Source organism: Macrotis lagotis, chromosome 1 (assembly GCF_037893015.1).
Source record: "Macrotis lagotis isolate mMagLag1 chromosome 1, bilby.v1.9.chrom.fasta, whole genome shotgun sequence".
NCBI lineage: Eukaryota > Metazoa > Chordata > Mammalia > Peramelemorphia > Peramelidae > Macrotis > Macrotis lagotis.
In genome coordinates, this window is record NC_133658.1 from 187501516 (window position 1) to 187745308 (window position 243793).

Genomic DNA, 243793 nt, shown 5'->3' on the forward strand with positions numbered 1-243793 from the left:
TTCTAATATAGAAAACTAATATCACATAACTCAAAAGTTCAAATATAAAAGATTTTCAGACTAGACCCACTGACAAAATTGGATCAGACAGTTCTTCCATTTTTTTACTGTCCATAACTTAGTTCTTGGTCCTTATTACTTTTTACCTAAATTTTGTAATGTTCTTATAACTAGTCTTACCTAACTTGAAGCCACTCTACACAGCCCCTACCAAAATAACCATACCATTACCTGGCTCTGATAATGCCACTTTCATATTCAAAAGGTCCTACTTCAAGTACAGAACAAGCACCAGCATTAAGTGCATGGGGCTTTGCCACCCAGTGCATTTGTGGAGGCAGGCTTCTCCCTCCACCATTCCAGTGTCTCACCTTATGATTCTCCATCCTATTTCCCATCATCTCCACGGTCCCTTTGCTTTGGGTCATGCTTCAATTCCCCTTATCCCCTACAAACTACCCCTAGAGGATAAGGGCAACATATACTGGGGGAGAGGGTAATCAGTCCCTTCTCACAGCACTGTGGCACCCTGGTCGAAATTCCTTTCCTTGCCACTCCCTCCAACTGTTTTTTTTTCCCCCAAGTGAAAAAAATACCTAGTTAAAGCTCCACCCTCTACAAGTTGGCTGCAATCTCCTTTTTCCAACTCTTTTTTTTTTTTTTAATGCATCTCCTCTTTTGTATTCTATGTTCTAGAAACTGGAACATTCACTTTTCCCATATGTCCTTTTATTGACTACATTGTTTCGCCAATTAGGAAAATGTACTCTTTTAAAACATTCCCATTCTTGAATGCCTGACATAGCTTCTAAATCCATCAGGGTTTTCCATAATTCTTGATTAAAGGTGATCTCACTTGCCTCTGAATTCTCATGCATCTTTTCTACATCTTTACTAAACATAAATTATATTCTATTATACATAAATAAAATAGTATAAATGCCCAGGATACTTCCCCGTCTTGTTCTCTTAACGCTACTAGGGAGCTAGAATAGAAGAGCACTAAAAAGGATCTGGATTCAAATTCCACCTCTAATAGTTACTACCTGTTAGTATTTGATGTATTCTGCATTACCTCCCACTAATAATAGTATTTAATCCTTTGTCGTTATAGTTCAGCTGTATCCTTGTCTACATGGTCCCATGTTTATCCATGGGGTTGGGTTTTTTTTGGGGGGGGTAAAAATACTGACAAGGTTTGTCATTCCTTTTCCAGTGTCCCCATTTTACAGAAAAAAGAACTTAGGTAAATAGGTCTTAAGTGACTTTCCCAAGGTCACACAGCTAATAGGGGTTTGAGGTCATATTTGAACTTAGATCTTACCTCCAAGCCTAGCACTCTATCCACTGCACGACCAAATTAAGGTTGAAGTTTTTTGTATCTTAGAAATCTAAGTTCTGATAACTTTTAAAAACTCTAATCAATAAACTCTAGTGAATTCCCATCACCTTCAAATATAAATCCTTTGGCATACAAAGTCTTGCTCTCTCCTACCTTTCCAACCTTACAGTCCACTCCCCCAAATATTCTTTGGTTCAGTGACACTAGTCTTCTTGCTGCTTTTCCATCAAGACATTCCATCTCCTTGCTCAGAGAATTTTCAGTTTGTCCCTCATGAAAAGAATCTTCTTCATTTCTGCCTCCTGGCTCCCCTAGCTTCCTTTAGGTCCCAATTAAATTCTACAAGAATATTTTTCCAAGTCCCTCTTAATTCCAGTCTTCTCTCTATTGGTAGGTTGATAGTGTCTTCTCATCTCTTCATTTGAGGTATGCTTGATCTTGATTTTGATGCATTCACTTTTGATTCTTTGGTGTGACTGTTCTTTCCATTTATGTTTTTAAAGTTACTGTGTACATTGTTTTCTTATCTCTGTTTACTTCACTTTTCATCAGTTCATGTAAATCTTTCCATGCTTCTCTGTAGTCATCATATATTATTCCTTACAACCCTGAAATATTCTATCATATTCATATAATAGTTTGTTTATTCATTTCCCAACTGATGTTTCTTTGATATCAAAAAAAAAGCATTGCTATAAATATTTCTGAGTGTATATAGGGACTTAATGTCATAGCTTCCTTGGGATATAAGTCCAATAATTGATTCTCTGGTTCAAAGGGTATAAGAAATCTTAGTCATTTTATTTGACTAATTCAAAATTGTTTTCCAAAATTTATTTTTTTAATCCCCAGAATTTAGGAGAGAGTATGCACTTAATACATATTTGTCATTGGTTATTTACTGTGATAACCCTGGTGTTTCTTGGGGTTATTTACAAAACACAAATTTAGCTTTTTCTTTTATTTCAACATATTTATAATATTTTGTACTGTAGATCCAGCCATTCCAACCTCCTGTTCCATTTAAAGTTAATATGATCACATCTATACTATTCAAATACATAAAATTTTATTCAGATGTAATAAAATTATTTCTTTTTATGCTACCAGTGTTTTTTATCTGAAGTTGTCTTCCTTTTGTCCATTTTATTAGGGGTTTCTTTAAAAAAATGAGCACAATATTTGATAATATAGTACACAACAGCACAGCACATCCCAACCAGTGATGGGTAAGTGTATAGTGAAGATTAAGAAGCTATGTTTCAACCTCTTATTAAATGTAACCTAGCATTATTTTATAATTCGCACGAATTTTCATTATTCTAACATGAATTCATATCTAGCCACCTGCTTAGTATATCTCTGATGCTAAATCAGTGGAACAGGGGAGCCTACTTGAAAATGATCTAGTTGCTTTAACAACGGCAGGATTCAGTCAAAAGTGAGTTAACTCCATTTAGATGTAGATCAGCTCTCCAAAAGACCTGTATACATTGACGGATCAGCTCTATAGAAGGGATTGAGGAGTGGTGAGTGACGAATATAGAACGGGGCTGTCCAGATTTGTAAATGCACTGGATGAGCCATCACAGGAAATTAGGAGTCATTACTTGGATTTTTTTGGTGTGTGGGTGGGGGGGGGGGGGATAGAGGATGAGTTGACAAAGCAGTGTGATGCATTTCCCTGCTTTGGTGCTCCCCTCCCGTCTGAAAGGAACTACATCTCACAAATGGGTGAGACCGGGGGGTGGAAGAGAGGGGGGGCATTCACGTCATTTTGTTCCTCAGATGGGATTTTAGCTTTCTTTCCTTTCCACCCTCTCCCCAATAGAACAGCCTCCTGCATATGAAAATGGTCATTTGCCCTTTCAACCTGTTTCGGTCTCGAAGAAAGGATCTGTCTTTGACAAGAGTGGAGCCAGTCTTGCCAAAACAAAACAAAACAAAACAAAACTGGCTTTTGAGCCCTCTAGAAAGAATTCAGTGAAAACCTGTGACTGGAGGGTGAGCAAAGTAGCCAAACCTGAATTACCAGGGTGCATCTTTGGCAGGATTTCAGAAGTTCAGCCTTGATTCCCCCAGGTCTCAGAGAAAATTTGGAGGGGCTGAGCAGCGAGGACTGCTAAGAGGAACCGGTCCAACCATCCTTTCCATCTCCAGAGGGAAACTGGGTTCTTGTGAGGTCTCGTTTGCCCACCCTATGCCCAGAAAGACGTCTGGGGAAGGCGGCTGCTCCCTCAGAGGAATGAGATCTGGGCTGGGCTGGGCTAGGCGGGGGTGAGCTCTCTCCGGACCCACCCCTCTGCTCCCCAATCCCCGCAGGCTAACTTTTTGCTAGAAAGGCTGGGGCGAGCGAAGGGCTGCAGCCAGGCTGGCGCAAAGGCGGGGTACTTCGAGGAGGGAGGTCCCGGGGGCGGCAGAGCGGCTGCTCGCCGGGCTGACCTGTTGTTACCTGTCGCGGAACAATGTGGGACGCGCTGCCAGGCGCCCCAGACTAGACGGGCCGGCTACCTGAGCGGCGGCGGCTCCCCGCGCCCGGCCGGGGGGAAGCGGGACTGACAGGCTTCCAGGGGAGCTGGGCCAGCCCCCAGCCCCCGGGGCGGGGACAGCGGGGCAGAGCCGAGTCCTGCCGCGCGCCGGCCCGCCCTCCGCCCCTGCCGCCCCTCGAGCCCCCCGGGACTGTGCCAAAGCCGGGACGGCGGCTTCCCCTCCGCTCTCCAGGAGCTGCAGCTGAGGCCGGGAGGCAGGAGAGAACAAGTCCACAGGCAAGGAGGTGAGCGCCGAAGGGGAGACGAGGCCCCTTTGGGGGTCAGAGGATTTCAGTGGGACCGGGATGAGGGGAAGGGACGCAGCTGCCCGGGACTGCGGCGAGCTCTCGCCCAGAGAAATCTGGATCCTTTGCCCGCCCTACCCTTGTGACCTTGGGCGAGTCTCTAAACTTTTTCTTCATCTGTTTAAATGGCGGAGCTGGGGCGGGAGTTTGCATTGCATGTTCCTCTCCACCTCTAATTACGATCTTACAGATCCCTTTCCCAACTTTTCTTGTCTTTTACGGGTTTTGGTGCCAGATTATGCCATCTTAACCCCCATGGCCCTCAAATAGGTCAACTACCATCCCACCTCATAGATGAAAATAAAGCGTAGAAATCTTGCTCTCCTCCTTAGATCCTGCCCAAGACAGGCCCAGTGAGTGGAGCTTGCTGATTTCACCGAACTGCCCCCCTCTATTTACATGAGTATCCTCTGGTTTGGGAATAAAAAGCAATACTTGGGCTTTGGGACCCTTTTTTTCTCACTTTTCCAGCGAACACTAATGGATAAAGTTAATAGACTCCTTTAAGAAGCACCTACACACAGGTCATAGGGAGTAGCTGTCATAGACTTCTATTTAAAGGGTATTTTAACCAAGCCCTTCTTTTTATAAAATGAGGCAAGGGAGATACTGAAAGTGTAAGTGACTCTACCATGATCTCACAGGAAGAAGGAAGACTGAAGATTTGAACCCAGGTCCTCTGATTCCAGATGCAGGTCTTTTCCCATATGCCACAGTCTCCTGTTTGTTTATTTTGTCCCAACAGTCCTCGGGTCAGTAATCTCAGAATTGTTTGCCATAACAAGTAACAACTTGCAGGGAGAAATTACGTTCAAAGTTCACTCAAAAATGAAGGCTTGAGAGGAAAGGCTAGAAACGGAATGTGGGGGAACCAGATTTTCTCATTTTAGATTAAAATTTGTTTCAATAAAATAATAATTCCTCACATAAATAGAACATGGTTTGGATCCCTTAGACTGGGAAAATAAGGTCATAGGGAAAGTTAGGTCTTAGCTCCCTTGGCACAAATTAAAATGTTACCAAATCACCTGCAGAATTTTGTTTCTTTAAACACCTTAATTAAAGAAATAACATTTTGGATTGGATAGGAGGAGCATTTATGTTGACTCAAAGAAAAACAGTGTAAACAAGCACTATTTGTTAACTTGATGCTAGTGTATTGAAGACTTTTACCATATGAAGATTTAGTCAGTCCTGGCAAAGTCCTGCCTATTAGCTTTTCCTCCATCAACAAAATTTTGTTCAGTCCTTAATGGTTCAATATAGCCAGTATGTTGTACATTCATTTATGTATATGTGTATATATGTGTGTCTGCTTACATATATTTATAATATATATTTTTGTTACGTGTGATATATATGTGTGTATGTGTGTCTGTTATCTATTGGGGCTTTCTTTGAGATGGTGACTCTTCTAAATAGTTCCACAAGCTACTTAGACTCTGACAAACTTTTTACCTACTCTAAATAGGTGAGCTTTAATATATTTCCTTCAACATGACAGTTGCTTGTTTTTTTTTTTTAAAAAAAGTCCTCATGATTTCAGGGTAGGATTAGGGTAGTAATTCTAAAGGAGAACAGAGTGTTAGTCATTTTTCACTTCATAATTGTGTACTTTGAGGTGTTTGTGGGGTGGGGGGGGGCAGGGAGAAGAGAACTACATGTCCTTAAAGCCGGGGGAAAAAAAATCTGTCTTCCTTATTGAATCTTCGCTTCCTTCAGAGCACAACTCAGGAACTGCCTCCTTCAAGAGGACTATTTAATTCTACCCTCCCTTCCTGCCCCTGCTGCCTGAACCCAGTTGTTATAGAGGGCCCTCCCTTGAAATGGCTTGTTAATACTTCATATTCCATTGTCTACACTTTGTATTTATTTATCTGAGTACGTGCTTTATCTCTGAGTAGAAGACCGGAACTTGCTGGTTTTGTTCTTCTATCCCTTAGGGCTTGCTCATAGAAAGTACTTAATAAAATCACATTGAACTGAAACACTTTGAATGAACTTCTGATTCATGTGGGGAAAGGCTTGTGGGAAAATGCCATATTCATTGAAATACGGTTATAAGCTTAAGGTTTAAAAATCAAATTATTTAAATACTACCTTAAATTTCTAGACTGCAAACTCCAGGAAAACTGGAATTTCCTTTTGCCTCCAGTATCTGACTCAAATTAGGTACATTAGAAGCTTTTTTTAGTAGAAAAGGAGTGTGACTGGATTCTTCTGACCATGAGGCCTGAATATAAAAAAACAAGTGATCTTAATGACTAAAATCTACCCCATATGCCCAACTAGAAGTTTTTCTCTTCTCCAAAAATTTTGTTATTTTGAAACAATTTATTTAAATATAAGCACAGCTTCCTCAATGAAGAAAAAAATATGTAACCTTTATTATACTTGCCCCTCTTCACATAATTTATTGCTAATATTCTATTCACCTCACAATTCACAGGAATAGTTCTTCCAAAAAAATAGCATTTTGCTGAATAAATTGCTCACAATTTAAGTGCACAATTTATAGTACCCTTAATGCTCAAAATATATTGTCAATTGTCTTATCACTAATGTTTGCATGCTATTATAATAATAACAGACCAGAAGTGACTTTTGTTCTCTTATATTATGATTGTTCAATTTTCACAGTCAGGAAGGTGTCATCATAATCCCAGGAAGAAATTAGTAATATATAGAGACAACAGATGAAAGGTAATCTCCACTAGAAAGCAAGGCAGGAGCATAGGAAGAGAAAACTTTCCCTTTCTTAAATGAACTGAAAGACAATAATGGATCTTAAAATTTAGTGATTATTTTCCTCATATCCAATTTTAGTCTAATGAGAGATATTTAGAGAACAGGTAGTAAAAAAAGGAAGGAATGTAATTGATGATTAGGTCATGCACATGGAAACTGAGTTGGGCTGCCCATTCTAGAACAAACCTCCCCAATGCCCAACAAATTAAATTACCTATCTATTTCTGGAGATTAACTAGCTAACTAAGAAGTATTGACTTAGCCAGACCCATCAAATGATCTCTGCTCTCAAGGGGCTTCAATAGGCTATGTGCTAACTGGTATAGATCATACCAAACTAAAGAATGATAGGAGAAAGCATGGAATTGCTCGTGTAAATGAGAGAGGCAGAACTTATTTGAAAGGGGAGGTGAGGAGAAGGAATAGTGAAAGATGGTTGTAGACAGCCTAAAATTAAGATTCCAAATTGAATATTCTAAGTAATTGGGAACATTGAAAAGTTTGATAAGAGATTAACAAGCTTAGAGGCATGAATTTGAAAAATTGATCTATCATAATAGTCTTTTAAAAATACATTAACTTTATTTTTATTTGGTAGGTTTTTGTATTGCCATGATGCTTTCTTCCAGTGACTATGGAACCACCTCTTGGGAGCTTATTATCCGTGTGGATCACCAGTATGAAGAGGAACAAAAAGAATTCACACTTAGAGTATCTGGAGATTTGCATATTGGGGGAGTCATGCTCAAGCTAGTAGAACAAATCAGTAAGTTAATTTTAAAGTTTTCTAAAATTTGTAAAAAAATTGCTCTTCCTTCAAATGCACAGCTTAGAGGTCTCGATGAACAAAATATGTTTTTCACTTCTCACTTGATTATGCTATTTTATTTCTCATATATGTAATCAGATCTATGTTCAATCATCACACCATGCTCAATATTTTAATAGATTTGTCATTTCATTGGTGTGGGTACTCAATGATGGTATGGATTAGTCATTGGCTGATAATTTTAACTCAGCCATACCCTCAAACCTATAAAATCACAGCTCTGTACAATCATCTCCCCAAAATATATTTCTCTTATATTGGATAGCTTCAGACGTGTTAGTAATATCACTTATATTAGTCATACAGTGATAAGGTCTGATAACCAGGTGCTGTCTGATTTGATTCATGATGACCTGTAGTTTTGTCAACATTCAGAGAGATTTTTGTTCAGGTAGTCTATCAGCCCTGGGCTGCCTCAGCTACTTATATAATTTACAGTGCCCCAATTCACCCGTCTGTACCTGTTGAAGTTTAATAGGAATTGCTCAGATGCATACAGAGGAGAAAATTGGCCCAAAGGTATGTAGGAGAGCAGCAAACATATTGTTTTCACTGCCAGTGATTTCATCATGAATTTTGCAAGCAAGCCAAAAAGCAGAGATTTGGGGATGAAATGAAGCCAGAAAATCTAACCACTAAGTGAAGTGTGCTCTATCCTGTTCTATCTGCCAAGTAATTCTAGAATTTTTTAAATGGTCATACAGGAAATGCAGCCCAAAGAAATAGAACCAAATTTATAAATGATAGCTGATAGTGCCACACAGTGCTCTGCTCATTTCGTTTAATCTCTGATGAACAAGTCAACTGTAAAAGGAAAATAAAGAATTTTAGTCCTGCCCCGTCCCCCTCTTTCTCAGGATGTTCTAAAATAGTCCAGATCTTTTAAATTATTTTCAGAACTGTTCATTGTAAGCCAACTTTAAAGCAAATTCCTTTTATTGTATTCAAAGGCAAATATTATGGATTTCATATCTGATCATTCAGTTACAAAGCTATTTTAAGAAATATGTTAGAGAAAAATATTGGCTTACTCATTTACACAGGTGGACAAATTAAATGAGAAGTTGCAGATTTACAGAAACCTAAAACTGATACTATAATAATAATAATAATGACTTTATATCTGCTTTTGCTTTTAGAAATATTGAGACTGATGCTGTTGGTGACCTATGTAGTAGATTTTGCTAAAGACAATTGGATAGCCTCCAAACCTCAGAATGTTGTTTAGTTTCTAGTACTGAGTACATGCATCCTCGGCCATTGTTGGTTGCAATGACTTCATTTTCTGTCATATTCACCTCTCTTTTTCTTCTCTCTACCTATACCTTCATTCTTCCAGTGGCATCAACAAGTCTGTCAACCAATAAACATTTATTGCTTTGCTCTGGCACTGTGCTAAGTTATGCTAAGTTATGTCTTTACAAAAAGAGACAAAAGACATCCCTGCTGTCAGGGACCTCACAATTTATGTTTAGTCCTACTTGCTGTACTCATAAATAAATAGTTTGCTGATTCCCATCCTAGATGACCATAATACTAATTTGGGTTTGAAATGATACATTTAGAAACCACTTCCAGAACAAATTTTTTTTCATTGTGATTTCTTCAGTCAATGAGTGGATTCAGAAAGTCTTAATGAAATCTTTTTTTGTTTGTTTGCTTTTGTTTTTGCAAGGCAACAGGGTTGAGGCTGGATTTGAACTCACCTAGCTGTTCCTTAATGAAATCTTAAGGCTCAGTTTTAGATGACACTATTGAGTCCTTTTAGTATTCCTATTTAGTATTCCATTTGACAGCCATTATAGAAAACTGGCTACATAATAGGACCATTTTTATTTAATCTACATTCACAACTATCCTTAAGACTTTGAAAGGCAAACAAAATTATCTTATGCTTTCTGTTTTCTGGAGAAACTCTTCTATATCAAAAGATTTAGTTGAATTTAGAGAAGTTACAAGAGGAATTACTGTGTTATAAAACCATAATTCATTTATTAACACCTATTTAATATCAAATATTAAATATGTAGGATACTGGAGAAAATTACAAGCATTATTAAGACAGTCCTTTATCTCATGAACTTTACAGTCTAACAAGAAGACATAAATATACACAACTATGCGACATGATTGTAATTAGGAGTGTCACAAATAATATTTTAGAGTGAGTCATCTTTACAAAACACTATGCAGGTGATTGGAAAGATTATGGTAAATTTAACAGAACAAGAAAGGTCAGGAAGAGTGGTGGGTTTGGGGGAAAAGGTGTTCTATTTTGGACATATTGAATTTTAGATGCCTATGGGATATTGAGGAGGAAATGTCAGCAAGAAGAGAAAGGGAAAGGAAAAGTGTTTTTCAACCAGGGAGGAATGTGAACAAGAAAGAATGTGGCACTTGAACTGGACCTGAAGTGATAGATAAGATATCAAGATATAGAGCAGAAAATAAGGTAAGCCTTTTCAGATATACAAAATAGTGAGAGAATGATAGATAAAAAAGCAAGACAGAGACAGTGGTGGAGGCATTTTGAAAGACGTGGAATATACTGTTCATTCTGACTGAAGTGTAATGTAAGTAGAGAGCTTTGAGTTTCATGTTAAGAAGAAATATATCTAATTGGAGATTTTTTAAAAATTGCATTAAATTGAATATACTATAAGATATGATTGATTTCATAGTTTTACTAAATGGATTTTCCCCCTCATCAAATTCTGTTACAGAGCATAACCCTCTGGGGAAGGGAGTGGAGAGGGAAATATTTGGGAATGGAAATGATGTAAAAAGTAAAATATAGCAACAAAATTTTTAAACTAGAATAATGAGTCACTTTTGAAGACAAGATTATTCACAAAGAATTAATGATGTTCTACTTACTACATAGCTATATAGTTTGGTCCTACTTGTTCTAACTAGCCATACAATATTTGAACGTGCAGGTTTCTTCTCAAAATAGATCTTTCTACCTCTCTTGAATTAGACCCACTATCCTTTTTTTATTTGGATTAGTTTAATCATCTCCACTTATGACCCATTCTTAATATCTCATTGGAGGCAGCTAGGTAGTGCAGTGAATAGAATAGTTGTGTGTTTCTGGGCAAGTAACTGCAAAATTTCCTCTAGAAAAAGAGAACAGAAGGAAGGAGGGAGGGAGGGAAGGAAGGAGGAAAGAGATAGACAGACAGACTCTGGTTATTACAAACTTTAACTGTGAAAAGCTTTAAATACCAAACAGGAGTTCATCATAGGGAGAGTAGGGAGCTTCTTGAGTAATGGAGTCAGATCTTTGCTTTAGGAATACCAGTTTGACAGCTGTGTGAAAGATGGATTGGAGCCAGGAAAGTGGAATAAGGAAGATCAACGAACAAGTTATTAGAATAATGTTGATGAGGGCACAGAGGGTATAAGTGGAAAAAAGATGATGTAAGAGATTTTATTCAGAGAATCAGCAAAAATTGACAAATATTTGGATATAGAAGTTAAAGAGATTGTGGTATACTTAACAGAAAGAGAACGGTCAGGAAGAGTGGTGGGTTTAGGGGAAAAGGGATTCTACTTTGGACATTTTTAGATGCTTCTGGGATATTGAGGAGAAAATGTCAGCAAGAAGAGAATGCCAAAGGAGGAAGATGTGTTATTAGGAGTCATCTACAATGAGATGATTACTGAACCAGTAGAAACTAATGAAATCATCAAGATATAGAAAGAGAAGGGAATCCTAGACAGAACCCTGTAGTACATCCACACATAGCAAGTCAAGATTTATATGATGATAGGTGACTGAGAAGGGGCAGTCAAGGAAGAAAAGAGGAATGTACAGGGAGAATAGGGTAAAACACACACACACACACACACACACACACACACACACACACACACACACACACACACACACACACAATATGCCAGGTACTGAAAGGAGATCAAGAAAGATGAAGGACTGAGGAAAAAATCCATTTAATTTGTCAATTATAGATAATCTTGGAGAGAGCAATTTCATTTTAGTAGGGGGAACAGAAGACAGATGGCAAGAGACTAAGGAGTGAAGAAATAGAGGTTTGTTTGGGTTTTTTCCCCTAAGAGTTTAATTGTGAAAGGGAAGAGAAAAATAGAATGATAGCTTGGGGGATAGTAAAAGTCAAGTGAAGATTTTTAAGGATGGGAAAAATTTTGATGTTTTTGTAAAGTCCCCTGTGAGAATTAAGAAAACAGAAAATTTTTTCAGTAGGTCAAATAAAAATAAAGTCCTTTATTTACACATTATTCAATCATTTTTACTCTTCATATCCCCATTCGGATTTTCTATTTCCTTCTCCAGATCATTTGACAAATGAGGAAACTGAAGCAAAGTTAATTGACCTGCCCCAGAGTCACCAGCTAGTAAGTCTCCCAGACCAGATTTGAATTCATAAAGAAGAGTTTTCCTGACTCTAGACCCAGCACTCTATCCACTGTCCTGGAAAGAGAAGGAATAATCAAAAGGGAAAATCTGGAAGGGGGGTTAGGATCGAGGACAGAAGTTGTCCAGGAGAAAAGCCACCTCTTCTAAGGCTAAAGCAAATAAGGACAGAATGGGGAATTTGAGAAAAAGGAACTAAAAATGGATGACCTCTGTTTCTTTGTATCTAGTACTAGCTCAAGCACTGAAAGGAATACCAAAAAAATCATAACACATGGTGACTGCTCTCTAAAAGTTTATAATTCATTTGGGAGTATGGCATCTGTTAAACAGATATGTAACAATACAAGGAAGCAAGTGATTTAAAGCCAGTATGAGGGGTGGAGATAGCATGTTCTATGAGAATTTGGAGAGGAGAGAAATCATTATGTATCAGAGCATTCCAGGAAGGGCTCCTGACAAAGGTGAAAGAGGAAGGATATCCTTGAAGGAAAGGTAGGATCTGGACAGGCACAGCATCTAGAAGGTTATTCTAAGTGAGGGGAATCAGTAGGAACAAAATGTGCAGAGTCAGGAGTCATGATGACCTGGTTAGGGTTTGTTCCTCTTGAACTTCATTAGATGCCTCTATTGTTTGAAGTTATAAGTTTCATGTTTGTGAAGTAGAGGGAGATAAATTTTAATATGAAGGAAGAAAATGAATTATGAATAGGCTTGAAGTACTATTTTATAAGCCCAAGAGATTCATTAGCAGTTAAATGTTTTATGAAAATCTGGCAAAAATACATAGGTTTGATCTGTTAAAGAATGGGAAGGTGAAGAATGAGATGAAGTTGGAAGCAGGGTTATCACTTTTGTATAAGTTTATTGCTGCAATAATCTAATTATGAGGTGATGAAAGTTTAAACTAATTTTCTGCCAGTGAAAATGGAAAAGAAAGGACTGAATGTGAGAGACATTTTAATTATAACTGCAACTAACTCCCAGTTTTCTGTTGTCTTGGTTGGGACAAGAGTGAATTCAGTGATCCTAACTCAGAATCAATGACCAGAAGTAGGGGTGACTGGTTAGATTGTTGTTCAGCTTCAGTAAGGAACAGAACCCTAAGCAATATAGGAGAATCAGGGCTTTATCAGAAGTCAATAAAATTTAGAAGGTGCTAATAGCTGATAGGGAAAATTAAGTGGCACAGTGGATATTTGTGTTGACCCAGGAGACAGGAACATTCATTTTTATGGGTTCAAATCTGTCTTCAGACACTTACTGAGTGACCTTGGACAAATCATTTAACCCTGTTTGCCTCAGTTCTTCATATGTAAAATGAGCTGGAAAAGGAAATGGCAAACCAGTCCAATATCTTTGCCAAGGAAAATGGAATTATGAAGAGGTAGATATGACTAAACAATGACTGAATAGAGGCAGCTAGGTGGCGCAGTGGATAGAGCACCGGCCCTGGAGTCAGGAGTACCTGAGTTCAAATCCAACCTCAGACACTTAATAATTACCTAGCTGTGTGGCCTTGGGCAAGCCACTTATCCTGTTGCCTTGCAAAAAAAAAAAAACAACCTAAAAAATATTACTGAATAACAAAGGCAGTTAGCATTGAAAAGGGAAATGGCAAATGGAGAAGAAAAATGGCAAACTACTCAAGTATCTTGGTCAAGAATACTATGGACATTATGGTTCACAAAGTCACAAAGACCTTTCTGCACCATAGAGACAAATTAGCTCAGCACCTAGATAGCAAATATAATTAACAAGAATAATTAATTCCTCCCTCTGTCATAGGCTCCAAACAATGGCCTTTAAGATATCCTTGTATCTTCAATCACAAGGATTCTGGTCCTTCCCCAACTGAATTTTCCTTTAAAAGTTTCCTTTAAAAACTTTTGTTGCTTGAGGGGCAGCTAGGTGACTCAGCAGATAGAGCACTGGCCCTGGAGTCAGGAAGACCTGAGTTCAAATATGACCTCAGACACTTAATAATTACCTAGCTGTGTGACCTTGGGCAAGTCACTTAACCCTATTGCCTTAAATAAATAATTTTTTTTTAAAAAAGTTTTGTTACTTAAGTCTAAGTAAATTTTGCCCAGAGTACTGAAACTAGCTAAAACATTCTTGTGGAGCAGGTCAGAATCAAGATGTTCAGTCTGCATTTTGGTTATGGTCTTGTTCAGTGAAGTAGTAATCAAAGTAATATTAAATAAAATCAAGCTTGAGCAACACTAGGATAACTATTATTGAACTCATTTTTGTGATAAATGTTTGAAACATATTTTGATCCTTGATCTCTGAAAGTTCAAGTTTCCACAGAGCACTCTAGCTTTAGTAAGAACCAGGGTTTTGGGAACAGATCTGATCCCCAAAGAAGAAGGTTGAATCTTCATCTATCCTGGAACCTTGTAGTCTAGTCTGTTTTTCCCTATAAGCAGACTGAATCTTCCAACTTGATTATGGATTGTCACATGATAAGAAGGAAACGATTAAAAAAGATGAATACTGATTCCCATATTCAGTATCATCCTTGAATTTTTACTCACCTCACATATCCAAACCATTAAACACATCTAGTTATCATTCCCTTTACAAAATCTCTCTTATAAGTATCATCTTTGGGGCAGCTAGGTGGCATAGTGGATAAAGCACCGGCCTTGGAGTCAGGAGTACCTGGGTTCAAATCCAGTCTCAGACACTTAATAATTACCTAGCTGTGTGGACTTGGGCAAGCCACTTAACCCCGTTTGCCTTGTAAAAAAAGCCTTAAAAAAAATAAGTATCATCTTCATTCATGTAGCCACCATTGTAGTTCAAGCCTACTTCCAAAAATACCATATCCATAAATGTATATTTCTTATAAAGTAAACTATGTTATTTAGAATTCTTTTTTTCACAATTAAAATACAGTTCATATTTGGAAGATTACAGGAGGGGTGGTTGTAGATGTTCTTAATTTTTTCACATTGAAAATATAGGTAGATCATTTGACATCAATTTTGATTTCTTCAACAACAATGACGTTATTATAATAACTGGCATTTGTATGTCATATTTGCCAATTGTTTTATATATATTATATATATAATATATATATATATATATATTATCATCTTCACAACAACCCTGAGAGGTAGATGCTAGGTGCTCTTATCATCACATTTTATAAATAAAGACATTGAGGTAAGCAGAGATCAAGTGACTAGCCAAAGGTCAAGTCACATATGTATTTGAGACAGAAGGGTGACGCTAATTGAACAGGTCTTGTTATAGGTTTTTGAACAAAAGAATGACACACAAAAAAACTTGTCTTCATTTGTGGGATAGATAGGAGGTCTTTCCAGTAATTCAGAGAGAGGGTCATAAAGGTTTAATTGATAGAGTTGGCAGGATGAATGAAGAGGAGGGGGCAAATGGGATAACCATTTCCAAAGACTAGATGACAGGGAGTGAAAGAGGGAAGAATCAAATTGACTTTAAGGTTTCAAGACAGAAGAATGGTTATTCTTTAACTGAAATAAGGTAGTTTGTCCCATTATGGGGTAGTTAAAATGATATAATATTGATTTTACTATTTGTACTTTCATTGAGGGTGATTAACAATATATTATGTCTCAATATTTAGAGCACATTTCTTAAAATAAATAATTTTGACCAAATTTAGAACTATGGTCCACTATGCCACCCCCAGAATAGTTAACAGTAAGGAGAGATTTGGCATTGCATCATGAGTAAGTTTCCTACTAAGAGTTTACTTTCTAAAGTGGTTGTATACAGAATATGAAACTCAATCATCATGAATTTTTTTTTAATTGATGAGAATTTTTTTTATAATGGACTTGGAGAGAAGCCATATCTTCATGCACCTATAGAAGGAAGTAGAGGAATTCCTCATCAGGAGCTATGAGAAAGAAGAAAATCCATAAGATTTGTATTGTTTCCTTGTTCCCTCATACCCTGCTTTTTAATTTCATTTCCTATTGATACCTTAGGCAACATCAGGGCCATAGATCAGAATTCTTAAGATGAAAGTTTGCAAGAAATTAATTTGCTAAGTAAATATTTAAAGAAAAACATCTGAACTTGTCACAACTGTGGGACCAGATCTCAATTTTCAATGTTCTATATAATAAGAGTAAACCATGAAACATTCTTTAATTAATTTTTTCCATCCTATCTTATCTCTGACAATTATAATTCTGTGGGGAAGGGAAGCCAATTTTATTCTCTGCTCATTATAGAACTCAGAAAAAGCCAATGCATCTTTAATGTTGCTCAGTCAGAGATGTTGCTAAAGCAACAACATGTTGGAGGTGGGAAAGGAAGAGGTAGGAGTGTTAAGACTGCTCTATCATGTCTTCTACAAATAAAAAACATTTTGCTTTCATCTTTTTGCAAAGCAACATTGTCTCTATGTCCTTTTATATTCTCAGCATTGTTGATTAAACAATTTTTCCTAATTGGCAGAGAGATAAACTAAGGGATAGGCTACCTAGTAAAAAGTTAAGAGTAATTCTAGAGGGAGAGGGGGGCTAAGGAGAGAGAGAGAGAGAGAGAGAGAGAGAGAGAGAGAGCGAACTAAGTGGTGTGGTGGATGGAGCACCAGAATCAGAAATCAGAATGACTGAGTTAAAATTTGGCCTCAGACACTTGCTAGTTATGTGACCCTGGGCAAATCACTTAGTTCCAATTGCTTCTTAAAAAAAAAAAAAAACAACCAGATCTTGGTACTCTCAACTCTTCTATTAGAATTTTTCCACTAGTGATGGAGCTAGAAGAAATTTCAGTTTTAAGGAAAAAGCTACTTCTATGTCAACCTCATCAGCATACTGAGAATGGTAATAAATATCAAGGTCCTGGCACCAAATTTGTCCCCATATGTTTTTTTTTTCTTTTGGGCTAAAAAATGGAAAATATAATAACAATGACTTTATGCTCCATTCATGATGGCAAAATGATGAGCTCCACTCATGAGGAGCTGGAGGAAAAAAAACAAACTATATTATCTAAACTAAAGAATAAAGAGAATTGATACTGTCATTATTTTTAGGGGGGTGAAAGTGGACCCTTGAAGGAGCTGATGGGGGAACATAAAGTCTGGAAAGTTCTACCAAGATGAAAATTTAAGTTTGGGCTGAATGCTTTGCCTCAGTCATCCAAGAATCACCTTAGCTGAGTTCAAGAAAGTCTAATAACTAGGTTGTTCACAAAGTAATGCATGTTTCAGACATGGCAAATCACAGAGACTCTTAAAGTGTAGAGTTCTGTGAAGGAAATACCCACAGTAATAGGTAGCAACAGATCCTTAAATCATTGAAGTAAGGGGCAATTTGATTTTCCACATGGAAGAGTTTTCAAGGTGAATTTACCTTTTGTTCACAAAACTTCTTTAAGTTTGCTTTTGTGATTAAGTAATGCCTTAAAATAGATGGTGTTTCAATTTCTGCCACTCATAAATTCTATAAGAAACTCTGTATTTTAACTGGAATACCATTTTGCAATTTCTTACAAAAATTCCTAGTTTGATCAAAATGAATTTTTGTTTTCATGAGTAACTTATTAGATAAGTTGGTATAAAACAATGCCAGTGAGGCCAGTCATAGTCTTTGAAACCTTCTTTACTTTCCCAAGCAAGGTTGCTTTTCAAACTTAACTCTAGCTAAACATTTCCCAAAATGTATATTCCAGTTTTAGGGTTATAGTTGATAACATCTCTAGGGATCTTTTCACAGTGAAATCTGATGACTATATGATGTCATGTATACCATTAGAGTAGGGCCTAGTGGACAAATGTTTATGAATAATTTAGAACAAATTCATCATTTCTAGTAGAAGAGCAAGTGAAACTACATTCACTTTTTAAAAATTTCTCTTGTATATTTCTTTCCTATCTCAGGTTTTGTTTCTTTTCCCTTAATCCCAATTCCTCATATTGAAAATAACTAATTATGTAAAATATTCACCTGACTCTTTGTCACTGAGGGGAAGGGGCTGTGAAGAGAAGGTGGAAGGAAATTATTTATTTCACTTTAAAAATGTGCATATGCATGTGGATGAATGTTGAAACATGTAATTGGAAAAATAAAATAAAATATCAATAAAAAAGCAGGTGAAAGCAACAACTTATTACAATTCTTTCCCATAGATAGATAGATAGATTGATAGATTGATATGTCAATAATATTGATTATAGAATAGATAGACATACTTATAAAACTCAAAATTTGACATTCTGGTTGATTTTCTCATGTAATAAAATTGATTTTGAAATTACCCTTTGTGTTTTTAATTACTACCATTTTGTTCATCATGGGTTTTTTTTGTTTGTTTGTTTTTTCAGATATAGCTCAAGATTGGTCAGATTTCGCTCTTTGGTGGGAACAAAAACATTGCTGGCTTCTAAAAACACACTGGACTCTGGACAAATGTGGTGTCCAGGCAGATGCAAGGCTGCTTTTCACACCCCAGCATAAAATGTTACGCCTGCTTTTGCCAAACATGAAAACTGTGAGACTAAGAGTCAGCTTCTCATCTGTTGTATTTAAAGCTGTTAGTGATATCTGCAAAACTCTTAGTAAGTACATTTGGAGTAAAACTAGCTCTTTGAAAATCTCTAACTGAAGGAGGACAAGAATAGGACAAGAATCAGTTCTACACTTTTCACAAACAGCCTGAGGAGAGTGCAGCACCAGTAGGATAGTAGTATCTACCTATATCAAGTCTCTTCTCTGACTTTCAACTTCTCCCTCTCTACTAGTTCTTCTCCTTTGCATATTTAAAAAGACTTCTGATGCTTCTCTTGTCTGAACGTATCATCTTATTTTCCACTACATTGCCACCTAGAAAGAGTACTCCAGACTCCTTGCCTCTATTCCTTTACTAGCTAATCACCCCTCTACCACTTTATAATATCTGTCCTCACCACTGGACTGAAACAACTCTCACCAAGAACATTAATTTTGTCCTTATGACAGAACCTAATGACTTTTTTTTCTCATCTTGCCTTTTTACTTCTTTGACATTTGATGCTTTAGACAATTTTTTTTCTTGGTTATCTTCTACTCTTCTTTCTTTATAATGCAGGATCCTTATGATTCACTTCCAGCCCCCATTTTCCAAGTTTCTATTCTAGGCTCTCTATATCATTTTTCTCTTTGTATCTTTATTATACTTACCTGGTACCTTTAAAATGCACATTTCACCCCCATCCTTAAACTCTCACTTTATCTAACCATTCTACTTAGTGTCATCCTATAATTATCTTCTCCTTTATGACAGAATTCCTTGAGAGAAACATCTACAATTAGAGTACCTATCCTTTCACTCTATTCTAACACCCTTTGACTTCATTATTCAAATGAAACTCTACTCTCCAAAGATATCTTTTTAGCCAGATCTATTGACCTTTTCTCAGTTCTTATCTTTCTTCAATTCTCTGAAATCTTTGGCATTGCTTATAACACTTTCCCCTTGGATATTTCCTCCTTTAAGTTTTTGATACACTGCTCTCTCTGACTGACGACTTCTCAGTCTGTTTTGCTATCTTCTTCATCCAGGTTCATGCCCAATAACTGGATGTTACCAAGGACTATATTCTCAATCCTTTTCTCTTATTTCCCCTACAGCAGGGATCATCAAACTGTTTCTTGTGGGTCAAATAGGCCACCTGGTTTTATATAACCTCAGCTAGGAATGATTTTTACATTTTAAACTAAAATTTTATTGTATTTAAAAATGTAAAAACTATTTGACAAGGGGAAAAAAATCACTATGGCAGCTAGGTGCATCAGTGGATAGAGCACTGGCCCTGGAGTCAGGAGGACCTGAGTTCAAATTTGCTCCCAGACTCTTAATAATTACCTAGCTATGTGACCTTGGGCAAGTCACTTAACTCTATTGCCTTGCAAAAAAAAATCCTATTCTACACTCAACAATTACATTAAAGCAGGTGATGAGTCTTATTTGATCTGGTTTCGAGTTAATGCTCCATACTATCTTTCCTGTTGAGTTTATCAGCTCTCATGGACTCAATTCTCATCTCTATACCAATAATTCCCAGCTCTCTAAATTCAGCCCCAACATCTCTTCTGAGCTCCAGTGTCATGTTACTCATAACTGCCTTTTGCATATCTGGAACTGGATGTCCCATTAGCATCTCAATCTCAACATATCCAAAATAGAACCTATATTTCCACACATCTTCTGAACTCTCCAGGGATTGTTAAGGCAAAATCATCTTCATATTCATCCAGCATTTCCAATCTATTTCCAAGGGTTTGTTACATTTTCAAAATATCTTTTACACGTGGTCCCCTGTCTTACATAGCTGCCATCCTGATACAGGTCCTTATCCCCTCATGCCTAGACTCCTCTCATAGTCTTCTTGTGGGTCTCTCAGCTTTGAGTCTTTCTTCTCCTCACTTCATCTCAGTTGTCAAAGTTATTTTCCAGTTGTCCTCCACCCCACCCCTCAACCCATCCAATAAATTCTAATAGCTTACTTCTTGGATCAAATAAAAGTTTTCTGTTTATTACTTAAAATTCCTCATGATCTGCCTCTTTCCTATCTTTCCAATCTAATTATGCTTTATTTCCCTCCACCTATTTTTTGATATGGTAACATTGTCCTTCATACTCCATCCCCCCTACACAGTTTGAACTCTTAGTTTTTTTTCCCTTTTTTTCCCAAACATAAATGGCACTGTATCCAAGAAGCCTACCCTTATACTCTTCAATTATAAATATTCTTTCCCTTACCAATTTTCTCATAGCTGACCAACTCACCTAAAGCTACTATCATATTCTTTCTTGTGTCATATCAGATTGATATGTTATATCTTCCCTTTCAAGATCGAATACAGATGGAACTCTTTTGTCATATTTGTTTCCCTAGTACCTAGCACAGTGTTTGGTAGGTTCTAATAATAAATGATTTTTAATGAATTTTTAATTTAGCATTAAATACACTTTTATTAGAGACTCTCAATTATATTAAAACATGCCAGCCAAACAATGATTTGTGTTCAAAACAAAGGAGCTAAACTGAAAATAAATTAGACTTAATTTTCATGAAATGTTTATCTATCTAATACCAGATTTCCAAATCTAAAAAGACAAAAGCATGAAACATTTACTGCGGCAAAAACTTCCTTAGGCCATATCAGTATCACTATCATATTTAATGCAATTTTACATATACATATGTATATACATACATATACATAATATAGTTACTGATATAGTGGATATATATTTTATTATATTTGATGTGTTATAATCTCAAAATTGCTTCATCAACACTTGACTCCATTAAATAACTGTGTTTACAGAAATCATTTATGGAATTTTATTGAATCATCCCTAATGGTTTTGAGACAGATAAGTTTTAAATTACGAGTTCATAAATCTTTCTTGTTGGCTGATGCTAGAGAAAACAATTATTTATTAAATTACTTATTATGTGCCAAGTACTTTTCTAAGTGCAAAGGATACAATTTTAAAAAGGCAAAACCACAGACTTTCCAGGAGGTATAAATTTTACACAAATGTTCTTTTGTTACAATGGGATCCACAAAAGATGAAGACTCCTCCCCAGTAAACAGCCTCATATTTTGCAGCTCACAAAGGCTGTGTGAGCCCCCATAGGAAAAAAAAATCTAGCAATTTAATTTATGCTATTCATTTCAATAATAAAAGACTAAAATTTATGCTTAAATTTCTTTACAACCTATAGAAATAAATAAAAATGTGCAAAATATCCTCTAGTTTTCAGTAACATACAAATGAATCAGAGCCTATATTTGAAAAGACTAATGAATAAACTGTATTTTCCATTTGCTCTAGTAAAGTAAAAAAATCTTACAGAAAATAACAGGGTTAGTAATGTTGAACTTTCTTAAAGTCATTTTTGTGGTGATTACCTTAAAGATTTTCCCATCTATCTATCTATCTACATTTGATATATATATATATATATATATATATATATATATATGATTGATGCCAAATCAATATGAATATATAGTTGAATTAGGATAATTTTGGATATTACGAGATTTTTCTTTAAATTGATAGGGGGGGAAATGAAAATATACCTACTATTCCATATTTTTTAAACTTATAGTGAATGATAAAATGTAGCAGAGAGGTCCATACAATTCTGAATTCCTTTTTTCATTACTAAGGATATGAAGATCAATTATTATCAATACTCACTAAGGAACTAGCCTTAAAAGATAGCATGTGGATGTTTTAAGCACATCCTGATTAAAAGTAAAATGTCAGACTTGTCTGATCTCTCAAAAAGGATCCTCTAAGTCTCATAAGTTTTTTTTTTTTAGGTTTTTGCAAGGCAAATGGGGTTAAGTGGCTTGCCCAAGGCCACACAGCTAGGTAATTATTGTGTCTGAGACCAGATTTGAACCCAGGTACTCCTGACTCCAAGGCTGGTGCTTTATCCACTGTGCCACCTAGCCCCCCCTTATAAGGTTTTTTTGGGTTAGGGGCAGGAATGGAATGCTGTCCTCATTTAATTGGGGTAACTACATTCTAGATTTCTGAGCAATCAAAAGGCTTTGTTTATATTTCTGGGTCATCGTTTTCTTGGCTATTTCTTTAAAAAACTAACAATGGAGTTTTGATATTCAACCCAATTATTTGTGCTTTGAATTATGCAGTTCGGTTAATAATTTGAGTCAAGTAGATAATTCCTTAATCTTCCCTCTTGATTCATTTCACAGCATAGGGTAACCTCATGCAAATCTCTTTACTTCTCTTTATTCCATTTCCCCCACACACAATTTAGTAAAGTTGAACTTTCTTAAAGTTCTTATTTACTAAAATAACCCCCCCACAAAAAAATCATTTACCTCTTAATAACTTTCTGAGTTGTGATGATTTTTATTCAGTAAGTTTTTATTAAAAAGTCTGTTGTATGCAGAAGAAAGCATGTACTGCATGCTAGGACCATATATACAGGGCAAATAATTTGAGCTATTTTGAGTGCTGTCATTACTAAACAAGATATGTCCCTGCCCTCATTCATACTACAATCTAGTTAAGAGATGGTATGAATACAAATAGTATGAAATAATACTTGATAAATGCATTAGGCAATGTATAAAGTTGAGGTAAAAAAAGATTACTGTTCCCTGTCAGAGATTTCATAAAAGGGCAGATATTTGAATTAGGCTAGATAATAATTTTTTAAAGTTGCTAGGATAATGTGGAGGTAGGAAAAGGTATGGTGACAAGAAAATTCAGAATATGTTAGATGTTTTAGTCCAGTTTGGTTGAAACATTGAATACTTGGAGTAAACTACTATGAAATTAAGTTAGTCAGGATGAAATTTCATTTTTATTCACCTTGAATAATACATTTTCTCCCCATTGTTCTTAAGATATCAGGAGATCAGAAGAGCTCTCTTTGTTAAAACCATCAGATGATTGTTTTAAAAAGAAAAAGAAAAAAGAAAAGAATAACAGAGAACCTATAATTGAAGACATTTTAAATTTAGACAATTCTCTATCCAGTCCAGGTTCTCCAGGTAAGACTACAAAGTGGCTCTGTGTTTGTGTTTACAGCATTTCTTAAACTCAAAAAAAAAAATTCTTATTCTTTCCTATACTAAAGAAAAAAATGCTTTAATTAGAATATATCCCAATACCTTTAAAATAAGCTAATTTAAAATAATCTTAAGTTTTCCAAAGCATTCTTGACAACTTATTAAAGCACTACTATTTTGCTAACAATCAGTAAATAAATCCAGTGGCATGGCTATAAATTGGAAAAACACCAATCAAAAGTTTCAAAGAGATCTTGTTTACCATTTACAATACATAGGTTAGCTATTTGGGCAGTATTTGTTCCTAAGGAATAAAAGAAGAGGAAATTTGTAGCTCCCCTATACAAACTAAAACCAGGTGAGTTATTAACACAAGCTGAGTACTAATCTTCAGGAAGGGAGTGTTTAATTTAAAGGATTTATCTGGAATGATTATGGTATGTAACTGGAAAAAAGACTTGAAAGTCTTTACTAACATTTTAAATTTACATTTTAAAATTTACCATGTTAGTAAACATAAATATTTACAGAGGTTTCATGAAAGGGCAGACATTTGAATTAGGCTGGATAGTAATTTTAAAACTTGCAAGGACAACATGGAGATGGAAAAGGTACACATAAAAGCATGGTGACAAGAAAATTCAGACTATAGAAGATGTTAAAAGTTCAGTTTGGTTGGAACTTTGACTCTTTGGAAGAAATAAGGAAGGTTAGTAAGGTTGGGTGTGTGGAAGGACTGTTACCTCCACTATGAAATCTGGGTGAGTTAACTTTGGACCTTTTCAACCCCTAAGTCACGAACCCTTTCATGAGCTATCTCAGAAGTAGCCATACCTTTTCATAAATTCTGTAAATGCTTTTTATCTACAGATATTTAGTGACTGATTCATTAAATAGATTGTTTAAAATTTTATGTCTTAAAATATGAAAATTGATCTTAGAGGATTTGTCTTCTAGTAAAAGCCACTGAAACATATTGGCTGTTTGACCTTGAACTTTTTGGTGCCTCAAGCCTGTATCTCAAACTATAAGTTGGAAAACAGTTGATGATTTTTCAATGGGAGTTTCTTCTAACAATAATGAATTGGGAGTTTCTTTATAGGAAGCTTCCCTACAAACTTAAGCAAACTGCTTTTCAATGAGGTGTATCCTTAGATTGTTGTTAAACCTTTAAGTCCCATATTACATTTTGTGTCCTGTTTGCCTTACAGTAAGTCCTGGCTTATATAGTAAAACAATGACTCCTATATATGATCCTGTTAATGGAACGCCTGTTTCTTCCACCATTACTTGGTTCAGTGATAGTCCTCTGACAGAACAAAGCTGTAACATCCTTGCTTTCAGCCAACCCAGTCGTTCACCTGAAACACTTGCTGAAATGTTCCAGCCTCGATCTCTCATTGATAAAGCCAAACTTAATGCAGGGTAAGGGTATTTCTCCTCATTGAGTCCATGTAAGCTGATAATGGCATGATAAGGTAAGTGCTTATGTTGGGGTTCTGTATGCTTTTTTTAGGTTTTTGCAAGGCAGATGGGGTTAAGTGACTTCCCCAAGGCCACAGCTAGGTAATTATTAAGTGTCTGAGACCGGATTTGAACCCAGGTACTCCTGACTCCAGGGCTGGTGCTTAATCCACTGTGCCACCTAGCCACCCCCATGCTATATGCTTTTTTAAAAATCAGTACTTATTTTGAAATGAAAGTCAGGATTTAAAAATTTGATGAACTTGACATATCCAGTTTGTATATAGTTTTCTACTATGTCTCTGTGGTTGAAGTAGGAGAGCCAGGCAGAATTTCTAAGCTCCTATTTTTCCTGAAAAGCTGTCTTCAAAACCACTTCTTTGTGGAATCTTTCTTAACACTTTTTTAAATGGATTGAGTGGATATGAAAAGTCTGCAACAGATTGTCATCAGGGAAATATTTGAACAACAAAAAATGATGGGGCTTCTAATAGAGACAGAACAAGGAGTAATAGCTAGGATCACCCAGATGCTCCACAGGTATCTTCAAAATATCAAGTAAAAGTGAGAAATTGAGAGAGCCTATTGTGGTGAACTTATGGAATAACATGGAAAAGGGTTGACAGGATAAGCAGGCATGGATAAGCTATTCCATCATTTGGAGAAGACACACACACACATACACACACACACACACACACACACACACTTATAATCGCAAAAAATTTGAGAATCTAAGTATACTATTTAATAATAATAATAATAATAATAATAAGATATATAGCTTTTTTAGATTTACAAAGTCCTTTAAAATATTATCTCATTTTTATCCACTCAACAACTCTGAGATTGTTGTTTTCATCCCTACTTTACAAATGAGGAAACTGAGATAGATAGATACAAGTTAAGTGACTAGTCCAGGGTCATATAACTAGTAAATGTCTACAGCAGGCTTTGAATTGAGCTCTTTCAGTCTCAAAGTCCAGTGCTTTATTTACTATACTACCTATTGATTATGTAATAAGCATTCCACTATTTCTGGAAGTCTACAGTACTTTCTTTTAAACTTTAGGTTTTATTTTTTGTTTTAAGAAATAAGATACAACTTTGGGGCGGCTAGGTGGCGTAGTGGATAAAGCACCAGCCCTGGAGTCAGGAGTACCTGGGTTCAAATCCTGTCTCTCAGACACTTAATAATTACCTAGCTGTGTAGCCTTGGGCAAGCCACTTATGAGATGAGCAGAATCAGAAATAAGATACAATTAGTCCTGAATTCTAGAACCAATTTCACTAACCTAGGATCTTGGAAAAGTTATTTATCACATAACTTTTCAATACTGTAATTTCCTCAGCCATCAAATGAAGATGAAAATTTCTGCCCAGCCTACTTTACGGGATTTTTGTAAAGAAGAGTGAACTAATTTATATAGAAATCTTTTGAAAACTATGAAGCATACAAATATTGCTATAAGTTATTACTATTAAGTAGTCTTCCTCATCAGTTACTTATTTGGCTCAATCATTCTTGCTCAGTGATTTTGTTCCAAGGAGGTAAATGTAAGAAGGAGCCATGGTACTGTGGAAAAGAGGACTCTATTTGAAGTCTTAAGGATTTAAGTTTAAATCTAGCCTTTGCTGTCTGCTACTTGTGTTTCCTTGGACAAATTGCTTACTTCTCTGGTCCTTGGTGTCTTCAACTGTACTTGGAGTACAAATGTAAGGAGTAAGAATGTGGGATAGATGTCTTCCTAAAGGTCTTTCTAGCTGTATTTATGATGCCATGAAATTAATTTCCTTTATAACGCAATTATTTTCTTCTTTCAGTTGGCTAGACTCATCTCGCTCCCTTATGGAACAAGGCATTCAGGAGGATGAGAAACTATTGTTACGCTTTAAATACTACACATTCTTTGACTTGAATCCCAAAGTAAGATCTTTTTTTGTGACATTCAAATGTCAAAGTATAAATTCCATGCATCAAAAAATATTGTTAAAATAAACTTTGTCAGATATCTATTTAAATGATACTATTTTTAGAATGATGAAATGTGTTTAGTGTTTTACATTTCCACATTGAATTTTGTTTGACCATTATAACCAGCTCTTAACTAGAATTTAATAGGTATCTTATGCATTTTCCAGTTTTTTTCTTACTACTGAATTTCCATTAATCTTTTAATCTTTTATCATAATCTTTTCCTAATGTAGAAATTGACAATGATAAAATAAAATAATAATATAGAGAGGAAAGAGCACCATCTTTGGAGTCAGAGGTCCTGAGTTTGAATCCCAATTCTGCCATGTATCCTGTGTGACCCTGGACAACTCTCAATTTGTACATCTATAAAATAAGGGATTTAGTCTAGGGATAAGTTCTCTTCCTGCTCTGAGTCTACAGTGCTACTCTCCTTATAAGCTGGAAAGCATAAAAAATTGGATAGCATAGGTTACAAAAGAAGACATTGATGGTCAAGACTATTGACTGATTCAAACAAGATGGAATTTCATAGAAATAAATGTAGTCTTATATGTTGCTTTAAAAAAACTTCACAAGTTCAAGATGAGGAAAACTATCTAGATGAAAGTACTTGAAGTTGTAGTGTACAGCAAACACAGCATGAGTCAATTGTTTAATGGGGTAGCCAAAAAAGCTGATATGCTGAACTTCCTTAAGAGGTAAAATGCCCAGGATTAGGCAAATAAGAGTTGTACTGAGCACTGCTTTAGTCAGACCAACCAGAGAATGGTTTTCAGTTCTGGGTGCCATAATTTAGGAAGCACAGGGATAAACTAAAGAGATAGCCCAGAGGAAGGGCAATCTGTAGGATTTGGGATGTTTCTGCTATAGAAGAAAACCTTTGTGCAATGGGAATGGTAGTCATCCTCCAATATTTAGAGGGCTATCAAGTAGTGGAAGATTAAGACTTGTTCTGTGTGACCTTTGAGAATGAAGGGTAGTGGATGGAAGATGCAAAGAAATGAACTTAGACTTGATATAAGGAAAAACTTCCTAACTGTAGCTTTCCCAAAGCAGAATGGATGATTTGGAAAGAGTGAACAGGTAGATCTGTTCTTGCTTCAAGTAAAGGATGTTGTTGAGAGAGGGGATTCTTGTTCATATACAGATTAGATTAAATGGCATAGAGATCCCGTCCAACCTCTGAGTTTATGGTTTAAAACAACTGTTTTGAGTATGTCTTTAAGAATTGTGTGATATGCCTTAAGATGTTCTCAAAAACAATAATTGAAAATCACCTATCCTGGTTCTCCAGCCATGCTCTGACCTCTTGAAAGCTGTACATCTAATTTTACTTTTGTCTCTTTACAACACCAGTAAGAGACATGTTTGAACAATTCTTCACATTACCTACTTATCTGGAAGAGTGATTTGCTGATTTTGGCATAACTAAAATGTTTGTCTCGTTCATAATCTTTTCTCTAGGATTATGTGTAAATGACAGGTAAAACACAAACAATGATAAAATTATACCAAACTTTAGAGTTGGAAAGAACCACAAAGGTTATTTAGCACAACTCCTATCTGAATCACAAATCACACAAGGAGTATCCCAAATAAATAGTCATCTGGCCTTTGTTTGAAGATTTCCAAAGAAAGACAACTCCCTACACCCAGGGGGAGACCATTCCATTTTTGGAAAGTGCTAATTGTTAAGTTTTTCTTACCTAAAATCTACCTTCATATAACTTTCACCCTTTGTAATTAATTCACTCATTTACAACCAAGCAAGAAAAAAAGTATTTTAACTCCCATGTGATATTGTAAGCTAGTGATAATTCCATTTGGAAATTGTCCAAGCCTGAATTTTCTATTCCTTCTTCCTCTTCCTGTCTGTTCTTCACCATTTTCACCTTTTATCAATATATTCACCAGAAATTTAAGAGAGCAAAGAAAGAGATAAAACAGTCAAATGCATATTTGACTTCCTATCAGTGGCTCTTGAAAACTTTTTCGTGAGAATGAGATCCAAATTAAGGGTTAAAGTAAATTAAGGGGGCAAGAATCAGGATTTCTTTGTCTATGGAGTAGACCTCTAATTAAAAGAGTTGACAGTGGTTGACATGTTAGTGTGTTGCATAGTTTGCTAACAATATAGATAATTTTAATAAATGTTCGTACCAATAAATGATTGAGTAGATTTAATCCAAGATTTGCAGGTTAAGAAATATAATCTTTTCTTTCCAAACTCTTCCTTCATAACCGTAGTATGATGCTGTTCGAATAAACCAACTCTATGAACAAGCCAGGTGGTCCATTCTCTTAGAAGAAATTGACTGCACAGAGGAGGAAATGCTGATCTTTGCTGCTTTACAGGCATGTATCAGTACTTTTTTCCAGTAAGTGGTCAAGGAGAGTTGAATCCATTGGGAAATCTATTATCATGCCATCTTATTTAAAGTTTTTAGTTTTGTGAAGGTTTGGGGATTTTTTGAATTTTAAATTAGATATCAGTGTATGTGAACATTTATGTAAGTATGTATGAATGCATATACATATTGATGTATACCCATAAATATGTGTGTCCTCACTTCAAGGATCTGTGAGCTTTCAACTAATGAAGATCACAACTTTATAAATAGTCTTCAAAATTGTTCTGACTGAAAAGTTCACTAATAGTTGGTGAGCTTCTTCATAAGCTAAATTAGTCTTTTGGACAATAAATATATAGTCTATTAATGGGGGCGTAGTTAATCTTTTCAGAACTCACAATAAAGCATCATGGCAGGGACCAAAGTTCAAGTCCACACATATTCTTTCCATGCTAGAATCTAAAGGAATTCTTTCCATGACAGTAGAAAAATTGATTAGGGGGAGGTCAATTATGTTTTGATAACTTAGATGTAATAATTTCCAAAAGTTTCAGAATTACCTATATAAAAAGATTATGCATATGACAAAGAAGCACACTCTTGGTAACTTTTTGATGTTGAGATGAAGTAGGAATTAGTAATAAAAATTTTAGCAACTAAAATAATAGTTTTGTGTTCATAGTATTAACAAAATTTCTTTCTATTTTTTAGTATCACATAAACAAATTATCATTGTCAGCAGAAACTCTGGATTTCACAAATGAGTCTGAAGTAGATGAAGTAGAAGCTGCCCTCTCTAACCTGGAAGTCACATTAGAAGGTGGAAAAACAGAAAACATTTTGGTATGAATTTCTCTTGTGTGAAATTATCTCAAAACAGTGACTTTTTATAGCTATAAAAACAAATTGATTCTTCCATTTTGTTTTAGTACTATAACTTAATTTCTCAAAATAGAAGTTCTCAATTTTGTATGTAAACCCATCACTAAGAACTGAATACACCTTCTCAAATATTGGATTTATACATTTAGATAACAAATAGTGACAACAAATACTAAGCCATGTGCAAGAAATAATGTCAGGCACTGGGAATACACAGATAAAAAGAATAAAACCTCAAGCTCTTTTATTGGAGGAACTGAGGGTTGAGGAAGAATAAAACATGTGCACAGATAAATGTTAGTTAATTGGAAAAGGGACAAGGCACTAATGACGTGTTCAGAGAAGACATGAAAGAAGTAGCATTTGAGCAAAGCCTTAATAGAGTGGATTCCAGGGATAAGGCAATAATTTGTGCAAAGGTACACATAGGGGGATTGTCATCTGGGGAATACTTAGGAGTCTAGTATAGATGGATCATAGAGTTCCAGGAGGGGAATAATAAAAAGAAAGCATAGTTCTAAAAGTGCTGAACTTATACTGGGGGCCTACAAGTACCTTGTCCCTCTCTGACAAGACTCCTTACCCCCAGGTTCAAGGCAAGGTATCATAAACAATGAATCCTTGTCCTTACCTAAAAGAATTGTCTTTGAACTACCACTCCTCATCTATACAACCCTAATTGCCTCATCTCTGCTCTCTGAGTTGCTGCCCTCATCTTCTTGCCCCTTTAATAGCTTACCTTCTCCTTGATTGAATTGCTTGTCTTCTTTTGAAAAGTACAAATCTTGCCTCAGACCCTTACTGGCTTTGTGAATTTAACATATATGAACTCAACAAAGTGGCAGGCAGCCTTTCACAACTTCAGTGTCTTAATATGAAAAATTAAGTTAACAGACCTTACATCAGGTTGCTATAGTTGTCAACCTTAATGTACTAGGTCAATTTGAATTACTATTTTTAAAGGTAGATTGAAGTCAGATGTGGAAGCCTTTATATGCCAGGCTGGGGAGTTTATTTTTCAATCCTAGAAGTAATAGGAAGACATAGCAAGTTTGGAACAGGGAGAGGTAGGATTAGATCTGTCTGTTTGGAAGAATGTTTTGACAACTGGGTGGAACACAGATTGGAAAAAAGAGAGACTTGAAACAGGAAAACCAAATTAGAGGCCATTAATAATCTAGGGGAGAGGTGGTAAGTGCCTGAATTAGAGTCACACCTTATATGACTGGAGAGAAAGTGGTGAATATGAGACATGTTTTGGAGATAGAACTGACAAGACTTAGTAATTGATATTTTACTATTGCAGAATATTCAAAGTAATACATATCTTGTTAAAGAAGGGTAAGGGAGTGAACGTTTATTAAGCATTTACCATGTGCTATGTACTTTACAAATATTGACTCATTTGATTTATAGATGAGGAAAATAAGACAGATATATCAAGTGACTTACCCAGGGTCACGTAGCTAGTAAGTGTCTAAACTGGAATCTGAAACTCCTGAATCCAATACTCTGATCTGGCTGCCTAGCTGCCTCTAAGGTTCAGTTAATTAACATAGAAAAAGCACTGGACCTGGAGTCTGGAGTCATAGCTCTGAAACTCTTTGTGACCTGAGGCTAGTCACTTAGTTTGTGTCTGATTCCTCATCTGTAATATAAGACTACTTTGGTAACATTTGCCCTACCTATTTCAATGACTATTTGAGGATTAATTGAAATAACTGACTGACATATTATAAAGTGTTTCAAAACCATTTTGAAGAAGAAAGTTGAAAAGTTTGAAACACACAGAACAGAGGGTTAAGGGCTATAAACTAAAAATCTCTAGTAAAATTTCATTCCATTCCATGCTTTACAAATGGACAGCTCATCTATGGAAAAATGTAGCAGCACTTCAGCCTATAATGGAATCACCACTCCAGTTTGATTCAGTCGACTTTCAACTACCTTTTGTTTACCTTTTTTATCTTAGAAATAATTATGACTTTAATGGTATTGACACATGATGAGAGAGGAAGTGAGTTATTTACACATAATTACTGACCTATAAATAGTAAGAAGAAAAAAGAAAATGCTCATGACTATGAGATGATACAGAATTATACATTAAATGTATGTGCTTTCTTTTTTTTAACTTAGCATTTTTTTCCAATTAGATGTAAAAGTAGTTCAACATTCATTTTGAGTTCCACATTTTTCTCCCTCCCTTCCTTCCCTCCCCCTCCTCAAGACAGCAAGCAATGCTATACATGTACATTCACATTAAACATATTTACATATTTGTCATGTCGTAAAAAATGAATCAAAGCAAAAGGGAAAAATCATAAGGAAAAGAAAAAAACAAGTGAAAGTGGTATTCTTTGTTCTTCACTGAGCTCTTTCTCTGGATGTGTATGGCATTTTCATCTCAAATCTTTTAGAATTGTCTTTGCTCACTTTATTGCTGAGAAAAGTCAAATCTATCATAGTTAATTATCAAACAAAGTTGTTGATACCACACCTAATGTTCTCCTGGTTCTGCTCACTTTACTCAGCATCAATTCATATAACTCCAACTTTTTCCTGAAATCCGCCTGCATATTTCTTATAGAGCAATTCCATTACCTTCATACTAAAGCTTGTTCAGCCATCCCCCAATTGATGGGCATCCCTTCAATTTCCAATTCTTTGCCAGCACAAAATGAGCTGCTATAGATATTTTTGTACATGTGGGTCCATTTCCCTTTTTTATTATCTTTTTGGGAAAAAGACCTAATAGTGGTATTGATGGATCAACGGATATGTGTATTTTCTCAATCTAAAAAGTTTAAAAGGTAAAGTTCAGTTCAGGAAGCATTTTTAAGTGATATTTGTCCTTCATTCTCTAAGGACATCAGAGAGGTGATGTCATGACAATCACAAGAATTGGATTTGAGTGAGGGAGTACTGTGCCAAGTCACCAGCCTCACTTTCTCCTCCAGTGCCATCTGGGTCCAGTGACCTGATATGAATTAGGATGACTGGAGATTGCCTTGGATGTAAGGCAATCAGGGTTAAAATGACTTGCCCAAAGTCATACAGCTAGCAAGTGTGAGGCTAAATTTGAACTCAGGCCCTCCTGGTTTCAGGATTAGTGCTCTACCTACTGCTCCATCTAGCTGCCCTCATTAAATGTGTACTGTGAATAAGATGGAATGGTTAATAATTAACATTTATATAGCCATTTTAAAGTTTGCAAAGCCCTTTTTACACATATTATCTCACTTGAATCTTAAAAGAATTCCATGAAGGAGGTTTGGCAGATATCACTCTACTCTTTTTACAATGAAGAAATGGTCTCAGGGAGGTTATATGACCTAGTTGTGGCCAAACAGCTATTAAGCATCAGGGTTATGATTTACTCCAGGTTTTCCCTTACCTCCCAGGTTCAATTCTGGACCCAAAACAGTTTGTTAGTGTCTTAGAAAAACAAACACCTGAGATATATGCCAAATCAACAAGTTTAGAAAACTTACATTGTATCCAAATGAATGTGAAAAAAATTGAATCTATTTTGCAAGAATAGTTACAATTTTAAGGAATACTGATACATAACTGAAATTTTAGTTGATTTGAAATGGAAGCTACAGTGTCACTATTCCTATGAAATAGCATGACACTATATTAGACTTAAATCAGCTGAGTGGCCCAGTGGACAGAGCACTGGGCTTGGATCAGGAAGATTCCTCATTCTTACTGGCTATTTTATGGCTGTGTGATCCTAGGCAAACCATTTAATCCTGCTTTTTCCTCCATTTTCTCATGATCTGTAAAAGGAACTAGAGAAGAGAGTGGCAAATAACTCTTGTATCTTTACCAGGAAACCCCCAAGTGGGGTTGTAAGGAGTCAAACAGAACTGAAATAACCAAATAGCAGTAAGGTAGAAGAAATACTGACTCTGCCACCAGAGGACCTGGGTTTAAATCTTTCTTTCTTTCTTTTTTAGGTTTTTTTTTTGCAAGGCAAATGGGGTTAAGTGGCTTGCCCAAGGCCACACAGCTAGGTAATTATGAAGTGTCTGAGGCCAGATTTGAACCCAGGTACTCCTGACTTCAGGGCCGGTGCTTTATCCACTGCACCACCCAGTCGCCCCTAAATCTTTCTTCTGACAATTTTTACCTATATGACCCTGAGCAAGGGCAAGTCACCAGCACCTTCCTCTCTTCATCCCACCTGTACCTCCCACCTTCTTGTGAAATGAGGAGGTTGGACTAGATAGATTTCCTTTCTAATTGATGTCATTTAATTAAGTCTAATTTAATGTATTTATGGATATAAAAAAACATGAGTGAAGCAATAATTCTCTTAAGGAACTCATATTAAATGAAACAACATTTATCATAGAATCAGATGTGGAACTAAAAGGAGCCTCAGGGGCCATCTAGTGCAACTCCCTCCTTTTAAAGATAAGGAAACTGAAAATCAGGGAGGTTAAATGAATTGAATTAACCCAAGGTCACACCGGTAAGAGGTAGGATTGAACCTAGGATGTTTCTTCTGGTGCACAAGTATATGCAAAATAATATATGCTGGGGCAGCTAGGTGGTGCAGTGAATAGAGCACTGGCCCTGGAGTCAGGAGTACCTGGGTTCAAATCTGGCCTCAGACACTTCATAATTACCTAGCTGTATGACCTTGGGCAAGCCACTTAACCCCATTGCCTTGAAAAACTTAAAAATGAATGAATGAATGAATAAATAAAGATATATATATATATATATATATATATATATATATATATGCTACTGGGGGGAGGGGAATGAGGAAAGGCTTTATTTAAAACAGGGGTTCTTAACCTTATTTGGTATTATAGACTCCACTGGCAATCCAGTAAAACCTATAAACCTTTCTCATAATAATATTTTTAATGCATAAAAGGGAGAGATTATACTGAAATTATTGTTCAGTTGTTTTAGTCATGTCCAACTTTTTATGACCTCTTTTGGGTTTTCTTGGCAAAGATATTGTAGTGGTTTGCGTTTCTCTTCTCTAGCTCATTTTTTAGATGAGGAAACTGAGGCAGAGGGTGAAGTGACTTCCTCAGGTTTACACAGCTAGTAGGGGTCTGAGGCTGGATTTAGACTCAAGAAAAGGAGTCTTCCTGTCTCCAGCACTCTTCACTGACTTATTTAGCTATCCCTATATTGAAGTACAGTTATCAAAATATTTTTGAAATTAAAAATAAAACAAGTTCATGTTAAAACCCTTGATATTGAAAGTGTTTACCTGATTTGAGTCTTGAAAGAAACCAGGAATTCCAAGAGGTAGAGGTGAGGAGTGAGTATTCCATGCATGGGGGATTACCAGTGCAGTCACAAAGAAGACTGAGTATCATGGATGAAAAAGAGCATTGGCTGGACCATAATTATGACAGGATAGTAATGTTTAAGAAGACTGGAAAGGTTAAAGGGGACAAGATAAGACCACTTTGACCCTTCAGTTTTGGATCTATGATCCTATAATTATCATTGGTTCTCACATATTGTCTATATTGGAAAGAAAATATGAGACAGTAGGGTGTTTTTGAGTAGTTTGGTCTTTGTATATTGTTCTACAAAGTTAAACAATAAACTTCAGTTTTAAAAGACATACTTGTATTGTGAAATGAATTTTGAACAATTTCATGGTATTAATCTGATTCATTGATGTTTGATTTCCTACATAATTTAGAGATCTTTCAAAAACAATTGGAATATTGAGCAGTTATTCATTTTGAAAAATATTTCTGCAATCTACTTTTCTCCTTAACTTGCCCTACTTCAAATGTTTTTTAACTTGTGTGAAAAATTCTGCCATTCATAAAATTTCTGCAGGTAAAATAACTGTGTTCTTCTCCATAGGAGGACATTACAGACATACCAACACTTGCAGATTATCTCAGATTATTTAGGTAAGTAATTAAAATGATTACATAGAAGAATTGAAAATTCATTAATAATCAAGACTCATGGATAAGGAAATCTTTGCTATTTTTTTTAGGTTTTTGGGTTTTTTTGCAAGGCAAATGGGGTTAAGTGGCTTGCCCAAGGCCACACAGCTAGGTAATTATTAAGTGTCTGAGACCGGATTTGAACCCAGGGACTCCTGACTCCAAGGCCAGTGCTTTACCCACTACGCCATCTAGCCACCCCAATCTTTGCTATTTAATGTCTAAACCTGGTCCCATAGTAACAAAGATGAATGATCATCCCTGTCTTTCCCTGAGCACCAATTAAGACCCTATATAGGAACTAGGGGTTATATAACACAATGAGGGGATCAAATTACTGTGATGCTTTGAACTTTCATTCTGTTCTTTTAGGTATTTTTCCACTTGACACAATCAGAATAATATTTCATAAGTGGAAGTCCTAATATAATAAGTAATCAAAATTAATGACAAAAAAAGGTTTTTCTTTAATTTTGAGAAACAAAGGCTCAAGTGGAAAGGAGTGCCCATTGCACTTCAGAGTTGTATGATTTTATCTGTCTCAGAATTCAAATAGCCTTCACTGTCACCATACTTAAAGATTGGCTGGATTGTCAGGGAGTGTTTCCTCTAAAAGAAATGATTATCAAGTATGTGATAATGTTATAGGTGTGTTAAGATGAAAGAAATGAGACTTCTTTGAAGTTATATCAGTTACTTACGCCATATTATGATTTGTTGATTTTTCTCAGCAAACAGACTTAGAGTACTTAAACTTCAAAAAAAAATTGCCACAACACTGGTAGGTTTGTTTATAACCAAGTCAAAGGGCAAAGGAAAGACTTTCAAAAAAAATGTTCAATGAATGATGATGTATAAATTTAACACAAGTGTTCAAAGGGTGTTTTGTTCCATTGTATTGATACTGAATCAGACAATATTTTGTCTGTATAGGTATAATACTAAATTTCTTCCTTATAATAAATATGCTAAAAATCAAAGTTATAACTGGAAATTCAACTCTATAGAGACGAGCTTGCAATATTCTTTAGCCATGTTATATGTCTAACTTATCATAAACCAAAACTTTTACCTTTTATTTTATTGGCAGTTAAATAATTGTGGTATAGTTAGTGTTCAAAGCAGTTAGAGAGCTAGTCTCTAGAAGACCAGATAGAGAGGACAGGTGCTGCTGATTTGCTTCAGTAGAGGGAAATTTCTCAGCCTGAATTTCCTTATAATGATAAAATTGTGGGTCTAGACCAGGGATGGAGAACATCTGACCAGTAGGCAGTATAAGACCTGCAAAACCATTTGGTCTGGCACTGCCATGGCAACTGCAGGCAGACCTCAAAATTAAGAAATCTAGGAGTACTTTAGGGATAAATTAATTAAATTATTGACCAATATAGCAGGTTAATGTTTAAGTTAATAATTTATTATGGTCCAAGAATGTTGTTATCAATATACAAAAGACCCTTGACAGATAAAAAGTTCCCACCCCTAGTCTAGACTAAAAAAAAAAGAAAAAGAAAAGAAAAATCACAGTATCACAAAATTTAAAAATCACTGATGTCTATGCCATATCTGAACAAAAATCTCCCCAACTGCATATCCATTCATTATTTTCTTGAAGACTTCCAATCCACTTTGGTGAAACTATAATTGTTAGCAAGTTTCTCCTTACATTAAATCTAAATTTCCTTCTTTTCAACTTCAATTTAACAAGACTACATTAAGGACCTAGTCTAGCACAGTTCTGTCCTAGGTACATACACATGAAATTGATGCCTCCAAACAACTTTAATTCTGTTTGCAGAATACTACCTATATGCAAAGCCAAATTCTTCATTTTTCTGCTCTTTAAGGCCAAGCAGAATAATTCTCATCCTCTTCTAAGTAGCCATTCAAATAATAGAAGAGAATTATGATGCCCACACCAAGTGTTTTCTTCTTCAGGCTAAACTTCCCTTCTTGCTTCAGTAGATTTTCATGTGACATGTTCTTCAATCTCCTTCCAAAATGGGAACCCTCCTATGGACCCACTCTACTTTAATGCCATAGAATCATAGGATCATAGGTCTAGTTCAAAGAGACCTCTCAGTTTAAAGAAAAAATAACTAACCTAAAGAAGTTCAGTAAATTAATTAATAAGCATTTATCAGGTGTCTACTATGTACAATACACTATGTTAAGGGCTGGTAATACAAAAACAAAGGCAAAAGATGGACTTTACAGTCTAATGGAGAGCTATTATACAAACAAATATATGCAAAGTAAGCTACAAACCAAATAAATTAGAAATAATTATCATATTTTCCTATGTATAAGATGCTCCTATGTATAAGACACACCTTAATTTGGGGGTCCAAAATTTGAAAAGAAATGTATAACATAAAGTTATTGAACCCATTTTATTCATCATGAAATTCAAGGACCTTCTGCTGATGGCTTTCAGGCATCTTTTGGGCAAGTCTGGTGCATGGACACATGCTTAATCCATTCTGTTTCATAAACCTGAAGCACACCAATGGTGTCCTCCTTTGAAATCAGTTTTTTTTTCATCAGCAATTCTTCTGGCCTCCTGCTGAATCATCTTTGTGGACCCAGGAATTCCAATTCCAAGTCAGTCCATCTCTTCAATTCCCTCTCTAAATCAAGCCATTTTGTCTCTCATGGCCTTCTTCTGCCAGGTTGTTTTCAGTAGGGTTTCTTCTTCCCGTAGCCAGTCTTGGATTGTTTTCTTAGTTGGAGGAGGACCAAACTGATGTTTAGCAGCACAATTTCCATTCACTTTTGCAAACTGGATCACTTTTAACTTCAATTCAGCACAGTACTGAAAGTATTTTCTCAGCCATTTCTGGGCAGAACATGGCAAAACGTAACCTACTATACTAGTAACAAATGTGAAACAATGAGAGCAAAGACATCAAGTGCAGAAAAAAAAGCAGGAAATGCAAGTAAAATAATCTACAACCACTACATAAGATGCTCCCAGTTTTTAGATCTCACATTTTTCAAAAAAAGTTGCATCTTATACATGGGAGAAATATGGTAGCAGAGGGAAGGCATTGAAATTAAGAGGGTTTGGTAAGGATTTCCTTTAGAAAGTAGAATTTGTTGAGATTAAAGGAAGTGAGATCACAGAGTGGTAGGGAGTAGAGAAAGAATTCAAATCCAGTTGCTCTGGGACCTGAAGTATCAACTTTGTTTCTGCACTTATTTATCACTTTCTTCCTAAAATGAGATAGTCAGAATGGATATCATTTGACAGATGTAGCACAATTAGGACATAACATAGCAAGCCTATAACCTCCCCATTTCTGCTTTTTTTTTCTTTACTTCAGCCTAATACCATATTAGTTTCATCTTTTGGCTATTTTTAATCGTATTGAGTTTGCACTCTCTCTCTACTGAAACCCCCAAATCTGATTAGACCATCCCTATCTTATACTTATGAAGGTAGGATTTTTTCTAAGTCAAATATAAGACTTTACAATTCTCCTTCTTAGTTTAATCTTTATTTTTTAAAAATAGTATGAACATGACAAACATTAACCAATAAAAACATTTTCTTACATAAAGAATACAAATGGAGACTTGCTTATGATACTGTGAAATTTTCTTAGTAATTTTTTGTTTGTTTTTGTTTTTGACATATGTTAAATTTCATAAGGTAATTCCAATACTTTCCTCATTGTCTGTGTCCCCCTATGAATTTCCTCCTTTCAAACAGAGCCAGCTATAAGAGTATAAAGGTGCAGCTAGGTGGCTCAATGGATAGAGCACCAGACCTGGAGTCAGGAATACCTGAGTTCAAGTCCGGCCTCAAACAGTTACTAACACAAGTGTGACCATTGATAAGTCACTTAACCTCTGTTTGCCTCGGTCCCCATGTATAAAATAGGATAGTAATAGGATCTGTTTCTAGTGATGTTGTAAGGATCAAATGATGGAATAATTGTAAAGCACTCATTACAGTGCTTAGTACATAAATGTTAGCTATTAATACTAGCTAGTAGATATGCATACATTTATACATACATATGTATATATACACATATAGTTGATGTTTTATTTACATTCTTTTCTACTTTGAATCACTATCCCAAGCCCTGTCTTGTAATAACTAAGTACAGTTAAGATAAACGTATTGACCCTTTCTGAAAATATATGTCTCATTTTGCACCTTTAGAATCACCTGTCTAGCAAAAAGTACAAAACAACATCAGTCTTCTTTTAGTCATGAATAGTAATTACATTGAACATAGTTTTTAACTTTTACACTGTTTAAATCTTTTGCAACATTGTATAAGTTCTGTTTCTGTTCACTTTGTTGTGTAGTAATACATACAAAGCCCACTCCTACTCCCCTGGTTGCTCCGAATCTTCCCTTTTCTTTTGAAAATATTCCATTACAATCATGTACTATAATTTGTTCAACTGTTTCCCCATTGATGGGCACTCTTTTTTTGTGGTTGTTTGTATGTATATGTGTTTTAAAATTTGTTTTCTGACTTTAACAGAAATTTCTATTTTAAATGCTTTTGTGTAAGTGGATAGTAATGTGTATGTATATTGTATATATGCATATAATAATTTTTACATTCTTCTTTCTTTGAGTTCTTTTGGGTTTGTTCATAGTTGCGGTATTGCTAGATTAGCAGTTAAAAAAACGATTAATGACTTTTTTTGGCTAGAGTACCAAATTGCTTTTTTGGATGAATGTATTGATTCATAACTCCACCAAAAGGGATTAATGTGCTTGTAATAATTCCTGTGACATCTAACATTTCCATTTTTTTCATCTTTGCCAAACTAATAGTACCTCACCACAATGAACCTCGGGGGTTATTTTAATCTATATCACCTTTATTTTTAGTGACTTGGAGGATTTTTTTTTTCATAAAATTGTTGATAACTTGCCTTTTATGAACTGCCTGTCCATAATAACTATTTTCTATTGAAAAATGACTCCTGTTCTTAAATATTTTTTCAATGTCCTTTATAACATATATCAGACCTTAATAAGAGAAAGAGAGATACTTTATAAAAGAAATTTATAGATTTGAAACATTATTCTACCTTGTCAGGCTCCTTTTGATCCTATAATCTATTATTTTATTGATTCTTCTTTAGTCTTGTGTTAGCTGAACATTTGATTAGAAGCCACTTATGATTTCCTCTGAATTATTTATAAGCATATTATACAGCATAGCATCAGGAACAGATCCCTAGAGCACTCTACTGAAGATTTCATCACAAATTAACATTGAACCATTAATGTGACTACACCTAGGATCCAATTATTCAACAAATACTAAGGCTATATAATAATACAATTATATATCCTATTTCTCTCAATATTCTCCTCAGAAAATGAGACTTTTCCAATGCTTCATTAAATGTAGACAAATGATATATCAAGATCACAGATTTAGAGCTTGAAGAGACAAATAACTTAAACCTGTAATCATTCAGTAGTTAATTAAGACCCAGGGAGGTTCCATGACTTGGAGTAGCCTATATAAGTGGCAGAACTAGGATTTTAACTCAGAACCTCTGATTCCAAATACAACCCACTTTTCCAATGTACTCTGTTACCACTCTACAATATTCCCCTTATTTACTAATTAATAAATAAGATTAGGGCCTGACTAATTCATAATAAAGTTATGTGAATACTTCATGATCATGTCCTCTTCTAAATATGCATTAACTATCTTAAATAAATGTGTGTGTCTGTGTATTTATTTGAGAATTTTGCCAGGCATAAAAAAGTCAGGGTCACTGACCTTTACTTGACAGATTCTGTTGTCATAGATCTTTTGGAAAATTGGGACATTTACCCAGCTCCAGTACACTGAAGAACCTCTGTGGCCACCATTGGTAGTATTCTTCCATTTGGCATTGTATATAATTCATATTACCTTTCTCACTTTTCTCCTTTCTATCACTTTTTTCCAGTTTTCTTTAACTTACCTATTTCTTTCTTTTTCCCCTAGCTAGTAGTACCCCCTGACATTACTTCACATTGCTGGTGATCTGTAGGGGTTCGAGGGGCATTTTATTTACCTATATCTTTCTTTTTCCCCTAATTAAAGTTACTTCATGCTGCTGCTAGTGACCCTTAGGGATCTGAGAACTACTGGAACTTTGCTTAATGACTTTTCAGAACAAATATTGTATTAAAATTTAAGGTGTTCAAACCTTGGCTAATGCTACCTTTTAAAAATTAGTTACTAATGGAAAAATAATTTCAGTTTAATCTAAAGTAAAGTTCCAGTGTTAACCAGAATTTTTTATAGTTTTCCTTAAATGTGTCAAGTAGAAACTAGCAAACTCTCTTTTTTATAATGATAATCAAAGTTTTGTACTATTCACTTGAATATTATTTTCTACTCAAGAACTATTCTAGAAGTCACCAGACTTAGACATTTTCATACAAAAGCCTAATTTAAAGTTTTTATAAATAAATTAGTAGGCAGCTAGATATAATTGAAAAAGAAGACTATCTAGATTTTCAAAGATTTGTATTCAAATTCTCAATCCCAGGCCATATACTAACTGCCTATGTGACTGAGCAAGTCACTTTACCTCTGTAACCCTCATTTTCCTCATCCATAAAATGAGGGTGCTGAACTAACAGTTCTGTAATTCTCAAATTTCAAAATGATTTAATATGTTATAAATTGTATGAAAGGAGAACTAGAGGAGAGTAACTTTTTTTTTCTTTAGTATGCTGTTCAAAATTATATGTGCATTTGTTTTTCTTGGAACCATTAACCTATTATTCTTTCATTTTCAGGGCCAAAAAACTAACATTAAAAACTTTCAAACAATATTGGTTTGTCTTTAAAGACATTTCAATAGCCTACTTCAAACATAAGGACCTTGATCAAGGGGAACCAATTGAGAGGCTGCATCTTAGAGGTATGATTATTCAGTGGTGAATTGAATTATCATGATTAATCTAATAGAGTAAAGATAGAAAGGTAGAAACTAGGAGATTTAGTCCAATAGTAAAATTGTTTTGCATGAGTGGGAGGTATATCATCTGCTCCCTATCCCCAAATACAGTCTGCTTCAAGGTAGCATTCCTAATACTTATTTATTAAAAACCTCCATTTATCAATATTTCTATATATATCTAAAGGAAAAAAATTGATGTTCCTAGCAATGATGCTAAGGTACTACAAAGTATCTTTTGATTAATTAAAGATTACATTTAATCCAGGATAGTTTTAGCATTAAGTGTTTTTAATTGTCTGTTTGAAAACTGATAATTAATGGATAGCATATATAATACCTTCCTTCCTTCTAGGGAAGAAGTAGTAGGTTCTTAATAAATTTTAAATGAATGAATAACTGGTAATCAAACTATTTTCATAATCACAAGGCTCCATTTCCTGGCCATAATGGATGAAAGCAAACTGTGCTTGATTTATTTTAGAGTATGTATTTTTAGTATTGTATATGATTTAAGGTCAACAAATCTTAGACTAACAAATCAAATTGATAATATACCTGAAGCAATTACTGTTTTAATCAATTGCTAATGACTTATGATTAAAACAAATCTTTGCTTATGAGTCGAATACTGTGCTTAGTTACTGGCAATACAAATATAACTAAAATACAAATCTTTATCTTAAAAAGCTTATAATATAATGAGAGAAATTTTAAAGTGAAATAACTGATACAAAGGATTGAGGAAAATGCAAATTTTTGGCAAAAGTTTTTGAAAAGAAAGTCATGAAAAATTTGAAGGGTTCATAAACGAATTATTAAGGAGTCAGAGAAAGAAACTCAAGAGGGAGGTGTCTCTTGGTTTCATTCTTGAAAAAAGGGAGGAATTTCAATAGACATTCAACAACAGGGAAATCCAGTCTTGATGTGAAAATAACATGAGTAAAAGGAAGAATAAAAATGAAGAATAGAGAGTAGATTATACAGTTTGACTAAAGTAAGTCAGGACCCTCTTTCTGCATCCCTAATACTTAGAAGGTGCTTAATAAATGTTATTTGACCGACTGACTTTTAAAACCAGAATTAAGAATATTTATATTTTACTGAGAAGGAAATAGAGAATTAATATAGGTTTTTTAATAAAGAGGAAATGTAATCAGAACACATTTCTCTAGCAAAAGTATTAAGTATACACTAGAGAGGTTAGACTGAAAACCAGCAGACCAGGCTATTATAAAGTCTAGGTGAATGGAAATAGGAACTTAAATTTAAGGTAGCTACAGTTGGAGTAGAGAGGTGCAAGGAACCTCACACAAGGAGAATAGATGGGACATGACAATGGATTGGATTTGAGCAATAAAGGAAAGAAAAAGGCTAAATTAGAATTCACGATGATAAACCTGGATAACTGGAAGGATAATAACAATAGAATGAGAAAATGTAAGATTTTAAGGGGTGGTGTGAGTTCTATTTGGACATATTTTGAGGTATTAGTAGTATATCCAGTTATATTCACAGAAAGATGTGGGATTGGAGCAACTGAAAATGGGGAGAGCAGATATAAATTTGGAAATAATCTGCATAGAAGTGTTAAATGAAGACAGAAAGATGGATGAGATTATAGATGGTAAGAATGATGCCAAGGATTGAAAAGACACAAGAGAATGACCAGAGAAGTAAGATATCTTTGAAAATATAGCATCATGGGAACCAGGGGAGGAGAGAAAAATCCAAAGCCACAATATCCCTGTTATAGGATAACAAGAACAATGAGGGCAATAAATCCAAGAAAAGGTATTATATTTAGAATTCATTAATGCCCTTGGAGAAATACATTTCAATTGAAGGGTGAGGATAAAAGCCAGCTTATAAGGAGCCAAGGAGGAAGTGGAAATGAGGAAGAAGAAAGTAAGCATAGGTTTTCACTTTTTAGATATTTGATAATGAATGAGAAGGGGAAGAATATGTTAGATTAAAAAGCAGAATCAAGGAAAACTTTTTTTTAAATGAAAGAGAACTAAATGTGTTTGTTGACAAAAGGGAGTCTATGGAGAAAAAGAGGCAGTGAAGAATATCTTAGTGATGATTATTCATATTTCCAACTATTTTATGGTTCTCAAAGTATAAGGGAGGAAGAGGACTCTGAGGCACAATGGATGAAGGGTATCATGAATAAAGGCCTCAGATTTAGAAGGAAGTTGAGAGGAGTTCACTGATATGATGGCCTTGTTCTTATTAAGTTAAACAGGGGCTAAGGAGAGATTACTTGCTAGAAGAGCAGGTTGGGGATTTAAAGAGAGAAAATTGGATCTGCTATCGTTGAGAATAGTAAATAATTGATGAATAAGTGGATTAATATACAGTGAAGGTTCAGTTGAACGTAGGTATATGTAATCAGCCTTAGTCAGTATTTCATTTCTTCCAAAGGGATCAGCATCTTGGAAAAGAGCAGATATGAGAGGAGTAAAAGGGTAGGATAATTTCAAGACCAAAAGCTTGCATCATAGAGGATTTAAGAGGTAAAGTGAATTTGGGTGATCTTTGGATCTAAGGCATGACTAAGCTGATGAGCAACTTCATAATTAATAATTCACACTCTTTTCTTGATAAATAAAAGTGAATTCTCAGAAATCAACTGCTTTCCCTTGTACTTTCTCATTAGGCTGTGAAGTTGTACCCGATGTAAATGTATCAGGGAGAAAATTTGGAATCAAGTTACTAATCCCTGTTGCTGATGGTATGAATGAAGTATATTTAAGGTGTGACAATGTGAGTAAAATAAAAGTGAAACTGAATGAATGTTTAGTTGTTTAACATAAAGATTAGTGTGTCATAGCAAATAAAGAATTTTCTCATATGTTTTGAGGGATTCTTTTTCAGGTCCCTCTGGCCTTTAAGCACCATTCCTCTCAGCCTTCTCTTCCATATCTTCAAAGCTTAAATCAGAGAGAAATTAGAAGTATTTATGCAATGAGTAGTGGTAGAGTCCACCAGTGATTTTCTTTTCAATATCCTTGTGCCATGGATTGCCTACCCCTACAATAAGATTTGATGACTAAAGGGTGGTTATTATCAAATAAGCTAATCAGTTTATTTTTCCTAAAAGGAGCAGGCAGGGTAAGGAAAGGTAAACAATTGTGCTATGTTGGATATGATGGTGGATACTACACAGAACACTACAGAGCTAGTTGTGCTTAAAGCAACTTATCTCTTTAAAACACTATAAACATGGGGCTAGCTGTGTGGCCTTGGGCAAGCCACTTAACCCCATTTGCCTTGAAAAAACATAAAAAATATTAAAAAAAGACTAAACATGAAAAAAGTTTTATTTGGTAATTTAATGGTTGGTAACTTAGGGGAGGAAATTATAACTCAATTTTTTGGAGGGGGAAGAAAATCACACCAATAATTTTATTGATATAGGGAGATCCTGATGAGGAAACTCCCTCTGCCAATTCATGTTAACTCTGTCACTGAGAAATTAAATGACTTTCTCTGTCACATAAAAATAGATTTCAGAAGTAATACATAAACTTTGGTCTTTCTGACTGAGAGATCTCTTATAACTAACTTACTCTTTTTTTTTGGAGACAGTTGGGATTAAGTGACTTTCTCAAGGTCACACAACTAGTAAGTATCTGGGTTAAATTTGAACTCAGGTCCTTTTGATTCCAGGTCTGGTACTCTATCCACTGTATTCTGCCTTCTACTGTGTAAGTAATAAACCCCTTTTTAGTGTGTCAAAGGGGTTTATTACTTACACAGTAGAAGGCAGAATACAGGCAATACTGACATATCTTTATAATATGTAGAAAATATAGTCAGTGATGAGGGAGGGGGGAAAAACACAACTGCTACTAGAGTACATTTTATATAATGGTATTTTAGGGTTCTTTCATGTTTATGTTACAGGAGAATCAGTATGCCAGATGGATGGCTGCCTGCATTTTAGCTTCAAAAGGCAAAACTATGGCAGACAGCTCCTACTGGCCTGAAGTAAACAACATTCTTTCATTTCTGAAGATGAAAAACAGAAATGCAACTTCACAGACACCTTCTGATCCTGAGTGCATTGATATGAAACCAGAATGTTTTGTGTCACCTCGGTGTGCAAAAAAATACAAGTCCAAACAGGTAAGTCTAAAATTGGCAGTTGTAACTGTTGGCAAAGCCTAAGGCCCCTAGGTCTTCACCCCAGAAAAATTAGAGGATTCAGAAATTTAACATCTGCTGTCCTTAATAATAGAAGGAAGGGAACTCAGACTCAGACATTTGCCAAGGAGAGGGAGAAACAAGTTCAGGGTGGAATGAAAACTGTTCACTTTTATCTTTTTCTTCTGATATCCTCTAAGGAATTCCTCCCTCCATCATGCCCCCTCCCAGGGACTTTCCTTTCCCTCCTTCCATTCCAGGAAGACCAGATTATTTCCTGAGCTCTTTGCACAAGCAGTTATATTTTTCCTCTGGTAAGGGTGACTGCTTTGCTGAGGCCTCTCTGATATAGTAGAAAGGTATGGGGCCTCCAACCCTGTAGGTTGAACTAAATGACCTCCAAGGTACCTTTCAGCTCTTAAGACTCTAACCCCCTCAATCACCACAGTAACCAATTCTTCTCTCAGCAAACTGAATTTATTTTAATTATTGTATTAATATATATATATATATTGAATTATTTTTTGTTTGAAGTCCACTTGTATACTTTTTATCCAGTTATTTGCTCTAGACACTGGATAGTGACACTGAAGTGTTTAGTAGCATGGTTATACTAATTCTCAAATAAGTCATGGATCAAAAAAGAAAAGATTAATTTTTAATTACAAATTAAGATGGTTAATAATAAACTTCTGCTACTAGAAGCACTGTTCAAAACTATGGAGATAATAAGGCTGTATGCTGATAAGAATGATAAAAAGACAGCAACAATAATAATAGATAACATCTGTGTAGTGCTTTAAGATTTGCAAAGCATTTTATAAATATCTCATTTTATCTTCATAACAACCTTGAGAGATAGGTGCTATCATTATTCCCATTTTACAGCTGAGAAAATTAAGTCAAACAAAGTTTAAGGGACTTGCCCAGGGCTCATAAAAGTGTCCCTGGGAGAATTTTGAATGAAGTCTCCCTGGGAGACTTTGAATGAAGTTTCCCTGACTCCAGATCCAGTTCTCTATCCACTCTCTACCTCCATCTATTGCCACACCCATCTACCTTGCCAGCATAGACAATTTCAATATTTAATACTTATTTAATAAGATATCATAAGTAAGAACCAAATAAAATATTATGTAGAGGGAACAGGAATAGCAAATTATCAGGGACAAGGAGAAGAATTGGAGCAGATATTCACAACAGAGCTCTTAATTTTTATATGAAGTTATTCTTCATGCTAGGTATTTTTACTTAGAACAAAGATAATACATAGATTCTACTCTAAAGGAACTTACAGTCCAAAATGGAAGGAAAAAATTAATATACAATTTGACTCTGTGATTCAAGAGATGTGATCCATGCAAGGGAGATTCCCAGTCAAAGAGCCATGACAAATTTAAGGAAAGAACAATTACTTTAAGCTTGTAATTCAGACATTCTTAACTTGGATTGATTAACTTCTTTCTTACAAAAGTAGTTTTATAACTTTATTTCTATGAAATTGGTTTTCTTTGTAGTACAATGTATTTTATTTTATGCACTTAAAAACATTATTCTGAGAAGGAATAAACAAGGGGTGGGGGTGGGGGAAGTCCATGATCCAAAAATAGTATTTACCCCTGGAAGAAGAGGATAGAAAGGGAAAGAAGAGATCCCACCCACTTGAGAGACCTGAGAGACTTCAATAAAATAAAATAAGAGTTTATTACAGGCAATGGAGACAGATTGAGCAAAGGCCCCCTAAATGGAAACAAAAGATTCAGATTGCTCCACCAACTAATAGACAAGTCTTTGATTACCTTCTAAAGATAGTCTTATCCTGTTAAAAAAAAAATCACCCTTTCTTTTCAATAATTTAATTCTACTCTTGCCCAGATTCATCAGCCTAGTATTCCAAAATCTGACCCTAGCATATCATGTTAATCTTAACTTCACAACAATCCCTATCACATGTTATATGTCTTCTAGTAAGAGTTCTCTCCATTCTCTAGATTTATTCTCCCCTTTACTATCTTCTTGCTTGTGCATGCATATCTGGAATGCTTTTCCTCAATTTCTCCAACCCATCCTTCAATCTTTTCCCATTGAAATCTTGTTTCTTCAAGATCATAAGCCCAATACTGCCCATCTCATTGTGCCTTATTAATTAGACTTCTCAACCAAACTCTCAACATTTCAGTGAAAATTGTTTTATACCATTAATCTTTTCACAGCAGCCTTATATTTTTAACATGAGAAAAATAATAGTGATATTTGTATAGGAATTTACAGTTTTCAAAATGCTTTCACATACATTTGGTCCTCAAACCAATTTTTTGCAAGGTAAACAGAAGAGGTATTGTTATTCATGTACAATAGAGAGGTAACTGTGGCTTACTTGGCAAAGGTCACATAATTAGCAATTCAATCCAACAAATATTTATTGAAGCACCTGTTACATGTGTTGGTGATACAAAGACAAAAATGAAAGACCTTCAAAGAAATTCTCTTTTAACTCACCTGCTATTTTTTTCAAGTCTAGGGGGAAAAAAGGCAGTTTCCAAAAATCCTTTCTATACTTTGAGTGTTTCAAAATCCTTTCAAATATGGTTCCAATTCCAAAACCTGAATTACTGACAATCCCTTTCTCCAACTGGTATTATCACATCTGGTCTGGAAACTCCCAAGACCCAGAACCATATTTTTATGCAACTACAAAATTGCATATCTGGGACTAGAATCCAAGGAGTTTAACTCCTAAGCCAAGGATTTTTTTTCAGTCTGCCACAATAACATCTAAGACTTCAGTCAAGAACTTTTCCACAATGCAGAAGAGAGTATGACTAAGTAAATAACTTAACAAATGACAATTTTATCTGAGCAGATCAGCAGCTATGTAAAAGAAAGTGAGAACAGTAGACTATGAAAACCCATATTGAGACATCATCAGTACCTACCTATGTGGTCAGTAGATAATATCTGATAATATTCATATTAGCTGATAATTTTTAGTTTGAACTCTGATTTCAATGTCTTAAAAGAAGAAAGAATGAGCAAGTTGTTTTAGGGTCACTCCTGGAATTCTTGTGATCTTCTCTGAAGAGTATACTCAAACCGATGATGATAATGACAGCTGTTGACTGGCCTTCAATAATTGTCAGACCATTCTTATTGTTCCTAGCTGGCAGCTCGAATTCTGGAAGCCCACCAGAATGTGGCGCAAATGTCTCTAGTTGAAGCTAAGCTCCGCTTTATCCAAGCATGGCAGTCCTTACCAGAATTTGGGCTCACATACTACATTGTCCGGTAATAACAGTATTTATTTTCTTTCTTACTTCTGTGGTTTGATTTTAAATGATTTATTGGGAATATGGTTCATTTTCCACTGAAATAAATTTCTATTCTACCTTTTCACTAACAGTCAAAACTTTTTTGGCAGTCCACAAAACTCTTATGTGTGATAAAATAATGTAATCAAAGTATCAGAACCCTGAGATGCAGTCAAATGTTAGAAATGGTCTAATTTTTTTAAAAAAGAATATCGGGGGTGGGGGTAGCTAGGTGGTGTAGTGGATAGAGCACCAGCCCTGGTCAGGAGTACCTGAGTTCAAATCCAGCCTCAGACACTTAATAATTACCTAGCTGTGTGGTCTTGGGCAAGTCACTTAACCCCATTTGCCTTTCAAAAAAAGAAAAAGTATCAGGGGCGTCTAGGTGGTGCAGTGGACAGAGCACCGGCCCTGGAGTCAGGAGTACCTGAGTTCAAATCCGGTCTCAGACACTTAATAATTACCTAGCTGTATGACCTTAACCCTATTGCCTGGCAAAAACATACAAATATATATAAGATAGATAGATGGATGGATAGATAGAAAGAAAAGTCATTGCAGAAAGGAGAGTTCAAATTCCTAAAAGTAAAATGATGGTAGCTCCTCACTATCTCTTTGAATTAATACGTATGTAATGGAGTTTGATCCTCAAAACATGAGACTCAAAACACTGTACAGAAGGCAGGGCATCATTTCATGGTATGACTTTACACAGGATTCTAAGTACTTTATTTCCATTGTGGTTATGTGAAATATCAGTTAAAAAAAAGACAATGCTTTTTAAAATATACTTTTTATTGTAAGTTTATTAGTCACTGACAAAATGCTTCAATGAACAAGGAATAACAAATGAGAATTGTGACTCTGAATGCTGGTATGTGTAATTTACTTTTTTAAGGAATATTGTAGTTCAGTCATTTCAATAGTGATACCATTTGGGGTTTTTTTTTGGGGGGGGAATACTGCCATTTCTTTCTGTCACTAATTTTACTGAGAAGGAAACTAAGATAAACAGAATCAAGTGGCTTGCTCAGGGTCACACACAACTAGTTTCTGAAATGATGACATTGATGAACCTGACTTCAGGCCATTCACTCTATCAACTGCACCACCTAGCTTCCCTAGGAAATGGAAATGCCCTAGGAAATACCAAATGGTATTAACAAGATAGTAACAAAATCACTGTTTCCTTTATGTACTACTTTTCCGTAACTTTAAAAATCCTCCCTCATACCAAATGTATATATAGTCAAGTGGAATACAACTTTTTATTCAACCAGATGAGCAATAGAATGCTTATTGTCTTTGGTCTAAGAAGTGAGCATTGGAGAGAAAAGGAATTTTGTAGCTACAGAAAAACAGAATTTAAGAATAAAAAGGAAACCAGGAAGCAATTAAGCCAGAGTTCTTTAACCTAGGGTCCATGAAGTTGCAATTTAAAAAAAATGTATTTTGATACTTGTACTTCATAATCAGTTTCCTTTGTGATCATATTTTATTTTATGCATTTTCTTCTATTTTATAATGAGAAGAGATTCATAGGCTTCACCAGACTGCCAAAATGGTTTATAACACACAAAAATGTAAAGAACCTAGTCCAAATCTTGCCCATAAGAACTACCACAGTTATAGTTACTCATTTTATAATATATAATTTTACATATAAATTATATGAGTATATATGGTTACACAAAATTATATAAAGCAAAAACTATTTCCAGCAAAAATTATTTCCAGCCTCTAACTCCAAAAAGGATGACATCACTAGCTTCTAAAGAAACCCTTTCCACTATTAGACAGCATCAATTATTAGGAAGTTTTTCCTGAAATTATCTAGATTTACCTCTTTACAATTTCTCCCTTTTGCTCTTGGTTCTGGCCTTTGGGGCCAAAGAGAACAAGCATAATCTAACTTCCATATGACAGCAATTCAAGTACTTTAAAAGTAAGTTATGGGTGGCTGGGTGGTACAGTGGATAAAGCACCAGCCCTGGACTCAGGAGTACCTGGGTTCAAATCCTATCCAGACACTTAATAATGACCTAGCTGTGTGGCCTTGGGCAAGCCACTTAACCCCCATTTGCCTTGCAAAAACCTAAATAAATAAACAAACAAATAAATAAATAAAATGAAATTGACACCTTAAGGGGCAGTTAGGTGGCACAGTGAATAGAGCACCAGCCCTGGAGTCAGAAGGTCCTGAGTTCAAATCTGCCCTCAGACACTTACTAATTACCTAGCTGTGTGACTTTGGTCAAGTCACTTAACCCTATTGCCTTGCAAAAAAAAAAAAATTGACACTTCAAATTGAACAAAATATTCCAAATGAAATTTGATGTGGGTACAGTACAGTGGAATGATCACCTCCTTATTTCTCGAAGCAGTGCCTCTCTTAATTAGTTTAAGGTTTTGTTAGTTTTTTGTTTATCTGGTTTTTATTGGTCACATCACACTGTCATGTCACAATAAGCTAGCAGTCCACTAAAACATCTAGTTATTGTCATTATTTTAAGACAAATTGCTGACTAAAGATATCATCCATCCTGTACTTGAATCCAAATAAAAGACTTTATAATCACAACTATTTTAAATTTCATTATATTGGATTCAGTCCAACCTGTCAAAATCTTTTAAGATTCTGACTATCATGCCATATGTATTCACAAGTTAGATACAGTGCCATCTGTACCATTATTTGACTAATCAATAAAAATCTTGCACAGAACTTAAGCACAGATCTCTGGGATATTTTTGGAAATCTGCTTTGTTGACATTCAGTCAAAAACATCTCCTCTTTGAATTTGGTTGTCCATCCAGTTCTGAATCTAGCAAATTATATAAATATATATTCCATATTTTTATCTCCACGAGAATGCATATAGTACTTTATTAAGTTTAATAATCTAGATAAATTGTATCTATTGCATTCCCCTCATCTACCAATTTAATAATCCTGTCAAAAAAAAGGAAATGAGATTAATCTGGCATGAGTTGTTTTTGATGAAGCCAGGCTAGCTCCTTGTAATCACAGCTTCCCTTTCTAGCTATCCACAAACCATCTCTTTAATGATCTAGTCTAGAATTTTTCAGTGAATAGAAGTTAAGTTTATTGGTTGTATTTGGTTGACTTTGTTCTCTTCACTGTTTTGAAAATAAAGACAACACTTGCTCTTCCTAATCTAATACACCACTCCCATTTTTTTCCACTGTCTTTCAATTCTTCCCAGTAGTGGCTCAGCAGTTTATCTCTGCCAGCTCTTTCAGAAAACCCAGGATGTAGTTCATTTGGGCTAGGATATCTGAATTCATTAAGAATGCTCTTAATAACTTATTACTTATTTTGGTTACCAAGGTTATCAACTCCCTGTTAACCATTGTGCTTTGAATGCAAAAGTCATTCTTCTTGACAGAGATAAGAAAATCAAAATTAAAGTTGAGCAGCTCTGCCTTTTCTCTGTTATCAGTTACTATTATTATCTTATCCTTCCCCAACTGAAATATTTTCCTATCTTTAATTCTGCCCTTTTTAAAAAAAATAATCATTTTTTTCAGCTTATTACATTCTCCCTCTGTTAACTGAACCTGCTTCTATCTTCTGCTCTTTTCCTTATTTTAAAACTAAGTTATTTGATGAGGACTCTCCACATCCACATCAGTCTCTTTGGTCAAATCCTATTTTTCCTCCTCATTGTAATTGTTTATATTTATGATTTCAGAATTTCATTCTTGAATAATTCTGTATTGGACTGATAATTTTTTCAATTTGAAACTATTCTTCCACTGAACACTTTGAGATTTGTTTTCCCAAAATCAGATCATGTCCAGTTATCCTCTCCTCATAATTACAAATTCTTAACTCTAGGAAGAAATCTTAGCCTTTCCTTCAATCGCCTGATCTTTTATCATTTTCACTCTGGCTTCCCACTCCCCTTATCTAGGTGATGAGAAAATTGCAACCCAGAGTTACTAAATTATTTGGGCAAATAGCATAAGTGAGATTAAAACAGAACATAAGAATCTCAACTCCCATTTTACTGTGCTTTATATTTCACTAATATCACCTCCCTAAGATTAAAAAAAAAAAAGCAGCTAGGTCCTGTAGGAATGCAATAGATTATGTTCCTGAAAAGGTATGTCTTAAAACCTTTTGAAAGCTGAATCATATACTTAAAGAAATCCTTTTATTACTTCTTGTAAACATGTAGTTGCCCTGTCATTTATCTTTTTTTGTCACATAGTGGGAAAAACACTAGACTGGAATATAGGAGAACCTAAATTCTAGTACTGGCCCCTAGAACTAATTGCTATGTCATCTTGAACAGGCATTCTATTTCTTTAGGTAGAGTTATTCCTTTAGAGTTAATCTCTGTGATGTAGGGTTATTCAACTAGTCCAAGAAATATCCCATGAGTTTCTATTCTCCTCTCTCATTCTTTCTTCTGCCTCCCTACCCATTCACTACTTTTCCCTCACCATACATGGTCTGCTCCTGTTGTAGTGATTTATAATAATGTACCCTTGACAGACTCTAAAGTTGCAGTGATTTTATGATTATCAAACTTTCAAAATATGTGAAGCAAGATCATTCACTATGTTTAGACACAATGGTATTCAAGACATAAGAAAGCCCTGCAACCACCGAGCCAGCAAAATAAAAGTGGAAGCATAATGGAATGAGACAGTGCATGTCCTAGAAATGTAGAAAAACAAAAGAATGTTGAAGAAATACAGCATATAGCAAAGGAAGAAGAATTACACTATCATTTAGTACTATATTTTTCTGATATGAATTCAAATTTCCACTTCCTCTCTTTCTTTGATATGACTTTTACTTAGCAATTTAGGCAAGTAATAGTATTTGACATCTGTTCTTATGTTCCATCAAGGACTGAATTTATAACTCAGTGTCATTCTTTATCATATAGTTTATACCACAATAAAACATTATACTGCACTAGGACTTGTTGATGAACTGTCTCAGAAATTTGTAATCCAAATGGAAGACTTTAGAAATGTGTATACTGAGGGCAACTAGGTGGTGCAGTGGATAGAGCACCAGCCCTGTAGTCAGGAGTACCTGAGTTCAAATCCGACCTCAGACATTTAATAATAACCTAGCTTGTGACCTTGGGAAGTCACTTAACCCCATCGCCTTGCCAAAAAGAACCTAAAAAAAAAGAAATCTATGTACCTCATTTGTCTTTTTCAAACAAAAGAGACTTGAGTGAGAACTGTTTATCTAAAGTTTTCTGATATATAAAATGGTTTCCAGTTGAATCTTGCTCTCTTAATGAATATAATTCTTATTTTTCCAGGTTTAAAGGAAGCAAGAAAGATGATATTCTTGGAGTCTCATATAATAGATTAATTAGGATAGATATAGCCACAGGGGATCCGATTACAACGTGGAGATTTGCAAATATGAAACAGTGGAATGTAAACTGGGAAATCCGTCAGGTAATAAATGATTTCTCTTTTTTTCCCTCCTAAACAGATGTAGGTCCAATGAATATGTGTAATTCCAGAAAACTATAGATGACTTTAAAAGGGAGCTTTAGTTTCAGAAGTTAACAAACTACCAAGGCTTTGTAATTATACATAAAATAATCACATTTAATTCTGGGCAATTTTTTAAACATGTAGAGACTGAAAAATAGTGGAACTAATATAGAAAAATTGTTTAATTCATATTTTGAACACATACAATCTTTAGCTCCCTAAAATTACCCAGCTGTATATATTTCATTTTATTTCATTCAGCATAAGCTTATGAGAAAGCTTAAATTCATCATTTCATAAAGATGAATGTAATATGTATGAATGACATAAAACAAATTTTAGAACACACTTTTCTTGAATAGCTGCCAGTAGATTCTTTTGTTAAAGAATGGAGCCTTAAGCTCCATTTGTCTATCTAAAAATAATTTTTCTTATGAAAGAAAAAATGTTAAATGTTTAATTTTCATAGTTTGGAAAAGATAGCTTGTTACCCCTAAGAACCTATAATCTTAAAGCCTTTTAATAGAGAAATGGTGCATTCTAAAAAGAATCACAAAATCTCACAAATCAAAAGGAAGATATATCTGATCATGAATCTAATGTACGACACATTCAAGTGGTCATCCATCTATCATATGAAGACTTCCAATACAAAGGAATCTACTACTTCTGGAGTACCACTACTTTAAAACCACTCCAAATTTTAGAGGAAGCATTTTTTCTATTCCTGAAAACCTAAGTTTGCCTCTTTCCAGTTTCTACCTATTACTTCTTGTTCTGCCATCAGAGCCAAACAACAAATCTAGTTGTGCCTATATGATAGCTCTCAGATATCTAATTGCAGTCATCTTCTCTTCTTCAGACATATACATCCCCAGTAACATTAGCTGATCCCCATATGACATAATCTTGAAACTCTTCACTATCTTGGTTGCCTTCCTCTAGACACTTTCTTATTTACCAATATCCTTGATAAAATGTGGAACCCAGAATTAAACAGTATACTTCACATGTGTCAGGACAGAAAATAAAGAGACTATCACCTCTGTAGTCTGGGACACTGCCTTTCTTAATGATTCTCAGTTCAGATTAGCTTTCTTGTATGCTTTATCATATTGTTGACTCCTGCTAAGCTTGCAGTCCTCTAAAATCCCCTAATCTTTTTCAGGTGAATTTCTCTCTCAATGTTCCCCCCATCATGTGTGCATGTGTGTGTGTGTGTGTGTGTGTGTGTGTATACATACAGAGAGAGATATAGAAATAGATAAATATATATCAGATATCTTATATATTTGATTTTCTGAAATTAAGAATAAAACTATGTATTTCTCAGTTTTTCATGGCCAACTCTTCTATGACCCTATTTGGGGATTTCTTGGCAAAACTACTGGAGTGGTTTGCCATTTCTTTCTCTAATTCATTTTATGGATGATGAAACTGAGGAAAAGAAAATTAAGTGCCCAACTAATAAGTATCTGATGCTAAATTTAGAACTCAGGAAGATAACTCTTCCTTATTCCAGGTCAAGAATTCGTATCACCTGCACTACCTAGTTTTATGTATTTATCCAATTTAAATTTATCTCAAATTTAGCACAACTTTCTAGCCTCTCAAGATCTTTCTGAATCTTTGCTCAGTCATCTAGCAGATAGCATATTAGCTCTCCTTCCCAGCTTTGTGTCATCTACAAACTTATTTTTAAAACTTGCTATCTGTGCCTCCATCCAAAATGATGTTTTTTTGATAAAAACAGTAAGTAGTAAAGGACCATATCCTAATTTTCTCCTTTTCCATGAAAATAGTGTATCAGCAGTATATTTCTACAACATTCCTTTGACCTACCAACATAGTAACCTATCAGAAAAAAAAGGAAATCAATTTAGTCTAGAATGACATCTTTTTGAAGCTATTCTTCCTCTCTGCTATCATTACTTCCTTTTTTAATGACATTAACCATTCCTTTACTAATATATACCAAAATTTTGTCAGAAATTGAAGTCCAAACTTGTTGATTCTTGTAGATTATAGTCCCTTCTCTTTCTTCGAAAACTGGAATACTAGTTTTCCTATTTCTCCTGATTGTATATTCTAAGGACATTTTTATTCAGTACTTTATAGTTAAAGGATTCGCCTAGTCAGAGAAAATAAATCACTTGCCATTACCAATAATCTTTCAGAGACCAATGGCAGGTGCTTAGAGTGACATCTTACATTCATTTAGTAGCCTGATTCATTTAGGATTGGTGACTTGAACCCCTGGTACTTAGCATAGTGCCCAATTAATGATTTTTCATTCATTTATTGAATTCATTAGGGTAACTCTCTAAATAAGTTGGGTTTCAATTCATAGAATCAAATAAATTGAGTTGGAAGGAACCTAAATAGTCGTCTAGTCCAATTCATACCCTGAGGAACCCCCAACTATAACTTATTAGAAGTGGCTTTCCAACATCTACTTGAAGATAAACAAAAGAAAAACACCACTTACTCTTGAGGCCACCCAGTACAATTTGGGATACATCTATTTTATAAGTACTAATCTTTGCCATCAAGCTTTGAATCTTTGCATTTTCCAACCATTACCTAGAAGGTAGAACCTTCTAGGGCCATTTTTGTTCACTACTTTTCAAAGATCATTCTCCTTTGCAGAGAAAATAGAGAACAGATGGCCAACTCTGCATTCTTTTTTTCATGAATTGCCATCATCATCTCATCCCACCCTGAACAATCTTACTTATTCTTTTTCTAATTTTTTTATTAATTTAAGGCAATGGAGTTAAATGACTTGCCCAAGGTCACACAGCTAGGTAATTATTAAATGTCTGAGGTCAGATTTGAACTGAGATCCTCCTGACTCCAGGGCCAGTACTCCATCCACTGCACCACCTAGCTGCCCCAACCCCAGTCTTACTTATTCTTGATTTTCTTCTTTTCACCGAATAACTACAAAAACAACAGCAACCTTTTGTTGTTGTCCTTAGCTTTCCTCCCTAATTTCAACTCTCCTGGCATTGTTTTTATAATACTATAATTTCTCCAGGTGAGGTATTATATGTCCTAGAAATGTTATTATAGCAAAAGGATAAAATTTAGAAAATTATTGTGGTATATAGTATAGGAAGGAGATTAGGCTCCAGTTTCATTTAATTTTTCTTGTTATGAACTTGAGTTTCCCTTTCCCATCTTTTCTTCACTCTTTAAGATTTGGCAAGAGCTTTTACTATTTTATCTCATTTGATCCACATAATCAGGTATTATTATTATTATCCCCATTTACAGATGAGGAAAGTAAGTTTGAGAAATGTTAAGAGATGTCCCCAGGGTCACACAGCTAGTGTGTGTCTCAGGCAGAAATCATACTCATGTGATCCTGACTCCAAGTATATGATAATGAACTTTTTTTTAGAGATTTGGAGATAATTGTATTTTACATTATCTGTTCTTAAAAGATGACTACAATTTAAAGGATTTAATTTTTATCTTAACTTTGCTCATGTAGTTTAACAGTAAAAAGGTAAACCTCATCTCTCCTTATTTCTTCTGCATATGTCTTTTTTTTAAGGTTTTTTGCAAGGCAAATGAGGTTAAGTAGCTTGCCCAAGGCCACACAGCTAGGTAATTATTAAGTGTCTGAGGTCAGATTTGAACTCAGGTACTCCTGACTCCAGGGTCAGTACTCTATCCACTGTGCCACCTAGCCACCCCCTGCATATGTCTTTTTAAAAAACTAAGTTGATTGAAGGAGTTTCATGGATTTTCACATTCCACTTCCTTTCTGTAATTCTACCCACTTTTTTTCTCCTTTTCAGAATTATTTTTCCTTGTGTATTTTTAAAAACTGCTATAGAATTCTAAGCACTAGACTTGACTATTATTACCTGCTCCTGATTTTAACAGAGCTTGAGGAAAAAGTCCAGATAATTGAAATTTCCCATCATTACCATTATATCATGTAGTTGAATTAGTTTTATATCTCATTTCCCAAACATTCCTCTATTATTTCCCTTTTCTTTTCAACTGGTTAGTGACATCACTGGTTCTATTTTTGCCTCAGTGAATCTTCCTATAACTCATTTTCACCAGGTTTCGATCATCCAGTTCCTTGCTTTTCCTCTTAGAAGTACATGTTCTAAAGTCTTTAAAAGTGCATAAAAGAGCTTATATGTTGGGATTTCCCTGCCCCCTCTCTCACACCCATGAGAGAGGTGTGCCATTTTGTTAAGATATCTTAATAAAAAACATTTTAATCACTGTAAAAAAAAAAAAGGTAGTACATGTTCTTAATATAGTGCTACCTATTCTGTTCCTTCCATTAAGGTACTTCTTCAGCCTTTAGGGTCTCATCTCTCATACATAGTTCAGATTTATCTCTTTGCATATGCCACTATAGCTCACATTTGCTTGATATTTATGCTTTATATATGCATTGACATTTCAGGTCATGGGCTTTAGTACTTTTTTGTTGAATTTTCTTGCTTTTAAAAGTTTCTGGGGATCTTACCTAGTATTTTTCTTCCTATGTCATAGCAATTTGCTATGATATTCAAGACAGTGGAGAAACAAAAGTCACTTTTCTTCTACCCTCTTCCTTCTTAATTGAAAATCCTTTTGATTGTGTAATCAGGACCTAAATATTGTTGTTCCGAGACTTGATATTCAGAGGGACAAACTTTACAATTAGATTTGTAAGACTATATTTAAATACATTCTTACAACTTATATTAATTATGTTCTATCCATTGACAGTTGATCATAATGATATTTAAAGCTTGAATCCAGAAAACCAAATCCCCATTCTATGACCGTCTTCTTAAACCAGTTGTTCACCTCTGAAACAGACCATTTTTCTTTTTTTCAAAGCACTTATCTTTGATTGGCAACATTGATTTTAATATATATATATATGTTTTATATATACATAAAACATATATATCACTTATGCACAAGATTTCATAATAGCTCTTTAAAAATCATTTTCACTCTTTCAGCAGAAATCTGTGAGAATGGTATGGTAGGAACACTGAACTAAAAAGTCTAAAATTGTAGGTTCTGATTCTAATTCTATTTTGGTGTAATTTTTGATAGTCATTCAGGTTGTTATATATGGGCTAAGCCCTTTGCTAAGCAAGCCACATAACAAATCTTAATCATAATAGCTGGAAAATATAAAATAGCTGTTAAAATGAAGAACTTCAATTGAGTGGTCTTTTAGGTGTCTTCTAGCATTAAATTTTTCAAAATATCTCTTTTGCCCTTTATTAATTGTGATATAAAGTTATCTCCTGTAAAGAAAAGACCTCCTTCATTCATGAGTTGCCCCATAATATAGGGATCCTTTGAACAATATTTGCATGTTTTATCATCCAATCAGCAAGTATGAATTAAACTTTAGAATTGTCCGTTCCAGCTAACTTGCAGGATTTATTTCTCTAAAAGTTGCTACCACAAGAGGGCACCAAATAAGCAGTAATTCCTTTCTTTTTTTAATCCAGTTCTTAAATTGCTTGTAGTCTACTTCATAATAAATCAGTCTAAATAATCATTGCAGATTGAATTATAATATGATTGCCCCCTATCTGTATGTGTACATTTTTTTTCTTACTACTGCACTGCGTTTTTTTTTTCAGGTTTCTATAGAGTTTGACCAAAATCTATCGATGGCTTTCACTTGCCTAAGTGCAGATTGCAAGGTAGTACATGAATATATTGGTGGCTATATCTTCTTATCCACCCGCTCGAAAGACCAAAATGAAACACTTGATGAAGAGCTCTTCCACAAATTGACAGGGGGTCAGGAATGAAACGACCAGCTTGTTTGATCTTTGCAAACAGAACAACCATATCATAGTTTTTGGCTTGGGGGTTTTGTTTCTTTATCTTTTGACCCTTTCTGACAGAATAATATAACAAATACAATGTAAATCCTGAAAATACTTCCCATGTTAAATTTCTAGAGACATCTCACCCTTCTTCCTTTGAAAAAGTCAATTGATTCTACATCTTGTTTGATGCACAAGTCCAAACATATTCCCTTCCTCCTTGAAGCATTTTCTGTGGTGCAATTACTTGAACCTGAATATTGTGACTTAAAGTTTAATTTCAGCCCCTACGGTGGCAGTATACTAATGGAGAAAGAAGATGCAGACAAAGTAAAGCAGTTCTTATACAGACTGAGAAGCAGTTACTTTGAGATCATTCTTGGGAGGTATCTTGAGACAATCCAATCAAGGATTCTGTCTGTTTCCCAGAGGAACTGGAACTTACCAACAAATTTTGAGTGATATTTTTATTTTTCTGAAGCCAGAAAATGAGAAGAAAACTTAGAATTCAAGAGTAATATATAGAGAATCTGATTCTCTTATGCCTATTTCTTCTTGACTCCAGACCCAGAAGAGGCAAATACAGCCTTTAGATACAAGCCTCCAAGGCCTAACTTGACATTTGGGCCCTAGGACTATATGGTTCATGTAGTAAGAAACATATTTGAAATATTTTCTTTTGACACAAACTGATAATATGACCATAACCTGGCAATATCAAACTTCAATAAGTATCATTTACATATCAAGCCTCCTAATATATGACTAATCTATTTGTCACAAAGATGAAGTTGTGCATAATTTACCAAAGTGTGACTTCGGTTTCAACTGAACAGTTTGGTATTTCTCTATCCATCATTTCCATAATAACTTCCACAGATGTTGGCTCATTTTGACCAAATTTTATCTGCAACAAAGAGTGACAGAATAAATTTCAAGTTCCATTTATAGGTACTTGACTATAACAAAGGAGACAATGGCAATCAAATGAAGTCTTCCAAATGAGTTATTTGTATTTAGTAGCAATGCACTTTACAAAATATAAATCTAAATTTAGACTAGCTCACTATCCTCTTAGAGTATCAGATTTCTAAAAAGCCACATCAAGTCAACAGACCAGTTAAGCATTTATTAATCACTTACTGTATGCCAAACATTCTTCTAAACACTATATACACCTCATTCTTTGTCCTGCTAAAGCTATTTGAGTCCATATTCTCTAAAGCTATCACAGTAAAATTTTACACTAATTGATGCAATTTAAAACTATTTGCTTTTCTGTCTACATTAGATGGGAAATTATACATTTAATTTCTTTTTTATGGATGGGCACAGAATACTAGACATAGGGACTGTGGTTTCCTTGATAAAAAGAACTCTTGGTGAGGAAACTGCCAAAGTAGCCTGACTTTATACCCTTTCTGCAAACTGTCTTTTTTTTTAATTCTGAATTTAATAAATGCCAAATAAAATGAGTATTTCCTTATTTATAGTAGATCAGAGAAAAGATTTGCATGTAACTGCAAATCTATTATTTGCCATATGCTTTCTATAAATATCTAATAACAATTCTGCACTTGTAGTCTTACTGACTGGAACACTGAGGTTCAGTGTTAGAGTCACATAGCCAGTTAAGTGTCAGAGGCAGGTCTTCAACCAAAGTCAACCTGGCATCAAGGATGGCTCTCTAATATTTCCTTCATACTTTCTAACTACAATAATAAAATACACAAAGTTTGTATGGTGGGGTTTTTTTGGTCAGTATTGTTACTGTCTAATTGTCCCTTTATCACAGCTGGCTATATGCAAAGGTTAAGTTATGCCCTTATTTTCTCTGTTATAAAAGAACAAACACAACTTTCTGATTCTGTCATCCTTCCTCACAACAGCCTGTATTCATCTTTCTTGAAAAGGAAAGTTATCTTGATTATCTGGGCAGTTATGGATGATCTAAAAACATTAGTAAAGCTGTAAATTTCAACTTATTTATCATATCAAAAATTCTGATGAAACCTGAAATAACCTATACCTTTTTCAGCCTTTAAAAAGAAATACAACTAACTAGGGTAGACACTGAAAACCTGGAAATAATAAATTCATAGTGAACTATAGGCTCAGTATGAGGCAGCAATTTAATGTGGGACCCTAAAGAAGTCAATGGAATTATAAACTACAAGCTTTCATAAATAAAGTGATCATCTGCACTCTGCCCTAGTCAGACCAATGGAGGAGTTAGAGATAAGGGAGAACTTGGAAGACAGCCACTGCAGACACCAATGAAGAAATGTCTTGTGCAATGATAATAGATTTTGGAGTACATGGAGAGGAATAAATTGTTAGAAGACTGAGAAGTCAAGAAAGAGCAAGGTTATGAAGGATTTTATATTTGTTTCTTAATTGGAAGGAAGGAAATAAAGCATTTATTAAATGTCTATTATTCCCAAGTATTGCATTACATTCTTTGGAAATAATATCTCATTTGGTTCTTAAACAATCCTGTGTGATTGGTACTGTTATTATCCTCAGTTTACAGATGAGGAATCTGGGACAGAAAGAGGTTGTGGGGGCAGCCAGGTGACGCAGTGGATAGAGCACCGGCCCTGGAGTCAGGAGTACCTGAGTTCAAATTTGGCCTCAGACAATAATTACCTAGCTGTATGGTCTTGGGCAAGCCACTTAACCCCATTGCCTTGCAAAAAAAGAAAAGAGAAAGAGGTTGTGACTTATCCAGAATCATGCTAATAATAAACCAGAAAGTGTCTTGAGGCTGGATTTGAACACTGTCTTCCTGACTTGAATCACTATTGCCTGACTGCCTATAATAAACTCTAGCTTATTAAATATGGTCAGATCTGCACTTTGGGGAGATCAATATGACCACTGAATGGAGAATGGACTGAAGTGTGGAGAAACAAGGCAGGGAAACCAGTCCAGGCCTATAGCAATGAAGACCTGGACCAGTGGTAGCAGTATCAGAGCAGTGAAAGAGGCATCCGTGAGAGTTGTATGAGGATAGAAATAATAGGACTTGGAATTAGATTAATTAAGAGGAGTGAGAGAGAGCAGGGTAGAAGTTGGCAGTTAGGCAAGTGACAGAATAGACACTGAATTTAGACAAGAAGGTAGAGTTTGGGAAAGATGAATTTAGTTCTGGAAGAGTTCAAAGTATTCAATAGGATGTTGGAGATGAAAGACTAGTCTGGTTGGTCAGTCTGGAAGCATTTTAAGTCCTTTCTATGTGCCAGGAAATATATTAAGCCTTGGGACAATCCTTCTTGAAGAATGTACTTTCTAGTGGTGAAGACCACAAATAAAAGGAGGTAGGAAAGTAGTTTATCCTTCATGTTTAAAAAGGACTATATGGTCATATGCATGATGACATGATTTGCACATTATTCTTGTTATAGTGAGGGGAGTGTTCTGCAAAAACATCCTTCTCACTGCCTTTTCCAGAATTGTTTCACCCCATGGCCCAATTTGATAGGAAACATCTGGTGATGTCTGGATGCTATGGAAGTCGCTGGCCTTATGGATGTGGTTTCCCTCCTCTACCGTGGTGTTCCAAGAATGGGCTAGCACCAGCATGCTGATTGTTGGCATGGTATGGCTAACCTGTCCCTCAGTGGTCTAATCTTTATAAGGTGATGGAGTTGTTCTATTTGGCTCTTCAACCATACTTCTAGAACTTCGACTCCTAAGACTTTGATTTCCCAGAAGCTTCCTGGAAAGGCATTCATGGCAATAACACTTCTGGGTCACTTTGACTTTTGTTCTTGATTAATGAAAAAGTTCTTTTTTTTTTTAAGGCTTTTTTGCAAGGCAAACAGGGTTAAGTGGCTTGCCCAAGGTCACACAGCTAGTAATTATTAAATGTCTGAGACCGGATTTGAACCCAGGTACTCTTGACTCCAGGGCTGGTGCTTTATCCACTATGCCACCTAGCCACCCATAATGAAATCATTCTTGGCAAATGCTTTTGCTGTGGTCCATCTAACCAGATGAAGAGGCATTTAGCTAACTTAAGAGTTATAGCTCTTAAACATAAATGTGTTGGGAAGTGACTCGGGTGTCTGGTAGGGTAGAAGGAACTTCAGGTACAGAGAGCTGAGTATAACCTAAAAAAGAATGAAACCTAGCTGCCTGAGCACCATTTTCATTGGAATTGCATCCAAGGAGGAGGAGCATGGATACTAACAATGTGAGAACCCTAAGACCGAAGTGGGCTTCCACTGTGAAAACACTTTTGGGGCAAGGAGAGGAAGTGCATAGTACAGAAATGAATTTACATCACAATCAGGAGTTTCACTGTGTACTCCTTACAATAAGGTGGGGATCAGGTGGTATGGTTCTCTAACTATTTTGAATTTGGGATTAGACATAACACTTATTGAGGTCTTTTAAACACAAACTGTCTTTTAGAGGGAAAACTGTAGGGAGGAGGTTTAGCTCTGGACAAATAGAAGGGAGAATTATCTGCATAGAAATTATAATTGAATCTATGGAAGCAGATGGGATCACCAAGTGAAATATCACAGAAAGAGAACGGGGGGGGGGGGGTGGCAAGGACCTGAGACATTTACAGAAGGATGTGATGTGGATGAAGACCCAATAACAGAGACAAAGTAGTAGTCAGGCTGCTAGGAGAAACAGAAAAGGGCAGCAACATGAAAACCCAGAGAGACAAATAGCAAGATTGAGGTGAGGGGCAGTGTCAGAGACTTAAGAGATCAAGAAGAAGTAGCTTTGATAAAAAGGCATTAGTTAGATTAAAGAGATGGTGGTTACTTTAGAGGACACAGTTTGAGTTGAATGATGGGATTGGGCTCTAGATAGTGTTTAGAAGAGAGTGCGTGGAGGTGGCTAGGTGGTGCAGTGGATAAAACACCGGCCCTGGAGTCAAGAGTACCTGGGTTCGAATCCGGTCTCAGACACTTAGTAATTACCTAGCTGTGGGGGCCTTGGGCAAGCCACACTTAACCCCATTTGCCTTGCAAAAACCTTAAAAAAAAAAGTGAATGGAAAAGAAGTGAAAGCATCAACTGCAGACCACCTTCTCCAGGAACTTAGTTATAATAGGGAAGAGAGTCAGTTGAGAGCTGCACAAATCTTGATTTTCTTCCAAATTCACAAGTAAAATTTTGCCCCCTAAACTCAAACCTAAAATTTTATTATATCCTGAAGCTCCACCCTCAGTTATTAACATGACCTACATTCCTTTTTTGCCTCCAGGGCACCTTCTCTGGCTGTCCCCATCCCTCAAATGTTCTCCCTCCTCATCTCCACCTCCTGACTTCTCTGGTTCCCTTTAAGTTCCAGCTAAAATCTCATCTAGGAAGCCTTTTTTTCTAATCCCTCTTAATTCTAGTGCCTTCCTTTTGTCAATAGTTTCCTAATTATCCCGTATGTAGTTTGTATGTAATTACTTGCTTCTTGATTTTCCTCATTAGATTATGAACTCTTTGAGGGGAAAGTTCTTTTGCTTTTCTTTGTGCTCTCAGCAATTAGAATAGTTATTTGCACTTAATAAATAGGTACTTTATTAATGCTTATTGACCGACTGACATCTCAAACCCCAACAATAACACAAAGTCCAACTTCTAATTCAAATTAAAACTCTTAATACTAACCAAAACCTGAACCTTAACTTCTATCCTAAACACTATATAAAAACCATATATATATATATATATATCATTATTGCCATCTCACCACTGCCCAGGTATATGCCCCAGCTACAAAATGCAGGTTTAGTTTCCTCATAGCATCTCAGGAAAAAAACAAGCCAACTCAAAGAAATAGAAAGTTATGTCCTGGGTACTTATTTTGAAGCCTATGTTCTTTTATTGCTAGACAAATAAAGAGGAAACTGTATAATTAATTATGTAATTATAACCATCAAATTATGATTAATAACTCAGATTTGCCACTGAAATTCTTTATAACTCTTGGCAGTGATGCAGAGAAAACTGGGCATGGGAGTGATGAGATCAGTTGGAGACAAACTTTGTAAATCTTTTGTTCACATGGTAAAGGGAATCTTCCTTTATCATCTAATTTAGGCCACACCTGAGGGCCTGACCTTCGATTTAGATTGCTTTGTTCTTCTAGGGCATCTAGAGAGCACAGGCCCTGGAAGACCACCCAAAAGAGACCCTCCCCAAAAAGGCAAAATCTCCTATGAGGGACTTGGGTCATTCCCAGGTCATCACCCTCTCCCACTGAGCGTGGGAGAAAATTTAAGGAGGTCCGAGGGGGGGAAGGCAGTCTCTGGCTGAACCCTGGCCAGCTGGCCTGACCAAAATTCAATCAGCAATACATGTAGTCTTCTCTTAAAACTCTTTCTAACTTTTCTATCCCTTTCTTAATATTCTGTCACTTCCTTTAATAAATCTCTATTTTCTTTGCAAAGCCTGCATTCCCGAGACTGAGTCGGGATTCTTCGAGGGACACTACTGAACCCAAGTAACAAATCAAGGGCTGCAGCAGTACTAAGAATAATAAGACATTTACCCCTGTGATGTTCTCTAACACAAGAGGTCATTCAACTTTTGTTTGATGACTCCCAACTTTCCCTTTCTCTCTAACCAACCTCCCCCCATCCTGAAGTAAGAACTCCCCACTACCTTGTCATTTACTTACTTTACTTTACTAAATTAATTCATTTACTACCCCCACCAAAAAAAAAAATAGGTAAATTGAGTTCACTCAAAAACTATCACTTTATTAATTACATTTTCATTTGAAACAATTCAATGAGGTAGGTACTTTTTGTTTTTTTGTTTTTGAGAGGGAGACCTGTGATTTCATGGTGGTGGGAAATCTAATGAGAAGTCTGTTTTAGTGAAAATATTGGACAGAGAAATATGTTATTTAACTAATGTGTTCCCTCTGCACTGACCATGTCAAATAGTTAAACTCTGAGTTGCCCATATATTATTAACACTGACCCAGCCTATTGGAGCTGAAATCAGTGGACTTTTGGACATTTGGAGATGAAGTCAATGAACTTTTAGTAAAGAACTTTGCCCCTCCCTGGCAAGGATTTTCCCTGTTACAGTTCAATTTCCTTGTTACTTTAATATCCACAATATTCTGTAAGCAAATCTTTTTTTGTCCCTAATTTTTTCAGGGTCACAGTCAATCTTTTAAGTGAATTCTTTCATGTTTGCTCAAATCCCTGAAAACTTCAGTCAGTCACATTTTTCCAGCAACAGAAACTGTTGCTATTATGCTTTGAAAATCCAGCCACCTTATCCACTACCCAATCCTCTATATCCAAGAATTGCTATCTGTGATATATAGAGAAAATTTTTAATGTGGTTTTCAACAAACCTAGAAGGAAAGTAGTATAAAATGTTGTCTCCTTTTTCCTGCCTTAACTTATAATTAAGAAAGTGTTGGACAGAGAAATATATAATTAATCTGTTCCCTCAGCACTAAAGATGTATCTTACATTAATATTGGACATCCTATAGTCGAAGCTATCAAGATGAAGTCAACTTAGTAAAAATACCTTGGGCTCCTCAGTCAAGGACTCAATAAATCCCAACCCCCTAACAATAAAACAAGGAATTCCTATTCTTGCCAGAAAGGATAAAATCTTAGAGCTACCACCCCTAATCTACATATCCCTAATTATCTCATCTTTGATCTCTGAGTTGTTGCCCCCATCAATAAATACCTCATCTTCCTGCCCTTTAAAAATTCACCTCTTCTCAAGTGAGTTGCTTGTCTTCCTTTGAGAGACCAGTCCATTTTGGGGGAACATGATCCTCCAAATAACCTCCCCTTCTGTACTGCTTATCCTGATGGCTTGTCTTGCTTTAGGAGGCCAACCTGCTTTTGGAGAGTGTGATTTTCCAGATAACTTACCTAGCTCCTATACCTTTCTTTATTGTTTATCCTCACATGGCTGCTACTATTGCTGCTGCTGCTAATCTCTTGCTCCCTTAGTTTCTGATAACCACAGCAATATGTAAACTTTTTTTGCCTCCAAATTCTTCTGCATCAGAGTCAATCTTATAAGTGAATTCTTTCACAATGTTCGAACCCTTTAAACCTTTAGCCATACACATTTTTCTGCAACAAATGGAAGTAAAAGAATGTCTTTCTTTGGTCACTGTTTACTTCCTCCCAACTCACTTTTGTCAGTACTTTCCCCCTCCAATTGGAAATTAAGTTTGAGGTTTGACCCATCCCAAGTTAACCCTTGAGATTCTGGGATAAGGCAGATTTACCTGGTAAGAGTCAAAGCAGAGCAGAGATATTAGCACATTTTGGAAAAGAAAGCTAAACTATCATATAGCATCCATCAGTAAGGTTTAGGAAGGATGTTCATAAACTGGAGAACTTCAACAAGAAGTAACCAAGACAAAGGCCTTTGAAGATTAGTTGAATGAAAAGAAAATGTTTAGTATAGAGAAAAAAAGTCTTGGGGTGGGGAAGAAGGGTAATGGAATTGCTGTCTTTAAGAATTTTAAAGCTGTGATTTGGAAGAGAGATTAGATTCTTTTACTTGAATGCATGAGGATTTAGATATAGTAATGAATGGGAATTGCAAAGTAGTGAATTTAGGCTAATTGTAAAAACAAATTTTCTAAAAATTAGAATCATCCAAAAATGGATCAAATAATGGGGCCTTTAAGTGATAATTAAGTGAATTACTTCTCTGGTATGTTGCAGAGTTAATTCTTTTAAAGGTGTAATTTAGACCAGTTAACCAGAGATGTTTTTTCCAACTTCCAATTCTCTGGAGGAATTAAGATAAATAAAAGGGTTGGTTTCCAAAGTCTTTAAAGCTGGTCCAGGTGCTGGAAGAAAATATCTCTTTTTAAAAGAGTCTTATCTGGGCAGTTTTATCTTATCCTTAACCTTTTATATATCATCTACTTTTATCCATTTCTATAGTTCTCCTTGGTGGTAAAAAGAAAAAGAAAAGCACTGGGTATCCAATGAATTTTATTAGAGTTTGGCCCATGCTGTAAATTATGTGAAGGAGAGGAAATAGTTTAGAGTTAATAGGGTAACCTGACTTGGTTTTTAACTGGGTGTAGAAAATCCAAACTTGAATTCTATGAAATTTAAATATTTTGCAAATCCTTTCAGGTCACTCAACTTGTTCTTTGGACTCTCTCTGGCTACCAAAATTCTTTGGACTTCATCAAATAGGAAGGAGTGAATGTATCCCAAAATATTTTACCTCACCTCCACCAAAGTTTAAATTGTCTTAAATTTTTCTATTAATAGGAAAAGTGGTCTTGTGCCAAACCAATAATCTTGTATCTCACCTGATAAATTTTCTGTGGGCACCCCCAAAAGCAATTAGGGAAGCATTACTGATCCTCAGAATCCAAAAACTATTTAAGATATTCTAATTTAGCTTAACAACCCTCCCCCACTCCCCCATGCACACACTGTTAACATTTTAATCCTATTTGCCTCAGTTTCTTCATCAGTTAAATGAACTGGAGAAGAAAATGACAAATCACTCCAGTATCTTTGCTAAGAAAAACCTCAAAAGGGGTCCATTAAATGTTGGACACAATTGAAAAATGACATTAAAAATGACCACATTCGGGGCGGCTAGGTGGCACAGTGGATAGAGTACCAGCCCTGGAGTCAGTAGTACCTAGGTTCAAATCTGGCCTCAGACACATAATAATTACCTAACTGTGTGGCCTTGGGCAAGCCACTTAACCCCATTGCTTTGCAAAAAACTAAAAAAAAAAAATTACCACTATTCAAAGTATAAACTTCCATATTCAATATGAGTTGTCTAACCAGTCTACCAGCAAAGTGGATAATGACAAAGCATAGCATTCATTTTTATTTTTAAAAAATGCACTTGAGGCAGTTAGGTGGTGCAGTGGATAGAGCACCAGCCCTGGAGCCAGGAGAACCCTAGTTCAAATATGATCTCAGATACCAAATATTTACCTAGCTGTGTGACCTTAGGCAAGTCACTTAACCCCATTTCCTTGCAAAAAAATGCATTTAGCAAGAATATAATATCTATAGAGTTAAACTTGGGAGTCATGAAGACTTGGAATATTGTGCCTCCTCTGATATATATATATTCCTCATTAACCCTGGGTAATTTATTTAAACCATACCCACCCAAATTTCTAAGAATATAAAGTACAAAAAAGTTTCTGAAATACTTTGGTAGAGGACATGTCTTCGGGGGAGTTTCCTGTAGCACTGAAATCACAGGCTCTGTCCAAAAAATGTCAAAAAATTAGTAAACTATTCCCAGTAATGTCTTGGCAGTTCTGATTATGACTCACCAAATGACTTGAAAACTCAGTCTCTGTTTCTCAGTTTCTTTGACTACAAAGGAATAAGAAGATACCTTTATTGCACCCGTTATGAACAGTTAGGCACTGTGTTTATATCTTCTCATTTGATTCTTATAACAACCCTGAGGTATAGGTGTTATTATGTCTCCTTTTCATAGTTGAGGAAATTGAGGTAAAGAGAGGTTGAGAGAATTTGTCCAACATCTCTCTACTGAATCTGAGGCAAGATTTGTAGTCAGATCTTGATCCCTGGACCAGTGTTCTCTCCATTGTGCCATGTAGCTATCCATCTTAAATAAAGGTCTTGTTGGTATCATCTTATGGGCTGAGGCAGTCCTAGAGGTAGTCATACAAAAATATCAGAGACATCATGGTGTCAGTAAAGACGTAATGTGCTATAGGACACTGACACCAGACTTGGAAGTCAGGAAATCCCGAGTTCAAATATCACCTGAGAAACTTAGTATTTGTGTGACCTTGGGTAAGTCACTTAACATCTCCCAACCTCTGTTTCCTACCTGCAGAAGGAGAGGACTGAACTTAATGGCTTCTAACATCCCTTCTAATGCTAAATCTGTGATCCTATGATTCTCTTAGGTTCTTAAACTAGCCCACAAAAAATAGTTCATAATGACTAGAGTTGATCCGTCTGGCTTTCTAAGATAATCAATTATTCAAATAACATCTATGTTTATAACATTTCATTTCCAAAACATAAAGTACATACACACACACACACACACACACACACACACACACACACACACAGAGACCATAGCTAAAGCATTTAATTAGAACCACCACAACAAAAAAAAGAATGCAATTAATAGGAAAGAAGCAAAGTGATTATGATCCTCTGTCCTACACACATTCTTCTCTCACCAATTCTTATTCCATGCTCAGCAATGCTCAGGGCCTTTCTGAATGATGAGCCCAGATGCTTCACAATCTTTCCTCTCCAAGGTTTTCATCTCATTATTTTTTTTCCAAGTTTGCATCTAGGATTCAAGCTCTCTCATCCTAGTGCAAATCTTCCAGGATTCTGAGGTCCTGAATCTTCTTTAAACTTTAATCTTCTCTCATAAACAATAATTCTCCAAAGCTTCATAATTTGGGACAAACTAAAGTCATACTAGAAAGCTTCCACTAAGTGAACTGCCAATTTATCTAGCCATTTTATATTTGGAACTATCTATTTCTTGGAGTTGTGAATAGTTAGAGGCAGACATAACATGGATAATTTTAAGTCTGCTATACTTTAAAATAGAACCTTGCAAAATGGTGTTGCGGAAGGAAGCCAAAATTATAACAGAAAAATCCACCAAGAAATCCACAAAGTATTTCTCTCAGATCTATTTGCACTCCCCAAAATTCCAAATTAACAATTATTTCAGTGAAGACTCTGCCAACTCTAATTCATAAAATAGAAATGGGGATAGATAGGAAAGTAGATAGATGATAGATAAATATCTTTAATTAGTTTCTATGCCAGTTATTCCTACCATTCTGGGAGGATCAAGGAAGAAGTCCATGCATGTTGATTAGAATAGTAATTATTTTTATATATGACTTCTTTGCAAAGATTTGCCTTATATTATTAGTGACATATCATTCTAATTGCTTTACAAAGCATTTTATGTACATTAATTCATTTGATCCTCAAGAAACATTGTGAGGTAAATGCTGTAATGGTTATCTCCATTTTACAAATGAGGAAACAAAGCAATAGAGATTATATAGCTCACCTATGGTCAATTAGAAGGATTTAAATCTAGATCTTCCTTAATTTAAGTCCAGTATTCTAAACAACATGCCACATGGTTGTTCTGTCCAACTCTTCATGATCCCATTTGAGGTTTTCTGCAGTGGTTTGCCATTTCTCTTTCTCCAACTTATTTGACATATGAGGAAATTGAGGCAAACAAGGTTAAGTGATCTACCCAAGATCACACCAGCTAAGAAGTGTCTGAAGTCAGATTTGAACTCAGGAAGATGAGTCTGCCTGACTTCAAGCCTGGGGCTCTATCCACTGTGCCACATAGTTGCCCAACACCATGCTATTTCATATTTTTGCATCGGTCTATATTTGCCTTCTAAAACCTGCCAGTATTCTCATTAAACCTCTCTTGTCACATCTCTGCCTTCCAGCACTATCAGAAAGGGTTGATTCCCATTCCATTTAAAAAACTTCATAGCAACTCTTTTTAAAAGTTAAACAAATTTCACAGCATTGTGACCCAGACAGTTTTGTAGTAGGTGGTACACTGCTGAACTTGCAATAATTTTTTTTTAGTTTTTTTGCAAGGCAATGGGGTTAAGTGGCTTGCCCAAGGCCACACTGCTAGGTAATTATTAAGTGTCTGAGGTAAGATTTGAACTCAGGTACTCCTGACTCCAGGGCCGGTGCTCTATCCACTGTGCCATCTAGCCATCCCTGAACTTGCAATACTTTTGCAGAGAAGACATGATTATCTGATTTTAGATCTATTTGTCTTTTATAATTTTTTTATCTTTTATAAGTTTAAAGGGAGCAGGAGACTTATTTTCCCCAGATCAGTTAATGTTATCACAGGATGTACCCACAGATTATGAAATTCTCATGTATTGAAAATTTCATTACAAAGGCAACAACGTGATTGAATGTGCAAAAAATGAGCATCACTCCAACTGGACTTTAAGAGAATTTAGCAGCTCAAGAGTTGCGTGAGCTGAGATGAGTCAAAGAGAAAACCAGTCACTGGGGAGGATACCACTCCATCTCTTGGAATAAGGAGAAAGAGATTTATTTCTCCCCCTTCCCCCATCTGGTTCCCATATAAGCCAAGGCATTGAGTAATAGAGCTGTTACCCCAAAAGGAGTAATTGGAGAGTCAGTTTGAAAGAATTTGGGATGCACAACTGAGGAGACACATTCCAGAAAGCTTCATGAAGAATGACTTCGATCAGCAAGGAAGGGAGTCAGGCAGCAAGGAAGACTGAGTTAGTGATGTGGATGACTGAGTTGGTCTGTAGAGGACTTCTTAGAAGGGAGGGAGAAGAACATTCCAAACCTGGGGTTCAGTCAAGATAATGGTGCAGAGTGGAGAGATGGAAAGTAGTGTTAGAGGAGAGGCAGCTAGGCCAGGGCAGCTAGACCATAGAGGAAAGTAAAGGAAAGAAGGGTAATAAAAGACTTTAGATATCATGGTACAAGTTCACATATTTTCACTTGAATAAGTTCAAAGAAAAAGAGGAAATTCTTGGATTGACTTTTTTTCTTTCCTAGGCTATGTGAAGTAACCTGACTTCTCTCTTAATAAATGGTGTAGCCATTAGAAAGACCTACAAGAAAAAATATGCGAAAGAAAATGTACCGGGGTGGCTAGGTGGCACAGTGGATAAAGCACCGGCCCTGGAGTCAGGAGTACCTGGGACACTTAATAATTACCTAGCTGTGTGGCCTTGGGCAAGCCACTTAACCCCATTTGCCTTGCAAAAACCTAAAAAAAAATGTACCTCAAAAGAAGGGACTCAATCTGGGGTCTGTGAACAAGTAGACTTCTATTAATTTTGATAATTTCCAGTTTAATGGATTTGCTTCTCTTGTAATCCTATGTATTTTTTGTTTTTTGAATTTTACCATTTTCCCCCAATCTTACTTCCCTTCCCCACCCCCACAGAAGGCATTCTGATACTCTTTACATTGTTTCCATGCTATACATTGATCAAAATTGAATGTGTTGAGAAATCATATCCTTAAGGGAAAAAATAAAATGATAGCAAAATTACATAATAAGATACCTTTTTTTTTTTTTAAACTAAAGGTTAAAGGGAAAACTAAAGGCTAAAGGTCTTTGGTTTTTGTTTAAACTCCACAATTTTTTCTTTGGATACAGATACCCTAGAAATGTCCCTGATTGTTGCACGGATGAAATGAGCAAGTCCATTAAGATTGATCATCAACCTCATGTTGCTATAATCCTATGTATTTTATTTATGCCTTTAAAGATAGCTGAGTAGTAGTCCATACTATTTTTTTTAGAAAGGCCTTTTTTTGAGTTTTACAATTTTTCCCCTAATCTCACATCCCTCCCCCCACCCCCCACACAAGGCAGTTTGCTAGTCTTTACATCATTCCCATAGTATGGATTGATCTAAGTTGAATGTGATGAGAGAGAAATCCTATCCTTAAGGAAAAAAACATATAAGATATAGCAGAATTACATGAGATGAATTTTTTTTTAAATTAAAGTTAATAGTCCTTGGTCTTTGCTCAAACTCCACAATTCTTTCTCATCAGGATACGGATGGCATTCTTCATCACAGACACCCCAGAATTGTGCCTGATTGTTGCCCTTTTGGTATGAGCACATCCATTAAGGTTGTTCATCACTCCCATGTGTCTGTTAGGGTGTACAATGTTCTTCTGTTTCTGCTCATCTTGTTCAGCATCAGTTCATGCAAATCTTTCCAGGCTTCCCTGAATTCTCATTTCTCCTGGGTTCTACTAGAACAATAGTGTTCCATCACATACATATTGTGATCCCATTTGGGGTTTTCTTGCCAAAGATACTGTAGTGGTTTGCCATTTTCTTCTCCAGCTCATTTTACAGATGAGGAAGCTGAGGCAAATAAGGAGAAATGACTTCCCAGAGAGACACACAGCTAGGAAGTATCTGAGACTGGACTTGAATTCATGACTTCCTGACTTTAGTTCCAGTGCTCTAGTCACTGTACACCTGGCTGCCCCCAAAAGTGGTCTATAGACTTCACCAGATTTCAAAACATGTCCATGAAAAAAATGAGATTAAGAACATTTACTTGAAGATGACAACTTTGGAGAGGATCACACTTTTCACAGAATCACAGAATATTAGAATGGTCATTTAGCACAACCTCTTCATTTACAGATTTCCTCATTTCTTCAATATAAATGGGGAACTTAAGGTCCACATAAGTCTTAAGTGAAAGTCCAGAAATACAAGATTATACAACTAGTTTATGGCAAAGCTAAAACTAGTTTCTAATCTAGTTCTCTTTTCCTGTGGTTCCCCAGAGTAAGCAGTTCTTTTCCACTTTCTGAAGAGTTGGGAAGGGGAATAACAATATATAAAACAAAGTCCTTTCCAGTGGGTTGTGAGTAGAAGCTTAGCCCATTTTTGAAAATATACATCTTATGTGTTTATCTAAAATTAACCTTATCACTTCCTATAATTACAATTCAAAATAAAACACTATGGATTTTTCTCCTTTTATATTTCAATACTGGATATTGTCAACTTACCTAATAAAATCCTATTTTTATCAAAATCCTAACTGAAGGTTTTAAATTGTACCATTTTTAATTACATCATTTATTTGCTCACTTGAGAGTTTTTCATGTTAATCTGTGTGTCATCTTAATGTTTTTACATTTTCATTCCAATCATTTGAAATTCCTCTGTAATGGATTTTGCTTGGAGACTTTACAACCTGGTACCATCTCCTCCCATAATGGTCCTCTTATGGCTTCTTATCTTATGTAGTGTCAGAGAAGTATGCTGCTTTCAATCTTTCACATTCCAATTCTTGCAGTCATGGGGATTAGGCAACCCCAAAACCACCACTTCATAAATTCTAAAGAGGAAAGTTAAATTTAGCTTTTTGAAGAAGAATGACAAATAGTCAAACCTGCCTCAAGTCTAGTCTGACAGAGTCCTTTAAGTCGGGCAACCTGATTGAGGAAAGATAGAATATTCTCACAGTGCTGTGTTTTTGTCCCCCATCCACCTCAATAAAAATTTACTCTTTCCCTCATCCTTCCCATTGAAAAGAAAAAAAAAATCAACACCCTTGTAAGAATTGTGAATAATCAACAAAACAAATCCCCAAACTGCTAAGTCTAAAAGGTTTACATTTCACTTGCTTCCCTAAGTCCATTACTTCTTTGTCAGACCAATAGAATGTTTCATCATTGTGTGCCTTCCTGAACCATGTCAATGTTCTTAAGTCTTTCAAGTGTTTGTATTTACATTACTCTTATTTCATAGTATCCTCCTGGTTCTACTCAGTTCGTTCTGTGATAGTTTGTGCAAGTTTTTCCAGGTTTCTCTATTATGTCTTTTGGCAAAATTGTTTCTTTTTAAAAAATTGAACTTAAATTAAAAAAGACCACAAAAAATAGTATCCTATTATTTTCATATATCACAGTTTGTTAATTCATTCCCCAATTGGGGAAATCTTTGCAGAAAAAGAATGTATACACACACACACACACACACACACACACACAAACATTTGGAGAGAGACAAAGAGAGACAGCAGAGAGGGAACTAGTGTATCAGTCTCAAAAGGAATTAACAGTGCAGTTATTTTGGGGGCAGAGTTCCAAATTTCTCTACAGAATGTATGGACTTATTCACAGCTCCATCAAAAGTACTTAAGTGTTTTCCTGTAGTCCATCATTTGTAATTTTCCTTGTCACCATCACCAATCTTTATTAGGTGTGAAATCTCACAGTTAGTTTAATTTGCATTTCTCAAATTATTCCTTTGATCAATGGGGGAATGGCTTTTATTCTTATGAATTTGAATCAATTCCTTATATATCTTGAAAAAGAGACTTTTATCTGAGAAACTTGCTGCAAAGATTTTTTTCCTAATTACCTGTTTCTCTTTTAATTACCCTTGAATGGGTTTTATTTGCACAAAATTTTTTTTGAGCATGTAATTGAAATTGCCTCTTTGCTCTGTTCATAGATTTTGGGATGAGTTAAAGGGGGAATAATAGGGATCTGGCACAATGAGCATTTCCCTGTACTACTTTTCAGGGTTGTCTCTCACTGCTGAGATTAGGACTGAAGTGATTAGTCATTGTTGGTCATTGTGATTAAATTAGGACAACGTAATTGGTGTGTTAGGATGATAATCACCATTTGGAATAGGAGAGTTGATCCCCCCCCCCCTTTATTTCATTGACAGTTTTTAAGTTTATTACTTAGCAATGACAAATTCTCAGGGGCACTGTCAAAGGATGTGAGGACTAACAGGGCTAATGTGGCTAAATGGAAAACACATGAATTTTTTTCATGGGCAATGATTTTTACTAATACTTGAATTACAGTGTTATGTATAATAATTTATCAAGTAACAATGAAATTTCTTGTCTTATACAATCAACTTTACATTTTTTATACCTTTGAAAAATATTTAACATGCAATATAACTACCTTTTCTCCCATCACCTGTTTTACATCATTACATAATTTGGTATTAAAGTCACTAGTTGTTGACACTTGTATTATCATGATACCACACTTTTATGGAACTTTTTAAAGAAAGATTTTGAGTTTTACAATTTCTTCTTCATTCTTGCTTCCCTCCCCCCACCCCCCACAGAAGGCATTCAGTTAGTCTTTACATTGTTTCCATTGGTATACATTGATCTCATTTGAATGTTATGAGACAGTAGTCATATCCTTAAGGAAGAAAAATAAACTATGAGATAGCAAAATAAGATAATGTTTTTTTTTCTAATTTGAAGGTAATAGTCTTTGGTCTTTGTTCAAAGTCAACAATTCTTTCTCTAGATACAGATGGTATTCTCCATTGCAGATAGGCCAAAATTGTCCCTGTTTGTTGCACTGATGGAATGAGCAAGTCCATCAAGGTTGATCATCGCCCCCATGTTGCTGTTATGGTGTACAGTGTTCTTTTGGTTCTGCTCATCTCCCTCAGCATCAGTTCATGCAAATCCTTCCAGTCTTCCCTGAATTCCCAACCCTCCTGGTTTCTAATAGAACAATAGTGTTATGGAACTCTTTGACAGAAATTCTAGAAATGAAAAATTTTAAACATCTAGGACTAGTTTCAGATTTATGCAGCAAGACTACCGGTGAGGGTACAGAGAAGATGGCCAGGAGATGTTGATAACCTTGCTCAAAGCCATCTAGAGAGGGAAACCTACCACTCAGTGAAGCAATGCATCTACTTTGGGGTGGCTGGTTTATATTAGGAAGCTTTACCTTTTATCAAGGATATATTACATTGTATCTGTATGGTGTTTTATGTTATAAGGCATCATGAATGAATTATCTTGTGTTTTTCACAGTGATGCTATGAAGTAAATGATAAATGTATATACATACATAAATCTCTATATACATATATAGATATATATGCATATATACTTATGTACACATTAGTGTTGAATTGTGTTTGACCCTCCAAGACTCCACTGGTCATTTTTCTTAGCAAAGATACTGAAAATGGTTTGCCATTTCCTTCTACAGCTCATTTTGAGAGATGGGGAACTGAGACAAACAGAATTAAATGACTTGTCTAGGGCCACACAACTAGTAGTGTGTCTGAGGTCAGATTTGAACTCAGAATCTTCCTGATTCCACCTAATTGCTCATACATACATACATACAAACATAGACAAATATATGTGTTTATATTTTACAAATGAAGAAACAAAGGCCTAAATCATACAGAAGTCTCAGAGCCAGGAATCAAACCCAACTTTAATGAATCTGCATGTATTGGTCTTTTTGTTATTCTATGCTATTTCTAAATCCTTATTCCCCATGAACCTTCTCCCAGCCTGATTACAGACATGTAATGTCAACAGATGCTATCTGATCCTAACTTGTGTAATCAATACTATTGCCCCTGTAAACCAGCCGTCTTGGGATCAGGACTGAATGACCTGGCAAATGCACCTAGGATTTAAACTGAAAAAAAAGACTATTGCTTTAGCTCATGATTTTGTCATCTGGACCCAGTTATTGACAGAATAAGAATATCAAAAAATCAAATTTTTTTGACAGGTTGAGATGTATCTTTGCAAGAATCATTTTTCTGAAGCTGGGATTTTGATTCAAAGTAAATTTTTGAGATTTTTAGAGTGAGGAGGATGATTATGTATCTAAGATAAATGCTATGGTTGTCTGAGTCAATCTGTTGTTTTTCTACACTATCTAGATAAGGAATGACAGGAAGGAAGAAAGATAAGTTTTGGTCTGATCTCAGAATCTGGTGCAATCTTCCATAATTAAACCCTTTCTCACCCTTTAACCCCAAACTCTCTCAAGTTGTAATGGGTTTGGGGAAAGGAAAGATCTTTATGTTTGATCAAGGGCTGAGGAGAAACACCAATTGCTTTTGTTTTGTACTTGCAACTCTGAGATAGAGAATTCATTCACGTTAACAGAGTAGAATTATAGGAATTCTTTTTTTTTTTTTAGGTTTTTTGCAAGGCAAATGGAGTTAAGTGGCTTGCCCAAAGCCACACAGCCAGGTAATTATTAAGTGTCTGAGACCGGATTTGAACCCAGGTACTCCTGATTCCAGGGCTGGTGCTTTATCCACTGCGCTACCTAGCTGCCCCGAATTATAGGAATTCTTAGGATGTTCATAGAATTATAGGAATCAGAGCAAGGAGGTTAATTCAAAATAATCTAATCCATATTTCCCTCATCTTCAAGTTGAGGAAACTGAGGTCCAGAGAAGTTAACTATTTTATATTATTCAGCTAGTAAGTAGCAAAGCAAGAGATGAGTGAATTTACAGACTAAGAGTTACAATTTTCTGCACTAATAATTTTTTTTTTTTGCAAGGCAAATGGGGTTAAGTGGCTTGCCCAAGGCCACAGAGCTAGGTAATTATTAAGTGTCTGAGGCAGGATTTGAACCCAGGTACTCCTGATGCACTAATAAATTTTTTAAAGAATTAAATTACAAAATTGCTATCATATATCATCTCTTCAACTCAGTTTCAGTCTCTGGACAGAATTCTTTAAAAAAATTCTAACAGACCATCCAAAAGTGGTCTTGGAGGCTATCAAGCAGAGGATGATCACTTGCCAGATAACCCCTTTTGGCTATGCTTTGAACTAGATGACTGCTGAGCTCCTTTCTAATTTTTTAAAAAATTTTTTATTTAAGGCAATGGGGTTAAGTGACTTACCTAAAGTCACACAGCTAGGCAGTTAAGTGTCTGAGTTCAAATTTGAACTCAGGTCCTCCTGCCTCCTGTCCTTCCTTTCTAACCTTCAAATTCTATGATCTAATCAAAAGAGGGAAAGAAAATCAAGTGAACAGTATAATGAGGTTAAATCATCAAGAACTAAGAGATTGTCACAAGAGTCAGTTTTATATTATATACCCCAATAAGCTCTAAATGGATATACATGATCTAGGTGTGAAGAATCTTATAATTTAAAAATTAGGAGTGAGGAAGAAAATATCTTTCATAACAATAGAGAGAAAAATCATGACCAAAAGAGATATAAAAAGAATAAGATAATGAAAGACAATTTTGATGACATAAAATCAAAGTTTTTGTACCAGTATGGTTAAAATTAGAAGGGAAATAGTTAACTAAAGGGAAAACTTTTACAGCAAGTTTCTCTGATAAGAGTTTCTTTTCCAAGATTATATATATATATATATATATATATATATATATATATATATATATATATATATAAAACTGATTCAAATGTCATTCAAGGAATGACACAGTCTTTCCTCAAAGGAAATGAAAAATTCTGAAAAGAAGAGATCCAAGCTAAATGAATTAAAGACAACTCTGACCTTTTGCCTCACACACATTAGAAGGGCAAAGATGATTAAAAACAGAAAATGATTAATTTTGGAGAGACATAGGAAATCCGTGAACTGATCCAGTCATTCTGGGAAAAAAGACAATTTGGAACTATACCCTAAATTCACTAAACTGTCTATCCTTTCACCTAGTGATACCACTACTATAAGCCTATAACCCAAAAATATCAAAGAGGGAAACAAAAAATCCTATATGTGTAAAAATATTTATACCATCTCTCTTTTTTGTAACAAAGAATGGTAAGCTCATTAATTGGAGAACAGGTGAACAAATAATGGTAAATGAACACAATGGAATATTTTAGCACTTTAAAAATAAGAGATGAATTCAGTCAAACCTGGAAAAACCTTGGTTGCAGTTAAATGCACATTATTTTCAAATAGATTTTAATAATATCTTTTGTCTTTATATACATTTTCCTCTCTGTTCTTTCCCATCTTGTTCTCAGAACTGTTTAATTCTTTTACAAGGATTTTTTTTAAAGAAAGGACTAAAAGGAAAAAAATTACCAAAAACCATTATCTCAAAATAATCCGATATCATATGTAATGCTTCACACCCAAAAAACTCTGACCTCTTCAGAAAAGCCAGGAGAGTTATCTTTTCATAAATAATCTGTGGGGCCAATATATTTCTTGATAATTTCACTAAATTCCATTTCAATCTAGTGGTAAATAGTGTTTAGCTAGCTCCATTTCAAACTAGAGATTGTGTAGCTAAAAACAAAAAAGAAAAGAAAGAGGGTCATCAAAGCATTTTTTAAAGCATGCACAGAAGTGAAGAAAAGGAAGAATAGAGGGGAAAACAGATGAGCAAGACAGCTTTGCATATTTTTTTATAAATAGCAATTTATTATTTACTAGAATGTTTTTATTGTTCAGTTTAAGCAGTAGGAATGAAAGATTAATTGCAAAAATAAAAAACTAACATTGAATGTATTAAATACTTTTTAAAATGTTAATTATATATAATAGAGAGTTTGCAGTTTCACATTAATTCTCTTTCTATGGAATGGTTCTTTCTTTTTTTGATTTTTTTTAAACAAATTAAGAACAACAATATTACATTTAAAAAATAATCAGTTTCACCTCCTTGCCACTTAAGAGTGTGCAGGTGCCACTGTTAAACATGTCCCAGTTGATCTAGTCCAGTATGTCTGATTATTTTCATTGGGTGACAAGCTCCCTGAGGGCACAGACTGTCTTTCTTTTTTTCATATTTTATCTCTGGTGCTTAGTACAGTGTACAATAAATTTTTACTGACTATTGACTCTGATCTCTTAGGAACTCCACAAATGTGTTACATTTTTTTTATAGAATAATGAGATTAAAAACAAAGGAAATTTTAACATCTAGAAACAGGTAACACAAATACAAAACAGCTGAACATGTATGCTGAAAACAAGGACACAACCTGAGTAATGCTCTTTTATTATCTCTGCTTTTGAGAAGAATTAAAGGCCTTTCCAAACAGAGCTCTCTTCGTTTTTCTTCCTCCCACTGAATCAATCAACAAGTATATTTATGTGCCTTAAACCACCTTTGGAGAAGACACTTCTGGAGGACTCTCATTTATCTTCTTGGAATGTTTCAAGCCTGCACTGGTCACCAGACTCTACTGAACATAAATGGTCACACAGAGTTCATTCAGGATTGACATTTGACTAAAAGGGAGAGGGTGTTTTTTTCTCTTCTCACCATTCAACTTCCACTTTGCCCAGGGAAATAGCAACCACCTGAAAAGGGAAAAGTCTAGGTGGAGCAGATTGCTGAGAAATGATGGGGAACCTAGCCCCATTAACCCTTGTTAACCCCGATCCTGAAAGAGCAGGGGCCTTTTCTGTTTCAATCCAGAGGCATTCAGGCAATGGAAAAAGCAAAAGGGATTGGGAAGCCGTAATGGACCCAAAAGGAGCTGGCCATAGAGGAGGGTAAGGAGGGGGCCAGTGGGTAAAAGAAAGAGGAACTAAAAACTGGAAAAGCTCAGAGAGGGAGGAGGACCAGGAGGAGGAGGAGGGGCCTAGGAGGATCAGAGTAAGCTCTGCTCCTAACCATGAGTGGAGGGGCAGAAAGGACATGGATGGGGGAAGAGTAGGGAAGAGCTGTCATTGTGAACAAAGCTGTTGAATGACTCACAAGTTCTTTGTCAAAATCTACTTTTTAGAAAAAGGAGCAGAGGGACTCTGAGGAGAATTGGAGGGCTACATACTTCAAGAGGTTGTCTGGTGAGTACAAAATGAATGAATGAACTCTTTCTTCTCTAAATTCACCTCCCCACCCCCACCCTCTTCTCACCCCCCTCAAGAGCCGGGATTTTCAGAATCGTGGTTGTATTTTGTAGAAGCTGGAAGGGACCTAAGAAGTCATCCAGTCCAGCTTCCTCATTTGATGGAGGAGGAAATTGAGGTCCCAGACAGTGGAACTGGCTTTCCTAGAGTCAAACCTGTAATTATGATTGGGACTAGAGCTCATGTTTCAGGTTTCCCAGGGAGCAATGGAGATAGTGACTGAGGGCACAATTAATAGAATTATGAGCTAGGGCAAATAGTGATGGCAAGATGGATGGGGTAGATTGGCTTTGAGAGCCTAAATACTAAGGGTTTCTTTGCTTCCCTCCTTAATACTGTCACTTATGTAGCTCAGTACAATTTGCAAAGTATTTTAGAGGCGTTGTTTCATTGGATCACCCTGTGACATCTATTCCCCAGAGGCTCAGAGATTAAAGGAATTAGTCCTTGGTCACATAACTTTCAAGGGTCATAGTGTTTGGAACATAGTAGGCAAATGTCTTCTGATGGATTGAATGAGGTGTTAGAGGCAGGAATGGAACCCCCATCTTTCTGACTCTAAGAGTTAATACCTTCCACTGTAACTTGCTATTTTTGTAGCATTGAGCAAGTTAGTCTGTTTTCAAGTCTGTGTCTAACTAGGTGGTGAAGTTGGTAAAGTACTAGACTTGGAGTTAGGAAGACCTGTGCCAGTGTGACTCTGAGCTAGTCACGTAACCTCAGTTTCCTCATCTTTAAAATGGGGATAACAGCACCTGTGTCCTAGTGTTGTTGAGACTTAAGTGAGGTAACATATATAAGGTCCTTTGCAAACCTTAGTGTTCTGTATATGTTAATTATTGTAATGATGATATTTAAATTACTCATCTTAAAGAAGTACATGTGACACTGCTATGTTGATTTTTCTCTCACAGAAGCTCTAAAGCCATCCTTCAGAGACTGAGACAGGGAAGTAAAGGCTTTCCTTGGGGTATCCATGTTCTCTGGGAGTGTTGGGTTCAGCTGACTCTAGGATCTTTTCCTCACCTATAGAAGTGAAGTCTGAAACACATAAAAGAAGGAAACCTTATGTTAAAAAGTGATCCAAGGGTCTCGTTAAAGAGCATTATGATAAAATACAAAGAAGGGCTTTTCTTTTTCTGGGGGCTGGGTGTGAGGGAGACAGCAGAGGAGAGATGGTGATACCAAAAAAGAACAGACATGTAACATTTTTTAAATTCCCTGAGAGCAGGAGGACACTCAGGAGACATAGGTAAGCAGCATAAAGTTCCTACTGCAATGTTAAATATATTATCTACCTTAAAAAATTAAAATAAGCTGTACATAATAGAAACTTGCAGTTTCATATTCAATCCTTTTTTCCTTTTTTGTTTTGTTTTGTCTAAGGATATGCTGGTGTTTGTTGATGTTTGTCAAGTTATAATTTCTAAGTAATATTTTAAAAATAGATCATGTTCCCAGACACCCTGGAATTTACCTTATGATTTTTCCCCACCTCAAAGAATTCCAACTAAGATTCATCAAGTTTTCAAGTACCACTTTTTGAGACCAGAAGTGACAGCCTAATGTTCTTGCTTGATAGCTAGCACACTCAGGAGTTATTAGGAAATGTGAGGGTGTTGACCTTGGGAGTCCCTTTGAGGTCTAACATTCCACATGTCAAAATATTCCAGGATTTTCTAAGATTACAGCAATGGTTTTCTCTTGCAGACCTTTTAGAAGAGCTGGTTTTCATTATAGTAAAAACTCTATTTTGCCCTCTGGCTCTAGGAAAAACCATCTCAGTCTTTTATTTAGAAATTGCTTCTGAGTACTTGTGTTTGCTATGCCTTCTGACTATCTTTACTCCCTCTGCTTCCCAAAAGATACATACTTGGAGGCCACTGAAACCACAGAATGCTATACTTCCTGATGCTTTCCATGATGGAACTGGGCAGGACAGCACCTGAGAGCCCACCAAGCACAGAAGGTATTGTTGTGCCAAAGGCAATAACAACTCTCTTTCAGCTTGGTCCCTGGGAGGACAAGCCCAGTTTTTCTACTTTAACTTGTGAGGAATTCAATAAGACAACAGCAGCCACCTTGTTTCTAGTGAACAGAAGCCTTGGAAGCTTCCCACCCTGTCTGCCAAGTACCCTACAAAGCTTAGACCTAAGCAACAACCAGCTCAAGGTACTGAGGGATCAGGACCTGAAGGACCTCTCCAATCTTCAAGTTCTTATCCTGAGGAACAACCTGATTCAAGAGCTTCACTGGGGGGAAACTCCTATCTTTAAGAGCCTTGAAACTCTGGACCTAAGCTACAACAAGCTCTCATCCCTGCCCAAATGCCAAACTAGGATGTTTCAGAACCTGACTTGGCTTTCTCTCGTGGGAAATCCTATTCTGGAAATCCAACCCGGGGCATTTTCCTGCTTCCCATTCCTAAGCTTCCTTAACCTGTCAGCTACCCTGTTGGGGAAAAATGACCAGGAAGGAATTCAAGAGTCAGCCTTTGCTCAAGTTGGAGAAAAGACACCTATGCATTCCATGGAAGTACTGGATCTGAGTGGGACTTTTCTTGCAGAAAGTAAGTCTGGGGAATTTTATATGAATGGAATGGGAATTAAACAAAAGACATTATAGTGAAGAATTTCTAGTGTGCAAAAACCCTTTTTACAAATGCCACTCATCTGCAACTTGGGTAACTTTGGGAAACAGTGAGAAATGAAATGATTTTGCCAATAAGTATGCACTCATATGTGGCCAGTAAATATCTGAGGCAGAATGTGAACCCAGATCTTCCTGATTCCAAGGCTAGACCTTGCCCCATGATGCTACTGTGGCCACTATGGCACTCAAGCAAGGAAGACATAAATAGAAAAGTTCATATACACACACATGTGTGTTGAGTTAAATATGTATAGGTGCATATGTATATACACACATATGGCATCCATATATAAGTATGTATTTACCTATTATATATAATGTCATAAAGTCTATATATTTACATAGACTCATATAGTTATGATTATATTCACACACATTTACACCTGTACATCTAGATCTGTGTATGCATACATGTATAATGTATGGACACAAACCCATATTTTGTTTTCATATCTTCCTTTAGATCTGGCTTGAAAGCCAGAGTGGCATCAAGAGGAGAGGGCTGGTCTTAAAGTCAAGAAGATTCCATGTGGATGTTTTTATGTGTGTGTGTGTGTGTATACATACACATACATACTTAGAGGCAGACATATATGAACATAAGAGTACATATATGTATATACACACATCTATATTCATATACATATATTTGTGTGTGTGTCTGTGGTGTCAGAAAGGGATGGAGGGGACAGCAAAGCACAAAGCACAAAATTGGTTCTTTGGTTAATAACAGCATCCAATACAGTTCTGGAAGTGAATACATACATATATACATACACACACACATATGCACATATATATATAGTCATTGCTTGGAATTTAGGAGGTTAGGAAATAAATATGGACTTAATAGACAGCCAGTCCTTTCCCCTCCTATTCCTCTGTTCAGTTGGCCTAGTGGAGAAGAACATTGGACATGAAGTCAGGAAGAAGTAGGTCTCTGACCATGAGTCACTTAACTTTTCTCTATCTCAGATTTTCTCATTGTAATTGTTTTGGAGCAATTAGATGGGGCTGACTCCAGGCATCAAATTCAGCCTTAGATACTTTCTAGGACCGGACAGTGGGCAAATCAGTTAGCCCTGTTTGTGCTGGAGAAGAAAATGTCAAACCATCCAATATCTTTGGAAGAAAACCTCAAAACAAGGAGATGAATAGGATTGAACAATAACAAAAGCAACAATCCTTTTATGAGGGCTGAATAATGCAAGTAAAATATTTTGCAAACCTTAAGGCACAATGTAAAAGCCTATTGTTATCATCATTATTGATACAAATTAATCTCAAGGAAAGCAGTTTTTTCCCCCCATCATAAATTCCATTCAGGAAAAACAAGAGAATTTAGGAAATGGAATTAGAACTCAGAAGATGAAGCTTTTGTTTTTGTAGGAATTTCAGGAAATTGATTAAAATCAATTAAAAGATAATTAATTTGCCAGATTACTTGCTTTTCCACATTCCTTTACTCCTGCTAATTATCCCATTGATTTCATAGCTACTTGAGAGAATGATGGATTTGATTTTTCTTTTAGTTTTCCTCTTATGATGTAAGGGAAAAGACACAGAGGGCTAGATAAGTTCTCCAGTACTGACTTCTCTTTAGTAGCAGAATAACATTCAACAACTAACATTCAGTTTGATCTAAGATAAAATGGGACTGAATTTGGAATTTGGAGAACAAGGCTTTGAATTTTGGCACTGTTATTTACTGTTTAGGTGACTTCAGACAAATCACTTTACCTCAGTTTCTTCATCAATAGAATGAAGAGCTTTGGATTGGATGACCTCTGGTTTTTTTTTTCAGCTCTAGGTTTATGATGAGTCTTTTGTACTAGATTCTAATTCTATGCATCAATAAGATATAAAAGTTTTTAATTTCTGGAATTCAAAACTTTGCATAAGTCATATTTTCTAGTTGAGATTCTAGCCTAAGCCCTGACTAATGAACCTGAAATGTCTTTTGAATTGCATGTTCTGATTAGCTCCCATGTTCAGGAAATTTTGTTATTTGTGAGTGCTGTATTCTTATTTTAATGAAACTCATTCCCTTTTAGTGCCCTTTCTCCTTAGCTTCCCTTTGTATGGTTAATAAGAGTTTTCCCCTCTCTGTTTTAGTCCAACTAGGATGGATCAAGGACATACCAAACCTCAGATCTCTCTATCTTAAGAAGATGATAAGACTGAAAAGCCTCCAGGGGGAAATATTCAAGGCTACACCTAACCTGAAAGTACTAGATTGTCAAGACTCTCAAGCACTGAGTTTTATTAAGACAGAAATATTTGAAGCTACTCCTCGTTTGCAATCTCTTCTACTCCAAAAGTAAGTTTTTCAGAGAGATCTCAGACCTATTTGCTCAGTATGTATCTGCATTTATGAAATCCTACATTAATGATACAATACTTTCCATTTACACCAAGTTATTTTTATGGACACAGCAGTAACTCAGATTATGGCATCCACAAAAAGAAGGAAATTAATTAACTTCTCTTCACTTTAATACTTTTTCATTTTAAAAAAAGAATCTGGAGAAACACGTAAAGGAAAAAATCCCTAATGGGGGGTTATCAGATACTGACACTTGAACTGGTGAGATTATATGGGGGCAAGAAAACCTTGATGGTCCCACAGATTATGTCACATAGGCAAGTTGTCTCAGTGTTTGGTCAAACATTATCAGCAGAATAGTTTCCACATTGTGACAACTTGATCCAGATAAACTACACTGGAAAAATTCCATCAAAGCCAATTAAAGCTATCCATCCTTGTTAAGTCTAGAAGGGGAATCACAACCTGGTTAAAGGCACAGCACTATGTGTATGGCAGCTTGAATCCCAAATCTCAACTTCAGCTTATATAAAAATTTATTTTAGCTCTGACAGCATAACTTTCAGGGACATTGTTGAATTCTGACTCAGAAATAGATGGTAGGGAGTAAGGTTTCCAGTTTTCCTGGATTGAAATTGTGCAGTTCTGGTTTAGCAACCCTATACCTTGGAATGTGTGGGAGTTTTGGTCTCAGACCCTTCAGTGCCTAATAACACACATAAGAAAACCACCTCCATAATGACTGAGTTAGGAGTGGTTTGAGGAGAGGAAACTGGATATATGGGAAATTCAGAGGCCAGAAACTATGAAAAACTAGAAACAGAACAAATGGCAACAAGAGAAAAAAAAGGGGAAAGTTGCTATGAATCTGAGGAAGAGTAAATTGGAATGGCCGGTGCAACTTATATCTACAAAGAGACTGCTGAACCAAACTTCCCTTTCCCTTAAAAAAAAACCAAAACAGCTTTGCTTCCCTATCAATATGCCTGATATTACAGTAATTATAGTAACTTATTTATGTGTGTATATATGGTCTCCTGGAGACTATTAGCTATTAGTTTGTAGGGCAACACAGTAACCTATTCGAATAAACTAAGACAATAGTTAACCAGCCGATTTTTCAAGATAAGAGAGCCAGGTTCTGAGGTAACAGAACTAAGAAAAGATAAATTTTGATGTTTTTTTTCTTCTACTTTGTCGGACTGCTGAGATATATTTCATGGTATTTAGTAAGTCCCTCCAATAATGAAGGTAACAGTCCATGACATTTTATTCTATATTGCGTCCCAAAGAAAATATACCTAATATACTTCCCTTGTATGCCCCCCCAATTCTTTTTCTATTTCAGGGGTTCCAGTACAAGAGGTAGCAGGAATAGATGGGGTCAGGATTATCTAAATTCAATTCTCTCTTAGCTCCAGGACCCTGGAGAGTCACTTGACTGTCCTGTACCTGAGGCAACTCACTGGGACTGGGCCATGAAATCACAAATGCTGTATTACCTGTGTAAGGGAAGCAGTTCTCACACTGGTAATTCCTAACACTGCCCTTCTTCCAATCCTGTGCAACCATTAAGGTGTCTATCTCATCTCATATTTTTGTGATATTATTTCTCTGATCCCTCAGTTTCTGATCATACATGTCTTTAATAATCTTTTAGACCAGTTCTCAAATACATAAACCTAAGTACACCAAACATTTTTTCACTAACTTGTGAGCTATCTGAAATTTAATTTCTCCTGAGATAAGGCATCCCATTATTTGGAGTCATCTCTCAGTCCTGGGAGAATATTGATGTAAAAAGGAGGGCTTTCATTGTACACAGCAGTTAGCAAATGCTGAAAGCATGATGCAGTTTTTTCAAATGTGATCTAGTTTGATCCATTTCAGCTCAATTCCAGACCTAATCATCCATTTGTATTATCTTTCAAAGTTGTATATGTTAATGCACTATTATTTTATGAGCTTCCTATCTTAATCCAGGTCAAATTGCATTTTTCATCCACTTTTGTTTTTGACACTAAATTAAGAAGATTTTCCACCAGTTTCCATTTTGATGTGAAATTAGATGGAACTGGTTATATTTTGCCTAGGAAGCAAGACTAGATGGCAAAAAGGCAGTGGTACATCATTTAAGGAATTGGCTGAAAATAATACTCTAAAAAGGAGGTACTAACGAAGATGTTATAATTTTTCTGACTCTGGCCCTGGTCAGTCACACTAAACCTTGGCTAAAAACTGAGACTAGTGGGAGAATCAATCTGAAATTTAGAATGTTGGGTAGTGCTAACATAAAATCCTGAAGTCACAAAGAGCTGAATTTGTGGTGGAGGATTAGATTTCAAATCCTGCCTCAGATTAGCTGTATGATCCTGGGCAAGTCACTTAACTTTTGTCTACAATTTTAAAATTAGAATAAAATTAGCACCTTTTTCGCAGGATTAAGGATAAAATGAGATATTTGTGCCTGGTTCTCAGTAGGTGCCAATCAGTGCTGTTTCCCTTTCCTCTTCTCTTCCAAATATATATAGTCAAGATACCTGATAAGCAGTTTAGAAATCCATTTTACATTACTGAGAATGAGAAAGATTTTTCAGTAAGAAGAGATAGATTTGAGTAAAACAACTAGATAATTCTTTTCATTTTTTTTTAAAAAAAAGGCAAGTCACTACTAGCCAGTAAAATGGATGATATCTTGTACATAGTAGACACTATAAAGGCTTATTAAAGTGACCTGGATTAAATTGGCTGGATTGTCAACAAAGTTCCAGTTTATTCACATTATTTCAAGCTACTCCACCAACCTTAGGAGAAAACTGCTACTGCTATTCCAGTCTATAAGCAGTCATTTCTAGGATATAGCTATATATATACATATGTGTATATATAATAGCCCAGAGCTAGGATATAGCTATATAGCTAGGGTATAGTTCTAGACCATGAATTTTGTAGAAAAAGTATTGCTAGGGATTCTATGATCATAGATTTGGAGCTAGAAGACACCTTTAAGGTCATCTAGTTCTCTTCATTTAAAAAAATGAGAAACTGAGGTCTCAGAATGTTACATGTAGTATATTAAGGGGCAGAACTGGGATTCAAACCTAGATCTTCTAAGCAAAATCCTGCCCACTTTCATTATACCATGCTGACTTGAACAATGAACATTCATTTTTGATGAATGCTAGAAATAAGATTCTATTCCAATATAATCATAGAGTTTAGCACTAAAAGGGCCCTCTTAGTTCAACTAGCTTATCCAACCTCTTGCAACTGAGAAAATTAAGGCTGAAAAGAAGTTAACTTATCCAAGGACATAGGTGACCTAAACAAAGTGAGATTTAAGTTCAGGTTCTCTGACTCCAAAATCCAGTTTATTTTTCAAAACATTTCCATTCTTTCAATGGTAACTTATAGCAGTTTGCCGATTGATACTAAAAAACAAACAAATCCTAAGGTTCACATGAGATAGCCATCCTATTAATGATAAAACTTCTTGTTTCATATCCCACCCTACAACCTGGAGGCTGCCTTTTTAACACTGCCCTAGAACTCAACTTAGTATGATTAACATATACAAGATGAGGTGGGATGAGGTGATATAATTTAACAAAGGAAGAAAAAACACAAGCTAAAAACCCAGAGATTTATTTGATGAAGTCAGGATACTTTTAGAAGTTAATCTGAAACCACTTTCACAGTGGACTAATAGCAATAAACTAATTTTCAATGAGAGAAAAAAAATTCGACCAAGTTTAAGTCATAAGCAAAGTTCTCTTTTTTTCATTAGCTGAATAACCTCATCTCTGTGCTTGTCATTCTATAAAAAAAAAATTATTGAGACTAGGCATGGCTCTTGACAGATGGCAGAATACCCATCTTAATTCATTCAATCTACATTTTTGCCATCTCTTAAGTATGTAGTCTCTTCTCTCACATACACACATACATGCACATACATACATACATACACACACTATCCATGTATAAACAGTTGGTAGGATGACTGATCCTAAGAAAATCTAAGGGATTAAAAAAAAGTAAAGCTAACTATTATTGTTAATCTGGGGTATCATTTCTAAAATGACAATGCAATGTCAATATTAGAGGCTATCATCTGGGATAGTTAGTGTATGTAGGTCTTCCTTCAGTCCTCCTTGTTAATCAAAAATTTGAGTGTTCATTACCTTATTGTGCTTTATTGTTCTTAAAGAGTTTTTTTTCACAGATATCTCATTTGATTCGAATTAGAAACATCTAAGGTAAGGATTTGCCTTCACAGAAGTAAAAAACAGGATACAAAGGTTCTAAATGACTTGAACATAGCTGGATAATGGAGGAAGTGGGCCCAGGGATCCAAGTCTCTTATCTGCTGATACAATTCATTCATTTTCTATTACCCTAATAATAACCACAATAATAAAACCGACAATTTATCCTAACCCCTCCCTTTCTCTAATCTTTTACTTTTTGTCCTTCAGCTGCAACCTGAGTTCCTTCCAACCTTGGACTCTGGATTCCTCCCAGGTCATTTTCATCAACCTGTATGGTAATCCTTTAACTTGCAGCTGTGACTTGTCTTGGCTCCTCTCTAACACAAAGAAAATGGTCCTGAGCAGGTAATTGGCTCCATTATTTCATTGGTAAAAAGGACTTTATTGTAGAGGGGTCTCCAAAAATGCCTATTCCCTTTACTAATAGGTCTTACACAAATTATTTCTGTCTCTCCTATTGCTATTGCTACTTTATGTCCCCCATTTGTGAAATTGTTCCACCTGGGATTTTAGTGTTTAATAAACAGTATATAAGAATTTTGGTTCTCTGTCACTGCTTTTCAGATATCAATGTTCAATTACAAAGAGAATCTCCAGTTTTCTCACAATGCTATCAATGTATCCTATTCAAACATAACTGCCCATATAAACCTTCAAATATAGTCTATATGCTAAATGAGTTTATTCTGATGAACATTCTACTTAAGAATTATTCATTGCCTTTATTGGGATGATTCCTCAATCCTAAAACTGCTTAATTCACAAAACAATACTATGATTTCTTGCTCCAGACTGATATTACTGAACTGGGATATAAGACACCCACAATATTAATAGTTAATTACCATTAGGTGTTAACAAGAAATTCTGAAACACAGCATGCCAAGGTAACTATTCCACTAGGCTCAAAAATAGTTAAAAAGCCTAAGTTAAGGATAATTTTTACAAAGGGCTTCATTCCACATTTAAAGGATCTGAAATTCTGTCAGTATGCAAACCTCCTTCCACTAACATAGACAACCTTTCAGTCTATCAATTCACAAACAGTACCATTTAAATGAGGCAATATTAGGGGACAGGAATCCAAAAGAAAAAAAAGCTTACATTCAAACAGGGGAGACATGTACAAATTTAAGTATATACAAAGTATATACTTGATGATCTGGTAAATGAGGAAAGTATAATTTTGTGGATGGTCTTCAAGAATTGCCAAAAATGGGGTGGCTAGGTGGCGAACCAGCTCTGGAGTCAGTTCAAATCCGAACTCAGACACTTAATTACCTAGCTATGTGGCCTTGGGCAAGCCACTTTAAAGCCATTGCCTTGCAAAAACCTAAAAAAAAAAAAAAAAAAAGTTTGCCACCTTGTGGCCACCCCAGTAATTGAGCACTTCTGAACTTTGAGAAATTGATCTCTGGGTGACAGGAGTCCTATCACTTATTCCATACTGGAAATTCTAATTTTGTAGGATTAGCCAGGAACTTGCACTTTTTGGCACAGCCTTTGAGAAGGCCGAGTTACTTCTATATTTAAATAATGATCCATCAGATGACTTCGGGGAAGACAGAACTTAAGCCTTAGAAACCATCTACTCTTAACATTCCCCTTCTCTTATAAATGCACTCCATGATGTTACTTTCCCTTAACGATTTGTTCATTAGCTACTGGAAAGTAGATGATAAAAGTAATGAAAACAAAGAAGTCCCTTTACATTTCTTGTAAAGGTCAGGAAAGGGAAGTTGATATTTCTATATTTGTTTTTTGCAAGACAATGGGGTTAAGTGATTTGCCCAAGATTACACAGCTGGATAATAATCGATTAAGTGTCTGAAAGTGGATTTGAACTCAAATACTCCTCTGACTCCAGGACTGGTGCTCTATCCACTGCACCACCTAGCCCCCCCCCCCCCCCTTTTGATATTTCTTATGAGAAAGTTGAACTGACTTTTGCTTCCTCATCATGTGTAACTATCAGGAAAGTTAAAAGTTAAGTCTATGCTGTTGGTTGCCTTTCGGGCCTATTCAGAACGGTGCCTCTCCACAACTGTGCAGGAGCAGAAGTTCTTCATTAGCCCTCTTTTAAGGGTTCAAGGCATCCATACTAGCTCCTAGTCATCCAAAGGGCTCTAGCTCTATTTTCATACCCAGAACTGCCTTATCTGATCCTAGGCAGCACCTGGGATCATTATTTGACCCTCCTCTATTCACTCTACAATTCCCAAGCAAAGTTCACTGCTCCTGTAGTCTACCATTTTCTCTAAAGCTTATTGGATAAACAAATCCAGTCACGCAAAGGAATGACTGATGTAGGAATCCAGGCCTTGGGGCAGGGGATCAGGATTGGGTATTCAGAGACCTTTCTTTAGGGTTCCTTCAATCATACCAAAGCCACTTCCTTAGTCTATCCTTTGACCCATCATCAATCTAACACTGATGTCAAGCATTCTCTAACTGGTTTCTCTCATTCTCCTAGGTCCAACGACACTATTTGTATTCCAGCTGCAGATGCCAATAGCACCTTTTCATCTTCTCTTTCCCTCTCCCAGATGTACAGCAAGTGTCCATCTAAAAGCAACATAACTGTCATGTCAAGCCCTCCTTCCTTGGAAAACAGTACTGATATACCATTAAATGAATCAAATCAACCAGTGACACTGGCTTCTCCAAGTTTCCACAAAACAGGGCCCACAGCAATCCCTGTATTAGGAACACCAAACATTACCAAGGAAAATTCCATCCTGCACAAGCAATCTATCTTGAAACAGGGTCTGCCTATCCAAAGTGTTGAAAGGAGAGGATTCATCCCTACCACAGCACCTACAGGAGGTCCTGAAAACTTAGCCATTCCACCCAGGGCTCCATCAGAATTAAGGGAAGAAAATACTCTTAGGAAAAACTTCCTTAACCAATCTACTGGACCAGACATCTCAGTAACTACTTCAGACTCTACCCCATTCCCTAGTAAACATACCAGGATCCCTCCTTTTCCTCCACACATGATAAGCACTCCCCAAACCTATCCAAGGGCACAGACCACTACTGAGGGACATCAATCAAATGCTTCAGTTGTAGGGATTCCAATATACATGCTGGATGATTACAGTGAAGAGGAGGAGGAGAAAGAAGAAAGGATGGATGTGGTGAAGCAAGATATCCTCTGTGATTATCACCCTTGTAAGCATCTCCAAACTCCATGTGATATACTACAGAAATCATCTCGGTGCCGGTGTCCTGGACTCAGTGGGGAAGACACCATTCCAGACCCACCTAAACTCCAGGAGGTGTCTGAGACCACTGATACATCTGCACTCCTTCACTGGTGTGCACCCAATTCTGTGGTGAGCATGTATCAGCTTATCTACCACCCTGAAGACAGAGCAGAAAAAGAAACAGTGCTAAGAGAGATCTATGCCATGGCTAGGGAATACCCCTTACATGGGCTCTCACCAAGTACAACATACAATGTGTGTGTGTTGGCTTCTAACAAAGCAGGGCTGAGCCTAAGCAGAACAAGTGAATGGAGAAAAGCATGTACCACCTTCACCACCAAGCCAAGTTTTCTATTCATTTTTGCAGGTCTGTGCACCACCAGTGGAATACTTTTACTTAGCACCTTAGTACTATCTGTTTGTCTTTATAAGAAGTGCAAAGCAAGACGTGCAGAACAATATGACACACATCTTGTCTCCTACAAAAATCCAGCCTTTGACTATCCATTAAAACTTCAGACTTTTAATTAGAATTTGACCGAAATACTAAGGTCTTTGTTTAAAAATCTCATTCTAGGGAACTGGCAACTTTTGATCAAGTCTTCCAAAGGAGAATAGAGGAGGCTGGTACCTTCTAAAATTTATGTTGTGATTTGTCATCATGAACTCTACTGATTTCTGCTTCCCGAGTGCTAAAGAATGTGATCACCTGTGTTTCCAATTCTTCTTGCTTTGACTACTTCACTTCAGGGAATAAGGAGAACATGGAGGGAAGTCATTTTCATTCCCAGAGCCTTTCAGAGAACTGCATGTCACTTTCTACTTCAAGAACCCATAAACTCATTGTGGATAGTAGGCCCTCCTTTCAAAGATTGTCAGTACTAAAGAATAGACAGTTATCTAGTGCTTTTAGGTGTTTTATAGCATTCTCTCCTTTAAGCCTCTCATCATGTGAATCACATGATGCTGTGATTTGTCACCACAAATTCTACTGACTTGCTTCCAGAGTGCTAAAGAATGTGATATAACAAATAATTTTCACCCTACTGCCAAACTGGTGATAAATCTTTCACAGACTCAGGCTAATTCTTAAACATTTTTTCCATCTTGAGTCTTTCCATAATGTTTTAGAACATGGTAGAGAAATTTAGTTCAACATCTACTACATGCCATTTGACATGCTATCTGGTAAAGCGCTTGGAATTTCATAGATTTAATGCCACCTCAATACTTAGTCTGAACAAGTAAGTCCTATTGTGAGTAAAGGATTCTCACATTGTTGCCTTCTTTTTTAAGCATCAAGTCCAGCCAAGATATAACTGATGACCTAACACTGGGCAATGACTTTGTGCAAGGATTTGAGTAGATTCTTCCCCTGAGGGTTGGAATATATAAATATAGAAAGAACTTCTGGCAACATTAGCTGGGGTAAACAGGATTCCTTCCTTATCACTTCCATGGCTAAAATATCCTACTTTTTTTTTTTTAAGGTTTTTGCAAGGCAAATGGGGTTAAGTGGCTTGCCCAAGGCCACACACCTAGGTAATTATAAATTGTCTGAGGCCTGATTTGAACTCAGGTACTCTTGACTCTAGGGCCAGTGCTCTTATCTACTGCACCACCTAGCCGCCCCTAAATATCCTCTCCTTTTAAAAAACAAAAACACTAGGACCAACTACTTTCCAGAGGTATAAGGAAGATGTTTCCCCCTTTTTTAAGTACCTGGGAAAAGCAGCATCTATTCTGTTGAATTTCAGCCTATAAGATTATTAAAAGAACTATTCTACTAGTGAAAATAAAAAAACAAGAAAACATTTTTAGTTTTTGGTATATGAAACATGGACAAAATAAATTCTTGCTATGTATATCTAGAGATAAAAACAACTCTTCTAAGTCTTACAAACCATGCAGTTTTGATCTGTTCTTAATGTTTCTCACTTTTGTAAAAGTATGGGATTAAGTAAATAATCTATAAAGCCTTTAATGGTGCTATTATCTCCTGAGTTTGCTTTATTACTTTAGGATTTATTTGCATAGAAAAAATTTGTCTGCAAATTGCTATAATCAATTAGTAAAATAACAGAATCAATAATTTAACACTTTCATAGCAAAAAACAATTATATGATCTACAGGAAAATCTGAGGTAATCTGAGGACTGAGAATCAAATATAAATTACACAGGCAATACAGTATATGAGTTTAAGATATTTTACAAATTGGTCCAAATCCCCTTTTCTCCCCAACATGTAAAACACACACACACACACACACACACACACTCTACCTGGGATTAGATCAATAAGTAGTCCTCTCAAACATCCCACTTATGTGTAAGTGACATCCTATTTAAAAATACCCCGGGGCAAGGAAACATACATGGTATATGAGTTGGGAGAATGAAGAAGGTGTGCCCTTCAAACCTAACCCTAACCATGTGCTACTTTACAGTTCAACTCTGGTTCTATAACTAAAACCAAAATCTGGTAATACAGTACAAAATTATGTTAATCTTTATGGTCTAGGGGGTTTAGTTGTGTTCCAAGCTGAATCAGATCAGATAAAGATCAATCAGAGCTGGGAAGTGAGGAGCTAGTAAACATCACAAGTGAACATTTTATCTCTCAAAGAAATGACAACTCATTATCATATCAATAAGCACCATAGTGAGTATATAAAATTTTCTTATATTGATATATAACCTTGTAAACACTAATTTGTTTCAACATTCCTCTTCTTAAAATCTTCCATTCTAAAGTTAACTTATTGCAATGCTTTTACATTGTTCCTTTCTTTGGCTAAGCACAGATTTTTCAGGTCCTCCCCCTCAGTATTTAAAACTAGTTAGAAAAATCTAATACTCTCAGTATGAACTAGAATGATGAAAAGATCATTTATATAATTCTACTGTAAAAGTCTAGTTTATTTTCCTTTCAAGGGTATGAAAGAGTGTGTGTGTGTGTGTGTGTGTGTGTGTGTGTGTGTGTGTTTAAAGGTAAGGAAGAACTAGAGAAAAGGTAATAAAATTTACCTCTAATCAAATGACAAACCTTAAAAAAAATGTAAAGTTCAACATTTTACTGCTTATCACTTAACCTAAAATAGGAAATGAAATATAGGAAAGATCCAGAAAACTATTAAATATTGAAACAATGTCTTAGTGCATCACTTTCTATAGTAACAATAATAGCTAGCATTTATATATTGTGCTTTAAGGTTTACAGAGTTTCTTTTTGGTGCTATTATAATATTCATTTTACAAGTGAGGAAACTGAAACAGACGTCAAGTGGACTTGCTCATTGTGTCTAAGACTGGATTTTTGAATTCAGGGACCCTTCCAAACACTCACTGTACTACCTCTTAATGCATCAATGAAAGGAGTAACCAAATCTGACAAACTCTACTTTTTCAGTTCAATTTTATGAAGATTTAAGTTTTGATTCACCAGTTGTCCATATACCTTTAAAAATTAAGTTTTTGAAATAAAGGTTTACTGGTTTGTTGGTAATAAAGCATCAAGGAAATTAATAAGCTTTTGATGAAACAATATTTTCTACTATTTTATTCCTTTATTATCTTCTTGAAAACAATATTTCCAGAAGTTTAATAAAACTTGGAAAAATACACATCTTTTAAATTATTATTTATATATATATATCACATGAATACAAGTTCTAATATTATGAAGACTTGTCTATTTTAGGAACATAGTGCAAATTCATAAAGTAATCATTGATCCTTTGGTAGCAAATAGTAATATGTCCTACCCGATGTTACGTTTAACTATTCTGTTACTCATTATCCTGACATAAATAATAAATAAACTATTAGGCATCAAAGATTTTGGAAGACTAAACACAACACGAATTCCATTATGTGTTTGACTTTGTTTTCAAAACACATTGCATTTTAATCTCTATAACTTAGCTTGTCATTCATATCACCATTCTTAACAAATGACATATCCAGATTAACTGTTACAGATCAGAGATTTGAAAAATAAAATTATTTACCCAAGTTGAATGTAAATTGACATTGAATCTAATTTCCTTCTCTTTCACTGACTTATGTCAGTGCTTTCTTAACAATGAAAATTCTACTTAATGTAACAAGGGAACCTGGATATAGGCTATTTTTCTGGAAATATTTCTTTTAAAAAATTAAAAATTGACTAATTTTAATTACTTTTAAGAAATCTAAGATTAAAAAATTCCAAATTATATTTTTATTTAAAAATACATTGGAAAATTCCATATATGTACATGATTTAAGCTTAATTTCACTGCACTTGACTTCACTTGGGATGATACTGACATGGTTTATGTTTTGATAAAGTCTTTCCCAAACTAACAAAAAAAGGGAGAGTCCTGTAGATTACCAGCTGGTTCTGATGTAAATGATGTCTTGCTGCTTCCCAGATAATAATGATGGATGACATTTATTTGCCTTTTATCACCTGGACTGTTTTCCGACCATAATGATAATAACTGTAGGCTGATGCAGTTGTGGTGAAAGCTGTAAAACACCTTTTGTTGTAGAAGTAGGAAGAAAAAAAAATAGAAGTTATAACAAAAATTTAAAAATATTGCAGCCATACAATAATCTTCCTTTTTGTATTATATGAGTCATGAGATAATGAAATATTAGAATTTGCCATCAGTTACAGCAAGTTTTTTTAATGAAAGTTTAGTAATTTTTTTAATGAAAGTTTAGTAATTTTCAAAAGTAAAAATAAAATCAAATTAATAAGTATTTTTTAAAGAAATTTGTAGTGTATGCATCAAACAATCAAGTATTTGAAAGATGGAATGGATGACTGAAAATTCTATGGTGGTCATTAATAACTTCTTATTGTTTAGTTGTTTTTAATTATGCCTGATGCTTTGCAACCCCTTTTGGGGATTTTCTTGGCAAAGATACTGAAGTGGCTTGCTATTTTCTTCTTTAGCTTGTTTTACAGGAAACTGGGGCAAATAGGGTTAATTGACTTGCCCAGGTCACACAGCAAGCAAATGTCTGAGGCTAGATTTGAACTAACTCCAGGCCGTGTTCTATTCACTGCACCACCTACCTGCCCCCCAAAGTAACTTCACATTTGTACATATGATGCAGAATAAAGCAAAACTAAGAGAGTGAAAACATACAGTGCTTGTATAAAAATGCACATGAAGAAAACATTAAAAAAAGAATTCAGGTTAAATAAAATATATAATTTCTGGTTAATAGGCAGTCAACGAGCAGTTTTGAAAACTTACTTAAGTAAAATACTATGAAAAATTATTTTTGAGAAAGTGTTCAAACAAGTTGTGTTCATGAAAAAAAACTTCACAAAGTTGCAAAGTAACTTAAAAATCAAGCTTTTAGAATACTTAGTACTTATAAAGTTGGTATATTTTCAGTGGTATAGATTATTTTCAATACTGCTGGCAAAGTACCACTATAAATAAATAATTTTTAAGACAATTACATTAAATTCTTGGAGTGATAAATTAAAATTTTACCTTACCAAAGTATTTGAAGATAAATGCTGTCAACATAATTGAAAACGGGAGCTGCCAAAGAAGCTGCCACTAAAATTAACTGAACTGCTGTATTCACCTACAGAAAAACAAATGTTTACGGAAAAAATGAATCAAGGTCATCTAGACCAATTCTGTATAGTACAAGGACAAACAGAAAATGAAACTGGCAGTTTTAAGATAAAGATCTATATCAAATGTTAGATGTTGAACTGTTCTTGATATAGAAACTCAGATATAAAAATTACAGCATGTACATATAACTTTTAAGGAAATTTTAGCTATTTAATTTTATTGAGGGTTTACAAATGAATGACTATCTGCAAGTTTACTCTGTTATGGATACAAGGATAATTGCACTAGTTTGACAATAATAAAACATTTTTTCATTTGCATATTGCTTTAGCACTTTTTCAAACTGATTGCTCTGATCTCAATATATTTGCACAACCCTATCAACAAGCACTTTATTAAGCTACCTATTATAATATGTAATGTATTATGCTAGGTACTGGGGGTACTAAAACAAAAGTAAAATCATTTTTGTCTTGTGGAGTAAATTGAGCAATTATTTCTGTTGTTTCAATGGGGATAATATGGAGATGAAATAATTTCTCTCAAGTCACACAATTAAGTTAGTTGCCGAACCAAAATTAGAACTTAGGGCTTTGAATTCAGAGATCTTTTCACTATACCAACCATCCTCTGGTTCAAAAATGTTACACATTGATCTAATAGCTTACCCTCATAGAAGCAAACTTTCTAGAGTTAGAAGGACATCCCTAATAGATGGGCTTGAAAAAGACACTAAGAAAAGGGAAGAAAGGGCATATTGACTCTCTGACTGGAGTATAGAAAAGTGACAATCATGAAGAAAGAAAAAAGTTGTGTAGATAAAGGAAAAAGGCTATTGGAGATTGTAACATATAATTTGTATTATACTACTGCTTTACCATCCAGTTAACAATAAAAAAAGACTACTTCAAAAAAAGATGCTTTTAAGTAACAAGAAAAAACTGTATTAAACATCCAAATATTGCAGGACATTATGCTAAGTGATGAGAGTAAAGGAGGAGGGAGAAGGAATCAATGTTAGAAAATCTAGTCCCAGCCCTTAAGAAGTTCAGGGTTATTCTGATTATGAAAGAATATATAACAAATGCTATGTTTTATTTTTATTATTAATATTACTGGAAGCCTACCTACAAGGATAAGTGTTGGAACATTTTTCCTTTGCCATTGTTAGTCCCATCCAACTGCTATTGAATATAAAGCACTTAGAAGCCAAAACAATACAAATAAAAAAAAAATCCCATTACAGCAGGTTAGCTAAGTTGGTTACAACATGGTATTCATGGGAATAATGATATGGTTTCCATAACCCTTGATCAGTTAGCTGTTCCAAGGGCAATCTAATCAGTTGGAGATGGGAGTATCAAAGCAAACTGTTACCATTAGAAAAGCAGGTTCAAGCACATATGGACCCTTATGGAAATAGCATGTACCAAAAAAAAAAAAAAAAAAAGCATTATTACTCCCAAATAGAGGTTAATGTGAATGTGAAATGAAGTGATTTTTGTAACCTGGCACTCAGCAGAGCAGACTGGGTATACAGTTATAGTGTGCTATGAAATAATGCTTTTTCCTGTTCCTTTGCATGTAATAGTAACAAAAGATTATATAAGATATTTACATGGCAGGAAGGCAGCAAAAATGATTGCTTTGGTCCAAGCAGCAATTATATATATCAAATATATCAATTACCTTTAAGAGTCTGCTAAACTTAATCTAATCTCTTAAAACTACAAAGCTGATAAAGATGTAAGAACTGGAGAAGGAAAGAGGTAAGATAGAAGTATGTGGGTGACATAATAGGTTTCCAATGGGTCATAAGCATATATCATTTGTTAGCTAATTAAAAGAGAAGTTATATTTCACCTATAGTTTAGCAGATCCAAGGACCTATACCTAATATAGCAAAATGTTACAATGAAAGATTTTTGCTTTTATCTTTGATTATCATAAAGGAGACAAAAGAAAGGGTATAAAATGAAGAACTGAAAAAATAATGTCCTTACCTTACTGATGAATGTTGGCTTTAACCTAGCAGTGGCATAGCAAGGATTGAAATATCTAGCAAGAGTTCGCTGTGAAAGTGATAAAAGGTTGGATATTTAGTTTGTTTATGGAAAAAATTATAATTTTTAGGAACTTATTAATATTAGTTTAAAGCAATTTTTTGGTAAATTTTAGGAAACAACACATATGAAGTGAACAAAATGTTATTTTTTTTCTAACAAATATTTTTGGTAACATTTTAAAAGATGTACATTTTATCTGATACTATGATAAAATTTTATAGATATATTCTTTATCTAAGAATAAAATAGAAAGAGTAATGCTTTATGCAATCAAGAGACTGATAGAATCATATGATAAAATTATCAAATCGAATATATAAATAGCTGCTTAACAACAGACTTTATTTCTTACTAGAATCAACTACTTTTTTAGTCTGGAAAATGAAAAATAGTTAGACATTTAAAAATCCATTATGTTTAGTTAGAATCTAAGCTGATGATTTAGAGGCAAATGCTTTAAGAGTGATCCTAAGCAAAAATTAACACCATGTTGGTTCTTACTTTCTTTTTTCAGATTTTATTTTATTTTGAGTTTTACAATTTTTACCCCATTCTTGCTTCCCTCCCCCCACCCCCCCAGAAGGCATTCTGTTAGTCTACATTGTTTCCATGGCATACATTGATCTCAGTGGAATGTGATGACAGAGAAATCATATCCTTAAGGAAGAAATAAAAAGTAAGAGATAGTAAAATTACATTATAATATAATGCTTTTTTCCCCCCCTAATTTGAAGGTCTTTGGTCTTCGTTCAAAGTCCATAATTCTTTCTCTGGATAGAGATGGTATTCTCCATTGCAGATAGCTCAAAATTGTCCCTGGTTGTGGCACTGAAGGGATGAGCAAGTCCATCAGGTTGATCATCACCCTCATGTTGCTGTTAGGGTGTACAATGCTTTTCTGATTCTGCTCATCTCGCTCAGCATCAGTTCATGCAAATCTCTCCAGGCTTCCCTGAATTCCCATCCCTCCTGGTTTCTAATAGAATAGTGTTCCATGACATACATATACCACAGTTTGTTATGCCATTCCCCAACTGATGGACATTCACTTAATTTCCAATTTTTTTTGCCACCACAAACAGGGCTGCTATAAATATTTTTGTACACGTGATTTTTTTTTACCCTTTTATCATCTCTTCAGGGTATAGACCCAGTAGGGGTATTGCTGGGTCAAAGGGTATGCACATTTTTGTTGCCCTTTGGGCATAATCCCAAATTGCTCTCCAGAAAGGTTGGATGAGTTCACAGCTCCACCAATAATGTATTAGTGTCCCAGATTTCCCGAATCCCTTCCGACATTGATCCTTGTCCTTTCTGGTCATATTGGCCAGTCTGAGAGGTGTGAGGTGTATGTATCTCAGGGATGCTTTAATTTGCATTTCTCTAATAAGTAATGTTTTGGAGCAATTTTTCATATGATTATGGATTGCTTTGATTTCCTCAGCTGTAAATTGCCTTTGTATATCCTCTGACCATTTATCAATTGGGGAATGGCTTGTTTTTTTGAAAATTAGACTTAGTTCTCTGTATGTTTTAGAAATGAGTCCTTTGTCAGAAATACTAGTTGCAAAAATTGTTTTCCAATTTACTATATTTCTTTTGATTTTTGTTACAGTGGTTTTGTCTGTGCAAAAGCCTTTTAATTTAATGTAGTCAAAATTATCTAGTTTGTTTTCAATGATCTTCTCTATCTCTTCATTGGTCATAAACTGTTTCCCTTTCCATAGATCTGACAAGTAAACTACTCCTTGATCTTCTAGTTTGCTTATAAAATTGTTTTTTTTTTATGTCTAAATCCTGTATCCATTTGGATCTTATCTTGGTATAGGGGGTGAGGTGTTGGTCTACTCTAAGTTACTTCCATACTAACTTCCAATTTTCCCAACAGTTTTTATCGAAGAAGAGAGTTTTTATCCCAATACCTGGACTCTTTGGGTTTATCAAACAGCAGATTACTATAATCATTTCCTGCTATTGCACCTAGTCTATTCCACTGAACCACGACTCTATTTCTTAGCCAATACTAGACATTTTTCAGGACCGATGCTTTATAATATAATTTTAGACCTGGTAAGGCTACGCCACCTTCTTTTGCACTTTTTTTCATTGAATCCTTGGAAATCCTTGACTTCTTATTTCTCCATATAAATTTACTTACAACTTTTTCTAACTTATTTAAGTAATTTTTTGGAATTTTGATTTTTAGGGCACCAAACAAGTAGTTTAGTTTTGGTAGAATTGTCATTTTTATTATATTAGCTTGACCTATCCATGAACAGTTGGTGTTTGCCCAGGTATTTAAATCTTATTTTATTCGAGTGAGAAGAGTTTTGTAATTGTTTTCAAAAAGTTCTTGAGTTTGCCTTGGCAGGTAGACTCCCAAGTATTTTATTTTGTCTGAGGTTACTCTAAATGGGATTGCTCTTTCTAGCTCATATATATATAGAAGAGTTGAGGATTTATGATGGTTCATTTTATATCCTGCTACTTTGCTAAAGTTGCAAATTATTTCTAGTAGTTGTTTGGATGACTTTTTTGGGATTCTCTAGGTATACCATCATGTCATCTGCAAAGAATGAGTTTGCCTCCTCCTTCCCTATTCTAATTCCTTCAATTTCTTTTTCTTCTCTTATTGCTGAGGATAACATTTCTAAAATGATAATGAATAGTAGTGGTGATAATGTACATCCTTGTTTCACCTCTGATTTTATTGGGAATGCTTCTAGCCTATTCCCATTGCATATAATGCTTGTTGATGGTTTCATATAGATACTGCTTATTGTTCTACGGAACAAACCATTTATTCCTGTACTCCCTAGTGTTTTCAGTAAGAATGGGCGCTGTATTTTATCAAAAGCCTTTTCAGCATCTATTGATATGATCATGTGATTTCTGATAGTATGATTAATTACATCAATAACATACCTAACAGTTTTCCTAATACTGAACCAACCCTGCATTCCTGGAATAAATCCTTCTTGATCATAATGTATTATCCTAGTGATAACTTGTAATCGTTTTGCTAAGATTTTATTTAAGATTTTTGCATCTATATTCATCAGGGAGATAGGTCTATAATTTTCTTTCTCTCCTTGATTAGGTATCAGCACCATATTGGTGTCATAGATAGAGTTAGGCAGAGTTCCATCTTCACCTATTTTTTCCAAAGAGTTTATATAGAATTGTAACCAATTGTTCCTTAAATGTTTGATAGAATTCACTTGTGAATCCATCTGGCCCTGGAGACTTTTTCTTAGGGAGTTGAATAATGGCTTGTTGAATTTCTTTTTCTGAGATAGGGTTATTTAAGTTTTTAATTTCCTCTTCAACTTATATTTTTGTAAATATTCATCCACTTCACTTAGATTGTCAAATTTATTGGCAGAGAGTTGGGCAAAATAATTCTGATTTATTACTTTAATTACTTCCTCATTGGTGGTGAGTTCACCTTTTTCATTTATGATACTAGCAATTTGGTTTTCTTCTGGTTCTTACTTTTTATTACTTTTTAAGACAATTTTGGAGCAACTAGGTGGAGCAGTGGATAGAGCACCAGCCCTGGAGTCAGGAGGACCTGAGTTCAAATCTGAATTCATACACTTAATAATTGCCTAGCTGTATGACTTTGGGCAGGCCACTTAACCCCATTGCCTTAAATAATAATAATTTTAAAAAAGACAATTTTAATTAAGTCTGTGGTATTCATTAAACAGGAAGAATCAATTCACTGAAAAGGAATTTGAACTTATAAGTTCCTGTGTCTTTTAAATTTAGTTGTATTTTCATGTTACTAAGCAATTTAATCTTTTATGAAACAAGATGATGGATGCTTAAAAAAACTATTTGACTTGGTTAATGAATTAAAATCAAAGATATTTAGTAAATAGAACTTTCTATGTCAAAACATAGCAAGATTGCAGTCTTTACAGAATTTTACACACACACACACACACACACACACACACACACACACACAGGTTTAACATAATTTAAAAATAAAGTAGATTTTTTACTTACTGGTGATGGTAGAGTTCTGTATCTGATGTAAAAAACGGCAGCAATCAATACTATATCTCTTGCAATAATCATGTAAGTAAGTGAAACTGAAAAGTGAAAATGAAATCACCTTAACATATACATTTGTCAAGATATTAGGATACTCTTTTTTCCAAATTTAAGACCCAGCAAATCAAGCAATTTGTGCCTTGAGCATGGCCAACAACAATCTCTGCATTCACCCTCTGGCAAAAATTAAATAATTATTGTATTTCTTTGACCAACACCAGGTGTTTTCTGAGTTCACGAAGCCCTGCTCTGAATCAAATTTGCCTTACTATTGCTGTTATCCCCTTCATTGTTAGGGCTATATAGTTCACTGCACAGACATTGGTCAAGGTATGGAGATCTCCTCACACTGTCTATAGATGCCCTCCTTGCTTAAAAAATCATGTCTCAATGAATCAATGAAAATTAAATTTCTGTTTGATTCTTGTTCTCCAATCATAACTTTTTTTTGTTTGGTTCTGGCCATCCACAGGTTAAAAGGCTAGTTTGCTTCTAAGAAACACTATCCCCCAAATGATTTCCTGGGTTAGAAAAATGAGCTTCTCAGAACTGTGTAACTAGTAACTGAACCTCTCAGGAACTGTAAGGAAGTTATACATATATGTAAATGTATGTGGGTATACACAAACACACACATACACCTTAATATCAATACCTTACTTAAACTTAATGAGGTTATTATTTGTTAAACACATTTCTTATTTTTTTTTTGCAAGGCAAATGGGGTTAAGTGGCTTGCCCAAGGCCACACAGCTAGGTAATTATTAAGTGTCTGAGACCGGATTTGAACCCAGGTACTCCTGACTCCAAGGCCGGTGCTTTATCCACTACGCCACCTAGCTGCCCCAACACATTTCTTATAACAGCCTTTTAAAGCAAGTTTGATCAAAGTGTTAATCCCCTTTAAAAGTATGTGAAAAGGGAGATTCAGAGGGAGTTAAGTAACTTACCCTGGGCAATTTTTCTACCTGATTTTCTATACCACACTGCTTCATTTGTCCCCTTCCTCATTTTGACAATACCCTTTTTATGAGTTGTCCTTCCCATTACCTGTAAGTTCCTGGAGAGTAAAAATCTGGCTTCCTAGTTTGAATTTATTTGTGCTCACAATACAACATGGTGTCTGGCACATATTAAGTATCTAATGTTTCAATCTATCCAAGATGTCAACAGAAATAAGGTACAGTATTCCTATATTTATAAAACTGGAGGCTTCATGAATCTTAAGATAAAACTCACAGCTGAAAAAATAATCTCAAATATATTTATCTCTTCTCCATTGTTTTTAATTGTATTGTATTTTGTATTTGCATATATATGCTTTATCTTCTAACTAGACTTAAAGTTCTTCAAATAGTGAATACCTAACATTTACATGGCACTTTAAAAGGTTTACAAAGTATTTTACATTTATTACCTCATTTGATCTTTACAACAACCCTAGAGGTTGCTTTTACATCAATGGGAACTGAAATAAGAGGATAATTGCCCAGGGTCCTATAGTTACAAAATTTTTGAAACAGGATTTGAACTCTGGTCTTCCTCCTTCCAATTCCAGCACTCTGCCCACTGTGCCATTTAGATTTTTCACATTCACTAAACCTAGCACAGTTGTTTTGCACACAGAAGATAAACACCAAATATGTTGAATTATGTGTAATATAGATATGAAATATAGCAGAAATATTCAAAATGCTGTATTTAAAAATTACTTGGAAAGGGGAAAGAACCTCTCAATATAAAAATATCCATAGCAGCTCTTTTTGTGGTGACAAAGAATTGGAAATTGAGGGGATGTCCATTAGTTGGGAATGGTTGTACAAGTTGTGCTATATGAATGTGATGGAGTACTACTGTGCAATGAAAATTGATAAGCTGACTGATTTCAAAACTCTTCAAATCAATACAATATTTAAAACAATTTCAAAGGACTCATGATAAAAAATGCCATCCCTATTCAATTCAGAGAAAGAATAAATTGAGTCTGGATGCAAATCAAAGCATACTATTTTTCACTTTCTATATTTTTTCCTTGGCATCTGTCCTCTTTCACAACGTGACTTTTATGGTAATAAGTTTTTTTTTTAGGTTTTTGCAAGGCAAATGGGGTTAAGTGGCTTGCCCAAGGCCACACAGGTAATTATTAAGTGTCTGAGACTGGTTTTGAACCCAGGTACTCCTGACTCCAAGGCCGGTGCTTTATCCACTATGCCACCTAGCTGCCCCAGTAATAAGTTTTTCATAATTGAATATGCATAACCTATATCAAGCTGCATACTAACTCAAACTGTCTCAGGAAGGGGGAGGCTTGACAGAGGGAGAGAAGAAAAAAATTGACACTCAAAATCTTTAAGAAACGAATGCTGAAAATTGACTTTACATGTAACTGGGGCTAAAATATTATTAATAATAATTTGTAGTATTTCTCAGAAAATAGTCTGAATGTTTTGCAAAAAAAAAAAATTACCAGAGATAGGTATTTAAATTTTGAACATTCAATCTAAAGAAATAAAAATTGAGTTAAGGTTTAAGTTTTAAGGAAGAACAAACATGGTTCTATAACCAAACTATATTTTTTTAAGGGTTTTTTTTTTTGCAAGGCAGTGGGGTTAAATGGCTTGCCCAAGGCCACACGGCTAGGTAATTATTAAGTGTCTGAAGCCAGATTTGAACTCAGGTACTCGACTCCAGGGCCGGTGCGCTAGCCACCCCAAACTATATTCTCTTCCATCAAAAGAAATCCACCCTATTATTAGAATTTATTTCATTATTATTATGACATATAAGATCTTTGAATAGGGTTCAAATAAATCATGCTTCTTGACACAGTGTTTTTATGTTACTTTGGACAAATCATTTTAACCTCTGTGGCTCAGGCAACTATTATTAAGCCTGTAAGTTGTAGGTCAGTTGCTGTTACACTTTGGTAGAGGGTATTTCCTGCCACTGAGTTCTTTAAACCCAAGAAATAAACGGGCCATTTAAAAAAATAATATGACTATGACTATGTAATTTTGTAAGAAACTTACCACAGTACCGAATATTATTGAGCTCTTACCTGGAATAAGATCTGCACATGTCAAGCTAATATAGAGGACACTGATGAGAATTTTATCAGCAAGTGGATCAAGGGCACTTCCCAATGCTGATTTCTGGTTGGCCCAATTTCTAGCAATAAATCCATCCAACTAAAAATAGAAGTTTTGTTTTCAAAATACAGCATCATTAATACACTAATTTATTTATATACCATTTTTAGACTCTATCCAATATATTCCTTTATCCTGTGGCATTAACAACCTCTTTATATGAGGTGTATAACCCTCATGAAGACCTGAGACTTCCAACTTCACCATTCCATTAAAAGAACTCCCTTTAAAGTTACTGATGATCTTTAAATTACCATAACCAAGGGCTTTTTCTCATTCTTCATTCTCCTTTGATACTTATTGATCACCCTCTTCTCCTAAATATTTTCTTGTCTCTAGGTTTGGGGTTACTAATTTCTTCTAGTTCTTATAGACCAATCTTTTTCAGTGTCTTTTATTAGCTGCTCAACCAGGCTATACCTTCTAATCCTAAGTGTACCACAAGGTTCTACTCTGGGGTCTTATCAAACTCCCATGGAGTAAATTACAAATTTTATGCTGATGATTCTCAAATCTACTTTTGTTTCAAATTCTCTGCTTACCTCTAATTTTTCATCTCCAACAGCAGACACCCTGAACTGATGTACAGCAGACATCTTAAACTTATCCTGCCAAACACTCATCCCCCCCAAAATGAACTCATTCCCCATCTCTCCATGTCCTAACTTTCATATTACAACAGAGGGGCAACATCATCCTCTCAGGTACCCAGGATGGAAACCTAACTTTGTCAACCTGGACTCCTCATTTTCTCTCAACCCTCATTATCTAATTGATTACTGAGGTCTGTTCTGTTAATTTCACCTTTGCAATATGTCCCTGTCTCTCCTCTGACACTGACACCATTCTTGTCTAGGGCCTTCTCTCAAACCTGCTTGTGGGTCTGCTTGCCTCCTCTTTCTCCACTCCAACACATGTTCCATTCAGTCAAGAAAGTGATATTCCTAAAGTGAAGGTCCCAACCATCTCACCCTCTTTAATCAATAAACTCCAGTGGTTCGCTATCACCTCCAAGATGAAATACAAAATCCACTGCTCACCATTCAAAGACCTTATGCCTTTTTCCAATCATCTTATATACCCTTGATCCAGTGATATTGGCCACTGTGTTATTCTTTGAACAAGACACTGCCTCTAAGCACTTTCTCTTATTGTCCCCCAAGTCTGAAATGCTTTCTCTACTTACAGGCATTCTTGTTTTTTGATACAGGAAGTTTTTTCCAATTCCTCTAAATTCCAGTCCTTTCTTTCTTTAATATATTGCTATCCTCCCCACCCTCTTTAGATTATAAACTCCTTGAGGGCAGGGATTATCCTTTGCCTCTTTTCATATCCTGAGTTAGGCAAAGTACATTTTGAAGCATAGACTTGACTGCTGAACTATATTAACATTTTTTAACAAAGGGTATCTTAAGAAAAATTTTGAACAATGCACAAAAAATTACTCAAGATTTTAAATCATGAGAATCCTTATTTTGGGGATCTTTTAATATTTTGTATTTTCACTGAATGTGCTAAATATTGGTTGACAAAGTAACAGTAGGCTATTGAAAATTTGAACATTGTAGATATATATGAAAACAGTAAACTACAAAGTTATAACAAGACTACTCAAGTATAAAGTTATAATAAGACTACTCTAGAAAAGGGTTTTGTTTAGTCAATAATTATTTAGTGGCTGTAACATCATTTAAGGGGAGGTAAGTAGAAAGCAGCACTAATCCAAGACAAGATAACTTCATTAAAAAAAAAATCACAGGCGAGCACACACACACACACACACACACACACACACACACACACACACACCCACCCAATATTAATTTGACTGATTAACAGTAAGTCTCAGAAAAGAACATGGATTCAATATCAGAAGTCCCGAGTTCTAGTTCCAGTTCTGCTACTAACATGTAATCTTAGGCAATTTACTTAATTTGTTTCAATTTCTTCATTTGCAAAAATACAGATAACATTTTGTAAGACATGAAAACATCTCAAATGTTGTCAAGAGCTCTACAAATGTAGAGTACTATGTTACTGAAATAATGGTTAAATATAAAGGAATACCTAAAAATTGTTACTGAGAACAGATTACATCTAAGAGATTATCATCAACAGTAACTGTCCTCAAATTTTATAGATTTTTTTCTGATTACAGCAACATTTGCTGGCACTTTTAATAAATGACTAGTGGTTTACTATCAGTTTATATTTTTTGTGGACTCACAACTTACCAAATCAGTTAGCCCAGCTAAAGCAAAAACTCCTAGTGCAACATTAAAATCTTCTTCAATAATCAAATAACCCAAAACTGGGGCCAAGGCAATTCTTGTCATTGACAATAAATTTGGGATTGTCCATGGGTTTTCATACTGAAACAGAAAAACAAGAAAGTGAAAAATTGATATATACTTTGTAAGTTAAAAATAGTACCATCACATTCTAAGGAGATTAAGGGAGTGGTTTAACAGAAAACCAATAATGTGGCAGGATCTTTCCTCCCCACCACTGATCAGAGTCACTCAGGCTATGTGCTTTAACTTGAGCCACTATTTAATTCTACCAAAATTTACTGATCTCCTAGTATGTATTAATTGGGTTATAGTGTCTAAGTATTAACAGGGAAATATAAACAGGACAGTACCTGGCTGCTTCTACAAGCAGTATCCTAAGTGGAAGTGAGTTAATTAGGGAAGAGAGGGGAAGAAAAAGAAAAAGAAAAAAATGCAAACAAATTACTGCTTTCAGAAGGAGGATCACTTTGAGTTTTGCCTGGATTTCAAAAGGTAGAGATTTCAAGAGAAGGGCATTTCATCCACTGATTACAGTGACATGAGAAAAAGGCACATAAGTAAAAATGCATGGCTACTGTGGAACAATCATTTAGACCAGTTTAGATATGGTATATGAAATGATATAAAATAAAGCTACAAATGTAGATTGGCCTTCAAGGCATTGCATTATGGTACCAATCTAAAGATTATTTCAATCCAAATGCCTTGCTGAAGAAAAATTTTAAAGAATTTATAAATCAGGTCTGGAAACCTGATTTAAACAGCACCCCCACCCTAAAATTCAGGGTCTCCCTACTAATTTCTTCCATGAAATGTCTTCCCTTAGCAGATTTTGATGCGATATGTTTAGGTTTCATCTTGAAAATGGTTTAAAAGCCACAAATAGTCTTTTTGAATTTGACAGTGACATAAGAGCTGATTTGCAGCTGCCTTCAAGAAACTGCCATACTTTTTTTTTAAGTTTTTTGCAAGGCAATGAGGGTTAAGTGACTTGCCCAAGGTCACACAGCTAGGTAATTATTAGGTGTCTGAGGTGGGATTTGAACTCAGGTACTCCTGATTCCAGGGCTGGTGGCTCTACCCACCACCTAGGTGCCCCCATCCCATACTTTTGACAAGAAATTTTTCTAGTGAGAGCATTTCAATTTTTAAAAGCTCCTAAAGTTTTTTTAAAAGCTGCAAAAAGCAGAAATTTCTGTTCAACTAATGTGATTTCCTTGAAATGAACTCTGAATTGCTGAGAGATAATTGGAAAAATCAAATTGTAATTGAAAGACCCTTAAGAAAAAGGATTCTCTGAAGGAAAGTTTTTTTTTTTAGGTTTTTGCAAGGCAAATGGGGTTAAGTGGCTTCCCCAAGGCCACACAGCTAGGTAATTATTAAGTGTCTGAGACCAGATTTGAACCCAGGTACTCCTGACTCCAGGGCCAGTGCTTTATCCACCTTGCCACCTAGCGGGCCCCTGAAGGTACATTTTTTTCTAACAATCTGGCAACCACTGTTTTTAAATTTACTTTCATTTTAAACACAAATGTCTGAAAAGTATTCTAAAGTGAAATTCACAATTTATAAAACTGTCCTTCAGTAATCCAAGTGAATACAAATCTTCAGACATTTATTTAGGCCCACATTATCATTCTCTCTTCCTCCCTGCCAACCTACCTACCTACCTACCTACCTACCAACCATACAACACCTAACACAATACACCTGGGGCATAGGGTAGAATGGATTTTGATGAATGCCCCCCCCCTTAAATAATGTAACTGAATCTTTCTAGGAGTGTGTCCAAATTCAAGTTAAAAGAGCACACTCTCCTGTTCCCAAAGTTCAAAGGACAAAGACATACATTTCCAGGAATCTGTGTTATACAGTGAATTAAATATATTCAAATGAGATCACTCTGTGGCTGAGTAAATAAAGTAAAATAACGCAAAACCCACTAAAAACATACAGAATTCCTCTTTGGGGGAACCAATGAGATGAAATAAACAAGAATAAACAGTCTTGTACATCCAAGTGAATTAATTTGATAATTATGACTGGAGAAGCTAGAATAGATGCCAAATTAACGGTCAAAATAGTTTTTATTTCTGTCATAATAATTCAGGTCAGTTAGAATATGTCATCAACTGAATTCACGATTATTAAGATAATTTTGTCAAACTCAAAAAGTTAAAGAAGCTAATGTCGGATGACCCAACCAGATGCCACTCAACCTGTGTCATGCTCGAGAAAGGACTGAAGTTTGTGAAGGAACTTCTGCCGGGCTCCGGCAAGCTCAGAGCAGACGGCAGCCCAATGCCAACATGCTTTAGCTAACCGGGCAGCGGGCGCTCCCGCCGGGCCGCGTTACCCCGACTCCGGCCCCTGCGGCCCCACCACGGCAGGTGTAACAATGGGCGCGGGCTCGCGGCGTGACGACGCCGGGCCGCAGGCCGACGCGCCCGGGGGCCTCTTCCCCCGTCGGGAGCCGCCGCTACCGCGGGGCTCAGGGCGCCCAGGCGCCTCCGGGTCCCCGCCCGGCCCCCCGGCCCGCCGGCCCCCGCTCCGGCCCGCCCCGGCCCGCCGCCCCGCCACCTACCGGGCCGCGCGGAGGCCGCTCCCGCGCCGAGTCCAGCGCCCCGCTCTCGCGGCCCGGGGCCCCCGGCCCCGCTCCGGAGCTGTGGCCCCGCCGGCCGCACCCCGCCAGCCGCAAGGCGGCCGCGGCGACCCCGCCGGCCCGGGGGCACGGCAGCGGCCCCCAGGGTCCGGGCGGGAGGCCCCAGCCCCCGCAGGAGGCGGCGGCGCCCGGGCCCAGGGCGGGCCGGGGCCGCCCGCCGGCGCCCGCCAGGGGCTCGTCGGGCCCGGCCGCCGCGGCCGGGGCCCCCCGCTCCGCGCACAGGGCGCCGCGGGCTCGGGGGGCGAGCGAGAGGCCGCGGCCGGCGCCCCGGAGCACCCCCCGGGACCCCCGGCTCAGCCAGGCGGGCAGCATGGCGGCGGAGGCGGCCTCGGCGGCGACAGGCGCGGCGCCCGGCGCCCTCCCGCCCCGCTAGCCCCGGGGCGCGGCCGCGGCCATGTCGGCTCCGGCCACCCCGCCGCGGGCCGGGCGGCCTCGAGAGGGGCGGGAGCGAGCGGCTTCACGGCACTTTTACGACAGCGCGCCCGGCGTTAGCGGGGGCCGTTAACCGCCGCGCGGCGCGGGGACTCGGGGCGCCACGCGGCTTCTGTCCGGGGTGCCCGGCCCCCTCCCCCCCCGGAGCCGGGGAGGGCCGGAAGGAGGCAGAGGCGGGGGGGGGGGGGCTTGTCTCTGAACGTGCCCCGGCCGGCGCGGAGCCGCTTGCAGACTCGGGCCCAAGTGCAGCCAGACACCGGCAGGAGGGGCCGCGCGGGCAGCCCCCGGCACCTCGGGTCTGGACGCACGGGTGTGGAGGCCGCACAGTAGGCTCTTAAAAAGTGCTTGTTTATGGATCTGATTGTCTAAGAGCAAACTCTACAGGTGCTTTTCTGCAATGTTTGAAACAAGATCTTGCACACAGAAAAAAATGATTTTATTGAAGGAGATCAACAAAATTATTATGACACTAATGTCAGTAAGAGAAATCTTGTAGTCAAAAGCAAGAAATCTTTTCAGACTCATTTAAAATATATATATATATATATATATATATTGATAGGTAAATAATCCAGTTTTTTCCCTTTTCATGCCATCTTAGGAATCATCTTTTAAGTATTATTTTCCAGTTCCTTTTTAGATAACGATTTTACTGACATTGAAAAAAACATTATTTCAGATGTTTTCAACTTTTCATTCATTCTGAGGCTGAAAATGTGGATGCTGTATGGACCTTCAAGGAAGCTATAAATAGATTTTAGGGGAATCTGTGAGTATAAATGGGGGAAAATGCATGTTTTAAAACAAATTAACTTCTGCCTGAAGTTTTAGCATTTATTCTGAAAAAGGAGTTCATGGTTTTCATAGAACTTCCAGAGCAGGACCCATGATACAAAAAAGGTAAGGAATTCCAACTCATTTTTTTTATATTTCATATTTCTTCTCAAAGATCTTTTCTATACTGTTGATCTGTTTATATCATTTTATCCCTCTAGCACTTTTTTTTCATCATAGCCCACTAGCATTTATGGTAAAGCCTAATTTTTTCCAAAAGCATAAAATAAAATGCATACAATTTCAAAGGAAAACCAATTACTTTCAAATATAGAACTCCCAATCTAAAATAATATTCTCATCTTACAGATGAAAAAACTGAATTCTAGAGATGATTTGTCCAAAATAGAAAGAGACAGAACTTTGAACTCATGTCCTCTGGCTCCAAATCCAAAAGTTAACTATTATACAAGCTGAAGTGTTTACCATAGATAAATTGACAAGAAAAACAAAATGTCTAAAAGATACAAGAATATAGCAAATAACTTGACACATTACAATTTTGTTTATAATAATTGTTTATAAAATATGAAGAGCTTTATCTTACACTTTGAACTTAAAGGCCTAATAGCAAAATAACTGATCAAGCCAAAAAAGAAAAAGTTGTGGCTTAGGGCAACTAGGTGGTGCAGTGGATAAAGCACCTGCCTTGAAGTCAGGAGTACCTGGGTTCAAATCTGGTCTCAGACACTTGATAATTACCTAGCTGTGTGGCCTTGGGCAAGCCACTTAACCCCATTGCCTTGCAAAAACCTAAAAAAAAAAAAAAAAAAAAAGTTGTGGCTTGTCAAATTATCTTTAAACGCCCAAGAACATTAACAGAGAACTGTCCTTGACTCCTTAGACCACATTTCCTTGAACGTAGTGGAAACTGCTAGTTAATAAATGAACAGAACATATTGTTATAGATTGAAGGAAAGAGAAAAAATGAAGAAACATGAAGCAAAATTCTAATTTTAGTATATTAAGACTCAATAGCAAAGTATAAGTTCTCTTGCTATGTGCTTCTGTAAATAACACATTTTATAATTTTAATAGGTTTCTATATAATGATGTACAGGAGTATCTCAAACACTGAATACATGAACTGTTGCTGTTAAAAGGCTTGTGAGGGCACACGGGCAAAGATGATTTAAGGTGGTAATTGTGTGTTTTTCTGGTGAAAATGCATAGGCTATATGTATAATAATCTTAAAATTTTTACATCTTTTTTATTTACAGAATGTCTTCCCCTAATCCTTAATTAGCAATGCCTCTTATAATAGAAGTAAAAAAGAGGGGGAAAAAAGTTTGGCCAAATTAGCCAGCCTATCAAGGATGTCTGACAACATTATATAGGTCATATATATATATATATATATATATATATGACAGTGCAGATTTAAATTGGTGGTTCAGTGGATAGAGTACTAGACATGGCATCAGGAAGACCTGAGGTCAAAGACACTTGAGAGCTATATGACTTTGACAAGTTATTTAATTTCTTTCCAATTCCTAGTTTGTAAAATGGGAATAAAGCACTTCCCCATAGGATTGGGATGAGAATTAAATGAAAGTGCTCTGCAAATGTAAAGTGTAATATGCATATTTCTATATGGTAATTTAAGATCTTTAAATAGTTACCATATCTAAGGTCTCTATCCTTACCCACCAAAAAGTGGCTAGGTTGTATGTATAAATGATTTGGTTGGACCTTCAGAGATGCACAGAAAATAGGTCAAAACAACCAAGGGCAGTTTTAAATTTCATCAGATTTAAAAGGCAGTATAGGAAAGCTGCTTTGAGGTGCACCCTTTTCTTCTCACTCACAAATTACTCTATAATTAAGGATGTGAAGGTTTCTTTTAATTTCTATGTGTAGTTCCTTTAAAATTAACCCAGATTTGAGGCATGTCCCTCTTAGGTGAACTCTAAAACTAAAATGGGTTTGACTTTAATACCCAGAACCGATTGAAGCATTTTCAGTTTGAGCGCCCTCTGGTAGTTAAGGGTAGATAGTGCATCAAAGAAATTAAGCGATCTGAGGTCGACTTGCCCAAGGAGAGTGCTACCTTTGGCCAACTTTTAAAATAACATACTCCCTTTATGTAGGTTTAAGTTAGGTCCAGAGCCTACAATTAAGCTTATTATATATCAGAGGGCAGGGTACATACACATCACAAAAGATTTTGCACACTTCTACACAGGCAGTTAGGTGGCTTGGTGGATAGAACATGAGCCTGGAGTCGGGAAAAAGTGAGTTCAAATTTAAGCCTCAGACATTAACAGTGTGATCCTAGGCAAGTCACTTAAGCTCTTTTTGCCTTAATCCACTGTAATTAAACATAAACTTGAAGTGGACCCAGTTGAAACATTGCATGCTTTTCTCCACCTTCAGTCACATGTATAGGAGAGAAATCAATGAATGGTGGGACTGATCCAAGGCTAAGGCTTGACTGGGCATAAATGGCAATATAAAGGGGCTAAGGATTGAAGTGAGAACGGTGCAAATTTAAACTGGTTCATTGAGTGGCTGGTACAGGGGAGATAGACTGGGAGAGAACTGTGGAGTGAAGAGACTGGAAGTGATGGTGCAGATGAGAACCTGGAAGTGAATGGAGAATAAGAAATACTCTTAACTTTCTCCTTCTTGGCCAGTGAGAAGAATGAGTCAAAGTGCTGCCAGTGCTGGAAAGGGTGACTAGGGAGGCTATACAGGAGCCAGTAAAGAGGAACAGAATGTGCTGCCTATGGAACATGTATTCCAGAGACCATAGTGGAAGGATTGGATGAAGTTGAGAAGCAGGTATAGAATAGGGTTTCGCAGCAACTTTTAATAAGATTTCTAGAACAACAGCTTACTAACATTACCTGGATCTCTGTAGTGTATGAGATAAAACGTGTCCTGTATAAAGTGGTCCTTCATTCCTATAAGGGTTATGATTTCCACAGAAAAAGCTGAGGCAAATGTACACATACATATAGCTAAACAAAAATTGCTAATATTTAATTTATTCTGCTACCAACAGAAAACTCAATCGGTATATACAAATCAACTCATTTAAGATTAGTAGTTAAATCCTAGGGAGATGCCAGAGGCAAATAGAGATGAGTCCTAATCACTGCTTTCATATTGGATAAAGTTTGAGCCAGATACCAAGGCTAACATTTAAGGGGAAAAGGTTATGAAATAATAGCTTGAAGACTTAAGCACAAGTACCTTGAGGTGGGGGGAAGAAGCAATACCATAATACCTCCAAATTTCCTATTTACATAAAAAAGGAAAGGTTTTTAAAAAATAAAAAGAAATAGATCATTTCAGAATCAGTGATGAGAACAAAAACTACCATTTTAACTGAGTAAAACTACTTTTAAAAGTCATTCATTCATTAAAAAAACAATCCAAACTACTAATTCCTCTTTAGAACTATTAACATGTAGGGGCAGCTAGGTGGCACAGTGGATAGAGCACCGGTCCTGGAGTCAGGAGTACCTGAGTTCAAATCTGACCTCAGACACTTAATAATTACCTAGCTGTGTGGCTTGGGGCAAGCCACTTAACCCCATTGCCTTGCAAAAAAAACAAAAACAAAAACTATTAACATGTCAGGAAATTCAGCTTGTAGGCCTTCTTCCTATCTTAAGGTCTATATTTATGAAATGTTAAAGAAAAAAAGCAGTCACATACTTCTTATTCTGAATTATTTGCTTAAATAGCAAAAAGATTACACTTCAGTTTCAGTATCATCTATGTCATAGTAAGCATAAAAATATAATTACATACATGAAAACTACCTATTGGAGAGTTTAAAAATTTAAAGATTATACAGTAACTAATATCAAGATGAAAAAAGCAAAAAATTGAAGATAAATTTTATATTAATTTAGAAAGTAATAAAAACTCCAATAAAAAGATATAATTTCAAACTTTTAAATATAATTATCTTGGGCCTCCTTCAAAACTGAGTATTTTACTATGAAAAAAATTTATAAAAAAGTGAGATCTCTTTATTTGTAAACACTGTTAGCCTTTGGGGGAAAATGGAAAAATGAATAAAGAGGCTGCCTACCATTAAAAAAAAAAATTACAACCCTTTCTGAGTTTTGTGCTTTTAAGAAAATGATATGACTAATAATAAATTGACAATAAATACAGACTTTCTTCTACATTTCACACATACATAAAACCAACAGTACTGGGAAACTCACTTTACATAGTTTGAAGCTGGTAAACTTTTGGACCTTTTTTCAAGAGGTAACCTTGGTCATTTAGTGAACTGATAAAATTTTCAAAATCAGCAACCTGGAACAGAAAAAAAAATTCTGGGTAAGCAAATTGTAGAATAAATTAAAATTCTTACATTATTTATGTATGGATATCTGCTTAAGACTCATGTTTTCATTGGTATAGGTAATATGCAGTGAAGAAACACTATCAATGCAGTCTGTAGATGAATATCTTTTGCTGTTTCTAGTCTTGGATAGTTCCCTTGGTCACTGAGAGGCTAAAAGGGACATAAAGTCAGTGTATAACAAAGGCAAAACTTAGCATGAATCTGAAGCACAGAAGGTTTGATTTTGGAGAGGACAAGTGAGAAAAGGGGTCCTATCAAAGAACTCTTTAAATGGAAAAGTATGTGTGATGTTGGAAATTGGGCAGACTCTGTGATGGACTAAATTTGGAGAGTGAGACACTACAATGGGAGATCACCATCTCTAAGAAAGTAGTATTTCTCCATGGGCAAGATCCTAGCCCAGGAAAAGGGATGTGTGACTTTTGCAACCCAGAGTGACAATGGTGACAAAGTCCCAGAGATGATCATGATGAGAGCAAGAGGGTAGGCCTGAACAATTTGGGATACGGGTTCCTGGTTAAACAGAAATATGAACCAGTGGAATAGCTTAAATATAGAAGAATCATAACAAACCCCCCCCCCCCCAAGCCCAAACAAAAATTGCTAGGAAGATAGAAAAAGCAAATCTGGCAAAAATTAGGCTTAGGGCAATATATTAATAACATATTCCACAACAAAGTTAGGATATATGAACTGAATATTATGCAATAATGAAAGTTAAAAGAACCAAATGAGTTATGCTTTTACAAAACTGATGGGTTGAATGATCATTTTTTTTTAGGTTTTTGCAAGGCAGTGGGGTTAAGTAGCTTGCCCAAGGCCACACAGCTAGGTAATTATTAAGTGTCTGAGACCAGATTTGAACCCAGGTACTCCAGGGCCGGTACTTGTACTCTATCCACTGTGCCACCCTAGCCACCTCTAATAAAATTTTTTTAAAAAAAATTCTGAACACCAAAACCCCCCATATCTGAGAATCTACATATGCACAGCAAGCAAAAAAGGTCCATTATTTTAATGTGAATCTACTTACTAAATTTTATGCCTTCTGCTTTATAAAACTATAATAAATTCAGCATGTTATTTTCATTATTGTACTTGTTTTCCCTTGAACTTCCTTCTGTTCATTTTAAAGAAGTTTCTGAATAGTTAAGTCAAAGATAGAAAGTTCCCACATAATAAAACATAAACATAGAAATATGTATTTACAGTAGCACCTTTTCTGGAAGCAAAGAACTGAAAACAAAGTAGACAATTCATTATTAGGGAATTGCTAATCAAATCATGTTATATAAATGTAATGGAGTAGTCTGTGTTGCAAGGAACAGTGAATATGAAGAATACATAGGAACATAAGTGAAGTAAGAAGAGCCAGGAAAAAATGCATACATATGATGTCTTCCTTGATTAATATATTTTTTTTTTTTTTGTCTAAGAGATGACTCTGTTTTGTGGAGTGGAAGATGTATTTGGAAATGAAAACAATCCATCAAAAATTTTTTGAAAAAATAAACCAAGAGGCAATAATTTTTTAGTTCTTTTTTACATTTCAATATCTCAAAGGTACCCACACCTTCCCAAGGAAATCTTCAAAGTAGAAATATTATAGCTTGAAGGAAGATTTTATGAAATAGGAAAAAATGAAAATAAAAACCACTACAAATTTTAAACATTGTCATAATATACTCAATACAAACAACTTTAAAATTCTCTTATATAGTTAAAAATTTTTATTGGTAGATACAAGTGGAAAAATCTCTGAATGTATTTTCTTTCTTTCTTTTTCTTTTTTTTAGGTTTTTGCAAGGTCAATGGGGTTAAATGGCTTGCCCAAGGCCACACAGCTAGGTAATTATTAAGTGTCTGAGACCGGATTTGAACTCAGGTACTCCTGACTCCAGGGCTAGTGCTCTATCCACCACACCACCTAGCCGCCCCTGTACTTGCTTTCTTGTACAGTTATTAGCTTTATGCAATTCAATAATGCCTTACAATGATGACTAAAGGCAATAAAAGAGAATACAAAACTTAAGAATACAATTCAGGAGGGATGCGAAACACTCAATTTTATCTAAAAAAAAACACAACAGCACTTGAATATTTTTGATTAAACATGCTTATTTTATTAGTATACTGCTAATATTCTATAGTAACTTAAAGTCTTAATGCATTGCCTTGAGACAGTGGGATAGTGCTTAATGTAATGGACTTGGGAGTCAAGAGATTTAAATTCCATGGTCTACTAGCTAGTTGACCCCATCCCCCACCCCAGACTAATCAGGTACCCTCTCAGAACTTCAGTTTTCTCGTAAAGGGGGATAAAAACATTGACCAAGCAACTTTCAAGGTTATAGTGCATGTCAAGGTTTTCCCCTTCTACCTTTGCTTACCATGACATTGAAATGAAACATTGTAAATAAAATGCTTTGCAAACTTTAAAATAGGTTATTATATAAAATATCTTAAAGCTTAGCAGCAGTGAAAAGACAGCTTGAGAATCTTGCTGTATGACCCCGGGGAAGTGTCTTAATATCTTGGTACTCCACTCAGTCTGGGGAAGTCTCTTAACATCTTGGTACTCCCACTCAGTCATCTAGACAATAACTGGAGAAGGTTGCCAAAATACACTGGTAGAGATTCCTCACTGAGACTATCCCTCCTTTTTCTCCCTTACCCCCATCAACAGCACTTTGCAACTTTAAAGCATTGTATAAAAAAATGTTACCTGAATGTTTAGCTCTTTAGAAATCTGTCGAAGTTGTTGATACTGAAATAAATTATTACAGGTTCTTTCTGCAATGGTGTTGAGAGCAGAAATGAACTTTTTTGCTGCTGACCTATTGCTCATTCCAGAACCATGTTGAGAACGCTCAAAATCCAGATTCCCAAACTCATCTGAATAAGTTCCTAGCATACTAAAACAAAAGAGATTTGGCAAATAATTTAAAATTAGTCATAAACCTCAGACTATAAAGAACCCTATAAAAATGTTTATTTTGAATATATTCACTAAATAAAATGAGCATTTCTATATACAAAATAAGAGTGTACACAAAATTATAAATTCTGAGTTTACTTTCAAGTACATAATTTCAATAAGTAATTTTCAAGATGATGCTGTTTGTCAATGTTTTCCCCTGACTTTCCTTTTATTCTTTGTTAAAAATTAAATTTTACCACCTATTGCTAACTATTCTTCCCTTTCAACCACATGAAAATGAAAGAAAAAAACAAAATTATTTTAACAAAAAGGTCAAGAATCTTAAAGAAATAATGAAAAAGTGGAAAGAAAAGTAGTTTGGCAGTGCCAGATCTCCTTACTATATAAAAATTAGTCATCAAAAACAATTTGATACCAGGCTGCGTACTGAAATGGATAAGGTACACAAGATACAGAAACAAAGGAACACAGCCTGGCATTTAATAAACTTGGCTCTAGTGGGGTAAGAATTCAGTTTTTTGAGAAAAACTAGAAAACAGGCAGTTAAGTATGGAACATCGTGTCAAAATATAAAGTAAGAAAACCTCAAATTAATATATGAATTAGACATAAAGAGTAACATCATGCACAAATTAGAACAAAGAAATCTTTCAAATCTATGCATAGGGTAACAGTGCATGACAAAATAAAGGAAAGGGTTACCAAAGATAAATGGATAATTTGAGTATATTGAAATGAAGTTTTTACACCAACAAAATCAATGTAGCTTGAATTAGAAGAGAAAAAGTAAACTGGAAAAACATCTTTAAAGCAATTTTGTCTAATAAACATCTCATTTTCTTTTTTTCCATTTTTTTCTTAAAGATTTTATTTGAGTTTTACAATTTTTTCCCCCAATCTTACTTCCCTCCCCTCCCATCCCCCCCACGGAAAGCAATCTCTCAGTCTTTACTTTGTTTCCATGTTGTAAATTGACCCAAATTGAGTGTGATGAGAGAGAAATCATATCCTTAAGGAAGAAACAAAAAGTATAAGAGATAACAAGATCAGACAAAAAGATATCTGGTTCCCCCCCCCCCAAATTAAAGGGAATAGTTCTTAAACTTTGTTCAAACTCCACAGCTCTTTATCTCGATCCAGATGGTATTCTCCATTTCAGACAACCCCAAATTGTCCCTGATTGTTGCACTGATGGAATGAGCAAGTCCATCAAGGTTGAATATCACCCCCATGTTGCTCTTAGATTGTATACAGTGTTTTTCTGGTTCTGCTCATCTCACTCATTATCATTTCAAAACATCTCATTTTCAAGGTATATAAGGAACTTATTAAAATTTATAACAGTATAAGCCATTCTCTAAATGATAAACAGCCAAAGGGTATGAACAGAGCGTTTTGAAATAAGAAATTCTAAACTATCTATGGCAATGTGAAAAAAGACTGAATCACTAATAATGCAGATTAAAGCAGTTCTGAACTGTTATAGTTGACAGATTGCCTAAACTGACAAGAAAAGTGACAAATGTTAGAGGAACTTAGGGAGGAAAAGTCCACTGGTTAAGTGCTAGTAGAATTGTGACTTAAGTCTAACCATTCTTTTTTTTTTTGGCAAGGCAAATGGGGTTAAGTGGCTTGCCCAAGGCCACACAGCCAGGTAATTATTAAGTGTCTGAGACAGATTTGAACCCAGGTACTCCTGACTCCAAGGTCTGTGTTTTTTCCACTACGCCACCTAGCCACCCCAAGTCTAACCATTCTGGAAAGTAATATAGAATTACATCTCCAAAATTACTAATATGCACATACATTCTGATCTTGTGATGCTAGTACTTGGCCAATGCCTCAATGAGAAGAAAAAAAAAGGAAAGGGGCCTATATGTACAAAATATAATAGCTCTTTTTTACAGTGGCAAAGAACTAGAAACTAAGGGTAACAATAAATTGAGGAATGGCTGAGTAGCTGTGATTTACTATATGATTTAATACTATGTGGTTTAATACTGTGTGATTTAATACTATGCTGTAAGAAATGATTTCAAATAAATCTGGGAAACCTAACATGAATTAAGGCAGAGTGAAGTGAGCAGATCAGAACAATTTATTACAAGAATTACACAAGAAATATAATGTCAGTATCCAGACTATATTTCTAACAATAAATATTAAATAATGGCATATTCTATGCCAGGAATTGCATTACATACTGAGGACATGTAGACAAAAATGAAAAAAATTTCTCTACTAAAAGAATTTATATTCATTGAAAAAGATTACATTTAAGTATATATAAAACAAAATACAGGACAGTCATTTTGACAGATGGTGCTAGTAGCTAGGGTAGGGAGGAGGGGAATCAGGAAAGGTCTCATATAAGAGGTATTGTTTGAATTGATTTTTTTTTTTAGATTTTTCAAGGCAATGGGGTTAAGTGGCTTGCCCAAGGCCACACAGCTAGGCAATTATTAAGTGTCTGAGGTCGGATTTGAACCCAGGCACTCCTGACTCCAAGGCCAGTGCTCTATCTACTGTACCACCTAGCCACCCCTTGAATTGATTTTTAAGGGAAACTAAACATAATCAAGGTACAAAGAAAGATAGTTCATCATTCTAATCATGGGAAATCCTATATAAAGGTATGGAGATAAGAAGTGAAATTCTGAGTGTGAGAAACAGCTATAGCTGAATTATGTGTTGTAGGACTAGGGGATAATGCTATTGTGGAGTGTGAATTTTAAATGTCAAACAGGAGTAGTATTTGATGATAGAGGTAAGAGAAAACCACTGGAGTTGATTGAGCAAGGGAATACTATGGTTAGATCTGTGCTTTAGGAATGTTACTTTAGCTGAATTAGGAAGACCAATTATTAGACAATTACAGTAATCTAAATGAGAGGTGACAAGAGTCTGACCCAGGGTGGTGGGAGAGGAGACAGATGTGATATATGTTGTGGAAGTTGAGACAATTTGGCAGGAAATTAGATACGTGCAGGGATGGAGAATGAGATATCCACAATGAGTCTAACGTTGCAAACCTGGATAACTAGATGGGTGGTGCCCCCTTCACAGAAATACAAAGATTTTTTAAAGAATGTTAGACTTTTTTTTGGAAAAGATAATGTATGCAAGAGCTTAACACAAAAATGATAGCTACTACATGATGAAATTTTTGGTTATGATGACCCATGAAGTCATTAAAAATACAAACTAAAGAATTGGAAATTAAATAAATGTCCTTCAGTTAGGGAATGACTTAACAAAATGTAGTATATGTCATGGAACACTATTGCTCTATTAGAAACCAGGAGGGATGGGAATTCAGGGAAACATGGAAGGATTTGCATGAACTAATGCTGAGTGAGATGAGCAGAACCAGAAAAATACTGTACACCCTTAACAGCAACATGGGGGTGATGATCAATCTTGATGGACTTGCTCATTCCATCAGTGCAACAATCAGGGACAATTCTGGGCTATCTGCAATGAAGAATACCATCTGTATCCAGAGAAAGAATTGTGGCATTTCAACAAAGACCAAAGACCTTCAATTTAGGGGGAAAAAAACAACAACCTGTTATCTTATTATGTAATTTTGCCATCTCTTATACTTTATTTTTCTTCCTTAAGGTTACGATTTCTCTGTCATCACATTCAACTTAGATCAATGTACACCATGGAAACAATGTAAAAACTAACAGACTGCGGTTGGGGGGGGGGAGAATAGGGGAAAAACTGCAAAACTCAAAATAAATAAAATCTTTCTTAAAACACTTGCTTTGCCTAATGAAGAAATTCTATTTGAGTTTTTGTGTCTATGATAAAAAATTTTTCTCTGTAAAGAAAAAAAAATACAAACTAAAACTCAGCCTTGTTTAACTCCCTCCAACTCCAACAAAAATTGTAGCAGAGAGCAGGACAGAAGACACTAAGAATCAATCAGACCTTAGATTAGGTGTAAACATTAAAAGAGCTGCTTATATTTAATGCAAACTTTACCCAGTAATCACTAGTACATATATTGTAAGAAATGGAAGCTAAATGGAATGATGTCTTATGGGTTCTCCTATGAGTTAATAAATGATATGGCACATTTGGGTTTTATCACATAATCAAAAACAAAACACCGATTTTAATAGACATTTGGTTATCTTGCTTTTCAAGATTCATGATAAACACAAGTAATCAGCTTATCAAGAAACAACTTTAGCCTAGTTACTAACAAAAACTAATTGTAGGGGGCAGCTAGGTGGCGCAGTGGATAGAGCACAGGCCCTGGAGTCAGGAAGACCTGAGTTCAAATCCGGCCTCAGAGACTTAATCACCTAGCTGTGTGACCTTGGGCAAGTCACTTAACCCCAACGCCTTGCAAAAACCAACCCTCCCCCCCAATAATTGTAGAAGATGGAAGTAGAAAAATTCTTTGAAAACTGGATAAACTCATTCAAATGATGTTAATATATATCTTGTTAACTCCTATTTGCTACCAGTGTTGACTAGGAGATACCTCCCTTTCCACTCCCACCCAGAGAAAGATCTGCAGATCATAAGGCAAAAAATCAAAAATAACATTTAAGTGAATACTGATCCTTGCATACTGTAAGAAATGACCTGGAATAGTCAACAGCCAACCCTATCTCTTTTACAGGAATCACCAGCATTTCAGTTTCCTTCCTTTCTTATAAGACTCTTCATAGTCACCTTCTTAAAATGTCTACATTTGACTATTTGTTAAAACATGTTGTCTTGTTAAATAAATCAGCACATGAGTATAGGAATCATTATAAAAAGGAATCTTTAGAGGCTTGAGAGAGTTAAGAATCATAATGCCCTATTGAGATTATATGATGAATATTTAGAAGTCTTATGCTTGTACATCATGAATATTTTGCTTCAAAATGGATCAGAAAAGTCACTGGAGATAACAAGCAACATACAATATTATAAAAGTTAAAATGATGAAAATTAACTAAGAAGAGATAACTGGTAACTGACATAGAAGTCATTTCAGAATTTGTTATTTGTGTTCAGTATGATCATTGACTGGGTTAGAGTTATAACAAAAGATTTAATTTCTTTTTTTTTGCAAGGCAATGGGGTTAAGTGGCTTGCCCAAGGCCACACAGCTAGGTATATTAAGTGTCTGAGGCCGGATTTGAACTCAGGTTCTCCTGACTCCAGGGCCGGTGCACTATCCACTGCGCCACCTAGCTGTCCCCAAAAGATTTAATTTCAAGAGCTTTTAGAAGTAAGACTTCATCAGGAGGTAGTGACAAACTTTCCTACCTCAGGAAAGTAAGTTAAGGGTTGAAGTGGTAAAAGTAAGCACCTTGATCAATTGAGTCTTGACATCAAATAGTCTATTAAAAAAAGTACTTGGGGGCATTAAGAATATTGCAGTCAGTGTTGGAAAGGATGTGGGAAATCTGGGACACTAATGTATTTTTGGTGGAGCTGTGAACTTATCCAACCTTTCTGGAGAGCAATTTGGAATTACACCCAAAGGGCAATAAAAATGTGCATACCCTTTGAACTAGCAATACCACTACTGGCTCTACACCCTGAAGTGATCATGAAAAAGGGTAAAAACATCACTCGTACAAAAATATTCACAGCAGCCCTGTTTGTGGTGGGAAACAATTAGAAATTGAGTGAATGTCTATCAGTTGGGGAATGGTTGAACAAATTGTGGTATATGTATGTTATGGAACACTATTGTTCAATTAGAAACCAGGAGACATGAGAATTCAAGGGAAGCCTGGATTTTCATGAACTGATAGCGAGTAGGATGAGCAGAACCAGAAGAACACTGTACACAAAAACAGCAACATGGCCATTGATCAATCTTGATGGATTTGCTCATTTCATCAGTGCCATAATCAGGGACAATTTTAGGGTATCTGTGATAGAGAATACCATCTGTATCCAAAGAAAGAATTCTGGAGTTTAAACAAAGACCAAAGTAAGTCTATTACCTTTAATTTAAAAAAAAAAAATGTCCAATGTACTACGTAATTTTGCTCTCTCTTATATTTTATTTTTCCTCAAGGATATGATTTTTCTCTCAACATACTCAATTTTGATCAATGTATAGCATGGAAACAATGTAAAGATTATCAAACTGCCTTCTGTGGGGGGGATGGGGGAGGGAAGGGAGATGGGGGGAAAATTGTAAAATTCAAAATATTATCAAAAATGATAGATAGAAACTACTATTGTATATAATTGGAAAACAAATGAAATGTTTACATTTAAAAAATAAAACAAAAGACACCAAAAAAAAAAGAAACTGCTGAAATGAATATCTAAAAAATAAAAATAAAATTTGCTTTCTCTACCTTGCTAAATGACTGAATTAGATGCAACTTTTTGCAGGGTATCTGCAATGGAAAATACTATCTGTATCTAAAGAAAGAATTGTGTAGTTTAAACGAAGGTATCTTGTTATGTAATTTTGCTATCTCTTATATTTTTTTTCCTTAAGGATATGATTTCTCTCTCAACACAGTCAATTTTGATAGATGTATATAGCATGGAAGCAATGTAAAGACTATCAGACTGCCTTCTGTGGGGGGTGGGATGTGAGATTGGGAGAAAAATTGTAAAATTCAAAGAACAATTAAAAAAAAGAATACTGTGGTCAGGGGTGGCTAGCTGTGTGACCTTGGGCACGTCATTTAACCCCACTGCCTTGCAAAAACAAAACAAAAAAATGGATGTTGAAGAATACTGCAGCCAGAGGTTAATGTCACAAGACCTATATCCTCAGCCACACCACTTCCCCTTTTGTGAAAACATCTTAGAGATAATCAATAGATTCCTAATAAACTTTTTTTTTTTAGGTTTTTGAAAGACAATGGGGTTAAGTGGCTTGCCTAAAGCCACACAGCTAGGTAATTATTAAGTGTCTGAGGCCACATTTGAACTCGGGTATTCCTGACTCCAGGGCTGGTGCTCTATCCAATGTGCCACCTAGCTGCCCCAGTTCCTAATAAGCTTTTGAGATGCAGAAGTAAATGAAATAACTTTCAGTTACACTAATCAAATCCAAAGGCATCTTATCAACTTACTGCTTTATAGTGGAATCTGTCCAATACAATTTCTTAAGTTTTCAATCTTTTTATCAGGTTCTCTGAGAAAATCTAGCCTTTTTTTTTTCCCTTTTCAGAAGGCTCTTACTCTTCCTATAGTTGCTTTGAGTATTGGTCCCTGTTTTTCATAAATATTGTACAGATTTTAACTTAGTTACTTCAAAGTCCACTGTTGTTCATTTACTGTTCAAAAAGTAAATGTTAAGATTAGTATTACAGTGATATTAACATTGAACACTGATTTAAGGATGCTGCTAAGTCAGTCTCTTTTTTTGGCAAGGCAGTAGGTCTTAAGTGGGGTTAAATGACGTGCCCAAGGTCACACAGCTAGGAAATTATTAAGTGTCTGAGGCTGGATTTTAACTCATCTCCTCCTGATTCCAGGGCCGGTGCTCTATGCACTGGTCCCCCTAGCTGCCCCTCTGCTAAGTCTTTTGACTCAGTTCTATTTAAGCTCTGGATTCAAGTTCAAAGATGTGGTTTATAGTTTTCTTTGGTACAAATTAAGGATTTCACATTTATTGAGTCCAAATGACATTCGAAAGTCATTGGAAAAGCTTCCATGAAGAAGCTGCTTAATGTACTTTTCAGTGCAGTCATGTACCCATGTATATAAAATAGTATGATATTTTGATGAGATTTCTCTTTGATTTTACTGTATTTAGTATTATTGAGTAGGGATGGTGACAATTTTAGGGCTATTCAAAACCATAATGGGCTTAAACTGTCTCCCCTAAAATGTCATATTTTGTATCAATTATGTTATTGTATTAGTGGCATGTTTCAAATAGAGAACAATTTTCTTGTTCACATTGTTATTAAAGAAATAAGAGTGATTCAATAGAAAAATCAGTTACACATAAATTAACCTTCTAAAGGCAATGAATTGTCATTATTTCATCATTTCTTAGCTTAATTTAAAATGTGAATCTTACCTGTACTTCATAATTTCAACTATGTCTTTTGCATCTTCTTTGGTTGCTTTTTCCCTTAATTCCAACCTTGTCCGAGCCTTCAATAAAATCCATAAGATATTTTCAATATTTGTAGGTAATACAAATATATTTGCCCCCTCTAGAATAATAAATACAACCAGTAAAGTTGGTTATACTGTATGAATTACATATGTTAAAGGTACAACTCCAAACATATATTAGCTTGTTATAAATTGAGAAATGATTATCTGAAATATTACTATAGCAACACAGTATGACACTTCTTACTCTGAGGCTTCATCACAGGGTAAAGATGATACTGGTTGGGGGCAGCTAGATGACGCAATGGATAGAGCACCAGCCCTGGAGTCAGGAGGACCTGAATTCAAATATGTCCTCAGACACATAATAATTACTTAGCTATGTGACCTTGGGCAAGTCACTTAACCCCATTCCTTACAAAAGAAAAATGACCCTAGCTTATCAAAGGTTAAAAGAAGTACAGCTGGTAGCAGGTCTACCAAACTGGAAAGTTGTTAAATATAAACACATGTTGGCTTATAATGTTTCTTGTCAGTAGATTATACTAGCTAAGGTCAAAGAGGCTCATCACAAGTACTGACAAATAGCTGATGAATTTTTTAGCCCCAGGCATCACAAAGATTGTCTTCTATGGTGAGGAAGTGTTCTGAACTACATCAGTAGAGGAGGTTTACTCACATGGATAAAACATGAACCCCGAAAGTATTGAAATGTTAAACCAATGAGATGAAAGTATAAGCCTTCTGTTATTCATGATAGAACTGTCAAATTTTAGAATAAAATACTGACATTCTTAAGCTATAATTTTCATTATATATCTATCTTTATGAACTTTTGGTAACTGGAGTTCTAGAATATTTCCTTCAGATACTTCAAAGAGGAGATTATGGGTCTGTCATATCTGCTCTACAGGGAGTTAAGAAGCAGTCCTGCTGGCTAGAATGAATTGCCAATAGTGAAACACAAAGAAATTGGTTTGCTAGCACAGTGTTCATGTGTGTTCAATATATAGTGAAACACAAAGAAATTGGTTTGCTAGCACAGTGTTCATGTGTGTTCAATATATCTATGAAAAAATTTATATCCTTTATTTTCTGATTGTATATGAAATATCCAGGGGTTTGTTCATGAAACAACAAATCTGATTTTAAAACTAATAAAAGTACAGCAAAACTGCAGTAAAAGTAAAAAAAATAAAAATTATTAAAGTATCTATAACTGAAATTAACCTCTGTTAGACGAATTAGTGATTCCAACTGCCGTGTGGTAATTGGTGTACCATTTAATCGCTGAGTTTGTTTCCGAAGCTCAAGATAAAAATCCTGAAGAATTTGAGCAGCTTCTGGAGATAACTTTGGATGAACATACTGTCGAGAATATCCAACATATTTTCTCAATAAATGATGTGGTATTGGATCTAAGTTTTCTCCAGGAGAAACCTAAAGCAAAGATTCAAGTATATATGGATTACAGATATGTAGATAATAAAAAATGTTTACTAAATAATGATTTATCAAATATTTTAAAATTTCCAGATATTAAGTCTTATAATGAAGATTCCAACTCTTAAAATCTATTTGAGTTTCATTATTGTAATAAAACTAATACTGGTCTGTTAATAACCCTCACATAATACATGAAGTAAAGAGACAAGTGTATATAATATAAATATACAATATAGAAAATAACATTAATTTCCTCTTATCTAAACATGAACAGAAGAAAAATATTGAGGAGGAAACATATTTATGAGGAAATGTCTACCTTTAGTCTTTCTGATAAAGGTTTATCAGAAATGATTTCAAGTAAAGAGGTATTTGAATCCTGACTGTTCATATGCGACACTGGGACACTTGAAACTATTTTCTTCTTTCCAGCTCTTATTGCCATCACATGTTCAGAAAGTAAATGGTCATGATCTTCATTTGGGGTGTCCAGTAGGATAAATACCAAATCAAATCTGGATAACAGAGCACTCCCAATTCTAGAACAATAAAAAGAAACAAGAACTAGAAAATCTACAAATTTGTTTTCCCATTACTCAAAAATTTCAAGTAAAATTTTAAGTTAACAAAAGAATAAGAAAATTTCATTTTTAAGATAAAACAGTAAACATAATACAATGTAAAGGTTAGCAATTCTTGGCACATACACACACACGTAAAAATATATAAATGTATACATATTTATATGTTTTCTTTTCCTATCTGATATACTAGTGAAACGGGCATTGCTTCCTTCTCTCCTACTCTCACTCCAATATCTCTTATTTATTACTACTCTGATCCCAATCTTAGACTTGATACCCCTTTCCTTGGAAGGAGTAGTGGTCACAATTCAAATACCACTTTCACTACTTCTTGACACATTAATGAGGCTTGGCTCCTTTAATACTATTCTTAAGTCAAGCATCTACCATTTGGAAAAATATATATATATCTAAATATAACTGGTCACATAATTAGAAGGAAAAAACCACCATTTTATTGAGTCATAAACTGTTAATAAAAACTTACTTTAAATTTTCAGAAACAGTTTTGGCTTTATTATAATGTCCCCCAACTGGATTTGCTGCAGCAATAATTGAAGTTCTTGCTGGGAGGCTGCAGACAATGCCAGCCTTAGCAAGGCTAATGCTTTGCTGTTCCATAGCTTCTAACAGGGCTTGATGCTGATTTCCCATCTTATCAAATTCATCTATTCCACAAATACCTGTAATTAAAGTTCCAGATTAAAGGAATAACTGTTATCATGGCACTCTTAAAAAGCTAAATATAAGAAAAACTATTGCTCTAAACATAACTAGTTCACAATTTAAAAACAAATGCAAAATTAATATACTATATTATACATATAATACACATATAAAATTTACATAGTTTAAGTTGAAACACCAGTATTTCTTTAAATATCAATAATTTCAAGGGGCAGCTAGGTGGTGCAGTGGATAGAGCTTTGGTCCTGGAGTCAGGAGTACCCAAGTTCAAATCTGGCTTCAGACACTTAATATAATTAACTAGCTGAGTGGCCTTGGGCAAGCCACTTAACCCCATTTGCCTTGCAAAAAACCTTAAAAGAAAAACAAGAAAAAAAAAAAGTAGCATTGGTCAAATGGAAAAGAAGAAAAATGAGGTACAAAAGCTCACTAAAGAATTCCTTAAAAATTAGAATTGGGCAAGTGTAAACTAATGATTGTATCAGATATCAAAAAGCAATCAAAATTTTAAAAAATGAAAAAATAGAAGTAAATGTGAAATATTTCTTTGAAAAAACAACTGATCTAGAAAATTAGACTGAAGGGAGATAATTTTAAAATTAGTGGACTATGTGAAAGCCATGATCATAAAAAGCCTCCAGACCTCCTCTTTTAAGAAATTATCAAGGAAAAATGACTTGATAGTCTAGAACCAGAGGGTAAAACAGAAATAATCTTACCTATCACTTTCTAAATGAATGACTCCTTCAAATGAAATGAAAACTCCCAGGAATATTACAGCTAAATTCAGAGCTCCCAGGTCAAGGAGAAAATATTGCAAGAAGCCAAAAAAGAAATAATTCAAATATCACAGAGCCACAAGATAAGTCAAGATTTAGCAGTTTCTATACTGAAGAATCAGACAGGTTGAAATCTATTACTTCAAAAGGCAAAAGAGCTAGGATTATAATCAAGAAACACCTAGTGAACAAGAGTATAATCGTTTAAGGGAATATGGACATTCAATGAAACAGATCAAAGCTGAATAGAAAATCTGACATTTTCTCAAAAGCAGCATAAAAAGATAAACAGGAAAGAGACATCATAAGGAATTCAATAAAGTTAAATTATTTATATTCTCACATGGGAAAATGATACTTGTAACTCCTAAAAATGTTCTCATTATCAGAGCAGTTATAAGGAGCAAACATAGACAAAAAGTACAGGTATGAGTTGAATATGATGGAATTATTACCAAAAAATAAAAAATAAAGGGATGAGAAGAATACACTGGGAGAAGGGGAAAGGGAGAGGAAGAACAGGGTACAATATTTGAAATAAAGGGGCTTGAAAGAGATTTGATAGTGGAGGAAGAGAGAGGGGAAAGAATGAACTTTGCTCTCAGCAGAATTGGTTCAAATTGAATAACAAACATATATACACACACAATTGGCTATGGAAATGTATCATATGTATATGAATTGTCCCCAGGCTATGAAAGAGTCCAAAAAAAGAAGGGATGGGGGGGGGCTAATAGAAAGAAGGGCAGATTGGGGGAAGTAAAAATCAGAACCAAAGAACTTGAGAATGGACAAGGTAAAAGGAGGGAGAGATAGTGTGTAAAATAGGATGGAAGGAAATACATAGTTGGTAATCATTACTGTGAAAAAAAAATCTTTTACACAAGTTTCTCTTATAAAGATCTCATCTCTCAAATATATACAGAAGACAGTCAAATTTATAGAAACAAAAAGCATTTCCCAATTGATAGTCAAAGGATATGAAGAGGTAGTTTTCAGACAAAGGTATCAAAGCTATTTATAGTCATATAAAAATATTCTAAATTACTATTGATTTGAAAACTGCAAATTAAAACAATTAAAACAATTCTGAACTACTACCACTGGTACTGAGGTACCACATTACCACTGGCTAATATGATAGAAAAGGAAAATGACAAATGGAGGGGATGTGGGAAAATTAAAATACTTGGTGAAGTTGTATACTGATTCAGCTATTCTAGAAAGCAATGTGGAACTATGGCCAAAGAGCTATATACATAACCTTTGACCAAACAATATCACTACTAGACTTTTATCCCAAAGAGAGGAAACAAAAATGAAAAGGTCCTAGATATAAAAAAAATATCATAGCAGCTCTTTTTGTGATGGCCAAGAGCTGGAAATTGAAGGGATGTCCATCAATTGGGGAATGTCTGAACAAGTTGTTGTATATGATTGTGACTGATCTAAGAAATGACAAGCAGAATGCTCTCAGAAAAACCTGGACTTATGTGAATTGATGCAAAGTGAAATGACCAAAACCAGGAGAATATTGTATACAATAATAGCAATACTCTATGAAGATCTACTGTGAAAAACTTAAATTATTCTCATTAATGGGGCAGTGAGCCAAGACAATTCTCAAGGACTTAGGATGAAAGGCACTGTTTATTTCCAGAGAAAGAACTGGTGGAACCTGAAAGTAAATCACCTTTTTCCTTCTTTTTATTTGTCTTGATTTTTTCTTTTCCTTTTATAGCATGATTTACATGGAAATGTGTTGTTCATAACTATACATGGCTATTTCAAGGGGGTAAAAGAGGGAGGTAGAGAATTTGAAACTCAAAATTTGAAATCAGAATGTTAAAAATGTTTTTACATGTAATAGTGGAAAAATAAAATATTAAATTAAGCAAAAGATCATTAAAGGAGAGAAAGATACCAGTGGCATGATAAAAATCTTGGACCTTATTATTCCTAAAAAAAGTTATTGATAGAGAATCACACCTACTGACCTATATATCTATTTCCTATCCATATCAATGTTTTATAAAAATCTTTTACATATGTATTGGGGTCCACATTTGCAATTTTTATTTTTTCACAAATTTTTAAAAAGAAATTTTTAGATTTGCAGTAACTTTTACAATTATGAACAGTGTAACAGAATAATTTATAAAAATATATAAAGATGAAGTAAAACCTTAAATTTTTAGTTTTTTGTATGAAAGTTCTTTAATTTTTCTAAAACAAAACAGTAACATCAAATTTTGAGATGTTATTCACTGTTCCAAAACCATGTTTCCACTTGAGAGAATAGTTCATTTAGATTCCCACTCTATTCCAAAAATTCCAAAGGGCTAGTGATTAAAAGCTCTGTATAATACGTCCCAGAGCTGTGAAGTGCAGATTGTAAGATCACTTGTATAATCATAAGAAGCTAAGTAGAGGCCCTTCACCCTTGTTTTGACTTGTCTTGGTGACCAAGACCAGTAAGGTGAAGGTAACTCAAGGTCTTAATTTATTTTAGAACCTCTGGACCATCTCATCCTCCCCAGCCGAAGGAGTACATTCATCTTATGACCACCTAGTCAGCAAAGACTATTCCTGCTTTGTCCACCCCATGACCATGCTAACATACTGTTTTGCTTAGTCTAGGTTTATTCCTAACCTATATATCATATGTCAACCAATGGGATTACCATGTATTTGAGATAGCCTTTCTTGAATGTCAAGATATCAGGGTCTATCAAAATTGAAACCTGGAAGGAGAGGACATCTCAGATTCTGAGGAAGTTCTGAGGTTCACTTCATTAGAGGGGTCTATGGACCCTTTACTAAAGAGCCACTGACCCAGAACTTTAATATGTATAATCGTTCTCTTTAAGATATAATATTTACTATATGATTTTTTTTATACTTCAAATTTCCAGTTTTCAAACTCAACACCTATTAACACTCATGATGAATACTGGTAACTATGAATAATTTTTTCCCCACAAAACCCAGTTTTAAATAAAATGATATACAGCCCATAACTATGTTTTGGGTCTCAGACATTTCTGAAAATCCAGAATATTAAACTTTTTTACATAGGAGATAATATGCTTGGAAGAAAACCATATCTTAGGTCAAAAATGTTTAGGGGCTGCCCCAATATCAACTGTGTGATACTATTTCCAAGCAAATAATTTCTAGCTTTTCAAAATATAAAAACTGATAATGCTGCTAAGCTAATTTCTCATTATATTGGTACCATTTGCTGCCAATTATTGAGGTACCCATGTTTACCAATAAGCAATGGGAGAGAAAATAATAAAAAGAATCATTAGTCTACTGAATATGGATTCATTTTTGTTTCTTACCTTGATCACCAAGTACCAGGGCACCAGCTTCTAAAGCAAAGTCTCCAGATGCACTATCTTTCGAAAGTGTGACAGTCAGACCAGATGAAGTAGTCGTATTACCACAAACATAAACACCACGTGGGGCAACATTACACACTGCCTAAGAAAAATAAAGTAAGGTTACTAAAAGAAAAAAGTGAACTTGCCAAAAAATAATTTCATATTTTATGACACCTTTGGATTCTTTAATTCCTTCATTACTAATTAATTGCTAACTTCTCTTTGTTTTACCTTTTTTTATATTTCTTACAAATATCAATTCCTCTCCATTTCTACTACCTCCACCATAGACTCTATCCAAGTCTATTATTGATCTCCTAGTCTTTAGTCTTCCCTCTACTGATTCATTGTTCTGATGGTAGAATATTCCCAAAGTAAAGTTTTGATCATGCCTTCATTCAGACACTTTGAATGCTGCCAAAACTGGCTACTGAGGAAAGTTTGAATTCCTCCTAATATTTAGTATATTTTACATTCCAAGATTTGGCTGCCACTTTTCCCCAGCCATATTAATATTAGCTACTCTCTGAGCATACCCTATTTGTTCTATCTGGAATATTTTCCCCATCTGTTTAATCCTTACATATTCTTCAAGACCCAGTTTAAATGACAACCTCATGATGAAAATTTCCCTAATCTCTATCTCAGGAAGTATTCTTCTCATCTTCTAGATTCCTATGCTTTGGTGGATCCCTGCTTCAGGACTATTTCCAATGCCAGGTTGTCCTCTGGGTCCAAAGATCTCTTCCATCTCCTGCCCTCTAGGCTTCTTCAGGAAAAGAAAGTCACCTCTTCCTTCTGATCATGTTCTTATACCTCCACCTGTGATTGTCTCCTATAAGAACTATCAGGAGTCTCAAAGGATACAACATTATCACCTGTCAGAAGGTTGAACTTCAAAACAAAGATCTTTTGCCAACTGATACTTTTATTTTTGTTTCTGTTGGCAGACTGCAAGAACATAAAACTTAACTGCCTACCTCTTCTACCCTAACCTTAATCCCCAACTCTGTCTCACCCCAGATCTGCCTGCCCCTTCCCTGTGTCCTCTGGAATACTTAATCCCTAATTCACAAACTGTGATCTTAAACCCCCCCCCCCCACTCTTTCCATCTTCTGGTCCTCATAGAGACTTGACTAACTCTTGATAAAACTATTTCTATTGACACTAATCCTGGTGGAGTAGGCAGAATACTCCTTGTTTCCCATTGCACTTTCAGATTCTCTCTACCACTTGATATTAAGCATCCTCTCTTCTTCAAGAGGTTCAAACCATACAAATTTATCACTATGTCTAGATTCTGATGGCTGTTATTTATCAAGCCCCAGGAAATTTTCTTTCTTTCTTCAATTCCTTCAACGACTGTCTCATAACCATATCTCCTTCCTATTTCCTGCCTTCAAACTAGGGGATTTAAACAAACTCAACAAAGATCTTCAATTATTCTAACTTCTCAGTTGTCCAATTTTTCAATTCTATCTTAACTACACAAAGAGAAAGTCATACATTCTATCAAGATAGCACTTTTAATGTTCCATTACTTATTTTCCAACTCATAAATTCCTTTATCAGATCATAATCTTTTATCTTTCTACTTTTCCCGATGCTTTATGACCTTTTCTTCATCCTTCAAGCATGACCTCCAGTCTACCCACTCTTCAACTCTTTCTAAAACCATTAACTACACTCTGGCTACTTTCTCTTCCTTTCCCTATCTTGAACTGTTGGTAAATCAATTCAACTCCACACTATATTCTACCCTCACAAGCCCTTTGTCCTATTGATGATGACACCTTACCAAATATGAATTCTGAATTACTTCCACTATTTGCCTCTTTCACACCTATTCATATACTGCTGAAGAGAGATAATGGTAATCATGGAACTATGCTGACTAGATTCACTACAATGTGATCTATTAGACCATTTTCCATGAGCTCCTCTTATCTTATATCATTCAGTCATTTACGTCTACTATCTACTTCTTTACTCCAGTCTCAGATGAGTCTTTTTTCATCATCTTACCCTCATTTAATCCTACCATCCCTGTTAGCTATCACCCCTATCTCTTTACTTTATGGCTATGTTCTTTGAGGAAGTGGTCTAAAATCAGTGCAATCTATGCACTAAATTCTCTTCAGTCTGGTTTCTAACTTCATAATCTCAGTGGTACAATGGATAGAGTGCTAGGTCTGGAAGATCTGAGTACAGTTCTAGTCCCAGGACTGACTAGATATGTGATATTGCACAAGTCACTTAAACTTCTGTTGGTCTCACCTATAAAATGGTGATACTAATATAATCCCTACCTCCCAAATGATAAAATACATGTAAAGTGTTGAGCACAGTGCTTGGGATAGTAAACAATAAGTACTTTTCCTTCTTTCAGAATATTTCTATTCTTGGCATCCTTCTGTCTCTTCAAACAGCTATAATCCTCATTCAGCCCCTTGTTATCTCTTGCCTAGATCACTGCATTAGTCCTCTAACTGGTTTCCTTGTCTCAAGTTTTTCCTTAAGCCAATTCATCTTCAACTCAATGGCCAGAGTAACTTTTCTAAAGTATAGATCTGACCATGTCATTTCCTTGCTCCATAAGCTAGTGACTTTCCCTTACAGTCAAAAATAAAACTTCTCTGTTTGACACTCAAATCTTTATATAACCTGGTCCCACCCTCCCCTTTCAATTTTCTTACATTTTATTCAATTCTATAAACACCTGCTATTTCTCAAACATGATACTCCATCTTTTGATTATCTTTGCAATGGCTATACCTATGCTTTAAATGCTTTACTTCCATTTTTTGGTTTTCCTAGCTTCATTTAAGACACAATTCAAGTACCTATCACTATGGGAGGCCTTTTAATAGCACCTACCTACTTCATATTTTTATTTTAATTTTTTTATTTTTTCTATCCAATTTACATTAAATTCCAACTGTTGCATATATTTCTTGTAGGTACCTCTTTATTTATATATTGTTTCCTTCAACATAACATACACTTTTTAAGGTAGACTAATTTTACACTTGTTTGCCCTTTCAGTGATTGGCACAAGTTCTGACATATTTAGTGCTTAATAAGTGATTGCTAATTGACAAATTTGGACTTTTATATTCTAGGCTATAACATAGTTATTTGTTTTTGCTACTTGCTTTATCAGACTATAAAACATAGTAACAGAAGAGACTGTCTTATTCATCTTGATATTCTCAAGCATACCTTATGTATATTGTAGATATTTAATAATTATATTTGTTTAACAATTAATGTTAAAGTTCAAATTGCAAAAGTGGTATTGTCATTTTTCAATTCAACAAATATTTTAAGCACTTGTTTTGTATAAAGCATTATTTATTTCTTATATGTCTTTGTGTAAAATAGATTTATTGTAACAGCCACTAAGAAACAATCTTTCTAAAAATGCTTGAATCTAAATCTAAAGGAAACCCAACTGGGATTTAAGATCCTGCCTAATTCAGAACATTTAATTAGTAAATCATATAGGTAATTTGAAAATAAAGAGTAACCTATAATTTGACATAATCAAATCATATTTTCAGCATGTGGTATTTAAAATATTACTAATGGAAACAGTTTACATAATTTTTAAAAAATATAGAATTATAGAAATTATAAAGAAGTTAAATATTTTAAACAAAATAAAACTATGTTAACAGGTCCAAGATCTGAAAAAAAATTAGTTTAGAATTAAAAATCCTCTTGATTGTATTTAATAAAGGATTCTAATAAAAACTGAAAATATAAGCAATTTCACTGGTATTGCTCAGGATTGTTACATATAAAGTTTACTAAGTATTTACATTACTATGTATTACATTGCTATGTATAGTCAATCACATAATGAATGATTTTAGAAAAAGACACGGGGGAAAAATAATTTTATATGTTTAAAAACAAAATTAAAAAATTGTACAATGAGAAATCTGTAAAACATATTTCTAAAAAATGACATGAATGGCTTACAACTGATGTCAAACTTTGGTCAAAGAATGATGATAAAGAAAGTGGTTAACAATTCAGGCCTCAAGAGCTCATGGTCCTGTGGACATAGTGCTGGACTTTCAGGAAGAAAGATATAGGTTTGAATACCACCTCATGATAATTCATTCATTTGAAAAATGGAGATAATACTAGTACCAACCTTACAAAGTTTATATGAGGATAGTGTGAAATATATGTAAAACACTTTTAGGCTATTGGGTATTGTTAGCTGTCATAATTATTCTAAGTGAACACAATCAGATGTATATCAAAAAATATGCAACATAATAGAATGAAATAAAAAAGCATAAAATCTTTGTTTACTATGTGTCAAGCTTTTATTACACCATGTATATAATATTTTCTTAATACAAATTGCTGTATTAACAACTGAAGGAATGAGCAAAAGCCTCTAAAGCATTTGGTCCTTGAGGTGGGTCTTAACCATTAATTAAGGACCAGGTAAATAAAAAATTTGACATTATAATTCTCTGAATATTCAGTAATTCCTCAGCTTTTAATAGTCACAATTTCCTAAAAGGTCAGTTAATTTTTACTTTGGTCTCATCAATGAGTTAATTCATATCACATAATAAAAGCAAGGACAGACAAGAAGGGAATTTTAATTGGGGAATTGCCTTTTGCCAAGACATCAACTTACTTGAGATTTAATCAATGGTAGGCAGGTGATGGCAATTTGAAATGAAGGCCCCAAAAGAAAATTATGTCCCTGACTTATTATACCAATCTCCTTAAGTTATGCACCAAATGCTTATCATATGCAGAATAAGCCTGATAAAATAAACATATTACATATTCAAATCATTATCATATCAATAAATTACATATTCCTATCAATATCATATCAATAAAAGTACCATGTTGAATCCCCTTTCTGGAGGCTCTCAAATCTTTCCCCAGGTGAGCACTGGAGGGGCGGGAGACTAGGAAGACAGACAAGGATGACAAGTTCTCCAAGACCCCCAAGTACTCCCTTTGTACACCAAGGTCTACTCCATTCATTGAACCAAATACCAGGGCTTAAATACCTCCCCAGTCTCTAATCTACTCCCATAGCACTTAGTAAGATAAGGCTCTGGTGCTCAATGACACCAGGTGAAAATAATTAATAGTGTTCCCATATACAACAGTACCTAGCAGTACCAGGCCATAGGGTTGCAAATACAAAAGTGGGAGCAGTTTTATACTCCTGGGGTTTGAATACTCCAGGAGGGTTATAATACATTTACAGACAAAAAAAAAAAATGAATACAGGATATGTATAAAACAAACAAAATTATGGGGGAAAGGAGCAAAAACTTCTGAAGCAATTGGCACTTGAATTGGGTCTTAACCATTCAGTACTTATATTAAGGGCTTCTTCTCCCAATGGAAAAGTGATAGATTTAAGAGAAAATTATAAATTTATAATTATAAATTACTTGCATTTTACAAGTAAAATATTATGTGATAACCTACTTGTAGCATCTGACTCTTTCCCAATCCTGGATCTCCAACCACTAGGATGTGTGGGTCTCCTCGAACTGGAATTCTGTTTTTGTCATCCACAAATCTCTGGCATCCTCCAAAGAGTGCTAATGCCAAACCAGCTTTAACAAGCTAGGATGTAAAAAAATAACTGGTAAAAAATCGGGCAAAAAATTAACACCTTCATTTTGCCTGCATTTCTAAAACTGTATTTCTGAAATTATAACAAGAGCTCATTTTATGAGTTATCTGTCTAATTTTCTTAGTCACTAGTAGGTGACTACTATTAAGGTTACCTTACAAGTTTACAACATTAATTTGTTAAGTGTAATAACTCAGGTGACTACATTTAGGAGAAAAAAGTCAATCAATCCAATAAATCAATCAATAAACATTTATTAAGTACCTGCTTATAAGCTAGGCATAGTGTTAAGTGCTGGGGGATACCAAAAAAGATGCAAAAGACAGTCCCTGGGGGCAGCTAGGTGGTGCAGTGGATAGAGCACTGGCCTTGTAGTCAGGAGTACCTGAGTTCAAATCCACCCTCAGACACTTAATAATTACCTAGCCATGTGGCTTTGGGCGAGCCACTTAACCCCATTGCCTTGCAAAAACTTAAAAAAAAAAAAAAAAAAAAAGACAGTCCCTGCCCTGAAGTTTATAGTCTAATGGGATCAACTCACAAACAAATATATACAAAGTAAGTTATATACAGGCTAAATAAGAAAGAACTAAAAAAATTAAGGTCAATTAAAAACCAATCATTTTTATATATTGAGCTATTTTACATCTATTTTCAAAATTCTTCAGAGGTCACATTTACTAAATGAAGACAACATATTTTCCTTTAAAAATCAGAATAAAATTAAAGAATGTATAATACTTACTTCATGACCAAAAATTACAGGGCAAAGTGAGCTGAAAAACAAACAGAACAAGGTTTGAAATACTGCCAACTTCATTATCCTTTTCCCCCACATTTAACTATGATCTAAGGAATTTTCACTTGATATTTTTCCAAAAAATATTTCTACAACTTTTACAAAGACATTTAAGTTTTGAAAACAATCTCCTTTGGTGACATATGATAATGTTAAAAAAAGGGAAGAATATTAAATATGCTTCAACTATATTGCATGCAGTAAAGGCATTTAATAAACACTTCGCTTATCGTAGAAATTAACTGATATCCACAATAACACTTTGTAAACATAAAATACTTCATAAATCTGAATTACCATTAAATAGAATCAAATTAACAAAATTAAATATTCTATTCATCATTAGATAAATATAATCTAAGAAGAGCCACAGAAACAGTGTCAAATGTTTATTTATAAAGAGGAGGGTTGGGGCGGCTAGGTGGCGTAGTGGATAAAGCACTGGCCTTGGAGTCAGGAGTACCTGGGTTCAAATCTGGTCTCAGACACTTAATAATTACCTAGCTGTGTGGCCTTGGGCAAGCCACTTAACCCCATTTGCCTTGCAACCCCCCCCCCCCAAAAAAAAGAGGAGGGTTGGGAGAAGTGGAGAATAAACTGCAGATCCTGAATTAGAGTCTTCTAGTTTGCATGATAAGAATAGTATCCTGGTGAGTATAATTATAGCCCAGAGACTAATTTCGACTTTTGTGAGTTTTTATCATTTTCTTATTCAGAATGGCATCTCTAAATGTTTACAAATAAAGAAAAGTTGATGAACCTTGAGGCAAAGTGTGGCATAGTAGAGTTCTGGACTTAGACTCAAGGAGACCTGAGCTCCAAACCTCTGATATTTACTTGCTAGCAAGGTTTGGCAGTCATTTAACCTCTTTGAGGCAGACAATTTCCATACTCAGTGTACTATCAGTGCCATAGTCAAGATTTATGAATAATAGAGAATTATCAAATTAATATTTCAAATTCACAAAATCAAAAAACAACTGAATATAAGTACTTTACTTAGAAAAATATTTATATTCCTATAACAATAATCCTTTGTGTGTTCAACTGAATGTAAATTATAAGCCATTAACAACTGAAGTTTATACAGGGTTTCAAGATTTGTAAAATGCTTTATGTACATTTTTTAATTTGCTCTTCACAACAGAACTGTTGAATTGGTACTAGTATTATTATCCATGTCTTCTAGATGGGGAAATTGAGACCCAGAAGAGTTAAATGATTTGCTCACAGTCTTATCAGCTACTGTCAGAAGTGGGATTGGAACTCAGGTCTCTGTTAGCTCTTAAGTACAGGGCTCTCTTCCAGAAAGAATGAAAATGGAAATGACATTGCAAGGCAGGACAGTAATGAAGCAATAGATCAGTAAGACATCTCTATTATATTATAATGAGCTTCAAACATTTAACTTAAGTATTAAAATAATTATTCATACTTGACAATAAGCTTAAAAAGGTTTTCTTCAGATTGAATCTCTTGGATAGCATAAAGATCTTTTAGTGAAAACTCCATAGATGTTCCATAATTTGCCCCATCTTCAGAAATTTTTGTTTTTTGTCCTTTGCTATTACTGACAGAATTTGCTTCAATGTATAAGAGGAACATGCATTTGTCATTCTTATTTCGAGAACCTGAAAAATTAAAACAATTAAAATCTCTTTATTCAAGTTACAAAAACAAAAGGCATGGTGAAATACAAAAGAAACTTCAAATGGAAGTAAATATTCTACCTTCATAATAAACACTATATCTAAAACCTAGAATTTTACAATTAGATTGGAAAATATCCCAATTCCCTAATTTAAAAAAATGAACAGAAAATGAATAACTATTGAAGGATAAGATAGACTAGTTCTTCAAAAAGAAAAATATATGAAAAAGTAAAAGTCATAGCATACCTTCTTCAGTATTTGATACTTTAACAATTCCTGTAATGGTGACTATGTCTCCTGGAACACAGCTATCTACAAGGTCTTGAACAAGCTCACATTCTATTGTTCGAGGAATCCGGCCTGCTTCTCTTTGGTCATCTGACATCAACTCCTGAATTCTACAAAGACAACAGCAATGTTCAAGTTTAGAGAAACACTAATTTAGATTCTTCTTTTATTAAAAATTCAGTCACCAAATATTAAAGTATCCCATAATATGGAAGCAAATTAGACATTGTATACAGTAATAAAACAACATAATTCCTTATCACTTTTTAAATTTAAATAGTGAGTCTAAAGCTTACTTTAGCAGATTCTATATTTTGGAATAATAAGCATGATATAAGAATACTACATGCAGGCGCTTCTTCTACTGTTGCAAATTGTAGCCCTTAACATGGTTTGCAGTGCCCTAGAAAACCAGCTTCTTTAGGTGTTGTAGAAAAATCAAATCAAATCTATATCCGTATATCTATGGCTACATTTTATCCACTAATTTTAACTTCTAGTAATGATGTCTTTTAAACTTAGCTAAGCAGAGGACAAACGTTTCAACAGACCCTGTAGGCCAATCAATCAAGATTTTTTTAAGTGACTGCTATTTGTCAAGTGCTAAAGATAAAGAGCCAGTGAAGCTGACTCATTAGTTGAGGTGGAGGAGTTGGCATTTTCCTTGTTCCCCATAGTCAGTTCCAGGTTCTTCCTCTACCACCATTACTTAGTAATTTTTACTCCTCTGACATTCACTTAATCCATAACTGCCACTCTACTTCCTGCCCTTATTATAAAGAGGTTTCAATATACAATATGATACTCCCTCTGGCACCTGGCACCCCAATCACAGAATTTTTCAACTAATTCATCTCACATGACTTAATCCTTCACTCCTCCTCAGTAACAATCAAAGATACCTTTGATCTTGCCCTAATCTTTCTTCACTTCTCTGCAACACTTGATACTGTCTGTTATTCTCATCTCCTTGTTACTCTTGTTTTCCTGATCTTTCCTCCATCTCCTGGATTTTCATACAGGTGTCCCAGAGGGATCTATCCTGTGCCTTCTTCCCATCTCTATAATGTTTCACTTGAATTCATCAACTTCTACAAATTTTCCAATCTGTATTATCTCTATCCTACCTCTTACCCATTCTCTTCTAATGAGAAAACAAAAACTTGTTACAAAGAAAATAATCCAGTAAAAATAAATTCTTGCACTGGCTATGTAAAAAAATAAAGTCTCACCCAGTACTGAATTCATTATCTCTTTATCAGGAGGTGGTGGCATGAGTCTTCTAGAATAGAGGTCACTCTTGAGTTCCTAAGTGTTTAAGTTTTTTGTCTTTGCTGCAAATTTTTCCTTCATTTTAATCTTCTTATTTTGACTACAGTGGTTTTATTTGTGGAAAAACTTTAAAGAATTTCATGTAATCAAAACTGTTCATCTGACTTCCTGTGATACACTCTCTCATTTGGTCACGAATTTTTTCCCTTTCTTTATATGAGAAGTAATTTCTTCCTTGCTCCTCCAAATTATTTCTGATTTCAATTTTTTTGGTTATGATTTAAATTTTTATATTAAAGTCATATTTTTGGAGCTTTTCTTGGTATATGGTGTGAGTTGTTGGTCTATACATAGTTTCTATTAGATTGTTTCCAAATTTTATCAACAATTTGTGTTGAAGTGAATTCTTGCCCAAATAAGTGGGATCTTTCAGATTATGCTTCTGTGCTTATTTGTTTTTATATCATGTGAACCTATTCTCTTCCAGTAACCAATCTAGTTTTTAACCTAGTACCAAAATGATATTGGGCACTGTTATTTTTAGGGCAGTTTGAGTACTACTGGGCCCTCTTCTTTATCACTTTTTTTCCATTAATTCCTTTAATCGTGTTGATCTTTTATTTATCCAAATGAATTCTGTTGGGTTTTTTGGTATCTACAAAGTAAGTTTTTGGTAGTTTGATAAGACACAATATAAGTAAATTAACAAGTATCATTGTTATTTTTATAATATTTTCTCAGATTACCCAAGAGAAATTATTGTTTTTCTAATTATTTACAACTGCCTTCATTTCTATAAAAAGTGTTTTGCAGTTCTGTCCATATAGTTTTTGTGAACATCCGGTGGGTATATTCCCAAGGATTTTATACTTTGTATATTAAATTTTTAATGAGATTTTTTTTCTCTTTATGCTAGATTATGTAAGTAAAATGTAAAAATGCTGATGATTTATATGGCTTAATTTCACATCCTGCAACTTTGTTAAAGTTAAATGTTTTAATCAATTTTTTAGGATGACTCTAGGATTCTTTAGGTCATCATATTATCTGGAAAAAGTGATAATTTTATCTCTTCTTCACCTATAATTATTTCCTTGATTTCTTTATATATAGTCTTTTTTTTTTGCAAGGCAAATGGGGTTAAGTGGCTTGCCCAAAGCCACACAGCTAGGTAATTATTAAATGTCTGAGGCTGGATTTGAACCCAGGTACTTCTGACTCCAGGGCTGGTGCTCTATCCACTGTGCCACCTAGCTGCCCCTCTACATAGTCTTATTGCAATATTTGGCACAATACTGAATAGCAATTGTAATAATGGATGTCCTTGAGCAAAGCCCTATGGGCAGCTAGTTTGGGAGGTAGCCTCTACCTCAGTCACAGGAATTCTCACCTTCTGGACAGTGTGGGGTGGGAGTGTGGGGAGAAGAGGAGGCTCTACTGATCTGGGACAACAGGCCCAACTGTACAGCTGATGGGGTCCTGGGAAAGAAGGAATCAGAACATAGCCAATGAATGCAGAAGCAATAGTGAGGGATGCTGTTTAATTTAGCTGTGGACACTTACAGAAGAACTGAGTTCTTAGGTAATGGTTCCAGACCAGAGAGGAGAACTGAAGGTTAAAAGCCACTGGAAGGGGGCAGCTAGGTGACGCAGTGGATAGAGCACCGGCCTTGGAGTCAGGAGTACCTGAGTTCAAATCCCATCTCATACAATTAATAATTACCTAGCTGTGTGGCCTTGGGTAAGCCACTTAACCCCATTTGCCTTGCAAAAACCTAAAAAAAAAGCCACTGGAAGGTTCTCGGGAGTAAGAGCATTTCCAGCATAAAGTGCTGAGGGTCCCCAGCTGTGGCTTTGAGGAGAAAGGAGAGCAGTGGTTGGGACCTGAACAAAGCCACTGAGACCAAAGGCAACATCCCCCAGGACCCCAGGACTAGGAACAAATATAACAATAAGCTTCTACAATTTCTTTTTGAATAAGGAGACAAACAAGAAAGAACTCAACTTAGTCTGAAAATAGAGAAAACCAGTGTTCATCTTAAGAGAAAGATACTGAAACAAATAAAAAAGCCTCTCCTACCCCCAAAGGTTAACATCAGATGGTTACCTGTCCAAAAAGAATGCACAGAACTCTAAAAAGACTTTAAAAAAAATATGAAATAATGAGGAAAAATTTTAAAAATGAGAACAAAATTACCTAGCTGTGTGGCCTTGGGCAAGCCACTTAACCCCATTTGCCTTGCAAAAAGAAAGAAAGAAAGAAAGAAAGAAAGAAAGAAAGAAAGAAAGAAAGAAAGAAAGAATAAAAATGAGAACAATTCAAGAAAAACAAGAAGATAATGAAGGAAAGTCAACCAACTGGAAAAGGAGATAACAAAATCTTTTTTTTTAGGGTTTGTTTTTTTTTTGCAAGGCAAATGGGGTTAAGTGGCTTGCCCAAGGCCACACAGCTAGGTAATTATTAAGTGTCTGAGACTGGATTTGAACCCAGGTACTCCTGACTCCAAGGCCAGTGCTTTATCCACTATGCCACCTAGCCCCCCCATAACAAAATCTTAAGGAAGAAAACAACTCCTTGAAAATTGGAATTGGGCAAGAGGAAGTCAGTGAAAATAACAAAATAAAATATAAAGATTGGAAAAAAACAGGAAAGAATGTGAAACACCTCATAAGAAAAACAACTGATCTGGAAATCAGATCAAGAAGAGAAAACATAAGAATAATCAGACTACCTGAAAGATATGATCAAAAAAACTTCTCTTGATACAATAATATAATACATAAAATAAAGAAAAGCATCCTGGAGGGTTAGAACAAGAGGGGAAAATAGAAATAGAAAAAATTCACTGATCACCGCCTGAAAGGGATCCTAGAAGGAAAACTGACTGGAATATCATAGTTAAATTCCAAAATCCCCAGGATAAGGAGAAAATATTGAGAGGAATTAAAAAAAATCAAACAATTCAAATATGTCAGAACCACAATTAGAATTATACAAAACCTAGCAGCAGCTACATTAAAAGACCATAGTTCTTGGAACATTACATATTGAAGAACAAAAGAATTATGGTTGTGACCAAAAATATCATGCCTAGCATATCCTGAATGGAAAAAAAAAGGATGTTCAATGAACTAGCACTTTCAGATTTTGTGGCAAAAAAAAAAAATCTGAACTTAATAGAAAATTTGAAATACAAGAATTAAGAGAAATATAAGGTAAACATCAAACACAGATTCAATAAGGACAAATCATTTACTATCTGTACATGGAAACATATACCATATATCAAAGACTGCTATTTGAAATTGACTAGTTCAAAGGAAAGATTGGGGTATAGCAGAGCAAGACGGGATTGTTAAAAGTAAAATGGTGTAGAAAAAGAAAAAAGAGTTATCTTATACAAATGAAATGTGAGAGAAGGAATTGATATAGAGGAATTAGATAGGGAAGAAGAACTTGTAGTTCTGGAAACCTACTCTTACTGGGAATGGGTTAAAGACTGTGTTATAGGGTGGGAGAATAGGATAATATGGTATACATAGAAGGGTATGTAGATCAATGGGGACTGGGGTATAGAAGGGTGTATAAGGGATTCTTGGAAGGGTTGCAGGTAAAGGACTAGGAGGACTAAATAACCAGTAGAAGTAAAGCAGAAGAGTGAGGAAGGGTTGTTGCTTTCAGGAAATGTTTTGAAGATGAGGTACACATAAACCAAATATATAGATATCTGTGAATACTTATCTATGGGCATGTATGTTGATGTGTATATATGTGTGAGTACTTATACATGAAAATGTTTATGTACGAGTGTGTATGAATATGTTATGTATGTATGTATATTTCCATGCTTAATTGTAGCCGTTGGGGGGGTGGGTGGGAGGGAATAAATATATAAACAGTCCACAGCAGAGAAAAAAAAACTGACAAGGAAGTAAAGAAAAAAAAATTTTGAACACAAAGTGTAGTATTTATTATATAGGCTTTCTTGAAATGAAAATTCATTGCTTTATATTATGAATCCCTTGTATGTTTTGTTGTGCAATCACAATTTTTTTATTTTTGTATTCAAAATAAAAAATAAAGATTTACTTATTTCTGTGTTTTCCCGTATTCTTTTTTTCTGAACAGGAAATAAATTTTGTATTTTGTCAAAAAAATTTTTTGTATCTATATCTGCTTTCTTGGTTTAAATCTAACCTGGTCAGAATGTATAATTTTTATAACTTGTTGCTGTAATCTCCTTGTTAACAAGTTATTTAAAATTTTTACATAAATTTTCATTAGGGATATTAGTCTATAGTTCGTGGGCAATTTACTATTTTTGTTGATATTCATACATTTCATTTAGATCATCAGTTTTATTAACATATAAAATGGATAGGGGCGGCTAGGTGGCACAGTGGATAGAGCACTAGTCCTGGAGTCAGGAGTACCTGAGTTCAAATGTGACCTCAAACACTTAATAATTACCTAGCTGTGTAGTCGTGGGCAAGTCACTTAGCTCCACTGCCTTGCAAAAAAAAAACAAAACCCAACAACAATAAAAAAATAATTGGATAAATTATTTCCTAATAATTTCATTTCTGTGAATTTATCTTAAAAATATATTAGTGATTATGCAGTGTTTTTTTTGTAATATTTCCCCCATGGCCTATCACCTTATTCAATGAATAACTAAAATATGATACAATATATCCTTCATCAAACCCTTCATCACATAAAACCTATGCATATTTCCTGATCAATGTTTTTATTTCCTGTTGAGCTAGATATGACAAATTTTCTATAGTATGATAATAACACCTGTATATATAACTTTAAGATTTTTAAGAAACCTATAATCTATTTTTGTTGTTACTTACTTAATAGATTGCCAATCCACAGTAACTGTGAGAGGAGAGCTTCGGAGGGCAGTGAATGTTTTCCCATGACACACAGGCACAGGACACTGGAACAGAATATATTCAGTGTTACATTTTGTAAGATTTAAATGCTTCTTAGAAAAATATAAATGAAAATGTCTTATTTACACTGTTTTGGTTAACAATTTGGCACCATTTTAGTAATGTTGTTTGAGACAGCAAGAGCTCCAATGGTTTGAAATTGCCTGTTTTATAAAATCTAAATGCTATCTAGGGGTCAAGCCCTTCATAATTTACTTTCATTGTACCTAGTTAGCCTTTTCCACTATTTTTAATCCTACTGTCTTATTAAGCATATACTGGATGCAGAGTGCTCTGGAAGAGACAAAATATAGTCAAATTACTTACCAATATATTAGGTAAGTCACCTTATCCTTTCACACAACATATTCATTCTTGCCTCTAAGACTGTCTTCTCAATCTTGTAATGCCCTTCTGCTCTGTTTCCAACAAATTGTATATTCTACTGATCAAGTCTGACTTGTCCAGTTAAAATCAAAATTTTTTTTATATTATAGACTATATTTTTATACTACACATAGAGACTATAGTTTTTATATTTAGGCTATAGAAGTTAATTGATACTAGTCATGTTGTGTCATTAACTCTTTTTGCTCTTGATTATTCTATTTTGTGTCTTATCTTATATTGTTCTCAACTTATGAACAGGTTGTTTTCTAGAAGTTCAAAAGTCAATCTCTTTTATTACTTGGAATATACCTTTCAATAGAAATAATATTCTAAAAGATAGATGCATAGGCTAGCTAGATGATGACATAGTTAACAATACTAGTATGAGTTCAAGGTCTTGGGAGCAGAGCAGGGGGTTATTCAATCCATGGAAGACAGCAGAAATCTTTTATTCTAAGATTAGTCCTAGAAAAAATTTTGAACGAGGGTACATTTTGGTATCTTTGACATCTTCCTATCTTCATTTCTATGCCTCTCCTCTACCATCTGGCATTCTTCTCATGTGCCCTTATGTGGTCCTCACTACAATTCTCTTATTATTGCATCAATCTGATCCTGTATTCTAAAGTGCTCTAGAATCTAAAATAACTTAACATACTTCTCCTCCCACCAATGCTACTTATTCTCTCAAGATAACTTATCTCAGCTAGAACTCTGAACAAGGGTTACTAACCTTTTCTTATGAAGAGAACTTTGGCAGTCAGATGAAAATAAATAAAATAAAATGTGACTATAAAGGAAATCAATTATTTTGAAATATTGTTATCAAAATAAAAAACTTACATATTTCCAAATTCATAGACTCAAGGTTAAGGACCCCTGTGCTAAAAGAAAAACAAATTGATTGCTCTAATTTATACTAAATGGTCAACTGGTAAGAGCTGTAACTGATGGAATTGAATGTTATTAATTTGGTGATAAAATTAACAATGAAAATATTTAGGTACTATGGAAAAAGATATTTTAGTGGCAGGTAGGCAAAAGTAGGTCAGTCCTGTCAAAGATAGGCTCCGATAAATTCTCTCATTGTTCAAAGATTTTTCCTTTCTTTTACTTCTGAAGTTATAGAGTCTCTAACAGTTCTATATTTGAAAATGATAGTTGCTATGGCAACCAGAACTGGCAAGGGCAAGTAAAAAAGGTGTCTGTGTGTGTGTGTGTGTGTGTGTGTGTCCCAGGGTCAAATAGGTTGTAAGATGACTTTAAATAGGTTTTTATGACTACAAATTAAAGAGCTTGAAGAAATAGAATTTCCTCACCTGGTTATCCCCTATACCAATGAGATCATAAATCTATTTATACACACACACACACACACACGCAAAGTGCCTGATAATACTGTTGACAATAAATGACATTGCTCTGCCTGTTTTACTTACTTGTTTGCTACATAGTAACTGCAGAGAACTATTATTTATTACACAGTATTAAGTTCAGCATTTGTTGTTACATCATCTCATCTTTATGACCCCATTGGGGTTATGAAAATATTGAACAAACAAGTTTATCATTGTTTATTAAATAAAATTTTAATTATCATTTTTACAAAAACATGAAACCTGATCTATTTATTATATATTTTGGTGTTTTTTATACTGAAAACAACTTGAGATATATTGATTTTAGGAGTAGGTTCAGAGAATAAATATAAGAACATTTTAAGAATATTGAAAAAGAAATGTAGGGGGCGGAGCCAAAATGGTGATAAGAATGGATCCTGTCTTAGATGCTCTCTCATAAAACTCATAAGCTAAGGACTCTAAATTTTCGAGAGACAGAACCCACAAAGGGACCCAGTGAGACAGTTCTCCTACTCAAGGTAACCTGGAAAAGAGCAGAAAGGCTCTTCTCCCCGGGTTCGGAGGGTCACCCGCCAGAGGGGTGGCCCTGCGAGAGCAAAAGAACTTCACCGTCCAGAGGCAGCCCCAGGGCGCAGGAAGCAACAGCTCACAGCAGCCGGGGTGTTTCCTGAGCTACACCCCGGGGAGCACCGGGCACAAATTGGGGGAACAGCGGGGATACCTCTGCCAGAGCTAGCATGTGAAGCCCAGCCCTCAGGGCACACAGAGAGCCTGAGAGCCTAGTTCCAGGAACAGAAGCAGGTAGGAGCCCCCAGGGCATGAGCCCATTGAGCTGAGGGAGGGGAATGAAGAGAGAGACTGCAGAGCCCTGTCCACTGCCCCAGAATAGGACTCTGGGGCTCTGACCACATTCAAATCCTGATCGCAGTCTAGGCCCCCCCCATAGAACAGCAGCACCCCACCTCAGCCCCGTGGCAGAGTGGGGTGCATATGGTTATTCACAGACCAGGAGGGAGGACAGAGCCTCACATACTGAGACCCTTGTGGGAGTGTCCCCAAAAGCTCAAGAAGCACCCCCAAAACAGGATTAGGCTGAGAAAATGAGCAATCAGAGAAAAAAGAGGAAGACCATTGAGAAATATTTTGCTATGAGCCCAAGAAGGATCAAAACACTCAGTCTGAAGATGAGGAAGCACAAGCTCCTGCATCTAAAGACTCCAAGAAAAACAGAAATTGGGCTCAGGCTATGACAGAGCTCAAAAAAGACTTTGAAAATCAAATGAGGGAGTTAGAAGAAAAATTGGGAAAAGAAATGAGAGAGATGCAGGAAAAACATGAAAATGAAGTCAGCAGCTTAGTCAAGGAAATCCAAAAAAATGCTGAAGAAAATAGCATGCTAAAAACCAGCTTAGGTCAAATGGATAAAACAGTTCAAAAAGTTATGGAGGAGAAGAATGCTTTAAAAAGCAAAATGGGCCAGATGGAAAAAGAGATAAGAAAACTCTCTGAGGAGAACAAATCCTTCAGACAAAGAATAGAACTCAGGGAGATAGATGAATTTATCAGAAATCAGGAATCAATACTTCAAAACGAAAAAAATGAAAAATTAGAAGAAAATGTGAACTATCTCATTGAAAAAAACAACTGATATGGAAAACAAACTTAGGAAAGATAATTTAAAAATTATTGGGATACCTGAAAGTCATGAGCAGGAAAAGAGCCTTGACATCATTTTCAAAGAATTACTAAAGGAAAATTGCCCTGATATTCTAGAAGCAGAGGGCAAAATAGAAATGGAGAGAATCCACCGATCCCCCCTGAGAAAGAAATCCCAAAAAACCAACCCCTAGGAATATTATAGCCAAATTCCAGAACTCCCAAGTCAAAGAGAAAATATTACAAGCAGCCAGAAAGACACAGTTCAAATATTGTGGAGCTGCAGTCAGGAAGCTCATAGGGCTTGGAATATAATATACCAGAAGGCAAAAGAGGTTGGAATGCAGCCAAGAATGAACTACCCAGCAAGGCTGAATGTCCTCTTCCAGGGGAAAAAGATGGACTTTCAATGAACCAGGGGAATTTCAAATGTTCCTGTTGGAATGGCCAGAGCTGAACAGAAGGTTTGATCTTCAGATACAGGACTTGGGTAAGGCATAGAGATTGGAGGAGAAGGGGAAAATATGAGGGATTTGATGATGAACTGCATGTATTCCTGCATATAAAAATGACGCTGATAATACTCATATGAACCTTCTCAGTTAATAGAGCAGGTGGAGCTTTTATAGTTGAAGCACAGGAGAAAGCTGAATTTGAAGATAAAATATGGTATAAAAATGGAGTCAAAAGAAAAAAGGGAAATGGAATGGGAGAAAAAAAAAGGAGAGGGGGGAATAGGCCAAGAGATTTCATATAATAAGATTTTTCTTTATTACAATGAGCTATTGCAATGATATGGAAGGGGGGAAGGCAAGGGGGAATGAGGGAAACTTCGCTCTCATCAGAGGTGGCTAGGAGAGGAAACAGCATATATACTCAATGGGGTATAGACATCTGGAGTAAGAAGGGGGGCAGGGGGAAGGGCGGGAATGTGAGTGATGGAGGAGAGGATGGACCATGCGGGGAGAGTGGCCAGATATAACACATTTTCTTTTTTTACTTCTTGCAAGGGGCTGGGATTGGAAGGCCTGTCCAGGACCATAGGGCCAAGTGGATGCTGGGCCTAAGGGGTGGTATGGGGGCTCAGGGCCTCTTGGCCCCACGGCCAGGGATCTGTCTGCTGTGCCACTCAGCTACCCTACAGCAGAGTCGGAGTGAAAGAAGAGAGAAAATATAGTACATGGTAGTGGAGAAATATGACAGGAGTTGCAATCAGCAATGGCAATGGTGGAAAAATATGGAAGTAACTTTTGCCATGGATTTATCATAAAGAATGTGATCCACCCACAACAGAGTTGTTGGTGTTGGAACAAAGACTCAAGCACATTTTTTATTATTATTATTTTTGGGGGGGTTGCAGGGCAAATGGGGCTGGGTGGCCTGCCTGAGGCCATATGACAGGGTGATCTTTGGGTGTCTGAGGCCAGATTTGGACCCGGGTGCTCCAGGCTCAAGGGCCAATGCTCTGTCTGCCACCCAGCCACCCCTACTGTTATTACTATTTTATTTTAATTTGGGTCTTTTTTTTGGTTTTTGCAGGGCAGTGGGGTTCAGGTGACTTGCATGTCACACAGCTGGGTGATTGTTGGGTTTACGAGGCTGGATGTGGGCTTGGGTGCTCATGGCTCCAGGGCTGATGCTCCATCCATTGCACCACCTGGCCATACCTACAATTATTACTATTATTTTTTTTATTTTAATTTTTTTCTTTCCCCTTTATTGCTCAAGCAAGTCTATATTTATGGGGGGAGGGGGTATTTCGATTACTCTTAAACAAGAATATTTTATTACAAAATGAGAATAAATATTAAAGAAAAAATAAAGAAAAATTAGAAAAAGGAAAAAGAAATGTAAAATTGAGAGATTCCAAGGTAATACACAATACAATCAGACTTGGGGTGGGGGTGTAGGTTTCCATATAGTCAGCAATGGGAATAACTTTTACATACTCCCATCTAAGGAATCAGTCAAGAAAATAAATGTCATATTAAAAAAATGGGATATGATAGTTCTTGAGTCTGAAAAATATAATTTACTTGTGAACTGGCCAGAAGCAAGATATTCTATGGCAGACAGTGGGAAAAACAAAGACTTTGCAACAAAAGTGACACCAAGGGAGAGATTGAGTATAGGTCTATACTAGTAATGAAAAATTCCCAACAGGGTGAACTAATTTCACTGATTTTAATGCAGAAATTCTTAGATTCTCTTTGGCCATCTGAGGAAACCGTCTCAAAATTTTTATACACACACACACACACACACACACACACACACACACAAAAGAAAATACATAGAATTACAAAGGAAATAAGTTATATTAAAATACAATTATGAAAATATTGAAAAAATAAGTTAATTGACTCAAGGTTAAGAATCTCTGCTCTAGAACATTCTTTTATGTATGGACTAAAGAAGTAATCAATAAACATTCATTAAGTACCTACTATGCTTCAGACACTATACTAAGTGCTAAGGATACAAAAAGAGACAAAAGACAGTACTCAAGGAACTGATATTCTACATCACTAATACAGATTTGAGATTTGAGTTTAAAAAGAATCTGCAAAGATAGAACAGAAAAAAATCTAATTGTGAAAATAAAATCTAACTGTAAAAATAAAAGATTGAGGAAACAAAGATTACAACTTTCAGATACAAGACCACCATTAATGCAGTATGAGCAAAGAAGCAAAAGTATATTTTGTTTATAGCTATGTACAAACAGTGATGAATGCACTGGAAAGAGGAATGCAAAGTTCCTGTGCAAATAAACAAATCAGCAAGAATGGCTCAACATTTTGAACAAGAATACAATCAGAGAACCTGAAAGTCTGCTGTTACTCTTATTATGCTAGATGGCCATAAATATGTCAACTATGTTTCAGAAGACAATTTTCATTTGATTTGGAGGAAGCTGATGTCCAAGTAATAAGGATTAAGAAATAAGTGAGGCATGAGAAAAATGGTCATTTAATGACCTTAAGGACTTTCAAGTATTCTTTTTTCTTCTTTTTTTTTTTAAGGTTTTTGCAAGGCAAATGGGGTTAAGTGGCTTGCCCAAGGCCACACAGCTAGGTAATTATTAAGTGTCTGAGACTGGATTTGAACCCAGGTACTCCTGACTCCAGGGCCGGTGCTTTATCCACTACACCACCTAGCTGCCCTCAAGTATTCTCAAGGAAAAGACAGAATCTAAGAGAAAATTTGACTTTTAATCAGGAGAAATATAAGAAGGTAAACATGAAAGGCTAATCATAAGTATTTAATAAAGCCAAACTCTTCTTGTATAGGAAAATGATATTTGTAACTCAAAACTGTACTCATTTGTAGGATAGTTTGAAAGAGCATATATAGCTATATCTAGCTATACCTATTATTTATATATATATATGTATATATATATTGAGAGAGAGAGAGAGAGAGAGAGAGAGAGAGAGAGAGAGAGAGAAGGCTTTGGGTTGAATTAATTATGAAGGGATGATCCTAAAAATAAGGAGAAGCAAAATGAAGCACAGTATCTGATAAAAAAGAAGTATAAATTTTTACAATGAAGGGAAGGATATAGTGTTGGGCAGGTAGTCTGTGAACCTTAATCTCATCAGAACTGTATTAGTAGTAATAACATACACTTAGAGAAGGGTTTAAAAGTCTTTTTAACTCACAGAGAAATAAGAGGACAAGGGGATAGGATAAGGCACGGACTTTTAGAAGGGTACAAAGGTTAGGGAGGCAGTGGTCATAAGTAAATTCGATTCCTGAGGAGGGGGTTGAATAAAAAGAGAGAAAGAAGAAACAATGAGGAAAAATGGGATGAATGAAATACATAACTAGTAATTAAAATTTTGAATGTGAAAAGGATGAAAATAAAAAAGAAACAAGCAGAATGAATTAAAAAACAATATGACAATATGCTGTTTACAAGAAACACATTTAAAACTAAAAGACACAAAAGGTAAAAATAAAGGACAGGAGAAAATTTTATTATGCTTCAACTGATGCCAAAAAAAAAAGCAGGGGCAGTGATCAGGATCTCAGACAAAATTAAAGTCAAAATAGATTTAATTTAAAAAGATATAGGGGAAACTACATAATGTTAAAAGGTACCATAAATAATGAATATCAAACTAAACATATATGCACTACATGGTATAGCATCCAAATTTTTAAAGGAAAAGGTAAATGAAATCCAGATGGAAATAGCTAGCAAAATTACTTTTTAAAAAACCTTTATCTCTCACAACTAGATAAATCTAAGCAAAAAAATTAATAGGAAGTCAAGATTAATAAAATCCTGGATAAGCTAAATATGATAGCTCTTTCTCTATTCTGTTCTATTCATCAGGAGAGAACTGGGAAGAGAAAGGAATATATCCATTTTTTAGCTTACACATGGCATCTTTACATAAATTAACCTTTTATTTGATCATAGTTGAATTCATAAAAGCAGAAATATTAAATGCATCCTTTTCAGATCATAATGCAATAAATATTATATTTAATAAAAAGACCATGGAAACACAATAAAAAAATTGGAGACTAAATAATCTAATCTTAAAGAGAGATTGAAGAATAAGTCTTCGAAACCTTAATTTTATTAAAGAGAATGATAATAATGAGATGACATATGAAATAGCAAAAAGCAATATTTTATAACTCTTAAATACTAAAAGCAATAAAATAGAGAAAGAGCAGATCAATGAGTTGGACATGCAATTTTTTTTAAAAAACTAGAAGAACAAATTAAAAATCACCAATTAAGCACCAAACTGAAAATCCTGAAAAAAATCAAAGGTGAGATTAATAAAACTGAGTTTAAGAAAACCTTTGAATTAATAAATAAAACCAGGAGTTATTATAAAAATAACTAAAATAGATGACCCATTGGTTAATATAATTTTTAAAAATAAAAATAAAAATATAAAAAAAGAAGAAACTCAAATAAACAGCATCAAAAATGAAGATGAAATCAAAGCAATCATTAGGAGTATTTTGTTCAATTATGTGCCAAAAAATTTAACATTTTTGTTGAAGATGAATATTTAACCAAAAACATAAACAAAAGAAGAAATAGAATATCTAAATAAATCAGGAAAAAGAAATTGAATGGGCCATAAATGAGCTTCCTAGGAAAAAACCATCAGGACCAGACAGATTTACAAATGACTTCTATCACTTTAACATTTCCAATATTAAACAAATTTTTGGAATTATTTCCAAGGAGTTCTAACAAACTCCTTTTATGAAACAAAAGTAGTGTTGATATATAAACGAGAAAAGCAAAAAACAGAGAAAGAAAAGTACAAATTTCACTAATGAATATAGATGAAAAAATATAAATAATATTATATAAAAAGATTACATATTATGACCAAGTGGGATTTATACCAGAATTGTGAGACTGATTCAATAAAAGTAAAAACTATTAACATAATTATGTCAATAACAAAGTAAAAAAAATCATTTTATCAAAAAATGCAGAAAAAGCTTTTGACAAAATACAACACCCAGTCCTTTTAAAAAATACTTGAAAGCATTGGTACAAATGAATTTTTCCTTAAAATGATAAGTATCTACACCATCAGCAAACATTATCTGTAATGAGGATTAAAATAGAAACCTTTCCAATAAGATTAGAAGTGAAACAAGGGATGTCCATTATCACCAACATTATTCAATACTGTGCTAAAAATGCTAGTGATAGAAATAAAAGAAGAAAAGGAAACTGAAGGAATCATAATGGGCAAAGAAGTAATAAAACTATCTCTTTTTGCAGATAATATGATGGTATACTTGGAAAATTCTACAGATTCAAATAAAAATTAGTTGAAACAATTAAGTTTTAGAAAAGTAGCAGGAAACAAAATAAACCCCACATAAATCACTAGCCTTTCTATATATCACCAACAAAGTCCTGTAAGAAGTAGTAAGAGATAGTTAATTTAAAATTACTATAGACGGGGATGGCTAGGTGGCATAAAGGATAAAGCACCGGCCCTGGAGTAAGGAGTACTTGGGTTCAAATCCGGTCTCAGATACTTAATAATTAATTACCTGCTATGTGGTCTTGGGCAAGCCACTTAACCCCGTTTGCCTTACAAAAAAAAAAAAAACTAAAAATAAAATAAAATAACTATAGACAATATAAAATACCTGGGAACGTACTGCCAAGATAAACTTAGGAACTATATGAACTACATGAACATAATTATAAAACACTTTTTATACAAATAAAGTCAGTTACAAATAATTGGACAAATATTAATTACTCATGAGTAGGCTGAACAATATAATAAAAATGATAATTCTATCTAAATCAATCTTATTCAATGCCATCTCAATTAAATTGCAAAAAATTATTTTAGTTGGAAAATTATAACAAAATTAATTTGAAAAAACAAAAGGTCAAGAATATCCAGATCTTAATCTCTATTATATGACAATAATTATCAAAACTATCTGGTAATGCTAAGGAATAGAATAGTGGTTCAGGGGAAGGGTAGATAGACAATACATAGTAGCAAATGACTATAGTAGCCTTGTGTTTTATAAATGTAAAAGATTTAATTAAACATTTAGATAGGAATTTTCTTTTTGGTAAAAATTGTTGGGAAAACTAAAAAGCAATCTGGAAGAAATTAGGTATAGACCAATATCTTATACCATTTACCAAGATAAGGTCAAAATAGATACATGAGCTAGACATAAAGATGTCAAAAATAAATTAGAAGATGGAACATATTATCTATCATATTTATGGACAGAAGAATTCATAGGCTGAACAAGAGATAAAGAGTATTTTAAGATGTAAAATAGGCAATTTTGATTATATTAAATTAAAAAAGTTTTGTACAAACAAAACCAATGTGACCAAGATTAGAAGGAAATTTGAAAATTGGGGAAAATTTGAAGTTTCTTGGATAAAATCCTCATTCTCAAATTTATACGCTGTCAAATTTATAAAAATATAAGTCATTCCTCATTTGGTAAATGGTAAAAGGATACAAATGGACAGCATCTTTTTCAAGAAAATCCCAAATGGGATCACAAGATTCATACACAATTGAAACAGGAATGACGACAATAACAAAAAAAAAGGATTCTGAGAAAGGGAGTAAGGTAGTACAAATAAAAAACTCACTATCCAAACAAGAAACAGAGTACATTAATAAACTATGAAATGAATAATTTTGACTACATTAAATTAAAAAGTTTTTATACTAATAAAATCAATGTTGCCAAAATTAGAAGGAAAGCAGAAAGCTGGGAAAAAATCTTCACAACCATGAGTTCTGATAAAGGTCTCATTTCTAAAATATATAGAGAATTGCACCAAATTTGTAAGGTTTCAAGTCATCCCCCAATTGATAAATGTCAAAGGATATGAACAGTTTTCAAATGAAGAAATTAAAGCTATATATAATATGAAAAAGTGCTCCAAATCATTATTGATTAGAGAAATGCAAATTAAAACAACTATGAGGTATCACCTCACACCTATCAGATTGGCTAAAATAAGAAAAAAGGGAAAATGATCAATGTTGGAGAGGTTGTGGGAAGATTGGGACATTGATGCATTGTTGGTGGAATCATGGATAGATCCAACCATTCTTGAGAACAATATGAAACTATGGCCAAAGAGCAATAAAAATGTCCATTCCCTTTGAACCAGCAATTCTAATTCTAGGTCTATGTCCAAAAAATACCATTAAAAAAAAATGGGAAAAGTCTCACATGTTCCAAAATATTCATAGCAGTTTTTTTTTTTGTTGTGGCAAAGAATTGAAAATTGAGGGGATGCCCATCAATTGGGAAATGGTTAAATAAGTTTTGGTACATGAATACTATGGAATATTATTGTTCTATAAGAAACCATAAATAGTTGGATTCTAGAGAAGCATGGAATTACTTACAGGATCTGATGCTGAGCAAAGGGAGCAGAACCAAGAGAACAGCGTACATGTTAACAGAAACACTGCAAGAAGAATAACCTTAATGGAAGCAGCTCCTCTCAGCAGCTGAGAAAGCTAAGACAACCATATTAGACTGGCTATGGACAAAGCTATCCCCAACCAGAGGAAGAAAAACAAAACAAAACCCTTCAGAATCTGATGAACACTTTATAAAAAATGATCTCCTATCTATCTCTTTCCCTTAATCCTAATCACTCACGCTGAAAAATGACTAATTTGTAAACATGTTTATGAAAAATATATATGTACAATGTTAACTTGATTGCCACTGGGGGGGGGTGGGAAGGGTGGAAGGAAATTTTGTATTTTAAAAATACACATATGTATATGGACAAATGTTGAAAAAACTTTCATAACTTGTATTTGGAAAAATAAAACATCAATTAAATAAAAAGATTCATAAAAATGCTCCCTCATATCTTTAGTGGCAAAGCACTTTCACACCCATTAACTCATTTGATGACAGTGGCTTTTTATAGCCTCTAGGATAATATGTGAACTCTTTTGTTTGGCATTTATAGCCCTTTGCCATTTGGTGATAACCTACTTTTGCATCTTGATCTCCTATTCCTCCCTCTCACACACACTATGTTCCAATGTACTTGATCTTCCCCAGGTATGACTTTGCATTTCCCATCTCCTTGCCTATAACTCTAGAATGCTCTTCTTTCTCACACAAAAAAAATGAAAAATAAAAATAAACTGACTATTCAAGACACCATTTGGTACTGTTTATTCTCTAAGAATTAAAAAAAATTCTTTGACAATGAAGACTTGAAATTACCTTTGTGGGAAGACTGTATTTTCCATCTGGAAAAGAAAAGCTTTGTATTTCTCCACAGGCAGCACACAAAAAAGCCATCTTGGTACAAAGAGGTTTTATATTACTAACTCGAACAACTGTTCCTCTTAAAGCAATGTATTTCCCATAACAATTGGCTCGGACATTTTTCAGCTGTGTTAGGGAGTCATAGTTGTATACCCTAAAATAACAGAAACACATATAAAAGATTTTATTAAGAAAAATAAAAAACAATGAAAAAAAAAGATGGTGGTGTCTGTGTATGTTTCCATATACCTTTTAGGAGCTACTACTGAATTATCAAACTATGTATGAAATCACAGAGTGAAGATATCATTAAAGAGACAAGGACCTTTTTTTCCCCACCCTTTCTTTCCCCTAAGAAGTTATTTGTAGGGGAAAAAAATCCCACAAGTAGGACTATATGAAGAGAAATAAATGATGAAATTAGAAGGTGCTCTAATGACATCCAATTTAAAAAAAATGTCAATGCTTCTTAAAAAAACAACACTGAGATCAAGGACAATTCTATAAGACTTGTGATGGAGAATGCTGTCCACAATCAGAGAAAAAATGAGGAGTCTGAATGCAGACTAAAACATACTATTTTCACTTTTTAAAACTTGTTTTGCTTTTTTTTCTTTTTCATGATTTCCCCCCCATTAGTTCTTATTCTTCACAACATGACTAATGTAGAAATAAGTTAAATATGATTGTACATACAAATAATTCACTGTTTTGGGAAGAAAGGTAGAAAAATGTGGAACTCAAAATCTTAAAAAAAAAAGATGAATACTGAAAACTATCTTTGCATAAAGTTGGACAAAGTAAAATAACATTTTACAAAATTGGGCAAAAAACCCACCCAACACTGAATTTCATCTATAAATTCTAGTCAAAGTTGATATGCCATATCTACTTTCTTTCAATTTACATAGTTATATCTGTGTTTAAATAATAATTTTTTAAGTTGTAACTAATATATCTGAATTCATTCATCCACTCTTTTATGTCTCATAACTGGTATTAAATACAACAAAAATTCATCACAAGTAGACTTGGCAACTCAATTGTACACCATAGCTATAACTAAAAAATACAGGTAATAATGTCATTAGTAAGTATACAGTGTTTGAATATTAAAAAATAACAATGTTCACATCTGCCTTGTAAGACTTGGAATTAGTTCACATAAAAACATACAACTAAATGCAAATCATTTCAATAGTAGATTCTTTTAAATAAAAACTTTCTTAAAAAGCTTTCAATTCTAAGAAATTTTATACCACAAATTTCTTCTTTACCTTGCAATGATATGTGGTACATTTACAATTGTTTCCCCTTCACTTGATAATCCCTCTTGGGCCTGTAATTCTGCTGCATGTCTTTCAAGATCTTTTGTTAATATCTAGAGAGGTAAAACACAGACTTCTTTATATTATTTTATAGAGAAATTAATTTTATACATGATATTTTCAGAAACATTGTAGCTAATAAGGACTCTAATAGTCCTTTGCAATTCGCTATGCTTTTGCCATGACAGGTGACTGCCATTTGACCTGACCCATTGTCTCAAGTTTGGGTTTTCAAGCTCCAAGTTAGGCATTTCTCATGACTTGACTACCAAGTCTCCCTGACTAAAAGAGTCAACAAGGAGGCCTCATGTCACTATTTCCTGACTTGATTCTATCTACCTAAGAATTCTCTGGTATCTAAAAAAATTTGAGAATGTCAATGTAATATAATTTTAAAGAGTTAGGAGACCTGGGTTCAAGAATCCTAAGGCAAATTATTTAACCTTTAGTATTCTAGACAATTCTCTAAGATGACAAATTATAAAATAGTTGCTGATCTGAACTAGTAGAAAGAATTTCTTCATCAATGAAATTATAGGTCTGGGGAAAAAATAATTAGACAAACACAAATCTCAAAGTAAAACTTTAATTAAGAATCTCTACACATGGGAGCAGCTAGGTGGTACAGTAGATGGAGCACTGGTCCTGGAGTCAGGAGGACCTGAATTCAAATGCAACCTCAGACACTTAATAATTACCTAGCTGTGTGACCTTGGGCAAGTCACTTAGTCCTAGTACCTTGAAACCCCCTCCAAAAAAAAAAGACTCCACACAAATGACAGAAGAATTCTCCACACAAATGGCAGAAGAATTCAACAGAAAAAAACATTATTTAAGATAACAGATGCATGTCACAATATAGCCAAATTAATTTTCTCCCAGGAGGAATCATCAAAAAAAAATCATAAAGACTAGGGTTTAGAATCTTAAGATTAAAAGGCTTAAGAGCTCCAAATATGCAATTTAATAGACATGTGATCCTGATCAAATAACATTGCCTTTGTGAGCCAGTTTTCCCCTCTGAAAATAGTATGAATGTTATACTATACACTTCATAGGGCTGCATTACCTATCCATGAGGAACATTCAAAATAACTGTTAACTATTATTATTCACATCATTGAACTACAGTATCGATAGGATGTTGGTGTAAATGCCATTGTATCCTGAGGTTTATAATCTAGGAATATTGCTAGTCCTAATCATTAGAGATGTTTTTGTTAGTGAATGCTAAAAGAGTAATATTTTTAAAGTGACTACTCTGAGGAATCTGCTTTCTCTCAAAATCAAACAAAGTTCTATGATATACATTTTTACCTGATGAATTGCCAGACCCATGCAGGCTAATGTTTTTTCAGGCACATCTCTCAATTCAGTTGCTAAGTTTGGTATCAAGCTAATTAATTTATCATCTTGTATCAGTTCTTTATAATCCACCAAAATACTCCCTTTTCTTTCAATTTCATCCTAGAATAAAAAGACATAAACATGCAAGCAAATTTTATAACTGAATTTTAAAAAGAGTATTTTCATTAAGTATTTTGAAAATAGTGCTTATATATTAAATTAAGAATTTTTGTTATATGGAATTCTTACCTTATCATACAACTCAATGTGCTTTGTGAAAAAATTTTCAAATGCTTGAATCTTCTTAACAAAAGGAGAGCTATTGCTGTAAACTAATGAAATATGTTATCAGTATCAAAAGAATTCTGTATATACATATGTATATATATGTGTATGTATATTTACACACACACACATATTACCTTGATGCATATAGACATTAAGAGGTTTCATGGTCTAAGAGAAACATCAGAGGGCTGGGATTAGAAGATCTATATTCTATGCATGAGGCCTCAGCTTTCTTATCTGCAAATTAAGACTTAGGCTAGATGATTTCTAAAGTTGTTTTCTTCTATGCAAAAGCCTAAGTGATTATCAATTATGAAAAGAATATTAAACAAATGATAAATTTAATGTCCATGTGGCCAAAGGACATTCAAGTGTCTGATCTCACCCTGATTGGCAATGGTAGCTTTGAACTACTGTTTTGTTCTTGAACTGGGTTGATTACAACCATCCTCAGGCAGTGTGATGGTTCTTAGCTTCCAGACACAGTGGTGTTGGACTTAGTGTGGATACCTAATTGACTTAGTTCATTACAATGTGGAGGTCACGAGATTCACCAGAATCTGGGATTATAGGAGTACACTACAATGTCTGGCTGTTTAGCCTGCTGAATAACTAAATCCCATCCAGATAGGTTCACTAAGTTGGAAAGTACCACCACAGTGGCCATCTGATCTAGCCTTTTTATTTAAAAGATGAGAAAAACCAATCTCAGAAAGATGGAGTAGTTTGGCCAATGGCCCCCAAAAGTAAGTGGCAGAACCAGGATTTATAAGGCATAGACTGAATTCAAGAAGGGTCTGGTAAAGGTCATCAAATCCACTCTCCTCATTTTACAGATAAAAAGAATGAGATACAGAGAGATTGAATGATTTTCTCAATTAAAGCAAACTAAGTCTCTGAGGAAGGTTTTAAATTCTCACTTTATTGCAGTGCCTATGTACAAAGCTGAGAACCCTTTTCAAAATAAAGAATCCACCAAACCATGTTGCAGAATATAAATTTTGTTTCATATTTGAAACCTGAGTTCCAAAAAGTAGACAAGAAAATGTCATTTATTCTCTTAACTTTACCTTCAGAGAAATAAAATTTCCATCCTTTATATGGTATGAGATGGTCTAGAGTCGATTGTTGTGGCCAAGGTTCTGGGTTTTGTACTGAAAGACATATTAGGTTATGATTAAACATTCTCAAACTTCTTCAAAAATAATGCTTAGGCAATTAAATAACTGTTTTCAAAGGAATGAGATAAAAAAATCTCCAAGATAAAAGTCTCAAAAATCTCTTTGAATACTTTATCACACCTCATTATGTACTCCATTAACTGTCATGCAACAAGGAGCTTCAGAACTTCCTCAAGCAATAAATACCTAAAAATAAGGTGTCATACTTACAAGAAACATGTTTCTCTGTGGTTTTCTTCCCATCATTTCTTTGTTCTTTTCCTCTTCCTTTACCAGAGCCCCAACCACCTCTTCCTCTTCTCCAACTTTGAAATCCTCCACGCCCAAATCCTCTGCCTCTAAAATTGGTACTCATGCCCTACTGAGAGAAATTAAAAATGATTTAGCCAAAACCATATGGATAATACCTAAAAACATGAAACAGAAAATATATTTGAAATAATGGTATAGATCACAATCTGTTAGTAATCATACTTACATCTATACAAAGCATTCTTGGATCTATTTATCTAGCCCTACCTTCTTTCCTGACTTCCAATCCAACATTTCCCATTTTCCTATCTCTGGGGAAGGAAATAAATATCTACTGGTCTATCAGTCAGCCACTGTGTAAGTGCTTTTTCCCAAATATTATTGTACTTTAAACATGTCCAACATACCATTATCTTTCTCAGGGAAAATCTCCGCTCTTCCTAAATTCCCTATTACTTTTTTTTTGCAAGGCAAATGGGGTTAAGTGGCTTGCCCAAGGTCACACAGCTAGGTAATTATTAAGTGTCTGAGACCGGATTTGAACCCAGGTACTCCTGACTCCAGGGTCAGTGCTTTATCCACTGTGCCACCTAGCCGCCCCTCCCTATTACTCTTGAGGGTAACCACCATTCTTTGTTCACACAAACTGGCAATCCAGGTATCATCCTTGACTCCTTACTTTCATTCACCTCCGAAATCCAATCTTTGCCAAATTCTGGCAATTCTACTTCTCCAATCAATATTTTTTGTTTATGATCCCTTCTCTCCTTTGACACTATTGTACAGGCCTTTTATCACCTCATAGTCACTATTGGAACAGGGTTCTAATTGGTCTCCCTATCAAATTTTCCCCTATTCTAACCCATCTTCTATTCAGCTGTCAAATTCTTATTCTTAAAGCATGAGTCTGATCATATCACCCTCCTATTCAATAAATTCCAATGGCTCTCTGATATTTCCAGGATCAAATATAAAATCCTCTGTGTGCCTTTTAAAGGCCTTAACATCCTGATCTTTCTCCTTTTCCAGTCTCCTATCTTTACTTTCATTCATATACTCTATGATCTACTGACTCTGGCCTCCTTGCTGTTCCTCACATGTTCCTCTTGATAGTGTTACTAGTTGTCTCCGTTGTCTAGAAAGCTCTCCTTGACCTCTGACTCCTGGCTTCCTGCAATGCTCAGTTAAAATCTTACCTTCTGAAAGAAACTTTTCCCAGTCCTCCTTAATCTCATTGCCTTCTTTCTGAGATTATTTTCAATTTATAAATATCTTTTTTGTATATAGCTGTTTGCATGTTTTCTCTCCTATTAGATTGTGAGCTCTTTGAGATTTTTGTCTATTTTTGTCTTTCTTTTTATCCCCAGAATTTAACACAATGTCAGGCACATAGAGAATGCTTTGTAAATAAATGTCTGTTGACCTGACTTGGTATGATAATTATAATTTTTGAAACTATGTGATTGTTTTTATAAGTGATAGAACTCTAATATGCAATTACCTTTTAAGTAGTTCTAATGACCATAATAAACATGTAAGCAATAACAGTCAACGCTTTTCAGTTGCCCTGAGTCATTCTAATCCTACGAATAACCTCTATTCCTGATTGGACAAGGCTCCTGTTGAACTGTAGCAGCTGTGCACTAACACCTACTTTTGGAGAACCTGATCACACCTTAAATTCTCACTTAAAAACACCAAATCTTTCTTAGGAACCTCCTTCTACTCCAGAAAGGGAGAGAATCTCTCCCAACACATCTGGGTCCAATTAAGAATGCCCCCCTCCCCCACCCTGACAGGAATTCAGGGAAGCCTTGAGGGGTTTGCATGAACTGATGCTGAGCAAGATGAGCAGAACCAGCAAAACATTGTATATCCTAACAGCAACATGGGGGTGATGATCAGCCTCGATGCACTTGCTCATTCCATCAGTGCAACAATCGGGGACAATTTTGGGCTATCTGCAATGGAGAATATCATCTGTATCTAGAGAAAGAATTGTGGACTTTGAACAAAGACCAAAGACTATTACCTTTAATTTAGAAAAAAAAACCAAAACCTGATATTCTATCAGTGCAACAATCAGGGACAATTTGCAATGGAGAATACCATCTGTATCCAGAGAAAGAACTGTGGAGTTTGAACAAAGACCAAGGACTATTACCTTTAATTTAGGGGAAAAAAACTGATATCTTATAGTCTGATCTTGCTATCTCCTTTACTTCATGTTTCTTCCTTAAAGGATATGATTTCTCTCTCATCACATTCAATTTGGATCAACATATACCATGGAAACAATGTAAAGACTGGCAAATTGCCTTCTGTGTGGGGTGGGAAGTAACATTAGGGGGAAAATTGTAAAACTCAAAATAAATAAAATCTTTAAAAAATATACCACCTCCCATATCAGGTGGTGATTTTCTGTTCCGACAAAGTTCATCTTTTATAGAAGGCCTTTCTCACTCATACCCTACTATGAACACATTAACTTCCTGAGACCTTTCCTGGGTGGGGGGCAGGGGGGGAGGGGGGAGGGGGGGAGGGGGGGGGGGGAGGGGGGGAGAGGGGAGAGAGAGAGAGAGAGAGAGAGAGAGAGAGAGAGAGTGAGTGTGTCTTGTTTTCCTTTTTACCTGTTTGTTCTGCTACATGGTCATCAAACTAATGCTTGCATTTTCTTTGTGAGTACCAATCTTTTAAAAATCCTCAAATCTGGGTCCTTACTCTAACCTCTGCTGTGAAGTCAAATAGTGTACCTGATATAGTGAAAAATGTACAAAGTAAATAACAACCCAAGACTCAGTTACTCAGTTTCCTGGTATATGAGAATGATAATGCTTGAACTACCTACCTACCAGCTTTTCTTTTTTGAAGAAAGCACAAGTTTAACCTTAAAGCACTACTTAAATATGAACTATTATTATTAAAAATTGTTCTGGAATATAAACACATTGATTTTTCCTAAAGTGCATAACCCTGAGATTACTCTTATTGAAAAGTGTGAAGGAAAGGCAGGCTTTTACAGATTTTTCTATGGCAGACCACTGCTACAGACTACACAACTGGTTAATATCCCTTAATTTCTGAGTGCAAAAAAAAGGCCACTTGCTTTGGTGGAACAAAATAAAATGTTACCCATGCATTTCTTAAAATTATAGAATATTTTTTCACTTGATTTTGCCATTCTCTTGAGTTATATTTCTACACCTCCCCTTACTTACAGTCCAAACTCCTAGACAAAATTGTTTACACTAACTGCCTTTACTTTCAATCACCCAGTCACTTCTCAGAGCCTTGCTATACAGCATCTCTCCCAACCATAAACTTAAAACTGCTCTGCCTAAGGTCATCAATGATTTCTTTTTCGCTGAATCCAATCAGTCAATATACTTCTTGGTTCTCTGTTGCATCTGACACTGTAGGAGAAGGTTAGTCACTTCCTCATTCTCAATCATTTCTCCTCCTTGGGGATTCATGACACTGTTCTACATGGTAGCTTATCTCCTCTCTGTTGAATCAATCCTATTCTGTCACCTTTATAGGTTCATTACCCATGTCCTACCTTTTATGGCTGTATATAACCTAAGGCTTTCTCCTGGGTTCTATTCTCTTCTCTCTCTCTACATTTTGTCTCAGTGATCTTATCTGTTCTCATAGCTCCAACTATGTTTTCCTAAGCAAATGACTCCAAAATTAATATATCTGGCCTTCATCTACCACCTGAGCTATAGGCCTGAATCTCTATCTAGATATCTCCATCTAGTTATCTCACAAATAGCAAACTCAACATACCTCCAAAAAACCTCATTATCTTTGACTTTTCATAGTTTCTGTTGAAAGACTTCCCTTCTTCCTGAAATATATATTCACAATGTAAACTCTTTCCTCAATTACTCACTTGCTCATTTCTCCATATCCAAATCAGTTGCTAAGTCTTGTTAATGAGACTTCAACATCTTTCACATTCATCTTCTCTTATTCATACCACAACCACCAGGCTCTCATCAACTCCTATCCCAGTATCCAAACTCTTGCCTCTCCAACCTACCTTCCCCACAAATGCCAAATAGGAATTCCTTTTTCTAATAGCATGACTACAACTTTTGCTTTTTTGGATTCACCTGATATATTTTTTATCATTTTTATTCTATATATGTCAGTTAGCAAGTATTCGTGGAGGATATTTCATATACAATTACTATGCTAAGACCTAGGGATACATTCTAATGTGCAGATGACAGGAAATGATTGCATAGTTTTGCTTTTTTAGATATGTCCTATAAGCAACCAATTGTAGTTTCAAGAAACTTTCAATTGCTTTTAGGATAAAATAAAATTCCTCATTTTGGCATTTAAAGTACTTACTGGTCTAAGATCTAACTTTTCTTTGTAGGCTCACTCATTCTATATTCCAGGCAAATTGATGCTCCTGATATGTGACTTTATTATCTGCTTTTGCAAAGGCTGCTCCCTCATACCCAGATTGGTCTCTCTCTCTCTCTGCCCATTATCTTTTTAGAGCACTTAGTTTTCTTCAAGGTTCAGTTCAAATGCTCCCTCCTTCAAAATACTTAATTCATATTTCTAATTCATTTACAGTTGTTGGTCTACAATTATTTGGCATAACATTCTACATTTACTTATATATGAACATAAGATCCTAAAGGCAAGAACTGTCTCAATTTTTGTATTTGTGTTTCCAGTATCTAGTACAGGTTCCAGCATGTAGTAGCCACTCAAATGACTGGGAACTAATTTATAGATATAATTAGAAACAATAGTTTTACAACCTTCTGGTTATCAATATAAAGGAAGCTATGAGACATTAAGATATATGCTCACCAAAAGGGTTCACCCCTGTCATAGAGGATGTTTTGTGTAGGTTCCAAATATAAAAGGTTCCCAACAGATAGATATCCTCTGGATGCTCCTGCTTACAGATGATATTGTGTTAAACCTATGAAGTACTAGAATATCAAAAGACCCCCTCAACAAAATCATCATTCAAAAACAAATCAGCTTGTCAGTCCAACTAGGAAAAATCAAGCTGATTAAGAATATTAAATAACTAGATGATGAAATGCTGTTGGATGGGTTGGTTGGTCCTTTAAGTATAAGTTAAAAAGGTACCCTTAATCAACAATAAGTTAGCCCAAATGTCATACATATTCAGGAAAGCATGCAGGAACTTCAATAATCCCAAGCTGTTCTGGAATCAATCTTTTAAAAAATACCAACAGTCGTTTAATAATTTTACATAGCTGTGATTCAATGGTACTTCCCATTCAAAATCGAAGGTGACCAGTGGGAGACATAGAGATGCAGGACAAGCATGTATGTATAGGTTATAAGTGTATCAGCAAAAGATGACCTGGGTACCAAAAGTGGCATAAAAGTTATCACCCAGAAACCCCTAATTGAAAAAAGAAGGTGGGCCCAGGGAAGTCTGTAGCAAGCTGAGGAACATCAATGGAGTCCACCCGAGTGCTTCATCAGCAAACACAAAATAGTTAACAACTTCAACGACGAGGGCTCCTTTAACTTTCAAAACTATATTTTAATCATTTGAGAAGGGGGTCGCCCATAAAGTGACAGAGACACTCTAACCAGGCAGGAGGCCTGGCACAAATCCGAAAGCTCTGCTTGGAGCCCGCGGCCACGGGACTCGGGAGAAGCTAAGGGAATCCTCCCGGAGTTGACGTAGATGGGGGGCAAGGGGTCGGGGTCGGGGGGTGGCAGGCGACGGGCGAATGGAGGAGTAGTGCCAGGAGCGCTTGCCCTCCAGCCTCAGGCCCTGACTCAGCTCCCTCTCCCGCACCCCACCCCCGCCCCCGGCCGGTTCGCAGGTCCCTCCCTCGGGGCCTTCTCCTCACCCGCCCCGCAGAACCTCCAGGGGCTGCTCGGGGACGTCCGAAAACTCAAGCCGGGTCTCTCCAGCGCCGCGGGGAGCGACCTCCGAGGACGGGGAGGGGCGGCCCGGCGGGCGAGAGGAAGCCCACCGAGGGCGCTCGGCCGCCAAACCGCCTCCTCCCACCCGAAGTTCTTTTTTTCGCGCCGGAATGACGCACTTCCGTCCAGGGGAAGAGGCTAAGGAAGGGGCGGGAATAGGACGAGCCGGAGCCAATAGGAGGCGTGATAGGGCGGAAGTCGGAAGGGGGTTGACTCACCCTGGCCGGAAAGCGGAAGCGGCGTGCTCCGGACTCGTCCTGGGAAACGGGCAGCGCGGTGAGCTGTGGGCTTTGGGGCTCCTGCGGGCCGATGGAAGGAGGGAACGGAGAAGGGCCGGCTGGAGGGGGCGCCACGGAGAACAGCGTGGAGCGGCCTCCGCAGCAGCATCACCTCATTCGGGATGGCGACTTCGTGGTGCTGAAGAGAGAGGACGTGTTCAAAGCCGTCCAGGTGCAGCGGAGAAAGTAAGCCAAGGCCCCCGGGGCCGGGGAGGAGGCGGAGAAGGAGGAGAAGCCCTTCCGCGCCTCCCTTTGGGGGGGCTTCCTCCACGAGGCCGACCTCGTGCCCCGCCGCCCCTTCGCTCGCGCACCCCCTGCCAGGGCCCGGAGGAGGAGGAGGCGGCATGCCATGCGGCCCCTGCCCACGCTCCCCCTGCCGCCTCCCGCCGCCTTCGGGGTGCACTCTACCCAAACGGGGGGCCGGGGAGGGGGTGATGCTGGACACCCAGCCTCCCGCCCTTCTCCAGCCCCTCGTCCCCTGCCAGTCCTCTTTGGGCACACTGCAGCCCTAGGTCGCCCCTGCCGCCCGACCCCTCCGGGGTTCCAGATCAGCCACACCACTCTGCTTCGGCTTGCCTAGTGTAAAGGGCACTGAAGACCTGTGTCTAAATCCCACCTGTGTGTGTACCTTGGCAAGGCACTATTCTGCTCTTCTAAGGCTTTTTTTTTTTTTTTTGCAAAGCAGATGGGGTTAAGTGGCTTGCCCAAGGCCACACAGCTAGGTAATTACACTATTCTGCTCTTGACCTCAAAAGTTTTCTTATTTATGAAATGAGAGGATTGGGCTAGATGGTTTTTAAGAAGAGGGTAGGGGGCGGCAGTGGATAGAGCCCTGGAGTCTGGAGGCCCTGAGTTAAAAGCCGGTCTCAAACACTTAATAATTACCTAGCTGTGTGGCCTTGGGCAAGCCACTTAACCCCATTTGACTTGCAAAAACCTTAAAAAAAAAAAAAAGAAGAAGAAGAAGAAAGTATAAAGTTGTAGAGAGGCACATTTAAACTTAGGCTAAAAGCAAAAAGGAACATCTTAACAATCAAGTATACAGAAAAGACATGGCCTAGCTATAGAGGTAGAGTGTCTCTCATTGAAGGACTTGAATGAAAGATTGAGTGTCTGCTTGCATAAATGTATGTTGTAGAGAAGATTCTTGTTTATGAATTAGTTTAGAAAGATTTTCATGTCCTTTTCAATTTTTGAATCTTCCTCTTTCTGCCTTGCTGTCCTCCTCTTTGTTCTTTACAGTGGATGTTCTCTTGTCAACTTCTTTCTACTTTATTTTTTAGGCAATTTTATTCCTTTTTTTTCAACTTCAAATAAAGCTTCTTTATCAAAGACTCCTAAATCAGTCATGTGCAATCTGAAATATGAAAGGGATCTGAGAAGCCAACCTGGCCAGCTTGAACCTGACCAAGAATGATTGCTACAGCTTTACTGTCCCATTGTCATTTAGTCTCTGATTCAAATCTTCCAGTGGGGGGGGCACACTCCCGTCTTTCTTATGAACTCCAGCTCTAACTTCTTGGAGGGGATGATGCCTGAGATTGATTTAATTCAGCAAGTACCTACCATGTCAGGCACTTTACTGGGCACTTGGGATTCAGAGATAAAAATGAAAGTTCCCCTACTCCAAGGACTTTGTTTTCAACTTGGGGAATGGTGTGGAGGAAGATGTTGTGCACAGTCTAGGAAATGCTGAATATTTAAATAATAAATACAAAATAACTTAGAGGAAGGACAACAACTGAGGAAATCCATAAAGGCCTTTTATGGACAGAACCATTTGAACTGAACTTTGAAGAAATCTAGGGGTCCTACGGCAGAGGTAAAGAGGAAAACTATCTTAAGAGTGTGTAGAAGGCATAGGGTGGGAGCTGTATTGTTATGTCTAGTAAACACCAAGAAGTAGTTTGTCTAGAACATCAAGTACTAGAGGGGGGAGTAACATGAAGTCAACCTGGAAGGGCAGGCTAGAAACAGATTGTGAAGGACCTTAAATGCCAAACAGGAATATTTATTCTAGAAGCTATAGAGCTTACTAGATCATAGTTTTGACCTGGAAGGGATTTCAGCTAGTCAGTAAGCTTTTGTTAAATATCTACACTGTGCTGTTAAAGAAAGGCAAAAAATAGTCTCACCTTGAGGACCTCACCATCTAATGGGGGAGTGGGAGACAACAGGTAGATACCCATGTACAAGCAAACTATATAAAAGGTAAATAGAAAAATAACGGGAAAGATACTATAAGAGGCATTGGAAAAGGTTTCCCATAGAAGATAGACTTTTAGCTTGAACTTGAAGGAAACTAGGAAGAGAAGATGAGGAAGAGGAGCAATCCAGACTCTGGGAGGTGAAAAATGCCTGGAGGCAAGGGATGGAATTATCTAGTTTGAGTAGCAGCCAGGCCAATGTCAGTAGATCTAACAGTAGGTGGGGAGTGTCATAAAACTGAGAAGGTGGGGGTGGGGGTGGGGGTGTGTGCTGGATTACTTACTAAGGATTTAGAATACCTAATTCAGGATTTTATATTTGATCTGGGAGGTGATAGGAGCCTCTGAAATTTGAGACCCTGGGTGATAAAATTAGACTTGAATTAAGAAAATCACTTTAGTGGTAGAATGGAGGCTAGATTGGAATGGACAGAGACCATTTATTCTAGGGGTTATTCTAGTTCAATTTTTTCATCATACAAGTGAATAAACTCGAGACCCAGAGAGATTAAGCAACATGCCTGAAGCCTCACAGATAATAAGTGGGAATCATTGAAATTTTTTGAGTAGAGGTCAAGTCTGTGTGATCAGAGGACTGAATCACTTTCAGGAAATTGTGGGGGTCCTTTATTAACCCCAAACTTCTCATGAAAGCACAGGCTAACTTATCAATGTGTAACCAGTGTTGCTATTTGGAAGCATGACATTGAAAACAACTGCCTTGGTTTTTTACCTTTGGTTTTGAGCAAACTGCATCATATATATGGCAAAGAACTCTGAAGGATAGGAATAAAAAACATCTTCAAGGAAGTATGTGATGGGAAAACAAGATGGCCTGGTCACATGGCAAGAATAATGACAGGTGTACAGCTTAGTAGCCTTTGTTGTCATAAGGGAATGAGAAGGTCTTTAGCACATGTTAAATATATGAGAATATTTGGTCAAGAGTTGCACAGAATAAGTTTTTTTTATTGTTGATGAGATTTTCCATCAATATCATTTTTCCAGTCAAAATTGATGAGCTCACAGAGTCATTTAAGTATTTGGTTTAGGAAAGGAGAAGTTTATGAGAGAAGCTAGTGTATTTTCTTTTGTAAAGAACTGCAAGGCAGTGGGGTTAAATGGCTTGCCCAAGGCCACACAGCTAGGTAATTATTCGGTGTCTAAGGCGGGATTTGAATTCAGGTCCTCCTGACTTCAGGGCTAGTGCTGTATCCACTGTGCCACCTATCTGCCCCCTATACTTTCTTTTGGACATGTTGAATGTGAGCTGTTCATGGGAGATCTAGTTGGAAATTCCAGAAGGCATTTGATGGTACATTATTATCTATTATCTATTATTATCCATGTCCTATACCCTAATACCCATGTCCCTGACCCTAATATGGGTCATGGATAATAATATTACCAAGGAGAATAAGAATTGTTCAGACAGGTAGGAAATGAATCAGACTTAAAGAAGCTTGTTGTAATTTTGTTTGCCCAGAATATAATAATTTAAAAAATTTTTGGAATGTGAACCTTCCCTGCATTTTCAGAGATCCCCTTCATTCTTTGACTTGATATAGCAGATTATTTTACATCTTTTTAATTCAGTAGTTTATATATCTTTACTAGATTGTAAACTTTATGAGAGCAGGAATCTTGTTATATCCTTTTCTCCCCCAAAACTAATTTCATGTTCCATACATAATGGATTTTTTCAATAAATGCTTGAATTAAATGTAATAATATATGCTTGATAGTGATTCATGGAACTTTATAATTAACTTTATCTTTCCTGCATTGGTAGAAATTTATAAAACAAAGCAATCACATATCCCATGCCAAAAAAAAATATTTTTTAGTCTCCTGACAGTCTATAAATGACTGCCTTCCCAGGTAAATTGTAAGCCTTGTAAGGGCCCGATTTTATCTTCTACAACCTCTAGTAAGGCATCTTATACATATTAGAAACTTAAAGAATTGACTTTTGATGTCAGAAGTCTAGGGACTTTAAATATTAAGATACCAGACAAGTTACTTATGGTTTTCTTTGAAATATAGCTGAATCTAAAGTTGTGTTGAGGTGTGGCCAGATGGCTATTATTTAATATATATGTTGGCCCATGTTGGGATCAGAGCTCTGAAAAGAATTATTTTAGTTCTTGACCAATGGAAGGAAATAAATGAAATACCTGTCCTTAGAATAAAAGAAGTATTGAAACTTTAGTGAAGTTAACTTGTAAAAATAGACCCAACGAGAGATTAATAAAATCAGAGATATTTAATATCGATGGCTTTTAAAAGATTGCCCTTGTAACTTCTCCTTTTGTTATTTCAAATCACTGTTTATTTTAAGAGCCTTCTGAAACTTGGGGCTGTGTATTTTGTGTGCAAGAGGGAAATGGGAGAAATTGAAACCTGTGTCCTTCTAACACAGGTAATCTGAGAGGTGAGAAACCCTTGAGGAAGAAATAGCAGCAGTGGAAGGGAAAAGGGAACCAGGTTGGCTCTGAGGATTGAATGTTGCAAGAGGAGCCTTGTAGAACTATAGCTGTAGAATAAATATGGAATTGACCCCCCCCCCCCCTTCTATCCACTGATTTTTATCTTCTTTCCTTGGCAGAGCTGGAAATCCTTTTGTAGTGATTATAGTTGATGAGTAAAACCATTCTCTAAAACTCCCAAGATTTGAAATTGAATAATCATTATATTCCTGACCAAATTCTCTTTTCAAGTTAGAAATAAAACAAATCTTGAGATGTGAGAATACATTTATTTGTGCTTTGAATTTTTTTGAGTTGGAAAGGACTAGGAAGACACCTAGTGTAACCCATGTCTGAAAAAAATGTCTTTCACAACATCTCCAAGAAATATTTGGCTAATAATTAAAATAATAGATTTAGCACAAATATGACACTCAAAGGTTGGCAAAGCACTTTACAAAATTTATCCTCACAATGACCCTGGTTCTATTGTTATCCTTCTTTTATAATTGAGGAAACTGAGGCACAGGTAAGGGTCAAAGAACCAGGTAATATAGCTAGTTAGTGTCTAAGGTGGATTTGAATTCAGATCTTCTGATTTTAAGTCCTATACTCTCCACTTTGCTATCTTATTTTATTGTCTCACTAATTCTGATTCTCTTTTTGATGGCTGTCTAGTTGTTCGGATGTTTTATCTCATATCAAGTCTAAATGTAACTATTTTGTGGGCAGTTAGGTTAACTCAGTGGGTAGAGCACTGACCCAGGAGTCAGGAGGACTCCAGGTCTAAGTAACTTAATCCTGATTGCCTTCAAAACAAACAAAAAAAAAAACCCCAAAGAAATCCAACTAATTTTCAACTTTTTCTTTGTTTCTTGTTCAGTCTTGCTCAGATTCAAGCAGAAAAGTTTAATCTCTTGCTTTATAAGAAGTAACATTGTATATGTGATATAAAAAAGTATTTGGAAGAGAGCTCTCAATCTGCTTAGATTTATTGAATTAAAGATAATATTGTTCCTTACATCTTATTTCCTTGTCCCTCATTTTTGTTCCCAAATGCAAGAAAAGGAAAAAAGAAAACACATTTTTGTTTCCTGCATAGTATTGTCTATTTAAAAAGCAAGGTCCAGCGGCCCTGGGAAGGCGGGGCCCCAGGGAGCCGGCTCTGGGGTAGCGGCAGGTCCGCTGGGATGGCAGCCCCCCAGTGGCCGGACAGCGCTCACCCACCTCCTCGTAGCCCTTTTTGCCATGGGCTCCTGGATCGCCATCAACGGGATCTAGGTAGAATTGCCCATACTGGTGAAGGACCTGCCTGAAGGATGGAACTTTCCATCCTACCTGTCGGTGCTGGTAGCCTTTGGAAACTTGGGACCGCTGGCTGTGACGCTCTGCGGCCGCCTCTCCAAGGATGAACTGGGCCCGATCCGGGCAGTGCAGGCTCTGGGTGTGGTGGGCATGGCGCTGCTGGCTTCTCTGTGGTCCCACGTGGTGCCCATGGCAGGGCAGCCCCATGCTGTGGCCTTCCTGGCATTAGCCTTTGCACTGGCCCTGAGCTGTTGCGCCTCCAGTGTCACTTTCCTTCGCTTCATGTCTCATCTGCCCCCGGCCTTCATGCAAACATTTTTCTTGGGTCAGGGTCTCAGTGCCCTGCTGCCTGACATTTCCCCGTCAGGCCCCATGGTGCCCGTCTACTTTGAGGAAAGCTTTTCAGCCAACACTTTCTTCTGGGTGATAACCAGCCTGCTTGCCATCTCAGCAGCAGCCTTTCAGGGCCTGCTGCACTTACTGCCAACATCACCCAACACAGTTACTCCTAGGAGCTAAGGGCAGGCTCAGGGAACTACCCCAGAGGAAGAGGTGTCACCGCTTCGGGATCCAGGAGAAGAGATTGGGACACCTGAGCCAGAGTCAGAGGAAAGAGCCCAGGAGTCACTGAAGCTGTGTTCAGTCAGAGGGGCTTGCCTGCTGGGGCTACTAGGGACCACCAATGCCCTGAACAATGGGGTACTGCCCTCTGTGCAGAGCTACTCCTGCCTGCCATATGGGCGCCGGGCCTACCACTTGGCTGTGGTGTTAGGAAGTGCCTCCAGCCCCCTCGCCTGCTTCCTGGTCATGGGCATCCTCTACAGGTCACTGTCAGGTCTGGGTGCCCTTTCACTGCTGGACCTATGTGATGGTGTTGGCAGCCCTGAGCCCTTGTCCCCCACTAGTGGGCACCTCTGCGGGTATAGTCCTTGTGGTGCTGTCATGGGTCCTGAGCCTGGGTACCTTTTCCTATGTGAAAGTGGCAGTGAGCTCATTCCTGCACAGCGGTGGCCGAGGTGCGCTGTTGGCAGCAGGCATTGCAATCCAGATAGGTTCTCTGATAGGGGCTCTCGCCATGTTCCCCCCAACAAGCATCTACCAGGTCTTCCACCAGAGCCAGGACTGCGTGGACATATGTAATCCCTGATAATCCTCTAAGGGGTTTGTTGGGTTATTGCTGGACTGCCCTTGCCTTTTCTACCCCCCACCCTCCCAGTAAGTTACTCCATCCCTGCTGGAGCAACATGAGCCTTGTTCCCTTTGCACAATTCTCACGACTCAGGGATGGTCCGGGGATTGACTCAGTGCCCCCACCCCCCAGAACCTTTTTCCCCACTAAAAAAAAACAAAACCCAAACCTTAGGAATAGAAACTGAGGACCAAAGACAGGGATTCTGTTGATTTCCCTCCTGGAGGTTTCTCTACTGGCCCCTCTTGGGTCACTTGTCCTTTGGATCCCAGAACCAAAGTAAATTCAGCAACATCTCCAGAGAGCAGCTGGTGCACAAAGCCTTGGGCTGGGGATCACAGAGAAGATGACAATTGACAATTCCTCTTCTGGGTACAGGAGAGCAGGTGACACTCTACACAGTGTCCCTCAGACTCAGCCCCCAAGTCCAGTTAGAACTGCAGTTTTAGAATAAAAGTTCTATTTTCTTTCTGAAAAAAAAAAGCAAGGTCCACAAACTGCAACCAAAAAAAAAAAAACATGCAACTAGTAATTGGTTTTCAGTTTGATTTTTTTTTTTTAATCAACTTAGCCCAACCACAGAGGACAAGTCATTTTCTAATCCCTCTTCCCTGGTCCCTCAAAGAATTCAATACTTAGATTTTGCTGAAAGTAAAAATCATTTATCTTGGAAGAGAAGGGTTGACTGAGAAGATTGGGAATTGGATAATGGGATATAAACAAATATTAATATCATTTGCAGTTAATTATTTGTTACAAAAGAGGAATGTAGATAAGGGAGGATCTACTTAACTAGATGATATTGACTCTAATTATTTTTTGAGAAGCCTGAATTGTCTTGAGAAGCATTGGATTATAGTACAGGACTAGAAGTCAAGAAACAAAGTTGTGCCAGGACCATGCTAGTTATTGTGGATACAGAGACTAAAAAATGAAACACTCACACATAGCTTCTATTTTATCCTTGCTTGCTTCATCTAATCATGGCATTACATGAAGTCACTTTCCTTTTGTCTCTGATTTGCAGTGAAATACAAACTTATATTAGAGGGTTAAATATGAAGATTTCTAAATTTTTCCATTAATTTGTCAACAAATCATTGTCAGACTCATTTCTCAAATTAATACAGAATTATTGATATTTTTAAATATGTCTATATTGAATGGCTTAGATAGTTATCTGCCTAAAAGAAAGATATTAGACTATATAATTTCAAGATCCTTTCTGCTCCAGAAGCGTAACAGAAATTATATTGTTTCTTTTTCAGTCAGGCCCAATTATGTAATTTCTGCTTTTGTATTGTTTACTTTAATACATCTGATTTTTTATGTAATATAAACTTATTGTTTGTTTATTCAAACCCTAGGGTTCCACACACACACACACACACACACACACACACACACACACACACACATTCCCCCCCTTTGTATTCAGGCATGATCTTGCAGTCTTTTGTTCATAGGAACCATTTGTTTGAAAATAATTGTAAAATTGTCTAGAATTGTCATTTTTTACATTTCATAGTAATATAATGGAAAGAATGCTTGTTCTGAAGTCTGAGACCTAGACTAAATTTTCCCACCTTTGATATTGATTAAGTGCCTTCTTTTTAATCTCTTTCAGAAAAGTAACTTTTGAGAAACAGTGGTTTTTTTTGGATAATGTTATTGGACATAGTTATGGAACTACATTTGAAGTATCTAGTGGTGGGAACCTTCAACCCAAGAAGATGATGGAAGAGATCACTTCAGGTATGTCTTGTTTTTCAGGTATGGGAAATAATTTCATAAACTTACAAGAGTCAAAAAGACCTTACAAGTCAGAGGTTTTTGAAGAATCTATTGTTTACATTTATGTTTGGTTTGTTTCTAAAATTCTATTTAAAGAATTCTAGTGTAATTCTGGATTGTATTTTAAGAACTTCAGCAACAATAATGTTGAATTAAGTAGACAGGTCCATGAGCCAAGAAATCTTCAAGATCCATCTTTTATTGTTGTTCTAATTTGGGTATAAAAATAAGTATCTTCTATCAATATGCTTTAAAAGTTAGTCTTTATATATATTATAATTTGATCTCATAAGCAATAAATTTTAAAGTCATTGTGTTGTATAGTGCAGAGAGATGGCCTCACAGTCAGGAAGTCTTGAGGATCTCAAGACTTCTCTTTCGCACATACAGATTATGTGACCCCAAGGCAAGTTGCTTAACCTCTCAATTAGTTCAGGCAGCTCTCAGAGACTACAGAAGAGGTACTTATCTGCAAAGGTGAGGAAACTCTTCATCTGTCTGATGAAATCATAGGTCAAGTTTTTTTAAAAGCAACCTTAAATGTGAAAATTTGTCCTATGAATTAAAAGTTTAAATTGTTACCTTAGGACAAGAATATAATGAATCAATCTCTTTCCTTTAGAAACTAAAGAAGCTGGTATTGATAATCGAAATATAGTTGATGATGGAAAGTCTCAGAAACTTACTCAAGATGACATAAAAGCTTTGAAGGACAAGGGCATTAAAGGAGAGGTAATATTGAGAGTTTGCCCAGATATGCTTAGGGATCTGCTTGGTTTTTAGTGAATTAAGGCACATAACTTCAGGCAAAGCATAAACTCTTGTTGTTATTACCTCTTTTATTAATAAATATGCAAAGAAATCCTTCAGTGAAAAGTACCAGAGAGAGCTGTTTTCTCCTATGGGAAACTTAAATGTTTGTTTCATTATTATTGACCCCCATTCTCATTAGCATAGATCTATCCTTGACCCTCTTTCTTCTTTCTGTCATATTTTTTCCTTAGTAATCTAATCTTCCATGAATCATCTTTACATAGATGCCAGTCACTTATTGTCAAAGGACATTTCCACTTGTTTATCCCATTGGCATCTCAGAGTCAACATGATTGAAAGAGAAGTCATTCTCTTCTTTCCAAATCCGATCCTGTTCCAAACTTTTCCTTTTTTGTTCAAGGCATCACTGTCCTTTCAATAACTCAATCTCATGAATCATTCTTGACTTTTTCCTCTTCCTCACTTTTCGAAGTCTTGTCTTATTTCTCCAATATCCTTTGCATCCATTTCCTTTTATCCATTCACCTGAACTATTTTAGAAACTTCTAAATTGCTCTCTATTCTTCTATTTTATTCTTTGTAAGGCACATGACTATGTTGCTCCTTTTTCCTCAAAAGCTGTCAGTAGTTCCCCATTTCCTTTAGATTAAAATACAAACTCTACCTGTTGAATACCATCCTTAATCTGTTTTCCAACATACCTTTCCAGTCATATTTTCCATTATTACTTCTCATCACACTGACATTTCAGCTAAATTGTTCCCTGAATTCAATTTTCCAGCTTTCATATCTATGTATTTGCATTACACCATCCATCTTGTTTGGATTGCTCTCCCATTTTCATTTTGCTTCTTCAAGGATCAGTTCAGAAGTTGTCTCAGATGAAGCCTTCCCTGATATCCTTATCTCCCTTATTATTTATTAATATATTCTCTTTCCTTAAATTTTTTTACTTATCTTGTGTACATGTGCTTTCTCCAGCTTCATGAGACTTTTCTACTGTAGTTTTTTTGTCTTTGTATTTCTGGCATCCAGCAGAGTTTTGTGTTCATTGTTGATGCTTAATAAACGTTTATTGAGTCAAATTGAATTAATACTTTTTTGCCTTTGTCTAATAATTTTAACTATTTGGTGTGTGATATAGAATAACTCTTACTTTTCTTATAGGAAATTGTTCAACAATTAATTGAAAATAGTACAACATTTCGAGATAAGACAGAATTTGCCCAGGATAAATATATAAAGAAGAAAAAGAAAAAGTAAGAATTGTATTAGAATATTGTAAGTAGAAATGAAATAGGTTCAAAACATTTATTCTCTACAAAAAAAGTTTTCTGTGTGTCTTATTTTCAGATATGAAGCAGTCATTACTGTTGTGAAGCCATCTACTCGTATTCTTTCAATTATGTATTATGCAAGAGAACCTGGAAAAATTAAGTAAGCCATATTTTCTTTAAAAGTAGAAGACCTAGGTAATGGGAAGAAGTAATTTATTGTAATAAAGTCTTGATTTTGAGTAAACTGGGAACTTGCTCATGTTGCACAAAGTAGCCTGCTACTTTTAAGTTTTTTATCACTTCAGAAATAATTAGTGATCCATTTGCTGGATGTTATATGATAGTACTAAACAAAGTATTTTTTGAAATGTGAATAACAGTAATGGAATCATTCTTTTCTCCTCAGCTACATGCGATATGATTCACTGGCCCAGATGTTGACTTTGGGAAATATCCATGCTGGCAATAAAATGATTGTAATGGAAACTTGTGCAGGCTTGGTGCTGGGTGCTGTAATGGAACGAATGGGGGGTAAGAAAGTTCCAGATTTCAAGTAGTTCACACTTGGGTTTAAGACTAAACATGTTGAATCGTTTTGGCAGCAGGGCTGAGCACCGGAAGTGCTGATGGATTCCTGCTTGGAATCAGAAAGTTAGGCATTGTACTCTTAAGTCAGTGTATGTGACTTAAGATGTTACCAAATTCAGTTCTCACCTATGTAAACAGATTCCTAAAAACTCCCTGGGAGAAACCACGGAGTAAGCACCTTTTTTCATTCCAAGGCTAAGAAAGCTTATCATGTTTTCAAGTTGAGACCGTTCAACAATATTTCTTTTTTTCATTTGAGTGGTGGAGGGAGCTTGGTAGATACTTTTTCCTGGATTTTTTAATACTGGAATTCTCAATGCATTACTGCACTTTCATATATTAAAAAATGTATTTTCTTTTCTTTCAGGTTTTGGATCAATTATTCAGATGTACCCTGGAGGTGGTCCTGTTCGAGCAGCAACAACTTGTTTTGGATTTCCAAAATCTTTCTTTAATAGTCTTTATGAATTCCCCCTTGGCAAAGTGAACAGTCTTCTAAATGGAACATTTTCTTCCAAAACTTTGCCTTCAGAATCCAAAGACAGTATTTCAGTAGGAGAAAACAATGGTACTCTTCTTGATGACCTACAGACTTCTCCAAAGGAGATAGAAGAAAACATTATTGAAGTTATAGAAAATAACCATCCTGGACAAGAAACAATGGAAGTTATTTCTCAGGAGCCAGAATACAAAGAGCACAAAGAAAAAGGAAATAAAAAAGACTATGTAAGGGTCCCCCACCTTCTCATGATATTTCTCCTGAATTCTCCTATTCCTTCATTGAAATTCTAACCGTCGCAATTATTGGAGAGAACTTTTTGGCTTTTAAGAAAATTCTGTGATGTAATGAGGAAAAAAATAGCACTTACATTAGATTTGGAATAAAGGGACCTAGATGTGAATCTTCCCTTCTGCTTTCCACTCTGGGACCTTGGGCGGCTCATTTAATTTCTCTGACCCTCAGTTTCCTCATCCATAGGGAGTTAGTTTGGTTTAGTAGACAGGATGAAGTCAAGAGATATTTGGAATCTCGTCTGATACTTAACCATTTGACAATGGACAAGTCACCTCTTTAAGTCTCAATTTCCTCATCACAGGTTTGTTGGGAGAACAAAATAAGATAACATATGCACTTTTCAAATGCTGAAAAGTATATTGATGTCAGAGTTTCTAATTAAAATGAAGGGATTTTCTAGCTCTAAATGTGTGTTTCTTGACCTCTAAGTAGTTTAGCACAGTGCCTAGTACTGTAGAGTTGCTTATTACATGTTTATTGACATAACTGTACAGGTTACTAGAATATCTCTTTACCTTAGCATTTTTATAATTCCTAAATTACAGCTTTCTGTTATTGTGATCTTCCTGAATTAATAGAGAAAGTTAAAATGATGCTGATGCAGACTGGACATCTAGTAAAGTGTCTGGATAAGAACAGATGGTGGAATTTTAATTTTTTTTTTTCAAGATTCAAGAATTCCAAAGAAAACAAGAACAACAGAGGAAAAGACAGATAGAAGCTGCTGCTCTATTGAATGAAAGAAATGCAGATGGGTGAGTGTGGGTAATACCACTCATGGAGTACCATCACTTATTTACAATAGTCACTAAGTTCCAGAAAAACAGATGGCTTCTAAAATATTTTTGTTTTTAAAAAAAAAAAAGATGTCTTTCTAGTCATCCTACCACTTGCTCCTCACTGTTATTGCTTTGAACTAGATAGGAAACTGCTGGAAAATAATTTTCTCTGCCAAAAGAGATGAGAACTTTCTCTGTAATTTATAGAATTTGAAATTAAGTCACTTATAAAGTCCAAGGACACGCAGCTATTCTGGAACAGAGCCAGCATTTGCACTTGAGTGGTTTTGGTTCTAAGGTCAGCACTACCCACTATAGCATACTATCTTTCACCATGTTAACAAGCCAATAAATCAGGCTTGTTCTCTTTGAGTGCATCAGTTCTTTAACCTTGGGTATTGGATAAAAGGCTAGTTAAAATTTCACAGACTTCTAGATATTTTAGGGAAGAGGTGGGTTTGATCATCTGCAAGGCCATTTTAAATGGTGATGACTTAATTTCCACATGATTTTGAGAACACCTTTGAAGATGGACTTCATCTTTAAATAAGGCTTAGAGTGCATACTTAGCCTTAATATTGAGAAAGTTAGCAGCCCTTGAAGGCAGCTACATGGCACAGTGAATAGTACACTGGGCTTGGAATCAGGAAAACTCATCTTCCTGAGTTCAAATCAGTCTCAGACACTTAAGTCATGTGACCCTGGACAAGTCACTTATCCCTGTTTCCCTAATTACCTTGCCTTATAAATTGAATTGGAAAAGGGAATGAATAGCAAAACACTTCAGTATTTGGAGATCCCAGAGAGTTGGACATAACTGAAATAACTAAACAACAACAAAAAGCAGCCTTGGATTACTCTATTAGTTTGAAAGCTCCAGAAAGCTTCTTTTTTATGTTTAAACAATTGAATGCATAAAGTAATTTTAAAGTCTTATCTAAATAACATGTTCTACTTAAAGACAAAAATAACTTGTCATTTTTTTTTTTAGTTTAATTATAGCCAGTCGATACCATCCAACACCACTGGCTCTTTCTTTGCTGGAATTTGTTGCTCCTTCAAGACCTTTTGTTATCTACTGTCATTATAAAGAGGTAATGTATATTCAACTGAGTAAATAATATAATGCTGAAGGTATGGGATAATAAAAAGCTTGGTAAATTCTGTTCTTGAATTTTTGTCCAGAAAATATTACTTAAACTGTATCTTTTCTTGGTCCTTCAGCCACTGGTAGAATGCTATACAAAGTTAAGAGAACGAGGAGGAGTTATTAATCTCAGACTATCAGAAACTTGGCTCAGAAATTATCAGGTATGTATTTAAATAAATTGCATTGTGAAACAAGAAAATACATAAATCTTTTCACTTCTGTCTCCACAAATTTTTTTTTTACATCTGACTTCTTTAGCTATTATCACCTCTCACTTGTACAGTTACAGTATCCTCCTCATCATTCTCCCTTTCTCAAGACTCTACTTAATCCAATCCATACTACATATTGATGACAAAGAGATTTTTTTTTTTTAAGTGAAGTTCAAACTATGTCTAATAAATTTCGGTTGCTCCCTCTTGCTTTTTTTTGTTTGGCTTTAAAAACCCTTCACAATCAGCCTTACCAACCTTCCTGCATTCTATAATCCAGTCAAACTGCCTTTTTGTCATTCCTCATACATTACTCCCCATCTCTCACCTACCCATGTTTTTTTTTTCCTGGCTAGCCTTTATTCTTGATGCACACTCCATTTTCATCTTCATCTGTTAGAATCCTTTGCTTCTTTTAAAACCCTATTCATACATCACCTTCTGCCTGAAGATTGTCCTCAGCATACTGATAGTACCATCTTGTCCCAAATTAACCTGTATATATGTGTGTGTTTGTGTGTGTGTGTGTGTGTATTTTATATGTAATTTTTGAATAAAATTTGCTTGTATATGTTTCTCTGCATAAAACATATAGTCCTTGAGAGCAGGAACTTCTTCATTTTTTTTCTTTATATTCCCAGAACCTATTAGAGTTTCATTCATACATCAGGTATTTTAAATGCTTTTTGATTGATCAAATAATATTTAATGTGCAATAATTCAAATTTCTGGATTTGAATTCTTCATAGTTAAAGAAATTGTTAGTTACTAATCAAGGGACATTTAAAATATGAAAATCTGTTTTTATGAAACTTTGGCAATTTTGTGTTTGTGTACCCAAATTTGCTTGAGGTTTTAAAACAAATTACATTTGACTGTATTAGTAGACACAGTGTATACTCAGAGATTAGCAAGAGTTGAAACAGTTCTCTATTACAGGAAACCTTACACACTGTAGATCTTTAATTCTGTTTCGCAGCATCTTTCATGTCAATCCTTTTCACTCTAGTTGTGGGGCTAACATCAAACTAAGGCCTTCACCACCAAACATCACCTAGGCTATTACAATAACCTCATTCAGTTCCCTACTTCTGGTCATACATCTCTCCCCTTGCCCTAATCCATCTACCACATAGCTGCTAAAATAATCTTCTGACAACAACACAGGTTTCCTCCTCAACACCTTTTGAAACTCTTTATTGCCATTAAGTTAAAATGTAGCTTCTCAGCTTGGCATTCAAAACATTTTGTAGTCTGGCTTCAGACTCTTCACATTGCTTGTGATCTCTCAAACAGAGAAATGGACTTTTCTCTGAACTCAGTCTTCCCCTCCTGTCTCTTTCCTTCTTCACAGGCTGCCCTCCGTCCTTTGCCTTCCCTTCTTAGGTTGACTTTCTCAAATCAACTCACTTACCATGAGAAAATTTTTACTTCTTTCCCTTATTGATACAGTGCTGTGGAAATCAATAGGGACAAAGTAAAACAATTAAGTTTATTGACTTACATAATAAATCTCGCATTTTAAAAATGTATTTGTAATATATGATAGGTCCTTTTGTTGTCACTTTTTTTACATAATTTTACTTTGAGTTCATGAGATTTTTGATGTATATTCTTTAATTATGAAACCACTTTTTAAATCATTTTGCCTATTTTATGTCTTTGACAAAGCCCATTTTTTTTAATGTCCAGTCTTGATTGTAGTTCATAGTTTCTCAGTGGAGTTTAGATCAGAGAAGTTCCTATGCCATGGAACTCGCTACCTCTTTGATAAATTTCTTAACTATTTGTGATGTATAGAATGATATAAAGAGATGTATTCTATCTACAAATAGGAATCTTACATAATTCTGGAACATTATTAGAGTTAGAGTTAGAATTCACCATTCCCTCAAAAAAAAAAAGATGAATTTCTAGGCTCACTGAGAAGTAAAATAATCCTTAAAACACTCTTTGGAGTAGATGTCTAATACTTAGAGTCAGATTGTGTACGTTTACCTAACTGCTTTTGAGAGTACATTATAGCTTTAAATAAAAAAGTAGCATGAGTAAAAGAGATCTTTTCTCATTCTTTAATGTTCTTATCCATAACAATCATTTTTTTCTTCATAACAAAGGTGAGAGAGAGAGAGAGAGAGAGAGAGAGAGAGAGAGAGAATGAGAATGTGTTGCCACTGTTTTTCCAAACTTAAGAAGCTTTTGCAACACTCTAGAGGGAACTGATCCTTATGAAAATCTTGTTTTCTGAGAATTAATCAGGCTGTTTTGTGCAATAGTTTGTTTAGTCCTTAGCATTTTTAAATTTTTGATTCTCTTTTGATCTTTGGTGTGACTGATTTTATTTCATTGTAGATTTGAATAATTTTTGAAATTTTCTGCTCATATCATTACTCTGACATCTCTTGGATTCGTTGATATCTTTTGTTCATAAGTCTGATGATGAGTCTTAAGACCAATAACCTTTATACACTTCCTTGTAGTATTCTACATCCTTTAAAGTAATATATTTAAAAACTCAACGAAAAAGAATATGTGGTATTGGACTCATACTAACCAAAAAACTGAAGAGAACTAGGTGAGAAAAGCTACTGGTTTCATTTAGTCAGGGTCATATAAGTTAGCCTAATATCCAGAAAAGCAGGAAATCCTGACTATTTCTGTCACAAAATGAAACCATATTAAAATTACCTCACATTCAGGTACACATACCACTGTAGTGCTATCCACTTTCACAGATATTTTTTGTACTTATTTATTTAGGCAGATGCTCTTTCCTCACTAAAATGTAAGCTTCTCATGGGGAAAATCCCGTTTCATTTTGTCTTCGTATTTCCTAGTACTTTGCACAGTTCATAGTAGGTGCTTAATGACTTCATAGTAGGTGCTTAATGATTTTGTGAAAAGCTTGTTGAGGTGAACTAAAACACTGTTAGTAATTCATTTTCGTAGCCCTTAAAAAGTTTACAGAGCATGTTTAGTTTTGAGTTTGCTTTATAGTAAAGCATATTTGGAAGGCAGCTAGGTCACACAGATAGAATGCCAGCACTAGGGTCAAATCTGGCCTTAGACTCTTACTAGCTGTGTGACCTTGGGCAAATAACTTAACCCTGTTTGCCTCAGTTCTTTATTTGTAAAATGTGTTGGAGAATGAAATGGCAAACCTCTCTTTGCCAAGAAAACTCCAAATGGGGTCACAAAGAGTTCCAGATACAGCAAAGCATCTTTACAGACTTTTAAAATACCTACTTTTCTTTAGAGTCATCAAATTTTAGAATCAGAGGGAACCTTCAAGATCTAAGCTAAGGCTCTTTGTTTTTTGTGTTATGGAACCCACTGACAGTCTAGCAAAGCCTGTGGATCCTTCTCAGTTAATGTTTTTAAAAAGTACAGGGTGTAGGATTACAAAGGAAGCCAAATAGATTGAAATACAATTATTAATATGAAACAAAAATTCTATGCACCAATATAAGAACCCCTGATGTAGTCAAATCTTCTTCATTATAAATAATCTCATATCTTAAAAAAAATTATTGATACTTTTTATTTTAGTCACATTACAACATACCCCATCCTTCATCATCACCTCAATTCCCTTATAACAGAAAAAACAATTAAGCAAAACTATTAGACGTAGTGATTGTTTGCTAGTATGTTCAGCATTGTTACCCATAGTATATAAGCTTTGTCCTGAAAAGAATGAAGTATTTTTCATCCTGTGTCTGCTAGAACCAAGGGTACTCATATCTTACCTAGCTGACTTAAAGGGTTGTGGAGCTGAAATGAACCTCAAAATTCCAGGGGTCATTTTTAGAACACTGTAAAAATCATTTTCCTTTTTTATTGCAAAAAAAGTAGTCTTCATGTTTAAATAACTTGGGACTGCAATTTTACTAATAATTTTCAAAAGAAATATAAACTCAAATCATGTTCTGTGCTTCTCTATCTTGTATCCTTTTCTGTCTGTAATGTTGGTGTTACTCATTGCATAACCTGGACTCTAAAAATCAGCAGGTCTTGATTATTATTTCAGTGCTGATGCTAGCAGGCATCATGATCTTAAACAAATGTTTAGCCCTTTCTGGGCCACAGTTTCTATGTGCCTTATAGGGCAATTGTGAGGAAAGTTCTTTGCAAATTTGAAGTACTTTATAATTCTTCATCTGTGGAAGAAACTGGAATTGATTGGATTAGAGAGGAAGATTTTTGAATAGTGTTATTCCAGAGGGCATTATGAAAAATTAATTTAACATGATGTTTTAAACATTACATTTGACTCTTAAATTTGCCTTGTGTGTTGTGTCAACCTAGAGAACTTAACATTTCTCTTTTGGTTAGGTTCTGCCAGATCGAAGTCATCCTAAACTGATGATGAGTGGAGGTGGGGGTTATCTTCTCTCAGGCATCACTGTTGCCAATGATAAACAAAAATCAGAGTCCTGTGCATTAGAGTTACAAAAGACTGAAGAGCCAACAGCTAAAAAGCGAAAACTTCAGGAATCGGACTCAACCCTTGAAAATCTACCTTGATTTTTCTTCCAAGGCATCTTTGAATTAGCAATTCACATTCTTAACATGCCATTTTACCAGTTGCTCCTTGTAATCATGAGAGCATGTTTACACAGCCATTCTTGAAGACCGGGATGTATTAATGTATTTTTAAAGAAGCTTTTCCCAGGTAACAACACCTGAATAATGGGAAGGGGGAAACCACTTTATGGACAAAAGTGTTGGATCTGCTTGGCATGAAAGTTCCAGGAAAACCAAAGCCTTATGGCATGAAATGGAGTTAAGTTTGACTTAACCAAGTTCACTTGTGTGTCTTAAAATTGTGTGTCAATTAGTGTCTTAAAAATTCAGATAAAGTAAGTAAAATCCCAACACATTTTGTATATAGGACTCAATTTGGTTTTAATCATTTGAAAACTCTTTATTCATATGCATATAAATGCATATTTGAAAGAATTTATGGAAGAAAAGTTTAAGCAGTATGGGAGGTTTTGTATAATTTACATACCAAATATTTCCTATCTCTCCAGTGGTATTATGTACATTTTAAAATTGTATTGGTTTTTATTTTTAATATTTGACAACTTGAAGTTGTAAATTTTTGTTTTATTGATGTCTATCATGGCATATATAGAAGGGTTTGGTGGGGTTATTTAGTTTTTGTTAATTCTGGAAAGACTTTCTCCATTTTCAATAAAACTACTCTAATGTTCTCTCAGTATTAAAATTGAGAGGAATTTTTTGTATGCTTTTTCAATAGGGATCTTTTTCTTATTGAAGGGGCAAATGGGCCATCAGTACTTGATGTGTGACAATAAAATAATGAGACTTTTTCACCTGATTTATAAAACTAGTCTCATCTAGTTTCTCACCTCATATCAATACATTTTAAAGAATCTTCAGTTTCATGACTAAATTAGTGTAGTCAGTGATAGTCATGATGCCAGATTGCTGAGCCTTAGCATAATTAGGTAGGTAGATTTTTTAAATTTTTAATAAATTGGCCTTGATTTCATTCATTTACAACTGAAGGTTTTCAGATTATGCCCAAGACAGATGATCAGTCTTCATAATTTTTGAAAATGTTTGTTGACATGGTATGGTTATTAATATTTATTTAAATATTAATGTTCTATTATTTGTGTTACCCTACTGTGAAATTCTCCTGGGAAAAAGAGGGAATATTCTTGATTAGCCTTATGTTATTTAAACTGGCAGTTCTGAATTTTGTATTCTGACAATTGCAAATGATAATTATCAACAAATACATATCTTGTTATTTTTTAACTTTGGTAGTCATGCATTTCATACTGAGACTTAGCTTAATGATCCAGTTCATTTATGTTTTTCTAATGCCACTATCTGAGTACATTGTGAAACATGGGCTGGGATGAACAGAGAAGACATTTGTCTTCTTTAGAGATTCCAGTCCTACAAGTATTTTATTAATTGTCTGCTCTGTGTAAGGTAATAAGGGTACAAAGAGAAAACAAAATACAGCTCCTGCCCTCAAAGATCTTAATTCTGCTGAAATGTATTGTTATTGTTAAAGTCATCATTCATAAATCTGATGGGTGAGATTATTAGTAATTTGTGTAGTGCACAATGACTATCTTTTAAAAATTATTTATTTACATATTTTGTAATCATTTATTATCTCCCACTACTCTTCCTACTTCTCCAATGGAACAATAAAAAAAGCACGAAAAATAAAGCATTCATAACAAATGTGTATAGTCTAACAAAGCAGTTCCATATTGATCATGAGCAAAAGTTTATGTTTTATTTTTTCATTTTTAAATCTGTCATTTTCTGTCAAGAGGTGGGTAGCATGTTTCATCTTTAGTACTCTGGACTAATGGTTTATCATTGCAAAGTTTTTTTTCCCCCTCTCTGTGTCCTTGTATAAATTCTGGTTAATCTCACTTCACTTTAGTTCTTAAAGATCTTCCTAGTTTCCTTTGAAATTTTCCATTTCAAAAATTTGTTATGGTACAGTGATATTTTGCATCCATTTAACATAATTTAGCCATTCTCTAATAGGGAGGGAACCCCCTTGTTTTCCAGTTTGCAGCTACTACAGAAAGATGCTATAAATATTTTTGAACATATAAATCCTTTTCCTCTTTTACTTCTTTGGTCTATCAGTCTAGTAATGACATAACTGGGTTCAAGTATATGTAGTTTGCTAACTTTGGGAAATGGAAGTAAAAATTGATTTTGGATTGATGGTGTGGAAAAATGTAGTAGAGAAAAATGTACTGTTTTCCCAAATGGTTCCAGAATGGCTGGACCAATTTATTGCTCCAGGAACAGTGCACTCATCAATCTTTCATTTTTCCCCAAAAACCCTCTAACATTTGGCTTAAATTTTTTTCTTTTTCTATCTCTCTCTCTCTCTCTCTCTCTCTCTCTCTCTCTCTCTCTCTCTCTCTCTCTTTTTTTAGGGTTTTGCAAGGCAACTGGGGTTAAGTGCTTTGCCCAAGGCCACACAGCTAGATAATTATTAAGTGTCTGTGACCGGATTTGAACCCAGGTACTCCTGATACCAAGGCCGGCGCTTTATCCACTATGCCACCTAGCTGCACCATATCTTTTCTTTTTCTTAGTCATCCTTGCCAATCTAATGGGTGTGAGATGGAACATTAGAATTGTTTTCATTTGCATTTCTCTAGTTACAGTGATTTGGAGCATTTTTCATATAGTTGTTGATAGCTTGAATTTCTTTGAAAACTGCATGTTGATATTCTTTCATCTATTGGGAATGGCTCTTCAAAATGATTATATTTTTTAAAAACATAGCAGTTGATCTCAATTCAAGCCTTTACTGTTTATTTCTGGTCTAGAATTAATTACAGCCTAGAATCCATTTATTATCCCATATTACCACTACTTCTCAGGAGGAAGGTACAGGTAAGTGGTAATGATTTGAATGTTTATTGTTCAACCAAAAGACCATAGAGCTAACTAAGAAGTATGAAGTAGGAACTGAAATGACTAGTATCAGAAGTAATCACTTTTTTTTCCTGTATGATTTGTGCCATCCTTTTGTATGAATGATGAAGTCAATCATAGGAAAACTGCAGAAATGTAGAAATGTACACAGTTCAGGCTAGTCATTTTTGATGTTCAGGTCCATTTATATCTTGACTTTTCATAACCCTTTTGGAGTATTCTTGGCAAAGATACTTACCTTTCCTTCTCTAGCATATTTTTAAGATGAGGGACCAAAGATTAAGTGACTGGCCCATGTCACACAGTCTAACTATAGGTATATTTAAATAATGGAAATTTTTTAACCCAACAGCTTCCTGTAGGATGAATGGATTAAGTTACCTCTGCACTTCTACTTATCCCTTCATTTTCAAAACCTTGTTTTGACATTTATGAAATGTCAAGATGTAAAACAGTTTGCAAACTTGTTGGATATGCTTTCTCTGAAATTTTGTTCAATTTGAAGTATATTTTTGATGTTTTATAAATCTAAAATTCTTTATCTTGAAGGTATTATGCTAACCCACTTAGGTCACATATATTGAAATGAACATCTCTTGATCAGCCTTTATTTGAATTGACTGTAGTTGGAAAGTCAGTTCAATTTAATATTTGTTGTTCTGCATCTATGTACAGAGAACTGTACTAGACCTTTGGGGAGATATAAGGAGCTGCCTTCAACAGAGCCTGTACCTTAGTAGGACTCACTGAGGAGAGGAACATTTTCGATCCAAGAAAATCTGTCAAATTGTTTTTTTGTACTTCATTGGAAAGCATTGAGAAAACCAGGCCCATGGTTATTGTTCTAAGTCTTCCCAAAAGTTGGGGAAAATAGTTGGGGGAGCAAGGTGGTACAGAGGCTAGAGCCTCTTGTGACCTGAGCTGTGTGACCCTGGGCAAGTCATTTACCTTCTGTTTGCCTCAGTTTCCTCATCTGTAAAATGGGGTTAATAGCAATACCCATGTCCCAGGGTTGAGAAAATGAGCAAGATGACAATTGTAGTGCTTAGCACACTTCCTTGCAAGTAGTAAACACTCGGATAAATGTTTGCTATTGCTAATATTAATGAAATATTTGTCCTCTAGAAATATACTCTTTTAAATTTTTCTATTATTATATTGTAAAGAATTAAAAGCACTGACTTTGGAATTTACAGACCTGGATTCAAGCCCAGACTTAATTAGTTCCAAGTAGTATGCCTTTGGGGAAATGATTTAATCCTTCTGAGCCTCAGTTTCTTCATCTTAAAGAATTTATGATAATACTTCCCTTACCTAACTGACTTAGTAGTTTTTTGACATTGGAACACATTTCTGTGGGTCTGTTTCCTCATCTCTGTGATAAGTTTGATGCACATTTACCCCGAAGAATTGTTATAAGACTGAAATGAGGGTATATCAAGTAATTTATAAGTCACAAAGCATCTTCTCTTGAAATATAAATTAACTTTGGACTGATGTAGGAAAATGTAGTATTAAGTAAACTTATTCTCACAGTTTCTTGGTGTTTTTTCCCCTTGGAATTGAATGAAAAGAATATGTTGGCTGGAACGTCTTTTTTGGGGGGGAGGAGAGGCAGTTTGCAAGGCAGTGGGGCTAAGTGACTTGCCCAAGGTCATACAGCTAGATAATTATTAAGTGTCTGAAGCTGAATTTGAACTCAGGTCCTCCTGACTCCAGGGCCTGTACTCTATCTACTACTCCACCTAGCTGCCCCAAGTTGGCAAATCTTAATCAAATATTTGACCCTGCCATTTCAAGTATCAGCATTCCCTTAGTACATGTAGTAACCACTTTGCTAGTCAATTTAGTATTTTTACTTGGAGAATAGTGAGTTCTGAAACTTAGCAGATAAAATGTCATGTAGTCTTCTAGGTCTCTGCATGGACACTTTCCGGAAAGATTTTTTAAATAAGCTAGTATATGCATAGGAAGAGGATTTTTTTTTAATTCAAAGGGTAGAAAATAAAACATTGCCACAAGTGGAATCTGTTGAAGAGATGTTTGATCTGTGTTCATCACGCATATCATTCAAGAACAAAAATTAAAAAGTTAGGGATGAGTCAGGGGATTCCAGAATTCTTATTCTCACTCTCATCATTCCTTCTGAGGCTATTGGATGACAACACAAACATACAAATTAAAATGGGAAAAGAAGCAGAGGAGCATTTAATCTGTTTCATCACTGACAATGCAAGGAACTTAAAAATCTAAGAATTAGCTTTTGTTGTTTGGTGAGTTCAGTCTTGTATGAGATTTTTTTGGCAAAGATACTAGAAAGGTTTGCTATTTCCTTCTCCAAATCATTTACAGATGTCCTTATTGAGGACATTTAGGCAAACAGGATAAGTGACTTTCCAGGATCACACAACTGGTGTCAAACTCAGAAAGATGATTCTTTGTAATTTCAGGCTCTGTATGCTGTCCAAATGTGCCATCTATTTCCTTAAGTATTAGGATAGTATAACCCAGAATTGTGTTAATGGCAAATTCACAGATGGATTGGCACTAGAGGCAAGATAACAAAGGAAATTAACATTCAAGATGATAGGGAATGATTGGCTAGAATTTGATGGATTTTAAGAGTCATGATAAGGTAGGTAATAGGAAAATATGACAAGGACATTTGAATGATTAGTCAAAATAACCTTCCTTGAGTGGCTAAACATAGACTACAAAGCTTTATAAAAGGCTTCATGCAATTTTAAACTTTAAGTGTTCAAAACTTCATTAAACCTCTAAGTCTTCCTGTATCAGGGAGATAGCCATTAGTTTTGGAGTATTACTCTATCACATAAATTGGGCTTTTGCTACAGAGGCAAATGTTTTAATTTTTGGACACAAAGGTTCCCACCCCCTCCACTTGGAGAAAAAAGTGCCCAAAGTGAACTGCTAAAGAATGGCATTAGACCCAGAAAAGTTTTGAGGTATATCTTCCTCTTCATGCAAACAGAAGGGGTGGAATGCCTTGTTTATTACTCACATAGCTAGCCTATGTAGACCAGGAATCCCCCTAAGTCAATATATTCAGAAATTCTAGTGTGGTAGTTAATGTAAAATCAGTTACTTATTGTTTGAATGCCCAGTGAAACAGTTTTACTTGGCTCCAGTAATTAGTTGTAGGAGCAAGACCAAGTTAATCTGAGCCTTGGTTTCCTTCTCTGTAAAATGAGAGCTGTAGGAAAGCATTTTATAAAGAGTGGGTTGTTTTTGTATGAAAGGACCAGAATGAAGGAAAGGAAGAAGAAAGAATCTAAAGGGGAAAGGTAGAGGTTACTAACTTTACTTGATGAATCAGAAATATGAGAAGATACCTCACATCCAAAGGAAAGAGGGAAGAACAAAAAGGAGAAAGTACAAGAAAAAAATTATTTTAACCATTAAACCTTGGGGGAATGGAACAAAAAAACATTTTTCAGGGATTTCCTTATTGCCGGTTTTATGTGAGTTGCCACATAGTGAGCATGGAAATAGATGGTGTAATCAATCATTGAATCTTCTCTATAACCAGTAAATATTTATTAATTCCTGATACTTGGTACATAAAATGGTACATGGTATCTTGTTTTTCACATGAATTTTGAGATGACAGTTAAGTAGTACTGGATACCTGCCAAGTAAGATTATTTTCTGAACTTTTGTTATTAATCATTTCAGTCTTATGCAACTCTTTATGAGCCTATTTAAGGTTTTTTTGACTAGGTTACTGATTTGTCATTTTCTTCTCTACCTCACTTTATTTTTGAGGAAACTGAGGCAAACAAGGTTGGGATTTGTCCAGGGTCACATAGCTATTAAGTGTCTGAAGCCAGATTTGTACTCAGGAAGATGTGTCTGCATTCTGTCCACTGTGCCAACTAGTTGCCCCTTTCTGAACTTAAAAAGTTCAGAATATTTTTAAAGGTCGCATTCTAATAATCTCTTAGTTCGCTTGGTACTACATCTTAAGCTCTTGACTTTTTTTTAAAATTGAGAAGTACTATGACTACTCACAGGCTCAATCCCAGTCAGTGTCAATTGGTTAGCATTAATTTAACACTTTTTGGATCTGGGTTCACTTCTCCCCAGACAGCTTAGGGAGGGACAGTTGGCACTGAACTGAGAGAGGCCACTCCATGGTTTTTTAGCCCTGCAAGAAATTCCAAATTTAAGCAATTTCCTAGCAGCAGGAATTCCAGTAATGGGCCACCATTTGAATTTTAAAGGAAGCCCATTCATTGTTCAAATCATAAATAATATGGCAGCTACTAAGAAAACAGAATGGAATGGCCTTGAGCTAGAGATGCTAATTTGATGTATTTAAGACTGAAGTGGATTAAAAAAAAAGTTAATTCCTTCTTGAAAAAAAACAGGTCACTTTAATGGCCTTATATCATTCCTATGCCTATGCTCTGGCTGGTACAAAAAGGCCACAATAGGAGCCAGCAAGAAACTGACAGATCTATCTTATGCATTGTTTATAGGGTGGAGGAAAATTGGGCCACTCTACTGCTTTTTGCCAGTTGTCCCTCCCATGTGGAGCATCTGCTGTGTGTCATTTTCTGGGCTTTGATTTTGATGCATTGCAGTGCTTTGCATCCTTTCAACTGCTCTCTCTCTCTCTCTCTCTCTCTCTCTCTCTCTCTCTCTCTCTCTCTCTCTCTCCTTCCCTCCCTCCTACTCCTCCTCTAACTCCCCATCACCCTGTTCCTCTCCTTTTCTATTTCTTCTTCTATTAGCCCCTGTCCTTTCAATTTTGTTTTTTTCTTTATTAACCATTGGATAACCAGTGTTTTGCATTTTGGATGCCCTGCAAAGGAAAAGGAGGGGTCTGTGTGTAAACATGCGCACTGATACTTTTTCATGTTTCATAAAATAGTCATCATTTGGATGTAATAAGAAAAAGATTGAGAATCTTTCTGTAATTAGCCAATTAAATGGAATTGACTTTAATTGCCAGTTAAATGACTGTCTTCAATGTTTTATTTAAACTGGGACAATTTTTATAACTCATTCATGATTATTTGAGTTAGGATAATTTGTGGTCAGAATGTTTACTTGGCCTTCGGAGGGCCAGAGCCATGACCACATTCAAGTAACTCTCTTTTTCCTTTGTTAAAATAAACTTCCATTAAAAGAAATGTTTATCTGGCTAACACTTAGAAAGGTAACCTGGGGAGCGACTAGGTGGCACAGTGGATAGAGCACCAGCCCTGGAGTCAGGAGTACCCGAGTTCAAATTTGGCCTCAGACACTTAATAATTACCTAGTTGTGTGGCCTTGGGCAAGCCACTTAACCCCATTGCTTTGCAAAAAAACCTTAAAAAAAAAAAGGTAACTTGAAATGATCTGTCTTTGCCAATGCAGCCAGTTCTTGATTATACATGATGGAGGAGGGCAAACACGGGCAAATAAATCCACCTGTAATTCCACCAGGCATCACTTCCTGTCAGTTGCCACCTCATCTGTTTCAAAACTTGAACCCAAACTGGCAAGTAGAGAACTGTACAAGTACAGATTAGAAATTAATTGTCAGATAAATAACAAAGGGAAGAATCTTAGAATTTTTGGAGTCTGAAAGTATCATGGGGCTTATTTACTCTATTTCATTATAATAGTGTGGAAAACATGAGTTGCATGTTGCCCGGTGAGGCAAATCGGGGGCATTCAGATGTGCAACTCACTCAGCTTTTGTGTTCTGTTCATTATACCTTGCTGCTTTCTCAAATTCTAAATAATTAAAAATATCTATAGGTAGGTGACACAGTGGATAGTTTCTGGCCTTAAGTAAGAAATCTTGAATTCAACTCTGGATTCAGACACTTAACTAGTTGTATGACCCTGGGCAAGTCACTTAACGCTGTTTGCCTTAATTTCATCATCTGTAAAATGAGCTGGAGGAAAATGGCAAACCATTCCAATATCTTTGCCAAGAAAATTCTAACTGGGGTCATGAAGAGTCAGATATGACTAACTGACTAACAATATTTACTTTAATGATTTTAAAACTGATAAATGCTGGGATTATTGAAATGACTTTTAACATTTTGAATATTTGATGTCTCTTCTGAAGGGCAGCACAGAGCTTTATCTGCTCTGTTCTGCCTCCATTAAGTCATTCTACCCCATACTCCTCCAACTTAAGGAGGCTCACCCAGCATTGTTTCAGTGTCCATCTGCAGGCAGAATATACTCAAAGGAGCCTTAAATATATTCCTCCTTAACAGAAAAAAGAAATTCAAGAAAGATGAAGTATTTGGTTCTAGATTATTTTTTTTATTTTTTCAAATTATGAGGCATAATATATTTCTGAAGGACAGTAGCACACTCATCACAAAGCATATTAAATATGTTTATATGTTAAAATTCATGCTATTCAAGTTTCAATAGCATCCTAGAAAACAAAGATATTTTCAACCATGTAAATACACTGAGTGAACAGTAAATTCTACTTAACTGTCTTTGGGTAAACAACACTTTCTGGTGGCAACATCTGCCAAGACAGGGTAGTGTGAATGCATGTATATTAAAGCTGCCCACTGCTGTGCAATGCTATACCACTGCTCCTTGAGTGGTTATCCTCTCTGGGTACCACTGAATTTCTCTGCTATTTTCTGTAGTTCCATGTCCATTGCAGCCAAGTTTTCTAATTCCTTTTCCTGTAAAAAAAATTTTTAAAAAGGATTTAGTCCAAGAAATATGAGATCTAAGTACAAATTTAACCCTAGGTTTGAGATGGATGAGTTAAATAAAAGTAAGCAGGCTTGACCTCTAATCTCTGGGACCAGACCCTTCTGCTTGCCATCTCTGCCCTTTCTGGCGTAAAACTTTAAAATTTTCCAAATGGGACAACTATAGAAATAAATGCATCTATCCCCTCTTTTACAAATGGAAACGCCCAGAATTTTTTAAAAACAAATTTACAAATGCTCAGAAAGTTAGTGACTTCCCTAAATCATACAGGTAGGTGGTAAAGATCTTTGGTTTCATTATTCATTGCCTGTTTCAGCACTACACTTGCCTAGTCCTACACATAAAGTTTTACTCTTTTGTTAGATATGACCTGCTGAAACTGGGGGATGGATACAAAAATATCCCCAGTGAAGGGTTTTTTAATCTAGGTCCATGAACTTTTAAAAATATTTTTATTAATTTAAATAGATTTGCTTTTCTTTGTAATAATATATATTTTACTTTATGAATTTTAAAACAGGATTCTGAGAAATGGTTGATAGGCTTCATTAGACTTGCCTGGTCCAAGACACAAAAAAAGATCAAGAAGCCCTGCCCTAGAGATTTCTTCCAGTCTCCTGATTGCATGAAGAAAGCATTCTGCCTGATACCATTCTTCAGGAATTGACTTTGGGCCTTCAATTCTCTCCAACTGGAGGAAATTTAGGGAAAGTCATATATCGTGCTCCAAATAGTAATAAGATAATAACAATGGTGAACTCAAACACTGATGTCCTAAGGATTCCTCTTTCCAATTGGTAATAGGATAGAGATAGAGCTATGAAGTTCCAACCAGCTATTTAGAGGGGAGATGGTTCCTACAAATTGAAATATGTTAAGAGGTTTGAGAATAGAGAAAAATGAAGAATCAAACCTTGAAAAAGTGGAGAATTCTCTGTAATGAAGAAATAAAACTTTAATAAATGGTTTTCCAAACCTCTGTTGGCAAGTTTTGTGACTTCCATTATGATTGACAAGTGTCTCTAAGAGTCCATCACATCATATGCTTTGGTCTATACTTGCAGAAGTGACTTCTTGACAAAGAGAATAAAGGCCCAGTGGTTCAGATTACTTTTTCCTAGGGCCTCTGAAGTCCCATGAAATTTTCATTTGAGACAGTGTGAGATAGTGGATTAAGAACATCATCACAGTCAGAAGATGTTCAAGTCTTCCTTCTGCACTCTGGGTGACTAAACCTTTCAGAGCTGTAGATGACTCAACATAATTTGGAGAGTACTTGCCAATCTACATTTATTAATTTTACCTACAGCAATGAAATGTGTCTGGATCCACTCCCACTCTCACCTCCCAAATCTGACAAACTTCATGGATTGCATGCTGTTGAACTAACTTAGGGAAATTGTGACTTGTTCATATTACGTTACTCAGTAAGGAAAAGGTGAATGGCTTAGTTAGGAAGCAATAGCTTTGATAAAAAAAATGATCTCTACAAATTTAAAATTCTACTCTATCAGTTTCCTTTGTCTTCCACAAAAATTGTTAGCCAGAAAACAAGGGTTCATGTATTATCTCCTTTAAGAATGGAGGTACTAATGAATTGAAAAATGAACAAGAATCAAGCAATTGGGAGGGATATAGCATAGAAATAAGGATTTTGTTTAATCTCTATCCTCTCTCTCTCTCTCTCTCTCTCTCTCTCTCTCTCTCTCTCTCTCTCTCTCTCTACCTCCCCCCCACCCTCTCTCCCCTTCTCTACACTAGATAATCAAAACCTAGGAGACCAGTTCCTTCTATATTTTCCCCCCTTTTTTCCCATTTGCTAATATCAGATATTCTTATCTTCATTAAACCCTGAATTTTTCAAGTAAAATTCAAAGGTCATACCTCCTCCTCTGTCAAAGGTCTCTGACCAAGGCCACCATTCTCACTCCTAACCATCTGGTGTTTTCTCATGTCTTCATCAGAATTATAGAATTCTGGAAATTCATCGGATTTCTTCCTGTAATTAAGAAGTTGGGCAAGTTCATCAACTCTGTCATATTGCCTTTTCAGATCATATTTGGGTATGTTAACAAGATTTCTCTTCTCATTATGCTCCTGATTCATGTCTTCTACAAATGGCTTTTTGTCCCACCAGTCATAATCATTGTAGTCAGGGAAGAAAGTTTTTTCATTCAGGTCAGATCTGTTTTCCTCTTCATTCTTAGGAAACTGATCACTCATTCTGTCCTTTTCCTCAAAATGTCTGTTCTTCCACTGGAGGGGTTCATAATAAGGACTGTATGGAATCTCTAATCTCTTCATCTTCTCTTCTGCATGATGGATATCAAATTCTTTGTCTTGAAACCTTGTTCCCACTTTATTTTCATCATCTTCATCTTCTCTCTCCTGCCATTTTCCTATATCACCTTCCTCACTATTTCTCTTATCATGGTCCAAGTAGCTTCTATCTTGCTCTTTCCTTTCCCTAGAATACTTCCTCTCATTGTTCATGTTACTTTCTTTTGCATAATGTTGTCTTTCATTGGGATACCTTTTATCATCTCTGTTTCCATGAGTGGAATGAACAGCCGGTACTTGTTCCCTGTCTCCATAATGGTGGCTCCTGTCCTCATCAAAGTGTCTCCCTTCCTCACTTTCTCCATCATAGTGATGTCTTGCCTCTTCAGTTTGTCTGCTGTGGTGGTTTCTTTTTTCTTCCTCTTCTTGTCTCTTATCTCTGTACTCTTCATTTGCTCTGTTACTATATCTTTCGTCTTCAAGATCATCAAAACCATGGCTCCTTTGGTAATTCCCCTTCTCTTCATGATTACTTGGTTCCTCCTCTGGGTCTTCATAATTGCTTTTGTGGTGGGTTCTCTTATCCCAGAAATGGTCCTTATCTTCATTTGATTCCTCAGATTCAAGTGTGTCTCTTCTTTCTTCAGAGTGAGCCTTCCTCTCTTCAAAGGATTGATCCAGTCTGTACCTCCTGTGATGGTGTCTAGGTTTCAAATGACGTTTGGTCACTTCAGAAATTGAATCCTCTTCACTTTCATCTGATTCTACACTTCCATGTTTCTCACTGCTATTACCCTCACTCTTCTCTTCACTCTCTTCACTGCTTCTCTCTTGGCTGTGTGTCTTCTCAGAGTATCTATTATTTTTGGCTGCAAACCCTTCAGTGATCTTAGTTGTGGCTTGATTTCTTTTGTCAAGAAAGGTATTTTGAACCTCCCCTGATTCTCCATAGAGAGGTTTCTCTTGACTTCCTTCTTCATTGTGATCAGTTATTTTATATTTTTCAATTCCCCCTTCCACCCTTTCCTTTTCTTTCCCATTGCCATTTTCAGACTGGTGCTTTCTTGTCTCTTTAAGGCCTTGGTCTTCATGAAGATGAAGGCTTGGTTGATACTTTCCTCTTCCTTCCTTATCTTCTTGCTCCTGCTGGAGCTTTTCTGTGTCTTCTTCCATTTGTCTTTTAGATTCCTCCTCTATAGGGTTTTCCTCCTGTAAACTCATAGGTATATGAGTTTCCTGATTGGTTGGGTCTCTTAACAATCTTACTGCAAATTTGGACTTTTCACTTTCATTTTCCATTTCATCTTTGTCCTGTTGCCCACCTAAAATGAAAATTTCAAAGAACACTGTGTAACTCATAATCTATTTTAAACTATTCAATAATTACTAATTTGTGACTTTCCTTTATCCTGAGGGTATCAAGTTTGAGACCATAGTAGATGGCCCCTGAGCACTTTTTTCCTCTAATTTTTTTCACATTTTTTTTAATTTAAGAACTAAAATAAAATTTCCATTACATAGTATTTTAAAAATGATAATTGCACATGAAACTGCAAATCTGTCATACACAACTTGTTATTCCTTTTAAATATATGTTATCATGTAAATTTCTATATTTCTTTTTTCTTCTTTCATATCCCATTTTATTAGCATAAAAGTATAGATTTTAGTATTACATTAACATTCAAATATAGAATCAGCATCATTCTAGAGCCAGAAGGGATAAGCTCCATTTTTATAGATGAACATCCTGAATCTCAACAAAGTCAAATATATTAATATTTAAAACTCTATCTGTATGAGTGTTTCAAATCTACATACATTAGCTACATACTACATGCTTTACATACTACATGCTTTAACCACAGCATTTCATTGTAATCTGAATAACAAGGAAAATACATTTAGTCTATTATAATTTTCTCCTAGATGGTTCCTAATGGTTGTTTCTCCCTCTATAGTAATATGTGATATTGTCTACATTCTGAGCCACCAAACAACCATTTTAGCTAGAATTAACTGCAAAAACATCCTTGTAGACATCCCATTGAATTCACAGGCTGCTCAGGTAATGTTTTTCCATTCCTTAGCATATAAACTGGCAAGATAGTAATTTAGATTATATATTTTTAAGGCAATGGGAATTTTATTATTCTAATTATTCTTTGCTGTAGATTACATTCAGCTGCAACTGCATTATCAGTTTTGTTGACTTGGAAGCTTAATATCACAGGGAATAAAAGGACCAGCTAGCTAAGCAGAAAAAATTAAGGTAGAAAAAGTAGCTATTTTCAAGAAATAGGCAGACTTCAGAGTCTAAGTCAATAAAAGCATCCTAGGGGGAGGACCTGTTTCAAACTTCATGCTGAGTGTGGGTATGACAGATTTTTGACCATAACCAGAGGAAGGTTAAGGACACACCTCTACTTCTAAGTAAAACTTCCTCTGAATGAGGCAAGAACAGTTTCTATGATTAACTTAGACTGAAAATATGTTTTTTTTCTGAATTTTTCTCCAATTAAAAAGGTTCTTGTTTGAAGCATCTAAATTGTAATAGAGCTGCTAAATTAAGCTGTAAGTCATAGCAGACAATAATAAATGAAAACTGCAATTACAGCTCACAGGTCTAACAATCTTTCTCTGGGGAATGACATACTGAACCACAAAATTAATCTGTGGCAAGTTCCACAATTTACTCTGATTTCAAAGTCACTAGAATAACCAAAACAGCCATCCAATTTATAAGCAATATAATGTAGTAGACACAGGATGGATATGAAGTCAGAAGATCTGTGCTTGAGGCCCACATCCGATAATTACTAGCTATTTGTTTTGGGGACAGTCATTTAATATCTGTAAATCTCAATTTAGCCATCTGTAAAATGGAAATAAAACTTGCCTTATCCATCTCCCAAGACTGTTTTGATCAAAATGCTTTAAAAATATTAAAATATTAAAAATATTATATAAATGTGACTTATTATGTTGTACAAATTAGAACATTAGTTAGTGTATGTGGAGCAGTTAACAAGGTACAGTACCTTTCCTGAGTCTTAAGGACTTGAGCACTTGAACTCAAATCCACCCTCAGATACTTGATACCTACTAGCTATATGACCCTGAGTAAATTATTTACCCCAACTGCCTGGACAAAAAATAAACCAAAAAAAGCTAGTCTTTGCTAGAAAAGGGATCCTTGCTTACAATGATTGGGAATTTCCACTGGAAGATTTTTTTTTTACACTGGAAGATTTCAAAGAACCTTTCCAATTCTAAGACTCTATAATTTTGAAAATTCTAAATTTCTATGATTCTCATTTATCTCCAATTTTTGTGTTTTTTTCAATATTTTATTTTTATTCAAGAATTATATATTGGTTTCAAGAGGAGTTATGATTGAGAGGAAGAAGACTGAAAAAAAAAGCAATGAATCCAAGGGAGATTCAGAAGTTGGTCATTCAAAAACAGGGATCAACAATTTTTTATAACATTCTGAGCCATACTTAAACAGAAAAGAAAAAAAGGAAATGAAAAAGAAAGCATAGAAAAGGAAAGTTTTGGCATATAGGAACCTCAAGTCAAAACTACATCATTCAATTATTAGTGCCTTTTTCTAGGGCTCTCTCACTGACCATTAGAACCCAGACACTTTGATCACAGACCACTAGATGACCCGAGTTCTGAAAAGTGGAGACCTTACTGATGACTCATGAGTTGCAATTCTTAGGATGAATGAATGGCATTTGAATATACTGATAAATGGATAGCATAGAATAATTTGTTTGCTAATCTGTCTAGTGTACCCAGATACACAAAGAGATCCACCCTTTCATCAACTACTTCTAGAGAAGGGAGGAAGGAGAAGATACCAAAAAAAAAAAAAAAAGTGGAGAGTCTTAAATAATTACTTCTGGTACTCTAGAGTGTCATGCATACCAGTGGGAAACAACTCCAGGCTGCATTGGGTGTTTGGATAGCACAGAGTTGTTCTTTCAATATTGAATGAGTATTTTTACTTGATTTGTGGAAGAGATTAAGGTATGATGGGCTGGAGAAGGAAAGGAAAAACAAAATGCTTCATTTCACTCTCACTCAATAATTTTTTTTAAGTGTGGAGAAGAGTTAAAAAAAAATAATGAATCTTCCTGACCTGTTTTTATCTTGAAATGATTTTTGTGCACAGTTGAAAAAGGACACACAATTTTGGAAACAATTTAATTATATCTATTCTAATTAGGACCTGAAATTTTTTTATTTGCTCAGATCATAATTGAAAGTAAAACCATTATCAATGTCCCAAGGACCCCAGATATAAGAAATTGACCCTATAAAGATGGCTCAATCACCTTGTCAAATTGAAGATTTAATTCACTTATGACTTTTCTATTCTATCAGAGCCTGCACTGAAAGAGATTTTTCAATGATCAGCACTATATGTAGGTCAAGTGATTTTTACTGTCAATATTAAAGTCACTAACATATGACTATGGCAAGTCAAGAGAAATATATTTTGAAGAATGTTTCATTTTCAATCTTTTCTCCTGTCTTTTCTTATCTTTCTCTATTCCTCACCCCATTTCCAATGCCATCATTTAAAATATTCTTAAAGAATGTGTGTTGTTAGTTGAATATTAAGATCACCATCAAATGGGAAGTAGGTTGCTATTAACATGTAGAGATCCAACCTTATCTATATCCAGTCTGATATATCTCCACCATATTTGGGGACTAAGAAAAAAATTGAAGGGCTAAATTTCATTTAGTTGACATGATTTCTTCAAGTTTCTAGATAATGAATGCACAATCTGAACTGATCAGACTTGATTAATCTATTTCATTGTCTCAAATTCAATTCTCTCTATTTTTGTATGATGTGAGAGAAGAGATGAGCACATTATACTGCAGGCTGGCTCTAGAATATTGAGAGAGAGAGAGAGAGAGAGAGAGAGAGAGAGAGAGAGAGAGAGAGATTAGAATGTTGAATCAAGATATGCCAGCACTTAACCTCAATGAAGAATGACTATGGCTGAATGTCAAGTCATAGAAATCAGAATCAGCTCCTTTACTGGCCAACTTTTTTTTTTTAGATTTTTGCAAGGCGAACGGGGTTAAGTGGCATGCCCAAGGCCACACAGCTAGGTAATTATTAAGTGTCTGAGGCCAAATTTGAACTCAAGTACTCCTGACTCCAGGGCCAGTGCTCTAAACACTGTGCCACCTAGCTGTCCCACTGGCCAATTTCTTGACAAAAATTTCCCCTCTTCCTTTCCTTCCATTCCTTAGCCTCTAACTTTCATACCATGCTACTAAAAATACTCTTAGAGATAGAAATCCTCATCTTCCTTGCTCTATCTACAGCATTTGACCTATCAGGTATTTTTTTGGCATTCTATCCTCTCTGGGATTCTGAAACTTCTCTCTCTCTCTCTCTCTCTCTCTCTCTCTCTCTCTCTCTCTCTCTCTCTCTCTCTCTCTCCCTCTCCCCCCCCCCCCCCTCTCTCTCTCTCTCTCTCATCATATATTCTTTCATGTTAGAGGTATTATTGTTAGACTTCTCCCTCAGGCCCCAGCACAGGTGCTTAATAAATTGTTACTTAGGTGACCTGTATAAAATGCTACGCCTTGAAGTCATCTAAGAGATCATCAAAAACATCAAGAATCAGAGAGTTTGGCTTAAATCTTTTGACAGGCATGATCTTGAGAAAGTCACCTAAACTCATTTTCCTCATCTGTCAAATGAGGGGATAAAATAATTTAACTAGTAACAGAAGTGGGACTAGAATCCAGGTCATCCACTTGCCCAGCCATCTTTCTTCCATACTTCCATTGCTTGAAGTAGGGTTGTGCTGGAGTCAGTTTGTCCTGCCTCATGAGAACCAGTTAAATTTTCAATGTGAGAGTATTTATACCTTAAAAATCATTAAACATCATAAATCAGCACTTGATTTATTATTTAGTTGATTGTCTAGAGTTAGAAAGTGATGGAGAAAATGCTAATAAAGCAGATTAAAATTTTTAAAATTATCAAGTGTAAATTTTTCTTTCTGAGGACAAATTGTTAAACATTTTCCAATATACCCCTGGTCAGAAGTCGTGTAGTTGTCAAATTAAAATGAAACTGAACTCCAATATAAAACAGGAAGCTTCTGTGTTACATCAAGTTTCTCAGCTCACATCAGAGAACACAAAATTATACTTACTTTTCTTCAGGATTTTCCTGCACTCCAGACTTATAGGTGGAGAATTTGGTCTTGATAAAGCATTGGAAAGGACCTCTACTATGCAGCGGGTTACCTAGAGAAAGAGATAATTTCATGAGCAGAATCATAATAGTTTAGTCTAGGGCACTGTCTAAAAAGGCATCCAAGGAGGAAAGTTGGTGTCATGTGCCATGTACCTGTGCAGTAAACAAACAGAATTACAGATTTACACCTGGAAAAGACCCAGTGATTTATGACAGAATATAGATTTATCAGGATTGATAACTAAAGAGTCCTCTAAAATGTTAATACAGTTTTGTTTCATGTGATGATGATGATGATGATGATGTTTGTCCTTTGTTCTCAAAGAAGACCATCAGGAAAGTGATACCATGGTATCCACATGAATTGGATTGGAGTGAAGGGGCTACTCTGTTAAGTCACAACCTCACTTTCTCCTCTGAAACTATTTGGGTCCAGTGGCCAGATATGAATCAAGATGACCAGAGATAGTCTGGACATGAGGCAATCAAGTCACACAGATAATAAGTGTCTGAGATTGGATTTGAATTCAGGTTCTCCTGATGTCAGGACCAGAGGTCTACCCATTGTCCCATCTAGCTGCCCATTGTAAGGCAGAGATGAAATACCATAATACCTAAAGTCACACATTGAAATTTTGATACTGATAAGAAAATAAATAAGCATGTGAATCTAAAAGAGAATTATACATGGATGTTGATATTTAAAATAATTGGTAAATATTTATTGCCTATTATGACTAAAACAATTGTATTAGGCACTATGGGAAATTTTAAAAAGTGCAAGTCACTAACTTTAAGGAGAATAGAAACAATGATTATATATGTACACTAATAATTTATGCAGATTTAGGGCCAATAAGACAAGAAACTTCATTGGGAATACTTGCACAAAATCTAGTGGGTATGGTAAAAAGATAATTGAATAAAAGAAATCGAGTGAAGCATTTCTGAAACACTGAATCATAGAAATATAGATTTTGGAGTTGGAGGAGACAGAGACTATCCAACACTACACTACACTCATTTTAAATTTGATGAAATTGGGTTTCAAGTAAAGTTAGATGACTTGCTTAGGTTCATATGACTATTAAATGGCAGAATCAAGACTAGAACTCAAATTCTTTGAATCCAACCCACTTCTTTTCTATTATACTAAGATACTTCTGCCAATTCAAAATAGCAAATGTCAAGTGCCAAATTAAATGCATAAATAATGAGCATAATTAGAATTCAAAGGAAATAGAAATATTTGGATCCAGAAATATGGGCAAGTTAGTCTTCCTGAAAAAAATAAAATTTGAACTGGAACTTGAATGGGGAGCATTTTAGTAGGTGAAAGGGACAGGAGAATAAAGAAATGTTTTTCTGATCTTCTCAAGGTATAAATAATTTACTTCTTTTGTGTCTCTCATACTTCCTAGAACAAAACCAATAACAAAGTAGGCTCTCAAAAGTGTTGCTTGTTGGGAGAGTGTTATGTGTATAGAATTGATGGAAGTGTTGATGACACAGAAATACAGAAGATAGCAGAATAAAGTTCAGAAGGGCCCACCAAAAAACAGAGTATTGGTGCTATCCTTTGTATATCTATATACATATATATTTATGCATGCATGTATGTATATGAATATGTATATATCATATATACATCTAGTTATAAACATATATATATTTAATGGGTGTACATATAATAGAGATTCATGATTTCATATACAATTCTTTTTTTAATTCCTCTTTGTATATACTGATATTCATGTTTGTAGATACTTGTCAAGGTCACATTTTTTTAAAAACTAGAAAGTTTGGTAAAAAAAACAAGCCATTCCCCAATTGACAAATGGTCAAAGGATATGCAAAGGCAATTTTCAGCTGAGAAAATCAAAGTAATCCATAGTCATATGAAAAATTGCTCCAAATTATTAATTATTAGAGAAATGCAAATTAAAGCATCTCTGAGATACCACCTCACACCTTTCAGACTGGCCAATATGACCAGAAAGGACAATGATCAATGTTGGAAGGGATGCGGGGAAATCTGGGACACTAATACATTGTTGGTGGAGCTGTGAACTCATCCAACCTTTCTGGAGAGCAATTTGGGATTATGCCCAAAGGGCAACAAAAATGTGCATACCTTTTGACCCAGCAATACCACTACTCAGTCTATACCCTGAAGAGATGATGAAAAAGGGTAAAAAGATCACTTGTACAAAAATATTTATAGCAGCCCTATTTGTGGTGGCAAAAAATTGGAAATTAAGTGAATGTCCTTCAGTTGGAGAATGGCTTAACAAACTGTGGTTTATATATATATATATATATATATATATATATATATATATATATATATATATATATATATATATATCATGGAACACTATTGTTCTATTAGAAACCAGGAGGGATGGGAATTCAGGGAAGCCTGGAGAGATTTGCATGAACTGATGCTGAGCGAGATGAGCAGAATCAGAAAAGCATTGTACACCCTAACAGCAACATGGGGGCAATGATCAACCTTGATGGACTTGCTCATCCCTTCATTACAACAACCAGGGACAGTTTTAGGCTGTCTGCAGTGGAGAATGCCATCTGTATCCAGAGAAAGAATTGTGGACTTTGAACAAAGACCAGACTATTAAGGTCAAATTAGAAAAAACCCCCATTATATTATTATATAATTTTACTATCTCATACTTATTTTTCTTCCTTAAGGATATGATTTCTCTGTCATCACATTCAACTGAGATCAATGTATAACATGGAACCAATGTAAAGACTAATAGAATGCCTTCTCTGGGGGGTGGGGGGAGGGAAGCAAGAATGGGGGGAAATTTGTAAAACTCAAAATAAATAAAATCTTTCTTTAAAGAAAATAGAAAGTTTGGGAGAAAAAAGTGCCTGTGGCCTTGATTAGATTTGAAAGTATTCAATTCAAAGTATATGCAAAGAAATGTGCAACACTGGACTTCCTTTGTTGTCCAATTCTGGATCACTGTCTCATCAAGGATTGTGCTAGGGGAAACACAAGAGAGGGCATCCATCTCCCCAAGCCCTGAAACTTTCATTCTGATTCTGAACAGGCCAAGACCTCCAGGTGGCAAAAGTTAATTTTAGACCTTAAGACTCTGGTGTAAGGAGATCTACTATGCCTTTCTTGATGTCCCTGGCTGCTTGTTCTCCCTCTCTAATTACTTGATATTTATTCTATTTATAATTGTATATACACCATGTTTTCTTCTCTGATAGAATTAACCCCTTGAGAGCAAAGACTATTTCATTTTTTATTTTGTTCTTTAATACCTAGCATAAGACAGTATATAGTAAGCACATAATGATTGCTTATTGATTGATTGATTCAAGGGATTAGGCTTTTGTAGCATACTGTGAAACCTCTTCTTTTAGCATAGAAAATTTCACAGCTGAAACAAGCAACGAGTTTTGGTAACATATTAATGCTGGGGTTGGCAGAAGAAGGAAGGAGAAAGGGGAATAGATTAAATACCACCATTTAAGGGAAAAACCCAAAACAAAAATTTTTGGGGGGGAGACAAAACTCGGCCTAGAAGGTGGATACTTTTGGGGAGGAGGCAGAACAGAGGGGAATTCTAGAATTATGCTTTTAATTATGATTTCAACTCACCATCTCTTCTACATGATCTCCTTTATCCACAGGCATGGAACTGACAGCTTTAGAAGAGGGTAAAGAAAGAGTTGAAAGTTGCATGAATTGATTTTTTAAAAAAAACACTAACATATGTGAACCAAAATTCATATCATTTACATTTCTAAATCAGACAATAATGATCATAATTCACATTTCTACATTACTTTAAAGGCTATTAAGTGTTTTTCCACCTACAACCCTGTATTGGCAGGTGATGTTCCTATTTTATAGGTGACAAAGAAGTGTTGGAATTATGAATCAAATCCAAGGCTCAGGTTTATAAATTCTGTGCTCTTCTCATTATACACTCAAGATAGAAGCAGAGAACTGAAATAGTCCCTAGTTTGTGCTAGACATTTTTTTTTAAATTTTCATTCTCTCTCTCTCTCTCTCTCTCTCTCTCTCTCTCTCTCTCTCTCTCTCCTCTCCTCTCCTCTTCTCCCCCCCCAACCCTACTTCTCCCCAAAAGCTCTTCCTGTAAGCAGTTGGGAAGGTTGCTGGTGCACAAGTCTACTGAAGAGCAGAAACAAAGTCAAGCAAGTTTTGAAAATGACAGTGATATGAACAGGAAATTGTCCTGGAGGTTTTTTGCTTTTCCTGTGAAACATACAACTTGATTTATCACAGAATAAATACTAACATGCTAGTAATGGAGAATTTTTTTAGCCTTTAAAAGTATATTCATCTACAAAATACTAAATTAAAAAGTATCCTTTGCAACTTCTGTGTGTTGTACCCCAGGCAACTGCTTACTTGGCCAGATCCTAGTCCCAGCTCTGCTTTGTTGCATACATTATTATTATGGGTAACTAAGTCTAATTGAGCAGGTAGGTGTAGTTGGGGGAGGGGGAGTAGAAGGGATATGGTTCTAAAGGTTAGTGTTTAAAAAAAAACAAATCATGAGGCTAATATATAGTCAAATTTACCAATAATCTTTCTTTCCCTTCTCCTCTCAGGCAAAGGTTTGGATTCCACCATTACCATTTAAAAAAGTTTCTTAGACTGTTCTTTCATGATTTCCTTTATCAAAGCTATGCTTGATATTAATTTTAACCTGATTTAACCTGTATGGGAGTGGAAGGGAGAGAATAAAAGAGGAGAGACACAGTAGGACATGCTTTAGATCCTGCCCTCATTGGTTGGCAGTAAAGGAGAAGCGACACAATAGGAGATGCCTTAGATCCTGTCTCCATTGGTTGGTAGGCCTGAATGGGCTTATAGATGACCCTGAGGACTGAGCTATTTTGATGAGCCCACTATATCTAGTTGACATAATCATGCTTCACATTCCAATCAGCCATCTATAGAGACCATTTTGTTAATTTTACTGAATACCACCCAACTCCCAAAACTTTCTGTCTCCTGCTCTGGACACAGAATCTAAATCAACCTAACATTGCCTCTGGAAAGGGTATATCTGTCAGCTGCCCTATAGGCAATTCACAATCCCTATGATTTTACAAACCCACCCACCCTTCCTAACCCCACTTCTCTACTTGTATTTTCTTTCCCAATTAGAATGCAAGCTCCTCAAGGACAGGAATCAACCTTTTAAAAAAAATTTATTTTAATTTATGAAATAAAATTAGATTTTCTTAATATAGAATAAAAATATAATTGCATATGAAACTGCAAATCTATTATGTACAACTTGCTATTCTACATATATATGACTATTATATATGTAATTATGTAACTTTTTCCTTCCTTATCTCCCTAGAAAAGCCACCATCAGACCCAAATATAAATATATAAAATCACTCTCTATATACTTGTATTTATCAGTTATTTCTGTTTTTGTATCTGTAATTTAGTATGTAGAAAAGTTCCTAGCACAAAATAAATGCTTAATAACACATTTTAATTCATTGAACTGCAAAGAAACCCCACCCCCCCATTTTAGTTCCAGAAGCTAAGACCCATGGAAGGTAAATGATTGAAAATGTTATTTTCAGTGACTGAATTAGAAGCAGAACATAGATTTTTTAAGAGCTTCAATTCTCCTGTTCTGTTTGGCCCACTGTTCTATCCATTACACCAGGCTGAAAATCTCATGGTATCCCTGTCTTGATGCCAGAGGAGCCAGTAAAAACTGCCCAAGAGGAAAAAAAAAACCTCTCAGTAGTGGGGAGAGTAAAGTATGGAGAGGTAAACTACCTACAATCTCCAAGGGATGCTGGTAGTATTATGACCTACTTAATGATTTCATGAGCTTTACAACTTATAGACCCCAAGGAGGAATTGAGTTGCTTAGAGATTTTTCTTTTGGGCGAAAGGGGGCAACTGGCAATTAGTTTCTTAATTATTTACAAACCTTTGTACTTCAATCAAGTCAGCTCCTGTAAATGTTGGGAAGCTTCTTTGAAAAATTTAACTTGCAGATAATAAAAGTCAACAATCTAATTTTATTTAGTTGACAATAGGCAGTAGTATTAACCTGAATCTGACTCAGGCAATTTTCTATCTAGATTGCAGTTCTCTGCACATGTTGATGCATAGATGGAGTAGGCAGAACTGTTTTCTTGCTTTCCTGGGTTTGTGAGTGATTCATTCTGCAATCATTTATCTGAAAGACTGCCAGGAATTTAGGGAAAAAATATTTTCATGTGAATGTGAATAAACTAGTTTCACATTTCCTAGAGTACCACACTTATAAAAATAACACATACTGCTTTATATCATATTTATTTGTGAAATGTCATTTTCTCCATTTAGACCATATACTCTCTGAGAACATGAACCATTCTGCTGCTTATTTACTAGGAGTCCTTGGGCAAGCTAATTAACTTCTCAAAGCCTTAGTTTTCTCATCTTAAAATAAGGAAGTTGAACTGGATGACTTCTAAGATCCTTTTAAGCTCTAAATCTATGATTCTACAGCTGGATTTTATTTCATCTTTGTGCTCAGGTACTTATTCACTTACAAACAGGAAATGATTAATAATGTTTATTGAATTGGTGTAGTTAGGTGGAGCAGTGTATAGATTTCTGGACATAGAAACAGGAAGATTCATCTTCCTCAGCTCAAATTTGGCCTCAGAAACTTGTGTGGCTCTGAGTAAGTCACTTAACCTGTCTCAGTCCCATATCTGTAAAATGGAAAACCACTCCAATAACTGCTATAAGCCACAAATAGGTCATGAAGAGTTGGACATGACTGGACAACATATATGTGTAATGTATATACATATATGTGTGCATATATATATATATAAATATATACACATTTGTATACAAACATATGTTTCTGATTGTTCGGGAAAGTTATTTAGAATATTAGTGCCCCTAGGAAGGTAGGCTTTGTCAACATTATCATCTTATTGGAACATCTAGGAAATCAAATCAAACTTGGAGCAACACAACTGCCTAAAGGTGTCAGCATAAATTTAATCAGATCTGTTGAATGGCATCTCAGTATCTATGTGTCACAACATGTATATACAACATATATATGTGTGTGTGTGTATATATATATATATATATATCTGTATTTATATATAAAAGTGCTCTCTTCTGTCCCCCCCACTCCAGCAGTATCTAAAATATATTTCCAAACTGCTATACATTCAAGTTATCATGCTACCTCTCTGCTTTCTCAGCCAAACTCCTAATTAAAAAAAAGCTACACGTATTGCCTCCATTTCCTCTCCACTTCTACCTCAACCTTTTGTAATCTAATTTTCAGGTTCAGCATTCAACTGATATTGCTCTCTCCAAAGTTATCAATAATCTTAGTCTTCATTCTTTTTGACTTCTCCACTGAATTTGACCATCCACCTTTCTGGATATTTTTTCCTCTCTGGGTTTTCATGATAAAAACTGAACCTGGTTTTCTTCCTACCCTCCTGGCCACATCTTTACACTCTTCTTTGATCAGCCTTTGATCCATTACTCTCTCTCTATAACCCTTTTCAAAGGTGTCATCATCTTTAGCACCCATGAGTTTACTTATCTCTATTCAAATGATTTATAGATCTATAATCCAGTCCCAGTCTCTCACCTGAGTTCCAGGCATGAATCACCATATAATTATTAGACATTTCAAATGGATGTCCTGGAAATATCTCAAACTCAACATGAATAAAACAGAGCTCATGATCTTTCCCACAACCATCCTTTTTTTTAGGGTTTTTTTGCAAGGCAATGGGGTTAAGTGGTTTGTCCAAGGCCACACAGTGAGGTAATTATTAAATGTCTGAGGCTGGATTTGAACTCAGGTACTCCTGATTACAGGGTCAGTGCTCTATCCACTGCACCACCGAGCCACCCCACATCCACCCTTCTTTAAAATCTTTTTTTATTTTTCAAAAATACCATCATTCTTTTAGTCTTCCAGATTCATAACTCCTCACTTGCTTTCATCAATACATCCAATTAGTTTCCAATTCTTGCTGCTCCTACCTCTACATCATTTCTTGAATTTTATCCCATTTTTTCTACTAATATAGATTTCAGTTTGATTTAAGCCCTTATCACTTCTCAACTAGATTATTGCAACAACCTTCCCTGCTGACATTGTTTCTTCTCACCAATACATCATCCTCTAAGCTGCCAAAGATATTTTTCTTAGGCTCAGATATGCCATGCCATTCTCTAACTCAATAAATTCCTTTGATTCTCTATTGCCTCAAGAATCAAATATAAATCCCTCTGTTTAGCTTTTAAGATATTCATAAGCTGACCCCACCCTGTCTTTCTAACTTCATTGTATATTTCTTGCCCCCCTATACTCTGTGATCCAGCCAAATTAGCCTTCTCCCCCTCTCCTGACACATGATGCTCTATTTCTTGTCATTGTACTTTTGCATGGGATACATTTACTTTTCATCTCACCCTCATAAAATCCCTTCGACAAGAATCCTTTTCTGATTACTCAAATGATCAGCACCTTCCCTCTAGAATGACTTTGTATTTATTTCTATTTTATTCAGAACTTACTTTTATATGTCCTTATTGTATCTCCTGTTGGAATGTATGCTTCTTGAAAATAGAGGTGAATTCATTCTTTATTCCTAGCATCTTGCATAGTGTTTGGCACATAGTAGGTAAGCACTCAGTGCTTGTTGATGAATTTATGATGATCATTTTTTAAAGCAATAAAATTTCAATCTGAGATTTAAATGTTGCTATCTTAAAGAAATGATTCAAGGCATTTCAGTTTTTGTGTCATTTTGTGTCATTTTGTGTCATTTTGCACAGTGCCAGGCTTATAGAAAGTCCTTAAGTACTTTTTGACTGAGTTTGCAAAGCTCTTTTGGCCCTTTATAGTTTACATTTTTACTTTGTCCTTTACAAACCCTTTTAACTAGAGAATTTCAAAGCATTTATATATAGCCTCTACGTGGTAGAATTCCATATCACAGATAGAGAAGCTGAGACAGAGTAACATAATGAGTGCTCTCTAGGTCACAGTCATAGGAGGAAGAAAGAATAATATTCAGGTGTTTAAAAACTGTTAATACTATAAACCAGTAAAATTACAGTAACATCAACAATAACAATTTTACAGATTACTATTATCTTGTAAACTTTTTCCACTTAATTGTTACTTTATTTTCATATGTAATAGTATGACAAGTAGTGACAGAAACAAAAATACTAATACTTCCATTTACATTGTTTCTTGTCAAGATGAATGCCTAATGGCTGAGATCACAAGCCTTTTATGCCAGGCAGAGAAAAGTGAAAAGATCACTTTCATCTGTTACACAACAACCAAAGAAATCCAGGTTCTCTAGTTCAGTAACAAAAGGGTTACTTGGAATAGCAAAATATGAAAATTTAAATCAGGGAAAGAACTTTAGGAAAATTTACTAAATGCTTCAATTTCAATATATTATTTTTTTTATTTTTCTTGCCTTCATTTCTATGTAGTCTCTCTGGAGGGTAGTTCACCAACTGTTTTAATTTTATTCCAGGAATGGCTATCTCCTAAGACTATTCCTACTGTGTAACTGCCTTTTCCCTGATGAGAAATCTTAAATTTCTTTGGAATGAAAGGCCTCTGAATTGCAAGATAATTACTCCCTTAATGAAATATAAAGTGATCTACTAAAATCTAGCTAGAATAACCTGCTCCCAACTCTGCTATTTTTAAAAGTATTCTATTTCTACATAAAAGTGTAAAATATTCAATATCCAGTGTTATGAATTCCTTTCATTAACCCCTATAGGTGCCAAACTAATAATGCTTAATCTATTCAAGTGGGTGATAATGTGTTTTCATAGCAACAAACTGCAACTTGATATTATTTTTTCAGTTACTAATTTTGCAGAACAATTCACTTCTATGGGATTGAGATTCCTTTCTTTCCATTTGGTCCTTTGCAATTAGGCCAGAACATTTGTACTTATGAACATAAGGACATCAGTTTTGCCTGTGAAAATAAATACAAAGATGCTTTCTTTGGGCATGACATACTAGTTTTTATTGACTTGCATCTACAAATAATATTCAATAGACAAGTGATTTTTGGGATCCCATAAGTTAGCCAGTGCTTTTAATTAGTTTATTTTTGTATAAAGCAAGACTCAAAAAATTTCTAAGAATGAAAAATTAAATGATCAAATTAAAAATTAAATAAACAGATGGTAAGTCGACTTTTGAGCTGTGTATAAAAGATTTCTTATGACCCAAAACTGGTATCTGCCATCATAAATCTTCACCTCACTTTAGCTTTGGTTGCAGGATGCAAATAGGGAAGTCAAATGGAAATGTAAGTACTATTTTATCCACGTTGCTTACAGTGACAAATATAATGTGCCTCCTCTATGAACATTCATTTTTAACAAAGAAGGCACTGGAATAATATTGATCATTGTGGGAATTTATGAAGTCTCCTCTCATTAAGAAAGTGTTAAAAGTATATCATATTTTCATATTCTTCCCAGTCTGTGATGGTGAACTCTGACTTTCACATTTCCATTTTAGACATAGGAAATAATGATTTTTTTGTTGAAGTATTTTCATGGGTAAAAAATTGTTATAAGTATTTTGTGATTTTTTAATACATTTTAAACAATCTTCATAAATGTCATTTTTGTTTGTTGTCTACCACAGGATATGTCCAGGACTTTGGCCTTTTAGTTGATCTAATTCTTAAAAATGTTTTGAACACAAAAGATTCTAAATTATTCATTTTATCTCCTTCAACAAAGTGTCTATTGCTGAGTTGAAATATATTTATTAAACTATCTCATAAGGATTATGTGAATAAAGATCTTCTGAAAATATGTAACCTGCACTATAACAGATCTTCCCTTAGGCTAATTTTGTGTCAAAATTTTGAATTTAGGCATTACAGTCAAACAGAATGATAGATCCACTGACAGTAAGTCTATTCAAGTAGTGAGAATTCTTTTTCTTTGTTTAGCCCCTTGAATTTACCACCATAGGTGCTGAATTACCCTCCCTCTACAAATGCATATCAACAAATATTCAGTACTTACATTCTTAGTGAATTGCTCAAGGACTGTGAAGTTATATTTTGCTTTAAATGTTTATATAATGCGTAAGTGTTTCAGATAAGTAAATTAATTTACATAGCTTATATAATCAAAGTCACACAGTCAGTGTCAGAGGCAGGAATTTATCCCAGGTCATTCTGTCTCTGAGAAGATTGACCTTCTCAATTCCCTGTGACTTACTGACTTTGGGTAAGAGATTAACATACTGTAATTTCAACTACAAATTTCAATTCAGCAAACATTTATTATACGATCACCACAAGTGAGGTAAGGAATTAGAGCAACTCATAGAAAGGGGAAAAATTAAAAAGAAATTTCAAACTGGACAGATGATGTAGTTCTTGAATAAAAGATATTGAATTTGAAAATAGGTTTTCTATATCATAAAAAGGAAGGAATATAGTAAGCTCACTTGAAGAGATTTTCACCCATTCAAAAATTATAGAGACCTAAGAAAGGGTATTTTTTTCTGAGATAAAAATTTTGAAAGATAAATTACTAAGTCTGAAGCAAAGACAGAAACTTCCAGATATCCACCAACAGTTTCATTTCCAAAACTGATATAAAAACTCTAAGAGTAATTCTTTATTTTTTTTTACATTGTCCATACCTGCTTGGTTCTTCCCCCCTCCTCCTCCAGGATATGAAATTGGAAGAAAGACTAACTGAAACCAATTGAATTATGTTAGAAAACATCACCACAGAGAATCGTGTGTGTGTGTGTGTGTGTACATACACAAATTGATCCTGCATATACATATACAAATACATACATAAAGAGCCAACATTTACTAAGCTTTCTGTATTTATAGTAAAATAAAAGAAGCAAATTCCTAATTAGTACTGCACTGTTTATACTCACCTATCTTCCTGGACATCTATCTTTGTCATGTCAAATAAACAATATAAGATATTTTAGATAAAATTTACATCTAGACTGATAGAAAAAGGCATAGATTTAAGAAGTGAGCATATACATGAGCCAGCTCACATACATACCACACACAACACACACACACACATACACACACACCAGAGTTTTTTCTCTCTCCCCCAACCCCATAAACTTAACCCATATTAGGTTATTCTTTGGGGCAAAGGTTTTGGGGCAAAATCATGTTGCCATTCTTTTAAAATTCTTTCTCCCTCAAAATGGGCAAGAGAAAAGTCATACACTCCCCAGGCTAGTAGTACCCCAAACTTCCCCAAAACTGAAGCAGAAGGGAGAAACAAGGGAAAAGCGACATTGAAGACAGAGGAAGCCCCGGGAGAGAGGGAGAAAACTCCTCACATCCTAATTTTTTCCCTCAGCCTGACACACACACACATTTTCTCCAGTCCTCCCAGGATCAAATCCATGGCACTGCAGGGAAAGAGAGAAAGAAGTAAAGCCGAATATAGAGAAATAGCTCCAAAATAGATAAAGAGCTATCCAAGGTGCTGAATCGATATCTTAGTTCAACTCACCTCCCAGAGCCATAGCTCCCAGTAGACTGAGCAGTATTAAGGGTGGCATGGTCCTGGATCGCTGAGGATCAGCGACTTGAGCAGGCCAGTGGAGTAGTTATGAGAGAAGGACGGAAAAGGAGGTATTAGCTGAGCTCGGAGGCAACCGCCGCAGTAGGGGTCTCAGGAAAGAGCTGCTCTTTCCACCACACCCTTGGTTCACCGAGGGGTGTAAAGAAGCCGCTGCTCTATCTCTATTTAAAGGGGGTGAATGGGGGCGGAAGGGCCAGGAGGGGGCAGATAGAAAGAGCTGAGATGCAGCCGGGAGGCGGAGACCCCTGGCTCAGTCCTGCGTCATGACGAGCCCAAGTGACTGGGAGGAGGGGGGTTGGGGTAAGGGAGGAGGAGGAGGAGGAGGTGGAGAAACACACAGGAAGCAGGGGGAATCGCCGCAATGAGGCAGAAACTTCAGTCTGCCCAGACTCCTACAGTCTGGGCCTGGGGAGCTGGAAGCCGAAGGAAAGAAGGGTTTAAAGGAAGAAAGTTGGTCCAGATAGGATTCAAAAGGGAGTATCTACGTCCATTTTACCTTCTTGTGTACATCACCTCTACTCCTACCCTTAAATAGAATGACAGAAAAAAGACAACAGCCTTCACCAGGAGGTTTATGAGGTTGCTCCCAAATGTATGCATGTATACTGTACGCTTGTATATACATGTCTATATTTATATACACATGTATAAATGTATACTGTGTAACTGTATATAAATTCATGCATATATGGTTACAGTAAATGTCTGTGTTTTAATAGTATTATTTGCTTTATGGTAAGAACATGCTCCCAGGGAAGAAGAAAGAAGGATGGCATAGGGAAAGAAATTGAAAGTGGAGACAAAAATAAAAGAAAGATAGTTTTCAAAAGAAAGACAAAAGAATCAATCAAAATCTTTCAAGATTATGGTTCCTAGGTTTTATAACCTCCCAGGTGAAAGACTTTACTAAAGAATATAGGAACCATGTTTGTTGCTGCAATCCTTAGATAAATACTGCAGAGTTACAGTGAAAATCAGTTTCTGGTTAATAGTCATCCAACTATTATTCTCCTGTTCATAAGGAGATGGGTATTTTTCTCAATGTAGAGGAATGTTTCTAATATTAAAATATAACCAAAATAACCTAGAAATCTCTCCCATTTTTATAACTGGATTAGTATTGTATTTCTGCTATACAGACTAGAAAAATGAGGAAGTTTTCTATAATAGAGAGAGTATTGGTTCTTGAGTGACAGGGTTCATAATCCTACCTCTAATGTTTACTGTCTCTGGGACCTTAGTTTTTTCATCCTTAAAATGAGGGAGTTGGATTAGATAGTTCCTAAAGTCTACTCTAGGTCTGTGATAGTATGAAAGATATTCCTTATTTTGTGTTTTTACTTTAAGATCTCCTTTCAGGGAAGAAATACAAATATATAGAATTGGATAGAAGCATTTGTATTCCTGAATTTAATGGGGTCTAATTATTTTCAAGAGGTTAGGTTACAAATTTGAATTTTTAGCTTATCCTGTAAAGTAAACCATATTACTCCATCTAGACCACTTTCATTGATTATTTTAAACATTATATTTAATATCAAGTTGTCCATTTAAAAAGATGTATATTATAAATGAAAAGCAATGAAGATCAAAAAGGGATGTGATGAATAGGCTCTGCCCTTTCTTTCAGTTGTGATCTTTATGAAGCTCTTCTATTGATGAAACTTCATTAGAGTTATAATTGCTCTTTAAAAGTCATTGATTCACCCCACACAAACCTCTGAAATTTCAGTCTTTAAAAAAAAAGATAATTGAATTTCTGTTTCACTTCCTTCTACCAATAAATTTCTCCTAACCTTGCTATCTCAAAATTCTTCAGGCAATTAAAATTTCCTTTCTTTCATTCTAATGACTGGGATGCCAAGTTCTTTCTTTTATTTTTCAGACTAAATATGTGCCTAGTACATTCTAAAGTGATGACAAGACCATATTCATTGGACAGGAAGCATTTTATAGTGTTTTTGAGCAATGTAAAGCTCAGAAGAAACATTTACATGGATTTGTGAAAGACCTCAGGTCCTTAGATCTTTCTTCTTGATCTGAGGCTTGCATTCACAATATTGATCATTCTTTATTTAACCATAGTTCAGATATATACACACTGCCTTTTAACATTATATTTATTTTTAATATATCCCTCCCCTTTATCTAAAACATATCCATACTTTGTAACAAATATCTAAAAGGAAAGATGAAAAAAATGTGGTACAAGAAAACTAATAAAATATCATCAGACATTCATCTCCCCTCCCTTCCCACCTCACATGGGTCATAAATACAAAATATATTTCTTATTCTACAAATTACTCAATCATTTTTCTGTCATGAGGTAGATAGCATTCTTCTTTATCAGTCATCAGGAATCATTATTGGTTATTTAGTTTTAAACATTCTTAAGTATTTCAGAATTATTCATTCACTGGAGAAATTTACCATAACGATATCCTTCCCCCCCATAGTTCTCTTTTAATCTTAATTGAAATGAAAATTTCCATTTTATCTTCTAAAATCATCTCTGTCCCTTGGTCACAAACATATCCCCTATTAATGAGTCCTTTTTTAAAAAAATTCATATGTAGACCTTAAATCTATATGGAGTTTATTTTAATATCATGTATGAGATGCTCTAGACCTAATTTCTACCAAACTGCTGGTAAGTTTTCCCAATAGTTCTTTTTTTTTTTAGCCAAGTACTGATTCCTTATGAAGATCCTTTTCATTTCATTCTATATCTAGACATACAAATCTTTTCAGGTCTCTTTGAAACCATCTTTCTCCTAATTTCTTATTGCATAAAGTATTTCATTACATTTATATGCCATAATTTCTTCAGCCATTCATTTCCCAATTGATTAGTTTCTAGTTTTTTGATAACACAAAAGAGCTACTATAAATATGTTTGTACAAATCTTTCTTTTTTGGGGGGGAGATAAAATTCTAGTTGTTTTTTAGCTGGCTCATTGAAATTATACGATTTAGTAAATTTTCATAGATCGTTCCGAATTTCTTTCCAGAATGGTGGGATCCATTCACAACTCCACCAGCATTGTATCAGTATCTCTATTTTTCCATAGCCCTTCTAACGTTTTTTTGGTCTTTTTTTATCAATCTGCTGGGTATAAATTGTAATCTCAGAAGCACTTTAATTTGCATTTCTCTAATTATTAATGGTTGGAAGCATTTTCTCACATGGCTATATTTAGCCCAGGTTTCTTCCCTTAATAATACCCATTCATATCAACTAAGGAATAACTTATTTTTATAAATTTGAATTAATCTCATATACTTTGGAAATGACATTTTAACTAGAGAAATTTACCATAAAGATGCTTTCCCCCCTAGATATTTCTCTTCTAATCTTAATTGAAATGAAAATTTCCATTTTATCTTCTGAGATCATCTCTGTCCCTTGTTTGGTCACAAACATATCCTCTATTAATGAGTCTGAAAAGTAATTACTTCCTTTTTTTAAAGAAAAAATTCACTTGTAGACCATAAATCTATATGGAGTTTATTTTGGTATCATATTTTCCCAATGGTTTTTGTTTAATCAAGTACTGATTCCTTATGCCAATAACTGGGGACTTTGTATTTATCCATCACTAGGATTCTAGATCAATTTGCTGTTCCACAAGTCAATAATTCTAGTTTATTTACCAGTACAAAATTTAATTACTATTTTGTGGTATACCTTGAGCTCTATTATTCCTAAACTTCTTATCATTCCCTTTAAAAATTAATTTTTTGCCTATTATTTCTATGACCTCTCTCTCTCCCTTTAAAAATTAATTTCTTTGAGATTCTTAAACTTTTGTGACTATATATGAATTTTGTTATTATTTTTCTAGTTCTATAGAGAAATTAATTTAATCATTTTATTATTTTAGCATCAAATAAGCAAATTCATTTAGGTAATGTTGTCATTTTAATTACACTGGTTCAGCTTACTCATGAGCAATACAAATTTCTGTAAATAGTGTTTTTAATTGTATTTATATAGTTCTTGTGTATATTTGGTAGGCAGATTCCCAAGTATTTTATGCTTTCTATGGTTATCTTAAGTAGAATTCCTCTCTTTATTCCTACTAAAATTATTTTGCATTATAAAGAAATGTTTGCAACTTTGCTGAGGTCATTTTTTTCAATTAATTTTTAAGTGGACTATCTAGGGTTCTCTAAATATATAAATCATATCATCTGCAAAAAAATGATTGTTTTATTTCCTCTTTACCTATCTTTATTCCTTCATTGTTTGCCATAGATAGTAGCTCTAATATTATGTGAAGTAGTGTCAATGACATTATTTTGCCCATGATCTTATTAGTAAGAATTCTAATTTATGCTTCTTTTACATACATACATACAAATATATATATGTATGTATACATATATATGCTTGTTCTCAGTTTCAGCAATATATTATTTACCATGCTAAGAAAATTCTATTTATTACTATGTTTATTTAGTATTTTTCTCTCCACCAGACATTGGTGCTATATTTTGTCAAGTTTTTTTCTTCATCTATTGATATAATTATGGTTTCTGTAATTTTTGCTATTAGTGATTAAGTTTTATTATGATTAATTACATTTATATTTTTTCCTCATATTAAACCCTTCATTTTTGGTATAAATTCAACCTAGTCATAGGGAATAATCTTTGTTATATGCAGTTGTCTCAGTTATGATTTTATTGAAAATTTTTGCACCATTGTTCCTCAGGGATATTGAACTACAGTTTTGTTTTTGTTTATTTTTGGTTTTGACTATCCCAGGTTTAAGTATCAAAATCATATTTGTGTCATGCAAGGAATTTGGCAGAATCCCTTCATTTGCTATTTCTCCAAATAGTTTATGTAATATTAAAATGAATTCTTGTGAATACATCTAGTCCTGAAGTTTTCTTTTCTTTTGGAGTTCATTTATGGCTTGTTCAGTTTCTTTTTCTGAAATTGATTTAAATTCTCTTTTTCTTCTTCTGTTAATCTGGTTAATTCATATTTTTGTAAATATTTATTTATTTGATTTAAGTTGATATTTTAAATTGGAACATAATTGGGCAAAATAACTTCTAGTAATATTTTGTATTCCTCCATTTATTGTGAATTTTCCTTTTTTTTATATATTTGTTTTCTCCTTTGTCATTAAAATTTTTTTTTTATTTAAGGCAATGGGGTTAAGTGACTTGCCCAAGGTCACACAGCTGGGCAATTATTAAGTGTCTAAGGCTGGATATGAACTCAGGTCCTCCTGACTCCAGGGCCAGTGCTCTATCCACTGCACTACCTAGCTTCTCCCTCTTTGTCATTTTTAATCAAATTAGTTTATGGTTTATCTGTTTTAAAAACAGTTCCTGGTTTGTTTGTTTGGGTTTTTTTTAGTAATTTACTGTTGTTTTCTTACTTTCAGTTTTGTTAATCCCTTCCTTGATATCCAGAATTTCTATTTTGGTATTTATTTTGGGGGTTTCAATTTGTTAGCTTTCTAAGGTTTTTTTTTAAAGAAATTTTAATGACTAATTCATTGATCTATTTTGTTTTTTTTGTTAACAATTTTTTTTCTATTTTGTTAACAAAAGCAGTTAAAGACATAAAAATTTCTCTAAGGACTGCTTTGGCTGTATTCCAAAATTTATGGTAAAAATTCTTTTTATCATTATCTTTAAAGAAATTATGTATAGTTTCCATGATTTGTTTCTTGAACTACCACTTCTTAAAGATTAAGTTATTTAGTTGATTTTTAATACTTTTAAATGGTCCTTTATTTTATGTATTTTTATTGTTTAGTAAGGTATTTAATATTTCTACTTTTATGCATTTCTTTGTAAGATTTTAATATTCTAAAATAGGTTTAATTTTTGTAAAGGTGCTATTTACAGTTAAGAAATTTATTGTAATTTCTCATTATATATGCCTTTCTATGCCTATTCAATAATTATCAGAGATATATCATATCTAACTTTTGTGAAAAAAAGACATTTTTCAGGGACTGAGGTCTAGGTCTCTCCTATTCTGGAGATCAGACCAAGCAGAGACTCTTTCTATTCTTCCTGTGCCCCTTGGCTGGAATCCCCAATTCTAGTTATGGTCTCTAGTTCAGTCCATGACCTACCTTCATCTGGTACATGAGATACACCCCTTGTTTGGGGAATGACTATTAATTGAAACCCTTTTTCCAGAGTAGAAAAGAGATGAAAGAGAAATATTTTCTTTAATCTAAAGCTAAGTCCTAGGTTGGCTGTCTTCTGATGGAATGGATTTAGTTGAAGTCTTTTCCTAGAGAGGAAAGAGTAGAGATCATGACATTTTATTTTTCCCACTATATTAAGGCCCCTCACCCTTTATTTTTCTAACAGCAACTGGAAGCCTAAACTAAAGTTTTTTCTTTTTTCCTTAATCTTTCTGTTTTTGTTTACTAACTTCTTTTTTGGTGTGTGAATGTTTTGAATTACTTTCATTTTCACCTCTGAAGGCTTCCAGATCAGTTCTTTAGCTTTTCAAGGAGGGTGGGAGTGTGTGGTAATTCTTTTGTTTAGTGGAGAGGATGTGCTCATCTCTATTATTTCCTTCTATTCCATCCTATAGGTCAGAACCTATATATCCTTTATACAGTATGTATTTCTATCCCAGAATTCAGGACAGAACTATTTACATTCAGAACATGTATGTTTGTGGCATACATGTACACACACAAACACACATCAATACCAGAAATAAGCACATAACAAGAATAGGGTAAAACTAGGTTGGAGGAGGTGCAGTGAACATTGACTTAGGCAACTAAGGAGAAAGAAATAAATGGCACCTGTACCTAGTAGAACTGCTGAGACAGGTGATTAAAAAAAGAACAACTTTACTAATAACACAACTGTACCCAGATCATACATAACACTGAGAGAAAGAAAAAAGGAAGAAAGAAAGAGGAAAGAGAGGGAGAGAGAGAGAGAGAGAGAGAGAGAGAGAGAGAGAGAGAGAGAGAGAGAGAGAGAGAGAGAAATAGGATGCCAAGAAATGTTCAAATTACTGAACGATTGCATGCATTTCAAATCCAGAAAGGTTATATTTAAGACTGCAAGCAAGGCTTCAGCAGTATGTGAATGGAGAATTACCAGAAGAACAGACTATTTTTCTTAGAGGCAAAGGAACCAGTGACCAAATTACCAACATTTGCTGGATTATGGAAACAGCTGGAGAGTGCCAGAAAAAAAAAACCCATCTCTTTCTGTTTCATTGGTCACACTAAAATCTTCATTGAATCACAACAAAATGTACCAAGTCCTCAAAGGGACAGTAGTACCAAATCATCTTATTTGACTCCTAAGAAACCCATAATCAGGTCAAGAAGAAGCAATTAGAACTGAACATGGAACATCTGATGGGTTTAAGATTGGAAAAAGAAGATGACAAGTCTTTCTACTCTCTATCCTTAATTTTTTTAACTTATACATCATGCAAATAATATATCGTGCAAAATGCCAGACTGGATGAATCAAAAATTGGAATTAAGGTTGCCAAGAGAAATATCAGCCATCTCAGATATGCAGACAATACCGTTCTGACAACAGAAAGTGAAAAGGAATTAAGAAGATTCTTGATGTGAGTGAAAGAGGAGAGTATAAAAGTAAACTATATATTAAAAAAAAATCAAGAGCTTAGAATGGTCCCCCCACTTTCTAGCAAAAAAGAGGGAGAAGAAATGGGAACAGTGTCAGATTTTATATTGTTGGGCAGTAACTGCAGCCATGAAATTAAAAGATTCTTGTTTCTTGCAAAAGCTATGACAAATCTGGACAGCACACTAAAAAGCAGAGATATCACTTCATTGATAAAGGTTCATTGTAGTCAAATCTATGGTTTTTCCAGTATGACTGTGAAAGTTGAACTACCAAACCAGAATAGTTTATTTGCTTATTTTTGTTTGTTTTATTTTTATTTTTTTCTTTTTGCAAGGCAATGGAGTTAAGTGACTTGCCCAAGGTCATACAGCTAGGCAATTATTAAGTGTTTGAGGTCAAATTTGAATTCAGGTCCTCCTGACTCCAGGGCTGGTGCTCTATCCACTGTGATACCTAACTGCCACCTAGTTGCCCCCTTACCAATGCTTTTGAATTGTGGTATTAGAGAAGACTTTTGAGAGCCTTGTAGAGGAAGGTGTTCAAATCAGTCAATATTTAATGAAATTAATTCAAGCTATTCACTGGAAGATCAGTTAGTGAAGGTGAAGTTTAAATACCTTGATCACATAATGAAAAAAATGGGATTCAACAATGATGTTGGGAAGACTGAAGGCAAAAAGGGGAAAAAAAGACAGCAGAGGATGAGATAGATGTAATGGAAACAAATAAGATGAACTTGGGTAGACTTTAAGAGATAATGGAGGAGAGATGGTCCTGGTATACTGTTTTCCATGGGTTCATGAAGAGTTAGACATGACTGAAAGACCAAATAACAATAACATCTCTTTTCCAACTTACCCCAGGAACTTCATATCTTTCTTCTCCTTCTCTTCTGATAGCTCTCCCAACAAAACCTCCTTTCAGGAAAACAAAATAAACTAATTCCCACTAAATAATAAAGTCTGATGTGGTTTGATGTGGTATCTTTCTCAGGCTATCACTGAAGGTTTTTTGGTGCAGTGGAAAAAACTAAATTTCTCTAAGTCTTTTTGTTCTAATCAGGCTCTTCCAAAGATTGTCTATGTGATCTTGGGCAATCAATCAATGAATCAATCAGCAAGCATTTATTAATTGCTAGGCACATTTTAGGTACTTGATATACAAAAAGCAAAATAGTCCCAGACCCCAAGGAGCTTATATTTTAATGGCATCAAGCCAACCAACTTTATCTCTTCTTTTCAATAATGTGTTTGGAACAGATGCCCTATAAAGTTCCTTCCATTTTTAGAGCTATGATTCTATGAGGCTCTATGAAGCATCTGTAATTTATAGTATGTCCCAGCAAGCATTAAGAAAGATGAAATGGGAAACAATCCAACCTGAAATCATTACATATAGGCAACAATCTACTCTGCCTATTGTAAGTCCAACCATATGGAAAATTTGTATTTAGTTGTCTACCCCTAAATATGTAGAACTATATCTTCTCTCTCTTATGTCAACTGGTGAATTTCTCAGTCCCTCCATGTACTTGTCAACAATTGTCATAGAATCTAAAAAAAGGTTATGGATCTGTGATTGTGTGAAATTTGGCTGATTTTATAGGTCCTCTAATTACTGCTAGAGGAAGCACTGTGCTATTACTTTTGTGTTTTCAATTATTTATGTTAAATACAGAGGATTTTGAATGCCTAGCAAGGCTGAAAATCAATGAAAATTGCTCTATGGATTCTTAACTACAGGAAAACTTCATGTAGGCTAATTTCATCTCTGTCACTAAAGAATACATATCGCAACAGCATATTAGAGTGTTATTAAAAAACAATTCAATTGGGCAAATATGTAGCATTAAAATCAGCCCCTATTTCCATTCTGCTCAATAAAAAGACTTACTCTTTTAGCACATCAGCTCTCCTTCCTTTAACTATAATATTTCTGTACCTCTATTTCTTTTCTTTTCTTTTATTTATTTTGAGATTTACAATTTTTCACCTAATCTTCCTCTCCCCCCCCCAGAAGGCAGTTTGTTAGTCTTCACAATGTTTCCATAGTATACACTGATCTAAGTTGAATGTGATAAGAGAGAAATCGTATCCTTAAGGAAGAAAATAAAAGTATAAGAGATAGCAGAATTATATAGTAAGATAATCGGTTTCCCCCCCTAAATTAAAGGTAATAGTCTTTGGTCTTTTTTTCAAGCTTCACAATTCTTTCTCTGGATCCAGATGGTATTCTCCATTGCTGATACTCCAAAATTGTCCCTGATTGTTGCACTGATGGAATGAACAAGTCCATCAAGATTGGCCATCACCCCTATATTGCTGTTAGGGTGTACATTGTTTTTCTGGTTCTGCTCATCTCACTCAGTATCAGTTCATGCAAATCCTTCCAGGCTTCCCTGGATTCCCATCCCTTCTCATTTCTTTTTTTTGCAAGTGAGCTTTAATTTATTATTACTATTATTACAATAATTTTGTTATAAGAATAAACATAAATCCCCTTCCTCCACCAAGAAAATGAGAAATCTCAAGAATAGTGAGAGAGAGAGAAAAAAAATGTACTTCAGTCTGTGTTCAGATTTCAATGGCTCTGTCTCTGGGGTGAGTTGCTTTCTTTATCATAAGTCCACCAGAGAAGTTGCTTCAATATTTTTCCCAGTTGCTATCACTACCTGTACCTCCACTCTATTTCTCCCCACTCTCATTTATTCTATTCTCTCTCTCCTTTCACCCTGACCCTGTCCAAAAGTGTATTGTATCTGAGTACCCTCTCCCTCAATCTTCCCTCTCTTCTATCTCCTATTCCCCCCCCTTCCCTCCCCCAGTTCCCCCTTATCCTGTCCCTTTCTTCTCAATTTTTCTCTAGGGTAAGATAGATTTCCTCACCCTATTAAATATGTATGTTATTTCTTCTCTGAGCCATTTCTGATGAGAATGAAGGCCCATTCATTCCCCCTTGCCTTTCCCCTTTCCACTCCACTGAAAAAGCTTTTTCTTGACTCTTATGTGAAATTTCTTAACTTCTTCATCATCTCCTTTACCTTCCTCCCAGTACTTTCCTTATCACCCATTAACTCCATCTTTTTACTATATTATACCATTATATTCTGCTCCTTCCTGTGTCCTGTCTATATATGCTCCTTCTAACAGCTCTTATAAATTAGCAAGTTCATATGAGTTATCAATATCTTCTTCCCATGCAGGAATACAAACAGTTCAATATCATTAAGTTCCTCCTTCTCATCCACCCCCTCTATGGTTCACCAGAGTCCTGTACTTGGAGCTCAAACTTTCTGTCAACTAAACATGTGAAAAGAGAGAATGTGAAAAGAGAGAAATCATATCCTTAATGATTGTTGTTTCAATAGGAAAGTTTGAAAGTCTCCTGTTTCATTGAAAGTCCATCTTTTCTCCTGAAAGAGGATGTTCAGTTTTGCTGGGTAGTTGATTCTTGGTTGTAAACCAAGATCTTTTGCCTTCTGGAATATCATATTCCAATTCCTATGAGCCCTTAATGTAGATGCTGCTAGATCCTGTGTAATCCTGACTATGGAGCCTTGTTAGTTGAATTCTTTGTTTGTGGCAGCTTTTAGAATTTTGTCTTTGATTTGGGAGTTTTGGAATTTGACTGTAATATTCCTGGAAGTTTTTCTTTAGGGATCTCTTTCAGGAGAATGCATCGGTCACCTCCTGCTTCTAGGATCTCAGGGCAATTTTGTTGTATTATTTCTTGAAAAATGAAGTCTAGGTTCTTTTCCTGATCATGGCTTTCAGATATCCCAATAATTTTTGACTTATTTCTTCTGGATCTGTTTTCAAGGTTGGTTGTTTTTCCAGTGAGATGTTTCACATTTTCTTCTAATTTTTGGCTTTTTTTTGGAAGAGTTTTATTTCTTCCTGATTTCCTGCAGTCATCACCTTCCTTTAGTTTCATTCAGCATTTGAAGTAATTATTTTCTTCAGAGAACTTTTTTAGCTCCTTTTCCAGCTGGCCAATTTTGCTTTTTTTAAAGGCATTTTTTTCTTCATTTGCTTTTTGTGTTCCTTTTCCCAATAGGCCTAAACTGGTTTTTAACATATTATTTACTTCAGTATTTTTTTGTATATCTTTCACCAAGCTTTTGATTTGGTTTTCATAATTTTTCTGCATCACTCTCATTTCTCCTCCCAATTTTCCATCCATCTCCCTTAATAGCTTTTCACAGTCTTTTTTGAGCTCATCCATAGTATGAGCCCATTTTCTATTTCTCTTGGAGGTTTTAGATACGGAAGCTTCGATTTTGTCATCATCTGAGTATGTGTTTGATCTTCCATAGGACTAAAGTAATTCTCTGTGGTCAGAGTCTTCTTTTTCTGTTGTTTACTCATTTCTTCAGCCCAAGACAGCACTTCCAAGACTTTGGGTTTTTTGGGGGGACACCCCACTGGGACCTTCATTCCTCCAAGGTCTTATGCTCTCTTGCCTGTGCTTTGATATGTAGATGACCACTTCACTTTCCTCTTCCCTGGAGCTGTAAGGAGGAATCCTGCTTGGCTACTTAGCATGGAAGCCCAAATTGCAACCTGGATCTGAGTGTAGGAAAACAGCAGAGTCCTACCCCAAGGGAGAACAGAGAAATCTCTGCAGTCTTCCCTGACACCCTTACTGTCTCTGGGGGTGCGGGCTGCTCACTCTAGATTCTTGCTGCAGGTTCTGCAGTTGGTGCTACCTCATTCCACACTCATTCTGGTGTAGCAGAATTCTCTCCTCACCCCTTCAAGCTGTTCCAGGGCTGCACTGTGACTGGGGCCTTTTCTAATTCTGGGTTCTGGTGAAGCACACCTTTCCCATGGAATTTCTAAGTTATCTTGGACTGGAAAAATGTATCACTCAGACTTTCTGTGGGCTCTGCCCCTCTAAATTTTGGCTAGATTCATAATTTGTTGGCCTTTGGATTTTTGGGGGTAAGGAGATCCCAGGAAATGCTGCCTTCATGCTGCCATCTTGGCTCCTCCCTGTACCTCTATTATTTTTAGGTTTATTTTTTGCAAGGCAATGGAGTTAAGTGGCTTGCCCAAAGCCACACAGCTAGTATCTGAGGCTGGATTTGAATTCAGGTACACCTGACTCCAGGGCCAGTGCTCTATCCATTGCACCACCTAGACACCCCCAAGTACCTCTATTTCTTAATCTCCTTAGTCCTACTGCTCTCTATTTTACATTACATTCACTAATAAAGCAGAGAAATGATTGTTACCTAAATGTCTTCTTTATACAACCATTTAAATATGATGCTATCTGAAAATACAAATGCTAATGGATATGCCACCTCCAGAATAAAATTTGACCATTGTTTCTCTTAGCATTTTTTCTTTTTCATCAGTTATGAAGCTAAACAATGAAATTCTTACTCATCTGACTATATAAACTTCCAAGAACTGGCTTTTTTCCTTTCTCTACTTTCTATCTATATCTGATCCATAAAAAGAGAGTGGAGGTAGAATCTATAGCTAGACTAGAGAGGGAGTAGGAGTCTTTCCAGAACTTTGTCCTAAAAATCTCCTAGCAGTAGACCTTAGATTCAGTTGTCTGGAAACTGAATCTTCAATCATCATCTGGACTATAAGATACATTTTTTAATATTGCTTTATATAAATGTACATATTTTTAATGACTGAAAATTCTGTTTTCTTTAGAATGCAGGTTTGTATTCTGTCACAAGTTAAGTCATTTGAAAGTTAAAAGCCTCAAGAGTATAAGGATCACAATTTTCATATCTAATCTAGGGCATACACATGCCATGTGCTGTCAATGACAGCCACTACCCAAGGGTTCCCCAAGACATGGATCTCCCTAGAGTTAAAGATACACTTCTGTGATTTGTATCTTGCATATATGCATATATATATAAATATATATTTATATGGCACTTAAACATATTTCTATTTAACATACCAAACTTCACATGGCCATGACATGGGCTTCAGTGGGAACACAGACAAAGTTCTTAATCAATGTGGTAGAACCAGATAATAGAATTCTTAGAGAGTGCTGCTTTCTTATTCTTGTGTTACTATTGTCTATCCAGTGTTACTTATGTTGAATCAAACAATGCTTGGATACAGGCACAATTCTAGGTAAAAATTTTGAAACAGGTAAAGTCTTTGATTAGTTAAACTCACTTCTTTCTTTACTCTTCCTCCCATTTCTTCACCACAACTTGTCAACTCTTCCTGCTGCCCATACCATTGTATCAGAAAGAAATATCTAAAAAAAGTGACTAATGGGGTCAGTAGATGGAGCACCATACCTGGAGTCAGGATGACCTGTGTTCAAATCTTGCTTCAGACACTTAGTAATTACTTAACTGTGTGACTATGGGCAAGTCACTTAACCCTCATGCTTGCAAAAACCAAAAAAAAAGGTCACTACTACCATCCATTCAACAAATATTTATTGAATAACTTGCCAAAATCCTTTAGGGAGACAAATGTCATTCTTATATCCAAGCCAAGAAAAGATAAAACAGAGAAACAGTTTAGTATAGCAGAAAGCATTCTGGAGTCAGAGGACCTGGAATCAAATTTGACTTTTGCTGCTTATTATCCATGTGACTTCAGGCAAATCACTATCCACTCCTCACCTGTTACCATAAGTAATGAAGGGATTGAGCTAGATGATCTCTGATGCCCTTTCCAACACTAAATGTAAAACTATAAGAACTATATACTATCATTATAAATGAACATTAATATAAAATAAATAAAATTTTAATATAAATACTATATCAGTATTTAAAATTTACTTAATGTGACTAATTTGTATTTATAATGGGTATGCAAAGATAATTCAATATTAAGAAAACATATTATAGGGATGGCTAGGTGGCGCAGTGGATAGAGCACCAGCCTTGGAGTCAGGTAGTACCTGAGTTCAAATCTGGCCTCAGACACTTAATAATTACCTAGTTGTGTGGCCTTGGGCAAGCCACTTAACCCCATTTGCCTTGCAAAAACCTAAAAAATAATGAAAAGAAAACATGTTATAAACAACAAAAGAAACATAAATCTTTTGACAAAATACAACATTCATTTGTGTTAAAGAACCCCAGAAAGCATAAGCACGGTAGGGCTATTCTTTACTATGATCAAATGAGTATGAATTTACATAGACACTAAACATCTGATTTCATTTCAGTTGTCATATTCACTGATGTAAAATAATTGGATAAAATGGCAACCATTTATTAATCAGCATCTAGATGGTGCAGTAGATAGTGCTGGGCCTTCAATCAAGAAGGCCTGAGTTCACATCCAGTCTCAGACACTTATTAGGTGGGTGACCCAGAACAAGTCACTTAACATCTGTCCTTTATAAACCTTAAAGCACTGTATAAATAGTAGTATTATTTATTTAGAATGGGCAGGATGGTCTATAAGACCTCTGGGAACTTTCAGCCCTGACTTTAGAGTAACCTCTCTCATGGTACCATGGTAGCTTTTGCCCCTTTCCTCTTTCTCTTCAGAGTCACTTGTAGTGTGGTTAGAACTATGGCAATGATCAAGATGCAAGATTTTTGTGGGAAGAAAAAGAAGATGCTTAACCAGTTAGATAATGTGAAAGTAGACCATTCCCAGCTTCAAGTAGCCAAGGTCTCTGGTGGAGCTTGAGCTTCATTCAAGCTATCTCAGATCTGAGTTGTCCATAGATTAATTGTCTGAGTCCTGACTACTACCAACAAGATTCAGGAAATTCTATAAGGTCAAAATATAAGCCCCTAGACCCACACTATAGTCTTAATAATCATGAGGAATATCTAAAGTACAAAAAAAAATACCATCTTTGGAAATGTGCTAGTAAAGCATATTTTG

At 35.5% G+C, this 243793-nt stretch overlaps 6 protein-coding genes, 1 long non-coding RNA gene and 1 pseudogene across 18 annotated transcripts; 5 read left to right on the plus strand and 3 right to left on the minus strand.

Moving 5' to 3' along the window:
* The first annotated feature begins 3977 nt into the window (after positions 1–3977).
* On the plus strand, positions 3978–65911 carry FERMT1 (FERM domain containing kindlin 1). 3 transcript variants are annotated; one of them, XM_074209485.1, is made up of 16 exons: positions 3978–4115; positions 7522–7689; positions 18486–18719; positions 23545–23691; positions 24921–25134; positions 26998–27100; positions 29399–29506; positions 30214–30345; positions 36244–36293; positions 42120–42200; positions 43120–43244; positions 45943–46049; positions 47193–47414; positions 50593–50717; positions 56056–56197; positions 61867–65911. In XM_074209485.1, the coding sequence occupies exons 2-16, from the start codon at positions 7536–7538 to the stop codon at positions 62038–62040; spliced, it is 2118 nt and encodes a 705-aa protein (XP_074065586.1). In that variant the 5' UTR covers positions 3978–4115; positions 7522–7535; the 3' UTR covers positions 62041–65911. The 3 variants fall into 3 exon arrangements, with proteins under 3 accessions (XP_074065586.1, XP_074065587.1, XP_074065585.1); XM_074209484.1 differs by having other exon boundaries at positions 4035–4115; positions 42135–42200; XM_074209486.1 differs by lacking the exon at positions 42120–42200 and having other exon boundaries at positions 61867–65910.
* Positions 65912–83969: 18058 nt separating this feature from the next.
* LRRN4 (leucine rich repeat neuronal 4) lies at positions 83970–101140 on the plus strand. The gene is made up of 5 exons (XM_074209493.1): positions 83970–85167; positions 87096–87799; positions 89998–90202; positions 94687–94824; positions 96953–101140. The coding sequence occupies exons 2-5, from the start codon at positions 87127–87129 to the stop codon at positions 98217–98219; spliced, it is 2283 nt and encodes a 760-aa protein (XP_074065594.1). The 5' UTR covers positions 83970–85167; positions 87096–87126; the 3' UTR covers positions 98220–101140.
* Positions 85026–117844, minus strand: CRLS1 (cardiolipin synthase 1). 4 transcript variants are annotated; one of them, XR_012473379.1, is made up of 9 exons: positions 117440–117844; positions 114796–114933; positions 112471–112600; positions 109365–109450; positions 105285–105353; positions 103194–103285; positions 102066–102213; positions 92637–92748; positions 85026–86271 (listed from the first exon to the last, which is right to left on the minus strand). XR_012473379.1 is itself a non-coding variant. In XM_074209494.1 (7 exons), the coding sequence occupies exons 1-7, from the start codon at positions 117827–117829 to the stop codon at positions 102126–102128; spliced, it is 993 nt and encodes a 330-aa protein (XP_074065595.1). In that variant the 5' UTR covers positions 117830–117844; the 3' UTR covers positions 101608–102125. The 4 variants fall into 4 exon arrangements, 2 of the variants coding, with proteins under 2 accessions (XP_074065595.1, XP_074065596.1); XR_012473378.1 differs by lacking the exon at positions 92637–92748; XM_074209494.1 differs by lacking the exons at positions 85026–86271; positions 92637–92748 and having other exon boundaries at positions 101608–102213.
* MCM8 (minichromosome maintenance 8 homologous recombination repair factor) lies at positions 114847–178243 on the minus strand. 6 transcript variants are annotated; one of them, XM_074209491.1, is made up of 21 exons: positions 178071–178243; positions 177040–177127; positions 172159–172306; positions 171838–171921; positions 170729–170811; positions 170450–170599; positions 169082–169185; positions 167760–167958; positions 155515–155600; positions 149338–149489; positions 148875–149070; positions 147386–147416; positions 146490–146630; positions 140963–141104; positions 136637–136832; positions 135885–136104; positions 135350–135559; positions 134079–134155; positions 125843–126032; positions 122972–123065; positions 114847–114933 (listed from the first exon to the last, which is right to left on the minus strand). In XM_074209491.1, exons 3-20 carry the CDS (start codon positions 172301–172303, stop codon positions 122973–122975), a joined length of 2499 nt encoding a protein of 832 aa, XP_074065592.1. In that variant the 5' UTR covers positions 172304–172306; positions 177040–177127; positions 178071–178243; the 3' UTR covers positions 114847–114933; position 122972. The 6 variants fall into 6 exon arrangements, with proteins under 6 accessions (XP_074065592.1, XP_074065589.1, XP_074065588.1 ...); XM_074209488.1 differs by having other exon boundaries at positions 172159–172309; XM_074209487.1 differs by lacking the exon at positions 177040–177127.
* Positions 117729–129825, plus strand: LOC141504465 (uncharacterized). Of its 2 annotated transcripts, XR_012473381.1 has the most exons (3): positions 117729–121568; positions 124914–124965; positions 129683–129825. It is a non-coding gene; the product is annotated as an uncharacterized LOC141504465 (long non-coding RNA). The 2 variants fall into 2 exon arrangements; XR_012473380.1 differs by having other exon boundaries at positions 117729–124965.
* Positions 178244–178388: 145 nt separating the features above from the next.
* TRMT6 (tRNA methyltransferase 6 non-catalytic subunit) lies at positions 178389–205653 on the plus strand. The gene is made up of 11 exons (XM_074209503.1): positions 178389–178610; positions 187221–187348; positions 188010–188119; positions 189329–189420; positions 189515–189598; positions 189845–189969; positions 190394–190752; positions 191492–191577; positions 192593–192695; positions 192826–192912; positions 197299–205653. The coding sequence occupies exons 1-11, from the start codon at positions 178456–178458 to the stop codon at positions 197488–197490; spliced, it is 1521 nt and encodes a 506-aa protein (XP_074065604.1). The 5' UTR covers positions 178389–178455; the 3' UTR covers positions 197491–205653.
* On the plus strand, positions 182023–187205 carry LOC141502520 (solute carrier family 52, riboflavin transporter, member 2 pseudogene; annotated as a pseudogene).
* Positions 205127–228496, minus strand: CHGB (chromogranin B). The gene is made up of 5 exons (XM_074209502.1): positions 228258–228496; positions 219300–219346; positions 215616–215709; positions 209020–210737; positions 205127–207101 (listed from the first exon to the last, which is right to left on the minus strand). The coding sequence occupies exons 1-5, from the start codon at positions 228304–228306 to the stop codon at positions 207018–207020; spliced, it is 1992 nt and encodes a 663-aa protein (XP_074065603.1). The 5' UTR covers positions 228307–228496; the 3' UTR covers positions 205127–207017.
* Between the last annotated feature and the right edge of the window lie 15297 nt (positions 228497–243793).

Excerpts from the sequence above, each read along its gene's own strand:
- FERMT1 (XM_074209485.1), top strand. The coding sequence starts at position 7,536 with ATGATGCTTTCTTCCAGTGACTATGGAACCACCTCTTGGGAGCTTATT. Across the intron at positions 27,101-29,398 it reads TCTTTGACTTGAATCCCAAA|TATGATGCTGTTCGAATAAA; the intron begins GTAAGATCTTTT and ends TCATAACCGTAG. Across the intron at positions 50,718-56,055 it reads CTCACATACTACATTGTCCG|GTTTAAAGGAAGCAAGAAAG; the intron begins GTAATAACAGTA and ends TTATTTTTCCAG.
- LRRN4 (XM_074209493.1), top strand. The coding sequence starts at position 87,127 with ATGCTATACTTCCTGATGCTTTCCATGATGGAACTGGGCAGGACAGCA. Across the intron at positions 87,800-89,997 it reads TGGGACTTTTCTTGCAGAAA|TCCAACTAGGATGGATCAAG; the intron begins GTAAGTCTGGGG and ends TCTCTGTTTTAG. Across the intron at positions 90,203-94,686 it reads CAATCTCTTCTACTCCAAAA|CTGCAACCTGAGTTCCTTCC; the intron begins GTAAGTTTTTCA and ends TTTGTCCTTCAG.
- CRLS1 (XM_074209494.1), bottom strand. The coding sequence starts at position 117,829 with ATGCTGCCCGCCTGGCTGAGCCGGGGGTCCCGGGGGGTGCTCCGGGGC. Across the intron at positions 109,451-112,470 it reads ATGTGCAGATCTTATTCCAG|TTTCACTTACTTACATGATT; the intron begins GTAAGAGCTCAA and ends TTCACTTTTCAG. Across the intron at positions 103,286-105,284 it reads AGCCAACATTCATCAGTAAG|GTGAATACAGCAGTTCAGTT; the intron begins GTAAGGACATTA and ends GTTTTTCTGTAG.
- MCM8 (XM_074209487.1), bottom strand. The coding sequence starts at position 172,303 with ATGAGTACCAATTTTAGAGGCAGAGGATTTGGGCGTGGAGGATTTCAA. Across the intron at positions 170,812-171,837 it reads GAAATTTTATTTCTCTGAAG|TTTACAGCAATAGCTCTCCT; the intron begins GTAAAGTTAAGA and ends ATATTTCATTAG. Across the intron at positions 149,490-155,514 it reads GTGGATTGGCAATCTATTAA|AATTCAGGAGTTGATGTCAG; the intron begins GTAAGTAACAAC and ends TTGTCTTTGTAG.
- TRMT6 (XM_074209503.1), top strand. The coding sequence starts at position 178,456 with ATGGAAGGAGGGAACGGAGAAGGGCCGGCTGGAGGGGGCGCCACGGAG. Across the intron at positions 187,349-188,009 it reads GATGGAAGAGATCACTTCAG|AAACTAAAGAAGCTGGTATT; the intron begins GTATGTCTTGTT and ends TCTTTCCTTTAG. Across the intron at positions 191,578-192,592 it reads AATGAAAGAAATGCAGATGG|TTTAATTATAGCCAGTCGAT; the intron begins GTGAGTGTGGGT and ends TTTTTTTTTTAG.
- CHGB (XM_074209502.1), bottom strand. The coding sequence starts at position 228,306 with ATGCCACCCTTAATACTGCTCAGTCTACTGGGAGCTATGGCTCTGGGA. Across the intron at positions 215,710-219,299 it reads GAGATCATGTAGAAGAGATG|GTAACCCGCTGCATAGTAGA; the intron begins GTGAGTTGAAAT and ends CTCTTTCTCTAG. Across the intron at positions 207,102-209,019 it reads GACCTTTGACAGAGGAGGAG|GAAAAGGAATTAGAAAACTT; the intron begins GTATGACCTTTG and ends TTTTTTTTACAG.